This window comes from Bos grunniens, chromosome 13, assembly GCF_055505025.1.
Source record: "Bos grunniens cultivar Pamir isolate PY7600 chromosome 13, Bosgru_T2T1.0, whole genome shotgun sequence".
NCBI lineage: Eukaryota > Metazoa > Chordata > Mammalia > Artiodactyla > Bovidae > Bos > Bos grunniens.
Window position 1 is genome coordinate 72,309,698 of NC_141177.1, and position 207,388 is coordinate 72,517,085.

Sequence of the window (207,388 nt, forward strand, 5' to 3'; positions counted from 1 at the left end):
TTGGAATTGTGGCAACTTAAGTCATGGCTACAGTCTGGTCATCATGTAAACTTCTCCACCTGGTAGCATCTATAAGACATCTCACAGGATATAGTTCAGAATATTATCTACAGCCCTTGAGGAGGAACTAAAGGTCCTTGACTTTGCTTAATGACTGAACTATCATTACTTGGTCTTGTTTGACTGTTTTCCTTGATTTCTACATTTTCTCACTTCTCTGATTAAATGATCTTTGGCTAACATTTTTCTACAGGCAAAATGAAGGCAGAGGACATGAGGGTGAGGACCATAGGGTCCTGCTTTGTTTCAATCAGAAGAGTGAATATTGTTTGTTGTTTGTTTTTCCTGGTTGGTACACCTTCAGGTCATAGCTCGTCAGATATATTGTGGGAATTGGATATGATCCACCAGACAATTCCTCCAATCCAAATAATAAGTTGTATCAAGGGGGAAAATGGGAATTGGACGTGGTTGTAGAAATAAAGAATAAACACTAACCCATACAAGTGAAAAAAGCATGAACCTTAGTGGAAATAAGTGAGCCCCAAATAAATACAGTATCCATCATCTGATACCTGATGTCTAGTCCTTTCTTAGCTGATAAGGCTTCTCTCAACACAGACCCTAGTTAGGAGCTATATCATAACACACGGTTCATTCGGCGGGTGCATAGGTGACATAATTAATGCAGGCTTTATGGAACGAAAGAACTTTAGTAACCTAACCAGTTTTGAAAACTATCTGTAAGGATTCATTAAAGAGAAGGCTCACCAACTGTGACTGAAAATTTAGCCAAAGCAAGTGCACAGAAGTATAAAACTGATCCTAATAGAAAGCTGATATTTATTAGAGCCTTAGAGTTGAAATGTTTAAGGTCAAACTTTGAATTCACTGAGTTCCAGCAGCAATGCCCAGCACCTTTATCCTTCAGACATTCACCAAACCCCCTTGTGGCTCAAAAAATGTTCAATATGCATTGAAATTCACCTCAAATTTCCTTATATTTTTCAGGAAAATTTTGCTCTTCCCATTCTCTTGGGATTGTCTATCATTGGCCAGAATACATATAGGGAACCAGTGGTACAAGAATTAAACAAAAGCCTCCCTGCATAGATGCAGAACTGTCCATCTAGACAAGAACCATACTTTGTTATTATTACCAGCAGCAATAACTGCTCCTACTAACCATGCCGTAGATTATCTGTTCTAGATACTGTGCTAACTGAATTCCATTCAGTATCTCATTTAACCATCAGCTCAACAAGAAAGGTGCCCTTCTTCCCCAAATGGGTTCAGAAAGATTAAACGATTTACCTACAGGCAGCAGAGTTTCAAACTCAACTGGACTGACATCAAAGGCCATCCTACTGTACTTCCTCTCGTAATTCTCTGCAAGTCACTGAATTCCAAACTGCCCAATCTGGACTTCATTTGTTTAATAACTGGGGGCCACTGGTAATTATTGAGTTGACACCATGGAATCAGTTAAGTCTGGAACGTCACCATTCCTAAGGTCTATCACACCACATCTCCAAGAGAAACTTCTCTTAGCATCTCAGCCTAGACTTACACAAGTTCAGTAAATGAGGGACAACAGCAGAGGGAACACAGGCATAACTGTTACTAGCCCATGTGTTTTCTGCTGTTCCACTGTCTCATGTCTCAGGGGAAATGTCACAGAAGCTGTATTTGACCTAGAATCAGAGCTGCAGACGATAATCATAACACTGCTGGGTTTTTAGTTTTGTGTTTTAAGTTAGTCTCTTCTCTTACTCTGATTGATATCACTGGAAAGTTCTCTTCATATACACGGAGTTTCATCCCTGACGTGCAGACCTCCCTGTTGTCTGCTATTTTCCCCAGATCGCCTTCAAAAACACTGATTTATTTTCAAGACAGTGTCTCAGATCTCTGCTTCTCTTCCATCCTCCCCTGGGAGCAACTGTGTTTAGCATGAGTTCATCTTCCTAATGTGTTTCCACCAGCAAGCACGGACTCTGTCCAGAAAGACTTAATGGGCCAGGAAAATGCAATTTGTGGTCAACTTATGAACCCTTTTCCTCTTGCCTTCATCTCAGGCTGCTTCTTCCCCCTCTCTATAAAAAAACATTGTTTTAGCTTCAACATTATATTTGTCTTGGGGGCATCAGGATTCATTTCTGTGGGCCTTGCTGATTCAGGCTGTTTATATCGGCTCATGGAGAAACACTCACACAGGATGCTGAGCCGCCAGCCAACCTGGCTGTAGTCACGGAGAAGAGCATCCTTACCGACCCCTCTCCTTAGGGCCAGCTATTCCCCAGCATAGAAGTGGAATACGGCTGACTTTTGTACCCACCTGTCCCAGAGTGCTTGTCACAGGGCACCCCTGTGGGAGGAGAGAATGCTTATTCATGGTAAGTCTTTTAAACGAATTGTCTCCGGCCTGGACAGTAGTCCCAATAGTGATGGAACTTCAGGGGCACCAAAAGTGGTGGGGGGACTTGGCATCACTCTGGTACAGGCTGCCCTAAAGGGGAGCCCCATCCCCTCACCTGTGCTGCTTGACAAACAGTCCCCAGGCTGCACTGCCTCAAAGCTGCGTCCCAAAGCTTCCCACGCCTCACCTCGCCCGCCCCCCGGAGATCCTGCTGAGACGCAGCTTCTGAGTCAGCAGGTCTGGGGGGTGTGGGCTGAGCCCCCAGGTGGCACTGCTGCTGCTGGTGGTCCTCACGCCTGCCTGCACGTCCCAATCACCCTGGGATCATTTCAGAAATACCAGTGCCTGGGCCGACGGCGCCAGGATTGCTGGCGAAAAGGTGCCCTCGTGGGCTTCATTCCTAGCCATACCATGTGGGCCTCATCTAGGGCTGCTGACAAAGTGAGCGCTGCTGAAGGGAGAGACAGGCAGGCGGAGCAATGAGAGAACACAGAAGTAGCAGCATGGATACCAGTCTTTTTATTACCTAATCTTGGTGCCTCAGTGCTTCTGCCATATTCTATTCATTAGAAGTGAGGGTTGCCCAAGGGCGTGACCACCGTGTGGGGCCCACTGGGGGCCTTCTGCACAGCTGCCTCCCACAGCCTGTCTCTCTGTCGCCTCACTCATGACCCCCTCAGTCACGCTTGCTGACCAGAGAGAGAAGTGAGGCTGGACGGTGATCTGTGGCCGGAGTCCACGTGCTTAGGGAGAGGCAGTGGAAACAGGGCCCCGGGATGCTGTAAAGAGCCCAGACGTTCTCAGAACGACATTCATCCAATTAATGTCTTTAAAATCTTGTATTTGCTGTAAGAATGTAGCGCAAACTTGCCAAAGCCTTAGCAAACTGCTCTGGGGAAGCTGCAAGCTTCAAGACACAGCATTCCCTGTGTCCTGAAAAAAAGCTTTTAACTGCGCCCAGAGCTAAAAAAAAAAAAAAAGCAAGCTTTGGACGTGCACATCCTGAAATCCGCAGGTGCACCCCATCTACCAATAGGTGCCCATGTGATTCTTCTTAAAGAGATTGAGCAATCCGAGAGTCGATGCTGCACGTGGAGCTGGGAAATGAAGCCGTGCCCCACAGCTGCTGGTTCTCACAACTGAGGTTAAACCCGGGTGCAGAGACTGACTGGAAAGGGCTCTTGCTCTGGGCCAGTTTAAGTGATTCCCCTCCTTCTGAAGATAGTTGGGGACACGCTCCGGGCGAAATCCTCCAGTGGACCAGATAGATGTGGCCCCTTCTCGCTAAAGCCAACGCGCATGTGCGGAGCAGTTCACAGTGACTGAAGCCCTTGACCTTGAATTATCCTTCAGTCTTCACAGCAGCTCCGCAAAGCGCCTGACTTCTGCCTCTGAACACGAGGAAACTGAGTCTCAGAGGGAGGAAGTGACTTGTGTCAGGGTCAGAGTTGGGCCTGCGAGGCTGAGCGAGTGAGGAGCGGGGAAACCTGTCAGGTGCAGGATGTATAAGTGGGCTCATTGCCCAGCTTTGAAAGAAAGGATGTGAGTTTTCACCGACACCTCCCAGGCCGGCAGGAAATACAACACATCCCCGGGGGATGTTTCTTGGCTCCTTCCTGATCCGCTCTCCAGGCAGGACTCTCACTCTTAACCTCTGTGGCTTCTCCCCCTGCAAGTCCAGCATGATCAGGTCTGAAAACTGGGTCCTTTCACTTGCCCCCGTTGCAACCTCTCAGGTGAGGCCTCGCTCACTCAACAATTTCCTGAGCACCTCCTGTGTGGCGGGGATGCTCTAGCATAGGACCTCTGACCTCTTCGGGGTTCCATCCTCCTCTTTCATTTGCCGTCAGCCCCTCAATGTGTGTTGGAGCTGGAGGCAAAGACGCAGGTAAGCTTCCTCCTCTCCAGGGGCAGGGCTGTGAGAGGCAACTTTCCCAGGGGGAGGCCACCACGATCCTCTCCCCATGGACCCCACACAGGCACGCTGAGCCACATGGCTAGAATGTTGTTAGGACACTGCCTGGGGTCACTGAGCACCAGTGTCATGTCTCACCCGAGACCAACAGTCATGGCGTTCCCCCCCCCTTCCCCCACATCAGCCCTGAGGGGATGTCAGGGAGTACCAGGGCCCAAATGGAATCCAAAGACATGGTCTTGGGTTTACCACTGTCGAGCTGTGTAATCTTGAGTGAGTCATTCTGATCTCTGCCTCCTGTCTTCATTTATGCCATGATGGGTCCCCAAGGTAGCCTCTAGCCCTCGAACCCTGTGACACCCAGACAGCACCAAATCCCCATGTTACAGTTCTGCCACCTGCCAGTGTCTCTCTTGGGGTTTTGCTCTTTGTCTGGAAGAGGGTGTTGCCATGTCTAATGTACCCTGCTTGCTTCCTGAGAAACTCAGGGAAGAGTCTCAGTTGAACCTCTGAATTTCAGGCTTTTCCAGAGGCAAGGAAGAGCGTGAATTAGACTTGTTACAGTAGTTATGAAACCCACATTTCCTGTCAGTTCTTTCCAAGTCTCGTGTTAAATGAGCAAATTGAAATAGGAATGTTAACAAGGATGACTCAGGCCTAGAAAATGTGATAGCATGACGACGGCTTTAAAGAATGGCAATAAAAGGACTTTTCTGATCCATTTGTTGACAAAAAACAGCAAGAGATCATTCATCTAGTTACTGGTCTCCAAACAGTTTTGATTGTGTACTCTTTTGATAAAGTCCTTGAGCATGCAAGCATCCCTAACGTATGAATATTTATATATTTGGAAATTATAGGCATCTAGTGTTGTACTTACAGATGAACATGTAAAGCATTCACAAAGAAAAAATTAAAAGGACAGGATCAAAACAAACTTGTCAACAAAACAAAGTATTTATCTTTGTCACATCAATGTGATTTAGTATCTTGTTTATTTTTTATATAATACAGAAATTTGGGAGTCTGATTTCAAGTCTAGTTTGTCTACATTCTTGGTCTCTAAGCGCTGTTGTAACTGAAAAAGTTGCAATGCAAAAATATGTAGATATAAAATGCAGACATCTATTGTTGGAGGGCTTATAACAGAGGTAACTGACTTGAGGGCTTATAACTGACCAAATCCAGATTGGAAATTTACAGGACCAGAAGTGGTGTCATGATGTTCTCGAGTCCAAGTTTGTATTGCTCCCTGCACAACAGGCCAATAAATTGAGAGATGAGCTTGTTAGTGCAAGGAATAGCAACTTTATTTGGAAAGCCAGCAGACTAAGATGGTGAACTAGTGTCAAAGAACCATCTTGCCTGGTTTGGATGCTTAGTTGCTTTTATAGAACAAAGTGGGCAAGTGAAGAGGTAAAGTTAAAAAAGCCTGTACATTTTTGCAAATATTCCTGGTTCCAGCCATACTCAGGAGATATGTTAATTTCTTCTTTCCTGTAGCCACTCACAGGTGGGCCAGGTCAGGATATTTCCTGTGAGCTAAAAAAAGATATTTTAGTTTAAGCTCGGACATAGGAGGCAGAGTTCCAAGAGATGGGCCATTATGTATACTTTAAGCTAAAGACAACATCCTTTTAGTGATTTGTTGTTGTTTAGCCACTAAGCCGTGTCCAAATCTTTTGCAACCCCATAGACTGTAGCCCACCAGGCTCCTTTGTCCATGGGATTTCTCAAGCAAGAATACTGGAGTCAGCTGCCATTTCCTTCTTCAGGGATCTTCCCAACCCTGGGATCAAACCCATGCCTCCTGCATTGGCAGGTGGATTCTTTACCACTGAGCCACCTGGGAAGTCCCCCTTGAGCAAAAGCAATAGAATACAAAGGTTAAAGTAAAAGAAACAGACCCAATATGAAGTCAGATTAGTTTCTTTGTTAATAGAATGTCCCTTCTTTCCAATATCCTCCTTCTACCCTTTCCACCAAAGACCCTGTGAGTGAAAGTCACTCAGTTGTGTCCAACTCTTTGTGACCCCATGGACTATTCAGTCCATGGAATTCTCTACGCCAGAATACTGGAGTGGGTAACCTTTTCCTTCTCCACAGGATCTTCCCAACCCAGGGATCGAACCCACGTCTCCCTCATTGCAGGCGGATTCTTTACCAGCTGAGCCACAAGGGAAGCCCAAGAATACTGGAGTGGGTAGCCTATCCCTTCTCCATCGGATCTTCCTAACCCAGGAATTGAACCGGGGTCTCCTACATTGCAGGCAGATTCTTTACCAACTGAGCTATCAGAGAAGCCCCCAGCAGTAACTCATGTTACACAAATATATAATTATAATCCAGGTACAAACAGTCCCCCACAAAGATCCTATTTTTTAAAAAAACAATAGGTCAGTATTTATATTTAACTCTTAAACACTTAAATTTTTTGAAAACTCACAGCTCAGTGAAAATAGATACTAATGTCTTTCTTTTGATTGAGACACTCCAGAGAACTTGGGACTTCAGACCACTAGAGCAGTGTCCCCAAATTCTTAAATAATGTGGCCCTTTTTTTTATGAGCTCAGCCCACCAGCAAGTACGACTGACAGGGCAAATGGCTTTTAAAAATGAATTTGAAAAGAAAATATGGTACTTACATTCAATGGAATATTATTCAGCCTTAGAACAGAGGGAAATCCTGCCATTTGTGACAACATGGATGAACCAGAAGGATATTAAGTGAAATGAGCCAATGTCAGGAGAAAGAATACTGTATGATTCTATTTATATGAGGTTATCTAAAACAGTCAAACTCATGGAAGCAGAGAATGGATGTACCAATGGTTTCCAGGGGCTTAGACATCAGGGAAATGGAGCGTTGTTATTCAGTGGGTATAAAGTTTCAGTTAAGCTAGATGAATATATTCTAGAGATCTGCCATACACACCATGCCTATAGCTAACAATGCAATCTTGTGAACGTCACAGTTAGGTGTTCTTATCAAACCCAGACCAAAACGAACAAAACCCAAAGGACAGGAGGAAACTCTGGGAGGTATTGGATCTCTCTGTTGCCTTGATTGTGGAGATGGCATCACAGGTGTTTGCATACATCCAAACTCATAAAATTGTACCCACTAAACATGTGCAGTTCTTTGTGGACCAGTTATACCTCAGTAAAGTAAACGCTGGATTTGTATTTTATTACTCCAAGGGCTTCTACCTCCATTGAGCAATAGTCAATACATGTTGGAGACACATTTCATCAGTTGACAGGCAAGGACTTAGGCAACCTTGCCACAGTTCAGCAGTCCTCAATCCCAGCCAGGCTGCCATGAAAACACTTCCCTAAAGGGAGGGAAAGTACTTGGGAATAAATATCCAGACCTCTTAGTGACTTGTCTTAAAAATCCAAGCCTATTACATCGTGACAAATCTTATAAAGCAGGCATTGTGAAACAATAAGTTCCAGTCAGCGTGCTGAGTGACACTTGTGACCTCGTGGAGCAGAGAAGTACAATGAAGAGAGAAAGTGGCAAGCTTCTGCTGCTGCTAAGTCGCTTCAGTTGTGTCCGACTCTGTGTGACCCCATAGACAGCAGCCCACCAGGCTTCCCCGTCCCTGGGATTCTCCAGGCAAGAACACTGGAGTGGGTTGCCATTTCCTTCTCCAATGCATGAAAGTGAAAAGTGAAAGTGAAGACGCTCAGTCGTGTCCGACTCTTAGCGACCCCATGGACTGCAGCCTACCAGTCTCCTCCATCCATGGGATTTTCCAGGCAAGAGCACTGGAGTGGGGTGCCATTGCCTTCTCTGGAAAGTGGCAAGGGATACAGGTAAAATGCTTCTGCTGACAGAACCATCTGCAATGGGAGTGCGTCCCCTTGCACGATGGTTCTCAAAATTAACTGGACATATGAAAACACCTGGGCATCTCCTTAAACTGCAGATTACCATTCAATAGGCCTGGGATGGGAATCGAGATTCTAAATTTCTAACACGTTCACAAGAGGCAGGTGTGGCTGGTACAAGTCCTCAACCCGTAGCAATGAGACTGTACCATCTATGCGTCTTCAGCAGGGGAGTCAGTCTTTTCTGAGCCTTTTTCAGCTGGCATTAGCCAACCGGGGTGGAATCCAACAGAGGCCGACATTGGTGAGCTATACGAGTAGCACAGAAGCTACAGGTAGTAACTAAGGGAGGTGGCAACTCATTATCCGGAGGTGGCCTGCTCCATCCCCACCCACTCCAAAGAGTGGATGTAGCCGTCAAGAGCCAAGCAGGTGGGCACCCCAGCGCCCCTGTTGGCAGGAGGACACTCCAGCTGGAGACGAGATGCTCTTTAAGCAGCCAGGCCTCAGCTGAGCAGCTAAAGATGGCCCTGAAGGTGGATTAAGTGGGGCTGCATCTCTGCTCAGGCTGCTAGGATAGTAACCCTTGCGGGGTAGCTCTTGGTAGAAAGGTCCCCTGTGACTGAGCCACCAGTGTGACAGCTCCAGTGGGAATAAGTTGGCTCTTATGACTTGCCAGGCAAGATTGGTTCTAGCACCCACTGGCCAAGGTAAGACTAGGAGCCCCAGGGGCAACCATTTCTTTCTTGGGACCGCTGAGGCTCTTCCTGTGCTCTGGATTTTTCTGAAGGAAGCTACCCTCTGTGATTTCCAGGTCCCCACACTACTGTGAGCAGCTGGAAACTGCTACCGTCTCTAAAAAGAGAGGAATGATTCATCTGCTCTCTGGGGCTTCCCTGGCGGTTGAGTAAAGACTCGGTGTTGCCACAAGGGCGGGGGAGGGAGTGGGGAACACAAGGGTGGCGCATGGGTTCAGTCCCTGGTCTGGGGTTACATCCTGCATGCCCCGCGGTGGTTAAAAAAAAAAATCGTCCACTCTCAGGTTGGGTCTCCCCTCCTCAGCAAGGAGAAAAGCTGTTAGACTTGGCTGAAGCAAAGCAAGGTGCCCCAACCCACCCCCCGGTATGTGTGTGCAGTTATGTTTTTCCTAGAGAAAGTGAATCGGTTTTCTCAAGTTTCCTAAAGTGACTGTGAATTAGCTTGTGATGCTTTTAAAGACATCCGTCCACAGATTCACATTTGGAGCCAACTTGCTAGCGAATCAGTTTAGAAGGCTGATTTTCCCATGCCTGGCTTCTTCATATCAACCCCTGGCTATTTTGTTACAGGTGGTGATAGTGGAGGGTGGGCCTGAATGAGGGCAAAGGCCAGGACTGTTTTGCTCATTATTGTCATCCTTAGGACACAGGTCAGCACTCAGAATAACTATTTGTTGGCCAAGTTCATGAATCGCCGTTACTGGTTTAGTAAATGGAACTGGCAGGCCAGCCGCTCTGGCGGTTACAGGTCATGGGTGGATACACGTGGTCCCGCCAGGCCACTCACCTTGCGTCCTTCCACCTGGAGCCAGCGTGTTTGGGCGCTGACTGCCTCAGCTGTGCTGATTCACTTTCCCTCTGGCCGGTCATTAGCCTGGTAGGTTCAGGGCCCTTTTAGAAACGGTCGGTACGCTAGCTCTGCTGCCCTGCTTACTTAGGGTGGGCAGCAGGAACCTTGGCTTAGCGCCCCCACCAGCCCCTCTATGACTTCATCAGCTTGCTGGTGGGGCCCATCGGAGGCAGGATTAGCATAAGGTAGGACTTATTTACCTTGAAGTCTAACTGCAATAGGGTTCAGAATGCTCCTGTTTTGCCCTATCCCCTTTGTCTTCCCTCTTTGTCCAGGCAGAGGGATTTTTAAATTTGAAAGGGTATTATTGGTTCAGAACTGAGCATCCCTGCCGAGTGCAAAAGGGTAGCAGTGGCTTCTGGGAAGTGACCCAAACCTACCAGCAACCACTGCGGAAACCAGTCACCAGCCTGCCCTGGACCTCGCCTGGGGTCATCTCTGTGTCATCTCAGGGTCGTCCTACCACTGGGATGGATGTTCACCCAGGATTCAGTTTTCCCCAAGCCTGGCCCTCTAGCATAACAGCTGGAAAGGGCAGTGTTCCAAGTCGATGGAATTGGGCAATTCCAGATATTTCTTTTCAGTTGGTCGATTGTTTGTATCTGTTGCATTCAGCATGCCTAGGAAAATGCCAGGAGCTTTAAGGACCTAATTGACAATAGACGTGGTTGCCAGGGGTGAGCTGAGAGAGAAGGATGAACGGGTGGAGCACAGAGGATTTGGGGGCAGTGAAAACACTCTGTATGATACTGTGGTGATAGATACAAGTCGTCATGTACTTGTCCGAACCCACAGAACATACACCAAGAGTGAACCCTAGTGTAAACTATGGACTTTGGGCAGTGATCCAAGGGGTAGCACCACTTTGAGGCATCTGCTTAGGTCCATCAGTTACAACAAATGCTCCACTCTGGTGGGGGATGTTGATGGGGGGGAGCCCACCCATGTCTGGGGGCAGGAAGTAGATGGGAAATCTCTTCACATCCCCCTCATTTTTGCTTTGAACCTAAAATGGCTCTAAAAATAGTCTGAAAAGGAATAGACATGGTTTCCTCCCTCAAAAGTGGAGGGATGTGATGGGCAGAGATTGTGTTGGCAGCTGAAGAATGCTGTGCAGACTCAGGGGTGGGTGAGGAGTCCCATCCCCGGGCGCCTTGTTGGTGATATTGAGGCTCTGAAATAGACTCGCTCCTCTGAAAGTAAGGTACAGGAATAGAAAGTCATGGATTAGGACCTGGAGCCCACGGGGATGTAAGGTGGCAGATCCTGACATGAGGGGCTGTCTGCACATGCAAGAGCCTGAAGGAGAGGCTGCAGTTGGTTATCACAGGAGCTCATCTAGGGACCTGCCCCACCACACTTGCCTGTCCCCTCCCTTACCCTCGGGGAGCAGGCCCTGAGCTGAGTGCAGGCAGGAAATGATGTCACATGCTTTGTTTATTCTGGAGCAGATTGTGAGCATGGCTGGGCCTCCCTGTCTGCTTCTCTGTGGCCTGAACACCTGCTGACCATGTGGCCAGGCCTGGGCAAGCCTGGGATGAAGGCCCTGTGGAAGGCCCTCCCCATGGCATCCAAGCCTGCAGGCTGCCCTCTTGGCTAAGTCCCACCGGGGGTGCTTTGCTCACTCCTGGTTGCTGGGGGCTGGGAGGAGGGAAGCATGTCAGGATGACCTTTCTCTTCTTTGGTTTGAACTCCTACAATTTGTGACTTTTTTAAGAATTAGTTCAGTGGTTCTTGGATGTGGATGATCATTGAAATCACTCATCTGCGTTTTGCTGGTTCTAATGGAATTGGTCTGGCGGTGACCTCTGCAGTGGGAATGTTTAAAGCTCCCTCAGATAATTTGAGGGACTTCCCAGGTGTCTCAGTGGTAGAGAATCCTCCTGCCAGTGCAGGAGACAAAGGAGATACAGGTTTGAATCCTGGGTCAGGAAGATCCTCTGGAGGAGGGATGGCAAGCCACTCCAATATTCTTGCCTGGGAAATCCCATGTCATGGGTCCTGGTGGGCTACAGTCCACTGGGTCACAAAGAGTCGGACATGAATGAGCATGCATGCACATGTGATTTGAGTACTGGGCATAAGGGGGGCCTCACTGGCCCAGCTGAAGCATTTCTGGATCTGATGATTTGGTTTACACAAAGCAGGGGTGATGTGGAAAAGAAAGATTGAATTCTGATGCTGCTATGGTTCCCAGTCTTCTCTCTGTGTTCTTTAAGGATAAATCCACCAGGTGAACAGTCTCTTCCCTTTTGAGTGGTTGGCTTAAAAAATAATCACAACCTAAAAGTTGAGAGTTATATTTTATTTGGTTGGAATTTTTAGGACTTCAAGCCCTCGGGAAACAACATCTAACGTAACCCTGAGAGAACTCTCCGAGGAGGGGTCAGGTTATATAGAAGTTTGCAACAAAGGGCAGGTAGTTTGAACATCAAAAGTATTTTCATGAATTAAAATCCGATGTCTCAAGGAATTTAGTGCTTTCCTTTGTATGGGAAGATGCAGGAGTCTGGGCTCACTGAAATCATTCTTTTTGTATATGCATCTCAGCTTTCTGGGGCCAGTGTCCTGTGTTTTTCACATCCTGAGTTCCTCAGAGCTCACTGTAGAAGTGGCTACAGCCTAATGGCTGCCAGATTGTAGAGGTATTTTTCTCTTTCTCGAGTGTCCCTAGGGCTCAGGAATTCACATTTGGAGGGCCAGAGCCGCTGACGACTGTGACATCCTTGTTTACTGATATGGCAGAAAATACGCTATACCTCTCAGAGTAAAGGACTTAAAAAGGCTTTTGACATACATTATGCATCCAATATGATACAGAATGCCCGGTGAAATTTTGAATTTCAGAAACAATGAATTTTTTAAAAGTGTATATCCTATGAAATATTGTGGGTATACTTATACTAAGAAATTATTCAGATTCAACTGGGCGTCCTGTATTTTTATTTTATAAACTGGGAGATGTAATAGATAAATGGATTTTTTTTTTCTTACAGATGACAAAAACCCAACTCAAACAACTGAAGCAAAACAAAAAGGTAAATCAATGGGTTTATATAACTGACAAGTCCATGCATTGGGGCTGTATTTAGATGTATCCAGGGAACTCTCTCCATATTTCTTAGCTCTTTTTTTCTCCATACAGGTCTTTCTATGTAGAGGGAAAGAAGGCCCTTGGGGGCTGTGGCCTCACAGAATCCTAACAGCTTGTGATCCCAGTGGAAGAAATCATCTCTTCTGAGCATTGCAGAAACAGGTAAGGCTGATTTTTTAAAAATATTTATTTGGCTGTGCTGGATCTTTGATTGCAGCATGTGGGGTGTTCAATCTTCATTTCAGCCTGCGGGGTCTCTAGTTGCGGCATGGAGGTCTAGTTCTGTGACCAGGGATTCAACCTGGGCCCCCTGCATTGGGAACTCGGTGTCTTAGCTCCTGGACTGTCAGGGAAGGCTCAAGGCTGGTTTTTGTGGCATAAGCCACACATCTACCCCTGAATGACTGTGGCCAACCAAGTTGAATGGTTAATTTGCTCTTATGTTTATCCTGTGGCCACCCCTGGGGCCAGAGGGGTGGTCATTCCCACCTCAAATCACAGGACTGACCAGCATTACAACAGACAATATTACACCCACACAATATGGGTGGTTTTCCAAGGGAAAGGATTTTGAGCAGGTTTCCATCTACTCCGTGCAAAGAGAAAATGCACCTCTTGCTCATCCCAAATGTGAGCATCTCTTGTCTAAGGAAAGGCGGACCTGAATTAGCTGGGATGGCTGTGGGGTGAGAAAGAGTGGGCAACTCCCCAAGGGTCTCTAAATGAACTTCCCAGTTATTCAGTTGTTCTGGCAGAAGAGCACGCACACCTCACTAGCTCTCTGCCATCCAGCAGGGCCTTCTGTATGGAGAAGAGACCAAGGTCTTTTTTATTTAAATTTTTATCTTATTTTGGAGTATAGTTGATTTCCAGTCTTGTGTTAGTTTCAGGTATAGCAAAATGATTCCATTTAGTTATTATAGCAAAGTGATTCACTTATGCATATGTATGTATCTCTCAGCTTCCTTTCCCGTATCAGTTATTACAGTTTTGAGTCGAGTTCCCAGTGCTCTACAATAAGTCCTTGTGGATAATCTACTTTAAATATAGTAGTGTGTATTATTAATCCCAATTTCCTAATTTATTCTTCCCCCACCTTTTCCTTTTGGTAACCAAAAGTTTTGTTTTTTTAAGTCTGTTAGTCTGTTTCTGCTTTGTAGAAACATTTGTATCATTTTTTAGATTTGTCTTTCTTGGTCTGATTTACTCCATTTAGTATGATAATCTCTGGGTCCATCCATGCTGCTACAAATGGCTTTATTTCATTCTTTTCTTTGGCTGCGTAATATTCCATTGCATATATATGTACCACTTCTTTATCCATTCATCTGTTGATGGATATTAAGATGGCTTCCCTGTCTTGGCTATTGTGAGTACTGCTGCAATGAACATTGGGTGCATATATCTTTTCGACGTATGGTTTTCTCTGGATATTTGCCCAGGAGTGCAGTTGCTGGATCATATGGTAGCAAGGTCTTTATTTGTGGTGGGGGCTAGAGGATCAGTGCTGCCCTTGCAAGGGGCATCCTTCTTCCAGCTCTGTACCCCACTATGGCTGTGAAAGTTGGAAACCCCTCAGTCTGCTGTGGTTGAAGACCCCCTTTTCTGATGTCTGAGTGGCTCATCCTCAACATTCTGAGTTGCACTGTGCCTTCGTAACCTCACCAGGGTGACACCCCAAAATTCTCTGACCCTGTGGGTGCTGGCTAGTTAATTACACGAGAAGGAGCAGGCAAGCTCTAGGAGTTGCCCATGTCCGCTTTGTGTTGTGGCCTTTTTGTTCATGGGACTCACTTCTGAATTCTCAACTGTCCTGTAGAACACAAGCTTCTTAAAGTCAGGGATTCTTTCTTTCCTTTCCTTTGTTGAATGGGGCTTTGTTGAATGTATTAAGTTTCTGGAAAAATGGGGAAGAAGGCTCCCTTACCCTCCTGTCCCCAGTTCTCATAAGCCGACCTTCCCATTTCACATACTTCTCCACCAGGAAGTGTGTATCAGAATCAACATTTTCAAGCAAAATTGCCTGTCTCATCCTTTAGGAAATTCTAATTGAGAAGGTAGGAATATTAGGTTGCATTGGAGTGTACATTTTGGTTTTTGAAGAGCTCCACCAATAATTCTGATATACCACTCTCTTTTTCCCACAAGTGACCTTCAACTGCAAATAATTGTGAAATAATTCTCTTTTATGGCTTAGAATACAAAAACCAAGTCTGGAGCAACAGTGCTCCAGATTTCAGTACATCTTCACACTATTTTGTATACCATGATTGTGGTGGAAATCATTGTGTAGAAAGGTCAGCCAAGTAGAGTTGCATGTCACTAACCTATTTTAGTCTTATATGTAGAAATACTTACATACAAGCACAAAGAGATCTCTAGAAAAAGAGATTCCTTAACTGGGGGAGGTGGTTCCCCTTCTTATGATGACTTAGGCTTAGTTCTGACAGAGCTTGAGGAAGGCACTTTCCCACAGTCAAGTCTCCTCCACCTCCATCCCACTCCACTCAAGGTAGACCACTCCTCTCAAGAACCAGTGGGAACATAACTAAACTCTATGGTTATCTGGTCCCAATACTTAGGTCTTCAATGACAACAAATGAATAAGAATCATTCAAGAAGTCAGGGACCTCTCCCACCCCTGCTCTTCACAGCAGCACCCCGCCGTCCCCACCCCCCCGCAAATAAAAGCAGTATTTTCCAGTCAAGCTATTTTCTACATTGCATGTTTATACATGTGGATATTAGCATCTTTGTTGTTCCATTGATAAGTCATGTCTGACTCTTTGTGACCCCATGGACTGTAGCATGACAGGCTTACCTGTCCTTCACTATCTCCTAGAGTTTGCTCAAACTCATGTCCATTGAGTCGATGATGCCATCCAATCATCTCATTTTCTGTCATCCCCTTTTCCTCCTGCCTTCAATCTTTCCCAGCATCAGGGTCTTTCCCAACGAGTCAGCTCCTTACATCAGGTGGTGACAATACTGGAACTTTGGCATCAGTCCTTCCAATGGTATTCAGTGTTGATTTCCTTTAGGACTGACTGGTTTGATCTCCTTGCTGTCCAAGGGACTCTCAAGAGTCTTCTCCAACACCACAGTTTGAAAACATCAATTCTTCAGCACTCAGCCTTCTTTCTGGTCCAACTCTCATTTCCATATGTGACTACTGGAAAAAACATCTAACATCTAATCAATTAACATCTAACCAAATTCATTTTAGATTAGATTTAGATCTAATTTAACATCTAACCAAATCCATTATTATCAGATTTATACTTGAACTAAAATGGTAATATTTTATAATTAAAAAAAAAAATCTTTCCTCATTGAATTCCTTCCCTAACAGTGGAAACCTTTCCATTGAAATACAGCCACAGAGGTTCTGTGCCCCACCCTCCCAAGGGATTTGAAGTTACTGTCTAAAGAAGCCACTCACAAGCCCCAAATGCTCTGCGGATTTAAGATTTACCTTGAAAACCACTGAAACTTTTCTTATTCTGCAGCATAATAGATCTGGGCTTATCTTAATGTAAAATAAGATTTTAAATCATAAACCATCAGGAAAGCCAAAATAAACAATAAATGGTATCATATAACTCAGTTCAGTCGCTCAGTCGTATCCGACTCTTTGTGACCCCATGAATCGCAGCACACCAGGCCTCCCTGTCCATCATCAACTCCTGGAGTTGACTCAAACTCACGTCCATCGAGTCTGTTATGCCATCCAGTCATCTTGTCCTCTGTCGTCCCCTTCTCCTCCTGCTCTCAATCTTTCCCAGCATCAGGCTCTTTTCCAATGAGTCAACTCTTTGCATGAGGTGGCCAAAGTATTGGAGTTTCAGCTTCAACATCAGTCCTACCAATGAACATCCAGGACTGATTTCCTTTAGGATGGACTGGTTGGACCTCCTTGCAGTCCAAGGGACTCTCAAGAGTCTTCTCTAACACCACAGTTCAAAAGCATCAATTCTTCAGCGCTCAGCTTTCTTCACGGTCCAACTTTCACATCCAAACATGACCACAGGAAAAACCATAGCCTTGACTAGACGGACCTTTGTTGACAAAGTAATGTCTCTGCTTTTGTATATGCTATCTAGGTTGGTCATAACTTTCCTTCCACAGAGTAAGCGTCTTTTAATGTCATGGCTGCGATCACCATCTGCAGTGATTTTGGAGCCCCAAAAAATAAAGTCAGCCACTGTTTCCCCATCTATTTCCCATGAAGTGATGGGACCAGAGGCCATGATCTTAGTTTTCTGAATGTTGAACTTTAAGCCAACTTTTTCACTCTCCTCTTTCACTTTCATCAAGAGGCTTTTTAGTTTCTCTTCGCTTTCTGCCATAAGGGCGGTGTCCTCTGCATATCTGAGGTTATTGATATTTCTCCTGGCAATCTTGATTCCAGCTTGTGCTTCTTCCAGCCCAGCGTTTCTCATGGTGTACTCTGCATATAAGTTAAATAAGCAGGGTGACAGTATACAGCCTTTGACGTACTCCTTTTCCTATTTGGAACCAGTCTGTTGTTCCATGTCCAGTTCTAACTGCTGCTTCCTGACCTGCGTATAGGTTTCTCAAGAGGCAGGTCAGGTGTTCTGGTATTCCCATCTCTTTCAGAATTTTCCACGGTTTACTGTGATCCATCAGTCAAAGGCTTTGGCATAGTCAATAAAGCAGAAATAGGTGTTTTTTCTGGAACTCTCTTGCTTTTTCGATGATTCAGCGGATGTTGGCAATTTGATCTCTGGTTCCTCTGCCTTTCTAAAATCAGCTTGAACATCCAGAAGTTCACAGTTCACGTATTGCTGAAGCCTGGCTTGGAGAATTTGAGCATTACTTTACTAGCGTGTGAGATGGGTGCAATTGTGCAGTAGTTTGAGCATTCTTTGGCATTGCATATAACTCTTTGCTACGTCGCTTTAGTCGTGTCCGATTCTGTGTGACCCCATAGACGGCAGCCTACCCGGCTTCCCGTCCCTGGGATTCTCCAGGCAAGAACACTGGAGTGGGTTGCCGTTTCCTTCTCCAATATAACTCTTTACTAGGGTTAAAAACTTTTAAGAACATAGACTCACATAAGTATGTAGAAAATAACAATGTTTTCTCACTGTTATATAAGTTATGACTGTAGTTACTAAGGAGAGCTGCCCAAAATAGGTGTCAAAGAATTGAAATAGTTTAACATTTGTTGCCACTTTTAGTATAAACTTACCAAGACAGTGAGGTTGAATGGTAGACAAAAAAGGTTCCTGATCCACTGTATCTTTCACCATCTTGCTAAGTGTTTGTCAAGAACATTTTTTTAAGGAAAGATGGCAGGTCCTTAGGTCCTTCATTTTACCATCAGTGTGATGGCTTTTATTACACACAAAATAATTAGGAGTCCCGATCACTTTATAGTTCTCTCAGTTCATTCTCTTTAACTCTCAAGCCTTTTTTCATTGCAGAGATATTGTCATATTTAGTTTTTTTTTTTTTTTTTAATGCCATTTTGCCTTGAGATTATTGAGGGTATATAGTCTTGGGAAAATAAATGCCTAAATAAATCAGTTTTGAGATCATTTTTAACTTTATTATATTTAGCTGTTGCTGCTGCTGCTAAGTCACTTCAGTCATGTCCGACTCTGTGTGACCCCATAGACAGCAGCCCATCAGGCTCCCCTGTCCCTGGGATTCTCCAGGCAAGAACACTGGAGTGGGCTGCCATTTCCTTCTCTAATGCATGAAAGTGAAAAGTGAAAGTGAAGTCGCTCAGTCATGTCCGACTCTTAGTGACCCCATGGACTGCAGCCTACCAAGGCTCCTCCATCCATGGGATTTTCCAGGCAAGAGTACTGGAACGGGGTGCCATCATCTTCTCCGATTTAGCTGTTAAGTCAGTTAAATATAATATTGTACTATTAAGACAGTTCTAAAAGAGAAGAAGAAAGAAAGAAAAGCACTGACTTGTTGTTTGCCCATTGTAGTGGTATAAATAGTCCCAGAAATCAGAAATGGCTTATTTCTAGCTACCAGCATGTCTCACTGAATGTGAAGTTGGGAAGCAATAGCACAAGTTGGTATGAGGAGGCAGGATCAGCAGACTGGAGCACAGTAGTGATGTTAACCTATACACATAAAGATGCACATAACCTGTGCGTATAATTTCACCAATTCTTTTAGAGAGAATACCCATATAATCCACCAAGGTCAGGAAACAACACTGCCAGTGCCCCGCTCATCCACCACATGCCCTTTCCCATTTATAATCTCTTTCCCATGAGAGTTAACCATATCCTCACTTTTATGGTGGTCTCTCCCATGCTATTCTTTATACTTTGGCCACCTAAGTATACATCCCTAAACATTCTGACTTAATTTGGCCTATTTTGAACTGTATGTAAATGGAATCATAGTCTGTGCATTCTTTTGAGATTTGTTTGTGAGATTCATCCTGGGGCATGGAGCTGGAGTTCATTCATTTTTACTACTGTCTAGGGTTCCAGGGTATGAATGTTGCTTAATCGTGTGTTGGAACTGGCTTGTACAGGCTCAGAAGAGCTGACTGTTGAATGTTCAGGAATTTTGCAGGCTGGTTAATACCATGTTGGGAGCCTAAGATCGGCCAGGATGGGAGTATTTCTGTTGAGTTCAGTCGCTCAGTCGCGTGCGACTTTTTGCGACCCCATGAATTGCAGCACTCCAGGCCTCCCTCTCCATCACCAACTCCCGGAGTTTACTCAAACTCACGTCCATCGAGTCAGTGATGCCATCCAGCACCCTTGTCTTGTTCCTGACTTTAGGGGAAATGCTTTCAATTTTTCACCATTGAGGATAATGTTTTCTGTGGGTTTGTGAGAGTTGGACTGTGAAGAAGGCTGAGCGCTGAAGAATTAATGCTTTCAAATTGTGGTGTTAGAGAAGACTCTCGAGAGTCCCTTGGACTGCAGGGAGAGCCAACCAGTCCATTCTGAAGGAGATTAGCCCTGGGATTTCTTTGGAAGGAATGATGCTGAAGCTGAAACTCCAGTACTTTGGCCACCTCATGCGAAGAGTTGACTCATTGGAAAAGACTCTGATGCTGGGAGGGATTGGGGGCAGGAGGAGAAGGGGACAACAGAGGATGAGATGGCTGGATGGCATCACTGACTCGATGGACGTGAGTCTGGGTGAACTCCAGGAGTTGGTGATGCACAGGGAGGCCTGGCGTGCTGCGATTCATGGGGTCGCAAAGAGTCGGACATGACTGAGCAACTGAACTGATGTTCCTTCTATTCCTGCTTTCTGGAAAGTTTTTCTCATAAATGGATGTTGAATTTTGTCAAAGGCTTTCTCTGCATCTATTGAGATAATCATATGGCTTTTATTTTTCAATTTGTTAATGTGGTGTATTACATTGACTGATTTGCAGATATTGAAGAATCCTTGCATCCCTGGGATAAAACCCACTTGGTCATGGTGTATGATCTTATTAATGTGTTGTTGGATTCTGATTGCTAGAATTTTGTTAAGGATTTTAGCATCTATGTTCATCAGTGATATTGGCCTATAGTTTTCTTTTTTTGTGGCATCTTTGTCAGGTTTTGGTATCAGGGTGGTGGTGGCCTCATAGAATGAGTTTGGAAGTTTACCTTCCTCTGCAATTTTCTGGAAGAGTTTGAGTAGGACAGGTGTTAGCTCTTCTCTAAATTTTTGGTAGAATTCAGCTGTGAAGCCGTCTGGACCTGGGCTTTTGTTTGCTGGAAGATTTCTGATTACAGTTTCAATTTCTGTGCTTGTGATGGGTCTGTTAAGATTTTCTATTTCTTCCTGGTTCAGTTTTGGAAAGTTGTACTTTTCTAAGAATTTGTCCATTTCTTCCACGTTGTCCATTTTATTGGCATATAATTGCTGATAGTAGTCTCTTGTGATCCTTTGTATTTCTGTGTTGTCTGTTGTGATCTCTCCATTTTCATTTCAAATTTTATTGATTTGATTTTTCTCCCTTTGTTTCTTGATGAGTCTGGCTAATGGCTTGTCAATTTTATTTATCCTTTCAAAGAACCAGCTTTTAGCTTTGTTGATTTTTGCTATGGTCTCTTTTGTTTCTTTTGCATTTATTTCTGCCCTAATTTTTAAGATTTCTTTCCTTCTACTAACCTTGGGGTTCTTCATTTCTTCCTTTTCTAGTTGCTTTAGGTGTAGAGTTAGGTTATTTACTTGACTTTTTTCTCGTTTCTTGAAGTATGCCTGTATTGCTCTGAACTTTCCCCTTACACTGCCTTTACAGTGTCCCACAGGTTTTGGGTTGTTGTGTTTTCATTTTCATTCGTTTCTATGCACATTTTGATTTCTTTTTTGATTTCTTCTGTGATTTGTTGGTTATTCAGCAGCGTGTTGTTCAGCCTCCATATGTTAGAATTTTTAATAGTTTTTCTCCTGTAATTGAGATCTAATCTTATTGCATTGTGGTCAGAAAAGATGCTTGGAATGAGTTCAATTTTTTGAATTTACCAAGGCTAGATTTATGGCCCAGGATGTGATCTATCCTGGAGAAGGTTCTGTGTGTGCTTGAGAAAAAGGTGAAATTCATTGTTTTGGGGTGAAATAACCTATAGATATCAATTAGGTCTAACTGGTCTATTGTATCATTTAAAGTTTGTGTTTCTTTGTTAATTTTCTGTTTAGTTGATCTAGCCATAGGTGTGAGTGGGGTATTAAAGTCTCCCACTATTATTGTGTTATTGTTAATTTCCCCTTTCATACTTGTTAGCATTTGTCTTACATATTGCGGTGGTCCTATGTTGGGTGCATATATATTTATAATTGTTATACCTTCTTCTTAGAGTGATCCTTTGATCATTATGTAGTGTCCTTCTTTGTCTCTTTTCTCAGCCTTTGTTTTAAAGTCTATTTTATCTGATATGAGTATTGCTACTCCTGCTTTCTTTTGGTCTCTATTTGTGTGGAATATCTTTTTCCAGCCCTTCACTTTCAGTCTGTATGTGTCCCCTGTTTTGAGGTGGGTCTCTTGTAGACAACGTATATAGGGGTCTTGTTTTTGTATCCATTCAGCCAGTCTTTTGGTTGGGGCATTCAACCCATTTACATTTAAGGTAATTATTGATAAGTATGATCCCATTGCCATTTACTTTATTGTTTTGGGTTCGAGTTTATACACCCTTTTTGTGTTTCATGTCTAGAGAATATCCTTTAGCATTTGTTGGAGAGCTGGTTTGGTGGTGCTGAATTCTCTCAGCTTTTGCTTGTCTGTAAAGCTTCTGATTTCTCTTTCATATTTGAATGAGATCCTTGCTGGGTACAGTAATCTGGGCTGTAGGTTATTTTCTTTCATCACTTTAAGTATGTCTTGTCATTCCTTCCTGGCCTGAAGAGTTTCTATTGAAAGATCAGCTGTTATCCTTATGGGAATCCCCTTGTATGTTATTTGTTGTTTTTCCCTTGCTGCTTTTAATATTTGTTCTTTGTGTTTGATCTTTGTTAATTTGATTAATATGTGTCTTGGGGTGTTTTGCCTTGGGTTTATCCTTTTTGGGACTCTCTGGGTTTCTTGGACTTGGGTGATTATTTCCTTCCCCATTTTAGGGAAGTTTTCAACTATTATCTCCTCAAGTATTTTCTCATGGCCTTTCTTTTTGTCTTCTTCTTCTGGGACTCTTATAATTCGAATGTTGGAATGTTTAATATTGTCCTGGAGGTCTCTGAGATCGTCCTCATTTCTTTTAATTCGTTTTTCTTTTTTCCTCTCTGATTCATTAATTTCTACCATTCTATCTTCTACTTCACTAATCCTATCTTCTGCCTCTGTTATTCTACTATTTGTTGCCTCCGGAGTGTTTTTGATCTCATTTATTGCATTATTCATTATACATTAACTATTTTTTTATTTCTTCTAGGTCCTTGTTAAACCTTTCTTGCATCTTCTCAATCCTTGTCTCCAGGCTTATCTGTGATTCCATTTTGATTTCAAGGTTTTGGGTCATTTTCACTATCATTATTTGGAATTCTTTCTCAGGTAGATTCCCTATCTCTTCCTCTTTTGTTTGATTTGGTGGGCATTTATCCTGTTCCTTTACGTGCTGGGTATTCCTCTGTCTCTTCATCTTGTTTAAATTGCTGAGTTTGGGGTGGCCTTTCTGTATTCTGGCAGTTTGTGGAGTTCTCTTTATTATGGAGTTATAATAACAATAACCTTATAATAATAAATATATAATAAGTTATAATAACCTGTGGGTGGGGTTGTACAGGTGGCTTGTCAAGGTTTCTTGTTTAGGGAAGCTTGTGTTGGTGTTCTGGTGAGTGGAGCTGGATTTCTTCTCTCTGGAGTGCAATGAAGTGGCCAGTAATGAGTTATGAGATATCAATGGTTTTGGAGTAACTTTGGGCAGCCTGTATATTGAAGCTCAGGGCTCTGTTCCTGTGTGGCTGGAGAATTTGCATGGTTTGTCTTGCTCTGGAACTTGTTTGCCCTTGGGTGGTGCTTGGTTTTAGTGTAGTTATGGAGGCGTTTGATGAGCTCATATCGATTAATGTTCCCTGGAGTCAGGAGTTCTCTGGTGTTCTCAGGATTTGGACTTAAGCCTCCTGCTTCTAGTTTTCAGTCTTATTTTTACAGTAGTCTCAAGACTTCTCCTTCTATACAGCACCATTGATGGGAGTTAGAGGTGACCTGAATGAGATGAGGTGGAATCAAAAGAGGAGATAGCAAGCTAGCCAGTAATCACTTCCTTATTTGTGCTCCACAGTCTGGACCGCTCAGAGATATTCACGGAATTATACAGAGAAGAGAAGAGGGAGGAAGGAGACAGAGGTGGCCAGGAGGATAAAAGGGGGGAATGAAAAGGAGAGAGACAGATCCAGCCAGTAATCAGTTCCCTAAATGTTCTTCACCGTCTGGAACACACAGAGATTCACAGAGTTGGGTAGAGAAGAGAATGGGAAGGGAGGAGACAGAGGTGACCTGGTGGAGAAAAAGGAGAATCCAAAGAGGGAGAGAGCAGTCAAGCCAGTAATCTCACTCCCAAGTAAAAATGGGTACTGAAGATTGGGTTCTTAAAGGTACAAAATTGATAACAAATACCAAAAAGCAAAGATTAAAAATCTAGAGTAGGGGTTGGATTTTCAAAAATACAATATTAAAGAAAAGAAGAAGAAAAAAAAGTCACAAAAATTATTAAGTATATATATATATATGAAGTTTGCTTTAAAAAAATAGGGTCTGTTTTTTTTGGAAAAGTAATAGTAGGTTATAAAAATGAAAATTAAAGGAGTAATAGAGGACTTAAAGATTTTAAAAAGTTAAAAAAGAAAAAAAGAATTATTGTAAAATAGTAAAAATATATCTAGGACTTTCTCTGGTGGTGTTGTGGGCAGTGTGGGGTCAGTTCATTTTCGGATAGTTCCTTAGTCTGGCTTACATTTCTCAAGATCTATAGGCCCCTCCCTATGTAGTCGGTACTAACTACAGGGTTTTAATCTATTGCCCCTGTCACTTCCAAGGCGGTTCCCTCTGTTTTAGCTTCTGTTTGCTCTTCAGTGTCTGGTTTCGGCCCTGACACAAGGGGGCGGTGGTGGACACTTTTTTAGGCTCACTTGTTCAGTCGCACTCTGGGGAGGGAGGGGCGCGGCAAACAAATAACACTGGCGTGTGCTCGCAGTGTCTCAGCCACACTGGGCCTGCCCCTGCTCACGACGCATGTGCCCTCCCTGCCCACACTGCTCAGGCTCTAGGTTGCTCTGCCGGGAACCGTCTGAGCCCGGCCCTGGGCTGCATGCACCTCCCAGGTCTAAGCCTCTCAGGTTCAGGCACTCGGGTAGTCCTCAGAGGCACAGACTCAGTTGGGCCTGCATTTTGTGCCCTTCCCAGGTCCGAGCAGCTCAGGTGATGAGGTGTTTGGCGACTGCGGTCACTGCGACTTATTGCCTCTCCCATCCCTGCCGCTTGGTTTTCTGGGTGTACAACTGGCGCACCTTCTCAGGTGGATGTTGACTGTCCAGAACCCCAAGAAGTCTTAGTTAGCAAAGAAGCCTGCTTGCAGTTTGGTAGATAATGTCTCTCTGGGGCTGCGATTGCTCCCTTCCGGCTCTGGCTGCCTGTCACCAGAGGGGGATGGTCTGCAGCCGGCTAGTTCTATTCAGTTCTTTGTTCTGTGCTCGGTCCTGTCGATGTCTTAGGTTAGGGCTTTTCATGTGGTAGCTATCCCACAGTCTGGTTTGCTAGCCCAAGTTAGTTCGCTTAGATTTCCCTCGGGGCATTCAGGCCCGATCCTTACTCTAAGTAATGCAGCCCGCGCCCCGCTGCCCAGCCCTGCTTGCTAGTGGCAGGTGCAGGCGTCTGTGCTGCTTCTCCACTGGGGGAGTTACCGTTGGGCTCGTAATCTGTGGGGTTTATTTATTTATTTATCTTTCCTCCCTGTTATGTTGCTCTCTGTGCTTCCAAGGCTCAGCACAGACTAGGCAGTGAGCATGTTTCCTGGTGTTTGGAAACTTCTCTCTTTTTAAGACTCCCTTCCCAGGACAGAGCTCCGTCCCTACCTCTTTTGTCTTTCTTTTTGTCTTTTATATTTTTTCCTGCTGCCGCTGCTGCTAAGTCGCTTCAGTCGTGTCTGACTCTGTGCGACCCCAGAGACGATAGCCCGACAGGCTCCCCCGTCCCTGGGATTCTCCAGGCAAGAACACTGGAGTGGGTTGCCATTTCCTTCTCCAATATTTTTTCCTACCTCCTTTCAAAGACAATGGGCTGCTTTTCTGGGTGCCTGATGTCCTCTGCCGGCATTCAGAAGTTGTTTTGTGGAATTTACTCAGCGTTTAAATGTTCTTTTGATGAATTTGTGGGGGAGAAAGTGGTCTCCCCGTCCTATTCCTCTGCCATCCTAGGACCACCCCCCAGTAAGCATCTTTTAATTTTATGGTTGCAGTCACCATCTGCAGTGATTTTGGAGCCCAAAAATATAAAGTCAGCCACTGTTTCCATGGTTTCCCCATCTATTTGCCATGAAGTGATGGGACCAGATGCCATGATCTTAGCTTTCTGAATGTTGAGCTTTAAGCCAACTTTTTCACTCTCCTCTTTTACTTTCATCAAGAGGCTCTTTAGTTCTTTACTTTCTGCCATAAGGGTGGTGTCATCAGCATATCTGAAGTTATTGATCCCAGCAACCTTGATTCCAGCTTGTGCTTCCTCCAGCCCAGCATTTCTCATAATGTACTCTGCTGCTGCTGCTGCTGCTGCTAAGTCGCTTCAGTCGTGTCCGACTCTGTGCAACCCCATAGACGGCAGCCCACCAGGCTCCCCCGTCCCTGGGGTTCTCCAGGCAAGAGCACTGGAGTGGGATGCCATTGTACTCTGCATATAAGTTAAATAATGTTACTGAGTCCAAACTCTCTCTGGCCACGTGACAGGCCAGTGAATCAGAGATGAGGTATGGAGGCAAGGAATACAACTTTATTCGGATAGCTGGCTGGGAATTCTTAGAAAAATGGGTGTCCATTCACAGATCTTCCACAGAATTTTCCAGTTCTTGGAATTTCACAATAGGAGGGCATATATAATTGCATTTCCACTGAAAAATGTCTCTAGATGATCTAGAGCTATTCAAATTATAGATATGCTCCTGAGTAGAATGGGCTTCCCAGGTGGCACTAGTGAAAAAGAACACCCCTAGCAGTGCAGGAGACATAAGAGACTCTGGTTTGATTTTATCTTCCTGGTTTAGGAAGATCCCCTGGAGGAGGACATGGCAACCCACTCTGGTATTCTTGCCTGGAGAGTCCCACGGACAGAGGAGCCTGGTGGGTTACAGTCCATGGGGTCAGGAAGAGTTGGACAGGACTGAAGCAACTTAGTACACGTGCACCTGAGTAGAATAAAGCCACGTTATTTTTAAACTTTGTGGAGGGTGAGACTTTAAGAGAATCATTTCATGAAGTGATAGTCATGTGCAAGGGGAATGACCATCTATGAGGAGTGATGGGCATATTGAGAAGAGGGGAACATCCACAGACCACCCCCTCTCCGCTGGACACCCGGGCTCCCAATTCATAGCTTTTGTCTCCTTCACATTTTGGATGTTTCCATTTGTTCCTTCTGTGCCAGCTTCCTGTTCCGTTGGACTGGTGTGACCACTAAAAGTTGTCTCAATTTCGGCTTCAGTGACTTTGTTCTTATTTATCTTTCTGTCATTCTGAAAACAATGTATCTGCCCTGTTATAGTCACTTCACGCCCAAGAGCCTGGGCTCAGCTCATTTCTTGTGGCTCTTTTTCCACTTACAGTCTCTTCCAGAAAAAGCTTTGGGATCTTTTTTTTGCATAATAAAGACTCTCATATCTACTACGAGGGGGCTTCTCTGGTGCTCAGTGATAAAGAATCCACCTGCCAATGCATTAGACATTGATTCAATTCCTGATCTGGGAAGATCCTACATGCTGCAGAGCAACTCAGCCTGTGCACCATAATTATTGAGCCTGTGCTCTAGAGCCTGGGAGCCATAACTACTGAGCCCACAAGCTGCAACTCCTGAAGCCCACATGCCCCAGGGCCTGTGCTCCACAAGAGAAGCTGCTGCCATGAGAAGCCCACGCCCTACAACTCAAGAATAGTCACTGCTCTCTGCAAGCCTGTGCAGCAACAAAGACCCAGCATGGCCAAAAATAATAATATTTTTTAGAAATATCTGTGAGTAGCCTTCAGTGCTACTCAAAATGCAGTCTGTGATGAGAGAAAAATACAGAAAGTGAGTGTAAGCATCCAGAAAGTCTTTAGCAAGTTGATATCAATCCTCTTCCTGTGGCTAAAATGGGCCCTGGAATTACTGAAGTGGTGTGCTGAGGGTGATGACCTGTGTGTCGTGCAGGTTCCTAGTGCATCACAGTTGTAACATGTAGAAAGTAGGCTGACCTATGTCTTGATTTGCCCCAGCTGATCACCATTGTCCCTTTTCACTCTCAGAAGTGTCCTAGTTTGGACACTATATAAATGGTCTATTTGATTTCTATCCTCACTGCATGGTCTATATGTTCACCCTCAGCTCATCACCCCAAACCTCCCCATAATAAGCAGCTCCAGTGATATCAAAGGAAGCCAGAGAAACTTCCCATCTAGTTCAAGTATGTTTCTACTTCAGGGATCTGACCCTAGAACTTATTTTCTTTAATTTCTCTTGGTGCCTTGTGAGGTATATTCCAGTCATTACAGAGAAAGCCCTGCAGTGGGAGGGGAGAGTCTTGCTCATTGAGCAGTTTTCTGCACTGAGACATTACAGGAGTCAGGGGCCACAGGATACAAGGAGATGGACACGGGGAGTGCTTTTTATCTCACTGTAGGTTGACTGATGTTCTCTGTAAATGATGAATGGGTTTGTCCTGACCTATAGCCACTGCCTAAGGGGTCCCCCATGGGGAAGACGCTGAAAGTCAACTTGTCTGCAAATACAAACCCTCAACCTATTGCTGCATCTGAAATTCTTATTTTCAGAGCTACTCTTTCTGTTAAACTTAGGAACAAATCTGTTAAAATGAAAATACTAGAGATTTTTCCTGATCTCTCAGAAGTTCAGCTGAAGTCCAAAGCTAAAACAAAGAAAGCCTCCAATTCTTGAGGCTTTGATACAAAACACGCCTCCACATTCTTCACCTCTGTCTCATCACCATCAAAAAAGAAATGAAGGAACGTCCTTGGTGGTCCGGTGGTTAAGAATCCACCTTCCAGTGCAGGGGGTGAAGGTTTGATCTCTGGTGGAAGAACCAAGAATCCACATTCCGTGTGGCCAGAAAGAAAAAGGAAATGAAGAGGAAGAAGTGGAAGTTCTGGTTAACTTGGGAGGAAATGGCATGCTCACGGGGGCAGACTGTCTGTAGGGGTGAATTGGGTGCCCTCCTTTGGCAGATTGGAGAGCCAGCAAGGAAGGAAAACCAGAATTTCTACTTTCCAGTCGAGCTCAACTTCCAGGAGAGGACATGTCCTAGGTTACTGAGCAGAAGAGTGGCTGGTCCCAGTTTGTGGTACCTAACTATGAACGCGGTCTTTAGCATGAAGGGTACCTAGCACAGCTTTTTGTTTTTTTCCTACTATATTTGGCCTTTAACTGAAATTCTGGGTCAGTCTCTATCAACGTTTCTTTTTTTATATATTTTAGATAAGTGATTTATTAGAATAGGACTCTTGTGAGGTTTACAAGCAGGCAGGCAGGAAATGCCGTGCCCTGAGAACTTACTGGGCTACAGCTTTACAATCAAAGGAAAAGTGGCAAGGAGGAGGAGAACTTCTTTGTTTTTCTTGAGTAGACATCATGCTTCCATCATCAACTTCTCATCCAGGTTGAGCAGGGGAGTTTTCTTGTCCCTTCATGGTCAAACTAGATCCACAAATGATTGTTTTTCCTGTGTGCAGAGAGCGTGTCCTAGAGATCATTAACTTTCCGAGCTCACTGGACAGGAGGTAGGTCTCATGCCGCCATTATTTTATTTAGGGGCCTGTCTTGTGGTTCTGTTGCATCTTTGTTGCTAAGCAAGCCTGCTTGGTTTTATGGTTAAGCAAACCTGCTTTCCTGAATAATCATTAATTTATAGGGCTCTCCCATATTTTTTTATGCTCACAATCCCCAAGTGGGATTAACTATGTAATTGCTTACATGTCTCTTCGTTTTGCTGTTCAGTCACTAAGACATGTCTGACAAATAGCCTGTAGCCCACCAGGCTCCCCTGCCCGTGGGATTTCCCAGGCAAGAACACTGGAATGGGTTGCTATTTTCTATCAACATTTCTTGACCCTGATCCTTTCCCCTCAAGTTGCCCTGGTTCCAGTAACTAAACTTTTCCCTCTTGAGTAGGATGAAGGAAACAGGGCTGAAATGAGCTGTGAGGCCATCCAGAGGCTTGGTGCAAACCCTGCCCTGGTCCCAAAAAGCCAAGTGCAAGGTGGGTACAGAGCTTTTCTCAGGGAAGACGGCTGGGTCAGCAAGCCAAGCACACGGCAGGATAGCTGAATGCCTGCTGGGCTTTGGGGAGTAGGGATATTTCACGGCCATGTTGGAGCCGAGAACATGGAAGAGAACATGGAAAAGATCCTGGAGCCCTTGATGTCTGCTGAATTGGGCCAGAGCTCCGTGCTGCTGGCAAGCCCAGCTGGAAATTTGTTGACCCAGGGGACAGAGCATCAGATAAGCTCTGTGGTGGAAGAGTGCCGTGATTCTCACTCTAAATCTTGCAATTAGAGGGAGACAGAAAGAGGATCCTATGAAACCTGAGGGTGGTGAAGTTCTGGTGGATCTGAGGCAGAAATTTGCATCTGGGGTGAAAACTTTCATTTATAGAGAAGGGATTCCTAGAGAGAGCGGTTTGTGGGCAGAGTTTTAGAGAAATCAGGGTTGACTCAGAATTAAGATAGAGACCTAGGACTTTGGGATTCCTTGTGCTTTTTTTTTTTTCCTGATTTTTTTCTTTTGAATTTTATTTAAATGATCTATATTTGGTAAAAGGAGACTTACAAATAGGCAAATTGCTCTCTTTCTTTGCAATACAGGTTCCTCTAGGAGATGAGGATGACTAGGAGATGGGGATGACCTGTAGGTTTGGGAATATATTACTCAGGGTTCCCTAGAGACAAAACCAATAGGAAGATGGGTGGATGGATCAAGAGAGAGAGAGTACTCGCTATTTAGATACACATATATTTAATTAAAAATTTTTTTTTATTTTATAGGAATATAGTTGATTTTAGAGAAGGAAATGGCAACCCACTCCAGTATTCTTGCCTGGAGAATCCCAGGGACAGAAGAGCCTAGTAGGCTTCCATCTATGGGGTCGCAAAGAGTTGGACACGACTGAAACGACTTAGCAGCAGCAGCAGCATAGTTGATTTACAATGTTGTATTAGTTTCAGGTACACAACAAAGTGATTCAGCTATTCAGTGTGTGTATACACACACACACACACACTCGTTTTTTTCAGATTCTTTTCTTATATAGGTTATTCTAAAATACTGAGTATAGTTCCCTATGCTATACCGTAGGTCCTTGTTGGTTGTCTATAGTAGTGTGTATATTTAATCCCAAGCTCTTGATTTATCCTGCTGCTGCGTCGCTTTAGTCGTGTCCGACTCTGTGCAACCCCATAGACGGCAGCCCACCAGGCTCCCCCGTCCCTGGGATTCTCCAGGCAAGAACACTGGAGTGGGTTGCCATTTCCTTCTCCAATGCATGAAAGTGAAAAGTGAAAGTGAAGTCGCTCAGTTGTGTCCAACTCTAGCGACCCCATGGACTGCAGCCTACCAGGCTCCTCCATCCATGGGATTTTCTAGGCAAAAGTACTGGAGTGGGGTGCCATTGCCTTCTCCATGCCTCTCCACATTTCCCCTTTGGTAACCGTAAGTTTCTTTTCCATATTTGTAATCTGTTTCTGTTTTGCAAATAAGTTCATTTGTATCATTTTAAAATTAGATTCTACATATGAATGATATCACATGATACTTGTCTTTGTCTTACTTCAGTTACTGTGATCATCTCTAGGTCCATCCATGTTGCTACAAATGGCATTATTTCATTCTTTTTTGGCTGCGTAGTATTCCATTGTATATATATGTACCACATCTTCTTTATCTGTTCCTCTGTTGATGGACATTTATTTGCTTCTATGTCTGGGCTATTGTGTATAGTGACAACGTGTGCTGATAAACCAGCTCTCTGTAAGAAAAAAAAAAGAAGCCATAATTTGTATCATTTGCTGATTTCTTCTGTGACTAATTTATTTTCTGTTTTACAAAAATAAATTTTATTTTTAAATTTATTTATTTTAATTGGTGGATGATTACTTTACAATATTGTGATGGTTTTTGCCATACACCAACATGAATTGTCCACAGGTATACATGTGTCCCCCCGATCCTGAAACCCTCTCCTACCTCCCTCCCCGCCTGTCTCTCTAGGTTGTCCCAGAGCACCGACTCTGGGTGCTCTGCTTCATGCACTGAACTTGCACTGTGTGACCAGTTTTTTAAATGTTTGTTTATCGTGCTAAAAGTCACATAAACAAAAAATACTTCTTAGCCATGTTTAACTGTATAGCTAAGTATATTCACATTGGTCTGTGACTCACTGTCATCCACCTCCCGAATTTTTCACTATGTCCCTAACAAATACTAACTCCCCACCTACCCCTCAGCTTGGGATCTACGAGTGTACTTTCTGACTCTGGCAATTTTTGACCATTCTAGCTACCCCATAGAAGTGGAATCAAACATTATTTGTCTGTACCTAATGTATATTGGAATGCATTTTTAGGGTTAACTTATGTCCTGCTGTCAGATTTGTTGTTCAGTCGCTCAGCTGTGTCCAACTTTGTGATCCCATGAACTGCTGCACACCAGGCTTCCCTGTCCTTCACCATCTCCCGGAGCTTGCTTAAACTCATGTCCATCAAGTCAGTGATGCCATCCAACCATTTCTCCTCTTTTGTCTCCTTCTGGTCATGCCTTCAGTCTCTCCCAGCATCAAGGTCTTTTCCAATGAATTGGCTCATCACATCAGGTGGCCAAAGTAGTGGAGTTTCAGCTTCAGCATCATTCCCTCCAAAGAAATCCCAGGACTGATCTCCTTCAGAATGGACTGGTTGGATCTCCTTGCAGTCCAAGGGACTCTCAAGAGTCTTCTCCAACACCACAGTTCAAAAGCATCAATTCTTCAGTGCTCAGCCTTCTTTATGGTTCAACTTTCACATCCACATATGACTACCGGAGAAACCATAGCTTTAACTGCACAGAGCTTTGTCAGCAAAGTAATGTCTCTGTTTTTTAATATGCTGTCTAAGTTGGTCATAGGTTTTCTTCCAAGGAGTAAGCATCTTAATTTCATGGCTGTGGTCACCATCTGCAGTGATTTTGGAGCTCCCAAAAATAAAGTCTGTCAGTTTCCATTGTTTCCCTATCTATTTGCCATGAAGTGATGGGATTGGATGCCATGATATTCATTTTCTGAATGTTGAGTTTTAAGCCAGCTTTTTCACTCTCCTCTTTTTTCATCAAGAGGCTCTTTAGTTCCTCTTCGCTTTCTGCCATAAGGGTGGTGTCATCTGTGTATCTGAGGTTATTGATATTTCTCCCAGAAATCTGGATTCTGGCTTGTACTTCTTTCATCCAGCCTGGCATTTCACATGAATGTACTCTGCATATAAGTTAAATAAGCAGGGTAACAATATACAGCCTTGATGTACTCCTTTCCCAAATTGGAACCAGTCCATTGTTCCTTGTGTGGCTCTAACTGTTGCTTCTTGACCTGCATACAGATATCTCAGGAGGCAGGTTAGGTGGTCTGGTATTCCCATCTCTTTAAGAGTTTTCCACTGTTTGTTGTGATTCACATAGTCAAAAAAGCTTTAGCATAGTCAATGAAGCAGAAGTGGATGTTTTTCTGGAATTCTCTTGCTTTTCCTATGATCCAGTGGATGCTGGCAATTTATCTCTGATTCCTCTGCCTTTTCTAAATCCACTTTGAATATCTGGAAGTTCTTGGTTTATGTACTGTTGAAGCTTTGCTTGGAGAATTTTGAGCATTACTTTGCTAGCATGTGAAAATGTGAAATGAGTGCAGTTATGTGGTAGTTTGAACATTCTTTGGCATTGCCCTTCTTTGGGATTGGAATGAAAACTGACCTTTTCCAATCCTGTGGCCACTGCTGAGTTTTCCAAATTTGCTGACATATTGAGTGCAACACTTTAACAGCTTCATCTTTAAGTATTTGAAATAGCTCAGCTAGAATTCCATCACCTCCACTAGCTTTGTTCATAGTGATGCTTGCTAAGGCCCGCTTGACTTCGTACTCCAGATGTCTGGCTCTAGGCTAGTGATCACATGATCGTGATTATTCAGGTCATTAAGATACTTTTTGTATAATTTTTCTGTGTATTCTTGCCACCTCTTCTTAATACCTTCTGCTTCTGTTAGGTCCATACCATTTCTGTCCTTTATTTTGCCCATCTTTGCATGAAATGTCCCCTTGGTATCACTAATTTTCTTGAAGTGATCTCTAGTCTTTCCCATTCTATTGTTCTCTATTTCTGTGCATTGATCACTTAGGAAGGCTTTCTTATCTCTCCTTGCTATTCTTTGGGACTCTGCATCCAGATGGATATATCTTTCCTTTTCTCCTTTGACTTTCACTTTTTTTCTTTTCTCAGCTATTTGTAAGGCCTCCTCAGACATCCATTTTGCCTTTTTTGCATCTCTTTTTCTTGGAGATGGTTTTGATCACTGCCTCCTGTGGAATGTTACAAACCTCCATCCATAGTTCTTCAGGCACTCTATCACATCTAATCCCTTGAATCTATTTGTCACTTCTATGTATAATCTTAAGGGATTTGATTTAGGCCATCCTGAATGGCCTAGTGGTTTTCCCTACTTTCTTCAATTTGTCTGAATTTGGCAATAAGGAGTTCATGATGTGAGCCACACTCAGCTCCTGGTCTTGTTTGTACCTTCTCTTTTCCCCATGTACTATACACTAGGCCCTGACCAGCTATTCACTTTACACACGCCAGTGTATATATGTAAGTCTCAGTCTCTCCATTTATCCTCCCCACCCCTTTCCGCCCTTGGCTTCCACATATTTGTTCTCCACATCTGTCTATTTCTGCTTTGCAAATAGGTTTGTCTGTACCATTTTCCTAGATTCCACATACATGCATTAATAGACAGTATTTGTTTTTCTCCTTCTGACTGACTTCACTCTGTGTGACAGTCTCTAGGTCTGTCCACATCTCTGCAAATGGCAAAATTTTGTTCCTTTTAATGGATGAGTAATATTCCAATGTATATATGTACCACATCTTCTTCTTCTATTGATGGACATTTAGGTTGCTTCCATATCCTGGCCATTGTAAATAGTGCTGCAATGAATATTGGGGTACATGTGTCTTTTGGAATTATGGTTTTCTCTGGATATATGCCAAGGAGTGAGATTGCTGCATCATATAATAACTCTGTTTTTAATTTTTTGAGGAACCTCCATACTGTTCTCCATAGTGGCTGCACCAGTTTACATCCCCACCAACACTGTAAGAAGGTTCCCTTTTCTCCTGCATTTATTGTGTGTAGGTGGTTTGATAATGGCCATTCTGACCAGTAGGAAGGTCATACCTCATTGTAGTTCTGATTTGCATTTCTATAATAATCAGTGATGTTGAGCATCTTTTCATGTGCCTGTTGGCCATCTGTATGTTGTTTTTGAAAAGATATCTATTTAGGTCTTCTATCCACTTTTTGATTGGGTTGTTTGTTTTGATATTGAGCTGCATGAGTTGTTTGTTTTGGAGTTTAATCTCTTGTCAGTTCCTTGATTTGCAAATGTTTTCTCCCATTCTAAGGGTTGTCTTTTCACCTGGTTTCTGTTTTCCTTTTCTGTGCAAAAGCTTTTACATTTAGTTAGGTCCCATTTGTTTATTTTTGTTTTTATTTTGAGTACTCTAGGAGGTGCATCGTAAAAGATCTTGCTGTGATTTATGTTAAAAAGTGTTCTGCCGATGTTTTCTTCTAAGAGTTTTATAGTGTCCGGTCTTACATTTAGGTCTTTAATCCATTTTGAGTTTATTTTTGTGTATGGTGTTAGGGAGTGTTCTAATTTCATTCTTTTACATGTAACTGTCCAGTTTTCCCAGCACCATGTATTGAAGAGACTATCTTTTCTCCATTGTATTTAATATATTCTTGCTTCCCTGGTAGCTCAGATGGTAAAAACTCTGCCTGCAATGCAGGGGACCCTGGTTTGATCCCTGGGTCAGGAAGATCCCCTGGAGAATGAAATGGCAACCCACTCCAGTATTATTGCCTGGAGAATCTCATGGGCAGTGGAGCCTGGTGGGCTACAGTCCATGGGGTCGCAAAGAGTCAGACACGGCTGAGTGACTAACACACTGTGAGCCTCCTTTGTGCTAGAACCAATTTTAAGCTGCCACCAAGTCACTAAGTTAGGAAGAGAAGCATGCAGTCATCTCTAACACATCTGTGTCATCTAGCTCCAACACACTGGGGGTTGGGAACCAGTATTTGAGACCACACAGGTGCCAGCATCCTCACTACTGCCCTTGAGTGGAGTGGAAGGACTCATTCTGGGGGTGTAGATTTTCCTGGCAAGTGCTTTGGAATGTTTTCTAAAATCATGTTGCCCTCCTTGGTTCTAATAGTAGCATCTTCCCTGATTATCTATGACAGCAACGCCCAGCCTGTTTGACACCAAGATCAGTTTTGTGAAAGACAATTTTTCCAGGAACCAGGGTGGGGAGATGGTTTCAGGATGATTCAAGCTTGTTACATCTACTGTGCATATTATTATTATTATATTTATGTGAGTTCCACCTCAGATCATCAGGCATTAGATCCTGGAGGTTAGGGATCCTTGATCTATGGGATTTGGGGGATTCAGTCCCACCTCTCATGTGTGTTCAATTGTGCAGTCGTGTCCAACTCTTTGTGACTTTACAGACACAGCCTGCCAAGCTCCTCTGTCCATGGAATTTTCCTGGCAAGAATACTGAACTGGGTTGCCATTTCCTCCTCCAGGGGATCTTCCCAACTTGGGGATTGAACCTGCATCTCTTGCATCTCCTGCATTGCAGACAGATTCTTTACTGCTGAGCCACCAAGGAAGTCCCACCTCTTGTGTGAACATTTATCAAATCAAACGCTCCTTGAACTGAAGACCTTATGGGTCCTCTTCCCAAGCCATTCATTCCAAGATGAGGCAGCTAAGGCTCAAAACAGTGAGGGGACTTTGTGACAATAGTCCATGATGTCAGAGATCTGACTCCTGGCTCTTTACCCAGGCATGTGTGTGGGTGTGAGAGAGAGAGAGAATGAATGAATGTGTTTATAATTGCAGTTTGCTGCTCCTCAAGGATGGACACAGGGGCCCTGCCTCTGAGTGACCCAGAGGGAGAGCTCAGAATGGATTGTTCTGGGTGGGGTAGGGATGGGCATCCACCCACCAAGGTAGAATGCATTATCCTCCCCCCTGACTTCTGCTGGGAGAAGAGAAAGAAGGAGCAGCCTGAGAGGAAGGGAAGTCAGGTTCTGGCCAGAAAACTGCAGCGTTTGCCTCAGATGGAACAAACACTGACAGAACTCCTCTCTGGAGGTCAGAGTGTAAATTACCCAGATCAAAGGAAAGCTCTGCCTGACACCAGGCTGTGTAAGAGGCAGAATTGCATGTCACTTTGTAAAACTAGGGATTTTCATTTGTTCATTTTTGTTGGAAGGCGGAGGTGGTGGCAGAGTTGGCTGCAACAGTGGTGACCAAAAGGGTGAGTGTATGGAAAGGAAGATGCCCATTTCCCCCTGAAAAACAGAGGGTGCCTTGGCCTAATGTCACTGTGGGGGAGAACACCTAGAGAAAGCATCCCTGGTAGCTGGTTTTGAGCAAAAGTACAAGAGTTGAAGGCTGAGATGTGATAAATGGCTATTGAGAACTGTGGAGATGCAGATGATTTATTTTTTTTTCCTCTGCATACTGATGGGATGCTGAGAAAGGTTGTAGTGGGTTTTGAATGATTAGGATTATCAAAGATGGAAACTAAATTGTCTGAATCAGTAGTCTCCCCATTGCCATCCAACTCACCTTTTTTCTCCTGTTCTTCTTATAAAACACCGACCACATTCTTGCCCTTTAGGGAGGTCCTTCTCTTGAAAAGCTGCCATTTCCCACCCCTGGTACTCAGCTCAGCAGAGCCCTGACTAGCTCCTAAGGATGGAGCTCATAATTGTGGATATTCCTGAGAACCTGTGGGAGGAGCTAGGGACCCTCTGTGGGTTGTGTGGGCCCACATGTAACTTCTTCAATGGGCTATGGTGGAGTGACACTGGCTTTGTCTTGGAAATGTCTTGCTTTGCAAGTAGAGAACAGAGCTATAGGAAAGCCAAGTCCTACTTACATGTTGAGCTTAAGTATCAGCCTCCCTCCTTGTCAAGGCAGCCCCCCTTCCAGTGCATCTGGCAAAGGTGTAGGTGTGGCTTCCGTCTCTCTGGAGGGGGCGCTTTGTCATACTCCTGATCTGAGAACTCTCCCATCCCTCTGGGACCGCACTTCCCTACTGGCCACTCACAGCCACACCCCGCCCTGGGTACCAGTGGAAGGAGGGATGTGGAGTTAGTCACAGCTCCCCTCCCTGCCCCATGATGTTAGGGTCCACACCAGCACCACACAAGGCTGAACTGTTCACAGAGCATTTTGTTAGACTTAACAACAGGGGGGAGCGTCACTAAGTAGGACTTATAGTTCATGGACAAAACTTAACTGCCATGGACAATAATAATCACTTGCTTTAAGAATGAGGAATTTATTTACTGAAATGGAATAATCTTCAATATATATTTTTAAATATGTAAAGTATAGAGTAGTATTGTTATGTGTGTGTGTGTGTTCTCTGAGTACCCTGAGGTAGGCTATTCATAAGACCTTGCATTTTTTGGTTCAATATCGAAACCTAAGCTCTGTTTCAGTGGTTAAAAGGGATTCCCTATACCTTCTCTCTCTTCTTTTTTACTGAGATTTAATTGACATAAAACATTGTATAGTCAACCCTTGAACAATGTGAGGATTAAGGGCACTGACAGCCCCCCCCACACACACACACAGTCAAAAATCTGCATGTAACCATGCAGATTAACTTCTGCAGATTAAAAAAGCTTCACAGTTTGGCCTTCCCATTTGTGGGTTTGGATCTGCATCCACTGTTCTGCATTTTTGGGTTCTGTATCCATGGATCTTGTAGTGTATATTTACTGAAAAAAACTCTGCTTATAAGACCTGTATTGCTCAGATCTGTGCTGTACAAAGGCTGAGTGTGTTAGTTTTAGGTGTATAACATGATGATTTGATACATGTGTAGATTGTGAAATGATTACCTCAGTAAATTTAATTGACTTTCATCACCACAGTTATAATTTTTCTTGCAATAAGAACTTTAAAGATTTTAAACAATTTTCAAACATATAATACTGCGTTGTTGTCACAATGCCGGACAGTATCACACCCCCAGGACTTATTTATCGCCTAACTAGAAGTTTGTACTTTTTAACCCTCTACCCATTTTGCCTACCTCCCACCCCCGTGCCTCTGGCAATCACTGACCTGTTCTCTACATCTCTGAGTTCAGTTTCTTTTTAGATTCTACCTCTAAGTAAGATGATACAGTATTTGTCTTTCTCTGTCTGACTTACTAAACTTAGCATAAAGTCCTCAAGGTTCATCCATGTTGTTCCAAATGGCAGCATTTCCTTCTTTTTTATGGCTGAATTTTAGGTAATAGCCATCACATTACATCTACTTTATCCATTCATCTGCTGATAGATACTTAGATTGCTTTTGTATCTTGGCTATTGTAAATAATGCAGCAGTGAACATGGGGATGCAGAGAGCTTTTCAAGATAGTGAGACTGCTGCATCATATGGTAGTTCAACTTTTAATTTCTGGAAGAACTTCTGTAGTGGCTACACCAATTTACATTCCCACCAACAGTGTACAAAGGTGCCCTTTTATCCATGTCCTCTCTAATACTGTTATTTCTTATCTGTTTGATAATAGCCATTCTAACAGGTGTGAGGTAATATCTTGTGGGTTTGATTTACATTTCCCTGGTGATTAGTGATGTTGAGCAATTTTTCATGTTGATGTTGAGTGCTTGTTGACTATTTATATGACTTCTTTCAAAAAATTGACTATTCAGTTCCTCGGTATATTTTTGATTGGATATTTTTGGAGTTTTTTTTCCTATTGAGCAGTGTGCATTCTCTGCCTTTTTAGAGGGAATTAACCCCTTATCAGATTAGTGATTTGCAAATATTTTCTTCCATTTGGTAGGTTGCTTTTCATTTGTTGATGATTTCCTTTGTTCTCAAGAAGCTTATTGTTTTATTTTTGCTTTTCTTACCTTTGCTTTTGGTGCCAAATTGAGAAAATTATTGCCAAGACCAAGGTCAAGGAGCTTACTCCCTATCATTTCTTCTAGGAGTTTTATCGTTTCAGGTCTTACATTCAAATTTTTAACATACTTTGAGTTTATTTTTGTGTATGGTATAAGATAGTGATCCAGTTTTATTCTTTTGCCTGTTGGTTGTCCTGTTTTCCTGGCATTGTATTTTGAAGAGACAATCCTTTCCCTGCTATATACACACGGTTCCTTTGGCATAAATTAATTGACCGAATATGCACATGTTTATTTCTGGGGTCTCTGTCTCTTCCATTGATCTGTGTGTCTGCTTTTATGCCAATGCCATATTGTTTGATTACTATAACTTTGTAATATAGTTTGAAATCAGGGAGCATAATGCCTTCAGGTTTGTTCCTGCTCCAGTTCCTGTTTCGGTCTTTGTGGTTCCATACAAATGTTAGAATTGTTCATTCTATTTTTGTGAAAAATACTATTGTATGGATTGTACTGAATTTGTAGCTTGCTTTGAACAGTCATATGTTTTAATAATATTAATTATTTCCATCCAGGGGCACAGACTATCTTCCCATTTATTTGTGTCTGTATTTTCTTTTATCAATGTCTTACATATTTCACTGTACAAGTCTTTTGCCTCCTTGGTTAAATTTATTCCTAGGCATTTTACTCTTTTTGATGCAATTATAATTGGGATTGCTTTATTAATTTCTCTTTCTGATAGTTTATTATTTATTTAAAAAAAGCAGCAGATTTTTGTATGTTAATTTTGTATCCTGCAACTTTACTGAATTCATTTATTAGTTCTAATAATTTTTTAGTAGCATCTTTAGAATTTTCTACATATGGTATCATGTTATCTGCAAACTATGACAGTTTTGCTTCTTCCTTCCCAATTTGGATTCCTTTCATTTCTTGTCTGATTGCTACGGTCAGGACTTCCAGTATTATGCTGAATAAAAGCTGCAAAAGTGGACATCCTTCTTCCTGATCTTGGAGGAAATGCTTTCTGTGTTTCACCACTGAGAATATTGTTGGCCATAGGTTTGTTATTATGATGAGGTATGTTCCCTCTGCACCCACTTTGTTAATAGGTTTTAATGTAATGGATGTTAAATTTTGTCAAAAGCTTTTTCTGAGGCTATTGAGATGATCATATGATTTTCTTCAGTTTGTTAATATGGTGTGTCACATTGACTGAGTTGCAGATACTGATCCATCCTTGCATTCCTGGAACAAATGCCATTTGCTCATAGTGTAGGATTATTTTAATGTATTTTTGAAAAGGTTAAAATCATTGGTTGAGGACCTACTAAAAGTCAGGCATGTGGGAGGTTCTTTACATACATGACCTCATGGGCTCGATGTAGTGCTCTGGGCAGCTATTATTATTTGCATCTCATAAGTTTCTATTCCAGAACTATCTGACCCCAAAGCCTTGCCCTTTCTGTTAATCTAGTCTGCCTCCTGCTAGAATTAAGGCAAGACTGTCACCGTGCAGGGCTACTAGGAAAGTCACATTTCTGCAAGTAAAGATGACACATCTCCCGTTGTCACTATTAATATCATTCTGATAGTTTTTGTAAAAAGGTAGAAAGACTACAGTAATGGAGTGAGCAAGCCCCTGAGGTCCTGGGCAAAAGTCTCAGTTCTGAAATTTAGTATTTGTATGACTCTGATAATAATAGCAGCCAGGGACTAAATTGTGTCCCTCACCCCATTTCACAAATTCATATGTTGAAGCTCTGATGGTATTTGTAGATGGGTTCTTTGGGAGGTAATTAGGACCAAGTGAGGTCAAGGATGAGCACCTTAATCTGATGGGATTAATGTCTTATAGGAGACAACAGAGAGCTCTCTCTCACCCTGTGCAGGCACAGAGCTAAGGGCATGTGAGGACACAGTGAGGAGGTCAGCAAGAGAGCCCACACCAGAAAATGAATCTTTTGGCACCTTCTAGTGTCCCTAACAATGGCACTCTACTCCAGTACTCTTGCCTGGAGAATCCCAGGGATGGAGGAGCCTGGTGGGCTGCTGTCTATGGGGTTGCACAGAGTCGGACACGACTGAAGCGACTTAGCAGCAGCAGCAGCAGCAGCGTCCATAACTGTGAGAAAATAAGTTTGTTGTTTGAGGCACTCAGTCTATGGTATATTGCTACATCCTTCCAAGCAGACTGATAGAATAGCTAACACCATCATAAGCATTTTGTAAACATCAACTATTCTGGTGTACACCTCTGAGGAAGATACTGCATTATCGTCATTTACATAATGCAGTTGTGGTGCTGAAGGAAGGCTCTTGAGAGTCCCTTGGACTGCAAGGAGATCAAACCAGTCAATCCTATAGGAAATCAACCCTGAATATTCATTGGAAGGACTGATGCTGAAGCTGAACCTCCAATATTTTGGCCACCTGATGTGAAGAGCCAACTCATTGGAAAAGACCCTGATGCTGGGAAAGATTGAAGACAGGAAGAGAAAGGGGTGACAGAGGATAAGATGGTTGGATGGAATCATCAACTCAATGGACGTGAGTTTGAGCAAACTCCAGGGGATAGTGAAGGACAGGGAACCTGGCGTGCTGCAGTCCATGGGGTCACAAAGAATTGGACATGACTGAGCGACTGGACAACAACAACATGATACAACTGAGAAACCTAAAGCTTAGAGAGGCCAGAGACCTTGGTAGTGAAAAGTAATTCAGGCACCAAAAAAATAAGTGTACATATCAATGGAAAGATCGGTAGTTTCCCTGTGCCAGGACAAAGGAGACTGCCTGCAAAGGGACACAGAGAAACTTTGGTGGGAGGGGGGTGATGGAAATATTCTATATTTTGTTTTATATCATAATGGAGTTCCATGGTTATATATATTTGTCAGAACTCATTGGACTATATAGCTAAAATGGACACATTTTATTATATGTGATTTATAACTCAGTAAAGATGATTGAAAAACTTTTAAGAAAAATAAAAGATTCTTATTGTTAAAAGAAAAAAAAAGATAACTAAAGTCAGACCACTTGGGTATGAATCCTAGCTTCATTACAGATTCATTGTGTAATTCTGATCAAGTTACTTGATCTTTCTGGATCTCTAAGCCTCTAGTTCCTCATCTGTTAAATGGAGATAAAATGTTCTCTTAATATATATTTTAAGACTGTCATAAAAATATTTTGCACTGTTTTATTTATACATTCATCCAACAAATGTATGATGATCACCTTCTACATGTCATGCACTGTTCCGGGTGGGAAGGATGGACCCGGCCTTCTGGGTGGTATTGTTCCGTTGCTGAATCATGTCTGACTCTTTGTGACCCCATGGACTGCAGCACACCAGGCTTCCCTATCCTTCACTACCTTCCAGAGTTTGCTCAAACTCATGTCCATCGAGTTGTTGATGCCATCCAACCGTCTCATCCTGTGTCACCCCCTTGTCCTGCCGTGAAATGTTTCCTGGCATTGGGGTCTTTTCCAGTGAGTCAGCTCTTTGCATCAGGTGGCCAAAGTATTGGTGCTTCTGCTTCAGCATGAGTCCTTCCAATGCATATTCAGAGTTGGTTTCCTTTAGGATTGACTAATTTGATCTCTTTGCTGTCCAAGGCCATATACAAAATAGACGAGGTTCCTGTCCTCCTAGAGTTAATTTTCCAGTGAGGATGGGGGAGACCATTGACAAATTAAAATAAAATAACTGTGGATGGAAATGGAAATATGTTATGTATTAGTATAGACAAAGTAACGCAGTTAGCTAGGGAATATATTAGAGAGTGTACCCAAGGAAAGGGTGCTGAACCAAGGAATGACTGAACCAAATTTTAAGGTGGAGGAGGTGGAGGAGGAGGCCATGCAGAGATCTGAAGGATGAGAGCTCCAGGCAGAAAGAATGACACATGCAAAGGCCCTGAGGCTGGAATGACCTTGAGTAGTAAGGAATAAAAAGCCCAGAATGACTGGAGAGGAGTGAGCAAGCTGAGAGCCAGCAGTAAGGAGAATGGTCTGAGGAGGGCAGGGATCAGTGGCTTTTCAGGGATTATGAAGGCCATGAGAAGCCATTGGAAGGTTTACAAAGGGGATTAAGAAGACCTGACTTCACCTTACAACAATCACTCTATGCTGTGGAAAATTAGCTGTAGAAGAAACTAATATAGACGCAAGGAACCTCATAGGAGGCTGTTGTAGCAGTACCGATGCTGAGGGCTTGGACTGTACAGGGTGGTGGCCTTGGACCATGATGGTGGCCTTGGAGAAGGAGAGAAGTGATGATTCTGGACATATATTGGTGATAAGCTCTTGCCAATGTATTGGATGAGGGAAAAGAGAAAAAGAAATGCATCAAGAATGACTCTTGTGTTTTTGGCTTGTGCTACTGGGCAGATGTTGGTGTCTCTTACAGTAAGGGAAACTCAGGCAGAAAATTAAGAGTTCTGCTTTAGACTTGAAAATATGGAGCTACACATTAGACAACCACATAGAAATGGTATGTGTGTAGGTGGATCTGAGTCTGGAGCTCAGGGGCAAGTTGAAACTAAAGATAGAAAGCAATGTCCATAGCAGTGTAAAGTGTATTGTTACTGAATCTCCTTGAAACTGCAGTGGGCACCATCTCTCCTGTCTCCTTCCAAGGTCTAGTTCAGTGTCTCTAGGTGCCTACACAAAGCAAAGTCTAGGGACCGGGAAGGGGAGGTGAATATAGAGATGCTTCTCAATAGACACTGATAGCCAGTCACCACATTCCAGTGAATAACTCCCTTTCCTGTAGGATCATATATATGTTCAGACTCCTTCTAACCCCCTGTTTTTCAGGTTGTATGTTAAAAGTCACCTTCTCTAGCCTTGCTATCTAAAATAGGTCTCCTCTCTTGGTTTCCGACCCTACTGCAGCCTTTCCTCACCCAGCACACTGTTAATTTCATTCCTATCATTCATTTACAATTATTAGTTTATGTTTTTTATTTCTCCCCTCCATTGTGGAAAGAATTAGACTGTATAATGGAAGGAACCCTACATGTGTGGTCATCACTGTCTGCCAGAACTCACACCATGCCTGGCACATAATAAGTACTCAATAAATGCTTGTTGAAGTGAATGAGCTGCTCTTGCCAGAGACACCATGAGTGGATTAATTGATGCTCTGAGCATGGACTGGAGTAGCCATTACTCCAGATCATCAAGCCCTCTGCCCAAGAGGAATGGGTTTGGTTTTGTTCATAATAAAAACATTTAACATGAGCTCTACCCTCTTAACAAAATAGTCATAGAAGCTGAGAGTAGAATGGTATTTGCCAGGAGCAGGGACATTTGTAAGTCATGTCTGACTTTTTATGACCTCATAGACTGTGGCCTGCCAGGCTCATCTGTCCATGGGATTTCCCAGATAAGTATACTGAAGTGGGTTGGCATTTCCTTCTCCAGGGGATCTTCCCAACTCAGGGACTGAACCCCAATCTCCTGCATTTGCAGATGGATTCTTTACCACTGAGCCACCAGGAAAGCCCAAAAGGGACATGGGAAGTGGCTATCCAATGGGTATAAACTTTCAGTATGCAAGATGAGTCAGGTCTAAGGAACTGCAGTATAAAGTTGACACAGGGAATAATCACCAGGTAGCGTAGAGGCAAACAGCACGGCGGAATTCCAAGACGTACAGGCGTGGGGCGCCATTGGCATCCATCACTGAGCAGGATGGCATATACACCCTTATCAGCAGGATCATGGCCCAGAGATGGGTGGATCCACTGTAACTCCCTGCTAAGCTCCTGAAATGGAAGATCTATGTAAGTGTTTTGAGTTATTCTCTTGAGATGTCAGGGCCAGCAAGCTGAAAACCCATGTGGCTGTTTGCCAGCTGCCAGGTTTAAAATCTAGTACCTTCCATGGAAAGTGAAACTGAGAAGATATTTAAAGGTTTCTAATCAAAAACTGTCCCCTGCAGGGGAAGGCTATTTTTATGTTCCATCCTAACAAAGTGGAGAGTTCTGGGAATGCAGCATGTACCCAGCGTCTGGGAGAGGAATGGGAATGGGAAGCTCAGTGCTAGCTCTCCTAAAAACAAGGCTGAAAATATCACAGAGCTCTGCTTCCTGGCAACATCTGTCCTCCAAATCTCTTGAGAGCTGGGAAGAAGAGACAGTGGGCCCAGTAAAGAAAATATGCAGTGAAGTTGCAGTAAGAGTTATAAAGGGAAGTTGAAATGGTTGAGATGGGGTATTCTTTTTTTTTAATTGAAGTACAGTTGATTTATATGTTGTGTTAGTTTCTGGTGTACAGCAAACTGATTCAGTTGTATATATATATAGAGATTTGTTTTCATATTCTTTCCCATTGTGATTTATTTTAAGGTATTGAGTAGAGTTCCCTGTGCTATACAGTAGGACTTTGGTGTTTATCTATTTCACATATAGTAGTTTGAATCTACTAATTCCAAATTCTTATTTATCCCTCCCTCATCCCCTTTCTGGAGAAGGCAATGGCACCCCACTCCAGTACTCTTGCCTGGAAAATCCCATGCACGGAAGAGCTTGGAAGGCCACAGTCCATGGGGTCGCTGAGGGTTGGACACGACTGAGCGACTTCACTTTCATTTTTCACTTTCATGCATTGGAGAAGGAAATGGCAACCCACTCCAGTGTTCTTGCCTGGAGAATCCCAGGGACGGGGGAGCCTGGTGGGCTGCCATCTGTGGGGTGGCACAGAGTCAGACACGACTGAAATGACTTAGCAGCTTAGCACCCCCTTTCATTGAGTTAGACAAGGCTGTGGTCTGTGGGATCAGATTGGCCTGTCATCTGCGATTGTGGTTTCTGTCTGTCTGCCCTCTGATGCCCTCTCTCAGTGCCTACTGTCTTACTTGGGCTTCTCTTACCCGGGACGTGGGGTATCTCTTCACGGCTGCTCCAGCAAAGCGCAGCTGCCACTCCTTACCTTGGACGTGGGGTAGCTCCTCTCAGCGCTTACTCCTTGGAAGGAAAGTTATGACCAACCTAGACAGCATATTAAAAGGCAGAGACATTACTTTGTCAACAAAGGTCCGTCTAGTCAAGGCTCTGGTTTTTTCCAGTAGTCATGTATGGATGTGAGAGTTGGACTATAAAGAAAGCTGAGTGCTGAAGAATTGATGCCTTTGAACTGTGGTGTTGGAGAAGACTCTTGAGAGTCCCTTGGACTGCAAGGAGATCCAACCAGTCCATCCTAAAGGAGATCAGTCCTGGGTGTTCATTGGTAGGACTGATGTTGAAGCTGAAAGAAACTCCAATACTTTGGCCACCTGATGTGAAGAGCTGACTCATTTGAAAAGACCCTGATGTTGGGAAAGATTGAGGGCAGGAGGAGAAGGGGATGACAGAGGATGAGATGGTTGGATGGCATCACCGAATCAATGGACATGGGTTTGGGTGGACTCCGGGAGTTGGTGATGGACAGGGAGGCCTGGCGTGCTGGAGTCCATGGGGTTGCAAAGAGTCGGACACAACTGAGCGACTGAACTGAACACCCCCTTTCCCCTTTGGTAATCATGTTTGTTCTCTATGTATATGAGTGTATTTCTCTTTTGTAAATAAGTTCGTTTGTATCATATTTTATATTCCACATATAAGTGATATCATAGGTATTTGTCTTTCTCTGTCTGACTTATCTTTACTATGATAATCTCTAGGTTCATCCACGTCACTGCACATGGCGTTATTTCATTTTTCTTATGGCTGAGTAGTATTCCATTGTATATATGTACCACATCTTTATCCATTCGTCTCTTGATGGACATTTAGGTTGTTTCCATTTCTTGACTATTGTGAACAGTGCTGCTATGAACACAAGGGTGCATATATATTTTCAAATTATCATTTTCTCCAGATGGATGCCCTGGAGTAGGATGCTACTTCATATGACAACTCTATTTTTAGCTTTCTAAGGAAACTCCATACTGTTTTCTATAGTGGCTGTACCAATTTACATTCCCACCAATAGCCTAGGAGGGTTCCTAAAGGGTATTCTTAAGAGAATTGATGCTTTCGAACTGTGGTGCTGGAGAAGACTCTTGAGAGTCCCTTGGACTGCAGGGGGAGATGAGATGATTAATGGCATCACCCACTCAATGGACATGAGTTTGAACAAACTCCGGGGGATAGTGAAGGACAGGGAAGACTGGAGTGCTGCACTTCATGGGGTTGCAAAGAGTCAGACATGACTTAGCAACTGAACAACAAAGTATTAATTCATGCATGTGAGTTAGCCATTAGAGAGGCATGAAGGCAAAAGGAAAACCTGTCCAAATTTCCATTTTTCTAGAGATCAGAGTTCATAGGGTGAGAGAAATCATGCAGGGAAATGTTAGAATTTACTACTCTTTTGAAATATTGTTTATGCCTCTTTTTAGTCTGATGAGAAATTGTCTCTTTCTCACTAAATAGTGTGATAAAGTGCTAGAAACATCTGCATATATCAGTCACAGTATTTTGAATGGAAAATCAGGAAAGGGAGGGCTTAGGACTTTGCAGCCTGAGTTTCCAGGAAAGAGGAGCTGGTGACCCTCCTGGCCCAAACCTTGCTGGCATTTGATTGTCTGAGAGCCAGAAAATGGGAAGCAGCTGATGTGTCCAAGCTTTTGTCTTGTTGGCACTGGTGTCTGACACCAAACTGGTAAAAATGAGAGTAGAACCTTTTCCTTGGAGGTGTAAGAATAGTTATCTGTGAAATGCTGTGTGGTTATATTTTCTTTGTTTTGCTTTGTGGGTTATAATTTTCCCTCTTCTCCCCACTACTACCCACAAAAAAAAAAAAAAAAAAGAGGAAAGAATTCCATCCTTGAAAGTCTCAGTGCAAAAGTAAAAATTAAAAATGGCCAAAAGTATTCATCAAAAGCATGTATAACCATGACCGACATGATTTTCAAAGTAGAAATAGGTTCTATGTGGTGGGGGTTAGAGCTGTGGGAGAATCCCTTTCTTTTTTAGCTAAAAGCCAGTTGTAGCTCCCCCACCCTGAGGCCTCCCACCCCCACCAGCGACTCTGCTGCAGTCACTGGTGAGCCATCCATCACTGCAGGCAGATGGGGGTGCGGACGCTGCGGGCCCAGCTTCATCCTGACTGCTGGGGTGGGTGATGGATGGGTGAGCATTATGGCAGGTGGGTGAGTGTTCTGTCACGGTGGCAGAACAAATATTCTTCTCATCATCACCGAGGCTCATGATCAGCACAAGAAAAATTTATGAGGATTTAAAAAAATTCTGTCTCTCAAACTGCTGTGTTGTTTTCTTGTCAGCAGTTCCCGTGGTGTACAGATCTTGGCAAGCAGGCAGACCGGGTGGGTGTGAAGGCTTATGCCTCCAGGACACTGACAGGGGTTACCTGCAGGGGAGCGTGAAAGTGCAGGGCTGGCCCCTCCCTGCATTCAACGTTTAGAAAGCTTTCACTTGGCCTTGGATTGGGTAACTCAGAGATTTACAATGATCTCCATCTTCCAAAATAAAGACTTGGGTCTGAGTTATTAACTCCAAGTAAAAAACTGCCTTGGGGATCCATCGCAGAGTCACACTTAAGGAAGAAAGCCAGCTTTCAGTGCCGCTTGCAGACAACAGGGTGGGTGTAGGCAGAACTGCTCCTTGGAGGAGATCCATGGACTTGAGCAAGTGTACAGAACCCATCTTCTTGATGTGTTTTCCAGGGCTATATTGGAAAGCAAATATAGATATAAAAAGACTAGGTAGGTTGATTTTTAAATTTACTAATGGGGACATTAATACAGAGAAGCTGAATCATCTTCACATTACTTACAAAAGAACAATAATAAATCTCAGCACCGTGGGTTTGCCTCTCACAATGATGGCCTTCTGTTGGGGAAGCATTCTCTCCATCACTGGAAGTTTGCCTGTGGATCCTGAAGAGCAGTGGAGAAGGCTATAGACTGAATGTGTGTCCCGCCGCCACACACACACACCCAAATTCATTCGTTGATACTCTGATCCCCAATGTGAAGATATTTGAAGATGATGTCTTGGGGAGGTGATTAGGTCATGGGGCTTCATAAGGGAATTAGTAACCTTACAAGAAACTACACAGAGATCTTTCTTCCTCTCTGCTTGCTGTCATTTGAGGACGTGAGAAGACAATCTGTAATCCAGGAAAAGGGCCCCCACCAGACACAAGATCTGTCAGAGCTTTGATCTTGAACTTCTGAGCTTCTACAACTGTGAAAAGGAAGTTTGTTGTTGAAGCCTCCTTGTTGTTCAGTTGGTAAGTCATGTCTGACTCTGTGACCCCATGGACTGCAGTATGCCCAGCTCCTCTGTCCTCATCTCTGTCCCAGAGTTTGCTAAATCCATGTCCATTGAGTTGGTGATGCCATCCAACCATCTCATCCTCTGCTGCCCCCTTGTCCTTTTGCCTTCCATCTTTCCCAGCATCAGGGTCTTTTCCAATAAATTGACCCTTCCCATCAGGTGGCCAAAGTATTGGAGCTTTAGCATCAGTCTTTCCAATGAATATTCAGGGTTGATTTCCTGTAGGATTGACTGGTCTGATCCCCTTGAAGTTCAAGAGACTCTCAAGAGTCTTCTGTAACACCACAATTCAAAAGCATCAATTCTTCGGTGTTCAGCCTTCATTATGGTCCAACTCTCACAACCATACATGACTAATAGAAAAACTATAGGCTTGACTCTGTGGACCTTTGTCGTCAAAGTGATGTCTCTGCTTTTTAATACACTGTCTAGGTTTGTCATTGCTTTCCTTCCAAGGAGCAAGCATCTTTTAATTTCATGGCTGCAGTCATTGCCTGTGGTGATTTTGGAGCCCAAGAAAATAAGATCTGTCCCTGTTTCCACTTTTTCCCCTCCTATTTGCCATGAAGTGATGGGAGCAGATGCCATGATCTTAGTTTTTTTAATGTTGCATTTCAAACCAGCTTTTTCACTGTCCTGTTTCACTCTAAAGAGGCTGTTTAGTTCCTCTTCACTTTCTGCCTTTAGAATGGTATCATCTGCATATCTGAGGTTATTGATATTTCTCCCAGCAATCTTGATTCCAGCTTGTGCTTCATCCAGCTCAGCATTTCTCATGATATACTCTGCATATAAGTGAAATACGTAGGCTGACAGTATACAGCCTTGATGTACTCCTTTCCCAATTTGGAACCAGTCCATTGTTTCATGCCTGGTTCTAACTGTTGCTTCTTGAACTCAATACAGTTTTCTCAGGAGATAGGAAAGGTGGTCTGGTATTCCCATCTCTTCATCTCTTTAAGAATTTTCCAGTTTGTTATGATTCACACAGTCAAAGGCCTTTAGTGTAGTTGGTGAAGCAGAAGTAGATGTTTTTCCTGTAACTCCTTTGCTTTCTGCATGATCCAACGAATGTTGACAATTGGATCTCTGGTTCCTCTGCCTCTTCGAAACCTGGGTTGTACAATCCGGAACTTCTTGGTTCACATACTGCTGAAGCCAGCTTGAAGGAATTTGAGTATAACCTTGATAGCATGTGAAATGAGTGCAATTATACAGTAGTTTGAACATTCTTTGGCATTACCCTTCTTTGGGATTGAAATGAAAACCGACCTTTTCTAGTCCTGTGGCCACTGCTAAGTTTTCCAAATTTGCTGGCATATTGAGTGCAGCACTTTAATAGCATCATTTTTTAGGATTTGAAGTAGCTCAACTGGAATTCCATCACCTTCACTAGCTTTAATTGTAATAATGCTTGCTAAGGCCCACTTGACTTCACACTCCAGATTGTGTGACTCTAGGTGAGTGACCACACGATCATGGTAAGACCTTTTTTGTATAGTACTTCTGTGTATTCTTACTACCTTAATCTCTTCTGTTTCTGTTAGGTCCTTACTATTTCTGTCCTTTATCATGCCCATCCGTGATTGAAATGTTCCCTTGATAGCTCCAGTTTTCTTAAAGAGATCTCTAGTCTTTCCATTCTGTTGTTTTTCTTTGCCTTGTTCTTTTAAGAAGGCTTTGTTATCTGTCCTTGCTATTCTCTGGAGCTCTGCATTCAGTTTGGTGTATCTTTCCTTCCTTCCTTTTCTTTCACTTCTCTTCTTTCCTCAGCTATTTGTAAAGCCTCCTCAGACAACCCCTTTGCCTTCTTGCATTTCTTTTTCTCTGGAATGGTTTTGGTCACTGCCTCCTGTACAATGTTATGAACCTCCATCCATAGTTCTTCAGGCACTCTGTCTACAGATCTAATCATTTGAGTCTATTTGTCACCTCCACTGTATAACCATAAGAGATTTGATTTAGGTCATACCTGAATGACCTAGATGACCTAGTGGGTTTTTTTCTTTCTTCAATTTGAGCCTGTTTTGCAATAAGGAGCTCATGATCTGAGCCCCAGTCAGCTCCAGGTCTTATTTTTGCTGACTATTTAGAGCTTCTCCATCTTTGACTGCAAAGAACATAATCAATCTGATTTCACTATTGACCATCTGGTGATGTCCATGTGTAGTGTTGTCTGTTCTGTTGTTGGAAAAGGGTGTTTGCTATGACCAGCATGTTCTCTTGACAAAACTATGGTATTCTGCTATTATAGCCCCAAGTAAGGGAGGGCTGAAGAAAGGTCTTGATTATGGAGTTGGCCTCCAGAATTTTTAGTTCCCTTTCACCCTGGATTTGTGTGTGCTTTTAATTGACTCTTATATAGACTTTTTTTTGTTGGATGTTGAACTACATCAAGGAGACAGTAAAAGATTTATCAGTGCTTCTGTGACTTTCAGCTACTTTCAAGGTTACCAGTTGTCCTTCATAAAAATACTCAGCTGTGAAAATGGTGGAGACAGTGATTAAAAACATGTCAGTAGGACATAATAAAGACCATATGTGACAAGCCCACAGCTAATATTATACTCAACAGTGGAAGCTGAAATATTTTCTTCTAAGATCAGAGAAAAGTATGCCCATTCTCACCACCTCTAACTAACATTACATTGGAAATCATAGTCATGGCAGTTAAGTAGAAAAAAGAAAAGGTATCCAAATAGAAAAAGATGAAGTAAAATTATCTGTTTCCAGATGACTTGATCTTAAATATAGAAAACACAAAGGCTTCACTAAAAACCTGTTAGAACTAATAAATGAATTCAGTAAAGTTGCAGGATATAAATCAACACATGAAATCCAGTTGTATTTCCATATACTAACAACAAATTATCCAAAAAAGAAACAAAAAACTAGCACTTTACAATAGCATCAAGTACAACAGACTTCTTAGGAATATATTTAACCGAGGAGGTGAAAGATTAGTACAATGAGACATTGATGAAAAAATTAAATAAGGCCCAAATAAATGGAAAGATACCCCATGTGTATGGGTTGGAAGAATTAATATTGTTAATATGTCCATACTATCCAAAGCCACATATAGGTTCAATGCAGTTCCTATTAAATTCCAATGGTACTTTCATAAAAATTTTAAAAAATCCTAAAGCTTGTTAAGGAACCACAAAAGTCCCCATGTAGCCAACGCAATCTTGAGCAAGCCAAACAAAGCCGGAGGCATCACTCTGGCTGATCCGCAGCTCCTGGTCTTTATGTCCTGTGCGTTGCTCTCCCTTTGGTTGTGTGCAGGGCCTGTGACTTCTCAGCAGTGAAATATTGTAAAGGGATAGGATTGCACTTTCTTGATTAGGTTAGATAAGACTAGCTTACATCTTACTTGGGGGCTTCCTCTATTGCCCTCTTGGCTTATATGCTTTGATGAAGTAAACAGCTAGAGCAGGCCACTTGGTACAGAACGAGGGCAGTCAACAGCCAGCCAGGAACTAAGGGCCTCAGTTCATCAGCCTGCAAGAGACTGATCTTACCGTACCCACATGAGCTTGGAAATAAGGTCAAGCCTTCAGATAAGACCCCGGCCCTGGCCAGTTCCTCAATTGCAGCCTCTTGACAGTCCCTGAAGCAGAGAAGCCAGCTAAGCCATGCTCAGACTCCTGTCCCATGGAAACTGCAAGACAATAAACATGTCTTACTTTGAGGCAATAAAACAATGCACACGTATTAGCTCATAGTTTACTAAGTCATTAGTAACTACACAATTATTACTAGGTATGTGGTACTTTGTTATCCAGCAGTAGGCAGCTGACATATCAGTCTAAACTATTAATATTTGTATTTGGATTAATTTACCGATATGCAGAGGTGCTCCAAGTACCTCAATATCTTCTTACCCAGGGGGCTCCCTAAGATAGTTACTCCTAGAGTTTAGTCGCTAAGTTGTACCTGACTCTTTTGTGACCCATGGGCTGTAACCTGCCAGGCTCCACTGTCCATGGGATTTCTCAGGCAAGAATTCTGGAGTGGGTTATTATTTCCTTTTCCAGGGGACCTTCATGACCCAAGGATTGAACCCATGTCTTCTGCACTGGTGGGCGAATTCCTTCCCACTGAGCCACCAGGGAAGCCCAATTACTCTTAAAGTACTTACTCTGAAGGCTAATAACTTATTTTACCCTCAGAGCAGGCAGTGAACTTCTCGATTCTTGATGCATATTATCATATGGAAGGTGTTTTGTTTTGCTTGGCTTGATTTGATTTGTTTTGTTTTTAAAGCCGATGTTGCTGCCCCATTCAGGTAAGAAGGGGGCAGATTGGCAGGTATCTTTTTATTTACAGCTCTCCAGTTGTTCCTAATGGGCTGCCAGGGTTGAGAACCATAGATCAGAGACAGATTATGTAATTGTCTGGCACTTCTTTGAATGGTAGTTTTTTCCCTGTTTCCAACATTCAGAGGTTCAGAAATATTGAAGTTCACTCTCAGAGTACCCAGCTACACAATTGAGAAATGTTTTTAATAAAAGAAAAAGACATTTCAGTGTCTGGTTTGAGTTTTCTCATTTTACTGGATAGGAAGAAATGAAATGCCAGGCCATCCGGTTCATGCATGGCCAGCTGGCAAATGGGGATTCATCACTTAGGGACACAGTGATGCAGCCAACTCATGATCCCTTAGTGGGGAGCAGGATTAATTGGAAAAACACAGATAATCAAAAAGTTTCATTTCAGTTTCTTGGTTCAGCCTCGTCTCTGAGCCTTTAGCAAAAGCTGAAGAAAGCAGACAAACTCATGGGGCTTTACTCCTTCACTGTACTCAGTCTCCACTGCCAAAGACAGCAAGTTCTATAGACATCAAGGGGATGGAAGCAGCACTAAAGAGGCAGGAGAGGAGCCAGAGGGTTTTTAATCCCCTCCCTGGAGGAATGGTATCTGGATAACCCAGAAATGATTTGCCAAGTAGTTATTTTCTTGCATGTTGGTTGTATAAGATTGGTGAGCAGATATAAGGTGGAAAGCAACATACGCAAGGATGTTTCCTAGAGTCCAGGAGAGTTGAAAGCTTGGAGGAGACTGGATTTTCATACACAGAGCAGATAGCTTTGGACAATGGCAGTTCAGCTACTGTAGGGTGTTAGCCATGGAAGAAACTGTCCTGGAGGTAAGAGTTTCCATGAGGCCAGCAGCTGACAGGTCCTGGAACCCATGGAGTTGATCCCCTTGGTCCCTGTGGTTGGCCAAGGCTGGAGTGAGAAGTTAGACCAGGATGTAGAGGAAGAGGAGGACGCCGGGGTGATGAAGGCAGTCATCCTTTGCTTCTTTCTCTTCACGTCTCCAGTACTCACCATTCTGGGTACATGATTCTGTCTTCATCTCTTCATTTTTCCTTCAGCATGCATTCAGTTAGTTTCACTTAGAAATCAGAGACGGAAGCCTAGATGTTCAGTAACAGATGAACGGCTAAAGAAGGTGTGGTACATATGTACAGTGGAGCACATGACTCAGCCATAAAAAGGAGTGAATTTGAGTTCATTGAAATGAGGTGGATGAACCTAGAACCTGTTATAGAGGGAAGTAAGTCAGAAAGTGGAGAAGGCAATGGCACCCCACTCCAGTCCTCTTGCCTAGAAAATCCCATGGACTGAGGAGCCTGGTAGGCTGCAGTCCATGGGGTCGCTAAGAGTCAGACATGACTGAGCGACTTCCCTTTCACTTTTCACTCTCGTGCACTGGAGAAGGAAATGGCAACCCACTCCAGTGTTCTTGCCTGGAGAATCCCAGGGACGGGGGAGCCTGGTGGGCTGCTGTCTATGGGGTCACACAGAGTCGGACACGACTGAAGCGACTTAGTAGTAGCAAGTCAGAAAGAGAAAAACAAATATTGTATATTAATGCATATATATGGAATACAGAAGGATGGTACTGATGAACCCATCTGCAGGGCAGGAATCGAGACACAGACGTAGAGGATGGACTTGCGGCCCAGCAGGGGAAGGAGGGGGTGAGATGAATGAGGAGAGGAGAACTGACGTACATACACCTCCACGTGTAAAATAGCTGGCTAGTGGGAGCCTGCTGTATAGCACAGGGCGCTCAGCCTGGGGTCTGTGATGACCTAGAGGGGTGGGAGGAAGGCTCAAGAGGGAGGGGATATATGTATACTTACGGCTGATTCGTGTTGTTATACACCAGAAACCAACACAACATTGTAAAGCGATTATCCTCCAATTAAAAATATATTTTAAAAAACAGATGTTGAACTGAGGGAAAAAAAATTCGGAGATGAAATCACAATAAGCCCTGCCCTCAGGGATCTCACAAATTAGGGAAGGGAACAGAAACAAGAGCTAAACAGAAAGAAAAGTAGTCAAACCCTAGAATGGGAGTGTGCCCCAAATGCTGTGGGGTCACAGGAGGAGGGGTGATTGACTGCAGTTAGGGGGTTCAGGAAGGCTTCGAAAACCAGGGTCTAGTGAAGCTTAGCTGTCTTGCAGTGTCCTTATAACACTACTGCAATATACTCTTAAACATGGCAAAGGTGGTAAACGTTACGGGTTTCTTTTTTTAACCAAAGTTTTTAAAATGATGCTTCACAAGACTTTCCAGTTGAGGTTAGACTGGATAACCTAAGGCTTCCCAATAGCTACCCACTTCCACACTATAAAATTTTGAAGAATTATGACAATTTTTATGGGAAATGAGAATCATGACAAACTTTGAGCAGATTCTGAGACTTGGATAAGATTTTTTTTGAGACAGAGGGGACAGAGAGAGACCAAGGTAAAAAGCATGGGAGTAGTGTATAGCAGAGACACTGGGTGCTGAGTGAACTGGATCCAGTGTGGCTTAGAATGAGGGGGTGTAAAGCAGGAGGAACCGATATAGGTGATTTCTTTTATTGAAGTAAAGTTTATATAACAAAAAATTCACTATTTTAGCCATTGTAAGGTGTAATTTTTTTCTTTAGTATATTCATAATGTTGTCAAACAACACCATGATCTAATTCCAAAACAGTTTAACCACCCCAAAAGAAACCCATTTCCTATTCACCCCAGCCTCTGGCAACCATTAATTTAATTTCTGCCCTTTTCTTTTCATCCTCCTCTCCTGGGATTCTCACTGTGTGTATGTTGGTAAGCTCAGTGGTGTCCTGCGGGCCTCTTAGGCTCTGTTCATTTTTCTTCATTCCTTTTTATTTCTGTTTCTCAGGCTGGATAATCTCACTTGACCCATTTGAAGTCCACTTATTATTTATTCTGTCTGTTGAAATCTCCTGTCGAACCCCTGTCATGAATTTTTCATTTCAGTTATTGTGTTTGTCCCTTCCAGCATTTTCCTTCGGTTCCTTTTTATAATTTCTCTTATTGATATTCCCTATTTGGTAAAATACTGTTCTTATGGATTATGGTTTATTTACTGTTTATATACTTCTGCATTGCTTAAAAGGAGAAGCTTCAGGGTTTCCTCTTGACCTTCTCCACCATAACAGTCTCAACTGTGAGGTTCAGGGGCCCAGTGTCAGGCCCCAAGAATGTCTGTTCCAACCACATCCTGGGGAGCTGGGGAAATAACTGCAGAATGGGTTCACAGACCCGTGCCATTTACTGTGACATGGACTTGGGCCAGAACACCATTTGCAGTGGGACCCCAGCCCCCAGCCCCTACAAGCATCCCCTCTGACTGATACTCAGCGCTGTTATCCAGTCCTATAAAGGCTTTAGGATTTCCCCTTCTCTGGGGCACATTTACACTAGTGAGCACCTGTAGATAACTAGGAAGATTCATAGCATCCTGTAATGTTACCACAAGATTTTCTTCAGAATTCTGACCCCCTCTTTAGTCAAGGGACTTTATGAACTGTCTCAGGTCTTATAATCAGTTGAGGGACGGTTACTAACTCCTAAGGCAGAGACTCAAGGCAGGCCTCTGTTTGAGAAAGATATATATATACATACACACACATATCTAATATGTATATTTACCTGCACATGGTGGATCACAATAAACTGTGGGAAATTCTGAAAGAGGTGGGAAATTCTGAAAGAGATGGGAATACCAGACCACCTGACCTGCCTCTTGAGAAATTTGTATGCAGGTCAGGAAGCAACAGTTAGAACCAGACATGGAACAACAGACTGGTTCCAAATAGGAAAAGGAGTACGTCAAGACTGTATATTGTCACCCTGTTTATTTAACTTCTATGCAGAGTACATCATGAGAAACGCTGGGCTGGAAGAAACACAAGCTGGAATCAAGATTGCTGGGAGAAATATCAATAACCTCAGATATGCAGATGACACCACCCTTATGGCAGATAGTGAAGAGGAACTAAAAAGCCTCTTGATGAAAGTGAAAGTGGAGAGTGAAAAAGTTGGCTTAAAGTTCAACATTCAGAAAAGGAAGATCATAGCATTCGGTCCCATCACTTCATGGGAAATAGATAGGGAAACAGTGGAAACAGTGTCAGACTTTATTTTGGGGGGCTCCAAAATCACTGCAGATGGTGACTACAGCCATGAAATTAAAAGACACTTACTCCTTGGAAGGAAAGTTATGACCAACCTAGATAGCATATTCAAAAGCAGAGACATTACTTTGCCAACAAAGGTCCGTCTAGTGAAGGCTATGGTTTTTCCTGTGGTCATGTATGGATGGAGAATTGAATGTGAAGAAGGCTGAGCGCCCAAGAATTGATGCTTTTGAACTGTGGTGTTGGAGAAGACTCTTGAGAGTCCCTTGGACTGCAAGGAGATCCAACCAGTCCAATCTGAAGGAGATCAGCCCTGGGATTTCTTTGGAAGGAATGATGCTGAAGCTGAAACTCCAGTACTTTGGCCACCTCATGCGAAGAGTTGACTCATTGGAAAAGACTCCGATGTTGGGAGGGATTGGGGGCAGGAGGAGAAGGGGACGACAGAGGATGAGATGGCTGGATGGCATCACTGACTCAATGGATGTGAGTCTGAGTGAACTCCGGGAGTTGGTGTTGGACAGGGAGGCCTGGCCTGCTGTGATTTATGGGGTCGCAAAGAGTCGGACATAACTGAGTGACTGATCTGATCTGATATATATATATATGTAGTAGGATGATGAGAATAAAGGTTGTAATAGTGGGCATTTTATTTCATGGATGTGATGGTGATAGTGTGGTGACTGAGCTACAAATGAATAATATAAATATGGTAAGTGTTATTACAATATAAATTAGTAGGATTGTTATAGTTGGATTATACAATATAATGGCTATAATACATGCTATATGGGCAATTGATGAGTAAGCTATGATTTTTCATAGTTTGGTTTGCTTTAGACTGCCTCAGTTCAGTTCAGTTCAGTTGCTCAGTCGTGTCCGACTCTTTGTGACCCCATGAATTGCAGCATGCCAGGCCTCCCTGTCCATCACCAACTCCCAGAGTTTACCCAAACTCATGTCCATTGAGTCGGTGACGCCATCCAGCCATCTCATCCTCTGTCGTCCCCTTTTCCTCCCGCCCCCAATCCCTCCCAGCATCCGGGTCTTTTCCAATGAGTCAACTCTTCTCATGAGGTAGCCAAAGTGTTGGAGTTTCAGCTTCAGCATCATTCCTTCCAATGAACACCCAGGACTGATCTCCTTTAGGATGGACTGGTTGGAACTCCTTGCAGTCCAAGGGACTCTCAAGAGTCTTCTCCAACACCACAGTTCAAAAGCATCAATTCTTCGGCGCTCAGCCTTCTTCATAGTCCAACTCTCACATCCATACATAACCGCTGGAAAAACCGTAGCCTTGACTAGACGGACCTCTGTTGGCAAAGTAATGTCTCTGCTTTTGAATATGCTTTCTAGGTTGGTCATAACTTTCCTTCCAAGGAGTAAGTGTCTTTTAATTTCATGGCTGCAGTCACCATCTGCAGTGATTTTGGAGCCCCCAAAAATAAAGTCTGACACAGTTTCCACATCTATTTTCCATGAAGTGATGGGACCAGATGTCATGATCTTAATTTTTTGAATGTTGAGCTTTAAGGCAACTTTTTCACTCTCCAGTTTCACTTTCATCAAGAGGCTTTTTAGTTCCTCTTCACTTTCTGCCATAAGGGTGGTGTCATCTGCATATCTGAGGTTATTGATATTTCTCCTGGCAATCTTGATTCCAGCTTGTGCTTCATCCAGCACAGCATTTCTCATGACGTACTCTGCATATAAGGTAAATAAGCAGGGTGACAATATACAGCCTCAACGTACTCCTTTTCCTATTTGGAACCAATCTCTTTTTCCATCTGCAGTTCTAACTGTTGCTTCCTGACCTGCATATAGGTTTCTCAAGAGACAGGTCAGGTGGCCTGGTATTCTCATCTCTTTCAGAATTTTCCACAGTTGATTGTGATCCACACAGTCAAAGGCTTTGGCATAGTCAATAAAGCAGAAATAGATGTTTTTCTGGAGCTCTCTTGCTTTTTCCATGATCCAGCGGATGTTGGCAATTTGATCTCTGGTTCCTCTGCCTTTTTTAAAATCAGCTTGAACATCTGGAATTTCACGGTTCACGTATTGCTGAAGCCTGGCTTGGAGAATTTTGAGCATTACTTTACTAGCGTGTGAGATGAGTGCAATTGTGCAGTAGTTTGAGCATTCTTTGGCATTGCCTTTCTTTGGGATTGGAATGAAAATGGACCTTTTCCAGTCCTGTGGCCACTGCTGAGTTTTCCAAATTTGCTGGCCTACTGGGTGCAGCACTTTCACATCATCATCTTCAGGATTTGAAATAGCTCAACTGGAATTCCATCACCTCCACTAGCTTTGTTTGTAGTGATGCTTTCTAAGGCCTACTTGACTTCACATTCCAGGATGTCTGGCTCTAAGTGAGTGATCAAGCCATCGTGATTATCTGGGTCATGAAGATCTCTTTTGTACAGTTCTTCTGTGTATTCTTGCCACCTCTTGTTAATATCTTCTGTTTCTGTTAGGTCCATACCATTTCTGTCCTTTATCGAGTCCATCTTTGCATGAAATGTTCCCTTCGTATCTCTAATTTTCTTGAAGAGATCTCTAGTCTTTCCCATTCTGTTGTTTGCCTCTATTTCTTTGCATTAATCACTGAGGAAGTCTTTCTTATCTCTCCTTGCTATTCTTTGGAACTCTGCATTCAGATGCTTATATCTTTCCTTTTCTCCTTTGCTTTTTGCTTCTCTTCTTTTCACAGCTATCCCCCAGGTAATAGTATGGATGTAAATATTAATAATATTAAGTTTAATGGATGGTAAAATTTGGTGCAATACTGGCATGAGTTTGTGTCCTGTTAATAAAATTGTCTGCTATTAATGAGAATTCAGATATAGAATGGAGAGAGTCCTAGTTTTGTGATTAGAGCTATTGCCATGACGATTAATGCTATTGGGTTAAAGATTTTTTATAGTTCACTGGCCAGAATATAATGGATTATCAAGAGCAGCTATTACAAATAATATTGATGTAGTGGCTTGTGTCAGAAAGTATTTAGTGGATGCTTCTATGGCTCATGGATTAAACTTTTTTATTATGATGGGAATAATGGCAACTGTATTTATGTCAAATCCAATTCAGATAAGCAATCAGTGTGAATTAGTTATTACAATTACGGTTCCTGATATAATGGTTACAATAATGATAAAGATGATAGGATTTATTAGAATGGGAAGGATATAAAACAACATTTTTGGGGTATGGGCCGACTAGCTTATTCAGCTGACCTTAGTACAGAATGTAGTATTATGCAGTAGCAGGAAGAATTTTGAATTCTTAAGGGTAGGTTCAATTCCTGTGATTCTAGAAAGATAGTTTAAACCTCTGTTATTTACTCTATCAAAGTAACTTGTGTCAGAGATATTTCTTACATTGTGGGGGGATGCTTGATGTTATGATAGGTAGTGAGATGTGTCGTATGCACAGGGCTAGTGTTCCTGGTAGGAAATTTTTTCAATTTGTTGAAAAGTTGATCATACCAGAATCAAGGATTGTTGTTGTTCATCTGGTCAGTCATGTCCGACTCTTTGCAGCCCCATGGACTGCAGCATGCCAGGCTTCCCTTTCCTTCACCATCTCCCCGAGCGTGCTCAAACTCATGTCCACTGAGTTGGTATTGCCATCCAACCAGCTCATCCTCTGTCATCCACTTCTCTTCTTTAGTTTTTCCCAGCATCAGGGTCTTTTCAAATGAGTCAGTTCTTTGCGTCAGGTGGCCAAAGTATTGGAACTTCGGCTTCAGCATCAGTCCTTCCAGTGAATATTCAGTGTTGATTTCTTTTAGGATTGACTGGTTTAATCTCCTTGCAGTCCAAGGGATTCTTAAGAGTCTTTTCCAACCTCACAGTTCAAAGGCATCAATTCTTTGGTGCTCAGCGTTCTTTATGGTCCAACTCTCACATCCATATATGACTACTGGAAAAACCTTAGCTTTGACTAGACAGACCTTTGTCAGCAAAGTAATGTCTCTGCTCTTTAATACACTGTCTAGGTTTGCCATAGCTTTTCTTCCAAGGAGCAAGCGTCTTTTAATTTCATGGCTGCAGTCACTGTCTTCAGTGGTTTTGAAGCCCAGTAAAATAAAATCTCTCACTGTTTCCATTGTTTCCCTATCTATTTGCCATGAAGAGATGGGATTGGATGCCATGATCTTAGTTTTATGAATGTTGTTTTATTCTTTTTGAAAATTTAGTTATTTATTTGGCTGTGCCAGGTCTCAGTTGTGGCATGTGGGATCTAAGTCCCCGTCCAGGGATCGAACCCAGGTCCCCTGCATTGGGAGCACAGAGTCTTAGCCACTGGACCACAAGGGAAGTCCTGAATGTTGAGTTTTAAGCCAGCTTTTTCACTCTTACCTTTCACCTTCATCAAGAGGTTCTTTAGTTCCTCGTCACTTTCTGCCATAAAGGTGGTGTTATCTGCATTATCTGAGGTTACTGATATTTCTCCTGGCAATCTTGATTCCAGCTTGTGCTTCATCCAGCCTGGCATTTTGCATGATGTACTCTGCATATAAGTTCAATAAGCAGAGTGATAATATACAGTCTTGACTCCTTTCCCAATTTGGAACCAGTCCATTGTTGCATGCCTGGTTCTAACTGTTGCTTCTTGACCTGAATACAGGTTTCTCAGGAGGCAGGTAAGGTGGTCTGGTATTCTCTTCTCTTGAAAATTTTCCACAGTTTGTTGTGATCCACATAGTCAAAGGCTTTAGTGTAGTCAGTGAAGCAGAAATAGATGTTTTTCTGGAATTCTTTTGCTTTTTCTATGATCCAGTGGATGTTGGTAATTTGATCTCTGGTTCCTCTGCTTTTTCTAAATCCATCTTGTATATCTGGATGTCCACTTCTTGGTTCACATACTGTTTAAGCCTAGCTTGGAGGATTTTGAGCATGATCTTGCGAGTATGTGAAATGAGTGCAGTTGTGTGGTAGTTTGAACATTCTTTGGCATTGCCCTTCTTTGGGACTGGAATGAAAACTGAACTTTTCCAGTCCTGTGGCCACTGCTGATTTTTCCAAATTTGCTGACATATTGACATATGATGCTTTAACAGCATCATCTTTAAGGATTTGAAATAGCTCTGGTGGAATTCCATCACCTCTACTAGCTTTGTTCGTAGTGATGCTTCCTAAGGCCCTCTTGACTTCACACTCCAGGATGTGTGGCTCTAGATGAGTGATCACACCATTGTGGTTATCTGGGTCATTGAGATCTTTTTTGTACAGTTCTTCTGTATATTCTTGTCACCTCTTCTTAATATCTTCTGCTTCTGTTAGGTCTGTAACGTTTCTCTCCTTTATTGTGCCCATCTTTGCATTAAATGTTCCCTTGGTATCTCTTAATTTTCTTAAAGAGATCTCTAGTCTTTCCCATTCTATTGCTTTCCTCTATTTCTTTGCATTGCTCACTTGAAGACTTTCTTATCTCTCCTTACTATTCTTTAGAACTCAAGGATAGGATGTTCGACTTCACTGTAAACAGTGTAAAACTGTTTTTACACTGAAAAAACTAGAACAATGGAAAAACTGTAAACAATAGTATTTTGATAATAAAGTTGGTTGTATATAGTTCTAGTGGGGGGTGCTGGGGAATTCTCCTAGAAAAATGATTATTTTGAAAATATTTTTTATGATGATGTTGGCATATTCTGTGAAGAAAAATATAGCGAATGGGCCTGCTGCATATTCTATGTTAGAGCCTGATACAGCTTCAGATTCTCCTTCTTTCAAGCTGAAGGGGGTTCAGTTAGTTTCTGCTAGAGTAGAGATAAGTCGTATTATGGCTAGGGGTCATGATGGGAAAATTATTCGTAAATGTCCTTGAGATGAGGGTTGAGAGAGTAAAGGATCCATTCATTTTATTTGGTTGTCTTTGGCTGTGCTGGGTTCATTGCTGCATGAGGGCTTTCTCTAGTTGCAGCGAGTGGGGGCTACGCTTCATTGTGGTGTGTGGGCTTCTCTTTACGGTGGCTTCTCTTGTTATGGAGCACAGCCCCTGGAGCACGCAGACTTCCGTAGTTGTGGTGCCCAGGCTTAGTTGCTCTGCAGTATGTGGATCCTCTGCGATGGCAGGCGGATTCTTAACCACTGAACGACCAGGAAAGTCCCAGGACACATTTATTAAAAGGACTGATAGAAGAAGAATCGCTAGCATTACTTCACGTGACATTATTGGTGCTGTTGCTCGTAGAGCTCCAATAAGTGCACATTTTGAATTGGAAGCTCATCTGGATCAATGTCTAGGCTCAAGCCTAGACAGTTAGGCTTGACATATCTGATATAAGTATCAGTAATACTCCTCTAAGTTTTTGTTAATGAGGGGTAAGGTACAGGCTGCCCACTCTGGTATTCTTGCCTAGAGAATTTCATGGACAGAGGAGCCTGGTGGGCTACAGTCATGGGGTCACAAAGAGTTGGACATGACTGAGCGACGGACACTACTTTCACGAGGTACAGGTCAGGGAATTCGTATGGTTAGAGCCAAGGTTAGGGCTAAAGTGGGTGTGATAAGTATGGAAATGGAAGATGTGCTGGTCATGGTGATCCTTTAATGAATAATTTGACTACATCAGCAATAGGTCATAATAGGCCATATGGTACAACATTATTTGGTCCATTTCAAAGTTGCATGTGGCCTAGAACTTTTCATTCAATTAATGTGAGAAATCCCATGGCTAGAAGAATAGGGATAACAAGTATTAAGTTTACTCATTATAAAGTAAACATTTATAAACTCATTATAAAAATTATGAACATTTTGTTAGGGAGAAGATTTGAACCTCTGGCTATAAAGGTTTAAACTTTGTGCAGTTACCCAGCTGTGCTGCTCTAACAAACTCTGTTCTTGGGTAAGGTTTTGTATATATTAATTAAATTAAGATTATATCATTAATTGGTTTTAAGACACTTTTTAAATGTAGACCTTATTTCTCATGTCCTTTCACACTGGGAAAAATATATAGTAGATAGAAACTGACCTGGATTATTCTGGTCTGAGCTCAGATCATGTAGGACTTTAATCATTTAGCAAAAGGATCTTTAATAGTGAGTATACTATTGGGATGTCCTGGTCCAGCATTGAGATGGTTAATCATTTATGACAAATACATTGTTGATATGAACTCTAGAATAGGATTGCACTGCTATCCCTAGGGTAACTTGTTCCATTGGTCAATTTTTGGATCAATGAATGATATCGGGAACCCAAGGGAGAAGAAGGGGATGAGGTCAACGAGCAACAGGATGGAGGAGGAGGAAGAAGAGGAGGCAGATCAACAAGATGGTCCCTGCTGCAGGAGCAGCCTCAGCAGCAGGTGGGAGGCTGGACGCAGTGCTGGTGGTGGTGGTGGTGGCCATGGCCCGGCGGCCTGGGGCAGAGTCAACGGTGGCTGCCGTGGCAGTGGCAGCAGCCATGGGGACTTGGAGCTGAGAGGAGCTGCTGCTCGAAACAGCATGTCTTTCCTAGGATCAGGGTCTTTTCCAGTGAGTCGGTTCTTCCCATCAGGCGACCAGAGTATTGGAGCTTCAGCTCCACCATCAGTCCTTCCAGTGAATATTCAGGATTGATTTCCTTTAGGATTGACTGGTTTGATCTCATTGCAGTCCAAGGGACTCTCGAGAGTCTTCTCCAGCACCATGATTTGAAGGCATCAGTTCTTAGGCACCCAAGCTTCTTTATGGTCCAACTGTACCATCTGTACATGACTACTGAAAAAACCATAGCTTTGACTGTATGGACCTTTGTCAGCAAAGTGGTGTCTCTGCTTTTTAATATGCTTTCTAGGTTTGTCATAGCTTTCCTTCCAAGAAGTGAATGTCTTTTAATTTCATGATTGCAGTCACCATGTGCAGTGATTTAGGAGCCCAAGAAAATAGTCTGTCAGTTTCCACTTTTCCCCCTTCTATTTGCCATGAAGTGATGGGACTGCATGTCATGATCTTAGTTTTTTTGAATGTTGAATTTGAAGCCAGCTTTTTTACCCTTTTCTATCACCCTCATCAAGAGGCTCTTTAGTTCCTCTTCACTTTCTGCCATTAGAGTGGTGGTATCTGCATATCTGAGGTTGTTGCTATTTCTCCCAGCAATCTTGAATCCGGCTCGTGATTCATCTAGCCCAGAATTATCACATTAGCTTGGGACAGTTTAATACAGAGATGCTTCTTTAGACTCTTTAGTGTATCATTGGGTGTCCCTAGTACTCTGAAGGTAAAGCATCCAACTGCAATGCAGGAAACTCTAGTTCAGCCGCAGGTCAGGAAGATCTCTTGGAGAAGGAAATGGCAACCCACTCCAGTATTCTTGTCTGGAGAATTCCATGGACAGAGGAGCCTGGCGGGCTACAGTCCATGGGGTCTCAGAGTTGGACACGATTGAGCAACTAACACACACACACAGTGTTTCATTAATTAATTACGTATTCTGCTGTTTAACCTATTGTTCTTGATGGTAGATTCATTTTGGAAAAATTCACTTATCTGTGTGATTTGGGAAATCATAGAACTATATACAGAGTATTTTAGAACATAGACTTTGGAGTCAGATGTATCTTGGTTCCCATCTTTTATCATATATGATTCTTCATCTCTGACAATAGAAGTGGTAATATCTTGTTTTAAAGGATTGTTTTGAAATTTAAATGAACTAACATATATGTTCAGTATAGTACCCATTCAATAAATGTTATTACTTAAATTTTGTTTAATAGAAATCAGTTTAGAAAGATATTCATCTAGAGTATTTGAACATTTTCTGCTGTCAAATGTTAGTATTCAAGATAAAAATAAACTTTGAATATTTATGGAGTTGGTGGTAAAAAATGAAATGCCATTCTCGTTTTCTTCCCATATCAGTCTTTTCATTAATTGACATGTGGTATTTAATACCAGCCACTAGGCACATGTGATTATTTAAAGTTTTAATGGACTATTTTATAGAGCAGTTTTAGGTTTACAGAAAAATTACACTGAAAATGTAGAGTTTCCATGTATGCCTTCCCCCACAGTCACACAGTTACTTAATCTTACATTAGTTTGGTGCATTTGTTATCACCGATACACCAGAATTGACAAGTTATTAACTGAAGTCCATAGTTTATGTTACAGTTGACTCTCTGTGTTGTATCGTTCTATGGGTGAGATTGTCTTCTTTCACTTAGCAATGTGTGTTTAAGGTTCTTGTGTGTCTCTCCATGGCTTGAGGGCTCATTTATTGTTAAATAATACTCTGTTGTATGGATAACTTTTGATTTTAATTAATTAAAATGAAAATTTACTCCCTCAGTAGTAGCAGCAGCTACTTGTGGGTAGTGGCTACCATACTGGAAAATGCGGATTCAGCACATTTCCATCGTCTCAAAAAGTTCTACTGAAGAATGCTGATATCAACCAAAGTCCAATTCTCCAATTATCTTCACTGTCACAGAGAACTTACCTGTTGGCTCAGCCTCAATTTGTCTTTAAGCCTACATTTTTAGTGCTTTGGGTTATGCTGCAAACCTAAACTTGACATAATTTAAAATCCTTTACTCCCCCAAAGAATTAGCCTTTCCAGACGTTGCCCATTATAATATGGTTTCCTATCAGGGCATCATCTTTTACTCCATTCATCCTGTCCCTAAAATCTGGAGTCATCTTTTTCTTTCTTATTTTTTCTCTACACCTTTTGAATATTTATCAAAGGTAAGCAGGTCTCAGAGCTAATAACTGACGAAGTTTAGATCAGAATGTAGAATTCCTTTTTCTAGTTCTTTCTTGGGATCTCCACTAGTTGGGGCTGCTTTTCCAATAATTTTAAAGTTGCAGTCACTTTTGAAGAGTTTATTGGCGACTGTATGATTATGTACTATGTGATTTGTATTATAAATCAAGACTGTAAAGGTTATAGCTATAGATTTAATAAATAGTGAGGTATTCATTCTTTTAAACATTAGAACTTGAAGGAATTTATCTTATTTCACTCTATAATTCAGTTATGATGGAAAAATATTTTTTCCTCTATGTGTGACCCACTTTGCATAATAAAAATTAATTTCGCTCACTAATATTTGGCTGGTAAGGGTGAATAGAATTTAACTGAACATCATTGCCATCCAAAATTCTGTATTTATGCTTGTATTCTATTCAAATACTTTGTGAAGCCCAATTTGGTTACCACATGAACTTGTATCTTCTTAAACATTCTTTAAATTCCAATGTTTAAATTTCCAGAACTTGAAAAATGGAGAGCTTTGTGTCGGTCTCTTTGCTTTTCTTTCAGGGTAATCTGTACCTCTCCTTTGCTGAAAATAGCATACTGCGTATGGTCTTGATTTGACCTTCTCTGTATACTGGTTGTGCTGTGCTGTGCTTAGTCGTTCAGTCATGTCTGACTCTTTGCAACCCCATGGACTCTAGCCCACCAGGCTTTTCTGTCCATGGGGATTGTGGGGCAAGAATACTGAAGTGCGTTGCCATTCCCTCCTCCAGGGGGTCTTCCCAATCCAGGGATCGAAACCAGGTCTCCTGCACTGCAGGCAGAATCTTTACCATCTGAGCCACAAGGGAAGCTCAAGAATACTGGAGTGGGTAGCCTATCCCTTCTCCAGGGGAACTTCCTGACCTAGGAATCAAACTGGGGTCTCCAGCATTGCAGGTGGATTCTTTACCAACTGAACTACCCAGGGAGCCCATATATTGGTTATGCTTGCTCAAAACTTGGGGCTGGTGCACTGGGATGACCCAGAGGGATGGTACAGGGAGGGAGGTGGGAAGGGTGTTCAGGAAGGGGAACGTGTATACCTGTGGTGGATTCATGCTGATGTATGGCAAAACCAATACAATATTGTAAAGTAATTAGCATCCAATTAAATAAATTTATATTTTTTTTAAAGTTCATTTTTATGGAGACATTCTGTTAAAGAGTAGTAGTCTTGCATGTTTTAAGTACTGTATTTTTTAAAAAATCCTGAATCTTAACCTTCATTTTGAAATGCTTTCCCTATAAGTACTGCTCTTAAAACCCATGTTTTATATGTCAGCTTTTACATTAATTACTGTTTTGATTAAAACTGTCACTCTTTGCTCGAATGTAGCCTATTTTTAAATTTATTAAAAACTTAAAAAAATGATATCAATAAATATGCAAATAATATATATTAATAAAAATATATCAATAATAGATTTTGACTAGTAAGTCTAGATTTTAATCACTCAGAGGCTTTTCTGTTCTCCAAGGTCACCCCAACCAAAACCATCAACCTATATGAAAATTTTGTTATCCATTGGTGGTTTAATTAGTGTCTTGGGGTTAATTAATTAAAACTCCATAGAATCATCTCTGGAGAAGGCAATGGCACCCCACTCCAGTACTCTTGCTTGGAAAATCCCATGGATGGAGGAGCCTGGTAGGCTGCAGTCCATGGGGTCACTAAGAGTCAGACACGACTGAGTGACTTCACTTTCAGTTTTCATTTTCATGCACTGGAGAAGGAAATGGCAACCCACTCCAGTGTTCTTGCCTGGAGAATCCCAGGGACGGGGGAGCCTGGTGGGCTGCCTTCTATGGGGTCACACAGAGTCGGACATGACTGAAGTGATTTAGCCGCAGCAGCAGCAGGATCATCTTGTTATATTTTGTTATACCTGTCTCTTCATGGGAAGGTCAGTTTCACTGATTGAAAGTAAAAGACAGTAAAACCCTTGTGTGGCTATTCATACAAATCCTTACTTAGAGAACAAATGATGATGCTACCTTTGCATTCTGCATTGTCAGGATACCTCAGCTGTTTAACAGTCACCACTGGGCCGGCAGTGCCTCTAATACTAGTTATGCTAGAGGTGATGGATTTTTGGTAAACAGGTGGGGTTTGTGTTTGCTGAGTTCCTTTTACTCTTTAAGAAATCTTTCCTTGAGTGCATGCCTATGTTGGGTTAACAGTATACTTAGTATGTATTTTGATGTTGAATTGTGTTTATTTGCTGTTACTTTGCCAACAAAGGTCCATCTAGTCAAGGCTATGGTTTTTCCCGTGGTCATGTATGGATGTGAGAGTTGGACTGTGAAGAAGGCTGAGCACCGAAGAATTGATGCTTTTGAACTGTGGTGTTGGAGAAGACTCTTGAGTGTTCCTTGGACTGCAAGGAGATCCAAGCAGTCCATTCTGAAGGAGATCAGCCCTGGGATTTCTTTGGAAGGAATGATGCTAAAGCTGAAACTCCAGTACTTTGGCCACCTCATGCGAAGAGTTGACTCATTGGAAAAGACTCTGATACTGGCAGGGGTTGGGGGCAGGAGGAGAAGGGGACGACAGAGGATGAGATGGCTGGATGGCATCGCTGACTCGATGGACGTGAGTCTGAGTGAACTCCGGGAGTTGGTGATGGACAGGGAGGCCTGGCGTGCTTTGATTCATGGGGTAGCAAAGAGTCGGACACGACTGAGCGACTGATCTGATTTGATCTGATCAGTAATTGATATAAGCTTATACAAGGAGAAATAATTCTTGTTACTCATGTTAACATTATTGCTTCTTTTGGCTAATAGATCAGTCCAGTGTAAAACTAGGAGTTGATATGCTTATTGTTGATATTAAGATAAAGTCATTGTTGAGCTTGAATGACTTCTTAATTGGTGACTGCTTTTAAGCCAGCTATGATGTTATTTTTACTCTCTAGATAAGGTTGTACCCATTTCTAAAAAGCTGTACCTTTGTAAAAGTTGCAATTTATAATTTTTTTGTAATTTTTAAAGTTGAACTAAATTTCTTTTCTTGGACAGTCAGATATCACCAGGCTTGTGAGGCTTGTCACCTCTTCTCTCCATTTTGCAGCATAAATGAGTTTGTTCTTTAAAATTTTTTTTTCACTTGTTTATTTTAGTTTTGGCTGTGTTGGGTCTTCGTTGCTTTGTGTGGCTTTCTCTAATTGCAGTGAGCAGGGGCTACTCTTCATTGCGGAGCACAGGCTGCAGTAATTGCACCAGGCAGACTCAGTAGCTGTAGCTCGTGGGCTCTAGAGCATGGGCTCAGCAGTTGTGGCACACGGGCAGAGTTGCTTCATGGCATGTGGAATCTTCCCAAACAGGATCAAACCCATGTCCCCTGCATTGGCAGGTGGATTCTTATCCACTGCATCATGAGGGAAGTCCAATGAGTTTATTCTAATAAAACTGTTTATAAGCAGCTCATTTGGTTTTGAGATATTTACTAATAACTTCCCTTTGTTATGGAGAAGGAAATGGCAACCCACTCCAGTACTCTTGCCTGGAAAATTCCATGGATGGAGGAGCCTGGTAGGCTTCAGTCCATGGGGTCTCAAAGAGTTGGACATGACTGAGCAACTTCACTTCCCTTTGTTAATGTTTACTAGTTAAATCCTTATGCAGAGGTAGAGGAATAACCTTTGCTTTTTGTTACTTTAATGCTTCTTTAGAAGCCCATTATGGGTCTTCCCTGGTGGCTCAGACAGTAAAGAATCTGCCTGTAATGCAGGAGTCCTGGGTTTGATCCCTGAGTTGGGAAGATCCCCTGGAGAAGGGAATGGCAACCCACTCCAGTATTCTTGCCTGGAAAATTCCATGGACAGAGGAGGCTGGCAAGCTACAGTCCATGGAGTTGCAAAGAGTTGGACATGACTGAGTGGCTAACATACAGTGCTTCTTTCCTCATTTCCTTATGGTCCTTGCTCTATAGTGCCAAAGGTTGTTTTAAATTTTTATCTACTATGCTTTGAATGTTGAGTGAATGATTCAGTTTGCTTGTGGTTTTGTGTGTGTGTGTGTATAATAACTGATTTTGTATATTTTATATCCTACAACTTTAGTCTGTAACATTTTTTGGTGTAGTTTTTAGAGTTTTCTATATATAGTGGCATGTGTGTTAGTTGCTCAGTCATGTCCAACTCTTTGCAACCCCACGGACTGTAGCCCATCAGGCTTCTCTACCATGGGATTCTCCAGGAGAGAATACTGGAGTGGATTGACATTCCCTTCTCCAGGGGATCTTTCCCACCCAGAGATTGGACCCTGGTCTCCATCATTGCAGGAGTTTGTATGAGCCACCAAGGAAACTCTTTGTAGCATGTCATCTGGAAATAAAGACAGTTTTACTTTTTCTAAGCTGATTTGGATGCTTTTTATTTCTTTTTCCTTGTGTGATGGCCTGGTTAGGATTTCCAGTACTTGATTGAATAAAAGTGATCAGAGTGTGTGTCCTCATCTTATTCTTGATCTTGGAAGATAAACTTTCAACTTTCACCATTGAATGTTATCTTAGCTGTGGGCTTACCACATACGTCTTTTATTATGTTGAGTTTCAGTCAGTCTGTATCCAGTTAATTGAGAGTTTCTATTATGAATGGATGTTGAATTTTGTCCAGTACTGTTTTCTGCATAACTGAGATGGTCATATTTATCTTTGATTCTGTTAATGTATATCACATTGATTTGTGGATGTTGAACCATGCTTTTTGTATCCCTGAAATAAATCCCACTTGATCATGCTCTATGTTCCCATTAATGTGGTTGAATATTGAATATTATTGAATTTTTAGAAGATTTTTGCTTGTATTTTCATCTGGGATACTGGCCTATAATTTTCTTGTACTATTCTTTCTGGTTTTGGTATCAGGGTAATTCTGGCCTAGTAGAATGTTTACAAGTATTCTCTTATTTTTTTTTTTTTAAGAGTTTGAGAAAAATTGGTATTGGCTCTTAAATGTTTAGAAGAATACATCAACAAAGTCATCTGGTCTGGACTTTTACTTGTTGAGAGGTTCTGATTACTGATGCAATCTCCTTACTAGTAATTGCTTTGTCGTATCTTCTATTTCTTCATGATTCAGTCTAATAAGGTTTTATGTTTCTATGAATACATGCACTTATTCTAAATTGTTTGATTTGTTGGCATATAATTGTACATAACAGTCTCTTAAGGGAACTCCCTGGCGGTCCATTGGTTCAGACTCTGTTGTACACAGGTTTTCTATCCCTTGTCACAGGGAATTAAGATCCCACAAGCCACACAGCGTAGCCAAAAGAAAAGTATTTAATGATCTCTGCTTTTCTGTGATATTTTTGTAAAAGTTCATCTTTCATTTCTAATTGTGAGTGCTCTCTTTTTCTCTTGGTGGGTATGGTTAAAGATTTGCATATTTTGTTTATCTTTTCAAAAACCAGGTTTTAGTTTCATTGATCTTTTGTCATTTTAATCTCCATTTTATTTATTTCTGCTCTGATCTTTGTTATTTCCTTCCTTTTACTAACCTTAAGCTTAGTTTGTTCTTTTTCTAAATTTCTTGAAGTGGAAAGTTGTTTACTGTACTGAGATGTTTCTTATTTCTTAATGTAGGCATTTCTCATTTAATCTCTCCTATAACTGCTTTTGCTGCATTTTCATTTGTCTCATGTTTTTGTTTCTCTTAATTTTTTTTTTTTGATTCCTTGATTGTTCAGTAACATGTTTAATCTCCACATATCTGTGAATTTTATAGTTTTTTCTTACAACTGGTTTCTAGTCTCATACTTCTTTGGTTGGAAAAGATGCTTGATATAATTTCAGTCCTCTTAAATTTGTTGAGACTTGTTTTGTGTGATCTATCTTGAATAATGTTCCATGTATACTTGAAGAATGTATATTCTGCTGCTGTTGGATGGAATGTTCTTAAATGCCTGCCAAGTTTATCTGGTCTAACATGTCAGTTAGGTCTAGTGTTTTCTTATTGATTTTCTCTCTAGATGATCTATCCATTGATGAAAATATAGTCAATAGAAAAATAGAAGTCCCTACTATTATAGTATTGCTATCTATTGCTCCCTTTAGGTCTGTTAATATTTGTTTGATATATTTAGGTTTTTCTAAGTTGAGTGCATAAGTAGTTGCAAATGTTATGTCCTGTTGGCTTGGCCCCTTTATAGCTACATGATGATCTTCTTTGTCTCTTATTACAAAATTTATCTTAAGGTCTATTTAGCTATAGCCACCGTAGCTTTTGGGGGTTTACATTTTTATGAAAAACTTTTTTTCATCCCTTCACTTTTAGTTTGTACATATAAACCTGAAATGAGTCTCTCATAGGTAGCACATTGATGGTTCTTGGTTTTGGGGTTTTATTTTATTTTATTTTTTTAATCTATTCAACCACTCTGTGTGTGTCTGTCTCTCTCTCTTTTTTTTTTTTCTTTTTTTGAGAATTAAGTTAATTTACATTTAATGCAATTACTTGTTCAGTCACTCAGTCATGTCCAACTCTTTGCAGCCCCATGAAGTACAGCTTCCCTCCTTCATCATCTCCTGGAGTTTCCTCAAACTCATGTCCATTGAGTCAGGATGCCAGCCAGCCATCTCATCTTCTGTTGTCTCCTCCTGTTGCCCTTAGTCTTTCCTAGCATCAGGGTCTCTTCCAGTGAGTCAGCTCTTCCCATCAGGTGGCCAAAGTATTGGAGCTTCCACTTCAACACCAATCCTTCTAATGAATATTCAGAGTTGATTTCCTTATGATTGGTTTGATCTTCTGGCCATCCACAGGACTCTCAAGAGTCTTCTCCAGCATCACAGTTCAAAAGCATCAATTCTTTGGTGCTCAGCCTTCTTTAAGGTCCAACTCTCACATTCATACATGACTACTGGAAGGACCATACCTTTGGCTATACAGACCTTTGTCAGCAGAGTGACTTCTCTGCTTTTACTAACATGGATGTTTTGTGATTCCTCTGTTCTTCTTTTCTTGTTCTCTTCCTTTATGATTTGATGATTTTTCTGAGTGGTATGTGTAGATTTCTTTATCTTTTGTGTATCTTCAGTAGGGTTTTGCTTTATGGTTACCATGAGGCCTACATATAACATCTAAGAGTTATAACAGTCTATTATAAGCTGATAACAACTTAAGTTTGAATGATTCTAAAATTCTATATTTTTACTGTCTCCTCCCATCACATTTTATGTTTTTGATGTCATATTTGCATCATTTTATCTTTAGTATACTTTAACAAATTATTGTAGTTATAGTGGGTTTTTTTTTCACTATTTTTCTTTTTAACCTTTATACTGGCTTTATAGCCCAGCACTATTACAGCATTATATTATTCTGACTTTGATTATATATTTAACTTTATCAGCAAGATTTATGCATGTTTTCCTGCTACTAATTAGTACCATTTTTTCAGCTTAAAAAGTCTTTTTAACATTTCTTATAGGGACAGTCTATTGGTGCTGAACTCCTTCAATTTTTGCTTATCTGAAAAACTCGCTCTCCAATTCTGAGGGGCAATTTAAATGCAGTTGATTTTTGTATATAGGTTTTGTATTCTGCAACTTTACTGAATTTGTTTATTAGTTCTAATAGCTTTTTCTGGTTGAGTCTTCAGGGTTTTGTATATGTAATAAGTTCTCCTTTAATTCTTAAGGACAGCTTTGCTGGGTAGATTATTCTTGGGTGGTAGGTTTTTTTTTTTCTTTCACAAGTTTGAATACATACTTCAGTCTCTTCTGGCCTGCAAAACTGCTAAAAAAAAAAAATCTGATAATTTTATGTGAGTTTCCTTGTATGTACCAAGTTGTTTTTCTCTTGCTGCTTTTAAGATTTTTCTCCTTGTATTTTCTGATGATTTAATTATAATGTGTCTCAGTATGAGTCTGTTTTTGTATTCATCCTTTTTGAAAATCTGAGCTTCCTGGATCTGGACATGTTTCTTTCTCCAGGTTAGGGAAGTTTCAGCCATTATGTCTTTAAATTAGCTTTCTGTCCCTTCCTCTGTCTTTTCTCCTCCTTGTGCCCTTCTAAGTGTATGTATTGGTCTGTTTGAGTGTCCCATAAGTCCCTTACATTCTCTTGAGCTTCTGTCTTTTGCTCCTATGGTTTACTGTTCTATCTCAAGTTCGTGGATCTCTTCTTATGGTTGATGTATTTTGCTGTTGAACCCTCTATTGAGTTTTTTAGTTCAGTTAATTATATTCTATGTCTTGTGAGCTGACTGGTACTTCTTAATATTTTCTTTCTCTATGTTGAAATTCCTTGTTCATGAAAGTGATGACGGAACAGAGATGCTGCTGACCATAGTGACCATCTTTGGGTCTGTTAACTGAACTCTCTGACAACTTACTAATCTCTGTTTTATTAAGACCTGTTTCTGGAGTTTTAGCTTGTTCTCTAGTTTGGAACATATTCCTCTGTTTCTTCATTTTCCTTGACTCTGAGTTTGTTTCTCTGCATTAGATAAAGCAGCCTCCTCTCCTAGTCTTGCTTGAGTGGTTTGTGTGGGAGAGGAAGCTTATCTATCAGGCTGGCTCCCACTCCTGTAACCTTTGTAATTGTCCAAGCCACCACCTGTATTCCTAGTGCATCCTGGTGGTTGAAGGTGTGCCCACTTGGCAGTGATCCAAAGGCAGGGACCACTGTCAGCACCTACATGAAGGCTGGTTAGAAGCTGACCCCTCAGGCAGCAGCAGCTGGAAAAGTATGCAGATAGCTGTCTTCTAGGGAGAAATGGGAGGATGGTGATTCTGCCTGCTCCCTCTGCTCTGGACCCAGGTGTATAGCTGGGTGTTCAGGGATGTGCTCTTAAGCCTGTTAACACATTATTGATACGTTATTAGGAAATTTTTGCAGAAACTAAGGCCTGTGGGTAGCAATTTGTTATGTAAGTGAATGCTGAAACACCCACATTTGAATAAATATCAACATTTGCACTTCATGTATCTATTTGAAACTTTGTACATGTCTTATTAAAGCATTCTGATATTTTATTAGTGTGATAGGCAGTGTAGCAAGCACTTCTGTGCAGGAGAACAGAACATCTATTACAAATGCACCGTGTTTCACTGTGCTTTCCTCTGGAAAGAGCAGACTCTATACTTTCTGGCAGCTTTTGTTTTTTAAGTGCTGTGGGTATTATTTCCTCTAGAATATGTTCTTTTATTTTACCTGATAGTCGACAAGGTGGATCTTTGCAGGGGGCTCTTTTAGAAATGCCACAAGAAGGACCAGGTGAGAGACTACCATTGCATTCACCAGAACCAGTCAGTTCAGTTCAGTTGCTCAGTGATGTCCGACTCTTTGTGACCCATGGACTCTAGAACACCAGGCTTCTCTGTCCATCACCAACTTCTGGAGCTTGCTCAAACTCATGTCCATCAAGCCAGTGATGCCATCCAACCATCTCATCCTCTGTCATCCCCTTCTCCTCCTGCCTTCGATCTTTCCCAGCATCAGGGTCTTTTCCAATGAGTCAGTTCTTGGCATCAGGTGGTCATAGTATTGGAACTTCTGCTTCAGCATCAGTCCTTCCAATGAATATTCAGGACTGATTTCCTTTACAGTTGACTCCTTTGATCTCTTTGCAATCCAAGGGATTCTCAAGGGTCTTCTCCAACACCAAGTTGGAAAGCATCAATTCTTCTGTGCTCACCTTTCTTTATATGACTATGGGAAAAACCATAGCTTTGACTAGACAGACCTTTGTTGGCATAGTAATGTCTCTGTTTTTTAATATGCTGTCTAAATTAGTCATAAATTTTCTTCCATGGAGCAAGTGCCTTAATTTCATGGCTGCAGTCACCATCTGCAGTGATTTTGGAGCCCAAGAAAATAAAGTCTGTCAGTCCATCGTTTCCCCATCTGTTTGCCATGAAATGATGGGACCACATGCCATGATCTTTGTTTTTTGAATGTTGAGTTTTCAGCCAGCTTTCTCACTCTCCTCTTTCACTTTCATCAAGAGGTTGCTGTTTAGTTCCTCTACGCTTTCTGCCATAAGCGTGGTGTCATTTGCATACCTGAGGTTACTGGTATTTCTCCCAGAAATCTTGATTCCAGCTTGTGCTTCACCCAGCCCAGCATTTCTCATGATGTACTCTGCATATAAGTTAAATAAGCATATAATTTATTTAACTGCATATAAGTTAAATAAGCCTTGATGTCCTCCTTTCCCAATTTGTAACCAGTCTGTGGTTCCATGTCTGGTACTAACTGATGCTTCTTGACCTGCATATAGATTTCTCAGGAGGCAGGTAAGGTGGTCTGGTATTCCCATCTCTTGAAGAATTTCCACAGTTTGCTGTGATCCACACAGTCAAAGGCTTTAGTGTAGACAGTGAGGCAGAAGTAGATATTTTTCTGGAATTTGCCTGCTTTTTCTATGATCCAACAGATGTTGGCAATTTGATTTCTGGTACCTCTACCTTTTCTAAATCCAGCTTGACCATCTGGAGGTTCTTGGTTCACGTACTGTTGAAGCCTTCCTTGGAGAATTTTGTGTATTACTTTGCTAGCTTGTGAGATGATTGCAATTGTGCAGTAGCTTGAACATTGTTTGGCATTCACCAGAATGGTCAGTGGCTACTGGTAACAAAAATTGCTTGTAAATCATTTTATTACATGCATTAAGGCTACAATAAATTTTAAATGCATCAAATAAACCAAAATTACTCAAATAGAAGCCCATTTTTGAGTTTTCCAGAATATACTGAAGCTTGCCAGATATTAATCAGATCAGTAACTCTTTTCATATATTTATTATACTCTAATATGTAAGTGGGCTTAGTTATTTGATGGCCAGTCCTCCTGTCTTCCTTTCCTGTAGATGGAGGTGTTATGAATAGTTGTCACCATGTAGATTAGCCTTTTGTCTTTCCATATAAGAACAATCTCTTTTCCTTTCTGTGTGTTGTGCTTAATCACTCAATCATGTTCAACTCTTTGTGACCTCATGGACTGTAACCCATCATGATCCTCTGTCTGTGGGATTTTTCCAGCAAGAATACTGGAGTGTGTTACCATTTCCTTATCTAGGGTATCTTCCCAACCCATGATCAAACCCACCATCTCTTGTGTCTCCTGCATTGCAGGCGGACTCTATCTGCTGAGCCATCAGGGAAACCCTTCTTCTGTAAGAATGTCATTTTTCCACTCTGTAGATTTTTATATTTCACCTTTAAGTTGGTTTAGTAGACCATGGTTCTCTCTTATAGTCCTACAAACTCTGGACTTATTTTTCAACAGTATTTCAGATGTGGACACACTGTTGTAACAATTACCTTGGTAACCATGGTGCCATGAACCCAGATAAGGTTGCAGGACCTATAATATTGTTTCTTGTGGTTTCCTTCCTTCACCTATGTAAATCTCAAGGTTGCATATATATCTAATTTCACCTACGCTAACCATCCTGACCAAAATTCCATATTTTGTAAGTTTTCTGGATTATAGGTTTTGAATCTGAGTTGTCCTCTTCACCTTAGTATTGCCTCATTTAGTGATAACTCTGTTTGGGTATATAGATCAAATGAAATTTTGGTAGAAAATAACCCCAAAGTGTTTTTTTTTTTTTTCTTTTCTGATTGAATTCAACAAGTATTTATTGAGTGCCTGTTACATGCAAGATTTTGTTTCAGATACTTGGGACACAGCAGAGGATAAAACAATGGTCCCTGCCCTCATGGAGCTTACAGTCTAGCATTTATGACCACTTCACGGGGATGCCATGACCTGGGCAAGTCACTGCACCTCTGTCCTCAGCCACCTGATGCAGGAGTAAGGAGGCCTGGCTCTGACGTGGGTAACCAGCTGGCTGTGCTGGAGGTGCCAAACAGGGCACCTACCCCCAGCCCACCACCCAGACAGTCGACAGGGTGGAAGCTGGCTTTCAGTAATAAAGTACAGGAGGAGGGGGCATAGGGACTGGAGCCGGTAGTCTGCTAGGCTGCTGTCTTGGGGCCTGGGCATTGCTATACGAACTGCTGCTGCTGCTTCTTGGTGGCCACCTTGCCGGCAAGGTCCTTGGCCTTCTCTGTAGCTGCCAGTGCCGTCTCCTTGGCCTTCTCCTGGGTTTCGTTGGCTGTTTCAACAAGGGTTTTGGGAGGGACCGCACCTTGCAGCTTGGCCAAGGTGTATTCAAAACCCTTCATAGTCTAGGTCATGTTGCTTTTGAACCGTGTGAGACCAAATTCCTGGACAGCTCTGGAGACGCCAAATACATAAGCTAGAGGAGACCCAGGCTTCCTCGCAGATTTTGGTCCAGCTGCTGTTATCTGAGTTCCCACAGTAAACACATCCTTACTCTACCACCATCAGCTGGGTGTGGTTGATGTAAAGGTGGTCATGGTCTCGTTTTTGTGGCTCCACAATAGAGTCCTCTAGGATGTACTCTGAGTGAGCAACATTGGCAAGAAACAGTCGCTCAGCCCAGTGGGGCATCCTGTTCCTCTTGGTCGGGACTTGTCGGAACAGGAGCTTCTGGTCAGAGGTCACCTCTCGGTGCACTGGCTTCCGTCAAGACATGTTTGCTATAGGGATTCGGGTACTGCTGCCACAAGGCAGCGAACACTTGGTCCCAGGAGCTCCGGAGCACGCTCTGGCCCAGGAAATACTTGACCATCGTCCCAGCCAGAGCGGGCTCAGCGCCCGGGCAGCATCAGGGGTGCAGAGCGCACGCGGAGGCCGGGCTGGAGCTCGACGCGCGGCCGCCATGCTAGCAGCGGCTCGGTCGCCACAGCGCCACACCCAAGCAGCGGCTGCCATCGTGAGGGATTATCGGAATCAGATCAGATCAGATCAGTCGCTCAGTTCGCAACCCTGTGAATCGCAGCACGCCAGGCCTCCCTGTCCATCACCAACTCCCGGAGTTTACTCAGACTCACGTCCATCGAGTCAGCGATGCCATCCAGCCATCTCATCCTCTGTCGTCCCCTTCTCCTCCTGCCCCCAACCCCTCCCAGCATCAGACTCTTTTCCAGTGAGTCAATTCTTCGCATGAGGTGGCCAAAGTACTGGAGTTTCAACTTTAACATCATTCCTTCCAAAGAAATCCCAGGGCTGATCTCCTTTAGGATGGACTGGTTGGATCTCCTTGCAGTCCAAGGGACTCTCAAGAGTCTTCTCCAACACCACAGTTCAAAAGCATCAATTCTTTGGCGCTCAGCCTTCTTCACAGTCCAACTCTAACATCCATACATGACCACAGGAAAAACCATAGCCTTGACTAGACGAACCTTTGTTGGCAAAGTAATGTCTCATTGCGTGGGGAGGAGCCAAGATGGCGGAGGAGTAGGACGGGGAGAACACTTTCTCCCCCACAAATTCATCAAAAGAGCATTTAAACGTCGAGTAAATTCCACAAAACAACTTCTGAATGCCGGCAGAGGACATCAGGCACCCAGAAAAGCAACCCAACTCTTCGAAAGGAGGTAGGAAAAAATATAAAAGACAAAAAAAAAAGAGACAAAAGAGGGAGGGACGGAGTTCCGTCCCGGGAAGGGAGTCTTAAAAAGAGAGAAGTTTCCAAACACCAGGAAACCTTCTTACTGCCGAATCTGTGCCGAGCTTTGGAAGCACAGAGGGCAACATAACAGGGAGAAAAAATAAACAATAAACTCGCAGATTGCGAGCCCTACAGTAACTCCCTCAGCGGAGAAGCAGTGCAGACGCCTGCACACGCCATTAGCAAGCGGGGGCTGGGTAGGGAGGCGCGGCGTGGGCTGCATCGCTCAGAGTAAGAATCTGGCCTGAATACCCTGAGCACTATCTGAGCGAAATAATTTGGGCTAGCAAACCAGACTGTGGGATATCTACCACGCGAAAAGCCAGCCCCAACCTAAGACACCCCCAGGCCCGCGCACGGAACAAAGGACTGAACAGAGATAGCCGGCTGCAGACCTTCCCCCTCCGGTAACAGGCAGCCAGAGCCGGAAGGGGACAATCGCAGCCCCAGAGAGACATTATCTATAAAACTGTAAGCAGGCTTCTTTGCTAACTAAAACTTCTTGGGGGTCTGGACGGTCAACATCTGCCTGAGAAGGTGCGCCGGTTTTACACCCAGATAACTGAGTGGCGGGGAGGTGATAAGTCGCAGCATTGGCGTTCGCCAAGCACCTCATCACCTGAGCTGCTCGGACCTGGGAAGAGCACAAAACTCAGGCCCAACTGAGTCTGCGCCTCTGAGGACTACCCGAGTGCCTGAACCTGAGCGGCTTGGACCTGGGAGGTACATGCAGCCCAGGGCCGGCCTCGGATTGTTCTCGGCGGAACAACCTAGAGCCTGAGCAGTGAGGGCAGGGAGGCTACACGCACCATGAGTGGGGGCAGACCCAGTGTGGCTGAGGCACTGCGAGCGCACGCCAGTGTTATTTGTTTGCAGCATCCCTCCCTCCCTCCCCACAGCGCGACTGAACAAGTGAGCCTAAAAAAAAAAAAAAGTTTTCCCCACCGTCCCCTTTGTGTCAGGGCAGAAGCCAGACACTGAAGAGACCAGCAAACAGAAGAAGTTATAACAGAGGGAAACGCCTTGGAAGCTACAGGCAATAGATTAAAACCCCGTGGTTACTACGGACTACATAGGAAGGGGCCTATAGATCTTCAGAAATATAAGTCGGACCAAGGAACTAGCCAAAAATGAACTGAACCCACCATACAACAAAACCAGAGAAAGTCCTAGATATATTTTTACTATTTTTACGATCATTCTTTTTTTTTTTAATTAAAAAAAAATTTTTTAAGTCCTCTATTGTTTCTTTAATTTTCACTTTTATAACCTATTACTTTGCAAAAAATAAAAAAAAAGACCTTATTTTTTTCTTCTTCAGCAAACTTCATATATATATATTTTATAATTTTTTGATCTTGTTTTTTTTTTTCTTCTTCTTCTTCTTCTTTTCTCTAACATTGTATTTTTGAAATTCCAAACTCTAGTTTTTTAATTTTAGCTTTTTGGTATATGTTATCAATTTTGTACCTACAGTTTTTTTTTTATAATTTCTGTGAATTTTTTTTTTTTTCTGTTTCATTCTCTTCTTCTTTTATATAACATTGTATATCTGAAACTCCAAACTCTACTCTAGATTTTTAATTTATGCTTTTTGGTATTTGATATCAAATTTGTACCTGTATCTTCTTTATAATTTTTGCGACATTGTTTTTGTTTGTTTTCTCTCTTTATGTTTCTTCTTCCTTTTTTTTTTAACATTGTATTTTTGAAATTCCAAACTCTACTCTAGATTTTTAATTTTTGCTTTTTGGTATTAGTTATCAATTTTGTACCTGTATTTTCTTTATAATTTTCGCGACCTTGTTTGTTTTTCTTTGTTCATTTTTTCTCTCTTTCTTTTCCTTCTTCTTTTCTTTAACATCGTATTTTTGAAATTCCAAACTCTACTCTAGATTTTTAATTTTTGCTTTTATGTATTTGTTACCAATTTTGTACCTTTAAGAACCCAATGTTCAGGACCCATTTTTCACTACGGACCGAGATTACTGGCTTGACTGCTCTCTCTCCCTTTGGACTCTCCTTTTTCTCCACCAGGTCGCCTGTGTCTCCTCCCTAACCCCTCTCTACTCTACCCAACTCTGTGAGTTTATGTGTGTTCCAGATGGTGGAGAACACTTAGGGAACTGATTACTGGCTGGATCTGTCTCCTTCCTTTTCATTTCCCCCTTTTATCCCTCTGGCCACCTCTGTCTCCTTCCTCCTTCTTCTCTTCTCTGTATAACTCCGTGAACATCTCTGAGTGGTCCAGTTGTGGAGTGCACATAAGGAAGTGACTACTGGGTACCCCACTCTCTCCACTACTGATTCCACCTCATCTCAATTGGGTCACCTCTAACTCCCTCCTCCCTCTTCTCTTCTCCATGTAACGCTGTGAACCTCTCTGAGTGACCCTCACAGTAGAGAAACTTTTCATCTTTAATGTAGATGTTTTATCAATGGTGCTGTATAGAAGGAGAAGTTTTGAAACTACTGTATAAATAAGACCGATAACTGGAAGCAGGAGGCTTAAGTCCAAACCCTGACTCCAGGGAACTCCTGACTCCAAGGAACATTAATTGACAGGAGCTCATCAAACGCCTCCAAACCGACACTGAAATCAAGCACCACACAAGGGCTAACAAGTTCCAGGGCAAGACATACCAAGCAAATTCTCCAGCAACAAAGGAGCACAGCCCTGAGCTTCAAGATACAAGCTGCCCAAAGTCACCCCAAAACCATAGACATCTCATAACTCATTACTGGACACCCACCAGAACACCGACACAAGCTTCCCTAACCAGGAAACCTTGACAAGCCACCTGTACAAACCCACACACAGCGAGGAAAAGCCACAATAAAGAGAACTCCACAAACTGCCAGAATATAGAAAGGACACCCCAAACTCAGCAATTTAAACAAGATGAAGAGACAGAGGAATACCCAGCAGATAAAGGAACAGGATAAAAGCCCACCAAACCAAACAAAAGAGGAAGAGATAGGGAATCTACCTGATAAAGAATTCCGAATAATGATAGTGAAATTGATCCAAAATCTTGAAATCAAAATGGAATCACAGATAAATAGCTTGGAGGCTAAGACTGAGAAGATGCAAGAAAGGTTTAACAAGGACCTAGAAGAAATAAAAGAGAGTCAATATAAAATGAATAATGCAATAAATGAAATTAAAAACACTCTGGAGGCAACAAATAGTAGAATAACAGAGGCAGAAGATAGGATTAGTGAATTAGAAGATAGAATGGTAGAAATAAATGAATCAGAGAGGATAAAAGAAAAACGAATTAAAAGAAATGAGGACAATCTCAGAGACCTCCAGGACAATATTAAACGCTACAACATTCGAATCATAGGGGTCCCAGAAGAAGAAGACAAAAAGAAAGACCATGAGAAAATACTTGAGGAGATAATAGTTGAAAACTTCCCTAAAATGGGGAAGGAAATAATCACCCAAGTCCAAGAAACCCAGAGAGTCCCAAACAGGATAAACCCAAGGTGAAACACCCCAAGACACATATTAATCAAATTAACAAAGATCAAACACAAAGAACAAATATTAAAAGCAGCAAGGGAAAAACAACAAATAACACACGAGGGAATTCCCATAAGGATAACAGCTGATCTTTCAATAGAAACTCTTCAAGCCAGGAGGGAATGGCAAGACATACTTAAAATGATGAAAGAAAATAACCTACAGCCCAGATTATTGTACCCAGCAAGGATTTCATTCAAGTATGAAGGAGAAATCCAAAGCTTTTCAGACAAGCAAAAGCTGAGAGAATTCTGCACCACCAAACCAGCTCTCCAACAAATACTAAAGGATATTCTCTAGACAGGAAACACAAAAACGGTGTATAAGTTCTAACCCAAAACAATAAAGTAAATGGCAACGGGATCATACTTATCAGTAATTACCTTGAACGTAAATGGGTTGAATGCCCCAACCAAAAGACAAAGACTGGCTGAATGGATACAAAAACAAGACCCCTACATATGTTGCCTACAAGAGACCCACCTCAAAACAGGGGACACATACAGACTGAAAGTGAAGGGCTGGAAAAAGATTTTCCATGCAAATAGGGACCAAAAGAAAGCAGGAGTAGCAATACTCATATCAGATAAAATAGACTTTAAAACAAAGGCTGTGAAGAGAGACAAAGAAGGTCACTACATAATGATCAAAGGATCAATCCAAGAAGAAGATATAACAATTATATATGCACCCAACATGGGAGCACCGCAGTATGTAAGACAAATGCTAACAAGCATGAAAGGAGAAATTAACAATAAGACAATAATAGTGGGAGATTTTAATACCCCACTCACACCTATGGATAGATCAACTAAACAGAAAATTAACAAGGAAACACAAACTTTAAACGATACAATAGACCAGTTAGACCTAATTGATATCTATAGGACATTTCATCCCAAAACAATGAATTTCACCTTTTTCTCAAGCGCACATGGAACCTTCTCCAGGATAGATCACATCCTGGGCCATAAAGCTAGCCTTGGTAAATTCAAAAAAATAGAAATCATTCCAAGCATCTTTTCTGACCACAATGCAGTAAGATTAGATCTCAATTACAGGAGAAAAACGATTAAAAATTCCAACATATGGAGGCTGAACAACACGCTGCTGAATAACCAACAAATCACAGAAGAAATCAAAAAAGAAATTAAAATTTGCGTAGAAACGAATGAAAATGAAAACACAACAACCCAAAACCTGTGGGACACGGTAAAAGCAGTCCTAAGGGGAAAGTTCATAGCAATACAGGCACACCTCAAGAAACAAGAAAAAAGTCAAATAAATAACCTAACTCTACACCTAAAGCAACTAGAAAAGGAAGAAATGAAGAACCCCAGGGTTAGTAGAAGGAAAGACATCTTAAAAATTAGAGCAGAAATAAATCAAAAGAAACAAAAGAGACCATAGCAAAAATCAACAAAACCAAAAGCTGGTTCTTTGAAAGGATAAATAAAATTGACAAACCATTAGCCAGACTCATCAAGAAACAAAGGGAGAAAAATCAAATCAGTAAAATTAGAAATGAAAATGGAGAGATCACAACAGACAACACAGAAATACAAAGGATCATAAGAGACTACTATCAACAATTATATGCCAATAAAATGGACAACGTGGAATAAATGGACAAATTCTTAGAAAAATACAACTTTCCAAAACTCAACCAGGAAGAAATAGAAAATCTTAACAGACCCATCACAAGCACGGAAATTGAAACTGTAATCAAAAATCTTCCAGCAAACAAAAGCCCAGGTCCAGATGGCTTCACAGCTGAATTCTACCAAAAATTTAGAGAAGAGCTAACACCTATCCTGCTCAAACTCTTCCAGAAAATTGCAGAGGAAGGTAAACTTCCAAACTCATTCTATGAGGCCACCATCACCCTAATACCAAAACCTGACAAAGATCCCACAAAAAAAGAAAACTACAGGCCAATATCACTGATGAACATAGATGCAAAAATCCTCAACAAAATTTTAGCAACCAGAATCCAACAACACATTAAAAAGATCATACACCATGACCAAGTGGGCTTTATCCCAGGGATGCAAGGATTCTTCAATATCCGCAAATCAATCAATGTAATACACCACATTAACAAATTGAAAAATAAAAACCATATGATTATCTCAATAGATGCAGAGAAAGCCTTTGACAAAATTCAACACCCATTTATGATAAAAACTCTCCAGAAAGCAGGAATAGAAGGAACATACCTCAACATAATAAAAGCTATATATGACAAACCCACAGCAAACATTATCCTCAATGGTGAAAAATTGAAAGCATTTCCTCTAAAGTCAGGAACAAGACAAGGGTGCCCACTTTCACCATTACTATTCAACATAGTTTTGGAAGTTTTGGCCACAGCAATCAGAGCAGAAAAAGAAATAAAAGGAATCCAAATTGGAAAAGAAGAAGTAAAACTCGCACTATTTGCAGATGACATGATCCTCTACATAGAAAACCCTAAAGACTCCACCAGAAAATTACTGGCACTAATCAATGACTATAGTAAAGTTGCAGGATATAAAATCAACACACAGAAATCCCTTGCATTCCTATACACTAATAATGAGAAAACAGAAAGAGAAATTAAGGAAACAATTCCATTCACCATTGCAACGGAAAGAATAAAATACTTAGGAATATATCTACCTAAAGAAACTAAAGACCTATATATAGAAAACTATAAAACACTGGTGAAAGAAATCAGAGAGGACACTAATAGATGGAGAAATATACCATGCTCATGGATTGGAAGAATCAATATAGTGAAAATGAGTATACTACCCAAAGCAATCTATAGATTCAATGCAATCCCTATCAAGCTACCAACAGTATTCTTCACAGAGCTAGAACAAATAATTTCACAATTTGTATGGAAATACAAAAAACCTCGAATAGCCAAAGCGATCTTGAGAAAGAAGAATGGAACTGGAGGAATCAACCTACCTGACTTCAGGCTCTACTACAAAGCCACAGTTATCAAGACAGTATGGTACTGGCACAAAGACAGAAATATAGATCAATGGAACAAAATAGAAAGCCCAGAGATAAAACCACACACATATGGACACCTTATCTTTGACAAAGGAGGCAAGAATATACAATGGATTAAAGACAATCTCTTTAACAAGTGGTGCTGGGAAAACTGGTCAACCACTTGTAAAAGAATGAAACTAGAACACTTTCTAACACCATACACAAAAATAAACTCAAAATGGATTAAAGATCTAAATGTAAGACCAGAAACTATAAAACTCCTAGAGGAGAACATAGGCAAAACACTCTCTGACATACATAACAGCAGGATCTTCTATGACCCACCTCCCAGAATATCAGAAATAAAAGCAAAAATAAACAAATGGGACCTAATTAACCTTAAAAGCTTCTGCACATCAAAGGAAACTATCAGCAAGGTGAAAAGACAGCCTTCAGAATGGGAGAAAATAATAGCAAATGAAGCAACTGACAAACAACTAATCTCAAAAATATACAATCAACTCCTCCAGCTCAACTCCAGAAAAATAAATGACCCAATCAAAAAATGGGCCAAAGAACTAAATAGACATTTCTCCAAAGAAGACATACAGAGGGCTAACAAACACATGAAAAGATGCTCAACATCACTCATTATCAGAGAAATGCAAATCAAGACCACTATGAGGTACCATTTCACACCAGTAAGAATGGCTGCGATCCAAAAGTCTACAAATAATAAATGTTGGAGAGGGTGTGGAGGAAAGGGAACCCTCTTACACTGTTGGTGGGAATGCAAACTAGTACAGCCACTATGGAGAACAGTGTGGAGATTCCTTAAAAAACTGGAACTAGAACTGCCTTATGATCCAGCAATCCCACTGCTGGGCATACACACTGAGGAAACCAGAAGGGAAAGAGACACGTGTACCCCAATGTTCATCGCAGCACTGTTTATAATAGCCAGGACATGGAAGCAACCTAGATGTCCATCAGCAGATGAATGGATAAGAAAGCTGTGGTACATATACACAATGGAGTATTACTCAGCCATTAAAAAGAATACATTTGAATCAGTTCTAATGAGGTGGATGAAACTGGAGCCTATTATACAGAGTGAAGTAAGCCAGAAGGAAAAACACCAATACAGTATACTAACGCATATATATGGAATTTAGAAAGATGATAACAATAACCCTGTGTACGAGACAGCAAAAGTGACGCTGATGTATGGAACAGTCTTATGGACTCTGTGGGAGAGGGAGAGGGTGGGAAGATTTGGGAGAATGGCATTGAAACATGTAAAATATCACGTATGAAACGAGATGCCAGTCCAGGTTCGATGCACGATACTGGATGCTTGGGGCTGGTGCACTGGGATGACCTGGAGGGATGGTATGAGGAGGGAGGAGGGTTCAGGAGGGGGAGCACATGTATACCTGTGATGGATTCATTTTGATGTTTGGCAAAACTAATACAATTACGTAAAGTTTAAAAATAAAATAAAATTAAAAAAAAAAAAACAAAGTAATGTCTCTACTTTTGAATATGCTATCTAGGTTGGTCATAACTTTCCTTCCAAGGAGTAAGCGTCTTTTAATTTCATGGCTGTAGTCACCATCTGCAGTGATTTTGGAGCCCCCAAAAATAAAGTCTGACACTGTTTCCACTGTTTCTCCATCTATTTCCCATGAAGTGGTATGACCGGATGTCATGATCTTCGTTTTCTGAATGTTGAGCTTTAAGCCAACTTTTTCACTCTCCACTTTCACTTTCATCAAGAGGCTTTTGAGTTCCTCTTCACTTTCTGCCATAAGGGTGGTGTCATCTGCATATCTGAGGTTATTGATATTTCTCTTGGCGATCTTGATTCCAGCTTGTGTTTCTTCCAGCCAAGCGTTTCTCATGATGTACTCTGCATATAAGTTAAATAAACAGGGTGACAATATACAGCCTTGATGAACTCCTTTTCCTATTTGGAACCAGTCTGTTGTTCCATGTCCAGTTCTAACTGTTGCTTCCTGACCTGCATACAAATTTCTCAAGAGGCAGATCAGGTTGTCTGGTATTCCCATCTCTTGAAGAATTTTCCACAGTTTATTGTGATCCACACAGTCAAAGGCTTTGGCATAATCAGTGTTTAATTTATGAAAGTCTGTCTTCAGAGAGTAGAGTTTCCAAGTTATGTTTAAAGTGAAGAAATGTTATTATTTGTTCAAACTTTCTTCTTGTCATAACCTTGGGAAAGATAGATGTTTCAAATAATGGATCCAGTGTGACTTTCTCATTTGTCCACCAAAATTATGAATTCAAGAAACTTCTTTAAAAGAAATTTCTATGTCACTGTTGGTTACATGAGTCCATTTTAAAGCTTTATCATACTTTTTACATGATTTTTCATTCTGTTGGTGATAAAAGTTTGAGAAGCGACTAACTCAAAAAAGCAGTTACCCAAAATTAATTCTGTTATTTCAGTAACACTTTGCAGGTTATTACATTCAGTCATTATATCTGACACACCTATAAAGTCTTCTAATTTTCATGAAATGTCTTCAATCCACTCTTCTGCGGGAGCAAAGGAGCATTCTCCAGCACCGTGAGTTTCATTTTCACTTTCTGTGGCAGAGTCAGGCACTAAGGTTTTTTTGTCTTTTTGTTGGTCTAATGTTCAAGTCATCTGAGTGATAACTATACCTGAAGAACTGTCATCTTTTTTATAATTTATTTTTCATTGTACTGGATCTTCGTTGCTATGTGCAGGCTTTCTCGTTGTGGAGAGCAGAGGCGGGGGAGCTACTCTCTAGCTGCAGTGTGAGGGCTTCTCATTGTGATGGCTTCTCTGCAGAGCACAGGCTCTAGGCGCATGGGCTCAGTAGTTGTGGCACACGGGCTCAGTAGTTGTGGCACACGGGCTTAATTGCCAGGTGACATGGAATCTCCCCTGCATTGGCTAGCAGATTCTTAACCACTGGACCACCAGAGAAGTCCTAAAGAACTATCTTCTTCTGTCTTAGTCACTCAATTGTGTCACTCTTTGTGACCCCATGGACTGAAGCCTGCCAGGCTCCTCTGTCCATGGGGATTCTCCAGGCAAGAATACTGGAGTGGGTTGCCATTTCCTTCTCCAATCTTCTTCTGAGACACTAAGGTATATGTTGCTCAGACAATCAAGAGCAAGTATCTGCATAAAATTGACCGAAAAATTCTTCTTCACTCAAAATTTGGTGATGCATCATTTTTGAAAATTTTATAGTATTATTAACTTGGATTTATAATATACATAAGGTAGGAACAAAAACCTCACAGAGCAAAATGTGAATAATAACGACAGTCATAAGTTGTACAGTGAATAATGTTTGGGTAACAGAAGATGTATTAATATGTCTCTGGTCAATAATGTGTTAAGAATGTCTTTGTTCACTACATGAATGTAAGTCCTGTTTGCTCTCAGAACCAAGCAGTTTGGGCACCTATCCCTGAGGAGGCAGCCACAAAAGCTGGGGCACAGAGACATGTGTCCAGGCTCCTTCCAGGGAGATAACTAGCAACCCGGGACAGGCTGGAGGGAGAGGTGTCTGCTGGCTTCCCTGCCCTTAAGGGAGGATCACAGTCCGCCCCTAGGTACAGAATACGTTAGAAGGCTGACCCTCAGGCAGAAGCTTTGTGCTTAGTTGCTCGGTTGTGTCTCACCCTTTGTGAACCCTGGCAGACTGTCCATGGGGATTCTCCAGGCAAGAATATTTTCCAGGCAGGTTGCTCTCCAGGCAACCCAGGGCATGGGTTGCCATGCCCTCCTCCAGGGGATCTTCCCAACCCAGGGATTGAACCCAGGTCTCCTGCATTTCAGATGGATTCTTTACCATCTGAACCACCAGGGAAGCCCAAGAATACTGGAGTGGGTAGCAGAAGCTTTAGAAGTAGGCAAATGGACTCTTTTCAGGAAAGGACTGGGAGTCAAGCATTTCTGTATGCCCTCTCTGTGCTAAGCCCTGGGGGGAGAAGGGTGTGCAGTTTAAATCCCCTCTGTTGTCCTCTCCAGCTTATGAAGGCACACCCTGGTGGCTGTCAGAGATGGCTGATCTGGGGACCCATCCTCTACCAGTAGCCACAAAAGCTGAGGTACAGATGTGTGTACAGGTTTCTTTCAGGGAGGGCCTGGCAACTTGGAGCAGGTCAGAGAGAGCGGGCAGGGGTGGTACCTTTGGGGAGGATTGCAGTCAGCCCCTAGATAGGTGCTCAATTAGAGGCCTGACCCTCAGGCAGCAGCGTTTAAAGTATCCCATCCAGAGACAGACTGGGAGGTGGGCTTGATCTGCGCTGCCCTCGAGGGGATTGCTGAGGTGAGTGTTTGTGCCTTTAACAACTGCTGCTTTGCTTCCGTTGTCTGTGGAACTAACTGGTGGATTCAAACCCCATTGACTTTTAGAGCTAGGAACTTGTCTGAAGGCCTTTGGGTGGGAATCTTAAAACCTGGAGTTGTAGATATGGGGTCTAGACCCTTCATCCCTCAAGGAGAAACTGGCATTTGGCTATTCCCTTTCAGTTGTAGGGCTCTGTGACACCACTGGGGTTTTAGCAAGAGTGTGTCTTAGCCTTTCCTACTCATTTCGACATAGGCATTATCTTGGTCCCTCATTTTGTAAGAGGTGCTTAACCAGTTAGTTTCTTCAGAGAGAGTTGCTCTGTGTAGCTGTCCATTTGGTGTCCACTGGAGGCAGGGAGTCCAGGATCCTTCAGTGTCACCATCTTTAAAGACAGCCTCAATCCTTTCTAAACTGTTTCTGAATAGCCATTAAAAGGAATGAAATTGGGTCATTTTCAGTGATGTGGATGAAGCTAGAGTCTGTCATACAGAGTGAAGTAAGTCAGAAGAGAAAAACATTGTATATTAACACATGTATATAGAATCAAGAGAATAGTACTGATGAACCTATTTGCAGGGTAAGAATAGAGACACAGATGTAGAGAATGGACTTTTGGACATGGAGGGAAAGGAGAGGGTGGGATGAAGTGGGAGATTGGGATTGACATATACACGCTGCCATGTGTAAAATAGAAGCTAGTGGGAAGCTCCTGCATAGCACAGGGAGCTCAGCTTGGTGCTCTGTGATGACCTAGAGGGGTGGGAGGGAGGTCCAGGAGGGAGGGGATATATGTATACCTACAGCTGATTCACGTAGTTGTACAGTAGAGCATCGTAAAGCAAGTACACTCCAATTAGGAAATACACTTTAAAAGTCAGTATCTTTCAACACTGGAATCACACTCTGGAACCACCAGGTGTTCACATTATGAGAAGCAGCGTCAGGGAGACCGAGGACAGCAAAAGCAGCCTCCCGTCTCGCTCTCACCCCGGGCATGTGCTCTGGCAGTGGAGGGCTGGGTGGGTGGTCCCTGCTATTTCGCGTCTCCCTCTCCATGTCTTAGTCTGTTTCTTTCTCACTCTCTGATTGTCTCTTTTTTGGAGACATCAGCAGATAGGCATAGAGCTGAATATATTTAAGTCAAAGAAGATTCATGACATGCTATCATTGTACCCCTTTTGAGTATCTCAACAGCCAGATTAGCTATCTAGGTATTATTATCTTATCAGTGAAAATCCACTAAAGCTCAGAGTAGAGTTGCCAAGTTTAGCAAAGAAAAATACAGGATGCCCAGTTAAACTTCAATAACGAATGAACAATGAATGAATGTTGTAAGGTAGGTCCTGTGCAATATTTGGGTCATACTGGTTCTAAAAATACTTTTTGTTCACTTATAAAATACGGAATCCTATATTTTACCTGAAAACCTAGTGCAAAGGCATTACTTGGCCTCAAGTCTTCTAGCTTCTGAGCCTTCACTAAGGCTCATGATATTGTACATATTTTGTATGCATTTATTCTGTTTTCACATGAACAGCTTATTTGCACTGCATTTATGTTTGACATGACTTTCAATTTGTTGTATAAAATTACTTAATAAAAAAGGCCACACACACACGATGAGGGAACACTGGTGGAGCCAGGTTTTGAGAGGAGCAATATGGACTCAGGAGAAAGGGTTTGACCCTGGATGTGGGCCAGAGGGATGTGTTGTTTCTTCCTTTGAGTTGGGAGGGAGGAGAGAAGAGGGGCAGACCAGATAGTGACGCACTAGTGTGGATGAAGAATGTCCCCTGCCATATCAGTAAACAAAGGATGGTGTGGCCAACGGGCCAGCAGCCACCGCAGCAGCCGACTGTGCGCCGAGGGGATTCAGGATAGAGGGAAATAGGATGCTGGCCCCAGACAGGTAAGATGCTTACCAAAGGACTGATTCCAGTAAGCCCAGATTCTTCTATCTTCCCATACACAGATATGGGAAGATATGCTCAGTTTATAGATATGCTCAGTTCATTAACTTGAGATGTCTGGTTTTTCCTGAAAAGTGAAAGTATAAAGTGAAGTTGCTCAGTCGTGTCTGACTCTTTGTGACCCCATGGACTGTAGCCTACCAGGCTCCTCTGTCCATGGGATTTTCCAGGCAATAGTACTGGAGTGGATTGCCATTTCCTTCTCCAGGGGATCTTCCCAACCCAGGGATTGAACCTGGGTCTCCCGCATTGTAGACAGACGCTTTACCGTCTGAGCCACCAGGGCAGTCATGTTTTGTTTTTGCAATGACTCATGTATTCTGGCTCCTCCCTTACCTCTTTGGAACAGTCCTTCAGAGCTAGCTGAGACGCACTTCCCAGGCTTAGGTCCTCAGCCTATCCACTGAATAAAACTTGAAGTCTCGAGTTCAGGTTGTGCGACCCTAGGAAGGGGAGGAAACACACTTCTGATGGACTATATTTTCATGGTAAATTTAGAGGAACAACCAAGTACTGACTGTGAAAGAAAAGTGGCTGGTTCAGAAACGAGCATGGAAAAGAGCTGGAATATTTTACAGTGATTAGAAAGGTGATGAGAAGATCACGTGGCATCCCACCAATCCTCTTCCTTATGACATGCATTGGGCCCTTCTGGTGAGTACTTAACACTCACAGTTAAGATTTGTATTATACCTATTGCATGTGTATGGGCTCTCAGGCATCATGCTGAGCATCTTTAGGAGTAATTTCAACCCTCTTGACAGCCTTTATGGCAGGAGTGAAGCCATCCCCGTCCTGCAGGTGAGCACATGCAAAGAAAGAAAGATGGACTTGGAGGCTTGACAGGCCACCTGTCCTAGTGTGCACCCTGGGCAATGATGATCAGAATCACTGTTGATGAAATTAGTATTAAATGAGATGTGTGTGCAAGAGCCTAAACCGTCATAGAATATGGACACTGCTGAGCTAACAACTGATCTGTAGTCGTGTGATAGGAGTTCACCTTCTCTCTTCCCCCAAGGAAGATGGAGACTTGCGCCACAGAAGCAGGAATCCCTGTTAACTTCTGCTGCTAGGCAGGTAGCACAAATGTGTGGTGTGTGTTTAAATAAATGAGGACGGGGAGGGGTGTGGGGGTGGTGTGCGACAGTAGCCCAGACCCGTATTCCAGTAAGGGTTACCTTCAGACGCAGCCTCACCCTAACATGAGGTGTGGGCCATATGCCATGAGTCTGTGACTCCTGGGGACACAGGTTTAAAAGATGCTACAATCTGTTGGCCTCCTGCTTATTATATGACTTTGGCAAAATCACACCAAGTGGAACCAAACCCCGGGGCTCAGAGGCCGTGCTGTGATAGGCTGGCTAAAGTGTGTGAAGTTCTGAGCAGTTCTTGGGTTTTTCCTGCATGAACAATTCCTACTCATGCAACGAGCCAGTGGCGAGGGGAGCTGTAAGATGACAGTATGGCAGATAATGAGGACTTGGGGCATTCCCATTGGCATAGATCAGAGTGCACTTTTGAAGGCATTGATTAATGAAGATGCGTGTCCCTCATGACGTGAGGCCAGGATCACACGGCTTGTCTGCAGGTGTACGGGAAGATGGGAACCCAGGAGACAGCGAAGGTGGACTGGGCTCAGTCTCCCCTTTATCCCAGGTATGACCCCCAGAGGATAGAAATAGCCTTTCCAGGCTCAGGCTGGAAATCCTGCAGTCTCCCTGCTCCAAAAGAAACACACATCACTTTGCTGCTGTGGCTGAACTACTGCTCATCTTTATTGAAAAGGCAGAACATAACACATCTGAAGAGACCCAGCTTCCACAGTGCTCCAGACGCTGGCTGTAAATCACCCGTGGGTGGCAGTGAAACTACAGAATGGAACGTCCCTGGGAAGAAGAAACCAGAAGACACATCTCCTGTTGTACCAGACTGTGAAGACTATGACTAATAAAGTGCTGGCAGAAGCGTGGCAGTGAAGAGCCTTTGAGAGGTCCCCCTGCTGTGCAGACCAGGGCACCAACTTCTCCCCCAAGGCCATCACCTGCCACCAAGGGACACAAGGCTCATACCCCAGACAGTCTCCGAGAGCAAGGAAGACATGATGTTTCTAAAGGCAGTGGATGGAAATCTGAGCATTTCCAGTGGAGAGGATGGCACTATCAGGCCCTCCTGTATCTGGGGTGGTTACGGGGCAGGGAAGGGAAAGTGGTTGGTCTACAGGATCATTAGCAGAGGATAACCAAGGGGTGGGTGACTACTTAAACACACACCTGGGATCTGATCACATGTGGGTAAGTCAAGGGCTCAAGTGTTAGCACGGCAAATTGTAAGTAAAAGATATTCGCAATACCTCTCTCTCTAAAGGTTTCTTCCCAAAGAAGGTGAAGTGACCATACACAAAATCTACCGCGGTGAGAAGTGGGCCAACACTCAAGCACTACTGCTGGGGTCTGTCTGGACAGTCCAGGTCGGGGGAAAGCATTTGTGTAAAGAAGGCAGGATCGGGAGGCCTGCCACAAGCCCTTTCATGAGCAGAGCGCAGACGGTAAGGAGGCAAGGTCCTCAGGCCCCGGTAGGTAAAGAAATGTCTTTGCACAACAGAAGTTCACAGCATGTTGGGTCAGCTCACCTCGAATTCGGAGAAGTTGGAACCAAGCACTGAGCAAACAGTAAGTTCAGATTTAGCCGTGGAAGTTGAGGCTCTTCCAACTTAGAAATGTGCTGTGATGAGACACGACAGGCCCATAAAGGCAGTTCCCCTTTAGGTTAAAGTGGCCCATGGGAGTCCCCTGGGACGCTGGGCAGCTGCTGTTGAACAGCAGGCATTATTCACCCCACTCAATTACCTCCACCCGACTCCTAGTTCCATTCCCTGACCTGTGATGGGCTCATTAAGTCTTAATGACACCAGAAGGTGCCACCACTTGCTTCTCAACGCTCCAAGCTCAGGGTGGTCCTGCCACTCAGAACTGAGACCATACTGCCTTTCCTTGAAAATGGAGGCCGAACCCCTTGAGTCCTTGTGCCCCTAGAGAGATTCTGAAATGTTCTTTCCCTAATAAGTGCACTTTCCCAGCTGCTCCTCGATGCCAGGGTCAGGCCCCAGGCACACGGGAGGGCAGGAATTGGGCAGCCAAGGAGACAGGAGACTTGCCCTGTAAACCCAGTAGCCGCTACCAAATGCAGAGTAAAAACGTCATCTACGAGGGTTCTTGAGCTATGTGCGCGTACAAGTCCTGCCTCCCTTTCCACACCCTGGGAAGGGCCCCGCCTGGGACCAGGGGAGGCCTGCGCTCCATGCCCGCTAACCCCGCAGGTAGGGGGCACCCGCGGGCTCGCGGCCCAGCGCGTTGATGTGTGGGAGCGCGCCCGCCGCTGCCGCCAGCTTCTCGCTCAGCTTGCGGTTCAGCAGCTCCAGGTGGCGGCCGTTCTTCCGCGCCTGCCGCAGGGATCGCTTGACCTTCTTCACCCGCTCCCGCAGCTGCTTGTTCCGCTTCTCCAGGGTAGCGACCTTCTGCTGCAGCTTCTTGACGTGGTCCTCCTCCTCAAACAGGGCCTTCTGCACCGAGGAACACATGAGCTGGGGAGGAAACGCGAGGTTGGGGGAGAGAGAGGCAGGTAAGTTTCAGAAACCTCCCCAGGTAAGCTTCCTGGGGTTGCCAGCCCCAAGGCACAGGCCTCCTGTCACTAATGGCCTGACCCCGGAATAAGGCCAGCCCTTATACCCCTTTTGGCTTCCCCGCTGTGGACCGCACTGCAGAGCCCGGCTCTTGCTTTCTGTGTTGGGTACCTAGATGCTTTTGCTGTAAAAAGATGCTCCATGGATTGTCTTATGTGCTTATCCATTTGCATCCTGTCTCTCCCCTGTTGGAGCAGTCAGTCTTCACCTTGTGCTCTCCTCGGTCAGCGCTTTTACCTGTGCAGTTCCAATCTGTCTAGAACATTTTTCAGGAAAGCCAAAGCTTGAGGATCACCTAGGGAAACTTGGTGGGCCTTCAGCATATTTCCACCACAGAGCTTTGCTGGCACCAAGGTGCAAATACCCTCATTCTGGAGATCTTTCTAGTCGCTGTGGAATGGACTGCAAGTGAGCGCCTCTTTTGAAAAAGAGAGTTTGTTTCTTACCTAAGACCCTTTGGTTTCTTACAGGAAAAAAAAAAAAATTCTAAATATTTGTCACTCTAGCAAAAAGGACAGCTCTAGTGACCCAAAAGAACAAAACCTAAAACAGAAAAATGCACAGAGAATATGGATGGTCTACAGGAAAGGTAGTATACAGGAAAAGCTTAACCCTACTCTTAAGAAGGTAAATGCAAAGTAGATCCACAATGGATTGATTTCTTTCAACAAAATGAAATTTCAATTTTATCCTTTGGTAAAATCAGAGTCCGTATTTGGGGAAATAGGCATTCTCATATACTGCAGGTGGAGAGTAAACTCCTATAAAGGACAACCTGGCTGTATCAAAATGAAGACTGCATGTAGCCTTGATGTAGTCATTCTGAGGCTTCATCTGATAGAAACACTCCCACATGTGCAAAAATACATATTATATATCATCTAGAATAATTATAATTATTCTGATAAATATCTTATAGTAATTGTATTAAACACACACAGAAACCAACAAACACTGTTATAAGAAGGCTGAAGAATGATATTAGCATCGTGACCGCATAAGACATCCCTCTCCCCTGCCCCAACAAAAAAAATTGGCATCTATCTGTGAACAAAAGTGACTTTAGAACTATGATCCACCAGGGGACCCAGGAGGAGTCTTGCCCACCCATGCATCTCTGCACACCTCCTTCTGATTGCTTGCTCGTCTCTGTCTAGTATTCTGTTGTGTCCACAGAACCAATATTTCCCTGCATATGCAATTTGTATGTTTATAAGTGAAAATGTTAATACATTATTGTTAATCTTGAAGCATTAAAAAAGACACCAGTCCTGGCTATGGACACTGCAATGGTCCCCGAGTTTCACCAGACCCTCTCGGGCAAAGGACCTCAACAGGGGTTTCTCCAAAGGAGACATACAGGTGGCCAACTGGTATGTGGAAGGTGCTGGACACCACTAATCGTCAGGAAAACACAAATCACAACCACCATGAGGAGCAGGCAAGCAAGGGAACCTGTCTGTCCTCCCTCCCAACTTCTCGCCATGCCTCTGATCAGTTTCTATTGATTAAGGAGGCCAAGAGCCCTGGTTGGTACACATTGTGGCGCTCAGTGTGTCCCCTTCTGGGGAGAGTTTCTGGGCACCCCTGGGACCACTGAACACGTCACCCACAGGAAGCAAAGAGGCCACCTGAACCTCTCATTTTAGCGTCACCGCGTTTGGTAAATCTGCCTTCCTGGGGCCTCAGGACCCTTATTCAGGCAATGCTTCCCACCCCCAAACTCTCTCTACTTCTCTCTCTGTCCTCTCCTCCTGAGAGAGCAGGTCCAGCATCGCCCCTCTCAGTCTGTGAGACCGGCCCACTCTGGCCAGCAGTGGCAGGAGAGGCTCTCCTCACGCCATGCAGACCCTGTCCAGTGGGCTCTCCCTGACCAGAGATTTATGACAGACGTTCAGACCTCATCTTGTGTAGTAGAGGGAAATTCAGTCCTTCCAACATTCTTACCAAGAAAAATCCCGCTGGGAACAGGCTGGAGTGGCAGATCTCTATACATGGGTGTATGCATGGGTAAGACTCCCACCTGCAGGCTGGGGACCCACAGACAACATACAAGTGGCTGGTTCCAGGGCTTGATCACCTCGGTGGGCAGTGGACAGGGTGCTTGCTTCCTCCTTCACTGGCCCTTTCTGGAAGCAGGCAGGTTGGCTGAAGCAGCAATGTCCTTCATTTCAGTCTTTTCTGTCCCTCCTGTCTTTACCTCTCCTCCCTTGGTCCTCACCCCTGCACGCCCATCCCCTTTACCCTGAAGACTTCTTCCTTATGTCTGTTTTGTGATTGGTATCTTTGTGATGTAGAGTTGTCTGTCCATCTATTCCTGCCAGCCTTGTGAGCACAGTGGAGCTCTTCAGCCTTGAAACACAACCCACACTGCCTGAGACTCCAACTTGGGTTATTTAGTGGGATTTTAAAGAACAAAAAGAAAAGAGAGACACTTGCATCTCTCTCTCCTATGTCACTATTCTGCCTGGGCTCTCAGGAATTACCTGATTCATCTGTGATCCCCCAGAGTAAGGGGGGAAAAGGGCCATTTTTTAATGGATAAAGATGTGTTACAAATATATATAATGGAATATTATTCAGCCGTAAAAAATCATATTAATGCATATATGTGGGATTTAGAAAAAGGTACAGATGAATCTATTTGTAGGGCAGGAATACAAACAGAACAGACAAACTGACTTGTGGACACATTATAAGTGCCTGGTGACCTGTGATGACCTAGACAGGCGGGGAAACATTGTATAACTATGGTGATCCACATTTGTAAAGAAGTTATCCCTCCAATAAAAAAAATAAATGTAAAGAATGGTGCACAAAGTTCCCAAGTTACACTCAGGTCTCACTGTGACTTCCTTGTCTCCCTCCTCTCTTTCCTTCACACACATGAGAAATGTCATATTAACACATGTATGTAACATCTAGAAAGATGGTATAGATTCTCTTCTTTGCAAAACAAATAGGGAACCAATCTATACACACCGAGCAGGAAAAGAAGAGGTGCTTTGGGAGACTGGGATCAACATATGTACACTATTAATACTGTATATAAACTAGATAACTAATGAGCACCAACTGTATGTGGAAGGAACTCCAAAAGAGAGTGGGTATATATATACATATACCTGATCCACTTTGCTGTACATTAGGAACTAATACAACATTGTAAAGTGACTCTACTCCAATATAAATTAATTAAAAACACAGGCTCCTGGCAGAACGTTAGTGTACCCCTGAGACATCAACACCCTTCACAGGCATCCCTCAGAGCCAGGGCCCAGCTGTTCCCCACTCTTGTTGTTTTAGGCATTCAGTCGTGTCCAACTCTGCGACCCCCAAGGACAGGAGCACACCAGGCTTCCTGGTCATTCCCTAGTCTAAAGACCACCCTGACAATGGCCTGGAGAAACTAAGATGTAGCACAGAAACAGCTAGAAGTGTGTGTGGGGTCGGGGAGTCGTTATTAAGACAGGATGAATAGAATGACTACAGCTCCTTGGTCAGGGTGTCGCTCTTGATCCCACGGCCTCCCTTTGACATGGGTAGGGTCCGAGTTGGAGCAGAAAGATGTAGGACTCTGGGACCTTCCTATTGAGGAACTGTATCCATGTTACTGCCTCCATGCATATGTATAGAATCCATATGCAACAGAGAATCGCCTCTAGATGATACATGTCTGTTCATTCCAGCAAGAAGCATTTATTACACCATGCCTGGCACTGCATGTCACAAAGTTCTTCCTGAATTATTCTGCCACTAAGCTCTGTATCTAATAAACAAAAAGACAGTACATTAAAAATTACTGTTTCAGGGCAGCAGACACACAGGCTCACTGAGAGGAGCCTTGCCTTCGCAGCTGTTTTCAATTTAAATAACCTAACCTATAAAGACAAAGTGTACTTTCTGAAATGTTAAAAATGAGGCAAGTCCCAAAGTGGCAACACTGATCAACAACTTGCCTTTTTAATATTTCCCTTCCGTTCTTGAGATTCAAAACAGGGAAAAAAGGAGGAAATTAAAACCAAGAACAGAGGTCAACAGACTATGGCTCATGGACCCGATGTGGCCCACCACCCATTTTTGTGAATAAAGTTTTATTGGAACACACTGCCACAGTCTTTTGTTTACACACAGTCTGTGGTTCCTTTCCTCTACAGTGGCAGAGATGCGGAGCCTCAACACAGACTGTGTGATCCAAAAAGCCTAAAATTGTACCTGGCCCTTTATAGGAGAAAATTCTGGAACCCTCGTCTTGAGAGGCGCTCAAGGCAAATCGAGATGCAAAGGTAACAGTTGACAACTGGATGAATTTAGAGGGAAAACAGACAAGGAGTGTGGATGAGTGCAAAGGATGAAAATAGCATCGGGTCCCACAGTCTGCCATGACCCTCAATGCCCACCCCACATTCTTTTCACACCACTTTCAAACACCAAAGTGCGAGCACTACTTTGGGCAGCCAGCTCAAGTTCTCAGGGATTCTCTCAACAGACTGCTGCCAGTTTCACACCTCTGGATGGACGTTCGCAAAACAGCTCTTTCCAAAATGGTTAACACACTGTTTCTAAAGTGATGCCCCATGGACACTGGAAAGATAAGCTTTCTGGAACCTACCACGCACTGCCCAGGAGCATCCACTCTCGGTGAGAGGTGCTCTGAAGTGGGTCACTGGTCACACGATTCGTCAGTTCCGCAAAGCTTACACTGCCTTGTGTCTTCTGACCCAGTCAAGGCCAGAGGCCAAGACGCTTCCTTTTTCTGTGTGAAGCAGGAAACTCCTGGGGGCGTTGATGGCGAGCCCACCAGGCTTCAACCCGAGTTCTCTCCAGTTCGCTCGGGCCCTGTCTATCCATTCTATCATTGTTTTTAAACATCGTAGAGTGGGGCAAGGAGGCGAGTAGCAGAGCCCAGGCAAAGCAGAGCGGCTTCCTAAAGGACTGGACAGTAGTAATTTGGATGATACCCAGCGCTACCGAGAAAACTCCCAAGCCGCAGGAGTGACAACAGGGCAGTTCTACCGTGGACTCTCTGGAGAAGCAACCTGAGGTTCCCATGACTCTGACTTGGCGCCCGGTCCTCTGCTCCACCCCAAGTCAAATGCCGTTGTCCCCCTGTGCCAGGAGCCCAGGAGAAGGCAGAGCTCACGCCCAGACAGGCTTCGTGGAGGACGGGCAGCAGAGGTGGGGGCGGAGCTGGAGCAGGGTGCTCTTCCCACGGACGAGCGGCACTGGCTCCGCGGCTCCCCGCCCCACCAGACACGCCGCAGGATCCGGCATCCCGAGCTTCAGAACCAAGCGCCACTGGGACAGCATCCTGGCTGCCCCATCTGACTGCGGGGCGTCAATGCAGCTGCCTCAGCACCGCCCACTCCTCATTCATACAACAGGAACAGTGACGTCTCCACTACAGACAGACTCTGAAGATGAAAGGCTAATAGGACCTTCCCTGGTGGTCCAGTGGCTAAGACTCTCTGCTTCCAGTGCAGGAGGGGCCCGGTTTGATTCCTGGTCAGGGAACTAGATCCCACATCCACAACCAAGACCTGGCAAAGCCAAATATTTTAAAAGTAAAATCAGATAATAGATGTAAAGCATTTGACATAGCACCTGACATACAGTGACCACAAGCTTATGAATCTTTATGACTGTTACGCATCCTGAACTTTCCTGATTGATCTACTCCTCCACACCCGGCTCCCTCAGTTATCCCTCAAGTTACCGATGCCTCTGCACTCCTGCTTAGGAAACCTGCACTAACTACCCCACAAACCCTGAGACAATTCTTATTCTGCAAGGGTCCAGGTCACCTCCTCTGTGAAGCCTTCCCTGATTTCTCCAGAAAGAGCCATGTCATCTTTCCCCAAGTCCATTGTCGAGTTTATCACACTGTGAGTCTAACTCTCTCCTGGACAGTCAAAGCCACTCAAGTGGAGGGCTCCATCTTTTCATCTTTGTATCTACACCTGTCATGGAGTAAAGCCCTTAATGAATGAAGGGATGCAGGTTGAAACAGAATCAAGTTCAGTGATTTAAAAGTGGGCAACGAACAGAGCAGCAGGAACGACCTTTGCAAAGTGGGTACTGGGTTCCACATGGCCCTTGTGAAGTCCTGTCCCAAGTCCGTCCGACTCCCTGTTGCAGTAAGAGCAGGAACTGGCTTTAAGGATCCCTGAAGTTCATGCATTTTTTTTTCTGATTCCCTCCCAGGCCCGGCTGACCAGGTTGTCTTGGACATCCCATACCAAACCCACAAGAGTTGTAGGACATGATGGAGATGAGAAAAGACTGAATTTCCAAGGGGAGATGCTAGGTTATAGGAACCCAGGTAAATTTGGGAGATGGCACACATTTCATAAAGACCCCAGAAATGGTGGAAGAAGCAGACAGAGTCTTAAAAGGCCAGTGCTCAACTCCTGAATAGACCACAGTTAAAACTAGGAAAGATGGTACTGCTTCGGGTCCATTCCCTGCCACCACAGAGAGGGAAGTTTGCCAGTTCAGTTACAGAGAAATAAAGTCAGATCTCCCAATAAATGCACTTAGAAAGCACTGCCAAAGTGAAGTCCACATAATGCTCATCTCATGAGATGCTCACATGGGGACAAATGGAGTTTTTCTTTGTCACATAAATTTCAGAAATTCTGCATATTGTGTATTCCTCTTTGATGTGATACACATTAACCTATTAACCATACTCACTGGTCCTGTATTAACTCAACCTCTATAACTACACCCAGTCTCTCTTGGCTGTGGCAGAACCCTCCCACAGGCAACAACAACTGATTTCAAGGGTGAGGGTTTCCCATCTCTAGGCCTGGAGGAGGCCAGACCCCCTAGCTAGTCCACTCAGCTGTGAGCCAGGAAATACTACCCACTCAATTACATGCATGTGGACCTCAATGATGGGAACTGAACTTGTCTCGTTCTGTGGCATTCCAGTCTCGGTTCTCAGCTTCTTGTGGGGGAATCTGCATCTCTCCACGGAGTCCTGCAAACATCATTTTCCACTGTGATGGAGGGATGATTGGGAAGCACGAGGTCACGGAACACTGATTCCAACCCCTGAGGCTTTTCTGGACCTACCAAGGGAGGTAAAGCTGAAATCACAGATCCTAGGATGAGAAGGCAGCGAGCAGCTCTCCTTCAGTTCCGAGCACCTTCCATGGTGCAAGGAAGAAAAGATCCAGGGAAAGCAGGAAGAAGAGTACGATCGTTTAGGTTCCAGAAACTCACTCCAGACAGTTGGCATCACAGTAGAAACAGGGGCACCTCCATCTAGTCCCAGTTCTGCCAGCAATGAGTCAGTGACTGTGGTGAGTCATGGTCCTCCCTCAACCTCGGTCATAGCCTCAGAGACATCTTCCCAGGTCCTGTGCCTCTGAATGTTTGGTCAAAGCCTCCTTGGGCATTTCAGGCTCTCATTGGCCAGGGCTGGGGTTCTCTCCCATGAAAACAGTGGGAGGAAACAGACCCACGGTTGACTTGCCAATGCAGGGATTCTCTTCGGGGGCATGGGTGCCATTCCTGGTCACTGGGATCTCAGGGTTTATTTAAAGATCTGGCCGCTGGCCTTCTGATGTACGTGCTCCGCCTCCATGGCATCTCAGGCTGTGGGAGAGGAAGGACAGGGCCTGCTGGTGTAGGCGCCTCCCCTAGAACCCAGCAGTTGACAGACGTGCTGCTACTGGGGATGGGGGCCAAGTTCATTCCTGCCACAGCCGCTGATTAGCTCCTTAAGCTCCAGGCCTTGGGTCACTGCTGTTGCCCAAGGAGACAGCACGCCAAGTTGAAGCTTCCACCTTGCCCTGTGGTCCTCTGAACTCGGTCCAAGATGACCTAAAGGCAGCCCCTCTGATCTCAGGACATCTGGGTGAGGCTGCTGAGAGCGGGAAGGCTGGACCATGGACCACCAGGGTCCACCAGGGAGGGGAAAGCTGAGAGCAGAAACTAGGCCCAGCAAGCCGCCTGCTCTGTCCTGCTCTCCCTCCAAAGGCACTATCATCCTGACCCATCTTGAATCGAGGCTCATCTCCCTGGGGCCTTTCACACCCACAGGTTTTGAGCATTCAGTGTCCAGCCCTTCTCCTAGAAGGAAAGGGCAGTTAAGGACCAGGCTCTACTTTTCCTCCTGATGCCTGGTGTGTTTTCCTGGCATCATCAGTACTGGCTAAAAAACCCAAAGGGTTCCCGCCACCCGCCCTGCCCAACTGGGGAATGTGACAGAGATTTATAAGTTGTGAGCGCACTCCTGTTTACTTCCCAGAGACTGATGACTTGTCCACATGCCACATCCAGGGCCTGAGTCAGCCCAGGGTCTGTTTGCTCTGGAGAATTTATCAAACCCAGATACAGGCTTTTCTGCTACTGAATCAAGACAGATAGCCTGGGAGCCGCCTGTCCTTAAAGGGGCAGAGCTGGGGATGGGATTCAGTGAGAGTTAGCTTCAAATCTGGCTCAGGCTGCATGGGTGTTTCTCCTTTCACAAAGTGGAGATTCGGATAATGGTGAGACTGCATGGAGGCATGTGGGAAGCAGTTCATCCACTAGATGCTGACCATTATAATTACATACAGGCTCAGTCCCTAACCTCATGTCCCAGCATCAGTATTTTAATAGGTAAAAATATTACTGGAAAATCCTTAAACCACAGATGACAAACAGATACTCAAGCACAGTGATGTGTCTCTGCCAACTTTCAAGGGCCATCCTTCTAGCCTGATATGTGGCATAAGTCCTTGCAAACTTGAAAGTTTTCAATAACATGGCCAGGGCACATTTTACATGTGAGAGACATTATAGAATCCTACCCACTCTGCATGGTTATGGCCAGACTCTATGACAAATGAAAAAGAAATATTAGCTGTGAGGAGAAAATTTTAAATATGCCTTAATTATTGTCCCATTATACAAACAACCAAAGTTACTCTTAGCCACCTCTTTAACAATTTGCTGTTCCATCTTTCTGAAATGCTGTTCCATGACTGGATAGCAGGTTACTTCTCCTCCTCCTGGTTCCTGTGGCACATCCTCAGATGTCTTTGCTTGCCACCCTCTAAGTAACCTCTCCTAATGACTATTGGCACCCTGCTCGTATCCCTAGTAGCACGATCAGTTGGCTAAATAATGGTTAATCTCTTTCTTCCACCAACTATGAAACAGGGGCTCTGTCTCTCACTTTTAACTGCTATTACCCCCTAGGGACTAATACAGTGCCTGGCATACAGTAAGTGCACAGAAGAGTGTTGCCTGAAATAATGAATTACAAAACTATTACATGCTAAGTATTTTAAAAATTGGAAACTATTGAAAAACAGAAAGAAAAAAAAAGTCACCACTAAAAGTGACTTCTTTTACTGGTGTGATTTTTTTTTAACCCAGTTATAAATTACCCTGTATTTTCAATTTTGAATTTGGCTTTCTCAAGCTTTCATTTCATAAAAGCCTTACAGTCTGAGAGTTCCATTATTCTGATGGCTGAACCTATTTCACTATAAGATTACTCTTTAATTTATTTAGACACATTCCTTTGGTTGGGCATACAGGCTGTTTTTATACATTGTGCTACTGTAAATAATGTTCAAGAAAATAAAACGCCACATTTTTCTTCATTGGGATTATTTCTTTAGGGTTGACACTTGAAAGGGTAATTAGGTAATTACCTAATTAGGTAATTAGACTGGAAGCAAAGCACATTTCTAAGAATTTTTCTCTGTGTTGCTAAGTTGTTTTCCAAAAGTATTATACTGATTTAAGGTTTACATTTTCATATTCCACTTTTTAAAAAAAATTTATCTAGACTCTATTTGGGTATATGGTATGATGTGAGTACATAAATACATTTTTTTTTCAAATAGCAAATTAATTATTCTCCCACATTTTGTTAAATACTCTTCCCTGAGGACTTCCCTGGTGGCTCAGTAGCTGAGACTCCATGCTCCCTGTGCAGGGGGGCCCAGGTTCGATCCCTGGTCAGGGAACTAGATCCCACATGCTGCAGTTAAAGATCCCGCATGCCACAACTAAGACCCAGTGCAGCCTAATAAATATTTTTAAAAAACTACTCCTCCCTTTCCCATAGATTGTAGTACCTCCTTCTTCAGGATTCTGACTTAGACACTAAGATCTGATTGGACCGACTTTGTCCTGTTCAGCTATGGGGTAGTACACCAATCTCATGGGGCTTTTGTATTAAAAGTATATTACAAGATATGATCTTCCTTTTCAAAAATTTCTTGGCCAAACTTTTAAAATCCAGAAGGATTCTATACGGATCTTAAAACATTCTATGAATCCATACAGCTCTAAACATATTTTGAATAGATCAAAAACTACCGACTATTATTATCTAACTTTAAAAATTGCTTCAAAGTATATGCTTTTCTGATCCGTCTTCCTGCCCATTGTTTTTTCTTAAATAAACCCTTGATTCAACACTGTTTTATTCCTATTCAGGGAATAAAGCCATGAAAGTTTATGTTTCATTCTGGATTTAACCTATAAAAGTTATATGTTCCCTTCTTCTCATTACCTATCTGGAAAAATATGCATAGATGTTCCTAATGGGGATAACGAAGGATGGTCACAGAACTGTTTATAAGACTGACAAAACAGGAACAATTTTCATGCCTATCAGTAAGGGAAGGGCTAAATAAACTACAGCCTGCCCACCTGATGAAATACACACACAATTAAAAGGATAAAAATCTCTGACATATATTGTCAAGTAGGAAGCACCCTCCCTGGTTGCAGAACCATTCATATATTATGATATCATTTATACCACATACATATAAAAAAACCCACAAAACTGGTTTTTTCAAAGCCCACATACATGCTTGTGAAACCCTGTCAGAGGTTTGGAAGGTCACCTCCAGGGAGGGTCCTGGGACTCAGAGTGTAAAAGTGTTTTTTCCTGTAGTATTCAAACACTGTATTCACGTATGTTTCGCTCGTACAATGAGAAATCAGTACCTGATTTTAAAGTCATACACTCTTCAAAGGGATGATCAGCTCTTGGGTGCACAGGTGGTCAACAATACTTAGCCCCATGAAGCCCCTGGGGCATCGGCCTCCCGGGGATGCACTGTGACCGAGTCCCAGCCCCGCAGGACTCACAGAGACGCTGCAGTTGCCACTTTAGGTAAGAAAAGCCATGCTCTGGAAAGGGTTGGAGGAGCTTGATCAGGGTCAGACCAGCAGCCAGGGCATGGGTGACACTTGTACGTGTCACCCCAGTCCGAAGGAGCAGCTGCCAAACACGTGACCGACGGGGGACATAGGACAGAACCTGTCAGAACTAGCTCATGGCTTGGGAGGGGCTGTTACATACCCATGTAGCAAGATCCCCACTCTTGGGACTTGCTGGTCTCTAGATTCTGGTGTTGCAAACAGAACAATAACCTCCCTTTATCCAGCATCCACGTGCCAGGCACCATACTACCACCCGTTTTGGATGCGTTCTCTCATTAAATTCTGACATTTGACCCCCAAGGTAGCTTGCACTATTTGTCCCATTTTAGAGACCAGAGAAAGAAGCTCAGACTGCGGAAGTGACTTGCCTAAAGCCCACACCCTCGTCTCTTCAAAGGCGGTGCCCTTTGCTCTTAAGCTCTGTAACAGAGCTCTTCAAATAAGGAGATTTCATTTGCAAACCAATAGCTCTAGAGGTTTCCTGGGGCCTGGCTTTCCTCTCTGGCCTTCCCTGACCCTCAGCCTCGCACATAAGGCCATTTTCCCTGAACCACCACCTTCCAACTACTCCCCCTCCTACTGCCCCCCCCCCACCAAAAAAATTGGGCAAACTACACATGATGACATTTGCTTGTGACACAGTGGTTTCAGTTACCAAAGAAGAAAACTGAAGACCAGCAATCCAGGTGCCTACCTCCTCCTCCCTGTTCCTAATCCCACTAGCAAGCAGTCAGTCTGGATATTCAATTTAAAATGAATTAAGGAAGCAACTTTAGTGAAGAAGGACGTCAGCGTGGCTTTTAAAATTTCACAGTTAATGAACATCAAATTCCATTCCAGTCCCTGAGAAGGTGACCTTTTGACGCATAAACTTTATACATCCTCTGTGGCCAGAGCTGCCTTTGTGCTGGGATCCCGTCCCCAGGGCTGGGCGTGCATGTCTGCTGTGAGGTCAGCCCAGAGCGGGCAGCCAGCCCCTCATGCACCCTCTGATAGAGCCGGAAGGCAGGAAGCCCTGCCCACTGATAGACTTGACTGATCAGGGGAAAAGTCAGGCCTTATTCTTTATTTCAAATAATTTTTTAAATTGTGGTAACGTACACAGAGGGCATCCCTGGTGGCTCAGTGATAAAGAATCCACCTGCAATGCAGAAGGGTTGGGAAGATCCCCTGGAGGAGGGCATGGCAACCCACTCCAGTATTCTTGCCTGGAGAATCCCATGGACAGAAGAGCCTGGTGGGCTATGGTCCGTAGGGTCAGAAAGAGTCAGACATGACTTAGCAACTGAACAATGACAACATACACAGAACACAAAATGTACCTTCATGTAGCCAAGTTTATGTGCGCAGCTCCATGGCATCAAGTGCACTGATGCCCCCATGGTCTTCCATCTCCAGGCCTCACCTCTGGGCTCCCTAAGGGTTTCCACCCCACCCTACCTTCCCCGACATCTGTTCCACTTCTGCCCTCACACACTGGCCTCCACTCCTCCAGGTGGTGATCGCTTTCTGCAGAGGCACCATGCTGGGGGATGAAGCCTGCTCTGCGACTACCCACGTGGCACAGGCTCCCGAGGGGCCCCCACTCTGACAGCCTCTGGGGTTCCTTGAAGACTCAGGCTGGACCTCCCTGCCTGGAAGCCTCAGGATCTGCCCCTTGGACAGCCCAGGATCCACCCCTTCTCTCTCCAGGCTTCTCCGTGTCAGGAGATGCTTCAGAAAAATGTTACAATCCCACACCTCCTTGGGCAGCCAGGTGGTCCTGGGCAGGTGGCCAAACCTCAAGGAGCCCACACACCCTTCTACAAAATAGGCCCCATATCTAACTGCCAGGGTGGATGTGAGGACTGAAGAAGAGCTGTGTCAAGGGCCTGGCAGCAGGAAAGCTCTGTTAGATGCCAACACTCTCCTTCCATGGGTGGTGCCAGCTCCTACTGCTAACCACCCCAGCGCCCTCTGTCTCTACCACACTCCTTCTCGTCCTCACTTCCTCTTCCCACCACACCCCCATCCACCCACTCCTCACTCTCTGCCATTGACTGGAATCCAGAAAGTTTGTATTATCCCACTACGCGGTAGAAAGAGAGAGGCTTGCCCTCCACTGTCTGAATGCCAAGGAGCCTCTGTTTCTAACATCTTCTCTTGGCTGAGTCTGGCAGAAAAAAAATGCTCGCTTAAAAAGAGATGTCTCCTCTCAAGCAGGGAACGTACAGAAAGAGATGGTTCCCTAAATGCCAGTTTACAGCCTGGAGGGGGAGCCCAGAGCCTCCTGGGCTCAGAAAACACACTCTTGTCCTGATGCTTACCAAATGTTTGATCCATAGATACAAGACATCCCTTCCTTCCCTTCCCCTTTGTGAGTGAAAGAAAGACAATCCCTTTTAGATGTGAAGAATAAATCACTTATTTCTAAAAGTCACTGTGGGGGGAAGAGATCATCTGCAGGCTTTGAAAGTCTTAAACACAGGAAAAAAACTGAGTAGACAAACCAGACTGGAATGGGCTTCCACAGACATCCCCCAGGCCCGTCTGTAACTTTAATCTCCTAGAAGAGAAAGTAATCTGATTGTTCCTCTGCTTGGGAAGTACATGCCAGGACACTTGGATTACATCACTTCTCTGCCCAGAAAGCTTCAAAGGCAACCAGAGCCCACCAGGAGGTGGTCCTCATTTAGTTTGCTGACTTGTCATCATGAAGCACTAAATTACAGGCACCCTGAACTAGTCTTACTGTTCCCCGAACAAACCCCAACCATCACTTCTAGACTATTCTCAATGCTTTCTTTACCTGGCCTGTCTCAGGCCACCCTCTCTCAGGCCAGACTCTGATGCCACCTTCACAAAGCCTTTCCTATCCCTCGACTGCATGGAGTCCACCCTCCTTGGCCTCCCATGGTGCTTGGAACCTCCCTTTTTGCATTCCTCTTGCAGAGGCAAGAATTAAAACCAACTTCATGAAATCTTATATAGTTCAAAGATGGGTCCACCCTAGAGATACATCATGGTCGTGTACATACTTGTCTTCACCTCCATGCTTGATGATGCAACTTTGAAGGCAACACCTGTGTCTGCCTCCTGGTCTCCATCACTCAGCACCCCTGCTCCATGCCTAGAACTCTTCAGGTACTCAGTAAACATCAGTCTACTAAGCTTTGCAAGTTGACACTTCTCTAAGCATACAGTCTGTGGAGACAAGCTTCTCTCCATGTGGATCTTTGCAAATGTAGATAAGGAATCTGAACTCAGCAATGTACACATCCCGGCAGAATGGCTGCACTCTGCAGTGAAACCAAAGTAAAGTAGAATTTTCTCTCTGTGATAGATTGGTGACACACTAGGTCTGGTCTGAGATTCATCCGTGAGTTCAATTCTGTACCCTGAAGGAGACAGGTCTCAGAAGAGGCAGAATTCTTATCACCTCAATTCCTGCTTGAAGCATCTGGTGTTATTAGCTTAGACTATGCACATTTCCAGGTGAAGCTCTGAGTTTTTAGAGCCCTTCCCAATCTCCCAGAAAACTGTAGGGCAAAGAGCTATTCCCTATTTCCTACTCTGTCTTGAAACCACCTCACCATAGAGTGTGATTTAAGACACAGAAAGCACTGCATTAGGCTGCAGACTTTCGAGCACCAGTGAGCTCATTAGGCTCTTCTGCTCTGTTTCAGGAAATCCTACGCTTGTGGGTTGAAGTAGAAATCCTAGAATGCCTTCCGAAGTGAAAATTCGTTGCCAAAACAGAATTTATAACTGTTGCCATGGCAGCGAAACCTGTCATGTTTTACTCAGCCTAACAATATCTAAACTCTGATGTTCTGAGAACAGGTGAAGTGGAACGGCCAAGTGCGATCTCCATAGGGGCCTGGGGTAAGATCCATTTACCCGCTCTTAACCCGCTGTGCCTCTGTGTGGCCCTCTAGACACCCTGACTTCTCCCCCTGAGTGTCCCTGCGGGAACACAGCTTTTAAACTGGGGGATGCAGGCCACAGCTTCTGCTTTTCTACCATGTTCTTTGTGCATATGTGTATCTGTGTTAGGCTCCCAAAAATATGTGGTCAGTGTGGGTCTCCTGAGTGTGGGGGACCATGGAGAAGAGCAGGAAGGAACAGGCAAAGAGGAGTTGGAGATTTTCAAGGGAGACTTGCAGTTCCCCAAGGTGGGGACCGGATGTGACATGGTGAACAGCCCCTGGGTATTACTGAGCACAAGGGGAGAGGATGCAGTAAGTCTGAAGTTCTAGAAGCTTCTGTGTGCTGAAGGAGAGGGAGCCACCCATACCATTCATGGGTGAAGGTAGGTTTGGTGAGCAGAGATGGTCTGAATGAAACACAGGGTCCCAGGAGAACCCATCTGGGGAGCAAGTGACCTCGGTCAGAGCAGTGGGTCTCCATCAGGAAGCAGGGAAGGCAATTCCAGAAAGGAGAGTGAGCAGCAATGCCTGCAGAGATGCCTTGAAATGCCGAGAAGTCCCGCTAGTGGGAGGCCTGTTAAGGTCGCCAAATGAGGGTGTCCTCTTCGCCTGTTTGGCTTATGTTTGTCAAATGTTTGGCAAAATAGGTGACCGGCCCTAGTCAAAAAGTCATCCAGATGACCTTTCCCCTCTTTAAGGTCCTTGAGGGCCCACTAATGAATCAAGAGTAATTTCAAAACTCAGCCCCACTGAATCACATGTTTCGAGCTCCTGCAGGCAAGCTCTTGCCCAGTAAAGGCAAATGCCTCTGACACGTGGCCTCCAGGGAAGAATGTGCCTGGCATCCAGGTCACTTGATTTTCCAGCACAGCTACCTACCACAAAGGCAAACATGCCTATGTGCCTTGTAGCAGAGTAGGACATAAACAGTTTCAACTCTTGCTTCTGGAGTGGCACAGAATAAAGCCCTTTCCTCTTCTCCAAGGTAACATGCCAAAGATTTGTATCAATGCTACACAAGTCCAAACCTTCTTTAAGTTCTCTCCATCTGAGAGTATTCTCCCATTACACTTTTCAAGACCCCTTGTGCTCTGACTCTGCATCTCAAGAAGCCCTCCAATCCATCCATCCATCCATCCAACATGTGATGTCCAGAGCAGAGCACTGTGCTTAAGAGGTGTTCTAACCAGGGCTGTTAAAGCCCAAAGCTTATGTAGGAGGCAAGAAGGAGAAGGGAGAGGAAGAGCTGGGACTCTTATAAGGAAGTTCACTAGGGTAGAATAGGCTGTGGAGGCCTTCACAGGCTGTAGAAGGAGAATCTGCAGGTACGGTTGGGTGTTTGTGGTGCTGGGCTGAACAGAGAGGTTGGGCAGTGATAGAGAAGGTCAACTGGACCTGGTGATGCATCTGTTCCAGTCCTGGTCTATGACACTGGGCAGGGTAGAAACAGGTGGACCATCAGGAGTAGAAACCAAAAACAAGAACATCAATTCATATCAATCCTTACTATGGACCAGGGAACACAGAGTATGAAGACAGCTGTGAATAAGTGACAGAAGGCTGGTCTCTACGCCACACACTGGGCTGTGTGTAACTGGTAGTGGTCGTTAATTTCTGAATCCAGGCAATTGACATAACCCTAAGATCCACTGAATGGAATACCAAAACCATGTACTTAAAGCCATTAACATATCTTTCATGTATACCAAGAACTGTGGCTGAATGGAACCGAAGGGTGGCAGGCAACAGTAGCCTTAGCTACGAGGTCCAGCGAAAGGAAGACAGGACAGACATGATGCCCTCTCCAGGGCGCCTCATTGGTGATGCACCGGAGTGGCGATCCAGCAGTACTCTTTCCAAGACTGTGATGTGAATTCTGCACCTGCCCATACTCTCTCTGCTCTGCATCCTGTTTTTCTATTAATGTGGACACAAAGATCAAATCACATGTAAGACACAGAAAATGATAAATAGCAAGAGGGTACAACTCAACTATTAAATATGAATGAACTAAGCAGTAATTAAAAGGACAGAGATGACCTAACTGGATGGAAAAGTAAGACCCAACTACATGCTATTTACAAGAAATGAAGTTTAAATAAAAAGACACAACTAGGTTGAAAGAGAAAAGGTAGAAACTAATATATCATGGAAATATACAGCAAAAGAAATCTGGTGTGGCCACTCTGATATCAGGCAAAGTAGATTTCAGCACGTGGTGTCCATTACTTGAGATAATAGAGGATATTTTACCAAGGGTCAACTCATCAGGAAAACATTATAGTCATACATATTTTTATCCCTAAAACAAAAAGTGTAGGAAATAAACTCAGGGAACATTTCTTTAATGGTATGGGGCATTAGAAAGATAAATAAGATACAGTCACTACCCTCAAACAACAACCTTGTAAATAAACAAGTATTTAAAGATTTTCAGAGTCCAGTATTAGCAACAGAGAAAGACTCCAACAGCCTGGTCTTCCAATCAGCTGATGTGATATTTTCCAGCTCCACCCAGAAAAGGAATCTTTTTTTATTGTGGAAATTTCCAAACACATCAAAGCAGAGGTGAATACAGTAAATCTCCATGTACCATCACCACCCACTATCAACAATTCCCAGCATTCTGTCTTTCTTGTTTCATTTATCCACTGGCCCTTCCCCAACTATTTTTTAAGAGTATTTTGCCAGAAATCCCACATAGCACATCATCTAACCTGGAAATACTTTCGTAGGGTTCTCTAGTAGCTAAGAACATTTTTGAAAGCATAATCACCATGTCCTTATCACACTTAATAATACCTTAATATCAGCTAATACCAGTACTATTGCTTCACGGATGTCTTTTGTGTATGGGGTTTGTTCAAATCATGGTCCAAATAAGGCCCTTATACTGCATTTGGTTGTTACACCTCCTGAGTCTCTTGTGCCATAATAATCCTCTCCTTTTTCTTTTTACTTTATTGATTTCTTGAGAGAAACTGGTGGCTTTATGCAACTGAATGACAAAAAGACCAATGTTTTATGTAAACAAAGATCTCTGCTAGAGATAATTATTACCATCACATAAATAAAAAATATTATAGAAGTTTAGGAGTGAATTCTCTTATACATACTCTCCGTTCCAAAACATTCTGAAGAGATGGCTTCTCATTCCCCAGGGAATTCGCTCCATCTTTTTTAAGCCAGTTTGAACCCCATCAGAAATCCACAGATTCTATTAAAATCATCAGGAGCAAGACTTTTCAATTTCAAGTGAAATTCAATCTGCATTTCAAAAGTACTAACTAGACTTGCAGGTTCTATCAACCTCAAAGTACACACATATATCCAGAAAAGTCACTAAAATGGAGAAAAACTTCAGAGGGCCCCCTGGGGCTGAAGGGGATGAACGCTGACTGCCAAATCATAAGTAACTATCTAATTTTTTTCTAACTTCAAGGCTTGCCAGGGCACATCGAAGATGTCAAGGAATGCAGGTGCACACACCCAGGGCCTTAGCGTGTTCAAACACAGTCAAGCAAATGGCATCGCACCACTGTCCAAATAAGGCTTAATACTGACACACTCTGAGCTTAGAGGAGGTGCTCACGACAGCCGCGCCCCAAGGCTTCCTTGGACTCTCTTAGAGAGCTTGGAAGCCTACCATCTTGGGAAGAAAAGTTCAGAAAACCACAGGCAGAGAAGAACTAAAGTAAAGAATGCAACAACAGGAAAGAAAGAGAAAGCATGAAATGACTGTTCTTTGTAACTGATATCCTCGGTAGGACATACTGAGGAGCTGAAGAAGTGAAAGTCAAAGTTTCAGCTGCTCAGTCATGTCCGACTCTTTGCGACCACACAGACTGTTGCCTGCCAGGCTCCTCTGTCTATGGGATTTCCCAGGCAAGAACTGCAGTGGGTTGCCATTCCCTTTTCTAAAGGATCTTCCCTACCCAGGGATGGAACCCGGGTCTCCTGCATTGCAGGCAGATTCTTTACCGTCTGAGTCACTAGGGAAGGTGACTCACCTTCCTGCCCGTGGGCAAGGTTATACTCTGTCACCAAAAGGAAAGTGGTCTCTTCAATAAGGGAGATGGAGTCACCTCAGTAATCTCCCCCTAGAGCTGCTTTTAGGGGTGTGAGTTACCTCTCACCCAACCACCCAGGCTTCCAGCCTGCCCCAAGCCTCCGCACAGGAAGGGACTCTGCACACAGGAGCCCTGGTGGGGTGCAGTAGTAGTATTCTAGGAACTCTATCCTCTGACCACCACCCCACCCCTGGAGGTATCAACCCTCCCCACATAACAGGTTCTGATGTGGCAAGAAGGCTCTTGTTCTGCTGAAGATACGCCTAGTCCCCCAACATCCAAAGTGAGAGGACAGACAGATCTCGATCACGGATCATAGGCAAGACCAGCTTTGCAGGTACCTGGTTGACCCCAGGTGGAGGTGAGTGTGATGGTTAACTTGATGTGTCAACTTGACCAGGCTAAGGGGTGCCCAGAGATGGTAAAACATTGCTGTGTATGACTAAGGGTGTTTTTGGAAGAGATGAGCATTTAGTTGGTAGACTGAGTAAATAAGACCCCCCTTCCCAGTGTGGATGGGCATCATCCAATCCCTTGAGGGCCCGAACAGAACAACAAGGCGGGGGAAGGGTGAGTTCCCCCTCTGCTTGAGCTGGGATGTCCCTCCGCTCCTACCCCTACACATCAGCTCTCCTGGTTCTCGGGCCCTCAGACCCAGAGTGAGACTTACACCATTGGACTCCTGGTTCTCGGGCCTTTGGGTTTGACTGGAACCACACCACTGTCTTTCCTGGACCTCCAGCTTGCAGATGGCAGATGGTGAGAGTCAATCCCTTCTAAGAGGTCTTTCTATATTTCTATATTTATCCTCTTGGTTCTGTTTCTCTGATACAGTGAAAATCCAGGCCAACCGGGGCCATCAGACTAAAAGAGGACTCAGAAATGCAACAGAAGGCTGCCTAAACAGGACCCCTGCTCAACACTGAGGTTTCTTTTTTTTTTTTGGCACTCTGTCATGACAGAGAAAACACTCGACCTGCCTCTGCCTCTTCTTAAGGTCACTAAAATTGAGGTGCAAAGGCGGTGAGGGACTCTGATGAAGGGCTGTCACAGAAACAGAGCTTGTGAGCATCAGGTAAGACGATGCTCCTTATTCAATTCCTCTATCGTTTTCCCTGGAAAGCCCAGTCCCTCCTTGTACTGATGGGTGATGCCCACACACCCCTGTGCAGGTTAGAGTCATGGGGAAATGAAGACCACGTTGCCCCTTTCTGCCATGTATCTTCCTCATCACTGTCCACCACCTGCCACCTAACATCACAGTTACACACTCACCCATCATGGTGGCCCAGGACTGGTGCTCAGCCCTCTCCACTGGTCCAAAGACCAACGTGCCTCAAGACTGACCCCTTAGGACAATCCAACATCACTTGATCCTGAGCCGGTAACCTTTACCTCTCAGGGCTGTCTCATTGTGCTTCAAATGAAAGTCCTGATGCCAATCTGATAGAACTGGGGATCACATCAGGCACAAATATGTATATGTAAGGCCTTCGTAAACTATAAGATGCCACACAGAAGCAAGTGAAGAATCAGGGTGAGAGAAGTAAGGTCCTATTCTGCAAGGCACAATAACAGAAAAGCTACGATGAAAAAGAATCTTCTGGGCTTGCTCTGGCCACTGAAATTTCTTTCAGTGGCGTATTAGAAGGCAGTCAGCTAACATAAAATGGGAAGGAAATGATGATTAACAGCTATGTTTTCAAATAAAAGTACTGTTCCTGTATCTATGTGTTATAATGAGAGATGCTAACTTGGGAGCAAGTCATGGCGATGATTTTCCTCCCTGGTGTTTTCTTTCATAATTGCACAGTTGGAACAGAATTCCAGATGTCATCAAGCTCACACTCCAGGCAGAATCCCAGCCAAATCATTTTCATCAAATAGGTTTCTAGTCCTTCTTTACAATCTCTTTCTCCTAGAAAGCTTTTTAAGTTTCTCTGAGAAGGGTTTAACATTTCTCACTTTCTTTTCTATTCAGTGATAATGGGTCACCAATTTGCAATGTGCCCTCTGAGAGTGTATGTGTCACAAAAGCAATTTGCAGACATTTAGCAGAGTGATGAGCATAATCAGGTATTATTTTGAGGGAAAGCATTACCCGTTTTATGTTGTCAAATATTGTAAACAATGGAAAATGCTCTTTTCCCATGACTCAGATGAGAGTTCCCCTCAATCCGTGAACGTTTCTCTGCACTAAGAAAGAAGTGGAGTATAAGTCACTCAGTTGAGTCACTGGTGAGTCTTTGCAACCCCATGGACTGCAACCCACCAGGCTCCTCTGTCCATGGAATTCTCCAGGCAAGAATACTGGAGTGGGTTGCCATTTCCTTCTCCAGGGAGTCTTCCTGGCCCAGGGATCGAACCTGGGTCTCCTGAGATGACAGGTGGATTCTTTACCATCTGAGCCCAGAGGTTGATCTGACATTAAAGGGCTGGGATGCCATTTTGACATGTGCAGTAGAATTATCTTTCTGCACACTGACAGGTAGTGGCTGCTACTACTGGGTTAACAGCTGACACCATATTCTACAGCCCCTGTTCTCAAAGCATGGTGATTTGAAGCCCCAGGGGACATCTGACAGTATTTGCAGAATTTTTTGTCTGTCATGACAGGAGATAATGCTACTGCCATCAATGAATAGAGGCCAGGATGCTGCCAAACCTCCATAATGCACAGGACAGCCCCCCGTGACAGAGCAGCCAGTGTCCGCCCCCTAACGTCAACAGTGCCAAGGCTGAGAAAGCCCGTTCTAGAAGGAGAGCTAGAGCAGAGAGCCAAGGCGGAGCTTGTGATGATGGGGTGTCAGGGGGAACTTCAGTGACGCGTTTCTGCCCCAGGTTCTGGTCCAGACCTGACTCTACGCAGTGAGGGGCACAAACTCACTTAAAGCTCTTTTGAGTGTACTGTGTCCACAAACCTACGTGAGTGAGGTCCACTCCTAAGTACAACGATTATCAACTTTCTTAGGCAGATATGGTGAAATGGGAAAAGCCAGAAGTCCGAAACTGTCTGCATTTCAAGAATTAGGTCCTCGGTTTACATTTCCTCTGTGGGGGTTTCTTACTCTGGGAGACCCCCACCCCATAGAGAGTCTGTGAGTAGAATTCAGAGGCTCTGTGGATTTGGGTGGGAAAACATACTGCATATTTATTTTCAGTATTTTCTAACTGAAATATAGCATTTTGCTCTATTCTGCATTCAGTCAAGAAGCCACAGCAGTATTAGCAACATCTGACATTCAGTCACTGGTGGAAATCAGACATGTTCCTCTCACCTTAGATCTCAATAGATCACTGATGCTCATCATTACCTGAAATTATAAACGTTATGAGGCCTGCACCTAGTTCTTATTCTGTAAGGTGTCAATAATAAAGCGTGTGTGTTTCTATATCACAAACTTGGTTTTTATATCCTGATAACCTCCTTACATAAAACTTGTTGCCTCTGTAACCCTGGGCATCTTATTTTATGCATTTAAAAATATTATTCTGGAAAGGGGTCCGTATGCCATCACCAGACCGTCAGAGAGCTGTCTGCCACAGAGAAGGTTAGGAATCCCTGTTGGGGGACTTCCCCTGTGGTGTTGACATTTAGATTCTGTGCTTCCCATGCAGGGGGCGCAGATTCTATCCCTGGTCAGGGAACTAGATCCCACATGACGCAACAAAAGAGTCCACATGCCGCAACAAATATTCCACTTGCTACAGCTAAGATCCGCCACGCTAAAAAAAGAAAAAAAAAAAGTTTCCCGCTTGGTGACATAGAGAACAGACTTATGGTGGCCAAGGGGGAGGCTGCGGAAGGAAGAAATGGGAATTGCGGATTAGCAGAGGCAAACTGTTATGTACCGGATGGATAAACAACAAGGTCTTACTGTACGGCAGAGGGAACTACACTCAGTACTCCATAATAAAGCATGATGGAAAAGAACATACACACACACACGCATAACTGAGTCACTCTGCTGTACAGAAGAAATTAACGTGACTGTAAATCCACTCTACTCCAGTAAAAAGAATCCCTGTCGGAGAGGGACAGAGGACGATTCAGAAGAAGCCTGTTCACAGCTGGCTGCCAAGGCTAAAGGAGGGCTGAAGGTCGGTGGAAAGCATGTCCGTTTTGGCCTGGCTCGGATGGAAGGCCAACCTGGGCCCTCTGGACAATGGTCACGACCTGGGCCTTGGCCTTCTGGAGGCCCATGCAACTTCACACCAGGGCCCCACCTGGACCCGTGAAGGCAAACCGTCCATGTAGGCCTGTATAAAACATTGGCCCCTTCCACCTGCCATCCTTGGCCCTGCTCTTGTTCCCATCTTGTCTGTGTTCTGATGCTTGGATCCAGGCTCCCCACACCCTCCCTTCCTCCCACATCCCTGGAACTCGGTGGAGCAGAAAATAAACCCTCAAACATCTTCACCTCACAGGGAGAATCCTCCTCCCATCTGCCTGCTAAGCTGAGGCCTGGCCTGTCCCCAGGAACACAGCTTCCCAGTCCCTCAGGCTGCAGGGCTGGGAGGAGGGACTGGCTTTTTCCTCCCCCAAAAATGGCATTTCTGAACTAATTCTCCTCCACTCACATGTAATAACCTGGAGCTTTCGGACTCGGGCCGTCTGACTGCATCTCCAACTCCAGCTCATCATTTGTCAGCCGCTGGCCTTCTAACCACCAGCCTACACTGCTGAATGTTTTCAGCCCAGTCTTCTCTCCCCGCAGGAACCACGTGGATAACGTTCCTTCTATCTTGCTTCCAGGGACCTTCGTCCACACTGGGCTTTAGCCACTTTCTCCGATGGATGGCCCCAGCGCCGGGTAATGACCTGGAACCACCTCACCTTTGCCATTCTGCACCCACTCCGACCACAGCTTCCTAGAGGCAGTGTAAGTACAATGCAGAAAGCTTGGGTTTTGACACTAGACTATCTGGGTTCAGAATTCCAGCTCCGTACTGAACAAGTTACTTAATTTTTCCAAGCTTGGAAAGTGTGAAGTCTTTTCTCATATGGTTGCCAGGAGAGTTAAATGAGTTAGTTTCTACCAAGAATGATGTTAGTTTCTATCTAGAATGATGCCTGGCACATGTACAGGGTTATTTACACATTGGCTCCCACTATCATCCTTCTAAATTGTTCATATCCTCACTTCCTTTCTTGGTCCTCATTGACTCCCTGAGGTTTCTCATCTCCTGATTGCTCCATTTTCTCCAAAAGTATCCATTTATTTCTGAAATCACCTCCCTCCCTATCCAGCCACCCTGCCTCCCATGGTTGCTTCATAAATATTTGCTTAATGGATAAACGACTCAATGAGCTGTAACTCCAACTATGTTCTCATACTTTCAAACCCCCTGCCTTTTAATAAACACCCCAACAATACAGCAGCTCCAGATCTAACCAGAGATCTGTCTTCTCTCCTTCTACCCCCCGGACCTTGACTGTTTCCACGGAAACTCTGCATCTCCAACTTCAACCCTGCCCAGCTCTTCTTTTATTTATTTATTTTTAAAATTAATTTATTTATCTTAACTGGAGGCTAATTACTTTACAGTATTGTGGTGGTTTTTGCCATACATTGACATGAATCAGCCACGGGTGTACATGTGTCCCCCATCCCGAACCCTCCTCCACCTCCCTCCCCATCCCCTCCCTCAGGGTCATCCCAGTACACCAGCTTTAAGTGCCCTGTTTCACGCATCAAACTTGGACTGGTGATCTATTTCACATATGGTAATATACATGTTTCAGTGCTATTCTGTCAAATCATCCCACCTTCACCTTCTCCCACAGAGTCCAAAAGTCTGTTCTTTATATCTATATCTCTTTTGCTGTTTCAGGTATAGGGTCATCGTTACCACCTTTCTAAATTCCATATATATGCATTAATATACTGTATTGGTGTTTTTCTTTCTGACTTACTCCACTCTGTATAATAGGCTGCAGTTCATCCACCTCATTAGAACTGATTCAAATGCATTCTTTTTAACGGCTGAGTAATATTGCATTGTGTATTTGTATCACAGCTTTCTTATCCGTTCATCTGCTGATGGACATCTAGGTTGCTTCCATGTCCTGGCTATTGTAAACAGTGCTGCGATGAATATTGGGGGTACACGTGTCTCTTTCAATTCTGGTTTCCTTGGTGTGTATGCCCAGCAGTGGGATTGCTGGGTTGTATGGCAGTTCTATTTCCAGTTTTTTAAGGAATCTCCACACTGTTCTCCACAGTGGCTGTACTAGTTTGCATTCCCACCAACAGTGTAAGAGGGCTCCCTTTTCTCCACACCCTCTCCACCAGCTCTTCTTTCATGCGTCACAAAAGTCAGCTCTCTCCCCCATCAATCACAACAGTGATGCCAGCCTTCAGCACTCTCCTCCAAGCCACCCTCTCCTACCACCTGCATTTTCAGTCCTGGCAGGTGACCTGGCTTCCTGCTTTATAGAGAAATAAAGGCTTCCAGGGGTGGGTGTGTGTATGAGAAATGAGAGAGAAACAAAGAAACGAAAGGGGATAGAATAAAGGCTCCTCAACTTTCTTCTCTATTCTTTAAACATATCTGCAACTTCTAATCTCCCTGTTACAATAGAAAAGCTGCCCTTCTTCGGAGTAAGCTAAATTCCTACTCCAGTGCTCAATATCCATCCAGTCCATTCAACTATAGCTCTTAAGCTGCCTGAGAAGAAAGCTTTATATTTCATAATGAAGATTACTAGTATGTAATAAATGATAGAAATGGATCCATTCTGTCCAGATGTCAACTGGCCTGTAAGAATAAATTACACTCTGGGATGGTCAGTTCTCTCACATGGGGCCAAACTAGAGATTCTAACCAAATCATGATAATTATCTAAAAGAAAGCAAACCTATTAAGAATGACCAAAATTGGGACTTCCCTGGCATCCCAGTGGTTAAGACTCTGTGCAGGAGGCATTGGTTCAATTCCTGGTCAGGTAACTAAGATCCCTAATGCCTCGCAGTGTGGCCAAAAAGGGGCTTCCCTGATAGCTCAATTGGTGAAGAATCCACCTGCAATGCAGAAAACTCTTGTTTGACTCCTGGGTCAGGAAGATCTTCTGGAGAAGGGCTAGGCTACCCACTTCTATCCCTTCTTGGGCTTCCCTGGTGGCTCGGATGGTAAAAATCTGCCTGCAATCGATCCCTGGGTTGGGAAGATCCCCTGGAGGAGGGTGTGGCAACCCACTCCAGTATTCTTGCCTGGGAAATCCCATGAACAGAGGAGCCTGGCGGGCCACAGGAGTGGCCATGGAGTCACAAAGAGTCAGACATGACTGAGCAACTAAGCACAGCACAGTGGCCAAGAAAAAAAAAAGACTAACCAAAATCAGTAACTTTTTACAGCCCCCCATGATGTAATATGTAATGATGTAATATGATGTAATATGAGCCTGGTGAGCTGCTGTCTATGGGGTCGCACAGAGTCGGACACGACTGAAGTGACTTAGCAGCAGCAGCAGCATGCTTAATTATTATTCCTTAATGGTCTGTCGGCGAAGGCAATGGCACCCCACTCCAGTACTCTTGCCTGGAAAATCCCATGGACAGAGGAGCCTGGTAGGCTGCAGTCCATGGGGTCGCTAAGAGTCAGACACGACTGAGCGACTTCACTTCACTTATGATGTAATAAAAATCTTAACTAATTGGCAAACCCAAAGAATCTCCTTGAAATAAAGATTGTTAGGTACTGCTACTGCTGCTGCTAAGTCGCTTCAGTTGTGTCCCACTCTGTGCGACCCCATAGACGGCAGCTCACCAGGCTCCTCCGTCCATGGGATTCTCCAGGCAAGAACACTGGAGTGGGTTGCCATTTCCTTCTCCAATGCATGAAAGTGAAAAGTGAAAGTGAAGTCGCTCAGTCATGTCCGACCCTTAGCGACCCCATGGACTGCAGCCTACCAGGCTCCTCCGTCCATGGGATTTTCCAGGCAAGAGTACTGGAGTGGGGTGCCATTGCCTTCTCCGGTTAGGTACTAGCCTAATTCATCAAAGTGAGACTGGAGGCCTTTCAACATAGGACAGACCTGGCTCAGATGGACCAAATACCCATTCCAGGGCCTTCCTTGTCTCCAATTTTACTTCTGTGTTAACGTATCAGACCTAAATGTCTGAAAACAGGCTGATTTTTCCGACAAAGCACAGGCCCCTGCTGGCAGATGTTTTACAGAGAAAAGAAAATAGCTTAAAATACATTAGACTATTTCAGTTACAGAAGCAACAACACAGAAAGAAAAAAACAAGGCATCTGGAAAAAGAGTAATTGAAAGAATTTGTTCCCCTTAAGCCAAGCCCCAGTTCACTGCTTCTCCTGGGAATGAGATTTTACGGTTGAGAAAACTGCTACATTTCAAATATATTCCTGGTACCCAGGAGACTGCAATGAAATGGTCTGCAAGGGCTTTAAAACCACATGGTCCTTTGAGAGTTACACTAGTAATATCCATGTTAGGAACGAGCTTAGGTGTCTGTAGAAGTCACAGTAGGGTCAGAGTGGTTCCCTAGTCACAGGATGGCAGGGTCGAGAATTGGATGTGGCTGAAGGAAGCCAGGCAGCACACATATTGGGTTAGCCAAACAGTAAGTTCGGGTTTTTGTACCATCTCACGGAAAAAGTCAAACTTTTTGACCAACCCAATACATGATGGAGGGGAGAGGCCACCTTCACCCCAGACTGCATCCTTCTTTCTTTTCCTTCTTTCTCTTTCTACTTATAGGACTCTTCCTAGAACAGATCTACTTCCTCAACCTTGATGTGAAGGTCACTGTTGGACAGGGTGTGCACCTCTCAGATCTCAGGTCAGATGCCTTAGGTCACGGGGAGCATTAAATACACCTCTGGTGACCAACTGAAGACCAAGAGGTCTGGTCAGAACTCGACTTCTTGTCCTTAGGCCAGTTCATTCGTATCCTGTGGCATTACAAGGGCACGCAGGAAGCAGTGGGCTGTGAGTGGACTGCAGCAGCACATTTGATTATTAGGGCTCCTGGGGAGGAAGATTTCTGCTTATTTAAACAGCCAAACATCACTGCCAGTGGCCCCTCAATATCAGGTCTCTCTTTCCCTCAGTAACAGAGTCCTATAAAGTGAAAGTGAAAGTCACTCAGTTGTGTCCAACTCTTTGTGACCCCAGACTATACAGTCCATGGAATTCTCCAGGCCAGAATACTGGAGTGGGTAGCCTTTCCCTTATTCAGGGGATCTTCCTGACCCAGGGACTGAACCCAGGTCTCCCGCATTGCAGGCGGATTCTTTACCAGGTCACCCACAAGAGAAGCCCTACAGAGTCGTATAAGAAAGTGTGCAACTGGGCACATGGCTGCCCAAATGAGAACCGATGTATCTCAGCCTACCTTGAGCCAAGTGTGGCCATGTGAACAAGGCTCTGACCGCAGGATATTTGTAGAAGTGGTAGGTAGAGTAGTAGAATGTACAACTCTGAGGAGTGCTTCATAATAGAAAAATCCATGTCCTTCTTTTATCTCCCCACTACCTTCCCACTGGCTGGAATGCAGATGTGATGGCTGGAGCTGGAACGGACATCTTGGGGCATGAGTTAAAGTAAGTCACAGAGGCCACGCATAGGGAAGTAACCAGATGGAAAGCCCAGATCCCAAGGCTTTCCATTCCAGCCTGGCCTGCCTACCTGACTTTCACATGAGTGAGAAACAAACTTCTACCTGAGCCTGTTGGATTTTCTGATCTTTGACCCAAAGGTAACCCTAAGGAATATATATCCAGTTATATAGCATGACAGGACTCGTTATCTTGCTTACTGGGAAAGAAGTTGTAACAACAGTCTTGTGGTTCTAACTCAGTGGAAATAATAACCTGGCAGGACTCTTTGAGGAGGTCACGTCAGATTCTTGGACAAAAGACTCTTCCCTTAAGACCAATATATCTGGGTTTTCTGACCAGAGGAAAGTGTGACCATGGACTTCTCTGGCTGGAGATCACTATGGGTACAGCCTGTCAAGCAGCAGGTGCTGACATAGGCCAAGGTTATATCCACGTGGGTCATGCAGGCCCATCAAAATGGTGGGACAGTGGGCTAGGCATCGCACGGTACCTGTTCCCGAGTGTTCCTGAGGGGCGCACACCTGTGCTCTCTCCTAGCTACCTCCATTCCTCACCCTTGTATACCAACACACTCTGAGCTCCTGTAGCTGTCTCCTCTCCAGGGCAGTCCTCTTCCCACACCCACGATTCTCCTGAAGACACAGATCCAGCCCCATCCCCTCTTTGAAGCTGGTCCTTTCTTGATCCTGCTCTCACCTGCACAATGACTAACCCAAGGGCTCCCCATGACAGGTCATAGCTCGAACATACTTACTGAACGAATGAATAAATATAATCAGTAAGGCTTCAGGTCTGAGAGTTAAAGCTAACAGGAAATCCCTCCAAAGCACCACCCCCTTCAACCCCGCCTCAAGAAGTCAGGAAGCAGCGCCTATTTAAAAGAAAGCCAGCCTGAATCGTCACTGCTCTGTCCATAGGACTGTTTCACCTGTTTAAAAAATAAAAAAAAGAGGGAATACTGCCTGCTGGAATGCTAAGCAAGACTCTGAGGGAGAAATTCATCCATCACCCTTTCAGATGCAGGCCATCACCCAAGGTCAGCCTAGGAGCGAACAGCAGAATGAGGCGAATTGTTCTCTATTAAAACAAACAACATGAAATGCTTTAACACCCTGGGGTTGGTGAACCCCAGAGAAATGTGTATTTGATTGCCATCTTTTCTCCTTATCCTGGATTTTCTGGCTAAATCTCCTGTATGCCACTGGAATAGAGAAGATAAACATTTCTCAATTTTCCACCTCCTCATCCACATCTGAAACCCATAGAAGAATCTGCATACCCCAAGCAGAGCACAGGACATAAGCTCAGACCTGCAGTCTCCCCTGGAGGAGGTGTCAGATCACGACCGTTTCTCCAGAGCAGAGAGCGAGACCCTCTGGAAGGACGGTTCTGACTCCAGTTAATGCCTAACTGGAGCAGTTATGACCAGGGTCACCACAGGAGGGGCAGGGCATGTGGGGGGCATAGATGGCTAGGATTCCTCAGCCACACAAAGCCTGAGTGATCTGTGGTTGCGCTTATGCACAGTTGCTTGGCTTATCAAAGGCCAAGGAGCTGCTGAAACAATCCATCAACAAGTACTTAGTGAGAACTGGGAGAAATAAAGACAGTTGAAAACCCTGTATCAGCCAGCAAGGAATGTTAGTCTTCATGCCAGATTCTTAGCCTGGAGGTCACGGCCCAATCACAGTGGGTTATGAAATCAATTGAGCAGGTCTCTACCTGCATTTGTAAATAAATCAGGACAGAATAGAAAATATCAGGGCAGCACTTCCATAATTCTGTGAAACTTCTGTTTTGGTTCTAAAGTGTTCTTTATGAGCGCTCCAGACAAAAACATGTGGGAGCCACTGACTGAATGAATGATGGCTGGGAATTCATGGGAATTCCTCTTTCCTGTTTCAGTGTATATGCCCTGGTGGAATTCCACCCCCATCTGCACAACCTCTGACACTGTTCTTTGGGTGAGTTCAAAGAAGCCACGATTATATCCTTTTGATAGATCACGGATGCAGGTGCAAAATATATTAATAAAATGACTCCTGGTGGCCACACAGAGGACACCACTAAAATGACTGTGCCAAAAGAAAAGAGACCAAAAGGCAGGCTTGTGTGCTTCTCCCCAAACCTCCTATGGAGCCAAACAATGAACCGCCACAAGTAGCCAGAGGGTGCCAGTTAGAATGGACGCTCCACAAGGCAAAGGTTTTCTATAGCTCACTACTCTGTCCTCAGTCCTGGAAACAGTCCCAGGCACAAAGCTGGCCATCAATAAATATTAGTTGAATGAATTATTCAACAAAGGAATGAATTAGGACAAAATCACAATGTACCAACATGGACATTTACCTAACCCTACAAAGCAATCATACTTCACTGAGGTGCAATAAAGATACTCAGGCTAGACTTAGAGAACTCGTTGAGTTAGAACCAAAATGACTGAATGCCAGCTTGAAACGTATTGATGGCATCTTTTGGACTAAACTGCCCTGGCCTGGGGCACCTCTTCACACCTGAGTTCCCTCCACCTTTTCTAGCTATGCCTTCTTCTTCCCTCTCAGCCTATGTTGAAACTTCTTCAGCAAGAATGAACTCAAGGAAATTCTCCCATGCATGGACTATCTTATGATTTGATGCCATTGCATCTTCAGTGTCCTTGGCCTGAAATGCTGGTCTTCTTTGACATCATCCCATTGTCCTGTAAGTCCCAGGTCAGGTATGACCCCCTCAAAACATGCCCTTAACCCCAGCATCTGCAGAGTAAACCAAACTCTCATCTGTGCTATCTGTGTACTGCGTACAAATCCAGCACAGCTGCCGTTTGCTAACATCCTGCTGCAATTTACCTGCTTATGTGTTTTACTCTCCAACCAGATTGTGAGCCCCCTGAGGTCTACAGAGCCTCATATCCAGTGAGTGTTTATTGGGGGCAAAAATGAATACAGAAATGAATGAATGAGTAAACCAGTCAGTGCCCCTGGAGTCCTCCTGCTCAGCCTTAGCCCATCTCATCCTATCCCCATAAATTATAAGGAAATTTAAAAGATTAAAATATATAAACATGCAAATCAAATAGTGTATGGCCTGAAGCAAAAGGAAAATAGAAAGTCAAAGCTGGTGGTGCTGTCACAGGCAGAGCTCCCGGAAGTCAATGGGCTATGCCCCTGGCACTGCCCATCTGAACATGGGCCGGGCACATCCTCCCTGGAGTCCTGCTGCTCACTCGATTCAGATACATGCTGAGAGGGTGGCTCGCTCGGGCTTAACCCTGGGGAACTGGGACTCTGGGACTGGGGAAGAGCCCAGAGGGCTCGTGGGCACTCAGGCAGGGGGTGCCGACCCAAAGGGAAGGACCTTTCACGTGGGAAGAGGAAAATAGGGGAAGTCATAAAAGGGTTCAGGGTGGGGATGGCAATCTTTTGTGATAAAAGGCCAGTGAATAGGTATTTTTGCCTTGTGAGGCCCTCAGCCTGGAACACCATTCATCCAGACCATTTCAGCCCAGAAACAACTACACACAATCCCCAACACCAACCAGGGCTGTGAACCAGTTTACACATGCTGAAATACGAATTTCTTACCATTCGCATGTCACAAAAGTTTTTGTTACGCTTAAAAATGTGAAAACCACGGGACTTCCCTAGTAGTCCAGTGGTTAGGAAGGACTCCGTGCTCCCAGTGCAGGGAGCCTGGGTTTGATCCCTGCTCAGGGAAATAGATCCCACACGCTGCAACTAAGAAGTTTGCATGCCACAAAGAAAAGATCCCACATGCCACGACTGAGGCCCGGCACAGCCAGATAAATAAGTAGATAAAAAATAATTTTAAAAAAGTGTAAAAACCATACCTGGCTCAGGAGCCATACAAAGATAAACAGTGGGCCAGAAGTGACCAGCTGAGGCCAGAGGCCCAAAGTTTCTCAACCTCTATCTTAGTGTAGAGAAATCATGCTATGTAATGTCTGAAAATCTCCACTCAGAAAGCCAATACTGACATGTATGTGTATAACTGAATCACTTTGCTGTATACCTGAAACTAACACAGCATTATAAATGAACTATGTGCCGGGCTTAGTCACGTCAGTCCTGTCTAACTCTTTGTGACCCCATGCACTCTAGCCCAGGCTACATGCACAGGCTTCTCTAGCCACAGGATTCTCCAGGCAAGAACACTGGAGTGAGTTGCTGTGCCTTCTTCCAGGAGATATTCCCAACCCAGAGATCAAACCCAGGTCTCCCACACTGCAGGTGGGTTCTTTACCATCTGAGCCACCAGGGAAGACCAAGAATACTGAGGTGGGTAGCCTATCCCTTCTCCAGGGGATGTTCCCGACCCAGGAATCAAACTGGGGTCTCTTGCATTTTAGGCAGATTCTTTACAGCTGAGCTACCAAGGAAGTGAAAATTTAAGAAAAGAAAACAAATACTACATTAGTTTACTCAGAATGCTCATGATCTGAGCTATGCCAAATATCAGTATTTCTAGAATTTGGATATTTTAAGTCCGAACAAACACAATGTTCATAAAAGACTTCATCCAACTCAAATGCTTTTTGATTTTGGATGATCTTACTGTTTCCTTCCATGATAAAGGTTATTGAATGGGCTATTTAATAGATACTTGCCCAGTTATAATCCAGTGTGCTGGATCATAGAAAAAGCAAGAGAGTTCCAGAAAAACATCTATTTCTGCTTTATTGACTATGCCAAAGCCTTTGACTGTGTGGATCACAATAAACTGTGGAAAATTCTGAAAGAGATGGGAATACCAGACCACCTGATCTGCCTCTTGAGAAATTTGTATGCAGATCAGGAAGCAACAGTTAGAACTGGACATGGAACAACAGACTGATTCTAAATAGGAAAAGGAGTTTGTCAAGGCTGTATATTGTCACCCTGTTTATTTAACTTATATGCAGAGTACATCATGAGAAACACTGGACTGGAAGAAACACAAGCTGGAATCAAGATTGCCGGGAGAAATATCAATAACCTCAGATATGCAGATGACACCACCCTTATGCCAGAAAGTGAAGAGGAACTCAAAAGCCTCTTGATGAAAGTGAAAGTGGAGAGTGAAAAAGTTGGCTTAAAGCTCAACATTCAGAAAATGAAGATCATGGCATCCAGTCCCACCACTTCATGGGAAATAGATGGGGAAACAGTGGAAACAGTGTCAGACTTTATTTTTCTGGGCTCCAAAATCACTACAGATGGTGACTGCAGCCATGAAATTAAAAGACACTTACTCCTTGGAAGGAAAGTTATGACCAACCTAGATAGCATATTCAAAAGCAGAGACATTACTTTGCCAACAAAGGTTTGTCTAGTCAAGGCTATGGTTTTTCCTGTGGTCATGTATGGACGTGAGAGTTGGACTGTGAAGAAGGCTGAGCACCGAAGAATTGATGCTTTTGAACTGTGGTGTTGGAGAAGACTCTTGAGAGTCCCTTGGACTGCAAGGAGATCCAAGCAGTCCATTCTGAAGGAGATCAGCCCTGGGATTTCTTTGGAAGGAATGATGCTAAAGCTGAAACTCCAGTACTTTGGCCACCTCATGCGAAGAGTTGACTCATTGGAAAAGACTCTGATGCTGGGAGGGATTGGGGGCAGGAGGAGAAGGGGGCGACAGAGGATGAGATGGCTGGATGGCATCACTGACTCGATGGACATGAGTCTGAGTGAACTCCGGGAGTTGGTGATGGACAGGGAGGCCTGGTGTGCTGCGATTCATGGGGTCACAAAGAGTCGGACACGACTGAGCGACTGATCTGATCTGACTCTAAAAAATGAGTTTTGTCCATGACAACAAGTAAGGGACCCAGTCACAATGTGTGTGTCACCTGGGAGACTCCCAGGAGAGCCCTGCAAAATCCATTGCCATCTGCCGTTCCATTTTTACTGTCTGGATTAGCCACATAGACATCACCAGCTGTCACTCACAGCCCAGTACTCAACCACCACACACCACCCACAACATCCAACTGTTCTTCAATTTTTTGATGACCCATCATTTATTTTTAAACGTTTAGAGTAAGTCTATTATTGTTCATACACATCTGGTATTTAGACTCTTCATCTGGTATATCGAACGCAGCTATGAGTCCCCAAATTGTTTACCGAGTCCCTGTCAGATTCCATTAAATACTAAGCTCTGTTAATTCAAATAAAAAATAACTTAACTCACTTTCCAAGGACACATCTGCTAGACAATTTGCAGAATTCCACTTAAGAAAATCCTACTTGCCCGCTGATGGGGATTCCATCCTGCCCCCACCCCATCCTGCTCCATCCATCACTTGATTCCTGTCTGAAAACAACACCTGCCTGAGGCAAAGCCCAGTTATTTCCAAGCCTGTCCACGGTTATTACAAGGCAGGATGTTGGAAGTGAAGAGAGGGAGAAAAGTTCCAAGTGAGCCCTGTGGATCGTCTGGCTTGTAAACAAGATGCAGATTCAGTAACTTTACCCTTATTTCCCTGACTTGTGACCACTACATGTTGCTCTTCTGCCAAACCACCAGCCCCATGGTCAGAAGGAAAAACTCCCTCACTCCATCATTCTGCGCTTTTCGAGATTACACTGAGCTGTCCCGAAAGCTCAGGATGATACTCGTTAGGCCAGTTTTCCCGTCTAGCATATCTACAGAGAAAATATGGTGAAGATGGACACCAATGGGCCCTCCACCTCACAGAGCCAGGGAGTTAGCACCAGACCCAGTGGCAGAGCTCAAATCCACTCCTTGTTCCCTCTTCCTGCACACAGAAGCCTGATTCTGTTCACCTTCCTCCTGGTCTCGGACTCAGAGAAAAGGCCCTTTCCAGCTCTCGAAGGATTAGGATCCAGGAGGTGGATCTTGATGAGTCTAAGGTCAGACTCTACACTAGCAACAGGAATCACACTTGTTTCACCATAGTCTAAGCCTGGGGCTTTTGGTGGTGGCTTGATTATCATGGGCTGTTAAACTCAAAATGAATTAAAGAGCTAAGTATAAAGCCAGACAATGAAAAACTCTTAGAGGAAAACATAGGCAAAATATTCTTTGACATAAATTACAGCAAGATCTTTTATGATGCACCTTCTAGAATAATCAAAATAAAAACAAAAGTAAACAGATGGGACCTCAGATCAGATCAGATCAGATCAGTCGCTCAATCGTGTCTGACTCTTTGTGACCCCATAAATCACAGCACACCAGGCCTCTCTGTCCATCACCAACTCCCGGAGTTCACTCAGACTCATGTCCATCGAGTCAGTGATGCCATCCAGCCATCTCATCCTCTGTCACCCCCTTCTCCTCCTGCCCCCAATCCCTCCCAGCATCAGAGTCTTTTCCAATGAGTGAACTCTTTGCATGAGGTGGCCAAAGTACTGGAGTTTCAGCTTTAGCATCATTCCTTCCAAAGAAATCCCAGGGCTGATCTCCTTCAGAATGGACTGCTTGGATCTCCTTGCAGTCCAAGGGACTCTCAAGAGTCTTCTCCAACACCACAGTTCAAAAGCATCAATTCTTCAGTGCTCAGCCTTCTTCACAGTCCAACTCTCACGTCCATACATGACCACAGGAAAAACCATAGCCTTGACTAGACAAACCTTTGTTGGCAAAGTAATGTCTCTGCTTTTGAATATGCTATCTAGGTTGGTCGTAACTTTCCTTCCAAGGAGTAAGTGTCTTTTAATTTCATGGCTGCAGTCACCATCTGTAGTGATTTTGGAGCCCAGAAAAATAAAGTCTGACACTGTTTCCACTGTTTCCCCATCTATTTCCCATGAAGTGGTGGGACCGGATGCCATGATCTTCATTTTCTGAATGTTGAGCTTTAAGCCAACTTTTTCACTCTCCACTTTCACTTTCATCAAGAGGCTTTTGAGTTCCTCTTCACTTTCTGCCATAAGGGTGGTGTCATCTGCATATCTGAGGTTATTGATATTTCTCCCGGCAATCTTGATTCCAGCTTGTGTTTCTTCCAGTCCAACGTTTCTCATGGACCTAATTAAACTTAAAAGCTTTGGCACAGCAAAGAAAATAATAAACAAGACAAAAAGACAACCTTCAGAATGGGAGAAATATTTGCAAATGAAACAACTGACAAGGGATTAATCTCCAAAATATACAAATAGCTCGGGCAGCTCAGTATAAAAAAAAAAACGCAAACAATCCAATCTAAAAATGGGCAGAAGATCTAAATAGACATTTCTCCTAAGAAGACATACAGATGGGCAACAGGCACATGAAAAGATGCTCAACATCTCTAATTATTAGAGAAATGCAAATCAAAACTACAATGAGGTGCCACCTCCCACCAGTCAGAAAGCCATCATCACAACATCTACAAACAATAAAGGCTAGAGCCAGGAGAGAAGGGAATCCTCCTGCACTGCTGGTGGGAACATAAACTGATACAGCCGCTATGGAGACCAGTATGGAGGTTCCTCAAAAAAAAACTAAAAAATAGAACTACCACATGCCCCAGCAATCCCACTCCTGGGCATTTACCTGGACAAAATCAAAATTCAAAAAGATATGCACCCCAGTGTTCAGTGTAGCCCTATATACAATGGCCTGGACATGGAAGCAACCTAAATGTCCATCAACAGAGGAGTGGATAAAGGAGATGTGGTACATAGAGACAATGGAAGAGCATTCAGCATTAAAAGGGAACGAAATTGGGTCATTTGGAAAGACTTGGATGGATTTACAGACTGTCATACAGGGGGAAGTAAGTCAGAAAGAGAAAAACAAACATTATATATTAATACATGCACGTGAAATCTAGAAAATGGTATAGATGGCCTTTACTTGCAAAGCAGAAAGAGACACAGATGGAGAGAACAAACACATGGATACCAAGAGGGTGGGATGAACCGGGAGGTTGGGATTGACATACATACACTATGGATACTATGTTTAAAACAGATAACTAATGAGAACCTACTGCAGAGGACAGGGACCTCCACACGATGCTCTGTGGTGACCTTAATAGGAAGGAAACCCGGGGGGATATAAATATATACATATAGCCGATTCACTTTGCTGTACAGCAGAATCTAATACATCATTGTAAAATTAAACATTTCAATTAAACTTTATTTTAAAAATAATAATGCAATTCTGGCCAAGGAAACGACAAAGACCTCTTCTCGATGAGGCTTTAGTCAAGCTGCTCTGAGGCCTGGTGGAGAAGAGGACCTTGTGCTGAAAACACTCCAGCTTCCAGCACAAACAGTCTTATCCCTGCTGCTGCTGCTGCTAAGTCGCTTCAGTTATGTCTAACTCTGTGCCACCCCATAGACGGCAGCCCACCAGGCTCCCCCGTCCCTGGGATTCTCCAGGCAAGAACACTGGAGTGGGTTCTCCAATGCATGAAAGTGAAAAGTGAAAGTGAAGTTGCTCAGTCGTGTCCAACCCTCAGTGACCCCATGGACTATAGCCTACCAGGCTCCGCCACCCATGGGATTTTCCAGGCAAGAACACTGGAGTGGGGTACCACTTCCTTCTCCAATGCGTGAAAGTGAAAAGTGAAAGGGAAGTTTCTCAGTCATGTCCGACTCTTAGCAACCCCATGGACTGCAGCCTACCAGGCTCCGCCGTCCATGGGATTTTCCAGGCAAGAGTACTGGAGTGGGGTGCCATTGCCTTCTCTGAGTCTTACCCCTGCACCCCATTAAAGGACATGAACCAACTCTAATGAGGCTTCTAGCAGCCTGTGGACACGCCCATGGGTGGATCCAGTGCCCTATAAGTTCTGATCAGAAAAGACTCAAAGCTGCCAAAAGAATTTACCATTTGTCTCTGTCAACAGCGTGACAGGGCCTTGATCTCCCTCTTCTTAAAGCATTTATTAAAAAAAAAAAAAAATCTCTTGCAATTTTAAGTCCTTCTTCTGTTCCTTTGAGATGTACTGGGTTGGCCAAAAAATTTGCTTGGGTTTTATGAAAGAAAAACCAAAACTAACTTTTTGGCCAACCCAATATATGTATCTCCTATAACTAAGGAGTGTCTTTCTCCAGGACCTGAGAGCCATTCCTGTCTAATGCAATCATCAGGAGCACCTCGGTCTCCCAGGCTCTGTGGGACACTAGGAACCAGCTTCCACTTCCACCAGTACCAGGTAGCAAATCCATGTGGCCTCATGGATGTAGGCTACTGATTAAGCAGCCTCCTTTCTGAGATTTTCCCTGCCTACGCTCAAGCCCCCTACTCATTCTTCTCTTACAACACCCAGCTGCCTCTATCTGGATCAGAGTTGAGTTCAGTTCTATGTATACACAAGTCTCTCTCTCTCGCCTACCATCATAGTACTGAGTGAAATCTGTCTTTCCCACCTTTAACTTATGGCAGGCTTTTTTTTTTTTTTTTTAACCTGAAACATAAGGAAAGTCTGCTAAAGGGCTGCTAGTAGGATTCCAACCACCCAAGACTATGAAGGAATTTGGGGAGAAATTTCCATTTGGGATACAGCAGTTGTGTGAGGAGGTGATTTCTAGGGTTGCAACCTTGCACCATGAGGGAATAAACTCAAAGACTATGCTGAGAGCCCAGGGAGCCAGGACCCTGCCAGCCTGAGCTTCTGATGACACTAGATACAGACCCTGGACCCATGTGGCCCTGGGATGCTTATTATAGGAGATGAATAAGCATCCTACTGTTTAGGCTGCTTTGCATGTGATCCTGAAGCCAAACACATTCTAAGTGATTCAACCCACAGGATGAAGAGCTGCCCAGAGGATGTGGCAGAAATATAGTAGTGCCCAAGGAGCATCAGGGATTGTGACCACTGTAGAGCACAAATGCAACCCAGAACTCCAATAGGGAAAAAGGATCTCCGGCCCATGAAACTGACAAGCCCAAGCCTGAGTTTCGGTTCTGGACTCAGCTATGCTGACAAGGCCATCAGAAGCCTCTTCCATCTCCTTTGCTTTCCGCGGTGTCAATCTCATCCTCAGCAGGTCCATCCCATGTCACAGTGAAGATGCCAACAGCGTCAGGTGTACATTCCTCCAACTGGCAACCCCAAAAGGAAAGGGGAGCCTCTGTCCTTACAGTTCCAGCAAAGAACTGGAGCCAATGGCCCATTTCTTAGACACTGACCGTGGCCAGCAGATGTGAGTTCTACTGGGCCAGGCCTTCCTCACAGGGAGGCCATCAGTTCAATGAGAAAGGTGGCTGTAGGGAAAGTTGGGATGCCACTGCCAAAAGCAAGAAGATGGCTGAGACAGCAGCTGTCCACAAATGGTGGGAGTGAAATTAAATCTAGGACTCTGATAACTGTCCTCCAACAACAACTGCCCCAATTCACTGTGACCTAGGGAGGGCACTCCTCCCACCTCGCCCACATTATCATTTATTATTATTACTTTACAAGCTACAAAGACTATGCTTTATTATTCCTGAGCATAGTGCCTGGCTTACAATAACCACTACTCACCCAAGTGTCCCATCATTTGCATATAGAGGGGTCAGGGGAACCCAAGGACCAGCTCGTAGCAAGCCATCTCTATGAACTTAATATCTCCTCTACTCAAACAACAGAACATCAGAGCTGAAAGAAACCTTAGAAACCTTTTAGGCCAAACCTCTCAGACTATGGTCAGAAAAAATCTGCGCACCAGAGAGGGTTGGAGGTGTGGCCTCAATCACTGACTCAATGGACATGAGTTCGAGTAAACTCCGGGAGTTGGTGATGGACAGGGAGGCCTGGCGTGCTGCAGTTTATGGGGTCGCAAAGAGTCGGACACGACTGAGCGACTGAACTGAACTAGACCAGAGAGGGTTGGAGATGTGGCCTGGATGTCAAGGCTGGTCAGGGTCAAGGTCAGGGCTGGGACCTCTTCCCAGCCCAGTGTTTACTTCATCATGTGGCACCCAGAACACTTACAGGAAAATTAAAATGTTCCCTCCTGTCTTAACAGTTTTCTCAGCATAACTGTACTATCCTTGAGTGTAAAAAGCAATGAAGAGAAGAGACACAAGGTTTTTGAATCTCTGTTGTGCATTTATCCTCCAATTCCACAGGCCTTTGGGATTACTTATTTTTTACTGTTTCCCTTGCATGTGTTTGGAAAGAGTGCAGGAGAAGAGCCAGAACAAAGAAAGGCTGGGGCAAGAAAGATCACTGGAAGCCAGAAGGACGTGTCTGGGTCCTGGTGACTCCGAGGATGGAAATTCCCTGCCCCTGGGTTCAAGGCTTATCTGTTCATTGGCCAGAGAAGGCAGCTGCCAGACACGGGAGATTTATAATGTGACATTCCAGCCCTGATCCCTGTGGAACAAACAGGGCAAAGCCCACAGTATTCAGCGTTGCCCAGTACTTCTGTACTGGGCTCCAGATCCTTCCCACCACAATGACAAATGAGGCAGAATCGAAACGCAGGGTGGGGCAGGGGATGCTGGGCCGTGGGGAAAGGAGAGAGTTGTAGGAAGGACCCCAGGCCCCCGAAGGGGGCAAGGCTGCACAACCCTCCCCAGGCCCAAGGGTTTGGAGAAGTCACCACCTTACCAGAGCCACTCTGTGGGCCAAACTCGGCCAGCCAGATCCCAACTTGGGATTTCAGTCCCAACACCCAGAAGCAGCTCTACTAAAATAAAACTGCCAAAGAGGATGGTACATGGCAAGTTCTCCAGGGGGTACAAAGCCCTGCACACAAACACAGGGAGCTTTGGGGGGACTTCTTAGCCTCACAGTTTAGGTTGGTCTGTTTAGAATGTGCTATCTCAGTGGGAAAAAAGTAGTCAGGAGGTGGAACAGATGTGCCTAACAGCAGGGAAGAGCCCAGAAATAGCACCAATACCCCCTTAGCAATATGGATCCCCTTGAAAGTGCTGTCAGAGAGCATCACCATCCTGAAACCGCCCCGGGGATCTGCAGAGAAGCGTGGGCTTGGGACCCCGCACACTCAAGCTCCGGCCCAGACTGCCCTCACCAGCTCGGTGACCTCACCTCACCCTGTCTCTACTTCCACGCCTATGACATGAAGGTCCTAAGAGTACACACATCGTAGGGCTGTTGTGGAAACCTAGCGTCTCCAAGAGCCTGCTGTGACTGTTCCCAAAAATGTGTCATGAAAGGACACAGCAGGTGGATCGACTCCTTGCTCCAGTATTTCCTTCAAAGCCAAAGAAGAACCAGGAGGGCATGAGAAATGCAGAGAGGGCAGAGGCTTCCAGCAGCCTTAAATTATCCACGCAACAGCTTATGTGGCAAACATATTCACAGAAAGGACCCTTGTGAGCCTTAGAAAAGATGCTGCATACATAATTGGGTTGTTTTTTCTGCTGCTTATTTTCAAGGCCCTATACAACTAGCCCAGTTTGAGCCCACTGTTTGCTCAGAAGCCTGGAGAACTCAGGGCAAAGAAGGGCTTTGCATGAGGAAGTTAACAGAAGCACTTAGGCTCATGGTGCTGGGGATGCGCTAAGCACTTCCCACCCGCAAGAAACCAGCTGAAATCAGTACAGTTACCACTTCAACCTTCCGTGGTGCAGGTCTGCACTACAACCCCCCCAATGCGGCTTCCAAATAGTTACTTTTGGTCTCAATTTCAAAGAAAATACTCAGGTCACCTCAAGGAAGACCCCCTTTTTGAGAGACATGAGAGAAAATGTCAGCCTCTGAGAAAGGAAGAAATGATCATTTGGATCAGTGGATACTAGATGTCAGATCAGAGACTGGCAAACAGCAGAGTTTAGTAGGCTGATGATAAATCATGGAGTGTAGCTTCCTGAGATTCAGACTCAAACTTGATACAAGGCCAAGAAGAGTGAAAACAGAAACTGCTGTTTTTCGCACCAGAGGAAGAACTCCCAAATTTCTCCCTGCCGTCTCTGGCTTCCCTGAAGTCGAAGGATTTGATATGACGAGATCTACTGGCAGATGGACACCCTCCCTTCAAAGTGATTTGCTTTAGATCTAGGAAAAATACCTAATGATCAGCAAACCCCCTGAACCTCTTCAAACCATAAGGAGTAATCAACGAGTTAACGTAAATAAGCATTCCCTTTTAGAACTGTTCCTTCCTTTCTGCTTCTAAAGACAGGTAATTTTGCAGTTGTCAGCTATTACATTGAAAATACCCTATCAAGTGGCTGGCACAAAAATCTAAGACCCAAATAACATAAAACACCATCAGATACAACAGGGACCTTTTTTAAATCATACACTGTGAAAATGAACTCCAAAATCATTCAGAATACACAGAGTACATTTTTTCCTGAGTAATGCATCAAACATGGTCTTAGGAAGATTATTTTTAGTTCTAGTTAAAAGCTTCAAGAAGCCAAGTTTTTTCTTTTCCTTGGCTAGGATTGCCATAGCTTTTATATGGTTTCTTACAAGTGTACGTGTGTGCTTTTCATAAAGAGATATTTAAACTTACACACACAGATACATAACACACAATTTTCCAGCTCCATTCTCCCCCCATCAAGAGTAATGGAATCTAAGCTTTTGATTTGGTTAAGAGACCTCCAGCTGTGTTAAGAATACTTCTGCAGAACTAGTGAAAGAAAATAGCTGTGGGAAAGAGGAGACTTCTGAGACTGGAATTCATTAACACGTTGGACAATAGTATTTTTCCTTTATTTAGAAAGCTGCTCCAACTCCTCCCAAGATAAAGACGATGACCAAATATAGGCCAACTGCTCACTCTGGCTCCTCTTTGGTTCTCTGCACCAACTAGATTTTCCCTCTCTTGTTTACCTTTGGCATCTGTCTTCTTTCATCTCTTACCAAACAATACCATTCACAATACTACTTTTTATTGATATGGCATGCAGGCTCATCAAAAACACATATGCAGTACAGTAAGCCTAAATCCTTCCTCCTTCCTATTAAAGTACAATGTTGTTAAAAGTTCCTCCCTTTTCACGTGGCCATTACTTCAGGAGGGGTTGTTCTAGGAGGTGGGTCCTTATTGGGCCAAGTTAAATAAGGTACAGGTATGTGACACTCTTCTGGCCAATGACATGTGAGAGAAAGTCTGCCACGTTGTGGGGAAGGAGAAATTGTTCATGAGAATAATTTTCTTTGTTCTCAACAAAAGCTCTGCAGGAAAAGAGAATGTCTCCCTCTTTTGGATCCTGTGGGACCTGGAGTGGGTGCCTTGAGCTGCTGCAGCAGCCTTCTTGCCACCATGAGGGAAGCTAGTCTGAGGATGCAGAGTTACCCGGAGGGGACAGAGAGCCCTGACTGCACTGTTTCTGCAGTTGCCGTACTTTTTGCTTTCTTGCTTCATGTGATAATACATTTCCTCATTGTTTCAAATTAGCTGGGTATAGATTTCTGTCTTACTTGCAGCCAAGGCATCTGTAATTGTAAATTAAGGGAATAAGACAGAAGGAATAAGAGAAGAAGTGACTAGCCTAGAGTCACAAATCACACTGCTAGAAAATGTCCTAAGAACATGCAGACTCTGCTGCTGCTAAGTCGCTTCAGTCGTGTCCGACTCTGTGCGACCCCACAGATGGCAGCCCACCAGGCTCCCCTGTCCCTGGGATTCTCCAGCCAAGAACACTGGAGTGGGTTGCCATTTCCTTCTCCAATGCATGAAGGTGAAAAGTGAAAGTGAAGTCGCTCAGTCGTGTCTGACCCTCAGTGACCCCATGGAGCCTACCAGGCTCCTCCGTCCACGGGATTTTCCAGGCAGGAGTACTGGTGTGGGGTGCCATTGCCTTCTCCATTGCAGGCACTAAAGGACTACAGTTCATACACAAAAGCTGAAAACAAATGCTAAGAGAAAGACTTCCAAATACCGTTGTTTCATAAATTATACGTACAGACACTTTCACAATCACACACACAGTCTCTGTCTCTCTCATACATGCCGAGCACAACCCATCTTGAAATTATGGTTAGCAAGTTCATTAACTACAGCTCAATATATATTTCTGTCTCCTATCCCCAAAGATTGTTGGATTTTGAGAGAGAGAGATTACAGGTGTAAGTCACTAAATGGATGGCATCGTCGACTCAATGGACATTAGTTTGAACAAATCCTGGGAGTTAGTGAAGGACAGGGAAGCCTGGCATGCTGCAATTCATGGGGTCGCAAAGAATTGGATACAAGAGAGACTGAACAACAACAACAAACAAGTCACTGAATGCATCAGAAGGCACATGAAAAGGCAAAAATTTTTAAATTAAACTACAATGGTTTTGACTCCAATAGTTCATCTTTTTTTTTTTTCCCCTGGTTCATCTTTTAGTAAAATCAAGTGACCAGCCTCCAGAATATAAGTGTATAAATAAGACAGTGATCTATCATTCACTGTTAATGCTTCTTTTCTCCTTTGAGGCTGAGTCACTGACTCCTGGATGCTAGAGGTGTGGGAGCTTCAGCTGGAAAGAGGTACCATGCAAAATAGGACTCAGAGCTGGTTCTCCCCAAGGAGATGTCTGCACTACTATACACTCTGCAGAATGACACAGCAAAGAGGCAGACCCCATACACGTGGGACTCAGCACAGGATTCACTCTGAATGATAAACCTTTAAGTTCTATGAAAGTGAATTAAGAGTTCATTTTCAGTGGCCACCCATCATTAAGAGTCTCCAGCACAGAGGGCAAATCCTCCCATCCAGGTATCTGACATTCATGTCCTTCGTGAGCCTTTCCCCAGAGGCTCCTAAGGCCCTGTCTCAATAGATCTGTCATGGTCTGTGGACAAGAAGCTTTCTGGGAGAGATGTAAATGAGCTCTAAAGAAGTCACAGCCCTCAGCATCAGATCTGGGGGCCAAGTCACTTCTAAACAGTAATATCTGGTGGAGGACTCTCCTTCTGTGCTGTCTAGTTTCTGTGTAGAGGGCCCTTCACTCGAGGCTTCTCACTCACACTCCCACCCCCGACCAGGGATGGAGAGTGAGTCTCGTTTATTTGAGAACAGAAACGGCACCTGCCTGCCTCACTTGGCCCCACCGTCTCTGCTTACCCTTTTAGGAACTAGCTGACCACTGGGAACTCCCTGTTCCAGTCTCTTATCAAAGCTGAACACACTAGCACATCACAGCCCATAGACACAGGCCACGGCATTCCAGAGCCACCTGTGCCTGCCTGGGTGGACGAGTCCGTCCAATCCTGAACTGGGCAGTCAACCCTCCCACCTGCAGTGGGAGCCACACTTCCCAGTACCATCTTGATCAGTGTAACAAAAAGCAGTCTTCAAGTCAATCAGAACATGGGTGAGGAAGCTAGTGGCTATGTACAGAGCTCACTCAAACCCAACATCTTCCAAAAACAGAGCAGCTTCCCTACCCTTGACTGTGTCCAGTGCTTGATGGCATCTGAAGGATGTGATGGCCCATATCCTATCTCTTTGGGCTTTCTCAATACACCTGGGAGGAAGACAGAATTTATTATCCCAAATGGACCCTGGTGTGAAAAGTAAGTCCCAGAAATGTTAAGTGATGGGTCCAGAGCTCAGCACTGCACAGTGTCCCTGATCAATTGCCAGTTCTGAGCTTCTGTTCTCTGAGCACACCTTTCCCTCCCCACTTCCTCCAAGGCTCCAGGAACCGTGAGCTGAGTGTCTGAGCCATGACCGGGCAGAAAGGAAACTCCCTGGATATGGCGGTCCTGCCTTTTAAAGGCTGTTTTAGTACAACACCATTTATTCTGGTTCTGTCTAATAGAGAGCCTAATTTACTAGAAGTCCCAACTTTAATATTTCCTCACCTCTGAGGCTCTAACCAGGCAAAGAAGATAATTAGATGAATTCGTTTGTTATTTCAATGACCTTATTTTTCTTTCTGAAGCACTATGTCTCCACCCAAACTAGAGACTCTTAAAGAATTCTTTCAAAGCCACTCCACACTGAGTCAGTTGAACTGAGGTAGATGAACCTAGAACCTGTTCTACAAAGCGAAGTAAGTCAGAAAGAGAAAAGCAAATGTTGTATATTGATGCATATATTTGAAATCTAGAAAAATGGTGTGGATGAACCTGATTCTGGGAAGGAATGGATACAGACATACAGGACGGACCTGTGGACACTGCGGGGGAAGGAGAGGGCGGGGCGTTCTTCGAGAGTGGCACTGATATACATACACTGCCATGTGTGATATAGCTAGCTAGTGGGAAGCTGGTGCACAGCACAGGGAGCTCAGCCTGTGCTCTCTGATAACTTAGAGGGGAGGGAGGGAGGCTCAAGAGGGAAGGCATATATGTACACTCTTGGCCGATTCACATCATTGTATGGCATAAACCAACACAACGTTGTGAAACAGTTATACTCCAATTAAAAAAAAGCCACTCCACAAACTAATAAACTAAGCAATTAGAAAGTGCTTCACAAAGGTGGGCGTGTCATCAGACACACTGATTCTCAGTGTCCACACTCTAAAGTGGGAAGCTATCTCCTTACAGGTGCAGCATCAAGGCAGGTAATTAAGACACACATTAACAAAGCTATAGTATTCTGAAGGGAAGAGAAGTCCTTGATTATCATGATGTGAAATCAGACCCTGAGCTGTCAGCTGCCCTCAGAAACCTCCCTCCTTCCCTGTGCCCCGGGCTATGTGGATTATATTTACACTGTGCGGTAAAACCCGGACTTGCTGAAGCAGTCAGCTGACACATGTTCAGCTGACCCAAGGCCTGGGCAGGAAACGCAAGTGCTGTTACCCTTCCTCACGTGACCCAGGACAATTTCTTGCCCTAACTGGGTCATGCACAGAGAACACCAGTGACTCGTGGAGGACCTCAGACCTCCTGCCTGAAGCACAACTTCCCAAGATGGGGCCAGAAGGTGCAGGTGTGGACGAGCAGGAATGTATTCCCTGCAGTCCTGAAGGACCTCTTCCTTGTCAAATCTGGCATCTTTCCACGGCTTCAGCTCTTGGCACTGCTGCCTTCCTCCCCCACCACCCCCGGCTGTCTCTGTGAAAGGTCCCACCACACTGAGGCCTCCTGCCCTCCCACCCACATTCCCCACAGCTGGCTGGGGGGCTGCCAGGCTGACTCTAGTCCTTCTGTCTTCCCTCAACTGCAGCCAAAGCCCCAAGGCTTGGTTCTCGACTTCAGCTCTCTCATCTCCTCCAGGAGGGGCTCATTCTGCCTTGTGGCTGCAACCATCACCTCCCAGGCCGGGAACACCATCTTCTCCCCACCGGTCACCCCACTGCCAGCAGGAGAGTAATCCTGTCCAACCATCACCTCATGCCATCCACAACCCAGGCCAAACGTACTATTCCCATCCAAGGCCTCTCATGCAATCCCTCTCCCCAATTTTGCTTGTGGTTTTGTCTTTGCTGTTCTGTTTTTGTTTTCATGATACTCACAGTCAAGCAGACTTCAACCTCTGAGAATCCACAGCATCTTAGACCTCACTGGCACCTCATCCCCAGTTTCTAAAGCCAGCTGGAGATTTTGGCCACAGGTCCAGGCCATACAGCTGGTTTCTGATGTGTTATCCAGTCTGCCATCCCAGGTTTTCTGGTGGGCCAGACTGCCTACCCTAAGCCATGTCCCACTCTTTGCTGCAGTCCTGATATGTTCCTAGTTCTTATCAGGTCCCCATCCACCAGAGTTGGGGAGAAGCCTGTTTCATAGCAAACTGGAATCTCTAGATCATGTTCCACATGCCTTTAAAAATGAGGAATTCTACAACCTTCCTGACTTCAGACTATACTACAAAGCTATAGTCATTAAGACAGCATGGCACTGGCACAAAAAACAGAAATGGAGACCAATGGAACAAGACAGAAAGTCCAGAGATAAACTCACACACTTCTGGGTACCTTATTTTTTACAAAGGAGGCAAGAATACACAGTGGGGCAAAGAGAGTCTCTTCAATAAGTGGTTCTGGGAAAACTGAAGAGCTACATGTAAAAGAATGAAATTGGAATACTCCCTACACCATACACAAAAATAAACTCAAAATGGATTAAAGACCTAAATAGAAGACCAGAAACTATAAAACTCTTAGAGGAAAACATAGGTAGGACAGTCTATGACATAAATCACAGCAAGATCCTCTATAACCCACCTCCTAGAGTAATGGAAATAAAAACAAAAATAAACAAGTGGGACCTAATTAAACTTAAAAGCTTTTGCACAGCAAAGGAAACTATAAACAAGGTAAAAAGACAACCCTCAGAATGGGAGAAAATAATAGCAAATGAAACAACTGACAAGGGATTAATTTCCAAAATATCCAAGCACCTCATGGGCTTCCCCACTGGCTCAGTGTTAAAGAATCTGCCACATTTCAGAAGATGCAGGAGATACAGGTTCAATCCCTGGGTGGGGAAGATCCCCTGTAGAAAGGAATGGCAACCCACTCCAGTATTCTTGCCTGGAGAATCCTATGGACAGAGGAGCCTGGTGAGCCACAGTCCATGGGGTCACAGAGTCGGACACAACTGAGCGACTGAAAAGCACAGCAGCACGAGCAGCTCATACAAATCAATGCCTGAGGAAACAAACAACCCAATCAAAGAGTGGGCAAAAGACCCAAACAGACATTTCTCCAAAGAAGACACTTTGTAGTTGGTCAGTCACCCTGGCGTGTCTGACTCTTTGCAACCCCATGCGCAGCACACCAGGCCTCCCTGTCCTTCACCATCTCCTGAAGCCTGCCCAAGTTATGTCCACTGCATCAGTGATGTTTTCTAGCCATCTCATCCTCTGATGCCCTCTTCTCCTTCTGCCCTCAATCTTTCCCAGCATCAGGGACTTTTCCAAAGAGTCAGCTGTTCGCATCACATGACCGAAATACTGGAGTTTCAGCATCAGTTCTTCCAACTAGTATTCAAGGTTTATTTCTCTTAAGATTGACTGGGTTGGATCTCCTTCCTGTCCAAGGGACTCTCAGGAGTCTTCTCCAGCACCACAGTTTGAAGGCATCAATTCTTTGGTGCTCTGCCTTCTTTATGGTCCAGCTCTCACAACCGTATGTAACCACTGTGAAGACCAGAGCCTCGACTATACAGCCCTTTGTGGGCAGAGTAACGTTTCTGCTTTTCAACGCACTGTCTAGGTTTGTCATAGCTTTCCTGCCAAGAAGCAATCATCTTCTGATTTCATGGCTATAGTCACCACCCGCAGGGATATTAGAACCCAAGAAGAGGAAATTCGTCACTACTTTTACCAAAGATGGCCAATAAACACATGAAAAGTTGCTCAGCATTCCTCATTATTGGATAAATGCAGATCGAAACTACAAAGAGATATCACCCCACATCGGTCAGAATGCCATCATCAAAAAATCTACAAACAATAAATGCTGGAGAGGGTGTGGATAAAAGGGAACCCTCTTGCACTGTGGTGGGAATGTAAATTGGTATAGCCACTATGGAAGACAATAAGGAGATTCCTTAAAAAACTAGGAATAAAACCACCATATGACCCGGCAATTCCACTACTAGGCATACACCCTGAGGAAACCAAAATTGAAAAAGACACATGTACCCCAATGCTCATTGCAGCACTATATACAATAGTATATATTGTAGCTAGGGCATGGAAGCAACCTAGATGTCCATCAACAGACGAATGGACAAAGAAGCTGTGGACTGTTACTCAACCATAAAAAGCAATGCATTTGAGTCAGTTCTAATGAGGTGGATGAACCCAGAGCCTATTATACAGGGTGAAGTCAGCCAGAAAGAGAAAAACAAATATCATATAGTAACACATATCTATGGACTCTAGAAAGTCGGTACTGATGAACCTATTTGCAGGGCAGCAGTGGATTCACAGACATAGGAAAGACTTATAGACATGGGGCAGGGGGAGGAAGGAGAGCGTGAGCAGTACAGAGAGAGTAACATGGAAACATGTATTACCATATGGAAAATAGATAGCTGATAAGAATTTCCCGTAGGACTCAGAGAACTCAAACTGAGGCTCTGTAACAACCTAGAGGGTGGGATGGGGAGGGAGGTGGAAGGGAGGTTCAAGAGGGAGGGGACACAGGCATCCCTATGTCTGATTCTTGTGGATGTGTGGCAGAAACCAACACAATACTGTAAAGCAATTATCCTTCAATTAAAAATTTAAAAATTAATAAAAATGAGGAATTCCAGTATTAAGTTTCCTTAAAAAACTAAAAAGAGAACTACTGTATGATCCAGCAATCCCACTCCTGGGCATATACCCAGAGAAAACCATAATCCAAAAGGATACATGCACCCGAATGTTCATAGCAGCACTGTTTACAATAACCAAGAACCAAACTGAACGTCCCCTGACAAAGGAATGGATAGGGAAGATGGATAGCAAAAAAAATATATACACACACACACACAATGGAATATTATTTATACATAAAGAAGAATGAAATAATATCATCTGCAGCAATATGGATGGACCTGCTGCTGCTGCTGCTAAGTCGCTTCAGTCGTGTCCGACTCTGTGCGACCCCAGAGACGGCGGCCCCCCAGGCTCCCCCGTCCCTGGGATTCTCCAGGCAAGAACACTGGAGTGGGTTGCCACTTCCTCCTCCAATGCAGGAAAGTGAAAAGTGAAAGGGAAGTCACTCAGTTGTGTCCGATTCTTAGTGACCCCATGGACTGCAGCCCACCAGGCTCCTCCATCCATGGGATTTTCCAGGCAAGAGTGCTGGAGTGGGGTGCCGTTGCCTTCTCCACCTAGAGATTGTCATACTAAGTAAGTCTGAGAGAAAGAAAAATATATGACATTCACATGTAGAATCTAATCTTTTAAAAAATGAAACAAGTGAACTTACTTACAAAACAGAAACAGATACCTAAAACAGATACCTATAGCCTAAATTTATAGGTATCAAAAACAAACTATGGTTACCAAAGGGGAAACATGGGGAGGAGGGATAAATCAAGAGCTTGGGATGAACACACACTACTGTATATAAGACAGATAATCGACAAGCATCTACTGCATATCACAGGGAACTCTACTCAATATTCTGGGATAACCCATATGAGAAAAGAATGAATATATTCATGTGTATACACACACACACACACACACACACACATATATATATAACTGAATCACTTCACTGTACACTTGAAAAGCAACATTGCAAATCAACAAAGAGAATTAAAAATAAAAAAAAAAATTTTTTTTAAATAAAAGTGAGGAACTCCAGGAATCAACTTGGTTTGGGGTGAACAGCACAGCAGAGGGGGAAGTAGGGTGTTGTAGTAGAAAAAACCCCAACTTTGAGAGTGGACAGACCTGCACATTACAAATCCCAACACTGCAACGGACTTCTGTGACCAGGCAGCCTTGTCCTCTAAGCCTGGTCCCTTCACCGTGAGGTGGGGGTCACACCTGGCTTTTGGAATTGTTGTGAGGAATAAAGAAGATCAGAGGAACAACGACAGGAGCCCTTACTACGTGCCAGGTGCTCAGCCCAGGATTGGGGGAGACAAAGCAAAGCCTATGGCCTGTTTCATTTCTTGAAGACCTGAAGTCTCTCGTGCTAATACACAGTCAGATGGATCACAGGGGAAGGAGGCCAGATGAGACCAGCTCTTAGGGATGCAGGTAAAGAACATCCTAGAACCTTGCAAACCCCAGCCCCCACTGTGAGTCCAGGGATGGGGCCACTACAGTCGCCCACCCTACAGGGTAAGTCGCCATGCTAAATGAAGAGGAAGGAGGCCCTGCAGAGAGTCTAAGCAAGGTGGGAGGCCTGACTAACAGAAGTGGGAGAGGCAACCTGGCCTCATCCTTGAGTACTCGGGGAATGTGGTTGGTTCTCACCTGTCTGGACCGGCACTGGCCAGCTCTGGGAAATAGGGGGAAGTGACCACGCTCTTCTGATATGGAAGTCTCCTTCCGGAGGTCAGAGGCTGCAATCATCTGCTGGGTTCCCAGGACCACCAGAAGGCTGCTGTTGCCCCAGCATCAGTGAGGAGGGATGAGTCTCCCTCCCATTCACAGCACGGTACCCAATTTCCAGTTCACTTAGGGCTTCCTGGTAAACTAGCCTCAGTCCCACATCCCCAAGGCCCTTGCACATATAACCCCAGCTATTCCCCTAGGGGCACTATGTAGCTCTTAAAAAAGCACTAGACCAGACATTTGGGGACCTGAACTATTTTCCTACCCACTAACAACCTCTGTGACTTTGAGTAGGTCACTGGCCTCCATGTTCTCATCTATAATGACGTCTGTGGTTGTGCAGATGAAATGAGAAATAAAAGCACCCCAAGACTGGGAAGCAGTGCAGAAAGGTCTAACATGGTCAAGGACATGGTCAATAGCCCCTTTAATGGTAGGAGATTTACAGGAAAATGGACAGAGCGTCCCAAATCTGTGGACCCCACAATGAAATATGTTGGACAGGAAAGACCTGCTGGATATACTGAGAAAAACCTTGTCCCATGCAGAAACCATGGCCCGGCTTTCAAATGTCCTGTCTGGTGTTTCCATTTATGAGACAGGCGGCTTTCGGAGCCTGGCCAAGCCAGCTGGCATGGCCCATGCGAGGCATGACTAGCAGAGCGCAGGAACAGAGGGCAGTTCAGCGCAGGCCAGAGGTCTCCACTGCCGCCAGCGCCGAGCCTGCTGGCAGGGACGGGCCACACACCTCTCCTCCTGTTTTCCCTCAAAGTGTGTTTTTATAGCTGTTATCTCTATCAGCAGAGGGGAGGGAGCTGCCTGGTGGTAGCCTGATACAGGGAAGGGACAGCAATCATACAGAATTGGAAATCACGCATGTGGCCATTCGATCCAAACTTGGCCTCAGAACACCCCACAGAAGCGGAGGTGGGGTAGGGTGGAAAGGGAATTACAACCTGGCTGGAGCACTGCCGAGGTGCTGCAAAGCAGAGGGCATGGGGCTGAGGGCCAAGTGAGCTCTGACTGTGAGTCACAGTGGCGCCAGGGACCAAGCTCACAATGAGGAAGACCCAAGGTGGGCTGTGCCCCAGGGTCAACAGGACACCCCCATCTTTCTAGAAGAAAGGAAGAGTGGGTGAGAGGGTCAAGAAGAGGCCTGGTTTTTCCCAGTGATATGATCTCCATCCTTAATCCCAGAAAAGAAACTGGAGGGTATTTATGAGAGTTCTCCTGTGGCCCAGAGATGCCCTGTGTTCTGTTCGTTTCCTCTCTGCCTGGAGGCCCGTCCTTCAAGGTCGGATGAGGACACTCTCTCACCAGCTCCTCCAAGGGTAGGAACCAACCTTATGTGGAGCAAGACGTGTTTTCTGCCAGGCACACAGTTAGAAAACTGGGCTGACTCAACCCATCAGAATGGAGGGCAGTGAGGGGGTGGGGGATGGTGGGAGGGTGGACAGGATGAACCCAGCTTCTCACGACAGACCCAACAATCCCCTGCCTTCCTGGAAACTTCTTGGAACCCAAACCAAAGGCAGCGGGTGGAAGGAGAGGATGGGGGCATGGGAGGAGAAGATGAAAGAATAATCACAGTAAGAACCACAGAACCAATAATAATCCCTTACTCTAAGTGTATTAAGTATATGAATGTGAGTTAATACATTTAACGCCTTACAACCTGATTAGGTAGGGTCACTTATTATCCTATTTTTATTTTTTTATGAAGAAACTAATCCCACAGCTGATACTGTAGTTCACTTTAATGCCAGGTGTTTGAAAAATGCCCCAAGGCCTCCTAGACATGAGGTAATTGTCACTCTGAGTGGCCAAGTAAAAAAGGGTGGCATGTCTGAGAAGTGCCACTCCAGGGCACAAAAGCTTTTTTTTTCTTTTCTTTTTCGGCTGTGCCTCGTGGCATGCTGAACCTTAGTTTCCTGACCAGGGGTTAAACCAATGCCCTCTGCAGTGGAAGTGCTGAGTCCTAACCACTAGACCACCAGGGAAGTCCCAGGAGAGCCTTAGTGAGAGTGTGGGGAAGAGAAGCAGACGCTGCTTTCATGGGCTTGATGCTGACCCACCAGCAGAGGCCCCCAGCTCTCTGAGCAGCTGGGTCCTTGATGCCCCATTCCATGCGGGGGTCCCACCTTCCTGGGTCACTGCCCACCTGGGTGGGGGTGGGGGCGTTCTCTGAGGCTTCACCCCACGGGGCACAACCAGATTCTTGAATTCTATCCAGGGATGAAGGTTGATGGCCAGATCCAGATCTCCTCAAAGAGCTCCAGGAATGTGTTTCCCCTGGTTAACAGCTGACAGGGACTTTTCTGGTGACCCAGGGGCTAAGACTCAGCGCTTCCAATGCAGGGGGCTCAGGTTTGAGCCCTAGATCCCACATGCTGCTACTGAGAATTCACAAGTTGCAAGTAAAGATCCCACATGCCGCAGCTAAGACCCAGAGCAGCCAAATAAACAAGAAAATACATATCTAAAAATTTACAAAACCAACAGTTGACAGTTACCATATTTTGCACACCAGTCAGGTGGCGCCAGTGGTAAAGAAGCCACCTGCCAATGCAGGAGACAGAAGCAACTCGGGTTCAATACCTGGGTTGGGAAGATCCCCCGGAGAAGGGCACAGCAACCCACTCCAGTATTCTTGCCTGGAACTTTCCATGGACAGAGCCTGGTGGGCTACAGTCCATGGGGTCACAAAGAGTCGGACAGTTGGACAGGATGTGACTTAGCACGCACTGTGTGTAAAGGACTTGTGGTCGCTGGTGTTTTATATGCATTATCTCCTGAAATTCTCATCTCTTCTGGGTAAGTCACGCCTACCCTGTACACAATCCCATGACAAATGAGGTCTCTGGGTCCCCCTGCAGTGAAGGCATGCCCAAAGGTCGAACACCTGGCGAGGCCAGGGGTCAAGTCCGTCCCTGACTGACTGCGCTCAAATCAACCTCCATTCCTAGGTTTACACTATTGGAACGCCATGGACTTGGACCCTGCCATCCACATTGTCTCACCAAGGCCCTGACCCAGCAGGGAGCAGAGAGAACTCTCCACCATAAACGTCCTCCACTGGAGCCTACCAGGCCTCCGTGCCCCCCATCCCAGAGGGCATCCCCCTCATCTCAGAGGGCATCCCCCCATCTCGGAGGGCATCCCTCCATCTCGGAGGGCATCCCCCCATCTCGGAGGGCATCCCCCTCATATCAGAGGGCATCTCCCCATCTCGGAGGGCATCCCCCCATCTCGGAGGGCATCCCCCCCATCTCGGAGGACATCCCCCCTCATCTCAGAGGACATCCCCCCTCATCTCAGAGGGCATCCCCCCATCTCAGAGGGCATCCCCTCATCTCGGAGGGCGTCCCCCCTTATCTCAGAGGGCATCCCCCCATCTCAGAGGGCATCCCCCCATCTCAGAGGGCATCCCCTCATCTCGGAGAGCATTCCCCCTCATCTTGGAGGGCATCCTCCCATATCAGAGGGCATCCCCTCATCTCGGAGGGCGTCCCCCCTCATCTCGGAGGGCATCCCCCCATCTCAGAGGGCGTCCCCCCATCCCAGAGGGCATCCCCTCATCTCAGAGGGCATCCCCCCATCCTGGAGGGCATCCCCCCATCCCAGAGGGCGTCCCCCCATCCCGGAAGGCATCCCCCCATCTCGGAGGGCATCCCTCCATCTCGGAGGGCATCCCCTCATCTCGGATGGCATCCCCTCATCTCGGAGGGCATCCCCCCATCTCGGAGGGCATCCCCCCATCTCGGAGGGCATCCCTCCATCTCGGACGGCATCCCCTCATCTCAGAGGGCGTCCCCCCATCTCAGAGGGCATCCCCATCATATCAGAGGGCATCTCCCCATCTCGGAGGGCATCCCCCCATCTCGGAGGGCATCCCCCCTCATCTCAGAGGGCATCCCCCCATCTCAGAGGGCATCCCCTCATCTCAGAGGGCGTCCCCCCTCATCTCGGAGGGCGTGCCCCCTCATCTCAGAGGGCGTCCCCCCTCATCTCAGAGGGCATCCCCCCATCTCAGAGGGCATGCCCTCATCTCGGAGGGCATCCCCTCATCTCGGAGGGCATGGTGAAGAAGATGCTGGCCGCCCCTCCCACCCACCTTGCACACACAAACACAAATGCTCTCTGGGCCTCCCATAGCCTCCAATGGAAACCAAGCAAGGTTCCTTCAAACCCAGTCCCCAGCCCAAGTTCTGAACAGATAGGAAGCCTCCCATGTTCTCCTCAATTCCCCCCACCCCTGCTGGACACAGGTCAGCCTTATAATAGAAAAGGAAGAGTTTGAGTTTCATGAGAAAAGTTAAAAGTGAAAAAATCCACGAAGTCAATTCGCCCCTGGTTGTGTTTCCAACTAGAAGAAGAATGATGCTCGACAGCCCCTCCCGTGAGCCAGGGGGACTCAGTCTTCCTGCTTTGCATACCAGGCCAGGCCTGCAGCTGAGGGCTCTCAGCAAGCAGCTGCCCACCCACTGATGTTAGTGGGACTGGTCCTGCTAACACCCTTCTGAGGTCAGCACCCTCGGTCACATGAGGGGTGCCCCTGGCAGGTGACAAGAGATGGACAGACTGTGCATTTAACCAGGAACTCTTCCAAAAGAGCCTCCAAGTGTTTCACTCATCATCCTTTCATCATGTTGCCAAGGGTGGCAGACTTAAGCCAACCCCAGTTTGCAGGTGCTACACTGCATTTCCCCAGGTTTCAGTGAGTTGATCTGAGCCAGTCTAGAAATGCAGGACACAGCAAAGCCTGGGCCTGAGACACACCCTTCCACACTGCATCCCACTGTCCAAAGACGAGAGCTGAGAGCCCCTGCAGGAGTAAGATGGCTGCTGTTTGCACCCAAGCTCCCAGGCCTTCCCAGATGGGGCTCAGACCCTGGAGCAGAGCCACCTCAACCCGCCATAAGCACAGGCTCAGTGAGAAGCAACCGCCATGTCTCTCTGGAGACTCAGGTCTCTGCCCAGTTCCCCCCCACAGACAGATGGGCGGAAAGAGGAGTAGAAGCAGCAGCACACGGGAGGCAAGAGTGGCAGCAGAAGCTCAGAGCAGCACGAGTGAAGGACGCGGGGCCTGAAAGCTGGCGCCTGAGCATGCCTTCTGCCACTCACCGAGCACTGGCTGAGCAATCTGCGTATTACGCTACAAGGACGAAGAAGACAGAGTCCCTGCAGACATTTCTCCAAAGAAGACACACCGATGACCAAACACATGAACAGATGCTCGACATCACCAATTATTAGACAAATGCAAATCAAAACTACAGTGAGGCATCACCTCACACCAGTCAGATGCTGCTGCTAAGTCACTTCAGTCGTGTCCGACTCTATGCGACCCCACAGAAGGAAGCCCACCAAGCTCCTCTGTCCCTGGGGTTCTCCAGGCAAGAACACTGGAGTGGGTTGCCATTTCCTTCTCCAGTGCATGAAAGTGAAGAGTGAAAGTGAAGTCACTCAGTCGTGCCCGACTCATAGCGACCCCATGGACTGCAGCCTACCAGGCTCCTCCTTCCATGGGATTTTCCAGGCAAGAGTACTGCCATCATCAAAAAATCTACAAATGATAAATGCTGGAGAGGGTGTGGAGAAAAGGGAACCATCTTAAACCCTTGGTGGGAATGTAAACTGGTAGAGCGAATATGGAGAACAGGATGGAGGTTTCTTAAAAAACTAAAAAAATAGAACTACCATATGATCCTGCAATCCCAATCCTGGGCATATACCAAAGAAAAGCATAATTCAAAAAAGACACACACACCTCAATGTTCACTGTAGCACTATTTACAACAGCCAGGACATGGAAGCAACCTAAATGTCCATCAACGAAGGAATGGATGAAGAATATATGGTATATATATATACAATGGAATATTCAGTTCAGTTCAGCTCAGTCATGTCCGACTCTTTGCGACCCCATAAATCACAGCACGCCAGGCCTCCCTGTCCATCACCATCTCCCGGAGTTCACTCAAACTCACGTCCATCGAGTCAGTGATGCCATCCAGCCATCTCATCCTCTGTTGTCCCCTTCTCCTCCTGCCCCCAATCCCTCCCAGCATCAGAGTCTTTTCCAATGAGTCAACTCTTCGCATGAGGTGGCCAAAGTACTGGAGTTTCAGCTTTAGCATCATTCCTTCCAAAGAACAGCCAGGGCTGATCTCCTTCAGAATGGACTGGTTGGATATTACTCAGCCATAAAAAGGAATGAAACTGTGCCATGTGCAGAGACATGGATGGACCTCGAGTCTGTCATACAGAGTGAAGTAAGTCAGAAACAGAAAAACAAATATTATATATTAACGCATATTTGTGTAATCTAGAAAAAGGGTATAGATGAACTTATTTGTAAAGCAAAAATAGAGACACAGACTCCGAGAACAAATGTATGGATACCAAGGGGGAAAGGGGTGGAATGGATTGAGAGATGCGGACTGACACATATACACTATGACACTACATATGAAATATGTAACTAATGAGAACCTACTGTATAGCCCAGGGAACTTCACTCAGTGCTCTGTGGTGACCTAAATGGGAAGGAAATCCACAAAAGAGGGGATATATGTATACATATAACTGGTTAACTTTGCTGTACAGCAGAAACTAACACAGCACTGTAAAGCAACTATACTCCAATTAAACAAAAAAGACATAGTCCCTATGCTCAGAGTATCTGGGGTCATGGAGAAGTGGAGGGTGAGGAGTGGCAGATATGGGGAGCAGAAGTAGCCAAGGGTTCTAAGTGAATTACACTGCACAAGGTTGACTTGTCAAGACGAGAATCCACAGCCACAAAGAAAGATACGTTATAGAATTTACTTTTCTACCTCTGATCCGAACCCACTTTTAACTTATGGTCTTTTGATATAGATAAAAACAGAGGCATGCACCTCTAAGTATATCCTGTCCCATCGGCAAAATAAATCCTCGTTGAAAGTCCAGTAAGCCTAGCAAGGAGGGAAGGAGTGAACTGACAGGACACGGGGAAGTCTCAGGCGGTGAAGCTACTCTGAAAGGCACTCTGATGGCGGATACGTGCCCTTACGCATCTGTACAAATGCACAGAACGCACATCACCAAGGGCAAACTTTAAGGTAAACTGTGGACTCCATGATCGTCATGTCAGGGTAGGTTCGTCAACTGCAACTCAGGTAGCATCTGGAGAAAGATGACGATGGGGGGAGGCCCTGCATGCGTTGAGGCGGGGGTATATGGAAAATCTATCTTCCTGTCAATTTTGCAGTGAATCTGAGAATGTTCTAAAAAGTATTTTTTTAATTCAATGAGGCCACTGGATCATAATAGTGACAGGTATCTTAGTCCAGCCCAGCTGCTAGAACAAAGTACTATAGACTGGGTGGCTTGTTTAAAAAAAAAAAAAAAAAATCAGAAATTGACTTCTCACAGTTCTAGAGGCTGAGAAGTTGAAGAACAGACATTGGCAGGTTTGGTGTCAGGGGAGTGCAGCTTTTGGGTGGGTGAGCAGCCATGTCCACACATGGGGGACAAGGGAGCTCACTGAGGTCTTCTCTATAATCCCATTCATAAGGCTCCGGCCTCATGACCCCATCACAGCCTCGCAACTCCATCACATTGGGGGTTCCGCTCAACATACGAATGGTGAGGGGAGGGGACACAAACATTCAGTCTGTGGCTGTAAGAGCTCTGGGCATCCAGCTAGCCTACCCACCCTGAGCCCTCTCTCTCCCCCAGCCCTCTCCATGGCAGCAACCAAACCCACGCTCCCCCTGCCCCCCACCCCAGAAGGAGAACCGTGTGCCAAAATAAGACATGACACAGCCTGGCCAGCCATGGGAGCCTCCATGGTCACCCTCTGGGGTCCAAGACTTAAAGAGACATCCGCTTGGAAGCTCAGATTCCTCAGTCTGCAAGCTCCGCCTTCACACATCATCATGAAAGTTCAGTTAGGCCAAACTGCAAACTATCTGGGGATTTACCAAACTATAAGGCTTCTATTCACTCCCTAGCTACTTCTTAATCTGTGCCAAACTCTTTGCGTACAGTGAAGGTGAAAGTGAAAGTCCCTCAGTCATGTCCAACTCTTTGTGACCCCATGGACTATACAGTCCATGGAATTCTCCAGGCCAGAATACTGGAATGGGTAGACTTTCCCTTTTCCAGGGGATCTTCCCAACCCAGGGATCGAACCCAGGTTTCCCATATTGCAGGCGGATTCTTTATCAGCTGAGCCACAAGGGAAGCCCCGCTCCAGTATTCTGGCCTGGAGAATTCCATGGACTGTATAGTCCATGGGCTGCATAGAATTGGACACAACTGAGCGACTTTCACTTTCTCTGTATACAGAGCTCATGTAAATCTTAAAACAGGGCTGCTCAAAGAGATCATCATTCCAGTTTCACAGATAAAGCAGCTGAGGCTCAGAGGGTGAACATCTCACCCACAGTCACAGAACCAGTTTAGAGCAGTACTAGGATCAGCCCCAGGGTCTGCCCCAGGCCAACACTCAAGACAGTACCCACCACTTCAAGTGTCCATAGGAGGGACTTCTCTGGTGGCCCAGTGGCTAAGACTTTGTGTTCCAAACGCAGGGTTTGATCCCTGGTTAGGGAACTAGATCCCATATGCCATAACTAAGAGTTTGCATGCCACAACAAAGACCCTCTGTCCCATGAGCTGCAACGAAGACCAGGCACAGGTCTTCACCAGGTCATATACATTTATATATGCTGCTGCTGCTGCTAAGTCGCTTCAGTCGTGTCCGACTCTGTGCGACCCCAGAGACGGCAGCCCACCAGGCTCCCCCGTCCCTGGGATTCTCCAGGCAAGAACACTGGAGTGGGTTGCCGTTTCCTTCTCCAATGCATGAAAGTGAAAAGTGAAAGTGAAGTCGCTCAGTCGTGTCCAACTCTTAGCGACCCCATATACTGCAGCCCACCAGGCTCCTCCGTCCATGGGATTTGCCAGGCAAGAGTACTGGAGTGGGGTGCCATTGCCTTCTCTGATTTATATATATAATTTTTATATTTAAAAAAATATTTTTTAAGTGTCCATAGGAGAGTAAGCTGTGCCCTTGACATATTTCCTCGGTGCCCTAAATGCATGTAGACACCAGCACTGATGAAGTTTTTCAAAGGAAAAGACCAGACCTGCCACCTCTGCAGAGTCAGTGAGCTGATCACAATGCTGACAATGACAGCATCTCAAGATCATTTCCTTGGACAGGTCTCTCCAGAAAGCATTCAATTCCAGCTGTGAGAGCAACATATTTGCCATGTGAATTAGCTAAGGGGAGAAGAAATGACCTTCGCTTAAAGCTTTGGTTCACTGGTGTTTCTCATAACACAGAATCCAAGCCCTCACAGGGCTGTCCCAATCACCCTTGTATGTGGTTTCCTAAACTAGTAAAGACTTACTGCTGACTCCTTCTGGTTTATTCATATTCAGTTGTTAACAGATACATATTAAGTTCCTATCGTTCACAAAAATAACTGGATTTAAGAGAGAGGATTCCTTTTCATTAGTAACTTACGACCTGATTTACAGACAGATAAAAGCTTATAAAAGACACATCTGGAATAAAGCAGGTTACTCATCCTCAAGAACAACCGGACAGAGGAATGAACTACGGCCCGGACGTAGGCATGGCCAGTGTCTGGATGGTATCAACTGTGCGATCTGAGTGGCCCAATGTAACATCCAGAAAAGAAAAGCTACTTTCCCATTCTTCCTAGAGTGGCCTGTTGCACTCATTTTTATTTTTTCAACTGAAGAATAGTGGATTTACAACATTGTACTAGTTTCATATTTATAACATAGTGATTCAGCATTTTTATAGATTATACTCCATTTAAATTATTATAAAATGTTGGCAATATTCCCTGTGCTGTACATTACATCCTTGTATCTTATTTTGTTTTTAAAATTTATTTTTAATATTTTTATTTTTTGGCCACACCACGAGGCATGTGGTATCTTAGTTCCCCTACCAAGGATCAAACCCACACCCTCTGCATTGGAGGTGGGGAGTCTGGACCACCAGAGTATTCCCGTTGTATCTTATTTTATACCTACTTGTTTACACCTCTTAATCTCCTTCCTCTATCATGTCTTTCCCCTGTTCTCTTGATTCTTTTAGAATTAAAGGATCAAAAGCTTTAAAACGTAAATGTTTATGGAAAGGCAATAAGGAATGCCTCTAATCTCCTCTCCCACTTTACCTTCAATTAGCCTCTGGGATCAGCTTCAAGCATCTAGGAGAGCCTGGGAGTGAAACAACACAGGTCAGCAAAGGACAGGTAAGGGAGAAGAAACCTCTGAGGTCTGGAGAGTGGGACTCTGAGAAGGAGGTAAGGTGGAAGCTTGGATACCAGGTAGGGAGCCAGCCTAGGTCCACAGGGAGAACTCAAAGACAAAAAGACAAACAGCCCACAGAGACTAACCCTGGTCTTCAATTCAACCACAGCTATTTCCCAGAAAACTGAGAAACTGACCCTACTCTCTGGCCACAGGATAAGGAAATAGGGGGTGGAAAGGACACTCTTCTCAAAGCAAATAAATAGAAATGATTTAGAAAGCACCTACAGGGTTTCCATCTGACACTGTGCAAGAATGTCCTTCCCTTACTTTTTACGTGTGTGTGTGTGTGTGTGTGTGTGTGTGTGCATGCACACATTGGTTGACTTCCTTTGACCTATATTTCCGACCATTTTGCTTTAGTACAAAGCTGTGACAGAGGCGTCACACTTTTGGAACCCTAAGCTAGATTCTACTAATATTTTAATAGTTTTATCATTGAAATCACAGTTATTATATTTAAAGTCAAAATAGCATCACTCGGCCACATACTAAGAACTACAGCTGGGAGCAGGTCTTTGTTTTCCAATAAAATTCTTCTATAATGTTGCATTAAGGGGTTGATGATATGACTTTCAGCTCCTTTCCAGCACTGACATTCTTCTCCCCAGGTCTGTGCAGAGTAGATGGACTGGCCTTGAATGTACTCCAGGGACACCAGGCCCCAGAACATGCTGGCAGCATCTGGGTTTGCCTTGGCCCCCATGAGAAGCAGGGCTCTGCCAGGTGTCATAGCTGATTTAACTGAAAGAAAGATGAAAACCAGCCATGGGAACTGAAGCTTGACAGCATCCCTGAGGGTCTGATGAGCGAGAACCAGAGCAGTATGGAGGACACCGGAGAAATCTCCTCTGGCCAAAGATTCCCAGGCGGTGTTTGTCCTAACCACCCAGATCCGTCCCCGGAACGCAAAACGACAGTGCATGCTGAGACAGGTGAGAGCTGAAGCTGCTGGTCAGCTCCCAGGGAGGGGTGCTACAGAATCAGAGTCTACAGGGAGGAGGGCGGGTGGGGAAGGAAAAAAGGTCAAAGGCAAAGATACATCCCCCCTTCCCAAGAGAAGGCTGCATGAGCTAAGATGCTCATGGGGAGAGTTCAGATGGGGACAGATTTTTTGCTTCTAAGACAAGAAGAGATATAAATGATCATCCTGTCTTATTTAAAAACCACAGTGTGATGGCAGAATCTTCCAGATCTCTCCTGCTCTTTGTAAAGCCTCTAAGCGACAGTCCACACTTTCAGCCTCCGTGTCCACAGGGGAACGATGAAACATTGAGAAAGAATTTAATGCAAAAAGCAACTGCCGGAGACTTTGGGAACATACGTCAAAACGTCCATTTCCTAGCCTCCAAGACTCCTGGAATGCTTTACTTCACTGCCTCCTGGTACCAGAGTACATTTCCATGGCAACTCCCTGAGAACTGGCTGTTTCTCGGGCTCAGGGGGAGGCTGGCTTGGAGATCCTCCTCTTTGGGGGCACAGAAGCCCCTATAATGAGAATCAGACCCCTAATTGGTTCCCCCCTCCTTTCCTTTTCAGGATGTGTACACTGAGACACTCTGGAATAGTTTGGAGACTGAACATTATGCAAGAAAAGAAATGAAAGATTAATAGAGAAATGTGGCCACTCAGTGAAGCCTCTTCAACAAACCAGGATGAGGGGACTTCCCTGGTGGTTCAGTGACTGGGACTCCACGCTCCCAGTGCGGGGTGTCAGCGACCCCTCCCTGCTCAGGGTGCTGGATCCCACATGCCACAGCTAAGAGTTCGTATGAGGCAACCAAGACCCAGTGCAGCCAAATAAATAAAGCAAAAAACTAAAAAACCAAAGTGAGGACATTCTCCTGCTGAGTTTGACTTCTTGGCAAAAGCGCATATCTGCCATCCATGAGGCTGTCCATAGGATCAGAGTACTAATTATTCACATAGGTCTGAGTACTAATTATTCACAAAGGTCTGAGTTTAATTACAGCCAAGTTCCATACCACTGTGACCATTTCCCTGATGAAGAAACTGAGCCATGGTAAGATCATGTGGTTATTAATGAGATAAAAATGAGTACTCGCCTAGCATGGATCAAAATCTTACAGCTATACAGCACTATTCACAACAGCCAAGCCATGAAAACAGCCTAAATGTCCATTAAGAGAGGAATGGATAAAGAAGATGTGGTGCATATATACAACAGAATATTACTCAGCCATAAAGAAGAGTGAAACGATGCTATTTCTAACCACATGAATGGACCTAGAGATGATCACAGTAAGTGAAGCAAGTCAGAAAGAGAAAGACAAGCACTATATGATATCACACATATGTGGAATATAAAATATAACACAAATGGGGAATTCCCTGACAGTCCAGCCATCAGGACTCCACACTCTCAGTGCTGGAGGCCTAGGTTCAATCTCTGGTTAGGGAACAAAGATTCTACAAGCTGTGAGGCATGGCCCCCAAAATAAATTGTGCTGTGTTGTAATTAGTCGCTCAGTCGTGTCTGACTCTTTGCGACCCCATGGACTGCAGCCCGCCCAGCTTCTCTGTCCTTGGGGATTCTCCAGGCCAGAATACTGGAGTGGGTTGCCATGTCCTCCTCCAGAGGGTCTTCCTAACCCAGGGATCGAACCCAGGTTTCCCGCATTGTAGGTGGATTCTTTACCATCTGAGCCACCAGGGAAGCCCAAGAATACTGGAGTTGGTAGCCTATCCCTTCTCCAGGGGAAAAATTAATTAATTAAAAATAAACTTAAAAAAATTAATATATGACACAAGTGAATTTATTTACAAAGCAGGAACAGACTTAGAGAACAGGCTTGTGGTTGTTGAGGGGCGGGGTGGAGGGGTGGACTGAGAGTTTGGGATTAGCAGATGCAAACTATTATATACGGAGTGGATAAACAAGGTCCTACAGTATGGCACAGAGAACTATAGTCACTATCCTGTGATAAACCATAATAGAAAAGAATATGAAAAGGAATGGGTATATATACACATGTATGCATAACTGAATCACTTCACTGTACAGCAGGAATTAACATGACATTGACAATCGACTATGCTGCTGCTGCTAAGTCTCTTCAGTTGTGTCCGACTCTGTGCGACCCCATAGACGGCAGCCCACCAGGCTCCCCCGTCCCTGGGATTCTCCAGGCAAGAACACTGGAGTGGGTTGCCATTCCCTTCTCCAAATAAGCACATAAGAAGATGCAAAAATCATCAGTCCTCAGGGAAATGAAAAATCAAAACTACAGTGTAAGACCACTTCACTTCCAGTAGGATGGCGAGAATCAATAAAACAAATACAAGTGTCGGCAAAGATGTAGAGAAACCAGAACCCTTGTACACTGCTGGCGGGAAGGTAAAATGATGCAGCTGCTTTGAAAAGCAGTTTGGCAGTTCCTCAAAAGCCTAAATGCAGAATTACCATATGACCCAGCGATTCAACTCCTAGGAAAATACCCCAAAGAAAACATACATAGGCAGAAATACTTGTACATAAATGTTGTGAGAAACATTGTTTATAACAGGCAAAAGTGGAAACAACCTGAATATCCATTAACTGATGGATAAACAAAATGCAGTGTATTCATACAACAGAATGTTATTTAGCCATACAAAGGAAAGCAGTACCGATTCATATCACAACCTGCATCAACCCTGGAAATACTATGCTAAGTGAAAGAAGCCAGTCACAAAGGGCCATTTTTATCATATTTCAGTTATATGATGGGTCTAGAATGGGGAAATCCATAGAGACAGAAGATCAGTGGTTGCCAGGGGCTGGGAAGACAGCTGAATTGGGAGTGACTGGTAATGGGCCCTGCGTTACCAGGGATGAAATGCTTTGGAAATACAGATAATGATGATGGTTGACCCTATATGAGAATATACTAAAAATCACTGAATTATATACCTTAAAAGGGAGAGTTTAATAGAATGTGAATTATATCTCAAAAAAATTAAACAGTAAGAGCACATCCATCAGAAGGGCTCAAACAAAAAGTTGTGATAATAGCAAATGCTGGCAACTATGCGAAAATTTGATCACTCATACACTGTTGGTTGGAATGTAAATGATTCTGCCACTTTGGAAAAGAGTTTGCAAGCTTCTTTTAAAATGACAAGTGTTTGTTTTAAAGTGACAAATGACCCAGCCTATGACACTCCTGGGCATCTACTGTAGAGAAATGAAAACTTCTGTCCACATAAAAGTCTACACGCCAGTGTTCAGAGTAGCTTTTCCATTACAGCTCATAACTGAAAACTACCCAATGTCCTTCAGTGGTGAGAGATGAATCAAATGATGGTCCATCCACCACACAGAACGTTACTCAGCAACAAAGAGAACTACAACAAGTCAGATTAACCTCAGTGAGGTTACTCTGCGTGAAGGAAGGTCATCTCAAAAGGTTCCACAACCAGTATAGCTCTACTTGTGAAACCACTGAAATAACAAAACTCTGGAGATAGAGAACAGGCGAGTGGCTGCCAAAGCTTGGGATGGGCAGCAGAGAAGGTGACGCTGGAAGGAGGAGCACTAGGGAGCCTGGGTGGCGGGATGGTTCTGTGCCGTGACTGTGTTGGTGGTGACAGGAAGCTGCAAACACACAGGTGCCTGCGGACGTGGCAGCATCTGAATCAGCTCTGTGCGTGGAACCCATGTCATCACCCGGATCTGCTATCGCCCTACTTACCCAAGATGCTCAGTGGGGAAGAAGGGGCAAGGGGGTGCCAAAGACTTGGCTCCATTTCTTTGCAACTGCCAGTGAATCTATATTTATTACAAAATAAGAAGTTTGTGGGTGTTTTTTAAATAACTATATAGGGTATTAGTCAATGTTTAAAAGTAACGGCTTACTTGCAAACCAGAAAGACAGACAGACAAGAGAACAACCGGATGGATACCAAGAGGAGAATGGGGGGGTAGGGATGAACTGGGAGACTGGAATTGACACATATATACTCTTGATACTATGGATAAAATAGATAACTAATGACAATGCACTGTATAACTAAGGGAACACTACTCAATGCTCTGTGGTGACCAAAATGGGAAGGAAATCCAAAAAAGAAGGGATATATGTATACACATAGCTGACTCACTTTGCTGTACAGTAGAAACTAACCCAATGTGGTAAAGCAACTGTGGTCTAATAAAAATTAACTTTAAGAAAGGCAACAGCTGTGTTTCAATAAGGCTTATAGTTCAAGGCAGAAGAAGAAATGATAACCCTAACCCTGACAGCTACAAATCACCTCTCCAACATGTCAGAGAACTTCTCCCTCTTGTGTGAACTGCACATACTTGATAACAAATCAAGAGCTTCTGGCATGGACCCGCTAACTCACATGTCCTCACACTCACCCTCTAACCCCTCGAATGCAGCTCTTGCTGTCCTAACACACACACCTGCATCCTCATCTCTGGGCTTCCCTTCATGCTCTTCCCTGTCTAAACTCATCTCTCTCCAGGTATCCAAATACTTTCCCAGCAGCTGTATCCATCTTTCCATGTGGGTTAACTGTGTCTCTAACTCGATGCTCCAGTTCAGACCCCAGGTTGTCTTCCTCTACTATATTCTCCATAACACATGACACAGTGCTGAGGATGTAGGAAGCACTCAGAGATCACTGCAGAGGGAATAAAGGGCGTCCTGCCTCAAGATCGTTAATTCTCACTCTTGTGAGCTACGTGATGCAGAGCAGGTACATACAGGCACATGTAAGTCAAGACATAATGTTTCACACGTAATCACTACTGTGTATTTTTAAACACTTTTGCGGGAAATGTGGTATTTAGCCAACACCTTGGGGGTGGCTGAGGTCCTCCAAGATGAGGAAAAAGACAAAAAAAAAAGCTTTTAAAACTGGGCATAGGGACTTCCCTGGTGGTCCCGTGGTTGAGATTCCCCCTTCCAATGTAGGGGGTGCAGGTTTTAAACCTGTTCAAGGAAGTAGTATCTCACATGCCTCATGACCAATAAAGCCAGAGCATAAACAACATAAGCAATGTTTGCAACAAATTCAATAAAGACTTTAAAAATGGACCACATCAAAAAAAAAAAATCTTAAAAAAAAAGTGGGGAAAGAAAAGTAGACTGTGATCAGGGAACAGCTGGAAGAACACAGGAAGAGCCCATTTCCAAATGTATCCTGAACTCAGCCGTTCCTCTCCAGCGCCACCACGGCCCCCAGCCCCAGCGTGCATTACTCACAGCACACCACGCCTCCATGGCTCCCCAAAGCACAAAGCTCTAAACTTCATACGTTTGCTTAGAAAGCTCTGAATGGTCTGACTCCTGCTCACCTCTACAGATTCATCTCATTTCATTCTTTCCCACCAATAATGCTCGCTTCACACCTTTCCATCCCTCAAGCATGTCAAGCAAGGTCTAGGTTGCACAACGGCACTGGCTTGTTCTTCTCCCTGGAATGCTTTGCCACCTGATCTTTGTATGGCCAGCCCTATGTCATTCAGAGTTCAGTGTAAGTTTTATCTCCTAAGCCTAGTTACTAGTTCCTCCTTGTCCGTTACCACCCTCTCTTAATTCTTTGCCAAACACCTCATCATCTGACATTTTTCTTATCAACTGATGTATTGACTATCTCTTCCTCATCCCACCACAGTGTAAGTTCCAGGAGGGCACGGAACTCTCTTCTCTGTTTTTCTTTTTTTACTCCCAGTGCCTGACATATAGCAGGTATATAATAAATACGTGTACGGCAAAGGTCTGAATAAATGAATGAATGAAAAAGATCACCACTCTACCTACCGCACAGTCCTGACTCCCTCTGGTCAAATGAATGATCTACTAACGGCAATCTAGGAACTTCCCTGGTGGCCCAGTGGCTAAGACTCTGAGCTCCCAACGCAGAGTCCAACCCCTGGTCGGGGACTTACATTCCACATGCTGCAACAAAGATGAAGAGCCCACGGGCCATCACTAGACCCAGAGTAGCCAAATGAATTTTAGAAAATAAAATTAACAAAAAGACCTGCCAGGTTTTTAAAAATGGCAACCTAAAAGTTACTAGCATTCAATTAGAGGATAAGTTGGTAACATGACCCTTGATACCTCAAAAGGACTCTGAAAGCAGTAAACCACTGACTCCTGAATGACACGGAGGTTAATCCACATGTAACATAGTCGGCCCTCCGCATCCATGGTTCCCCTGTATCCTCAGACTCAACCAATCACGAATCGTGTGGTAGTCTACTTACTACTGAAGAATATCTACATATAAATGGACCTGTGCCAGTCAAACCTGTGTTGTTCAAGGGTCATCTGTATTATAGATCATCAACAAGGTCCAGATCAAGCCTCCTAGCTTCTATAGAATCTTTCTAGAATAATCAGTGCCTCACTGGCCACCTCCTTTCTCTGACTTCCTAAAGCTTTTACTGCCTACACCATTCATGTGATACTTCACAACCCCCTTCTGTATGTTGGTACCCATGCCTACCATGAGAGGGACTGTGAGGTTCTGGGAATACAACCACCAATAAGGAGGAGTTTACCTTCCAGGTGGGGGATATAGATAGTAAACCAGTCTTTTCATAAATCATTGCTGCTACTGCTAAGTCACTTCAGCCACGTCCGACTCTGTGCGACCCCATAGACGACAGCCCATCAGGCTCCCCCGCCCCTGGGATTCTCCAGGCAAGAACACTGGAGTGGGTTGCCATTTCCTTCTCCAGTGCATGAAAGTGAAAAGTGAAAGTGAAGTCACTCAGTCGTGTCCGACTCTTCGCGACCCCATGGACTGCAGCCTACCAGGCTCCTCCACCCATGGGATTTTCCAGGCAAGAGTACTGGAGTGGGGTGCCATTGCCTTCTCCGCCATAAATCATTACTTAATGGTTTTTGTAACAAGTGCCACACACACATAAAAACAAGTGTGCACTAACAGCACAATGAAAGAACAAAACCAGACCAGCGGCACAAAAGAAGGTCAGCAGGTAGGAAGTGGGTCAGGCACATGACAGTCCATGAGAAGAAACTCTCTCGCCTTCGGAGAGACCAGGGAGTCGGCAGGATGGAGACCAGAAACAACGTGAACTTGAAGTCGGGAGACACCGGTCTCACATCCAGCACCATCAGTGTCCACCCACAGCCCTTGACTTGTCTGGGTGAAAGTTGACTCAACTGTGATAATTAGAACAGAATCAAGCTCAGTGTTGTCAGAACCCTTAGAGAAATAAAATATAACCCTGTCATTTTCCAGAGGTGAAATTATTTCGAAGAACAAGAATATTTATTGAGCATATATTAATTACATTTTAAGCATAAAGATCCATTGAGGTGAATGGATTTGCCCAATATTAGCATGAGTTAGCGGAGAAGGCAATGGCACCCCACTCCAGTACTCTTGCCTGGAGAATCCCACGGATGGAGGAGCCTGGTAGGCTGCAGTCCATGGGGTCACAGAGAGTCGGACACGACTGAGTGACTTCACTTTCACTTTTCACTTTCACGCATTGGAGAAGGAAATGGCAACCCACTCCAGTGTTCTTGCCTGGAGAATCCCAGGGATGGGGGAGCTTGGTGGGCTGCCGTGTATGGGGTCGCACAGAGTCAGACATGACTGAAGTGACTTAGCAGTAGCAGCAGCAGCATGAGTTAGTGGGCACAGTCTCCCTTCACTGAGCTGGTCGAGAGCAGTGATTCTCAAAGTCTGCAGATTCTTGGGGGATCCTGAGTTCCTTTCAGGGGAGCCCATGAGATCAAAACTATTTTCAGAACAACACTAAGATGTCAGGGTCACTGTGTTGACATTTGCACTGTTGCTATAAAAGCAAAAGTGAGTAAAACCAATGGCTGCTAAGTCGCTTCAGTTGTGTCCGACTCTGTGCGACCCCATAGACAGCAGCCCACCAGGCTCTGCCATCCCTGGGATTCTCCAGGCAAGAACACTGGAGTGGGTTTCCATTTCCTTCTCCTTTGCGTGAAAGTAAAAAGTGAAAGTGAAGTCGCTCAGTCGCGACCGACTCATGGCGACCCCATGGACTGTAGCCCACCAGGCTCCTCCACCCATGGGATTTTCTAGGCCAGAGTACTGGAGTGGCTTGCCATCGCCTTCTCCGAAACCAATGGCACCTAATACAAATCAGGGCAGAGCTACCAAATAATACTAACAGTCATTACATTGTTTAGTGCCTGATGTGGGCAGAAAAGAAAACGGCAGTTTCAGAAGGTCCTTGATGAGTTTCCCTGGTGGTCCAGTGGTTAAGGGTCCATCTGCCAATGCAGGGGGCACGGTTTTGATCCTTGGTCTGGGAAGATCCCACATGCCGTAACGGGCGACTAAGCCCGACTCCTGAGGAGGCACTTGAGAGCCCACAAGCACGGCCTAGAACCTGTGCTCTACAAGAGAGGCCAGCACAGTGAGAAGCCCGCATGCTGCAACTGCGCCCCGCTTGCCACTTCTGAAGAAATCCGAAGCACACAGAGCGCTTCGAGTGCTCAAGGGACAACGGCTGTCTCAAGGCAAAGCACCTCCATGCCTGAGTTCTGAGCTGAGCTAGCGGCTTTCTTTGTGAAAGACTATTTTTACTTGAAAGGACGAATGACAGATAAACTCTAGATTTGAGTATTTGATAGAAATTTTCTTGAAAATGAATAAAGGAGGCCTGTCATGTTAAGGAAAAAATAGCAGATTTTTGCCACGGATAAAACTCAAGCTTTCAAACAAAAAGTAGAATTTTAGAAAACTTGCCACTGCATGCTTGACATTTTTCCACTGCTTTCCACTGCTTCAGACTTTCCTGATGAGATCAATGGTGATATTGATGAAATGGATTTTTTAATACTGTATAATTAAAAGTCTCAACATTTTCAACATCTGTAAAACTCTGAACCAGTATTTTTCATATGGTCAATTCATCATGTTACAAAATCATGCATGGATTTAAAAAACCCATTCAAAGGGCAAGAAAGACTACTGGATTTTCACGTAGGAATACAACAAAACTCACTGATAAGGTTTCAGATTTTGCACCATAGCTATTAAGAAACTATCACTTCTCAAGTTTTGATGTCGTATCAAAGAATAAATACAGAAAAAGTCCTTAACTTACACTTAACAAGTGCGCAAATACTCGTTACTGTATACTGACCTTATACTCCTCCATCCCTAAGGGATATCTTTGTTCTTGAACAAATAATGTGTAAATTAGACTGTCTAGGCAAAGTTCCAGGGACATTTTAAACCAAGTACTTTTGTACTTTATGGAAGATGTGGATGAACTGAATTATGATTTTCTTGACCCATCTAGGCTCAAATTTCACTTTAAAAATGCCAGATCCTCTTTCCCATTCCTATTTGCTTCCTCTCCCATTCTTTTTTTTAATTTATTTAATTGGAGGCTAATTATTTTATAATATTGTAGTGGTTTTTGACATACATTGACATGAATCAGCCATGGATGTACGTGTTCCCCATCCTGAATCCCCCTCCCACCTCCCTCCCCATCCCATCCCTCAGGGGCATCCCAGTGCACCAGCCCTGAGCACCCTGCCTCATGCATCAAACCTGGACTGGCGATATATTTCACATATGATAATATACATGTTTCAATGTTATCCTCCCCCTATTCTTATTTGCTTTTGATCATCAGAAAATAAATACCATTCTTTGTCTCCCCGTAATACATTCCATGCAAGATTGACCAGATGTTCTCAATGGGCCCAGTCAAACAGAAACATCAACTTCCAGTAAGCCAAGATGAAGGAAACGGAATGGAGCCTATGACTCCTGTTGATTATGTTAAAATCTGTGCACATAATGCACAAAGCAACTACCTGAAGACTCTGAAAACTAAACAGCTAGAGACAATGGGACCTGAATCAAAGCGGGCTGAATCGCTATGCAGCAGGAACTCTACAAGAAATCTATTTCTGTCTAGATCAAGAAAAGGAGCCCCAGTGTGCTAGACAGTATGGAGGAAGTCCCTGGCTTTCTTTTTCTTTTTTCCTTACCCAGCTTTGTACTACAGCCAACTCTAGTCTCAGATCTGCACTGCCACGGTAGCACAGCCAGAACAGACACCCTAAATGGTCCCTTCTATTAAAGAAACCGAATGAGTAGAGAACCTTCCAACAAAAGAAGACTCCAGGTACAGATTATCCACTGATAAGATTTTACCAAACCATTACGGGCTGAATTGTGTCTCTCCAAGATTCATTTGTTGGAGGCCTAACCCCCAGCACTTCAGAATACGGCTGTATCTGGAGATATGGCCTTTAAAGCAGCCATCAAGTTAAAATGAGCCTGTTAGGGTGAGCCCCATCCAAGCTGACTGGTGGCCTTATGAGAAGGGGAAATTAGAACAAATGGAGAGACACTAAGGACATTCATATGCAGAGGGATGACCAGGTGAGGAGGCAGAAAGAGGGGAGCCACCTCCAAGCCACAGATACCCCAGAGGAGCTCAACTCTGCCAGCACCCTGATCATGGACTCCTGGCCCCCAGGACTGAGAGAGAACAAATGTCTCTTGTTGAAGCCACCCACTATGTGCTATTATTTTTGTCCACAGAAGACTAATCCACCAACATTTAATGGGAAACAAACACCACCAATTCTACACAATCTCATCCGTAGAATAGGAAAGAACACTTTCCAACCCATTTTGGAAGCCTAATATTATCCTCGTGCCCTTTTTTTAATTAAAAGAAAACTACAAACAAATATCTCTCATGAACATAAGTGTAAAAAAATTCTCAACAAAATATTAGCAAATAAAGTCCATTAATACCTGAAAATAGGATTTATCTTGAGAATATAAGCATGGTTCAGCATTTGACATTCAATGTCATGTACTTAATTACAAACTGAAGAAGAAAGATGTCATGATGATCTCAGATGCTGAAAGAGTTTTTCATGAAATTTAACTTCAATTTAAGATTAAAATTCTCACCAAATCAGAAATAGAAGAAAATTTCTTTAACCTGCTAACAGGCGCTGGCACAAAAACTAACGATATCATGCTTAAGACAGGTCGTCCACGCTTATCCATCTACGCAACCTCATACAGGAAGCCCTAGCCAGTGCAATAAAGAAACAAATTCATACAGACTTGAAAAGGAGAAATAAAACTCCTTCTCTCCTAGAGGGTACACCATTTGGATCAAAGAGGATGTCAAAAGGGAATTTTTAAAATCTTGAAACAAATGAAAATGAAAACACAACATACCAAAACTTAAGGGATATAGTAAAAGCAGAACTAAGAGAAAAGTTTATAGTGATAAATGCCCATATTATAAGAGATCTCTAATAAACAACCTAACTTTATACCTCAATGAACTACAAAAGAACTAAACCCAAAGTTAGCAGAAGGAAGGAAATTAATAAAGATCAGAGAAGAAATAAATCAAATACAGACTAGAAAATAACAGAAAAGAATTGTAAGTTGATTTTTTGAAAGAAAGAAACAAAATCAATAAAGCCTCATATTTACACCCATGGCTGATTCATGTCAATGTATGGCAAAAACCACTACAATACTGCCAAGTAATTAGCCTTCAATTTAAATCCATAAAAAATTTTAAAAAACCTTACCTAAACTAAGAAGGAAAAAGAGAAAACTGAAATAAAAACAGAAATGAAAGTGACATTATAACAGGTACCTAAAAAGTAAAGAAGCAAAATCATAAGGGACTATTGATGAACAATTACAAATTGGAAAACTTAGAATAGATAAATTTTGAGAAACATACAACGTGTTAAGACTGAAACAAAAAACAGAAAAACTCAACACACCAGTAACAAATAAAGAGATTCAAATAGTAATTTTAAAAACTCCCCAAAGTGAAAAGCCTAGGACCAAATGGATTCAAAGTTGAATTCTACTAATATTCAAATAAGAATTAACACCAGTACTTCTTAAACTCTTCCAAAAAGTAAAATTAAAGGAAATACATCCAAACTCATTTAATGACAGCAGCCTCACCAGATATCATAGTTGGACAAAGACACTGCAAGAATAGAAAACTACAGACCAATACCTCTGGTAAACATAGGTGTAAAACTCCTCAATAACACTAGCACACTGGATTCAAATATGTATCAAAAAGATTAAACACCATGACCAGTGGTGTTCCCAACTTCCCCTGGGAAGGAATGTTGGTTTAACATACACAAATCAATGTAATATATAGCACATTCACAAAATACAATATTTGAACCACATGATCATCTCAATATGCAGAAAAAAAAAAACACTTGACAAAATTCAACACCCATTCATGATAAAAACTGAATAAAGTAAATATAAAAGAAATTTCCTCAACACAATAAAGGCCATTTATGAAAAGCCCATGGCTAACATCATAATCAGTGGGGAAAACTGAAGGCTTTCCTATTCATGCCAATTCTACTAAACATAATACTGGAAGTACAGGCAAAAAAAAAAAAAGACATAAAAGGCATTTAAATTGGAACAAAGGAAGGAAAACTATCTCTGTTTGCAGATGTCATGATTCTATATGTAGAAAACCCTGAAGACTCTACACACATGCCACAAATTTAGAATACATGATCCAGTAAAGCTTTAGGATACGAATCTACATGACAAAAAAAAAAAAAAAAAGCAGTTGTATTTGTTTACACCAACAACAATCCGAAAAGGAAATGAGTAAGCAATCCTATCGATGATGTCACCTAAGAGAACAAAATACCTAGGAACAAATTTAACCAAGGAAGTAAATGATCTATGCCCTGAAAACTTTATAAGATTGATGAGAAAGACAAAAATCAATGGGGAGAAGTCCCATATTTATGGACTGGAAGAACTAATATTGCTAAAAATGCCCATATTACCCACAGTGATCTAGAGATTCAAAACAATGGCTATTAAAATTTCAGTGGCATTTTCCACAGAAATGGAAAAAACAATTCAAAAATTTGTGTGGAACTGCAAAGATTCTGAATAGCCAAAGCAACCTTTTTTTTTTTTTTTTTTTACCACCCACGTGTATTAACTTCATTTAGTGATAAAGAGGCCCAGAGAGTTCAGTGCTTGTGCAAGGAAACAGAACTAGCAGGTCATGCAACCAGGATGCGAAAGTGTCAGGTGCTTAACTAGGTTGTCCTTCCCCCTCCTTTCTTTTTCCTTTTTTTAAAAAATTAATTTATTTGTTTTAATTGGAAGCTAATTACTTTGCAATACTGTAGTGGTTTTCGCCACACACTGACATGAATCGGCCATGGGTGTACATGTGCCTCCCTCCTCCCTCCCCATCCCATCCCTCTGGGTTGTCCCAGTGCACCAGCTTTGAGTGCCCTGTTTCACGCATTGAACATGGACTGGTGATCTATTTCACATATGGTAATATACATGTTTCAATGCTGTTCTCTCAAATCATCCCACCCTTGCCCGTTTCCCACAGACTCCAAAAGTCTGTTCTTTATATCTGTGTCTCTTTTGCTGTCTTGCATATAGGGTCATTGTTACCATCTTTCTAAATTCCATATATATGTGTTAACATACTGTATTGGTGTTTTTCTTTCTGGCTTACTTCACTCTGTATAATAGGCTTCAGTTTCATCCACCTCATTAGAACTGATTCAAGTATGTTCTTCTTAACAGCTGAGTAATATTCCATTGTGTACATGTACCACAGCTTTCTTATCCATTCATCTGCCGATGGACATCTAGGTTGCTTCCATGTCCTAGCTATTGTAAACAGTGCTGTGAAGAACACTGGGGTACATGTGTCTCTCAATTCTGGTTTCCTCGGTGTATGACCAGCAGTGGGATTTCTGGGTCGTATTAACCAAAGCAATCTTAAAAAAAGAACAAAGCTGGAGGCATCACTGTTTTTGATTTCAAGTTATATTAAAAGGTATAGTAATTAAAACAGTATGGTACAAACCTAAAAACAAAGACCAGGGGAACAGAATAGAGAGCCCAGAAATAAATCCACACAGTTACAGTCAAATAATCTACAGTAAAATGCCAAGAACATAAAATGGGGAAGATTCGTTTCTTTAACAAATTACGCTGGTAAAACTGGATTCACATGAAGATAAATGAAAGTTGACCCTTATTTGACTCTATACGCGGCTTCCCTGTTGGCTCAGATGGTAAAGAATCTGCTGTAATGCAGGGGACCCAGGTTTGATCCCTGGGTTGGGAAGATCCCCTGGAGAAGGGAATGGCTACCCATTTCATTATTCTTGCCTGGAGAATCCCTATGGACAGAGAATCCTGGAGGACTACAGTCCACAGGGTTCACAAAGAGTGGGACATGACTAAGTGACTAATACTTTCACACTATATACACAAACTAACTCAGTGTAAAGACTTACAGGTAAGACCTGAAACTAGAAAACAGAAAAAGAAATTGCTTCTTGATGCTGGTATGAGCAATTATTTTCTACATAGGACGCCAAAAGCACAGGCAACAGAAGCAAAAACTGATAAATTGGATTACACCAAAATAAAAAGCTCCTGTGCAGCAAAGGAAACAATAAAATAAAAGGGCGACCTATTGCCCTTTTAATTTAAAAACCATCTATCTGGTCCAAAACATACAGGGAAATCTTACAAATAAATAGTAAAACCATCTGATTGTTTAAAAATAGGTGAAGGTTCTGAACAGACATACAAATGACTAGCTAATCAAGGAAATGCAAACCAAAGCCATACTGGGATATCACCTCATGCCTGTTACTCTGGCTGTGTGAGTGTGTTAGTCACTCAGTCATGTCTGACTCTTTGTGACCCCATGGACTGTAGCCCACCAGGCTCCTCTCTCTCCATGGAATTCTCCAGGCAAGAATAATGGAGTGGGTAGCCGTTTCCTGCTCCAGGGGATCTTTCCAACCCAGGGATTGAACCTGGGTATCCTACATTACAGGCAGATTCTTTACCGTCTGAGCCACCAGGGAAGCCTGTTACTATGGCTATGATCCAAAAAATGAAAGATAACGTGTTAGCAAGGATATGGAGAAAAGAGAACATTTGTACATCGTTGATGGGAATGACAACTGGTGCAGTCATTATGGGCAACAGTCCAAATGCAAGGTCCTCAAAATATTAAAAATAGAACTACCATCCAGAAAACCCTCTTCTGAGTATACAAGCAAATGACATCAGTACATCTAAGAAATCAGTACCATATTCACTGAATCATTCATCACAATAGCCAATTCATGGAAACAACCTGTATCCATCAACAAATGAAGAAAAATGTGGCATATGTATTAATACATACAAAGGAATATTACTCAGCCACAGGAAAGAAGGAAATTCTGCCCTTTGTGATAACACAGATGAACCTTGAGAACATCACGATCAGTGATACAAGTCAAGGAAAGACAAATACTATTTGGTCACACTTATATGTAGAATTTTTCTTAAAACCCACATTGAGATAGCACCACACACTTATTAGAATATCCATTTTGTTTTTAAACTGACAATTCCGAGTACAAATGAGAATGAAGAACAACTGGAAACCTCATACAAGGCTAATGCAAAGACAAAATGAGAAAGCCTGCATTTCAGTCTCTTCACCACTTACTAGCTGGATGATCTTGTGCAACCTACTTAATTGCCCTAAATCTCAGTTTCCTCATCTGTAAAATAGACATGCTGACACTTCCAATGTTAACGTGCCTCACACTGTTTCTGAGAAGTCTAACTGAAGTGTAAATACTTCTAAAAATTGGGCCAACTATACAAAGATTATGACTTCCCTGGTGGCTCAGACGATAAAGCGTCTGCCTGCAATGCGGGAGACCTGGGTTCAATTTCTGGGTCAGGAAGATCCTCTGGAGAAGGAAATGGCACCCCACTCAGTACTCTTGCCTGGAAAACCCCATGGACGGAGAAGCCTGATAGGCTACAGTCCATGGGGTCGCAAAGAGTCGGACACGACTGAGCGACTTCACTTTCACTTTCATACAAAGATGAAAGTATCATCTCTAATTTTAAAAAATGCTTTAGCCATTAAAAGCGAACTATAGACATATACCACAGACAAATCTCAAGCGCATTCTGCTATATAAAAGAAGACAAATTTTAAAAAGAAAAGCAACATAATGATTCTATTCACATGACATTCTGGAAAATGCAAAACTAGCTGGAGAACCCTTTAGAAGTCCCCAGGATTTGAGGTTGGGGAGGGGTCTGACCACACAGTGGCAGCCCAGGGCAGGGTTTCAGCAGTGACGGAAGCTTTCTATATTGTGGTTGGAGTTGCAGTTGTTCAACCATGTGTATCTGTCAAACATAACTGTATATGAAAAAGTGAATTTTATTGTGTGGAATTAAATATTCATTTAGAGAACAGAAATAGAGGAAGAAAGAGAGGCCCCTGCTTTCTAAGGTCTCAGAGCTCTCTGAATGAGAGAGAATTCGAGAGAGAATTCATTCAACAAATGTATGAGACACCACAAAAATGCACCACATGTACAACAAGGAATAGAATAGATATTCCTGCCCTCAAGTAGTCTAGTCTGTTTGGGAAGACAGCATCTCATGAGTAGGAAAACAGGGACCAAGAGGCTTTGACCAGGATGGCTGCCATTAAAACAAAACAAAACCCCTCCCTCAACTATTTCGCCCCTTCACCTAAAGCCTCAATGGTGTTCAACCCACAACTGAACACCCTGAAGGAGCTGCCCTCCCTCCTCCACGCCACAACCTAGATTCTGCTCTCTCCCTCTCCCGAACTGTTCTCTCTGCCAGTGGAGTAAGGTGCTTATTTTAGCCCTCCTCCTACCTGACTTCTCAAGAGCTCTTGGTTGTCAATCACTCATCCTTCTGCACACATTCTGTGCTGTTCACGCTCCTGGATTTTTCTCAGGCGCCTCTGCCCTCTCACCAGTGTTAGCATTTCACAAGGCTCAGACCTACCTGCGGGCTTCGACTCTCTCTAAGTCCTCTCCCTTGGAAATCTCATCCATATCCAGGTTCAGCTGATACCTGGATATCACTTAGTCCCAAAGGCATATCCTCCACTCAGAGCTCTTCTCAAACCTCCAAACACAGATCCAACCACCTACTCAAGCTCTCATGAGGACAGCTCAAGGGCACCTCAACTCAACATGTCCAGCACTGGACTCAGGAATTCCTCTCCAAACCTGTCCTATTCCATTTATCCTGGTATGCAGTCAGCCAGGAACACAGGAGTCATCTTTGTCCCTCCCACATAGTTTACCAGCCAAACCCAAACCGCCATGACATCTACTGATTTTAGATCCTAAATCTCTCTCAAGTTTGCCTACATTGCTCCATCCCCTCCATCTTCACCCGAGCCCAACATCTATCTGGCTGCTTTCAAACAACCACTGCCTCTTCTTACCATATCATCTGGATCCCCTCCAATATATTTCCCACTTCGGTTTTTTTTTTTTTAAATATGCATTTGCTCCCATCACCTGTTGCTTTCAAAACATCAGAGGTGTCCCATTACTGTTAGAACAAAGCCCAGTCCTCACCAGAAACTATCAATCCCCACACGGTCTGGCCCCACTTAGAGCTCTTGCCACATCCTTCTCACTCACTCCCTTTCCTCCAGCTACTGGGGATTTCTTTGATTTTCTCAAAGGCACCATGGATCCTGCTACCACATGGCCTTTGCACAGATTCTTCACCTCTCTGGATTTCTCTCATTATCCCAATACTCCCACATTAACTAGAGTATCTCCTCTTCCATCAGATTTTAGCTCCAGTATAATTCAGCAGCAAAAGCTTTCTTTATCCCTAAGTCTAGGTCAGACTTCCTGATTATTTCCTTTCTTTCCCTTGAAGCATTTATTTCCATTTTAAATTCTAAAGTCATTAATGTGGTCTTTTGATTGTATTCACCACCAGCGCTAAGACTATAAACTTCATAAGGTCAGGGACTTTGTATTTTTCTCAACATTGAAACTCTGGTATCTAACACAGCAGCTGCCTCATGGCAGTCACTCAACAGCCACTTGCTAAAGACTGGACTCAACAATTCCACAAAATGAGGTGTGTACTGATATAATGTCATACATGTCCACACTCCATGTAATATCCATGGACTGGAAACAGTGTTACTACCTATCAACAGGGGACTTGATTAAATACACAGTAAGGCATTAATACAATGGAATACGACACAGCTGTTTAAACCAACGTACATGTCTAGATACAGCAACTTACATGTCTACTTACACGTCCCACAACCACGTGTGCGCATCGCAGTGCCACTGGTACCAAAAGTGTGTGTTAGTCACACAGTCGTGTCTGACTCTTTGTGACCCCAGGGACTGAAGCCCGTCAGGCTCCTCTGTCCATGGGATTCTCCAGGCAGGAATATAGGAGTGGGCTGCCATGCCCTTAAAGAAGACAGTGAATCTTGACTGAAGTGTTTGTTGGGGGAGAATACTCATTGGAAGCTTACAAGAAACTATTAACAGTGGTTATTCGTTTGGAGGGTAGGTGGGAACTGGGTGGATGGGTGTCCGAGGTGGGAGAAATAACTCTACTGACTACCATTTTATACTTTCAGATTTGGGAATCCACGTGAACATGGTTTATAACTCAGTACATGAATTTTTAAGTGCTCTGTGACCAGAACCCAGTAAAGTCTGTTGAATGAATTACAACACACGAGAGCTTCCCCGTCATCTGTTCCCCTCTCCACCACCCACCCTGTCAGCCCTGCTCCCACTGCCACTGCCCTGGGAAGACACCGGAAGCTTTTAAAAAGCTGCATGATCTTTAAGATTTAAAGCCATACTTTCTAAATATCCATTTATAGTCATAAACCCCTCCATCACTCTTTACAACTGACAAAGTGCTTTCAAACCTATGATCTAATGGGGTCCTTAAGACAACCTGAGACAGTTTATATGTTTTGAAAGTGAAAGTCACTCAGTCATGTCTGACTCTTTGCAACCCCATGGACTATACAGTTCATGGAATTCTCCAGGCCAGGATATTGGAGAGGATAGCCTTTCCCTTCTCCAGGGGATTTGTCAACCCAAGGATGAAACCCAGGTCTCCTGCACTGCAGGGGGATTCTTTACTAGTTGAGCCACAAGGGAAGCCCAAGAATACTGGAGTGGGTAGCCTATCCCTTCTCCAGCAGATCTTCCTGACCCAGGAATCGAACTGGGGTCTCCTGCATTGCAGGCAGATTTTTTACCAACTGAGCTATCAGGGAAGGAGAAAACTGAAGTTGTGGGAAATTAAGGGTTCTGCCTGAGGTCACGCCTCTGAAAATGGCACAGCCAATCCAGATTGCCTGATGAGGATGGTACCTCCCTCACCATCCTTCCCAACTCTAAAAAGGGAAAAAAGAAAGATGACAGGAGGTCTTCCACAGATTTTATGTCAGTCCCATGACACTCTAGGTCGGATTGATGTATGTGTGGGTCAGTCTGGGTTGCGGTCCCGGGGGACAGGACTTGCTGAGAGAGGAAAACAGCCAAGTTTTGTTTTGATTGCTACACTCACCCAGCAGGGAAGAAAAAAGGAAAGGAAAATGTTCTTGGCTGGCGTGGAGAGAACCCTGCCAGAAAATGGGATGGATGCTCTAACTTGCCAAAGACATCCCCGGAGGCCCCATTAACACCATGATACTGAACCAGAGAGATGCTGAACACTTAGGAGTGCTGCTGATTCCCTGGCAACTTTTGAAAGCAAGCTTGTTTCCACTGACGGAAGCAAGGGGTGGGGGGGTGGGGGGAGGGGGGAGCGGTGGGATGTCTAAGGATGGGATTAGAGAATGGGAGGATTTGGCTGCTGAGGACCGAGTTGCAGGTTGTCCTGGGTATGTATCACAAAAAGTTTCCCTACATCAGATTTTCCTCTGGTTCCATTTCTTAACCTCCAGACTGACCCTAGAGTCCCAGATTCATGTGATGCTCCAAGAGAATGAGAAGGAGAAGATGCACCCTTCACGACCACGATCTAAGCACACTGTTCGAGCTGACTGGGGACTTAGAGAAGAGCAGCAGCAAGAGTGGAAATGATGAGAATGCATCAGTGTGCCCCCTGAATTCATCGTCATCTAAGACACGGCATGTGATATAGGGAAACTGTGTAATGTGCACCGTCCAGGGCCATTCATAATGGTCTCAGAACAAATGAAGGATTCACATGTTCCCATTAGCAAGAGTCTAACTGGAATTAAAAGGTGACCCAAACAAGCTCCTCTGACCCTGTCTAAAATGGAAGACCCATCACCTTAGGAAAAACAGACTGTTTGTGTCGTAACATGATTTATTTACCCTGCATAGGAGAGAAAGCAGGATACTCACCTTCACACAGAAAAAGCAGAGAGGACTTCGCTGGTGGCACAGTGGATAGGAATCCATCTGCCAGAGCAGGGACATTGGTTCAATCCCTGGTCCAGGAAGATCCCACAAGCTGCAGATCAACTAGGCCCGTGTGCCAAAACTAGTGAGCCCACAACCCACAACTACTGAGACCCATGTGCTCAGAGCCTGTGCTCTGCGATGAGAGAAGATACTGCAATAAGAAGCCTGTGCGCTGCAACAAAGAGTAGCCTTTGCTTACCATGACTAGAGAAAAGCCCTCACGGCAACAAACATCCAGCGCAACTGAACATAAGTTGTTTTTTTTTTTTTAAGGCAGATAATTTTTAGTTTTAGTTTTTTTTTTTCAAGAAAGAAGCAAGTAACTGTCCATAACTCTTCGTCTAATTCTGACACCTTCAATTCACAACTATTTTAATCACTGCAGAGAAAGTAAAAATATCTCATGGAATATCATAAAATATAAATGCTAGCACCGTAGTTTTATTTTAAACCTAAATTCTCAAATGAACTAGCTAATTTAACTCAGCTCTGATGTGGTACCTTTCAAAGTGGGCAGAAGAAGGAGCCAAGACGTGACACATACAAAGTCCATCAACACCTCAATTTGGCTCTGCAGCAGCTCAGCAACCTGGAACAATTAATTCTCTTTCCCCAAAAGCTTCTGACTCAGCGCAAACACACATACCCACCCTCTGTTATCTAAGAGACCAGGATGATGAAATGGAAGAGGAATTCTCCCCAAGATCAACATCTGACCACCCAAAACAGGACTGCCTTCACATTAAAACAATTCTCCACAGTCTCATTGTTCTATTTTTTTCGAATGATGGAGAATCTAATTGCAGTAAAATGTTAATAGCTTCATTGTGTGACCACAGGGCTAATCAGTTATATATCTAAAGAGTTTGGGGCTCAGCTGCGAGATATTTTTGGATCAACATCTGATCTCTTGACATCAGTGTACTATTACCAAGGATTTAGTACATGAAGCAAAAATCCCACAAAATGGAGAACCACAGGACCAAGACTAAAAAGATTTAATTTGAACATGCTACGGTCTGACCCAGGCTGGGGATACTCAGGCTTATACTTGGTGGTTCCAGTTCAATGTGGAGTGGGCGCTGGCACAGATTAAGAGCCGGGTAGGAAAAAAAGAAGAGTGGGGCAGGGGAAAGAAAGGTGTTTAGATCCATGTGGGGAGTGAAATATATGACAAGCACTCAGAAGATTTTGGCAAATCTTGAAGAGGGGTCAGGGAGTTGAGAACCGTCAGTAGGGCAGGCCTAAGGAAGGAACCCTGGATAACGTATGGAAAGGAAGAATCAACACTTTTCTGCAGTCGGATGCATTTGCCCACGATGAGAACAGTTTCTGTGCAAAGAACATGAAGAAAGCCTCCAGGTGCCATGGAGCCCTGGGCAGGAGGTTTGGAAGAACAAGGTCACTCCCCTAGGGCAACCCACAAGACAAGAGAAAGACAGCGCCCCCACCAAGGCCACCACAGATGCGGGAAAGAAGGAAACCACCTAATACATGCACGTTGGTTCATTAACCCACATCAGAACTGTCTCCTGCGGTCTGTCACGTGGTCCTATAAACATCTTGGTGGGAGACTGGGAGCGATGGGCCACGGCCTCCCTGCTCCCCTGGCTCAGTTGCATGCCACTGCTCGAAGAAAGCGACAGTCCTCGAAATATCCTCACAACTCAGGCATCTGCCTCAGACTGAAAGGTGCCTTTTCTATCTTCATGCCCAGAGTGATCCGGATCCTTCTGTTCCATGGGAACTAGATCCTGCCACTAAAGGTTTGCATGCTGCAACTGAAGATCCTGCACGCTGCAGAAAGACTGAAGATCCCACATGCCACAACTAGGACCCAGCAGGGCCAAGTAAAAACATACATAAGTATTTGAAATCAACAACAGAAGTAGTCATAACAGCTCAGTGTATTGAGTGCTTACTCTCAAACACCTCACTAAAGGCTTTACCTATTGACATTCCCTACATAGTTAAATCATGTCACATCCGCCCTAAGATACAGATGTTACTATTGCTTCCAATTTACAGAAGAGGAAACTAAGGCACAGCATGCCAACCTTCAGCCCAACTTGTCCCCTCACTTTGTGAGGAACCTCATGCCACACAGTACAGCCTGAGGACTCCAGAGTTTGTGAGCAGTGCTTGTCAGCTTCTGGGAGGGCTGTGGAGAGGGTGAAAAATACCTCTTGATCTGGACTTTGGAAGAGGCCTCTTGACCCCCTTGCTCTCAACATTCGTATGAGTCATAGCTCTCTTATTATTTTGCTATAGCACAGGGTATAGCCAATTCTTACCCTAGTGTCTTCTTGGACCTCCCAGTCACTGGAGAAAGTCGCCAGCTGCTGCCCTTGTGAACAGTTTGAAAACTGGAAAAGGCTAGAAAACATCCTTCTGTTCTCTTGAGTGTCTGGAAAGATGGCATCTTGGAAATTGACTCCATGAGGCAAGAGGTTATAGTTCTCATCCATCCTAATGGAAAAAAAGGAGGCAAGAGCTGTAGGCTGGACACCCATGGGGTGTGCCATGTCGAATTGAGAATCAACAGAAGACTGTGACAGAGTTGCCAGTTATACAACATCTTTTTTTAAAGTAGAGTTTAATTACAATGTTGTGCTAATTTCTGCTGTAAAGTGACTCAGTTATACATATATATACATTTTTTATATCTTTTCCATTATGGTTTATCCCAGGAGATTGGATATGGTTCCCTGTGCTAAGGTAGGACCTTGCTGTTTATTCCAAATATAACAGTTTGCATCTGCTAACCCCAAACACCCAGTCCGTCCGTCTCCCTCCCTCCATTCCCCTTGGCAACCACACGTTTATTCTCTGTATCCATGAGTCTGTTTCTGTTTTGTAAATAGGTTCATTCGTGCCATATTTTAGATTCCACATATAAGTGATATAATATGGTATTTATTCTTCTCTTTGTGACTTACTCCGCTTAGTAGAATTATCTCTAGTTCCATCCATGTTGCTGCAAATGGCATTCTTTCTTTCTTGTTCTGGCTGAGTAATATTCATATATACATACCACATTTTCTTTAATCATTCAACTATCAAGGGACATCTAGGCTGTTTCCGTATCTTGGCTGTTGGGAATACTGCTATGAACATGGGGGTGCATGTATGTTCCTGAATTACAGCTTTGTCCGGGGATATGCCCACGAGGGGGACTGCTGGGTCATATGGTGGTCCTATGAACTTTCTGAGGATCCCCCATACTGTTTTCCATAGTGGCTACCCCAACTTACATTCCCACCAACAGTGTAGGAGGGTTCCCTTTTCTCCACACTCTCTCCAACATTTGCTATTTGTTCTTTTTTGATGATAGCCATTCTGTCTGATAGGAGATGGTACCTGGCGGTAGCTTTGATTTGCATTTCTCTAAGAATTAGCGATGCTGAGTATATTTTCATGTGTCTACTGGCCATCTGCATGTCTTCTTTGGAGAAATGTCTATTAAGGTTTTCTGCCCATTTTTTGATTGGGTTTTTTTTGTTGTTGAGCTGTATGGTCTGTATATTTGAAATTAAGCCCTGGTCTATTGCATCATTTGCAAATACTTTCTCCCATTCTTTAGGTTGTCTTTTTTTTTTTTTATGGTTTTCTTTGCTGTGCAGAAGCTTATAAGTTTGATCAGGTCCCCTTTGTTTATATGTGGTTTTATTTCTATTACCTTGGGAGACTGACCTAGGAAAACAAAGGTCCAATTTATGTCAGAGAACATTTTGCCCATGTTCTCTTCTAGGAGTTTTATGGCATCATGTCTTATGTTTAAGTCTTTAAACCACTGTGAGATATTTTTGTGCAGTGTGAGGGTATATTCTAACTTCACTGATTTACATGCAGCTTCCAATTACACATTTACATGGCTCGCCTTAGAGGAGTCACTCTCTCTGTTGTTTCTCTACCTCACACTGCACGTGTCTATCCTTTTTCAAAACATGTGAGTCGGGGGACGGGTGCGGGTGAACGTTTGTGTATCTCCCAAGCTGCCTTCCTTCTCCTAGTGGAGTGCTCCTTGTTTCCTGGGCAAAGGAAAGCCAATTGCAATGACCCAAGATTCAAGTCCTACCACTGCTACTTATCTCCTGTTTGACACACAACGAATTTCTTAAATTCTCTAAGCTTAAAGCACAATCTATAAAATGAGGATGACAACAGCATCCTTATTTGTTTAATGATGAGGAGTGCATTTTTTTAAAAGTAAGTAAAGTATTTGACACAGAGTAAGCACCATATAAAACTTAACATTTTAACAGAACCCTGCGTAAAGTACCTGTTGGCAAGACAGAGAAGTCAAGAGAAGGAAAAGGAGAGATGGAAGCGGCACTCCAGCCCAAAGTAGGCATTTGGGGGCTCACCAGAGAGTCTCCACTGCCACTCTCTCCCGTGACACTGACCAGAATCTGTTCTCCTCTCCGAGGGGCCCAGAATAACAGAGGAATGATTTGTTTGTGGTTGTTAACACACATCAGGGCAATACAGCCCTCTGAAATAGAAATCTTGTCAGACCACCATTTGACTCTGTATCTCTGCCCTAACGTTTTATAAATATGTCAGAGAAAAAGAGGAAAGAGCTGGCTGCCCACCAGAGAGCCAGTGGACAAAACTGTATTTCATTATAAAATCGGAAAAGAAAATAATGTCTCCTTAAGTACTGTGGGTCTTTTTACTTTGGAAAATAAAGTTTTCTTGTTGAATAGTTTTAGAGCTGGTTTCCCTATAAAGACATGTAAAAATCTAAGTTTCTCCATATCGAGAAGGTACTATCTCACTCCTTGCCAGCTTTATTTAGAAACTGTATTTCTCCAGTATTTTTTTTTAAATTCAACTTAATCTGGCTAAACCACCCAAGCCAACACAAAGCACGCCATGTATTCTAAACTTAGATATTCTGGCTTTAATATGGAAAACATGTGTTACTGCAAGCTTACGGACGCCCCTCTGTGGAACCTTCTGTCTTCTTTCTCAGTGATGTGAAATCTCAAGAGCTAAAAGTTAGTCTGCAGACCAAGGTCATGGCTATTCCAAATATCCTTAATGCTCTGCCACATACTGGGAAGATGGGACTTATTGTCCAATCACTATCCGTTAGATTCCATTTTGAGGTTCCTCCCAGTTCCTCTGTTTCAGCCTCCTCCTCCAACTGGAGAGAACCAATGTATTAGGGTTCCACCTGCTGTTTTGTATTGCAAACTTCAGTTGAACCCATAACCTGAACCCTTATCTACATGCATTTCGTCGTGACCACACGACAAACTTTCATGGAACTTCACAAGATTCCAGGAGTCTCCCAACAGACAAGGCCTGGTCTAATTCACCTCTCTGTTCTTCAAAGCTCTGTGAGCACCTTCCCAATCCCTTAATGCCCCCACCCCCAGGCCCTTCCTCTGTCAACTTTGGCTATTTGGAAGAGCCTGGCATTGAGATCTGCTGGCAGCTGATACGAGCTAATCCGAGTGGAACACGAGGACAGCTGGGCTGCATTCCACTCGGTCCCGTCTTGGCGTTTAAGCAGGTGTGCAGAGCTGAGCAACTACACGCGCCTCATCTGACCTGCACCAGGTGTTCTGCAGCAGGTACTAGGCTCTAATCTCAACCAACCTCGTTTGGCACATTATGAAGGTGAGGCTCTTGAGGTTCTTGACAAGGTCAGTAACTTGCTCAAAATGACAGGAAGAACACAGCCAGAATTCCAACAATTGTCTGATTCCAAAGGTGTTTGGATTGGTTTTGACCACTGTCCATCCCAAACGACTCCCACAGCATCCACTTTAAAAAATAGCTTTCCTCCTCTATAAGGATTCCACCTCAATTAGGGTTCCACTTTCTTATTTCAAACTCCAGGAGACGCCGTCACCTGAACTCTTACCCACAGGCATCTCATCTGCACCACAGACCAACCTGCATGGAACTCACCCAGAGAGGGCGCCTGTCCGATTGCCCTTCATACTCCTCAGAGCGCTGTGACCAGGGCCTTCTTCCCCCATCACCCCCCGCATAAACCTCTGCTATCGGGAATAGGCTGTTTGTTGCTGGAAACCACCTTGAGCTTTGGCCTGAAACACTCTTCCCTGGTCAAGCACGGGAGCCATCCCTGTTTTTTCAACAGTCTTAGCCAGAGGCTTCCAAGATCTCTGTAGACACGAGGAGCACCAAAGAGCAGAAAATGGGAAGGAGACCAGGGGAGACCAGGGCATCACTTAACATCGCCTGGACGGGATTCTGGAGGAGTTCCTGAGCCTGCTGGGGATAAAGGTACCTCTGCTGGCCGTGCCAAGTGGCAGAAAGGATGGTATGGGCGGGAGGTGGCAGGCTCACCTGAGGAAGAAGAAATAGGAGTAATCCTGGACCACGGTGTGGGAGTGACAGGAGAAGTAGCCCAGGCCGGTGAGGTTGAGCCTGGAACCCGCTGGCACCTCGAGCATGCTGCCCCACGCCTGGTCGCACAGCATCTCGATCTCAGCGGAGTAGAAGAGCCCCGCGTCGCTGGCCTCATACTGCCAGGGCAGGTAGTTGTACAGGCCGTGCACCTCCTCGTGCAGCGCCAGCACCTTGGCGTACACGATGATCTCGGCCAGCTCGGCTCGGCAGCCCTCGCTCAGGGGTCTCCACTCGGAGGGCAGCTGGCAGCCGCGGGCGGTCCCCAGCCCGCCGGCCAGGCAGAGCGCGGCGAGCAGCAGCGGGCGCAGCATGCCGGCGGCGGGGGCGGGCGGCGGGAGCCGCCGGGTGGGCGCCGCGCCCCAGGCGCGCTACCCGGGGCGCATGGCCGGGGCGGGGAGGCCCGCGGCGGCAGCGAGAGCGTCCGGGAGCCCGAAGTGCCGGGCCCCACCAGCGGGAGGCGCAGCCCGGGGCGCTTGGCTCCGCGCACCGCTGCAGAACTCAGCGTGCTGCTCCCTCCTCCGCCGGGATCCCCCTGCCGGGCCTCGCTTGGGCGGCTTTTAAAAGGGCACGGGGAGGGCCGGCCGCCGCCTCCTCCTGCCCCCCGTGGCTGGGGCGTGGGCGGCAGCGGGAGGGGCGGAGGCGGGAAGCCGTCCAGCGGCGCGCGGTGCTGGGGAGACAGCTCAGTCGGCGCTGGACCGGGAGCCCCCGGGCCGAGCTCCGTGTTTGCGCCAGCGGGGAGGTCCGCGGCCGAAAAGTCAGTGTGGGGAGCGGCGGCCCAGCGGTCTTCGAGCGCCCTGCGCACCGACCAGGTGGAAGCTCTGCAGGCACAAAGCGCGCTCCAGACATGGCCTTCTTAGAATGATTGCCGTCAATTGCCAAGAGTACTCAGCGTACGTTTTTGCATTTTCTGAGTAGTTCATTTACACTCAGATGGCACAGAAATCTAACTTTACTGTCGCAGAGTTTACCTTGGAAATTCTGTGTGATCTTTTCTGAATCTCTCTCTCCCTTTCCATCTCTTATGTTTTAACAATGCTCTAAGGAAAGCCTTCAACATCTGAAAAGCCAAAGCTTTTCACATTGCTTGGATTTTCCTACAGCCACATGGTCTCATGATTGACCTCATTCCTACTTTCAGATTCTGAACACCCTACACCTGAGAAATAGATTCAGAAGTTCCGAAGAGCTTTTCACAAGTCAATGAGTGACTCTGAAGAGACCTAAACTCCACAGTTAAATCTTTATTTCCAAATTAGGCAGTTCCTTTTATCTCCCAATTACCTTAATTATTCTTCATGTTGGGAGAAGGCAATGGCACCCCACTCCAGTACTCTTGCCTGGAAAATCCCATGGACAGAGGAGCCTGGTAGGCTGCAGTCCATGGGGTCTCTAAGAGTCGGACAGGACTGAGCAACTTCACTTTCACTTTTCACTTTCATGCACTGGAGGAGGAAATGGCAACCCACTCCAGTGTTCTTGCCTGGAGAATCCCAGGGACACCGGGGCCTGGTGGGCTGCCGTCTAAGGGGTCGCACAGAGTCGGACACGACTGAAGTGACTTAGCAGTAGCAGCATGTAGCAAGAAAAGATTATTTATAAGTATAAATATTTTATACAGTCAAAACATCATATATATGAAATAGGATGGATATAATATACATATTGTACATATGTCATACATATTATATTTACGATAAGTTGATAAGCAAAACTGCTGTAAAATGGAAGGCTCTTTGTTCTGCAAGCATCTTATTAACCAGGCTTTCTGCAAGTTTAAGTCTTAGAACTCAGCCAAAGTCATCTCTGACTGAAAGGAAGAGTTCTTAGGGAATTCGGAAAGGAAAGGTAAGGAGAAAAGTAGGGAGGGGGGAAGAGAGAAAATTCCAAGGCCTCACATCCTGTGACAACCAAATCTTCCTGTGATCCCCAAGTCTTCAGTTAGGACAATTAAATTCATATATGCTTCTTGTGACAGGGCAGAAATCCAGCTGGCGTGAGACAGGGACTCAGGAGGAAGAGGCCATGAGCAGCATGGTCTCACGGAACCAGAAGACCCTGGAAGTCTTTGGGCATGCCTTGAAGTGAAATGACCAGGACTCCAGCCAGTGTGGCCCAGCTTCTGAGGGAATGAAAGCTAAAGATCCATAAGGTCACACCAATCCAGAATCCAACCGGTGACTCAACGGACAGATGTGTGCTTAGTCGCTCAGTCATGTCCTACTCTTTGCAACCCCAGGAACTGTAGCCTCCCAGGCGCCTCCATTCATGGGATTCTCTAGGCAAGAGTACTGGAGTGGGTTGCCATGCCCTCCTCCAGGTCATCTTCCCAACCCAGAGATTGAACCCAGATCTCCCACATTGCAGGCAGATTCTTTACCGTCTGAGCCACCAGGGAAGTGGTGACTCAATGGACCAGATTCTTATTCCTACAAGATCATCTGTGTTGGAAGAGGAAAGAAGAGTAAGAGCTCCTCATGGACAATAACTAACCTCTACATAGCTGGAAGTCAGCCTGGAGCCTCGATTAATTCTGTAGAAAACAGTTATATTGAGGGAAGCAAGTGGACAGTAGTCCCGATGGTATATGACTCCTCCCGACAACCCCACCACCACCATGGGAGATGGTAGAGTTAAGCTTTTCACACAAGGAGAAATGGCATTTGAGGATGGCATCAGACATCCTACGTTAGGACTGCCCATTTGTCTCTCCTTCAATATACGAGTTAAAACGTTTCATAACGTCTTAGTCTGTTCAGGGTGCCATGGCAAAATACCACAGCCTGAGGGGCTTAAACACAGACATTTATTTCCCACAGTGTTGGAGGCTGGAAGTCCAAGATCAGGGTGTCAATGGGATTGGTTCCAGGCTAGTAAACGGCCACCTCTCCTCCGTGTCCCCACATGGCCTGTCTTCTTTGTACATATAGAGAGACAGAAATGTCTGGCCCTTCTAAGGACACCAGGCCTATCAGATTAGACTGCACTCTTGTGACCTCATTTAACCCTAATCGCTTCCATAAAGGTGCTATCTCCAAATACAGTCTCATTGGGGGTTAAAACTTGAACAGAAGAATTCAGGGCAGGGAGGAGGGGATGTGAACAAGGGACAGAATTCAATCCATAACAGTCATTTAGCAGGTGTTCTGCAGGTTTGTAGAGAAAGAGGGGATATAAAATGGTTTATATTTCTGGCACGCTAACTTAGAGCAAGCATTGCCAAATTATAATATTAACAATAACAACTGCTAACATTTATTCACCGCTTACTACCTGCCAACATAGTATGTTATGTTGTAATATGTATTACATATTATGTATACACTATTATACATATTATGTTACAATAGTGTATACATGTTATGTATACACTATTACATAATATGTATATACTATTGTAACATATTGCCTATGTTCTCCTAATGAATGCTCCAAACACTCAAAATGGGCACTGCTATCATCCTCAGGTTAGAGACAGGGGACTTAGGTATGGAGAGGTTAATTGACTTACCCAGGATCACATGGCCAGAAAGGAACTGAGCCAGGATTCAAACACCAGCATCAGATTTCAGAGTTCATGTTCTTAACTACAGCATTAAAATATGGACAAAACAAGCAATGTTTTAAAGGCACAGGTGGGCCCTTTATCAAGAAACAAGTAGAGGGGACTTCCCTGGTGGTCTGTGGCTAAGACTCCATGCTCCAAATTCAGGGAACCCAGGTTCAGTCCCTGATCCAGGAAGTAGATCCCACATGTTACAACTAAAACCCGGTGCAGCCAAATAAATACCTGAATATTTAAAAAGAAGCTGAATATGTAAATAGTAATAACCTTCGCAGAATCACCAGTGATGGCTAAATGAGGGACTAACATTAATTTTGTTTTCACCAGCAGCCCTGCTCTATTTTAAGTTGTTAAGTTTATTTTAAGTTAGTGCTGTAACTTATGCAGACAAGAGAATAAGGAAGTTTTTCTTTAAATTGTATCTAGTGCTTCAGAGGGCTGGAAAAAGTTTTTCTGTTTCCACAGACCTGAAGACCCTGATTATTCTTTCCATTTAGATGAACAAATAAGTAAAAATCAGTATGCACAGCTGATGTCTCTCTCGTTGTATAAACTGGACAGAATCAAAGCTCTTCCAATGCTACCCAGAATGCATTTTCCGGATGCAGGGGCCTGTGAGGGGTGTCCTTCTCCTGGATTCTTCACAGACACATCAGTCATGCTTTGCTTCACTGGAAGCTCTGGCAGAATGCCTCCCTGATTGGGGTTGTTCACCTGGAGCCCTGGACATATGTGAGCGTCCCCTGGTGAGTAGCTCCCCTTTGGGGACCAAGATCTCCAAAGAAGCAGAGCTCAAGGAAGCCAGGATGGGAAGCAAAAATTCTACAACTGAGTTGTGGGTTTAGTAGTGAAACAAGCCGCTTCCACCCCTTGATTACAAGACCCATATGTTCTGGCTGTGGGGGGAAGATAGCACCATTATGCTTCAAATATACACTGTATCCTTCACAGCATGCACAATACCCTTTAAGACTGCACCCCACCCTTTCAGGATGTTGACTCCCATCCGACTCACTTGAGTCCTCTTTAGCTGTCACACTGTCTCAGTAAGCTTTCAAAATTTGCCCAGTTGTTTCTAGGTGATGGCGTCCTCAGTAAAACCAGTTAATTCCTCGGCCAAGGGCACATTGCTGTATTCCCTTTGCCATCAAAGAAGAGATGCTATGAAAATCACTGATCAGAAGCAATGCTACAGGAAGTACCACGATGCTGGAAGATGGGTTCTGTGGGTTCTGTGGACAGAGTTCCTGGAAGAAGCACTGTGCGGCAGGAAAGGCAGATGTACACCTAGAATATATCTACTCCAGTGAGGACAAGTCTCTGCTCCCTCCAAGATGTAAGAGGTTCAGTGTAGTCACTTCAGTCATTTCAGTCGCTCGGTTGTGACTGACTCTTTGCAACCTCATGGACTGCAGCATGCCAGGCTTCCCTGTTCATTACCAACTCCCGGAGCTTGCTCAAACTCATGTCCATTGAGTCAGAGATGCCATCCAAACATCTCATCCTCTGTCATCCCCTTTTTTCCTCCTGCCTTCAATCCTTCTTAGCATCAGGGTCTTTTCAAATGAGTCAGTTCTTCACATCAGGTGGCCAAAGTATTGGAGCTTCAGCATCATTTCTTCCAATGAATATTCAGGACTGATTTCCTTTAGAATTGACTGGTTTGATCTCTTTGCAATCCAAGGGACTCTCAAGAGTCTTCAGCAACACCACAGTTCAAAAGCAAAAATTCTTTGGTGCTTAGCCTTCTTTATGGTCCAACTCTCACATCCATACATGACTACTGGAAAAACCAAAGCTTTGACTAGACGGACCTTTGTCAGCCAAGTAATGTCTCTGCTTTTTAATATGCTATCTAGGTTGGTCATAGCTTTTCTTCCAAGGAGCAAGCATTTTTTACTTTCATAGCTGCAGTCACCATCTGCAGTGATTTTGGAGCCCCCCAAAATAAAGTCTCTCACTGTTTCTATTGTTTCCCCATCTATTTGCCATGAAGTGATAGGACCGGATGCCGTGATCTTCGTTTTTTGAATGTTGAGTTTTAAGCCAGCTTTTTCACTCTCCTCTTTCACTTTCATCAAGAGGCTATTTAGTTCCTCTTCACCTTCTACCATAAGGGTGGTGTCATCTGCATATCTGAGGTTATTGATATTTCCCCTGGCAATCTTGATTCCAGCTTGTGCTTCATTCAGCCCATCATTTCGCATGGTGTACTCTGCATATAAGCTCAATAAGCAGGGTGACAATATACAGCCTTGACGTACTCCTTTCCCAATTTGGAACCTGTCCATTGTTCCATGTCTGGTTCCAACTATTGCATCTTGTCCGCATACAGATTTCTCAGGAGACAGGTTAGGTGGTCTGCTATTCCCATCTCTTTAAGAATTTTCCACAGTTTGTCATGATCCACAAAGTCAAAGGCTTTAGTGGAGTCAATGAAGCAGAAGTAGATATTTTTCTGGAATTCTCTTGCTCTTTCTATGATCCAATGGATGTTGGCAATTTGATCTCTGGTTCCTCTGCCGTTTCTAAATCCAGCTTGAACATCTGGAAGTTCATGGTTCACGTACTGTTGAAGTCTGGCTTGGAGAATTTTGAGCATTACTTTGTTAACAAGTGAAATGAGTGCAATTGTGTGGTAGTTTGAACATTCTTTGGCACTGCCTTTCTTTGGGATTGGAATGAAAACAGACTTTTTCCAGTCCTGTGGCCACTGCTGAGTTTTCCAAATTTGCTGGCATACTGAGTGCAGCACTTTCATAGCATCATCTTTTAGGATTTGAAGTAGCTCAACAGGAATTCCATAACCTCCACTAGCATTGTTCGTAGTGATGCTTCCTAAGGCCCATTTGACTTCACACCAGGATGTCTGGCTCTAGTTGAGTGATCACACCATCGTGTTTATCTGGATCATGAAGATCTTGTTTGTGTAGTTCTTCTGTGTAGTCTTGCCCCTCTTCCTAATATATTAAGCTTCTGTTAGATTCATGCCATTTCTGCTCTTTGTTATGCCCATCTTTGCATGAAGTATTCTCTTGATATCTCTAATTTTCTTGAAGAGATCTCTAAGCTTTCCTTTTCTATTGTTTTCCTCTATTTCTTTGCATTGATCACTTAGGAAGGCTTTCTTATTTCTACTTGCTATTCTTTGGAACTCTGCATTCAGATGGGTATATCTTTCCTATTCTTTTTCCTTTTGCTTCTCTTCTTTACTCTGCTATTTGTAAGGCCCCCTTAGACAACCATTTTTCCTTTTTGCGTTTCTTTTTCTTAGGGATGGTTTTGATTGCTGCCTCCTGTACAGTGTTATGAACCTCCATCCGTAGTTCTTCAGGCACTGTCTATCAGATCTAATCCCTTGCATCTGTTTGCCACTTCCACTGTATAATCATAAGGGATTTGATTTAGGTCATACCTGAATGGCCTAGTGGTTTCCCTACTTTCTTCAATTTAAGTCTGAAGTTTGCAATAAAGAGTTCATGATTTGAGCCACAGGCAGCTCCTGGGACCATAAGAAGGCATTAGTATAGATCCCTACTACTGTCAGAGTAAACCCTCAGCCTTGGGCTGACCTGAGTGAGACAAGCTCAGAAACACAAAGTGAGCAAATACTGGTGGGAAAACGGTACCAACCAACTTGCTCAACACCAGGTTGCCACAAAACTTCAGTTTGTAAATAACATATCTGTAAAGTGCAATGAAGTGAAACATAATGAAAAAATATATGCTTATATTCTAAGTATATACAAATAGAGGTATGTCCTGATATATATTATATATACATATATACATATCATATTGGTGGTATTTTATATATATATATATATCTGTTTTTCTGACAATGCCTGACTAGCACACTATCCAATCAAACCCCTTCACCTGTCGTTTTAATATTGTATATGTGGAACAGGCCTGAGCAGAGATATGTGGAAAGGCTGACCAGAGACCAACAACTTAAAAGACATTCTTCCCATTATATCATATGTCCCAGTTGTATGGTGCCTTTCTTGGAGGTTCTCAATGTGGTATGTAAACATTAATTCAGTCTTCCTTCTGTCCCCTTGGGAGGCAGGAAGCCAGTATTATTTCACAGACAAAGAAGCTGAGTCCCAAGGGTTAAACGCCTTGCCCCGGTCCCATAACTACAGGCAGTTAGGGGTGCTGGGAATGGGGCTTGGGGTTAGGAATCCCTGCCTGGGGTCCCTTGGCTCCCAAACAGCGCCTTCCTGAAAGATAATTCTGTGTTCAAACTCTGTGGGAATCTTGTTCTATAACAGGGAAATTATGGGACTGCTGACATGCCACATACATTGTCCTTCCCCTGCAAGTTCATAGAGTACATTTTCAGAAGGCAGGTTTAGGACATGTAGGCATTGTCTATAATAGCTTCAATCCATCCAATCTGGGGACCAATATTTAGCCTAAACAACCATTCCGGTGCTGAAGCCATGACAATTCTATCAGGAGAAGATAGAAACAAGAGGGATGGACTCTTGATAGACATCTCACTCTATAGTTTTCCATGTCTGCATTTCAGAAAAAGAAAGCTAAGAGTGGAGTTGACAAGCACCTCGCAAGAATGCATCACTCTGTTAGGTGTTAAACACTGCACTCGCATTTTTCCCTCACTCTGTCACAGTGAAGACTTGGCCAGATCCCTTTTCACAGTTGGCAGAACAGAAACAGGGGGACTAGTTGATTTTTCAAGAAGCTGAGCTAAGGGTCTAAGAATTCCTGTTGCAATTTTAAGTCTATCAAACCAAATCCCCACCATCCTCTTGTGTAAGTTTCTAGATGCCAAATGGAAGTGGTTAGGCATAGACTGAGCATCTTGACACTGTTGTCAATCACATGTATGTTTCAACAAATAACTTGCAACATTTCCCTGTCAACTGCCATGTGTCAGCCTATTCTAGGCTCTGGGGATACAGAAGTGAATAAAACAGAGCACCCTCCTTTTGGGGGAAATATCTACCCAAAGTCAAATCGGTGCCATTAACAGGTTGGGCAAAGAAAGGCTTGCCTTGGAAGACACAGCCTTTACCTGGGGAAGAATGGCTTGAGAACCTTGTTCAACGTCCTCTGAAACACCTTCACTTAAATAAAGTCCACGGAACTGACCACGGTTAAGATTTAGCATGGTGGGGCTCAGATGAGTCTCTAAGGAACCAAGTTCCCCTTTATATTTCAGAGCATAACCAACCCTCAGACTGAGAGCAGGGTGGGTTTCATTGACATCAATATCACACTGTTCCCTTTCACATCAGTGTCCTTGGAAGCAACTGGAAATAAGCCACAGTTGAGAAGTGGAGAGAGGGCATCTGTGTGATTATTCTAATGCTGCTCTGACTTTCCCTGAGATATTATCAATGAGTGGTTCTTTCCCACAGGAAGTGAACTCTCCCGGGGAGGTAGTAGAAGCCATGGCAGGCGGAATGGGACACAGTTCTTAAAAGGGAAGAGCCCTCCTGCTAAAGAGAAGACCCACAGCTGGGTCCACTCTCTAGACTGTGAATTCACACACTGTGTATCCTGGACCAATTCTCACCTCTGAGCACTTGCCTGAGTCCTCAGCTCTTCAGTACCTGTCCTGAGAATGTATGAAGCCGACTGAATAGCACACATGGGAAATTTCATTAAGACCCAAGCATACAGACCACTGTGTGTTTTCAATTTGCTGGTTCAATGTTTTTGCCAGCTACATAGAAGAGTTAAAATCCTGTTGGAAAGCTTGCTGAGAAACAGGCTCTTATTCCGGAGGAAGGATCTCACAGGATTTTTGGCTTGATGGGACACTGTGATGACTGTTGAGAAATGAATAGAAAAGTTGGAAGCAGTTCAGGGATTTTTATGTTTATTGTGAAAGCATTGGAATAACAGGGTTAATAAATATAACTGAAACATAAATAATACTAGATTGCAGCCCCTTTTCTGGCATCAGGAAAAAGTCCAACAGGTTCATTTATAGCAAAACCCCGAAGGCATCACAATTAGAATGTTTTTTCCCCCCTGATTTTTTTTCAGTTGCCTTCTGCATGTATTAACCTTTCTATCTGTGCTCTCATTGCAAAGGCATAATGTGGTCAGTATTTCAACAACTTCTACCTCTAAGATAAAGTACATTGCAGAAGAATATGTTTTTTTTCCAAATTTTCCATTACTGACTTTTTTCCATTTAAAAATTCTATGACTTACTGCCAGTGACACTTCTTTACACATTACAGCCTTTAAAAATAAGCTTTCTAAATCTGCATTAATAATATGAACACTACATGTAATGACAAGCAGTGAGAAGGCACTGAATAATTGTTAAACGAATGGACAAATACATATGTTCTGATCTATAAATGTACAACCTCAGCTGAAAGTTTATCTAACACTGAAACAATTTATTCAGTTTAAATGTCATCTTTTCATGTATTAAATTTGTGTGTTCAAACTAAAAAAAAATGTGGGCTTTGGGAGTAGATTATAACTATAATATAATATAGCTATACATGTTCTACTCTTTATTTACAAAAAGGAGTGCTTTGTGGAAATACCTGAGCTTAATACTTAGCAATAGAAGCAGGTAACTCTTCTGGAATAACTCTTTTAAAGAAATGCACTTGAAGTACAATACATTCCTTTGGATCTCTCTCCTCTTCTCAATCTCAGCTTAATCTGACACGAATCTCTAGATCTTCACTCCAAAGCTTCTCATTCCATTTCAATCCTTTCTTGGAGTCAATTCCCTCCTATTTCTAGTAACAGACTTTGGGGAAAATGGGCTTTTAAAAACTCTTACAGCTTTTTTTAGCAATAACTTCTGAACTTCAACTTGGAGGAGAGCTCATTCCTGTAACCAGCTTCTATCACAGTTGCTAAAGCAACGCTGCCCAGAAGTGTGGCTTCCTTTGCTCAGTTCTCTTATCTCCTCTCCAAAGGGGAAACGTAAGAGGGAAATACAGAGGGATCTGCCCTCTGAGTACAATACCTACCTCCTTTCGCTACTTTCTGACCAACCAGCCTCCCATCAGCTAATGGATGATTCTCTCCAGTATGACAGACACTGTAGAGACAGGAGATTCTTTACTCCTCTTTTCCTGCTTTACTACTTCTTCATCCACTCCTTCCTCTATCTTCCCACAAGAGATGAAGATGTACTGATCTTATTGCCTAGCGCCCAGGACATGCCTCAGGTCACACTTGCCAGGAGCAGGCTCATGGTGCCTTGGAGGATTACACGGATTGGCAGAGCTTTCTTGTCAGCCTCCTTCTGCACACTGTGCAGAAGCTGTCTTCACAGAGCACTCATTTCTCTTCTCTACCTCTTCCACACTACAATGGCATGCTAAGTGGGCCAGACTTCTCTCTAGTTCTCTCCCGCCCCAAAGTTACATCTGAGTGGGTTGCACCAAGATTTAGATTCAGGGTGAAAAACAGAAGCTCCTCTTAGATGGTGAGCCTGAATCACATACTTCAACTCAGCTTCTCCCAGAACGTTAAGCCCTGTGTGGTCCTAGGGCCTGTTCAGTTATAAATTGAGTGGTACCGGAGTGCCTCTCATTATATGAGAATCCAATGTCTGGGTTGTTTAAAAGAAGCAAAACTTCTTAAATAAAAATTATTCATTAATAAACTGACTACTTATAAAATTAATGTCTAACCAAAGTTTCATTCTTTCAAGACATTAGTTTCCATCCTACCAACATTATAGCAGATAATAAATTCAAGGACAGTAAAAGTGAAAAGAAATTGTAAATATTGCAAAAGGTGCAGGATTTCATGAAGTTGATGAAAGCAATATCATAGAACTGCTTGAAATATGTCAAGCCAATAATAAATAAGAATATACAGAACTTGTGAAGGTGGTGGTTTAATCACTAAGCCGTGTCCGACTCTTGCAATCCTGTGGACTGTAGTCTGCCAGGCACCTCTGTCCATGAGATTCTCCAAGCAAGAATACTGGAGTGGGTTGCCATTTCCTTCTCCAGGATATCTTCCCGACCGAAGGATCGAACCTGGGTCTCCTGCATTGTAGGCAGATTCTTTACCAACTGAGCTTACAAGGGAAGCCCTATATACAACTTGATCAGTTAACAATTTAAGAAGAGAAAATAAAGATGTTGACAAAGATACAGTGGGTAAAAATTAAATTTTTGAATATTTTTGCAAAAGTAGCCCTTTTCTGACTATATGGCAAAAGTCAAATGTGAAGTCAAACGTGAAGTCAAAAATATTTTATCCTACCATTATACAAGCGCATCTAAAAACCATTCGTGACCTGTTTGGCTGATCTATTGCTGCATAAGAAACCACCCATATATTTAAAGACTTAATAACAATGTAACATTTCTCCCAATTCCTCTGGATGATCTGGTAGTTCTGCTTTGCATGGTACCTTTAAGATTCTTAGAAGTTTTCTTGTTTAGCTGAGAGGATCACTGAGATATTCTTTAAATCTTGTTCATGTTTTAACAGAGACGTTGACCCTGAGGTCATGCTTTACTAACAGCACTCTGGATTTCATCTTCAAACCAAGGCCATTTTTCACGTTGAGAAATTTTCCTTGGAGAGATGAAAGCAATTTTATTATCAAACCAGCAAGTTCTAGTGCCTTTTTAGTTCTTCTAAATTTGCTTGAAATCTAAACATTTCCTTCTTTAGCTCAAGTAGCTCCTCCTGGACTTTACCACAGGTGTCTAAACGGAGGCAGATGACACTTTCAACATCCTGTCCAGGAATCTCCTTAGCCAGACCCCAAGTTCATGAGGCGCTTCTTCTAGTTCTCTTATTTCCACCGGCAGAGTTCTGGTAACTGTTCTGTGGCTATAGAACTCAAGTTCTCTTTCCTGCAGCTTCCAGTAGGATAGCCTCCACTGCATTTCAGCCTGCACCAAACAGTCTCTTCGTCATTCCTCCAGACTTCTCCACTCTTCCAGCAGACACAAAACCAGTGCCACCTGTGGTGGCAGGACTCCACACGGCTCTGTTTTAGCTATCGACTGCTGCAGAACACATCACCCCAAATCTAATGGCTTCTCACAATTTCTTATTCCTTCTTACAGCTCTGGGGGTTGACCACAAGGTTACTAGGCTTCAAGAAAGTTGCTGGCTTTGAGTTGGATGTCTAGAAGATCTAAAATGGACTCATACAGATGGATGGAAATCAGTACTGGCTGCAGGCTGGGAGCCCAGTTGGGAGTTGGCTTAAGGCCTCCATTCTCCTCCAACTGGGCTTCTCCACATGGCTGCTTATGCTTCTTCACAGCATGGCAGATGGATTCCAAGAAAACAGAGCCCAATGTGCAAGGACTTACCAGGCTTTCACTTGCATCACTCTTGCTAACGCTCCTCTGGTCAAGGCTCATCACATGGCCAAGTCCAGAATCAGCGTGTGAGGGGACGCCTGGGGTATAAGTTAAAAGCAAGCCAGAATACTGAAGTGGGTAGCCTTTCCCTTCTCCAGGGGATCTTCCCAACCCAGGGAGTGAAGCCAGGTCTCCCACTTTGCAGGCAGATTATTTACCACCTAAGCCACAAGGGAAGCCCACAGTGTATATGAACCTCTACCACGGACTTTATCATTTAACCATTGCAGCACTACAAGGTAAATATTACTAGCCTCATTTATTGATAATGAACTAAAGCAATAGTTTAGAGAGGTTATATTAACTTGCTTAAGTTCTCAGGGTCGTACTGCTAGTAAATGCTGGAGCCAGCATTTAAACCTTCTATTCTATCTTCTCAATTAGTGGTGGAAATCAAGGTTAATATTCCTCTTAGGGAGATACCATGATTCTGCAGTGGAATGCTGACCACATTTTTTATCAGGACCCCCCTGGTTTACAAAGGCCAGGTCAACATAAGACATGGGGTCTCAGCATCGGTAGTCAATGGAATATCTCAGAACAGAATTGGGGACACATGTGACCCAGACATCCGAATAACCTCACTGGGATTTCTAATTTATTTGTCAACGTTTTTCTAATTCACAGTTCCTAGAGCACTCCCAGATGACAGAGCAGTACCAAAATTTGAGGGATTTAGTGGATTATGCTACTTCATCCACCAAAGAAAAAAAGCATATTGGAGCCAACTTGTGGACTACTGCTGGTTTCTTAGACTGCTACATAACTGGTCTGAGCTGGAGTCCTAGGAGGACAAACTGACGAAAAACACAAATACAGAAAATAGAAGGACAGTAAAGTGTAAAGGGTACGATCTCTTTTTCTGACAATCAAGTCTACCAAAACCAGGTTTCTGCCTCTTTATACATGAGGTTACTTCAGACGTTGCGCGACTATAAATGCCACAACGACAGGAAGCACGGTGTCTCCGTCCCTGCTGCATCGCTGCACCTGAAACGTGGTGGCCACACTGTCCGCGCTCGACAGACAGTGAAGGGTCATTGTGCGATCTAACCATGCTTGGAATTTCCTGCTGATTTAGAGTAACCTGTTCTAAACAAGGGGTGTGCTGTGTGAGCAAGGATGAGAGTGGAGGCGTGTAAGCCTCTCCCCCAGGCTCCTGCTGTGGGCTCTGTCACCACTGCCCCCACTGGGGATCCACTTCCAAGTCTCCAACTTCTGGAAATTTTTGTGACATGAGGAAAGCTGCTTTGATACTGCCTGAGGAACTAGTTTCGTTCTGTACATTTGAGTTACAAACAGAAGAGACTGAAGGACATCTCTGTAACACGCAGCTCTGGGATTATTTCAGGATGCCCAAGTAGAGCGCCCCATGGCTCTCTCTGTTTCTGGGTGGCAATCTTGCATGCGGGGACTTCACTAGGTGGAAGTGGCCTCTGCAAGCTTCAGTGCTTTTTGCTCCTGTTTTGCTCCAGCATGTCTTACATTAATTTTCTACTAGCTTCCTGAAAGTCAGATAAAAGAAACTTGCACCTTTGGGCATGACACTATGATGGGTTTTATAGCACAGCAGCTAAACAATAGATATTAGGCACCAAAAAAAAAAAAAGAGAGAGAGAGAGAGAAAGAAAACGAATACCACCAAAACTTAATGGATGGAGCAAAAGAAGTTCTCAGAGGAACATTTATAACAGTAAATGTGTATATTAAGAAAAAAGAACACTCTCAGATAAGCAACCTAATAAGGAACCAGAAAAATAAGAACATACCAAGCCCAAAATTAATATAAGGAAGGCAAAGAACAGAATGTAAATAAATGAAATAGAAACTAAAAAAATAACATAATATCAATGAAACTAATAAGCTCTGTTTTTTAAAAATATAAACAAATCTTTAGCTAGACTCATCAAGAAAAAGAAAAGACCGAAATAAAATTCTAAATGAAGGAGAAGACATTACCAATGATAAGACACAAGAACAGAGGATCATTAGAGACTTCGATGAACAATTATATACCAAAAAATCTGATAACCTAGCAGATACAGACAAATTCCTATTTGTTCTCAAATATCTAAAAGTTCCTCAAATACCTAATACACTCTTTCTTACTGTAGGCTTCTTTGAGACACTATGTAAGGTTATTATTATGTGACTTAGGTCTCTTTTACATTTCTTTCACATTAGAACATTCCCCCTCCTTTCCCATGTCATTGAGTAGCTTGAAAAAACTGGGCTCAGAATCCTGAAGGACTTGCCACACTCTGAACATGTTGCAAAGCCATTTCTTAAGCTGTGAACCACCCCCTGGCCAGCTATGATTTCCAGAGGTGTATCGTTTGATATTGAAGACAATCTGCATTGTCTCAACGAAACTGGTGCATGTATCATCTGTGCCCACACCACCCTCCTCCTCCCCTGGATCCACTTAGAACCCCAAGCAATAGCTTTCCTCTCTAGGAGGTCCCTAACAGTTTTCCAAAGAGAGCTGAAAAGGAGAGCAGTGTTTCCACAGTCCAGAGAAACAGAAGCCTAGGGCTGTGTAGGCGCTCTGCTGGGAAAGAACAAAAGTTGATTGTCTCAGCAAAACAAACAGCCAACAGTATCTGTTCTGGAAGAGGAAGCTCCTATCACAAACACATGTAGAGGACTTGCCGAGGTTCAGCAGCAAAGCCGCCGCATCTCTTCTTGGAAGGCAGCAGCAGGCTGGGGCGCTCAGGAGGATTTGCATGGGAACCCAAGTCGCTCCTCTCCTTGTACTTACACGCAGCCTGCATTAGCAGGTTAGAAACAATAATACGAATAAAGCGCCCACAGCTTAGAGCACCTGAGAGCCAGCACCTTGCTCTGGATGCTAAGTCTCCTGGGAAGGAGGGATTTATGAGCTTCCCAGGGGCCTCTTCTACACACCAGCCCAGCAGCACTGGCAGCTCGTCCTGGCCACATCTTGCATGGCTGCTTCAAGGCTCTGAACTTCAAGGCAAGAACTCACGCCTTCCGAGTTCCCACTCACCTGGGCTACTTTCAGGGTCCAGTTTCCTCCCAATAATCCAGGGGAGCCTGATAGGAACCCCTGGAGGAACTAGAAATAAAAAACTCTAAGATACTCCTTGGATGAACTAAGAGAGCAGCTTACATGCAAACATGCACGTGCTTCAGTCTGGATGAACACACGCTGGCTGGTTGTCAGCTTTGAGCCAGGCTTGGTGCTCGGCACTGGGACGTATGGAGAATATTCCAGACTACTCCAGACTGGAATATCCCACTCCTCCCAAAGCTGTCATTCTGGGCACAGTAGTGTTCTATCCATCCCTGATCTTTTTTTTTTTTTCAAATATTTTCAGAATGGATTTGAATTTAAATTTTTCTTCTATAGTTTATATTCTGTTGCTACTGCCTTACACTATAAACAGATACCAAATCATACTAATAAAATACCATTAGCATCTTTGAAGCCTTTTCAGGTGGCAGAGTGGTAAAGAATCTGCCTGCCAATGCAGGAGATGCAGGAGAGCTTGGGATAATGCCCTAGAGGAGATAATGGCAACCCAATATTCCAGTATATTGCCTGGAAATTCGCATGGGCAGAGGAACCTGGTGGTCTACAGTCCATGGGGTCACAGAGAGTTGGACAAAGCTTAGCAACTGAGTACACACAAGTACCTTTTGCATAGGACATTACAACACTTCACAAACACTGGCCATGGGTAGTAAATTAATCTGTAAATTGATTCCAAATTCACAGATGGATAGTAGTAGGCAGGTGTGTAGAGTCGAGAGATATCAGAAAAAATTCTGACTTACCATTAATAACTTGCATTATGATCTCAGGCAAGCCCCTCCACCTCCCTGGAGCCCTGTGTCCTCTCTATACGCAGCACTGGCAGCTGAAAACAAAATGATCCTTGGTATTTGAAACTCTGGGAGAGGTGACTTTTATTCATCCTAATAGTAGCAGAAGCATTATTGATATGTAGACACCAGGGGTCTGGATGCTGTTTCTCCTGTACAGCTAAGTTTCACAGAAATAGATTTGCCTGCCCCAAATGCCAGGGGAGGTCATTTACACTGGTCTCTTTCACCCTTCCCTGCTGGCCAATCTACGCACATCGGTCACTGACAGTGAGCCTGACTAGTCAGCCAAGTTGAGCTATGCTCAGAAGGAAACCGGAGAAGGCAATGGCACCCCACTCCAGTACTCTTGCCTGAAAAATCCCATGGACAGAGGAGCCTGGTAGGCTGCAGTCCATGGGGTCGCTAGGAGTAGGACACGACTGAGCGACTTCACTTTCATTTTTCACTTTCATGTATTGGAGAGTGAAATGGCAACCCACTCCAGTATTCTTGCCCGGAGAGTCCCAGGGATGGGGGAGCCTGGTGGGCTGCCATCTATGGGGTCGCACAGAGTTGGACACGACTGAAGTGACTTAGCAGCAGCAGCAGCAGCAGAAGGAAACAGCTGGAGCCAATCCACAAGGACAGGAAGAATAAGTGCAGGTTGCTGAACTCCTGGCCATCTGCACACTTGAACTTCCTTTCCATCTTGCACACTTGAACTTCCAGGTGGTCTTGGGGAGCAACCTTCAGCTGTTTATAATGCCACAGTCCTTTCTCTAGTAAATTATGTCCTGTGTGTGCTAAGTGAACTAAAATTATTCACTGTGTATCTGACTTTCAGACCGACTCCTTTAAGTTCTAAGGAATCAATCACTCTGTTGTTCAACTGTTGTTTAGTCCCTAAGTTGCGTCTGAAATTTTGTGACCCGAAATTCCAACTAACTTTACAACGTTCTTGAGGGCTGTCTCAAATGAAATACCGCACATTAAAGAATAAAATATAAAGCTCCAAAGTCAGAATTATTATTTTTTTAAACTGTATGTCTGAATGCACTTAAAAAAAAAGTATCCTCAAAAGTTTTCCAAAAAATAACATAAAAGCAGAGGTGAAGTCAACTTAGCCAGAAATAACTATAAATTTGGGCACTTTGAGGTAAGTTGAAACAGGTTTAGTATTTCTCTTGGTTTCTAAAAGTCAGTGTCTTTAACTAAAAATAAAGCTGAAGTTAGATGACTGGTGTTTTGACATCTACCCAAGTTTTATTTCCGGTACAGCTAACCAGACTAAAACACCACTCATGGCAAAACTTGCCCACTTTTATGTGAATGTTTGTTTATACTCAGCTCTCTAAGCTCCACACCATCACGTCCCGTTCTGAGTTAAGTAATCTTGTCCAACGGTACGTGGAAGTACACTTATGTGTTCATTTCGCCTTGCTGCAAGTCCTTTCCAAATGTCTGGCAGAGAACCTGGATGAAGTGTGAAGGCCCCAGACAGTAGCCATCAGACAAGGACCACGTGCTAACACCCACCACACTCTCCAGGGTTATATGATCAGTAAGGTTTCTAAGTGGGCCACCCCAGATTCAAAAGATTCCAGTTGGTTTTCTTTGACCTTGGACTTGCCTGTGATGTCGTGCATAAGGCGAAGAGTTTGAAGACAGGTGCTGCTGCTGCTAAGTCGCTTCAGTCATGTCCGACTCTGTGTGACCCCACAGATGGCAGCCCTCCAGGCTCCCCCGTCCCTGCGATTCTCCAGGCAAGAACAGTGAGTG

General features: G+C 44.1%; 1 protein-coding gene, 3 long non-coding RNA genes and 1 pseudogene across 21 annotated transcripts; 3 read left to right on the forward strand and 2 right to left on the reverse strand.

The window, feature by feature from the left end:
- The first annotated feature begins 1,844 nt into the window (after positions 1-1,844).
- On the forward strand, positions 1,845-95,265 carry LOC147361213 (uncharacterized). Of its 15 annotated transcripts, none has more exons than XR_015139926.1 (6): positions 8,263-8,882; positions 8,987-9,079; positions 12,777-12,818; positions 12,926-13,036; positions 40,720-40,845; positions 41,658-44,750. It is a non-coding gene; the product is annotated as an uncharacterized LOC147361213 (long non-coding RNA). The 15 variants fall into 15 exon arrangements; XR_015139924.1 differs by having other exon boundaries at positions 8,987-9,074; XR_015139928.1 differs by lacking the exons at positions 8,263-8,882; positions 8,987-9,079 and adding an exon at positions 1,845-4,109.
- Positions 4,116-6,646, forward strand: LOC147361214 (uncharacterized). Its single transcript, XR_015139930.1, has 2 exons — positions 4,116-4,307; positions 6,441-6,646. It is a non-coding gene; the product is annotated as an uncharacterized LOC147361214 (long non-coding RNA).
- On the reverse strand, positions 52,974-189,397 carry CCDC3 (coiled-coil domain containing 3). 3 transcript variants are annotated; one of them, XM_086334951.1, is made up of 3 exons: positions 188,801-189,397; positions 184,768-184,942; positions 52,974-53,727 (listed from the first exon to the last, which is right to left on the reverse strand). In XM_086334951.1, the coding sequence occupies exons 1-3, from the start codon at positions 189,172-189,174 to the stop codon at positions 53,695-53,697; spliced, it is 582 nt and encodes a 193-aa protein (XP_086191077.1). In that variant the 5' UTR covers positions 189,175-189,397; the 3' UTR covers positions 52,974-53,694. The 3 variants fall into 3 exon arrangements, with proteins under 3 accessions (XP_086191077.1, XP_086191075.1, XP_086191076.1); XM_086334949.1 differs by lacking the exon at positions 52,974-53,727 and adding an exon at positions 96,366-98,194; XM_086334950.1 differs by lacking the exon at positions 52,974-53,727 and adding an exon at positions 160,562-180,484.
- On the reverse strand, positions 72,643-91,431 carry LOC147361216 (PRELI domain-containing protein 1, mitochondrial pseudogene; annotated as a pseudogene). Its single transcript, XR_015139913.1, has one exon. The product of XR_015139913.1 is annotated as a PRELI domain-containing protein 1, mitochondrial pseudogene (transcript).
- LOC147361217 (uncharacterized) lies at positions 185,059-192,953 on the forward strand. Its single transcript, XR_015139929.1, has 2 exons — positions 185,059-188,737; positions 190,839-192,953. It is a non-coding gene; the product is annotated as an uncharacterized LOC147361217 (long non-coding RNA).
- The last annotated feature ends 14,435 nt before the right edge of the window (positions 192,954-207,388 follow it).

What these genes read in the sequence shown, in the direction of transcription:
- CCDC3 (XM_086334949.1), bottom strand. Translation starts at nt 189,174, where the DNA reads ATGCTGCGCCCGCTGCTGCTCGCCGCGCTCTGCCTGGCCGGCGGGCTG. An exon ending in TCCTATTTCTTCTTCCTCAG is followed by an intron (nt 184,943 to 188,800) that starts GTGAGCCTGCCA and finishes TTTTTCCATTAG; the next exon opens with GATGGATGAGAACTATAACC. An exon ending in AGGTCCAAGAAGACACTAGG is followed by an intron (nt 98,195 to 184,767) that starts GTAAGAATTGGC and finishes TTTCCTCCCCAG; the next exon opens with CTCATGTGTTCCTCGGTGCA.